At 36.7% G+C, this 283,604-nt stretch overlaps 33 protein-coding genes, 3 non-coding genes and 4 pseudogenes across 41 annotated transcripts in view; 17 read left to right on the forward strand and 23 right to left on the reverse strand.

The window, feature by feature from the left end:
* Window positions 1-5,703: 5,703 nt before the first annotated feature.
* Window positions 5,704-7,483, forward strand: LOC141841192 (premnaspirodiene oxygenase-like). Its single transcript, XM_074729324.1, has 2 exons — window positions 5,704-6,649; window positions 6,719-7,483. Exons 1-2 carry the CDS (start codon window positions 5,753-5,755, stop codon window positions 7,337-7,339), a joined length of 1,518 nt encoding a protein of 505 aa, XP_074585425.1. The 5' UTR covers window positions 5,704-5,752; the 3' UTR covers window positions 7,340-7,483.
* Window positions 7,484-16,594: 9,111 nt separating this feature from the next.
* Window positions 16,595-17,211, reverse strand: LOC141836913 (transcription factor HEC3-like). The gene is made up of 2 exons (XM_074724383.1): window positions 17,045-17,211; window positions 16,595-17,000 (listed from the first exon to the last, which is right to left on the reverse strand). The coding sequence occupies exons 1-2, from the start codon at window positions 17,209-17,211 to the stop codon at window positions 16,595-16,597; spliced, it is 573 nt and encodes a 190-aa protein (XP_074580484.1).
* Window positions 17,212-28,645: 11,434 nt separating this feature from the next.
* Window positions 28,646-35,156, forward strand: LOC141840557 (TOM1-like protein 5). The gene is made up of 10 exons (XM_074728586.1): window positions 28,646-28,821; window positions 29,251-29,358; window positions 29,604-29,682; window positions 29,842-29,940; window positions 30,046-30,159; window positions 30,703-30,860; window positions 31,426-31,501; window positions 31,800-31,885; window positions 33,973-34,134; window positions 34,497-35,156. Exons 1-10 carry the CDS (start codon window positions 28,805-28,807, stop codon window positions 34,870-34,872), a joined length of 1,275 nt encoding a protein of 424 aa, XP_074584687.1. The 5' UTR covers window positions 28,646-28,804; the 3' UTR covers window positions 34,873-35,156.
* Window positions 35,157-35,953: 797 nt separating this feature from the next.
* Window positions 35,954-36,035, reverse strand: TRNAS-AGA (transfer RNA serine (anticodon AGA)). The gene has a single exon. It is a non-coding gene; the product is annotated as a tRNA-Ser (tRNA).
* Window positions 36,036-36,819: 784 nt separating this feature from the next.
* Window positions 36,820-42,905, forward strand: LOC141839684 (uncharacterized). 2 transcript variants are annotated; one of them, XM_074727487.1, is made up of 7 exons: window positions 36,820-37,290; window positions 37,816-37,868; window positions 38,383-38,475; window positions 38,560-38,783; window positions 39,641-39,707; window positions 40,848-40,961; window positions 42,656-42,905. In XM_074727487.1, exons 1-7 carry the CDS (start codon window positions 36,882-36,884, stop codon window positions 42,677-42,679), a joined length of 984 nt encoding a protein of 327 aa, XP_074583588.1. In that variant the 5' UTR covers window positions 36,820-36,881; the 3' UTR covers window positions 42,680-42,905. The 2 variants fall into 2 exon arrangements, with proteins under 2 accessions (XP_074583588.1, XP_074583590.1); XM_074727489.1 differs by having other exon boundaries at window positions 40,851-40,961.
* Window positions 42,906-43,362: 457 nt separating this feature from the next.
* Window positions 43,363-50,819, reverse strand: LOC141840331 (uncharacterized). Of its 3 annotated transcripts, none has more exons than XM_074728283.1 (12): window positions 50,684-50,819; window positions 50,046-50,100; window positions 49,835-49,951; window positions 49,406-49,547; window positions 47,529-48,250; window positions 46,871-47,197; window positions 46,467-46,528; window positions 46,289-46,384; window positions 46,046-46,115; window positions 44,227-44,310; window positions 43,792-43,880; window positions 43,363-43,692 (listed from the first exon to the last, which is right to left on the reverse strand). In XM_074728283.1, the coding sequence occupies exons 5-12, from the start codon at window positions 48,240-48,242 to the stop codon at window positions 43,665-43,667; spliced, it is 1,470 nt and encodes a 489-aa protein (XP_074584384.1). In that variant the 5' UTR covers window positions 48,243-48,250; window positions 49,406-49,547; window positions 49,835-49,951; window positions 50,046-50,100; window positions 50,684-50,819; the 3' UTR covers window positions 43,363-43,664. The 3 variants fall into 3 exon arrangements, with proteins under 3 accessions (XP_074584384.1, XP_074584382.1, XP_074584383.1); XM_074728281.1 differs by having other exon boundaries at window positions 47,529-48,260; XM_074728282.1 differs by lacking the exons at window positions 49,835-49,951; window positions 50,046-50,100 and having other exon boundaries at window positions 47,529-48,260.
* Window positions 50,820-51,831: 1,012 nt separating this feature from the next.
* Window positions 51,832-55,936, reverse strand: LOC141837942 (ras-related protein RABA2a-like). The gene is made up of 2 exons (XM_074725309.1): window positions 55,703-55,936; window positions 51,832-52,489 (listed from the first exon to the last, which is right to left on the reverse strand). The coding sequence occupies exons 1-2, from the start codon at window positions 55,871-55,873 to the stop codon at window positions 51,989-51,991; spliced, it is 672 nt and encodes a 223-aa protein (XP_074581410.1). The 5' UTR covers window positions 55,874-55,936; the 3' UTR covers window positions 51,832-51,988.
* Window positions 55,937-58,248: 2,312 nt separating this feature from the next.
* On the forward strand, window positions 58,249-62,473 carry LOC141838524 (agamous-like MADS-box protein AGL11). Its single transcript, XM_074726031.1, has 7 exons — window positions 58,249-58,433; window positions 59,424-59,505; window positions 59,618-59,682; window positions 61,622-61,721; window positions 61,866-61,907; window positions 61,993-62,034; window positions 62,119-62,473. The coding sequence occupies exons 1-7, from the start codon at window positions 58,249-58,251 to the stop codon at window positions 62,320-62,322; spliced, it is 720 nt and encodes a 239-aa protein (XP_074582132.1). The 3' UTR covers window positions 62,323-62,473.
* A 578-nt stretch (window positions 62,474-63,051) lies between these two features.
* Window positions 63,052-65,088, reverse strand: LOC141837585 (uncharacterized). Its single transcript, XM_074724967.1, has 3 exons — window positions 64,409-65,088; window positions 63,435-63,653; window positions 63,052-63,096 (listed from the first exon to the last, which is right to left on the reverse strand). Exons 1-3 carry the CDS (start codon window positions 65,039-65,041, stop codon window positions 63,052-63,054), a joined length of 897 nt encoding a protein of 298 aa, XP_074581068.1. The 5' UTR covers window positions 65,042-65,088.
* Window positions 65,089-65,894: 806 nt separating this feature from the next.
* LOC141839134 (MA3 DOMAIN-CONTAINING TRANSLATION REGULATORY FACTOR 1-like) lies at window positions 65,895-74,254 on the reverse strand. Of its 2 annotated transcripts, none has more exons than XM_074726803.1 (4): window positions 74,151-74,254; window positions 73,806-74,060; window positions 68,045-68,139; window positions 65,895-67,894 (listed from the first exon to the last, which is right to left on the reverse strand). In XM_074726803.1, exons 2-4 carry the CDS (start codon window positions 74,032-74,034, stop codon window positions 66,119-66,121), a joined length of 2,100 nt encoding a protein of 699 aa, XP_074582904.1. In that variant the 5' UTR covers window positions 74,035-74,060; window positions 74,151-74,254; the 3' UTR covers window positions 65,895-66,118. The 2 variants fall into 2 exon arrangements, with proteins under 2 accessions (XP_074582904.1, XP_074582905.1); XM_074726804.1 differs by having other exon boundaries at window positions 74,128-74,224.
* A 5,901-nt stretch (window positions 74,255-80,155) lies between these two features.
* LOC141841958 (U-box domain-containing protein 45-like) lies at window positions 80,156-85,845 on the forward strand. The gene is made up of 6 exons (XM_074730162.1): window positions 80,156-80,390; window positions 80,714-80,789; window positions 81,254-81,439; window positions 82,062-82,169; window positions 83,518-84,713; window positions 84,963-85,845. Exons 2-6 carry the CDS (start codon window positions 80,739-80,741, stop codon window positions 85,762-85,764), a joined length of 2,343 nt encoding a protein of 780 aa, XP_074586263.1. The 5' UTR covers window positions 80,156-80,390; window positions 80,714-80,738; the 3' UTR covers window positions 85,765-85,845.
* A 5,326-nt stretch (window positions 85,846-91,171) lies between these two features.
* Window positions 91,172-95,212, forward strand: LOC141838101 (glyceraldehyde-3-phosphate dehydrogenase 3, cytosolic). The gene is made up of 12 exons (XM_074725503.1): window positions 91,172-91,272; window positions 91,374-91,400; window positions 91,519-91,619; window positions 92,305-92,420; window positions 92,507-92,606; window positions 93,405-93,551; window positions 93,634-93,694; window positions 93,785-93,882; window positions 94,209-94,351; window positions 94,547-94,630; window positions 94,735-94,824; window positions 94,931-95,212. Exons 1-12 carry the CDS (start codon window positions 91,269-91,271, stop codon window positions 94,974-94,976), a joined length of 1,017 nt encoding a protein of 338 aa, XP_074581604.1. The 5' UTR covers window positions 91,172-91,268; the 3' UTR covers window positions 94,977-95,212.
* A 2,436-nt stretch (window positions 95,213-97,648) lies between these two features.
* Window positions 97,649-100,268, reverse strand: LOC141837586 (regulatory protein viviparous-1-like). The gene is made up of 6 exons (XM_074724968.1): window positions 98,760-100,268; window positions 98,571-98,663; window positions 98,325-98,425; window positions 98,190-98,236; window positions 98,023-98,099; window positions 97,649-97,825 (listed from the first exon to the last, which is right to left on the reverse strand). Exons 1-6 carry the CDS (start codon window positions 100,266-100,268, stop codon window positions 97,649-97,651), a joined length of 2,004 nt encoding a protein of 667 aa, XP_074581069.1.
* Window positions 100,269-104,065: 3,797 nt separating this feature from the next.
* LOC141841446 (transcription factor IBH1-like) lies at window positions 104,066-104,850 on the forward strand. The gene has a single exon (XM_074729621.1). The coding sequence runs from the start codon at window positions 104,207-104,209 to the stop codon at window positions 104,678-104,680; it is 474 nt and encodes a 157-aa protein (XP_074585722.1). The 5' UTR covers window positions 104,066-104,206; the 3' UTR covers window positions 104,681-104,850.
* Window positions 104,851-107,341: 2,491 nt separating this feature from the next.
* Window positions 107,342-109,411, reverse strand: LOC141842076 (uncharacterized; annotated as a pseudogene).
* A 2,276-nt stretch (window positions 109,412-111,687) lies between these two features.
* On the reverse strand, window positions 111,688-116,231 carry LOC141840786 (peptidyl-prolyl cis-trans isomerase FKBP15-1-like). The gene is made up of 6 exons (XM_074728851.1): window positions 116,138-116,231; window positions 116,008-116,057; window positions 114,970-115,032; window positions 113,395-113,485; window positions 112,265-112,369; window positions 111,688-111,981 (listed from the first exon to the last, which is right to left on the reverse strand). The coding sequence occupies exons 1-6, from the start codon at window positions 116,187-116,189 to the stop codon at window positions 111,905-111,907; spliced, it is 438 nt and encodes a 145-aa protein (XP_074584952.1). The 5' UTR covers window positions 116,190-116,231; the 3' UTR covers window positions 111,688-111,904.
* Window positions 116,232-116,784: 553 nt separating this feature from the next.
* Window positions 116,785-121,772, reverse strand: LOC141837587 (uncharacterized). Its single transcript, XM_074724969.1, is given in 6 exon segments — window positions 116,785-117,520; window positions 118,147-118,288; window positions 118,290-120,577; window positions 121,199-121,324; window positions 121,399-121,617; window positions 121,736-121,772. Coding segments are annotated over 6 exon segments (3,429 nt in total). The 3' UTR covers window positions 116,785-116,903.
* A 1,156-nt stretch (window positions 121,773-122,928) lies between these two features.
* TRNAT-AGU (transfer RNA threonine (anticodon AGU)) lies at window positions 122,929-123,002 on the forward strand. Its single transcript has one exon. It is a non-coding gene; the product is annotated as a tRNA-Thr (tRNA).
* An 801-nt stretch (window positions 123,003-123,803) lies between these two features.
* Window positions 123,804-124,741, forward strand: LOC141841837 (CRIB domain-containing protein RIC4-like). Its single transcript, XM_074730031.1, has 2 exons — window positions 123,804-124,176; window positions 124,260-124,741. The coding sequence occupies exons 1-2, from the start codon at window positions 124,047-124,049 to the stop codon at window positions 124,622-124,624; spliced, it is 495 nt and encodes a 164-aa protein (XP_074586132.1). The 5' UTR covers window positions 123,804-124,046; the 3' UTR covers window positions 124,625-124,741.
* A 532-nt stretch (window positions 124,742-125,273) lies between these two features.
* On the reverse strand, window positions 125,274-128,896 carry LOC141841832 (uncharacterized). The gene is given in 7 exon segments (XM_074730028.1): window positions 125,274-125,541; window positions 125,896-125,961; window positions 127,059-127,155; window positions 127,312-127,502; window positions 127,504-127,562; window positions 128,076-128,159; window positions 128,713-128,896. Coding segments are annotated over 7 exon segments (876 nt in total). The 3' UTR covers window positions 125,274-125,346.
* A 1,144-nt stretch (window positions 128,897-130,040) lies between these two features.
* Window positions 130,041-133,588, reverse strand: LOC141839703 (stearoyl-[acyl-carrier-protein] 9-desaturase, chloroplastic-like; annotated as a pseudogene).
* Window positions 133,589-137,315: 3,727 nt separating this feature from the next.
* Window positions 137,316-141,998, reverse strand: LOC141838791 (MA3 DOMAIN-CONTAINING TRANSLATION REGULATORY FACTOR 4-like; annotated as a pseudogene).
* A 2,061-nt stretch (window positions 141,999-144,059) lies between these two features.
* LOC141841517 (putative adenylate kinase 7, mitochondrial) lies at window positions 144,060-148,394 on the reverse strand. The gene is made up of 4 exons (XM_074729690.1): window positions 147,986-148,394; window positions 147,362-147,502; window positions 146,790-147,041; window positions 144,060-144,458 (listed from the first exon to the last, which is right to left on the reverse strand). Exons 1-4 carry the CDS (start codon window positions 148,334-148,336, stop codon window positions 144,306-144,308), a joined length of 897 nt encoding a protein of 298 aa, XP_074585791.1. The 5' UTR covers window positions 148,337-148,394; the 3' UTR covers window positions 144,060-144,305.
* A 5,229-nt stretch (window positions 148,395-153,623) lies between these two features.
* Window positions 153,624-163,268, forward strand: LOC141841625 (uncharacterized protein At3g49140-like). Of its 2 annotated transcripts, XM_074729806.1 has the most exons (12): window positions 153,624-153,687; window positions 155,417-155,506; window positions 157,437-157,668; window positions 157,987-158,089; window positions 158,165-158,229; window positions 158,324-158,431; window positions 158,539-158,637; window positions 159,258-159,405; window positions 159,616-159,725; window positions 161,658-161,810; window positions 162,053-162,148; window positions 162,732-163,268. In XM_074729806.1, the coding sequence occupies exons 2-12, from the start codon at window positions 155,430-155,432 to the stop codon at window positions 162,834-162,836; spliced, it is 1,296 nt and encodes a 431-aa protein (XP_074585907.1). In that variant the 5' UTR covers window positions 153,624-153,687; window positions 155,417-155,429; the 3' UTR covers window positions 162,837-163,268. The 2 variants fall into 2 exon arrangements, with proteins under 2 accessions (XP_074585907.1, XP_074585908.1); XM_074729807.1 differs by lacking the exon at window positions 153,624-153,687 and having other exon boundaries at window positions 155,358-155,506.
* A 3,897-nt stretch (window positions 163,269-167,165) lies between these two features.
* LOC141841811 (putative metallophosphoesterase At3g03305) lies at window positions 167,166-172,638 on the forward strand. Its single transcript, XM_074730009.1, has 4 exons — window positions 167,166-167,467; window positions 169,596-169,837; window positions 170,224-171,801; window positions 172,003-172,638. The coding sequence occupies exons 1-4, from the start codon at window positions 167,197-167,199 to the stop codon at window positions 172,117-172,119; spliced, it is 2,208 nt and encodes a 735-aa protein (XP_074586110.1). The 5' UTR covers window positions 167,166-167,196; the 3' UTR covers window positions 172,120-172,638.
* LOC141841812 (putative pentatricopeptide repeat-containing protein At5g59200, chloroplastic) lies at window positions 172,608-174,464 on the reverse strand. The gene has a single exon (XM_074730010.1). It carries the CDS (start codon window positions 174,238-174,240, stop codon window positions 172,630-172,632), a length of 1,611 nt encoding a protein of 536 aa, XP_074586111.1. The 5' UTR covers window positions 174,241-174,464; the 3' UTR covers window positions 172,608-172,629.
* Window positions 174,465-184,849: 10,385 nt separating this feature from the next.
* LOC141838519 (formin-like protein 1) lies at window positions 184,850-189,522 on the forward strand. The gene is made up of 4 exons (XM_074726024.1): window positions 184,850-186,377; window positions 186,460-186,656; window positions 187,433-187,677; window positions 188,462-189,522. The coding sequence occupies exons 1-4, from the start codon at window positions 184,858-184,860 to the stop codon at window positions 189,275-189,277; spliced, it is 2,778 nt and encodes a 925-aa protein (XP_074582125.1). The 5' UTR covers window positions 184,850-184,857; the 3' UTR covers window positions 189,278-189,522.
* A 4,945-nt stretch (window positions 189,523-194,467) lies between these two features.
* On the reverse strand, window positions 194,468-195,174 carry LOC141838520 (protein ASYMMETRIC LEAVES 2-like). Its single transcript, XM_074726025.1, has 2 exons — window positions 194,681-195,174; window positions 194,468-194,516 (listed from the first exon to the last, which is right to left on the reverse strand). The coding sequence occupies exons 1-2, from the start codon at window positions 195,172-195,174 to the stop codon at window positions 194,468-194,470; spliced, it is 543 nt and encodes a 180-aa protein (XP_074582126.1).
* Window positions 195,175-198,022: 2,848 nt separating this feature from the next.
* Window positions 198,023-200,255, reverse strand: LOC141837588 (B3 domain-containing protein VP1-like; annotated as a pseudogene).
* Window positions 200,256-210,444: 10,189 nt separating this feature from the next.
* Window positions 210,445-211,310, forward strand: LOC141842366 (transcription factor IBH1-like). Its single transcript, XM_074730576.1, has one exon. It carries the CDS (start codon window positions 210,612-210,614, stop codon window positions 211,110-211,112), a length of 501 nt encoding a protein of 166 aa, XP_074586677.1. The 5' UTR covers window positions 210,445-210,611; the 3' UTR covers window positions 211,113-211,310.
* A 3,408-nt stretch (window positions 211,311-214,718) lies between these two features.
* LOC141841549 (transcription factor bHLH62-like) lies at window positions 214,719-217,529 on the reverse strand. Its single transcript, XM_074729716.1, has 7 exons — window positions 216,383-217,529; window positions 216,057-216,299; window positions 215,899-215,964; window positions 215,734-215,802; window positions 215,568-215,639; window positions 215,275-215,493; window positions 214,719-215,185 (listed from the first exon to the last, which is right to left on the reverse strand). The coding sequence occupies exons 1-7, from the start codon at window positions 216,989-216,991 to the stop codon at window positions 215,123-215,125; spliced, it is 1,341 nt and encodes a 446-aa protein (XP_074585817.1). The 5' UTR covers window positions 216,992-217,529; the 3' UTR covers window positions 214,719-215,122.
* A 3,689-nt stretch (window positions 217,530-221,218) lies between these two features.
* LOC141840867 (peptidyl-prolyl cis-trans isomerase FKBP15-1-like) lies at window positions 221,219-229,144 on the reverse strand. The gene is made up of 6 exons (XM_074728949.1): window positions 229,007-229,144; window positions 228,877-228,926; window positions 227,746-227,808; window positions 226,687-226,777; window positions 221,699-221,803; window positions 221,219-221,500 (listed from the first exon to the last, which is right to left on the reverse strand). The coding sequence occupies exons 1-6, from the start codon at window positions 229,056-229,058 to the stop codon at window positions 221,424-221,426; spliced, it is 438 nt and encodes a 145-aa protein (XP_074585050.1). The 5' UTR covers window positions 229,059-229,144; the 3' UTR covers window positions 221,219-221,423.
* A 3,140-nt stretch (window positions 229,145-232,284) lies between these two features.
* Window positions 232,285-232,358, forward strand: TRNAT-AGU (transfer RNA threonine (anticodon AGU)). The gene has a single exon. It is a non-coding gene; the product is annotated as a tRNA-Thr (tRNA).
* A 921-nt stretch (window positions 232,359-233,279) lies between these two features.
* LOC141841520 (CRIB domain-containing protein RIC4-like) lies at window positions 233,280-234,226 on the forward strand. Its single transcript, XM_074729693.1, has 2 exons — window positions 233,280-233,597; window positions 233,675-234,226. The coding sequence occupies exons 1-2, from the start codon at window positions 233,459-233,461 to the stop codon at window positions 234,055-234,057; spliced, it is 522 nt and encodes a 173-aa protein (XP_074585794.1). The 5' UTR covers window positions 233,280-233,458; the 3' UTR covers window positions 234,058-234,226.
* A 1,913-nt stretch (window positions 234,227-236,139) lies between these two features.
* Window positions 236,140-236,927, forward strand: LOC141837589 (uncharacterized). Its single transcript, XM_074724970.1, has one exon. The coding sequence runs from the start codon at window positions 236,140-236,142 to the stop codon at window positions 236,860-236,862; it is 723 nt and encodes a 240-aa protein (XP_074581071.1). The 3' UTR covers window positions 236,863-236,927.
* A 1,628-nt stretch (window positions 236,928-238,555) lies between these two features.
* LOC141840156 (stearoyl-[acyl-carrier-protein] 9-desaturase, chloroplastic-like) lies at window positions 238,556-243,788 on the reverse strand. The gene is made up of 3 exons (XM_074728062.1): window positions 243,605-243,788; window positions 239,664-240,162; window positions 238,556-239,233 (listed from the first exon to the last, which is right to left on the reverse strand). The coding sequence occupies exons 1-3, from the start codon at window positions 243,724-243,726 to the stop codon at window positions 238,673-238,675; spliced, it is 1,182 nt and encodes a 393-aa protein (XP_074584163.1). The 5' UTR covers window positions 243,727-243,788; the 3' UTR covers window positions 238,556-238,672.
* Window positions 243,789-249,657: 5,869 nt separating this feature from the next.
* LOC141837590 (uncharacterized) lies at window positions 249,658-250,203 on the forward strand. Its single transcript, XM_074724971.1, has one exon. The coding sequence runs from the start codon at window positions 249,658-249,660 to the stop codon at window positions 250,201-250,203; it is 546 nt and encodes a 181-aa protein (XP_074581072.1).
* A 2,104-nt stretch (window positions 250,204-252,307) lies between these two features.
* Window positions 252,308-258,529, reverse strand: LOC141838813 (stearoyl-[acyl-carrier-protein] 9-desaturase, chloroplastic-like). The gene is made up of 3 exons (XM_074726399.1): window positions 258,357-258,529; window positions 253,120-253,621; window positions 252,308-252,974 (listed from the first exon to the last, which is right to left on the reverse strand). The coding sequence occupies exons 1-3, from the start codon at window positions 258,485-258,487 to the stop codon at window positions 252,414-252,416; spliced, it is 1,194 nt and encodes a 397-aa protein (XP_074582500.1). The 5' UTR covers window positions 258,488-258,529; the 3' UTR covers window positions 252,308-252,413.
* A 2,905-nt stretch (window positions 258,530-261,434) lies between these two features.
* Window positions 261,435-282,320, reverse strand: LOC141839446 (dynamin-related protein 3A-like). Its single transcript, XM_074727191.1, has 20 exons — window positions 281,848-282,320; window positions 279,539-279,821; window positions 279,391-279,419; window positions 279,196-279,297; window positions 278,992-279,060; window positions 278,845-278,904; window positions 278,613-278,726; window positions 276,021-276,069; window positions 273,556-273,662; window positions 273,308-273,400; window positions 273,141-273,233; window positions 272,905-273,042; window positions 269,275-269,388; window positions 266,210-266,314; window positions 266,030-266,072; window positions 265,583-265,731; window positions 265,346-265,492; window positions 262,434-262,486; window positions 262,193-262,292; window positions 261,435-262,087 (listed from the first exon to the last, which is right to left on the reverse strand). Exons 1-20 carry the CDS (start codon window positions 282,226-282,228, stop codon window positions 261,923-261,925), a joined length of 2,394 nt encoding a protein of 797 aa, XP_074583292.1. The 5' UTR covers window positions 282,229-282,320; the 3' UTR covers window positions 261,435-261,922.
* A 1,026-nt stretch (window positions 282,321-283,346) lies between these two features.
* The window catches only part of LOC141841430 (palmitoyl-acyl carrier protein thioesterase, chloroplastic-like), a 1,954-nt gene continuing 1,696 nt past the window's right edge, over window positions 283,347-283,604 (reverse strand). Inside the window, exon 6 of the mRNA XM_074729604.1 lies at window positions 283,347-283,604. This exon is cut by the window's right edge and continues 172 nt beyond it. Within this exon, the coding sequence (XP_074585705.1) occupies window positions 283,543-283,604 (62 nt within the window). The 3' untranslated portion in view covers window positions 283,347-283,542.

The raw sequence follows: 283,604 nt of genomic DNA on the forward strand, positions 1-283,604 counted from the left end.
CTTACAATTCCTATTCGGACAATAAGCTAAAAATATGAAAAGAAAAATTATAAGACAAAATGTTAAATGTTGTTCAAGCAGGCATTTACTTGAGAATATCATGCATGTTGTATATAAGACGTGCCAACCTTTTATGATAGAATAAACCTATATTATATGTTCCTTTGCAATTTGTCAAATTTGAAACATGTCATTGAAGATTTACTTCTTCTTATTGTTATGTGAAAGAAAAGAAAACTATCAACTGGAGATCTATTATAATTTATCTGTTGTAAATTGATATTTGATATGTTATAAAATGATATTGTTCTTTTATTTGAAAAATATTTTATCTTAATCTATGTTGATATTGAATTCTTGTTTTAAATTAATATTTGAGAAATTATCAAAGTAAAATGATTTTGATTTTGACATATTAACAAACTCATTTGTGATGTTCATTAATAAGTATGATTGTTGTAGCATTTATAATGAGCTTTCAACATTATTTCTCATTCCCAAATCGAGTTGAAAAAATTAATGCTTTTAATATAGTGTATCACATTGATGTTTGAGAGTATATGGTTGAAAGTATGAGTCCATATGACTGAGATTTATCATTTTTTTTAGAGTATAGATATATTTAGGAGTATTAGATGAGTATATATGTTTTCGTTTGAAATAGTTCTCTAGGTTTATCAGTCACTTTTGGACGAAATCGATTGACGGGCATTCGCTATTCAAAAAAATAAAATATTTGATATATTTGAAAAGATAAAAGTTTATGGAGTTTATTGGTGGTATCGATCAGTGAGTATGATTGTTGTGACCCTTTTAATGAGTTTTTGATATCATTTCTCATATTTAAATCAAGTTGAAAAAATTACTACACTCAATATAGTGTATCATATTGATTTTTGAGAGCATAGATATATTCGGAAGCATTAGATGAGTATATACATCTTCATTTGAAGTCATTCCGAGTTCTATAGGTCCATTAGTTAACAAAACTGACTGATAAATCTTCACCATTCAAAAAATCAAAAATTTTATATTTTCAGAAAGATAAGAGTCTAAGGACTCCATTGTGGTGTTGGTAGTGAGTATGATCATTGTAGCATTTATAAAAAGTTTTTGACATTATTTCTCATGCTAAAATCAAAGTAAAAAAATTATTACTCTCAATATAGTACATCGCAATGATGTTTGAGGACACAGATATAATTATGAGAACTAGACGAGTACAAAGGACATGGTTGCATGTCATTCAGAGCTATGTAGATCTATCAATCAATTTTGAATGAAATCGACCGATGAACTTCCACCATTTTGATTCTACGAGCCGAGATCAATCAGAATCTCAAAGAAGCAGTGCAAGAGAACTAATAGGCAATAGAGACATCAAAATATAATAATACCTTGCAAGTTTTTTACTCATCCTTTCGCATGCTTGCTTACTTTCCTTCGCCTTGCTGATTGTGCTGACTGGCGCGTTGCCAAAGAGGGGGCACTAAGCAATTATTCATATGGCGCTATCAATCCATATCAAGCAAGTTGGACTTTAGAGCCCTATTTCAATCAACTTGAGCTTAAATTAGTTTCCATTCAACTTTCTGTTGTATTTATCTACATACGAGCAATATAATGAATCTGTAATTTATGCTAAAATGATGATTTCAGAGCAAAGTTTCAAACAATTTCTGGGTGATGAGAACAAAAAATATAAAATTCTTGTTTGCTTGTCATCAATTACGTAACTTAGAGGGCATCACATTAAACAACACTAATTAGCTTTCATGACTAGCAGGGTACTACTATATATTAGAAAAACAAACTCAACAAGGTGCCATTTGTGGACAAATTCTCCATTAGATTATTGTGCCATTTCTTTGACAATTTGCAAGGTTCCGCATTCAGAGCGTTTTTATGGATACAGATACTACTTTTATCTTCAGGAATTCAAGACTGAACTTTTGACATATGAAAGCCTGAGAAACTTTGGTCTGATAAAATCAAAGGAGGCCATGGTTGATATGGGAGAGGAGAATCCTGTTGTCTTTGTTTGCAGTATATTATATATTCTCTCCTTAAGTGTGGTGCTGATTTCCAATGCTAATATCACAGTAGTGTTGGTCTCTGAAAATCAATATTATAATGGTGTTGATTTTCGAAGATCAACATTACAATGTTGTATTCTTCTCGCAAAGGATGGTGTTGATTTTGAAAGGTCAGCATCATTCCTTGAAATACTTTGAAAAATTATTTGATGGCACATTTGAACTTCAGACACTTTAGAATCTATAGAAGTTGGAATGAGTTGAATCTGAGCTTGCTAAGTCTATCAATGAATTTTGACTAAAATACATTGATGGATTGGGATTTTTTGAATTTTTGAACAATTATCATAAGATGAAAGTGTTGAGTGTGTAAAAGATATATATGATGTGCAATCATAGTTCTGAGTCTCATATAAAAAATTATGAACTATGCTAGTTGGCACATACTCCGGTGCTAATTTTGAAAGACCAACAACAATGTGGTGCTAATTTTTAAAAATTAACACCATAGTGTTTTGGAAGTTTAAAATATTTTTGAGCATTGCTTGGAATGCTTTGAAAAATTATTTGAGAGTACATTTAGACTCCCGGGGACTTTTGAAACCTACAAGAGTTGGAATTAGTCCAATATGAGCTTGTAAGTCCATCAATGAGTTTTGATCAAAATTCATTGATCGACCTAGGATTTTAAATTTTTGAAAAATTATTATGAGATGAAAGAGTTATAGAAAGTTATGAGTCACCTATAAAAAGTTATGAGCTCTCACTATTTGACATATATTATGGTATTAATTGAGATCAGCACCACAGTATTGTGTTTTTCTCATAAAGGGTGGTATTGATTTTGGAAGATCAACACCACTACTTGGAAGCTCATTATAAATGATACGACGATGATACTCACCGATCGATACCACAATTGAGATCATTGGACTCACATCTTTTCAAATATATAAAATTTTAATTTTTGAATGACTATGGTCCATCAACCAATTTCATTCAAAAGTGATTGATGGACTTAGAGAACTTGGAATGACTTCAAATGAAGACTTACATACTCGTCTAATGTTCATGAATATAACCATGCTCTCAAGCATCAATGCAATATACTATATTAAGAGCAACAATTTTTTCAATTCGATTTGGATATGATTTTGAATCAATTGCTATAGTATAATAGTCAATTGGTGTTATTATTCATGTTCACAAAAGGTTTTTTAATTGATTGTTATAGCTTAGCAATTAATTGATATTACTATTTTCAAAAAGATAAGAGTCCAAGGAACACATTTGCTGTATCTGTCAGTAAATATCATTGTCGTGGAAATTATAACAAACTTTTGACATTATTTCTTATACTTAAATCTAGTTGAAAAAAATCACTATTCTCAATATGACTGATGGATCTTTGCTTTTCAAAAAATTGAAAATTTGATATCTTCAAAAAGGTGGGAGTGCAAGGAACACATTTGTAGTGTCAGTCAGTGAGTATCATTGTCGTGACAAATGACAATTATAATGAGTTTTCGATATCATTTCTCATGCTTGAATCAAGTTGAAAAAATCGTTATTCTCAATATGGTGTATCACATTAATGTTTGAGGGCATGAATATATTTAGGAGCACTAGAAAAACACATAAGACCTAGTTTCATATCTGAGCTTTTTAAGTATGTCAGTCACTTTTAAACGAAACCTACTGATCTACCTTCACCATACAAAAAATAAAAATATTGATATCTTCAGAAAGATGAGAGTTCAAGGAACGGATTTGTGATGTTGTTCAGTGAATATCATCGTCGTGGCAATTATAACCAACTTTTGACATCATTTCTTATGTCCAAATCGAGTTAAAAAAATTGTTACTCTCAATATGTATATCATATTGTTGTTTAAGAGCATAGATATATTTCGAAGCACTAGATGAGCACATATATCTTTATTTGAAGTCATTTCAAGCTCTCTAGATCCATTAACTAATTTTGAACGAAACTAGTTGATAAACCTTTGCCTTTCAAAATTGAAAATTTTATATCTTCAAAAAGGTTGGAGTGTAAGGAAGAGTATCATGGATGTGACAATTATAATTATAAAACTTAATTGCAACATTCATAATTAAAGAAACATCAAATCAAGCATATGAAAATGTAATCAACATAAGATTAAAGAGTTAATAGTCAATACATAGTTGTGTAACTCCACGCAATCAAATTAAAAGATAATATCTATAAAAATTCATAATAATAATAGCATGACAAAGAAAACAACACTAAACAAAAGGAAGATCTAATCCCCTCATGACGCTTCCCCGATGCGTTGGAGCCCAGCATACTAAGTCGTAGCTTGGTGTCCTTGACGTAGTTTGCCACGGCTTTTATGTCCCTCACTTTCTTATAAATCCATATAAAATACACCATTGATTCTCAGAGACTATCATGAATTAATCAAAAGCTCTAGCTTTGATCTCAAACTATTGCTGACTTATCGTATCTCTTTACATCATTAGGAGTTGGCGAAGTAGACAACAACAGATAGTCATCGCCGATGCTCCTCCAAAAGGACGACGATGAAGGAAATTCGTTGAGATAACGATGAAGGAGCAGAACTAAGAGATCAAGTATTTTTTATGAAAAAAAATAAAATGGTTCAGATTTTTTTTTTCTTTTGATTCGGATGAACATAAGCGAAGGAAGAGTGGTATTTCAAGAAAAGGTTACGTGATATAGGAATTTTGAAATCTCAGTTAAGTACTTGATTTAGGTATTTTGAAACTTTGATTACGTGATTCAGTAAATTTATATTTTTATAGCCAAATTTTGTACTAGACAGATCAACACGTAATTAATATATAAATTATTTGAGAACGGTGAAGACGTCAAGATCATTAAAAGATTTTAGAAATGCATCCATGGCACAGATAATTCATGTAAAGACGTTGCTGTTGATAAATCTTAATTAATTTCATGGACTCAATCTTTGAGGGTGGCCGGTTCGATTCCACGGAAATTTTCTATCGACCATCAGGATAAATTAGGAAGCGCATATGGCGGCCAATCCAGATGCCCAGCATCTTTTGATTAATTGTGTTCCCCATTTGAAAAACAATTCTTGTAAATATGTCATAACTGGGATCAAACCGCGGATATCTAGGTCACAATTCGAATGTCCTACTGTTGCACCATTATCCCGAGGACGACGTTTCTGTCACTAAGTTACTTTAAAAAAATGATAAATTCCAATCCCAGTCAATCTAATGGACTCAATCCCTGGGGGTGATCGGTCTGGTCCCACGGAAGTTTCCCACCGACCACCAGGATAAATCGGGAAGCACATACGGCGTCCAAACCAGATGTCCAGTATCCTTTGATTGCGTTCCTCATTTGGAAGAAAATTCTTGTAAATACATCATAGCTGGGGATCGAATCATGAATCTCTGAATCACAATTCGGATGTTCAACCGTTACAACATTGCCCCGGGGACCACTAATTTACTTAAGATTTGATTTGGATGGAGTAGAATGCCTCGATGATTGCCTCACCTGTAGGCGTTATTGCTGCCACTATTGCCAAGTCGACTCCCGATTCCCGAAGCTCTGACGATTTAACCTTTATCTACAAATTAAAAGATTTTAGAAAGGAATTGTTTATAAGAAACCCAACTCACGATTGTGAAATCCGCAAAAAAAGATATCAATCTCCGAAGACACTCTGTCGACCATGGAGATGGAGCTCCAAACTCTTCCCCAACTACTGTTAGTAGCCTTCCTGTTCCTCCTCGCACTCAAATTCCTGCTCAAGACTCGACGGTCCGACTCTAAACTCAGGCAAGTACTCTCCCCGGAGCCGCCTCTGCCTCCCGGCCCTTGGCGGTTGCCCCTCGTCGGCCACCTCCACCACCTGGTCGGCAAGCCCACCCACCGCTTGCTGCGCGACCTCGCTGCCGTCCACGGCCCCGTCATGCTCCTCAAGGTCGGCCAGGTCGACGTCGTCGTCGTCTCCTCCCGCGCCGCAGCAGAGGCCGTCATGAAAACCCACGACGTGAACTGCGCCAACCGCCCGGATGTCGCCATCGCCCGCGTCGTCGTCTACGACTGCACCGACATCGCTTTCTCCTCCTACGGCCCCTACTGGCGCCAGATGAAGAAGGCTTGCATCGTCGAGATGCTCAGCGCGCGCCGTGTCAAGTCCTTCGCCGCAGTAAGGGAGCGCAACATACTCGACTTGATGACGAACATGTCCACCGGATCTCCAGTCAACATCAGCGAAAAATTCTTGGCCTTGAGCAGCAACATCATCACCGAATCCTCCGTCGGCAAGAAATACGACGGCTTTCTCCCGGTGGTGAGGGAGGTGATGGAAACGTTCACCGGATTCAGCATCGTCGACTCCTTCCCGTCCTGGAAATTCCTAGGCGTCCTCACCGGAACAACCTCGCGGTTCTGGCAAATCCGACGACGGCTCGACAAAATCATGAATGAGATCATCAAGCTGCACCAGGCGGAGAAGAAGAGCAACCCAGCAGAGGAGGACCTGATGGATGTGCTTCTGAGGATTAAAGAGCAGGGGGACCTGGAAATCCCCATCACATTCGACAACATCAAAGCCTGTATAGTGGTCTGAATCAACAATCAAATCTCATCCCTGTGCTGAATCTGAACTGTATATTAATCATATACATTCCAGGATATGTTCGTGGGAGGCACGGATACCACAGCGACGACTCTGGAATGGGCGATGTCGGAGTTGATGAGGAATCCCGAGGTGATGAAGAAAGCACAGATCGAGGTGAGGGAGGTACTGAAGGGCAAGGCAAGAGTAGAAGACGGCGACGTGGAGAAGCTGAGCTACTTGAAGATGGTGATCAAGGAGACGCTGAGGCTGCACACACCGATCCCGCTGCTGCTGCCGAGGGTGGCAAAGCAGAGCTGCGAGGTGATGGGATTCAAGATTCCGGAAGGGAGCAGAGTTCTGGTCAACGCGTGGGCCATGGGGAGGGACCCGGAGTACTGGGAGGACGCGGAGAGCTTCTGGCCGGAGAGGTTCGCTGGGAGTGAGACGGACTACAAGGGGACGTACTTTGAGTACGTGCCGTTCGGCAGCGGGAGGAGGATATGTCCGGGGTACCAGTTCGCCATGGCCACCATGGAGCTGGCGCTGGCGCAGATGCTCCTTTGCTTCGACTGGGAGCTGCCTAGCGGGATGAGGCCGGAGGAGCTGAACATGGAGGAGAAGTTTGGGTCGACGGCGTCCAGAAAATTGGCCCTGTGGCTGATTGCTACCCCTCGATTTCCTCCGCCCGCATGAGAAAGTATCTATCTATCTTCTAAGCACGTTATTTTATACTCTCCTCTAATCTGTATTAGTATTGGTGTTCACTAAATCCCAACCGGTGGTTTAAGCTTAATGCATAATTACAGAATCTAAAAGCTGCAATGTATTAGAGACTCACTTCGAGTTGTTGTGTAACAATAATATCATACTACATTGGCACGCTTAGATGAAATCCAGAAAGGATTCTATATGATAATTCAAGTTTGTTCTATTCCTTTCCTTTTGCAGATATCTATATACTCACACACCTCAACCATGCCATTTCTTCAAAACGAATATTCCTTGAGATCGCCCTTTGAATCCCCCAGTTCCAAGTCTGCTAGACATTCTTCTGCAGTTAGGGGAGGAAGTTGCCTTGTCTTTCGCTTTAGGTTGTGCTTGTGCCAGTCAGATTTGAAGTGTTCTCTGTATTGCCTAGCATCTCCCAGTGCAGCATCACAGGTGTTGCATCTGTTGAAATGGTCTGTCAGGTTCATCTACCAATTCAGTTTTAAAGCATCAACACGTAGATATAAATAGATCTTACAAAAGTCTGATAGGCAACAATTTGATAGGATGAAATTCTTTTGCAAAGTAAATTATGTTTGTGCTGGCAGAAAAAAAAAGGATGCAGCAATAATACTAGATAAACATGAACTTTGACGTTTGAAGCTTTAAATAAACAAGCTACCTGCTTTTTTGAGTTTTGATTTGGATCCACTGCAAAATGAATCTCATGCATAAGTCGCTCGATCATGTTAATTGTATAGGGACGATGAGTTTCAGAGTTGATCGTTTTCTGCATCACAATAGTTGCAATATCCCGGAACTGACTAGATAACTCATGAGATTCTCTCTCCTTCCCAGTAACTTGAAGCTCTCCTTTCTCCAAGATCTATCAGTCAGATCTTCCAAATTTACAGAAACTCAAAACTTTGTTTCCTTTATTAAACATGAAGAACATATAAGGAACCAACATTTCAAAAATAAAAATTGCATCAATTGTTCAGAATAAGAGAATGTTAGTGATGTATTTATCATGTTAAATCAGAATGATAGATAATTCTTCCCAAATGACCAACATTAAGAAATAAACTTTACGGAAGTGATCAAACAATGGAGTGGAAAAATCATAGTATTATGATCTTAATCAGAAGATTCGGTAACGAGAGGAGACTAGGTCCCTTTTACAAGAACTAAGATTCAATCTTAAAATTAAACCTATCTTTACAAATTTATGTGTTAATTCTTAAAACAACTTAAACAAACCAATCCGTGTGCAGGTGTTGTTCAAAAGCTACAGACTGATCCACCAATCAACAAAAACACTCTATCCTCCCTACCACATCAACAAAAGACACTCTATCTTGCATGAGTTGTCCTAAAAGGGGTAAGAAGTACTTTCCATTTTGCGAACTCCATGATGGCTCAACTCAAAGAAGGAAGAACAATCAGATTTCAGGGTTTGTGGACCCCGATTTTCACTCACAGTGACCAACTATTTTGGCAAAAGCTTGTGATCTGGCAAAAGAATGCATAATTAAGCAGTGAAACCATAAAGGATATATATTGTAACCATTGATTGACCCTGTAGTCTGATAGAGTGATATGCTTGGGCTCACAGGTGCATGCAGTTTCAAACCATGAACTTCATATGCTGAGGATCCAATGTCTACCTTCTTCATCCCTGCACTCGAGCAGTTTGATTGAGTGGTGAGACGAATTGTCACTTGGATCTATTTTGTCTTCGTCCGAAGGAAGATGGATAATGATGCAATGACGAAGACGGTCGAGAGCTCCAATCCTGATGACTGACGGTGGACTGGCACCAACAAACGTGGATGCACATGTCTATGCAGTACATTTAACATGGATGACTGACAATTTTTTTAATAAATGGATAAATTCTGATGTGCGACAGTTCTAAGAGGAAAAGTTAGAGGAATAGAGCTTTGCTGATTGAGAACAAACTCATGTGCAATTTATTGCACATGATAATGATAAGTGGTTAGAGGTTTGGTTGTGCTAAAGCTGGGGAATTGAGTAAATTACCCTTTTAAGATTGAGTTGGAGGAAGGTAAGTGTCCTTATCATGATAATCGTTATATGATACAAACTTATAATTAATATAGAGTCTCATTCACCCATTGCATAGGTAGTTGCTAGTGTAACCTCGAGATATAAGAGTCAACTTGTGCGAATATGGATTTCTACTTTGAGATGGATTTTTCTTACTTGTTTCTCTATATTTACCTTGTGCATGATTTAGTTTATGAAAGTAGATATTATAGAAAATAGAAATAAATTCTAATCTTATTTCTATTCTTACTACTTGATTATTCTTTATCATATTGCTTGTTTATTCTTAGTTGATTCTTCTTTTATTTATTTCTTATTTGATCATCCATAACAAATTAAATGGTCAAATTAATTACGCTAACTAAGAAAATAGAAAATTAATTATATAAAAAAATTTAGATCCACACGCAAAAAGGAGTTACACTAGATATTAATTAATAAAATAATAAATACAATATTTATATTTAGTGACTTTGCGCTTTGCAAGGAGCGCGTTGTTATTAATATTAAATTGACGGAATAAGAAATATAACACTTATAGTTTAGAGCTTCAATTTTGCCTTTAAAAAAGTTATGCGACTATTTGTAGTTTAGAGTTTCGATTTCGCCATTTGAGAGTTGCGTGATTACTTATAGTCTAGAGCTTCGACTCTGTCCTGTAAGAGTATGTGTGATTACTTATAGTATAGAGCAGTTGACTTCATGCACAAAGAGGACTCTTGAGTCTTTTCATATATTCATAGGCTTCAACCAAATTGAGATGATTTTTGTAGCGGTTTGCGGGTTGATCATTATATTCTTATGTGAGGTACCTCATCAGGTGAATTGCGAGTCATTCACCATATTCTTATATAAAATGTATTCCGGATAGATTATGAGTCGTTCACCCTATTCTTATATAAGATGTATTCTGGATAGATTACGAGTTGTTCACCCTATATATGTATGTATATGTGCATACAAATGATATATTCCATATTAGATGGATTGTGGATCGTTCACTATATATATACGATATATCTTTTTTGAGCGGATTTTGGGGCGTTCACCCTTTGTATATACGATATATTTTTATCGAGTGAATTGCACGTCGTTCATCCTTTATATATTTATGATGTATCTTGTAATAAATGTATCACGGATCGTTCATCCTATTGCATTCATATATGATTAGGATGCACTTTATTTTGAATGGATCATAGGTCATCCATCTATATAGATATGATACATCCTTTATCAGGCAAATTACGGATCGTCCATCATATGTAGTATAAATTAATAGATCGATTGATAAATTAAATAAAGAAGACCTATAAGAGAATAAAAGAGAAAGTATGAGAAATATTGAAATCGTTTAAGATAAAATATTATGAGAAATTATATTAAGAGATTAATGGAATTAAATGCAGAAAATTATGAACTTTATTATTTGTTGTTCTGTGTACTCTTATGAGATGTATAATTTTATATCATGCACTTTTTTATACCCATTTGATATTTTATATTCACTTTTAGGGGGCGTTTAGTTGGGGGTATCGTTGATAACCTTAATTATCTGTCCAAAGTTATCAATGATAACCTTGTTTGATATAGGTTATGATCGATTCCTAAGTAATGCTAGTATCACTGCCACATCAACAAATGAGTTATAATCCTAAAATGTTATTACGTTAGCAATCTAAGGTTTTTTGTAATTTTAGAGGTTAACAAATTTTTTTCATAATTATCCTCCAATTTTAAGATTGATTTAATTGAAATGTACCGTAAAATCTAATTGAAATCGAGTTAATTAATTCAATAAATTTTAATTTAAATATTTATAAATTTAAAAGAGATAATTTATTTTAAATTTAAAAAATAAAATTAATAAATTTTATTTTATTAATTAATAAATTATTTTATTAAAATACTTAGTTTAATGAATTATTTTATTAATATATATATATATTTAGTTTAAATTTTAAAAAATAAAATTCATGAATTATATTTATTAATTTAATAAATTATTTTATTAAAATATCTGTTTCAATAAATTATTTTATTAAAATGAAATTAATGAATTATATTTATTAAATTAATGAATCATTTTATTAAAATAATTATTTTAACAAATTATTTTATTAATATATATATATATATATATATTTATTTTAAATTTTAAAAAATAAAATTAACAAATTATATTTATTAATTTAATAAATTATTTTATTAAAATAATTATTTTAATAAATTATTTTATTAAAATCATTATTTTAATGAATTACTTTATTAAAAATATTTAAATTTTAAAAAAATTAAATTAACGAATTATATTTATTAATTTAATGAATTATTTTATTAAAAATATATAAATTTATTTTAAATTTTTAAAAAATATAAATAAATTATATTTATTTTTATATATTATCAATATATTATCATCATTAATATTATTAATTTAATTTATTCTAAAAATAAATTCAATTAAATGTAATATAGTAAATATCAAATTGGTTATGTTTTATTCATTTCAAATAAATAAATTGAACCAAACAATATTAGATTATATTTTATACCCCATAACCTTAATTATGTAATTACCTAATAATCACATAATCAAGGTTATGTATGATAAAACGCACCGTTAGAATTTTTGATCTACATGTAAATTGTTAAGATATGTGCTTAACAATAGTTGAGTTATTTTACAGATATGTATGTAGCATGAATTGAATTATTTTTAATATCTAAAGTATAATACGTATAAGAGTTGATGCTAAAGAGAAATATGCTTAGTCTTCACGTAGAAGAAACACTATCACATAATTAAAACTATCGATCTTAGCTCTCCTTAATTGTGCTCTAGTCCTACTTCTTAAATGTTAGAATTATGCTGCTCAAATTACAGCCTATCTTATCGAACATTTACTCACCCAATTGCTTCAACAAAATTTATGTCTTGTGGAAAAATTCTAGCTAGAACCTATTTTTCAACTACGAGGTTTTAGATATATTTAGTTGTGGTTATTATCCTTGGCTACGATCATACTCCAAACATAAACTACATGTGTTATTTCTTATTTATGGTAATTTGAGTCAATGACTATCATTGTTTACATATATCAATCAAATTCCAACATGCATGTTATCTTTTATGAGCCTTTGTTCCTTTCATAGCAACTACTTTATCTGATCCCTTCTTCTTCAACAATAAGGTAGAATTTGCCACCCCAGCGGCCCTACACAGTCGATCCCACGATCATTTATGAAGAGGTAAATTGAGAAGCAGCAGTTGGCCATAACAGAGGAGGACATTGTCTCAGCTTCGCCGAGATACGACCCTTGTCCACTTCAGCAAGTTTATTCCGTCGTAACCAACTCAACTATGCCCCGAGGGCAACCTTATCTGATCCCTCTCTTTGGGAAACAATGATACCTAATTAACATCAAAATCTACATAAGTTGTTGCTCCGTCAAGACACATTTGTGATATGAGAGGTATGACATCCTAAGTTCTTCTCTATTCGGTCATCTCCGAAGCCTCACTTGCAGAAGACAATTCACTCTTTAGCCCCAGATCCTTAAATAATACAAACATGTCATCCTCATCACCATGACAACCTATTCTCTTGTCACAATCAATGAGTGATTAAGATGATGATGTTCCTCGTCATGTGCTTTCCCTAAGTGATATTTATGCACAGTGTCCATCAATGACCAGTCGATATTCTCTTCCACAAGTTTTTTTCAAAGTTGGTCGAATCAATTTGCTTTTCACATCTAGACTGCAAGAATTCAAAATGATGTGTTGTAATGACCATAGAATTTGATGCTCCTCTATGTAACCTAGTTCCCAATATTTCATGAATATTGTGGGCTCCAAATGAATCTTTCACCTCAAGTATTAAGCTAATGACTCTCTTGAACGTTGTAAACCTTGTTTTATGACAAAAGGATTCAATCGACAATCAAATTACAATGATACTTCTAATTTAATTATTAAAATTATATCTATCAAATTATTATTATCCATAACTATCAATTCCAATTTATTGATTATGCTTTCAATGCTTTTCTTTACTATTATCTTGGTGTGTGTGCAAGTTTTTTAACTCAAGAAATTCTGACAATATATGATCTTAAAATTCTGGTGCATCATTCATTGTTTGTCTAACAATTTACAAGTTCTGGATTCTTTTAACTAACTTTTTTCTATTCTATAAATATAATGATACATTTATGATATTCTGACAATGATCAGAAGGATATTATAACTCTACTTCGTCTTCTTAATAATAAATTTTTGTGGTACTGAAAGCTTCTTTCATATGCTAATATGGTTTTCTTCTTTCTCAAAGCAAATATATTACTAAACTTCTCCAAAAAGCTAAAATTGATAATGATGATGTCCTTTGCCGGTCCTTTAACAACAACAAGTTTTAGGAGGATCATATCTAGATGATGCACTCGCTAGCTAGGGATCCTTGAGGATTTAGATCTGTAGTCGACCAACTACCTACGACAACAAGAGCGAAGAGGAGAGGACTAGAAAGCACCAAATTAAGGTGGTGGAAGTGGCCAACTTTAGGATTAATTTAAGGGAAAGAATTTTGATGGATCAACACGAGAATCGATGTCTTCCTTTATTTATCCTGATGGAAGCACAAACAGAAGAAACATATAGGACAGTGGCATACAAAATCTTAATAATTACTCAACTTTAGGTAAGTAGAGATTGATGGCATTGGCACTTTGGCAGGCAGACTGCAAAACAAATCCCAAGCTGTGTGAGCTCAATTTTATGGCTTAAAATTAACAAATATATATCTTTAAAAAAACTCCATAATTCTATATTTTATAAACTTTTAATACCCTTTCATCTCTTCCTCCCCAAATTTGTCCGCTCATTATGGCTTTCTGTTGCCTGCTCAGTGGCTCGACAGACGCAAGTAAAGTTGGATCTGCAGAGCCTGCTGCTTCCAAGGCCAAAGCTAATGATAAGGAGTGAGCTCGCTGCTGTGATTGGCAGAAAGTGGTTGCAAACCTGACATTTCCTGTTCAACTGCATGTCTGCCAGTGCAGTGTCGAAGGCAGCCTTTAGGATGGGCGTTTACTTCGGTACTTGAAGCCACCCTGCTACCGTTCTCGATTGTAACCAAGGGTCTCTTTCCTGCAATCCCAAATGGTTGGAATGCATTTCCTTTTCTTTTACCTGCTAGAAAATTATCAGCTTCCATCTTTGTGCAACGCCCTCTCTATCATTTCCACTGTATCTACTGATCAGTTTAAATGTTCATTACAATTGAGCCGGAAATTGTTTATTGATCGTAGTCTTTATCATTTTCAGAGAAGATAAAGATATTTCAGAAACCATGCATGTATATATATAGCTCATATAAAAACTTCTGACAGTAATAAAATATTCCTGCATTACCTACATCTATAGAAGATTGAACTATTTTTTTTTCTTATTAGATAAACATTACTGTTTCTGATCAACTTGGTCAGAAATTTAACCTTCAGAATATTAAATTAAATAGATGTTTACCTGTGCTCACTCATGCTTGGATTCTCACCTACCCGTGCATGTTATTATAGCTTGATTACTGTTTCCTGCCTAACAGCTAGGACTCTCCATATTTACCATTGCTTTGTTTGACACTCATTAGATATTCTCTTGCATGTGGTGTCATAACACAAATATATAAAAAAAAATTCAGTATAAACATACGTCTATAGAGAGAATCCAAATATACCATACATTGGATGCACAGATAGATATTCAGGCCTCTCAAACTGAATGAAAAAAAAGGTAAAGAAATCTTCTTCTTCTTCTTCTTCTTCTTCTTCTCTCTCTCTCTCTCTCTCTCTCTCAAAAGAAAAAAAAACTCATTACTTCACATACTTCTTCTCTCACTGTCTCCAAATGCAATTTACACAGTCCCTTCGGCTTTGGATTGCTTATCAGTGATAAATCAGAATTCTTAATTGTCACCATGCAAAATAGCATTGCAATTTTAATTAAAAACTCTAGAAAATAAGAATTATTTAGTATTTGGATCTGTTGGGCTCAATATATAGTTTGCTGAATCCAATAAGCTGATCCTAAGCATCAGCTAATCTGGATCCTGATTGTGTTTTCTACAGCTCTGGCGAAACTGCTTTCTGAGGATGGCTCATCAGTGCTCTATTTCACTCTTTGCTAAACTCTTCGGTCTCCAAGATCCCCTTCTTGGGCAAGGCAGAGACGTGAACTTTCTCTACTTGTGTTCAAGCTTGATCGAAGCCTTTCAGGACGACTCAAAACTAGAACTTAACACTTTTCAAAGAGAGAGATCTGCCAGTAATTAATCGATTGATTTAACAGTTATTGTTCTGTAATAGATCTTGTGTAGTTCTTCAGATCTCTCCTTCAGGTTCTGAAAGTACAATTTAATCAACTTTTCAGCTGTGTGTGTGTATATATATATGCACGTAAACAGTAATTTTGAATTCACATACAAAAAATATACAAATCAAAGATGCTCAAGTTCAATGTATGCATCTGTTGCTAGATCCTTTCGTGTGCTAATTCAGTTTCTATACTTTCGATAATAATTAAAAGTGGCTCATGATCATTTAATTCATTATGTGTACAAATTAAACTCACGTCTTTGTTCGTTTCTTCTACTCGCCTTCCCAAAGAAGAACCTATCGCCAACAAACTTCAGACAAAGCAATCATAAGTTGTGACATTAAAAAAATGCATATATCATCAACCACATATAAATGAATAAATTATAAATATTAATTGCCATAGCATGCATCCTTACGTGAGCCAATTTCAATTTGCTAACTGTTATCATGATTCAAAGGCCATCCAAGTCAACCAGATTGTAATATATATATATATATATATATATATATATATATATATATATATTAAAAGACAGGAACTTCCATAAAATCAGTTTTTTATTTTCTAAAAAGATATGCAATAGAAGCTCTAATTCCTGAATCTTTTTATTAATGGAGATGGATTTCAAATTCAAGAGCCTTCCTGAGACCAGTTGCCACTTCTTCATCTTCTCTACAACGAACTAGTTGATTACCCAAATCCTTATTTCATGTGTTAATTCTTGTACATTAATTTATACTCGCATCTTTGTCACACAAATCGTAAAATTACCAGATATGATCTATATTGAGTCCTTAGTGCGTTGGATCATGGAAGCCAAAGCCTAACCCGGGAGGAGGAGGAGGCAGTGCTATGGAGGAGGAGGAGGAGGAGGAGGCGCCGCCTCCGACGAACGGAGGCCGGTTATTACGAGTGAAGGACTGCAGCTCGTGGACCTGTCTCTTGAGGAACTTGACGTAGCGGATGGCCTCGTCGAGCATGGAGGCGGTGTCCATCTTCGTGCCGCCGGGGACCAGGCGCTGCAGGATGCGGATCCGCTCGCTGATCCGCTCCCGTCTGAGTCGCGCCGCCACGCTCTGCGGGTCGTCGCTGATGCGCACGTTGCGGCGGCGAGGCTTCTTGATGCTGGCCGGGTCGATGTCCACCGGCTGCATCGCCGCGATCCGGTACATCATCTCCTTCACAGCACCCAAACTCTCTCCTCCTCCTCCTCCTCCTCCTCCTCCCCCTCGGCCCCTTCCTCATCCTCGTCGTCTTCCCGGCCGGACTCCATGGCGGCCCGTTGGTGCTCTGTCTCGAACGGGTGTGGATCGAGGGGCTGAAGGAATTCGGAGGCGGTGTCGAGAGGGAACTGATTCCCCATGCTCATCATTATCTCGAAATCCCATAAGCCGCTGCTGATGTTATCCATAAAGCAAAGGGAAAGGCGATGAGTATGGGCGAAGAGGAATTGGAAAGAGTGATGGGTAGCGAAGAGAGAGGAGAGAAATATATATATATCTATATATATATATACAGAAGACTGCACATATATTTATTGGCCCTTCTAAGTGAAGTCGAGCATTGGAGGTATACGGAGCAATCATCATTATTGTTTATTAAATATGAAATCAAACATCACTAATTTACCCAAAGTGTTACGTGTTTTTGTATAAATATCCATCAAAGTTTCATCTGTATGTTCATCACAACGTTAGCAGTAATCTCAGGAGTCTCCATTATGAAAACCCTAGCTAGCTCCACCTCAACGTCTGCCATCTCAACCTCGTCCGTGATAAGAGAAGGTTTATAGTAATTAACCTTCTTATAACGAAGTCTCATGCTCATCGAATTGAGTCTCAGGAAGCCATCGAATTAAGGCAAAAACAGCTGTGAATTCTTATTGTGAAAAGATTGCATGCTTTTGCATATCCCTAGAGACAGATCAACCTCTCTTTAGTTTATTTTGTCAATCAGTGTGACCTCATATTGAGGCATGCAAAGCATTCAAATTCAATTTATGTAGGTTTCCAGTTCCAGAAAAAGAAAAAGCAGACTTAGGTTTCTTTGAATCCAAAAGCCTAGTAGCGTGGAGAGGTGCTCCATTTGGCTAAAGATCATGTGATGCAAGTTGCAAAAGATAGATGTCTATATATAAATGTGAAATTCAACATGTTTTGGTTTAGATTTAGATTTCTCTGCAGATATCCAAGCCCACTGATGTACACACGCAAGAACATGCATGACAGTGTGAAAGTGAGTGTATTATTTCATCGGAGGTATGCCAATTATTTGATCACTGATGCATGTTTAACACTATTTTTAAGAGTTTAACCTTTAACTCCCTAATGAGCTGATTGGTGCAAGAAGGATGATGACACCTTCTAACGATGAAATTTAATCTGGTATTTCATGATCATGCATGCATTCATGTTAAGTATTCTTGTAGTTAATCCTTATTATATAGCTATTAATTGATTTTAAATGCGTTGTACATATTGATTGATCAGTATGCACAGGAGATTATTGAATATTATGATATTCAAATTCAATGGAAAAAGTCATACATCAAATGAATAGGCACAGACAAATTCACTTCGCATGCCATCAAAACTTCATTAAAAGCATCTTGGCAAATTGGTACGAGGATACAATTATAATCTTATAATTTACATTATCATTCTGCCAAATTAAATCTGATCGGCCCTGCAAAAATCATAATCTTTTTTTATGAGAAAAAGAAAAATGCATGCAACCTGTATATAAAACTCACTATTTTTTCATTGGGGGAAATATATTGTTGGGAAAAAATGAATGGAAAAAGGAGAGGTGGATGAAGGAGGAGATACCATTGTTAATGCTACTTTAGTCTCACATTGAAAATTTTAAGACAATATGATTGATTTATAATTTTCCGCAGAAGAAGCTCTCTCACATGCATGTAATCAATATTGGGGGATACAAATTTAGAGTCTGGATTGCATTGAACCTTGTTGATTAGGATGCGAGCACGATTTGTACATGTTGAATATCAGACCAATCAAGATAAAGTTTTCTCAAGTGAATCAATCAATGTTTTACCAATTGAATTTTCATTTTTACTATTTGTTCAAGAGTGTAACGGAAGATTAATAAGGTGATTAATTGTAAATCCGTAATTGCCTGGGTGAGAGAGAGGAGCGAAATCTATAGCAAAAGAAGAAGATAATCTACTTGTGTTCCCCCTCGCTCTCTTTGTTGTGCATCTTTTGCTCAATAGAATATGTAGTAACTCTTAATTCACCACAACCACTAGTGTTTGGTGTGAATTGCTATTTGTCATTTTATCTTGGGAAACATACAACCTGATCAGACAACTTCGAAGCATAGGCGGAGATGAAACGAATCTGTTTTAAGAAAACTGCGTTGAACGCACACCTTGGCTTCTTAGTTTCTAAATACACGGAAACTCACTCAGGAGTACTTTCTTGAGCACCTGAACTCCACGTCCGAGCACTTGGTACTTGGGCAATACTTCGACAGTCGAGCGATTTCTCTCCCGACTCAGCACTCGGGCAAAGCGATCATTTGACATCTCCTCCCGAGCACCTGGATTCTAGCTACAGCTTAGTGATCTTAGCTCTTAGTCGACTCAACACACAAAATACTCTGTTGACTCATCGTCCTTTGGCAGTCAAACAACTTGTCTCTCGACGTGGGAGAACTTGACTGACTTGGATGAGCTTAATACTCAACTACTCGGCATTCTGCTTCCCACTCGAACTCAAGAAGCACTTAGGAGCAACTCAACAATTACTATTTTGACTCGAGAAGCACTCAGAACAGTTCAGTCAAATCAACCCCGCTAGTAGCTTGAAATTATCTGCTTAGGCCTTCCTACAAATAAGTTGAAGTTGAATTTCAATTTCAATTCAGTATTTTCCCTTATAATCTCCAGTAACAAAATTGCCCAAACGTATACCAGATGAAATGATATCTCATTCGTTACACACACGGATAGTTATTCAATTCTACAGAAAGCGGGTAGATCGTCTGTTGATCAAGAGAAAGGCAGGTTCATGTACTGACTCAGTTAAAGAAAAAAAATCTTAAAGAGTTTTACAGTAATTAAAATAGGAGACCCCCCTCATCGATCAGAGTTCTTACTACGCATTGTTGGCGCAATCAACCTCAGGTCAATATTGACCAAGTTGACTAAGTTCTGTTTGACTCGAGTTAGATTTTGATGTTTGGTCAATATGTTGATAAGATGTCAAGTAAGTCTAGGTTGACTGAATACTTGATGGTGAGAAGTCCAAGTGGGTCATGGAGGATCAGACACTTGGCACGAGATGGTGTCCAAGTGGGTCATGGAGGACCAGACACTTGGCACGAGATGGAAAGTCCAATATGGAAGTTGGCAAGAGGAAAGTCCAAGTGGGTCAAGGTTGACCGGACACTTGGTGAGCGAAAGTCCTTAGTAAGACAAATGGAGGAAAGTCCTTGCGGGTGAGAAGATCAGACGTAAGGCAAAAGGGAAGTCCAAGAGGGTCGAGGAGCGAGCTCTTGGCATAGGAAAGTCCTTACAAGGGTAAGGCAAATGGAGGAAAGTCCTTGCGGGTGAGAAGACCGGACGTGAGGCAAAAGGGAAGTCCAAGAGGCGAGCTCTTGGCATGGAAAAGGCCTTACAAGGGTAAAACAAATGGAGGAAAGTCCTTGCGGGTGAGAAGACCGGACGTAAGGCAAAAGGGAAGTCCAAGAGGGTCGAGGAGCGAGCTCTTGGCATGGAAAAGTCCTTACAATGGTAAGGCAAATGGAGGAAAGTCCTTGCGGGTGAGAAGACCGGACGTGAGGCAAAAGGGAAGTCCAAGAGGTGAGCTCTTGACATGAGAAAGTCCTTACAGGGTAAGGCAAATGAAGATCAAGAAGATCGACGCGCGACCAAACTCTTGATCAAGCGAGGAAGTACAAGAGGCGAGCTCTTGGCATGAGAAAGTCCTTATAGGGTAAGGCAAATGAAGATCAAGAAGGTCGACGACCAAACACTTGATCAAGCGAGGAAAGAACTCGGTAAGATCTCATTTCAGCCACTATATTCTGAAGACAGTCGACTGATTTTGTAAGGTCAGTCGACTGGCACGCCTGGTACACTGTGTTAGCCGACTGAAACACACGACAGTCGAGTCGGATTCCTTGATCAGTCGACTAAGGTTGGAGATCAGTCGACTAAGGTTGTCTCAGAAGCAGGTAGAAGAGAATCGACTCGACTAGGATTTTACTTCAGTCGACTGTCGGCGAACAGAAGCTTAAACGCTTCGACTGATCATCCACATCAGTCGACTGAGATAAGATCAGTCGACTAATGGAAAAAGTTAGTCGACTGAAGTTTAAATTCCGACAAAAATCAGACGTGACTTCAGCAGTTCAGTAGCCGTTTTCTGAGTTTGACTAAATCAGTCAACTGGCATGGTAAAACCAGTCGACTGATGACATAAAAAATAAATCTGTTTAAATGGTGAAGAGCTACTCATGGAGGAAGAATTCAACATTGTTTATGCTCCAAGTGCTTGTGCTCTAGTGATCAACAAACCTGCTGGTAATCATCTACAAAGCTTGGAGCAACCTCTTGAAGAAGAAGCATTCTCATCATTTTTCTGTAACATCTTTACTCTTCTTCTTTCTTGCATTACTTGGTTGTTTGTATACAACTTGTAATCTGTTGTAAAAAGGTTTCTCCGCCTCCGGGGTTTGTCCGAGAAGGAGAAGAGATAGTGGAAGAGTGAGCTGAGTGAAGATCCTTGGATTAGTCGCCTCAAGGAGGCGGATACCAAGTAAATCCTCGCGTTAGCATTGTTGAGTTGAGAGGGTGTGTAGCGAGGATTTTTCATCGACGAAAGTTCAAGCTTGATCAAGTGAAGCTATTCAACTCCCCTTCTAGCTTACAAGGTTCTAACACGCATATGATTTTTTTTTCATAAAAGTTCCGGAGTGATAAAAAATTAATAAATTAGTCAAAATCAGGCAGGCATTATTCACTACCAAAATACAAATGATATATATATATATATATATATGTATATCTATATATATAGACATGGCTGCATGGTCCATAATCTAAGGGAGATGTGATCATGAACTTCTTTTCTCACGCTACTCCTTCTTGAGACTCTTTTACACGCTTAGTAATCCTCCATACAGATTGATATATTCTCTTCTTGAGTGGCTCGCTCCTCAAGAAATCTTAAAGTCAAAGTTTTTCGTCATGCACTTTGATCAATATAATATTCTTTCAATTGATAATCACATATTACTTAATTAAATATGAGATATTTATTTATCATTGCTGAGAGAGAAGTTTAAATATTATGAAAATTGAGAGGGTTTTTCGTATGTTGTGGTCATCAAATTTGTAGGTTTCTCTTGCTTTTTTTTTTATTTGGTGTGCGTGTGCTTGTTTTATTCTAGCTAGTGTTACGTTGAAGATGGAGATTCTAGCTAATTTGAATCATAGTGGGTGAACTATTCAACACAGGGACAAAATTATTTGAAGATGAAATGGACTTGAATAGTAAAGGCAAAAACAACCAATAACATTGGACTATACCTTATGAATTAATAATATATTGGAAAATTGGTCTTGAACCAATAGAATTCAGAAAATAATTTAAGTGGATTTGTAAATTTAAAAATTGGTAGACAAATTAAAATCCACATTTTCAGTAGATAAGTGAAAATTTTAAAATTAAAGTTATAAGACATAAATATTGTCCCATGCACGTCGAAAAGGAAAGGACATTAAACCTTCCTTATATTATATTTTGTGTTATTAAAATTTAATTGGTTCAACTCAAACTGTTCGTGGATCCTATGAAGGATCGAGCATCATACTCACATCGGACCATTTAGGGCACACTTTAAATTTCATATAAGGCTAGATTCAAATGGGCTTGGCGTAGATCGGAGAGAGATAAGTCTGATTGAGCCAAATGCCATTAACAATATCTATTTTAGGAGATGATTATATCCAAGCTACGCATTGGATGTTAGCATTTATTAATTATTTCATTTCTAATTATATAATCCTTTTCGTGGACAGTCTCCTAGTTGGTAGAGAAGCAAGATGATGATTTTAAGAAGGTGACAAATAAAGTTATTGTAACAATTGTTACAAGAAAGAAGAAAATTGTAAATTTTTAGTTAAGTGAGAATATACTATTTAAATAGAGCAAGGACAATAATTAAAGAACCTTATATCATAGAGCATAGGACAACCCTTAAAAAGATCCGTCCTTGACTACATCGAAATAAATTGATTAAAAAGAAGTTAGAGGCTTAGGAAAACATCTAAGATAGTTGAGACCGAGCGGGAGTCTTAGAGAAAAATATTGCGACTTTTTAGCTTAGTATTTGAATTCATCTTTAACTGGTGTTACCAAAATCATCAGGATAGGAGATGACTTAGAAGTGGTAGTGTTCTAATTAAAGTGTCGACCAAGGTTCAAAGTATTAAATAATGTCATCAACACAATCATATTCTTAATTTTTTTTCTTAGAGAAACAACAACGCAATTGGAGGGCAAGTTAATTTCCTCTTTCTAATCAAGGAAGAATTTGATTTCACAAGGCATACCGCTAAAATCTAACTCTTGGAGTTCTAAGAATGGATCATATGCTAGGTATACAATATATATCTATAGACACAAACTTGGCTTGGCTAAAGCAAATTCATGGACATGGCCGGCCGGATCTAGATGTCTTTAGCATATGCGATGGTGAAGGAATTGAAAGTAGGAGTTCTCTATAGGTCTACTATATTGGGATACAATCAAATAGGTCTACTATATTGGGATACAATCAAAGTCTTACATTGGAAATACATGAAAAATATCATGAGTTTATATGATGGAAGATATCTCTATTGATATGAGGCCTTTTGGATTGAGTCCAAAAATAAAACCATAAGGGCTTAGGTCCAAAGTGGATAATATTATACCATTGTGGAGATATTCTGATGCCATTAGTACTAACAATTGATATCAGAGCTAGGCTCTATGTAGAGCCATGTGGGGACCCTCAGGAAAAATAAAAGAGGTAGGGGAGGCTCGGACCCGGACCATGAGGATAATGGTAGGGGAGGTTCGGACCCGGACCATGAGGATAATGGTAGGGGGCTCCCAGTATATGATGGAAGATATCTCTGTTGATATGGAAAATACTAACATACTAATCTTATAACCCTAAACCCAATTAATCCTGAAAGTAAATATCTTTTGACAAGATCATGGACGTTGCTTAAGAAGTTAACTCAATGTTGATCCACGTTAGCCCAGCATGGAGTTAGTTGCCTTCATTGCATGGGTACCTATGCCATATTACCTTCTACTAAGTTGTTTACAAACCTTTATATATAATTAATTTTTTTTAAAAAAATATATTAATTCATTAATCACGTTTCATGCATGTATATGATTCTTCGTACCGTAACAATTCGGCGATTTACCAAAGGGTGCACGATAGATTTTGAAAATTTCTAAATCATGCATCATATTTTTAGAATGATCAAAGGGCGCACTTTATAGTGGACTTCCCGTTGTACTGCTTTTGCCTTTTCACACGCCGGTCACATTTGAAATGTTTAAATTTTAAAATAATTTTGGTTGTTCGAATGCATACAACCTCAACATTTCTCTCCGCGCACGCCAACCTAATATCTTTTCTATTAAGTCAGTGAAGGTAAAAATCCGACATTCTATTTTCAATCGGCGAGATCCTCCCACATCGAAAACGTTTGCAAGTGTTTTCTTGTGGTCTTCTCAAGCGCCGACAACTCACTTAGAATTTTTGAAGAAAGTCACGTACTGATCTGGTTTGACTCTCTGTATTCGAGTTTATGATTTTATTTGCCGTCTATACTCTTGTTTCAGAATAGTGCAAAATAGTGTAGTAAGTGTCGGGAGACCAGCACTACCACGACAAGGCCCTACGTGAGCCTTGCCTCCCTAAGACCAAGATCACATTCTAGCTGAAAGTTAATATAATAGTGGAGCACTTCCGGAAAGCTTGATATAGGCAATGGTGGACATTGTTAGATTCCTTGTAGGCTCAAAAACTCACAGGACATGAAATGGATGATGCCATCAGACTTGCATAGGTTGATCAGTAGGTTTTTACTAAAACCCACGGATGAACCTATGATATTTGGATTTCTGTAACCTTGGAACCATTAGGAAGGATTGAGCAAGAAGATGGTGTCAAACTTTGATTCTAAATAACTAACAACATGGACATGGTGTCGAAAAATCAGCACTACCACATACCACGTTGTTCATTATTCAAAAAGTTAATATAACCGTGGAGCATCTCCGGAGAATCTGAAATAAGGAATGGATGACACTATATTGCTGGTGTTGTTTGATAAGATCTTTCCCACACAGCGATGAACAATATAAACACCATTTGTGTATATTGTATTTTTACATATTACAAATCAATTTTACAAACGATAGCAAATACTATACATATATCACTAAATCTTTATATGTCTTCTATAATATTCAGTCTTGATTTAAATGTTTCCTTCAACGTTAATGTTCTTCAACGTCGTTGTCCTCCGACACCGTCTCTTCAACGCCTTACAACAATACTCCCACTTTTACTTATTCTTTTGCAATTTCATCGAACTTCACGTTTGTGATGACATTGCATTTATATTAGTAAGAAGAGATATGATAAGTATAAAGCTCAATGTCACACAGCCGAGAGAGAGAGAGAGAGAGAGAGTGAGACATGATCACGTTTAGGCCATTTGAATCATAAAATTTACTTTCAAATAAGATTGTGGCTTAGATGTATTAAAAATCTATATGTGAAAAGACAGGAGGAATAAAACAAAAAATTAATTCATCATAAAATCATTCTCACATTTTGACATATGATTTAAAAAATTTTGAAACCTAAGTACACCTTTTTTAATTAATTCTCATAATTTTTCTTCCGTAAAAGATGGAATCTATCATCCCAATAACTTCACACAATCAATCTCACGACCATTTATAAAAAAATAAATCAAAAAATTATAATTAATCATGATAAAAAAATATTATCTTAACTTTATTAAAATTTAAATTTTTATCCTCTTTTTATGAATACACTCCATAAATGCCCGTAATTTCTCAGTCTAGCAAATTGCATCGAGGAATAGAAAATGCTATTAACAAAAGAGATAATTAACGAAAAAGGCTGCCTCGCCTGGTCCACTTTTACCATCCTTGTCATGAATTCACCGTGCAGAATTGATGGCACAACAAGTTCCAAGGCGGACCGGACAGAAACCCACCGACCCCATTCACTTTAATGTTTCATCGCATGAACTGAAAAGGATGGACGCAGCACTGAAGTTCTGCTCGCCAAAAGTACAAAAACAAAAAAAAGTACGTAACAGGATGCCTGGTACTCTACTCCACTGTACAGTAGTGTCATGTACTGCAAACAATTCAGTAACGGACTCCAAAATATCTTTGAATCCTTTTGATTAATTTTTGTTCAAAATTATATGATCTTAAATGATATATATATGTTCTTGGATAAGAGAAGTTCCTGGTGGCGTGTGAAGGCAGGGCACGTAAATGGCCTCCCCGACGCGTGCACAGAACTGACGGTGGAAGGAAGGCAGACATTTCAGGAACCGGGGACGTAACTGTCTTCCAAGTGCAAAAGCCAAGCGGTGCCATGCCTTAAAAGATAAGGCACCCTTTGCCTTTGTAATGATGAGCAACAAGGAAATTCAGTCGAAACTTAGATTGATATTTTATTAATTTATTTTAAAATGGATTGACCTATCCGAGCCTGTGACTCGTGTACAGATTGGCCCACGGTGCGGTAAACTTGTATTGGTCCACGGGTTAAGAAGTTATTTTCTTCTAATATTTAAAATAAAAGTGAAAATTTTAATGGATTTGTGAGCTTTTAACCCACCTAGTCCGCAATCAAATTTAAAATTTTTAAAATTTTCTATATATAATTTTTATTTTTTAGTGGACTCATAGGCAACCAAATCCGCAACCCCAAATGTGGGTTGATCCGTCTAACCTGCAATCCATCTTAAGTTGGATTGGGTGTGAGATTTCCTAACTCACCAAAATGGTGGCCTAACCCATCTCCCTCTCCCTCATATGATGAATTTTTGATGGATTGGTTTACTTTGGCATGAATTGACATGTTTAACCGTACTAGGCCCAAACACACTTTCATGGGTCAAGTTTGATGGATTGACCATGGTTTGAGAAATTTTTCTTTCTAAAATTTAAAACAAAAGTAAAAATTTTAATTGATTGGTTTAACCCACCTAATCCGCAACTAAATTTAAAATTTTCAATATGTTATATATATATATATATATATATAATTTTTTGATGGACTTGTGGGCTTAATCCACTAAATTCAAAATCAAAACGTAAAAATTTTAACCATATATATATATATATATATATATAGAGAGACCTATGGATTGACCCATCTATGGATTTTTGATGAATTGATCCGTTGACATGATTGATCACACCAGGCCCAAACACACTCTCTCTCTAATTATAAAACAAATGCGTATTATTATAAATAAGAGCCCATCTTTCTAGGAAAAGCCCATTAAAGAGGGCCAATATTTTAAAAGCCCAAACCAATAGCAATGTGCCGCCCATCAGCAGGCTTGCACTCTCCTGCAGGCCCTCCCCTACGTAGCATCATCTTGGGTTATAAATCAGTCGAGCTGGGTATGATGTTCAAATTTATTCAATAAGATAACAATAAATTTGTTTGATGAATTTTTTTTAAAAATTATTTAATAATATAAATTTATTTATTTAGTATATGATAAAAATTTTATTTATAAATATTATTCATGAATATTTATAAATTGTATATACATATGTAATTTTATTTATTTAATAGATTTTATAAGTATTAAAGAAATATTAAAAAATGATTAAATAAATTTATTCATAAATATTTAATTTATTTACGATTCTAATTTCATGGTTGACTTGTTATTACCACCGTCAACTACTTACTTCAAACGGAGCGATCGAAAAGTCAAATCCGTACTTAATTTAAAGCTTGAACACTTTTTGCACAGTTATGGAGAATTATAAGGACCTTCAATAACGGACCAGTTATATTATTTCGAGACGCTACCTACGCTCTCATTTAATTCATAGAGAATCGTCAGCTGTCCATGTGCCTCGTCATTTAACAAAATGTACTTATCAGAAAGTGATTATTTGGTCCATTTTTTTATTATTTTTAAAAATTATCCAACAAACAGAAAACCATCAAAATAAAAAAAATAAAAATTAAATAATCAACCATACATTTATTTATGTGACGGAGAAGCTGCCACCTAAAAGGCTAAAACCCTCTATTTAAAAAAAATAAAAAATTAAAAATAAAAGAAAAAAACTGATAAATTGATTTTTGCTAATTTTAGAAGATTTGAAACATTTTCTAAAAGTAGGTAAACTTTTTGTGGCTGGAATGATCATAAAAGGCAGCCCGTCCTTCCCTTATCGGATTTTAATCAGCAGGCCACGACGCTTAAAGCTGTTACGGGGGCCCACAAGTCGGCGACAGCCAAGTGGGTCGGTCCGGGGCAGCCGCCGATCCCATGTGCGCTGTCCAGCACCACCGCCACGTGTCACCCGTCCACGGCTGGAGCACGATCCAGGGAATGCGCCCTCTCCTGTTCTCTGTATCTTGCCTTTTCCCACGTCGGCAGAAGGCTCATCGTCCCCGCTCCATCGAACGGTCGCGATCGATTCTTCTCGCGGCCAAGGGGGAGAATGAGAAGTGCTACTGTTGCGCCGGGCCCTCGGCCTCACCGGTGTCACCCCTGTCTCATAGCTGTCGTCGCCTTCTTCGCCCTCTTCTCTCTCCCTCCCTCCCTCCGTTGCTCAGTGCACTCTCTCCGGTTCTCTTCCGGTCTGTGATTCCCCCAGCCAGCGATCGGACACCAGAAAGGGGCGAGGATCGGATCGAGCAGCAATAGCGGCGAAATGCGGGGGTTATTGCGGTTTTATTTTCCGACCTTCACCCTAATTACTGCTTGAATTGGTTGTCGTTTGCGAGGGTTTTTTGGGTGTCTGAAATCTTCTTCCTGTACCTTGTTCTTGTTATGTTATACGGGAAAGGTCTCTTCTTTGGGGGTTGACGTTGTTTAACTGGCCTCTATATCCTGTTTTCCCGTTGTTTAGGTGTTTGGGGGAAAGAAGAAGATATCTTCTTATGACGGATCAAGTTGTGTTTGTTCCTTGTGATGCGCAATTTTCTTTAAACGGGACTGATAGATTTGTTATCATATTTTTAATCGTTGTATTTTAACTGACTTTTGGTGCTCGATTTCGCGTCTATCTTTTCCTAAACTTCAACTTATGCAGGAGTACATATCTTATTTTAGAAAAGATTTGGTATTTACTTCCACTTATCATTTGTTTGCTTGCAGGACATCAATGGCTGCCGATATGGTAAATTCGGCAACAAGTGAGAAATTAAAAGAGATGGATTGGGCCAAGAATATCGAGATTTGTGAACTTATTACACACGATCCAGAGTACCATATTTACTTATGTTGTTGTGCTTGTCATTTATAACTCTCCAATTGCCTTTGTAGAACTATCTATATTACGTGGTTGAAGTTAGTTTCTCACTGTGATAGCTATACTAATATGAAGTTGTAAAAGCTAAATTTCTCATGTAGTTTTTCCATTTTGTGGATATGTTTCCTCTGTCCATTACGCTTTCAATCTTAAAGCACCATTCTCTTGTAGTTATGACCACAATTGGTTGCTTTTACAGGCAATTGAAATATGCCATCAAGTCAATAAAAAAACGGTTAAAGACTAAAAATGTTAATTCACAATATTTCTCTGTTATGGTAAGTCCCCTTTTATATTCTTTTTTGAAATTTGATTTCCTTCAAATATTACTTCATAAAAATGGATTATATGCCCCCTTTATAAAAATCGACAATAGATTTGCTTTCTTCTCTTTAACAAGATGGATTATATGTCTATTTTACTTGATTGCTATGCAGTTGCTGGAAATGGTAATGAATAACTGCGGAGAGCAAGTTCATAAACAAGTGATTGATAATGAACTTCTGCCAATTCTAGTAAAGATTGTGAAGAAAAAGGTTATTTCTTAATATTTTGGCTTTGCATCTATCTTCTATCAAATGCTGATAAATTATTTTGTCATTTTTAAACAAACAAATAACTATTGGTTATTTTGGTTCCAGATGGACTTGCCTGTTCGAGAAAGAATATTTCTTCTTCTTGATGCCACTCAAACAGCCCTTGGCGGAGCCTCTGGAAAATACCCACAGTACTATGCTGCATACTATGATCTGGTGGTAAGTAATGAAAGCTCGAACCTTACCCATTTGCAAGTGATTCACGTCAAGAAATCCTAACTCTTTTACCTAGTGATTTTATTCAAAGATGCTAGTGTGATTTTGTACTTTTGTCCAAATCAGTCCTATATTATTTCATTCTGTGATTAGACATTCTTTCTCGGTGAGATGTCAAATTTGAATGAAGGTTAAAGGTTTAGTGGTCTGCTGCTAATTATACTTGGGAAGCAAAATAGTAAGAAAACCTGCACTTTTTTACATGATTTAACTTATATATGCACTAAAAACAAAATTTACTACAACTATTTATTTAATTACATTTTCCAACCTCACAATAGATGAAATAAGACAAAGTTCCAACAAAATGTGTTTTACAGGACAAGACAGCAGCACGGGCTATAATTGGATATATTTGTCCCTTTTATGTCTCATTACTTTTTTTTAATCTTGTGTGCCTACTTATTTTGATTAATCCAGCTATCTTGTTCAGAATGATTGTTTAGATGAAGCATTACTGAAATTTAGTTTTTCTTACTCAACAAGTCTTCTGGAGTACAATTTTCCCACCAGCCTCATGTTGCTATATCTCAAGAACCTTATCCAGAAAAGCAAACAAAAAATATTCATTCTCAAGAACCCCAGTTTCAGAAACACAGAAATATCGACAACCAGCTAGCCACTCAGTCCATACCTGACTCTAGGTACAGTGAGCTGGTAATTTTTCTTTGGTTAATTTAGCTTATTGTGTCATTATCAGATGGAGACAGAAACCATTTTTTTTTATGTGCATGGGTTAAAGTGAATGGCTGGAAATTTGTTTTAAGCTTTATTCCATCAAGTTTAGAAGTTTCCACATGATGCTACGTCAATGTTTATATAGAGCCACATCTATTTCTATTACACTGGCACCTTATGTGCTGTATCCAATGTATTGCTTGTGTGATATTCTTTAAAAGTAGAAAGCTGCAAATGATGAATGGAAATCTTAAGTTTGAGAACAAATAACTGTGATGTTCATGGTTGGGACTTGGGAAGCATGTAGTTTAAATATAATTTGAAGTGAGGATGCATCAACTTTTTCACAGCATGAAGCTTACACATTTATTTTGTCAAGCACTTCATACTATATTGGAGTTTGAAAATGTTCACCCTATATGAAGCACTGTTTTTCTTGGAATATCAGTCGCCATTATTCTTAATCTTCCAACAAAGGCTTATGATATTAAACTGATTCTTATTTCTTCTTTTGCTTGCTTGTTTTCTCAGCACAATACATAAAGCTTCTAGCGTCTTGGAAGTCTTACGTGATGTGTTGAATGCTCTAGATCCCAAGCTTCCGCAGGTATCATTTATATTAACTTGCTTTCCTTGTGCATCTCTTATATACTATTGCATGATTTTCTTAACTAAACATGTAAGTGATTTAAGTTGGCATATTACTTTGAAGTCACTGGTATTCGTCTCTCAAGAAGTTTGACATTTTCAATCATGACTTAACCACTAAATTAAGATTTAAGAAATTAGTAGTCTAGATTACAATGAGTCACATCATGATTATTGCTCCATAGGAAATGAAGGAAAATTTTGCATTCCCGAATTTAAACTGTATGTTCACATAAAAACTTATACTCTATGTGCAGGGTGTGTCCGATGAATTTGTATTGGATCTAGTGGAACAATGCTCATTTCAGAAACAGCGAATCATGCAGCTAGTGATGACCTCACTGTAAGATTCCCATCCTTTTTATCTATTTGGATTAATGTTTTCCTTCTTTTTTTTTTTCTTTGGGCAAGGCTATTCTGTTTTCTTTTTCTGCACAGCATGTGACAAATAGTTTTGAAACTTTTTTTATGAAATGCAAAACACAGTGAAACAATCTGATTCCCTCTTTTGATTACTTCTCTTATTCTAATTTGTTTAGATTTTTCATATTCCTTTGTAAACAATATTTCATGTTGGATAGCTAGTTTTAGAGATTTTACCATAGTGGGGAAGACAAAGGGTGTTTACTTTATTGCTAAAACTAGGGAAAGAATATAGTGAGAATGATAAAGCAATTAAAATAAGATTAAAATTTATTTTTAGAAGTGCTCTACCTATAATTTAGCTTTGGATGTTGAAAATTATGGTAAGTTTGGGAATCATAAATGTGTTTGTAATGCTAAATCAAGTAAAGAAGCTTTATGCTGTGATTCCTATGATGGAAGATTGGAGGGAGGAAATTGCTTGGAGAAAGGCTTCCCAGGCACTGTTGACTGCTGTTTCATTGGGGCAAAAACAACGTGCCAGGGAATTATTACCACAACACATGCATGCATTACTTCTGCTCACATTGTGGGGAAGCAATGTTGTGCATGATTTTATTTCCAGGCAAAATCTGCATGAAAGATCATTTTTTTAAAAAATCTAAAAATAAATCACTTTTATTATGTTTTTAAACAATTAATTTTGAAAATGTAAATTTTCCTCCCTCTTTGTTTCCTTTAAAGGAATCACAAATAGGGAACATCTTGTCTTATTCTTGACTGCCAACCTTTTTGCCTACTTGTTTTCATCCTGTCCTTATTTCCCTTCCCTATAGAAAATTGGCCCTTAAAGTAAATGAAAATAGGTAAAGGAAAATATAGGATCAATTTATAAGTTGTTTAAGCTGAGAATTGAGATGCCTAATGATTGGATGAAACTATTTTAATTTCTGCTTATAAGAATATAGGTGACCCACACCATTAATCCTGGAAGGATTACGTAGTTGAGTTGTCCTATAAAACTTTTACAAAATGTGATCAAGAGAAGAATAAGTGGTGAAACAAAAATTTATAAAATATAGGATCAATTTATAAGTTGTTTAAGCTGAGAATTGAGATGCCTAATGATTGGATGAAACTATTTTAATATCTGCTTATAAGAATATAGGTGACCTACACCATTAATGCTGGAAGGATTACTTAGTTGAGTTGTCCTATACAACTTTTACAAAATGTGATCAAGACTTTTACAAAATGTGATCAAGGGAAGATAAGTGGTGAAACAAAAATTTATAAAATCAATTAAGTTTTGTGTTTTGGATCTAAAATAGATCTTATTTAATAACACAACTAATGGAGCAAGATGGGTTAAAGAAGAAAGATATGTCTAAGATTTTTGCTAACTTAGGAGTAAAGACCATAAATGGTTACTGCAGTGGATTTTAGATAATAAAAGAATACGCACTAATTATATTGATACATAGAGAACATGTAAAATTATATAATCTAGTGCTAAGGCTACTAAGCTTCTTTCTTTTTACAGTAGTACTAGATGAACTCACTAGTTATATTCCATATAAATCTCATTAGCATAAGTTATTTGCAAATGAAAAGGAATAATTAACTTGGATGGATAGGAAATCCTTTGCACGTCTCTGATTTAGATAGCTTGAATTTATTGAACAATAAAAATGGTATGAGTGAAGATATATTAGTAGGAGGAAAACTGGGTGGAGATTTATGCAACGAGATTCAAGCTAGAGAAATAGTTGAATTTCTCAACCAAGTGGAGACTTATGTCTCTTGGACTATTGCCATCATCAATAATTTGTTCTCCAACATCAAAGATTTAACTTAATACATGGTTCATACAAAGGTTAAACCAACAGTCATCTTATCATCTGACATATATTTCCTTTTGTAATAATAAAATGAATGCTCTTTTTTACAATCCGATGAACCCAGGTAATAATTTATAGTGTTTGTCATAGAGCTCTAGAGTTTCCTTTGCAAAAGAAATTACATGTTGCTACCTCAAATATAAGCTGGTGTTTTTGATACCTTCAGGGATGAAAATTTGGTTACTCAAGCCATTGAGTTGAATGAGCAGTTACATCAGGTATTAAGTCACCATGATAGACTTCTCTCAGTTAATGCTACAGCTACTCCAACTTGGGATGTCAATGGGGAAGGGGAGGAGGAAGAGGATGCAGAAAGCCTGTGGCGAAGGTAATGTTAATTAGCTTAATATTTTCTTTGTTGCATATGCTGAAAAGATTCAGAAGACAGTGGGCCATTTGAGAAGTCTGTTGTTGAATTGTCTGTCCCCATTTGAGTTGGGCCATTTGAGAGGTCCGTCCCCAATTTCAATTCTTTGGTAATTCATCGAATTGCCTGGACAACAAATAACTCCGAGTTATTTTAGATGTTCTTCCAGTATGTTAGAGCTTAGTTGGTCAAATCATCCTAGTCAATATCAGTTAACACATACAGTTTATATATCGTCCTGACAATGTCGAACCAAGATAGTCTTCTTGTTTTCCTTGTGCTTCACATTTTTATTCTGTTATATTCTTTTCCTGAAACTACAGAATAAAGAAAGGAAAAGCTTGCGCCGAGGATAGTTCAGATGACTCAGTACATGTTTTCAGATCTATTCCTAAGGAAAAGATGAGCCGACCAATCATCAGACCACTATGCATTGAATCATCTGACCCTGATGTTAAACTGTCCCCACCAAGCAGCCATTCAATTGGTTTAGGAAGCAAACATCATTCCACTACCTATTTACCACCACCGCCATCTCAACACAAAGAGAGAGAGAGCTTCTTTAATGACAAAACCATGGACAGCTCAGGTCTGGCAACTCATGTCAGGGATCTATCATTGCACAACCATGACGGTAATAGTTCTGGAAGTTGCAGCACTGATTCTAGTGAAAGGGATGTATATGTTTTTCGTGACTGACAACAATTAGAAGACTAACTATAAGCGCCCCTGATTCAATTGCTTTCCCTCTCGTCCATGCTGACCATTACATTCATTGTAGTTTATCTTCTCTTGTTTGGGGAGGTGAGTGTTGTATATAACATGGCAGGAAGAACAATGGTTATTTTAGCAGGTTACCATGTAATGCTGTGCATTTTTAGAGGGTTTTCTCGGGCATTGTTATTGTGTGTTAACTTAACCCAGACCTTGATGTCCAAATAGAATGTTGTGAACATGTTTCTTTGTAAATGACTGATTTTTGAGGTGACAGTTGATGCCTATTTTTTAATTGGTTGTTGTTAATTTGTGATTTGGTGGGAGACTGAAACAAGTATAATACAGACATTCCAGGTGCGTACTGTTTAATAATGATTATATTCATTAAGCTAAAAGCCAAGATAATCTGCTGAGGCATCATTCATAGAACTGATTCAAGAATTTGATATTTGAACATAACTGTATCAGATAATAGCCATATTTTTCATTGTAGATCCTTCATTTGAGTTGTGAGTTATGTTAGTCTTTTAGATTATGATAGTTGTTAGAAGTTGAAATATGTTTTCATCTAACAATGCAAAGTGTCCTTTACTTGGGCATTGTTGGCTAATCAACTTAAGCAGCATACTGGAAACGAATTTCCCATAAGGTCTTCACTGAAGAAAAAGGAAACCTGCAACAGAAAATGCTTTAAGACATCAACAAATATAGAATGCTTCACAAGATTTGTTGATGCGAAGCTCAAAATAATACAAGAAATAGAAAAAGAAACTATTAAGAGAATATATTAAATTGATAAAAGAAAATTTTAAAATCTTGTCGAATGTTTCCCGTGGTTTCTCTGAAGGGAAATAGGTAAACGCAAATATCCAATTTTTTGTTTAAAAATTATGTAAACACCAACAACACATAGAATGCTTCATATGATTTGTTGAATGCAAAGCTCTACTTTTTAAAGAATATCGATAAAAAAAAGTTAAAATCGTGTCGAATGTTTCCTCTGGTTTTGAAGAGAAGCAGCAAAAATAATTTATTTTTTTCCTTAAAAATTATGTAAGAAAAACGTGGTCGGCAGGATTCGAACCTGCGCGGGCAGAGCCCACATGATTTCTAGTCATGCCCGATAACCACTCCGGCACGACCACTTATTGTTAAACTGCGTTTCTATATTTTTAGTATTTTCTAATTTCTTAGCTCATGATTAATAAACCTAGATTACATGGCCCACGTGATGGGACAATAATATATCAAATATTCACAATTTAAATCTCAATTACGATGTATTATAAATTATTTTGTCGAACATTACTTATACTTTTGAATTTATATGGTTGTGCATGACTGCCACAAACGTGACATAGACTCCTTCCTTCTAGTTTATTCTTTTCTTATTTAGATTATTTCTTTCAAAAATTTTAAAAGATGAAATTCGTCATCCTAACCCTAACGGTCTCACACGGTCAATCTTATGATCATTTATAAAGAAGTAAATCGAAAAGTTACAGTTAATCACGACGGAAAAGGATATTATTTCGATTTCGTCAAAATTCAATCTTTATCCACTTTAATAACTCTGCTTTATCGTAACAATTCAACTCAGGAGCATATATTCATCTTCCTAATTTTTAAGAGGAATATTATTTATGATCCACTTCTTCTTGATTCCCAGGGAGAATCCATCTAAATTCTAATTGTGGTTGAGAGAGTGATTTTCTTTTTTCTTTAATCATCAAAACTTATTTTCACCACAATAAGAAAATTATAGTTATTTTTTTTCTTCTTTCGCATGGAGGATTTGACACGTGGAGAAACCTCGTTCTCCAGTTCAAGGACCATCTCTTATCTTCTTAAAAATAAATAAATAATAAATAAATAAATAAAACGAAAAAAAGGAGAACAGAATAAAAATAAAAGAAGGTCTCAAAAATAATCAAAACCAGGCTCATCTACAGCTTCGTCTCCGCTACATGGCAGTCCTCAGCATCTAAACAATGCAATCGACGAGGACTCGCCTCTCCTCCCCCTCCTCCTCTCTCCTACTCGCAGCTCCCTTTCCTTCCTCCTCCTCCTCCTCCTCCTCCTGTTCCTTCTCCGCCGTCACTAGGCGGCGCATCACCATCTTGCGTCCCCTCTCCTCCCTCAGGGAGTCCAAGAAGGTCACTCTTCGTAAGGCCACCAACGTCCCCCGGAATCTAAGGTTCGAAGACCGAAAGGGTAGGGGCGATGGAAGTCGCAAGGAGGACGACGACGAGGGGGAGCTCGGCGGGGATTCCGCTCTGAAGGGGACGATCCTTGCGGGGCTTCTTTTGGTAGGGGTCGTCGGAGGGTTCGGGACTGTTGGGTACGTGTACAAGGAGCAGATTAATGCTTTTTTGACTCAGTTCTCCGGTTTCATCGACGGTGAGATCCTTTGCCCTTTGAAAAGATTGGATTTTGTTTGTTGGATTTGGGGGGATCGGTTGGTCCACGTGGTTCTGTGAAATTTGACTTTTTTTCTTTCTTGTTAATTTGTCTGTATCAATCGAATTCACCGGGCATTGAAAAGTTGAAATGTTAAATTTATTATGAAGGCCAACGATGCTATGTAAATTCTAGTTTGTTTGGTATAAAATCCTCCTCTTCCTCTCTCCAAAAGGAAATTCATTGTGCACAGCTGTCATGGAGTTTGCAATTCTTGTCTCTTTCAGTGTCAATAAATTTTTAGAGAATTATCCAACAAAACAACATTATCATTTTTAGGACCTTGTCGCGACTTATATAATCAGATATATGGTCATAACTACTAACTTGAGAATAAGAAAATGAATGCTAATTTTACATATATTTTTTTCTTTGATTTTTGTTGCATTATTTGTGACTTCTAGCGAACTAACTGTTCAAGATTGTTTTGTAGTGTTTGCTGCTAACTACTCTTTTATGCTTTAGGTTATGGGCCCGCTGGATACGCTTTATTTGTGCTTGTTTATTCTGGACTCGAGGTAAGAATAAATGCTGGTCAGTTCTTGCAAAACATTACTAGTAATGGACAATAGAAACCCCTATATTGGACTTGTATTGACAGTAACAATCTCATGGTGTCTATCATCATCATTGGAAGTGTTGGGCTGGTTTGAAAATTCTAAAAATAAAACTACCATTTATAAATGAAATTGTTGCTGCCTTTAATATAAGTTAAACTAATTAGACGCTTATTTGATTGTCTCCCAATTTCACCATTATGTCAATTTAGAACTGTTAAAAATTTTAGGAGCAGAGAGCAGAATTTGATCCTTTGCTATTTTCCTTTTTGAGCCCTTGATTTTTGTGAGGATGAGTCTTGATAAGCTAGTTAGGTTGTGATTATGCAACATAGGTGATTGTGGGACCAAATTATATGCAAGACTTTTCTTGTAGGTGTAAAGATGCATATGTTATGTGGCTAACACTTACCTGCATCAATCTCGCTTAAATTTTGACATCTTATGCTCTCAACTCTGGATGTTTTTATCTTAGATTTTGGCAATTCCAGCAATTCCCTTAACCATGTCAGCAGGACTTCTGTTTGGTAGTGTGACTGGAACCATCATTGTATCTATTAGTGGGACGGTAAGTTGTTTGTGTCAACCTTTTGGTTCAAGCTAACTTCTGACATTAGCTGCAAGTTCTTACTTGAATTGCTTGATTTTCTAGGTTGCTGCTTCTGTAGCTTTTCTTATTGCTAGGTATTTTGCAAGGGAACGGATCCTCAAATTGGTTGAAGGAAATAAGAAATTTTTGGCAATTGACAAGGCAATTGGAGAAAATGGTTTTAGAGTTGTTACACTCCTTCGATTGAGTCCTTTGCTCCCATTTTCTTTGGGAAACTATCTATACGGCTTGACATCAGTGAAGTTTGTGCCTTATGTTCTAGGAAGGTTAGTTGAGTTATTTTGTATCCTTTTGTAATGTACGCTTGCATTTTCTGCCTTTTGCTATGTTTTTCTTTATTCTGGATGCAGTTTCATGATAAGTGCTCTAGATGAGTGACAACTGATGGCACATTTAATATGGTGGAAAAGACCATCAAAAATGAATATGGAAAGCATTTGGAAAGAATGGTCCAATAATTGTTATTGCTTATTTTACTGGTGATTTTTCACTTGTTAGACAGTTGTTATCCGAGAGCCCACATGATATAGTTCAAAGTAGCAGATTAATGTGGCTGCTCGTGTTTGTCCTAGAGCTATGCCTTGGTCATTCTACTTGAGAGGCTGCTGTTGATTTCATAACTTGTTATTTTCTAATTCTTTACTGAATTATTGAATAGTTTGATGTCTAGCTGCTAGATGGAAACTCGATCTCTATTCACTTAGATGCTTCTTTGTATATTTGTTTATATTTTCTTTGTTAAATGGTATTTATCAGCAAGGGTACCTATTGAAGAATTAGTTAGATAACCTTGGTGGATATGGTGCACGTACAAGTTTAGATTTGCACCATGCATGACTACATTTATTATTAGTCCATTATGCAGAAACTGGCTAAGTAGGCAAAAAATTTCTCCATAATTAAGCTTGTCTATTGGGGTGAGTTTAAATAAACTTCAATGTTCTGAATGTTCCTCAATGTCAGTTAGAGGTTACCAGTTGTAGACTACTGCTTTTTTTTTAAAGGTATTTACATTGTCTTCTACTCTATTCTGGGAGACCGTATTCTGTGTCACCTTAGCAAATATGTGAACTCTCTGAAGCTTATGTCTATATCTTTTAATGATCAACTTTCTGGTTTGCAGCTGGTTGGGAATGCTTCCAGGGACATGGGCTTATGTTAGTGCAGGTGCATTTGGGCGAGCTGTAATTGTGAGTTTCTCTGAGTTATGAAGTTTTGCAGCTAGAACTTCTTCGATGTGTGCATGTTTCATATGATCATATACTTTTCAGGATTATAGCTGTTTGCATACTATGCTTTTCTTTGTTCATCATTTCCCCCCCTATTGTATGCTTGCTTCTCCAAGTTTTTTCCTTGGGTATCCTCTTCTAAGCAAATGCTGTAACCTCTAGCCATGACATGTTGAAAGTTGAGTTACTTTCATAAAGAAGTTTTTCTAGAAACACAATAGAGCATTGTGATCTTGGCGGGAATTTGATTGTAAGTCAAGATTACCACTTTAACATTACCTTTCTCTTATATTTCTTCTATTTATATCTTCTTCTCTATCTTCATTAAGCAGTAGACTAGAGTTATCAACAGGTTCTGGATGAATATAGTCACATGAGGTACTAAGGAATTAGAAGTCTCCACAACTCCAGGACTTGTCTGTTATCCTGACTTATCGATAAAGACACAAGCATCAACATCTGTCTAGCTTGGCTACTTCATAGCTATACTGATACCTTACCTGGAAAGCATGAATGGTTTGCATGTGGAACAGGAGGGTCTAGTTTTGCTGAGGAACTTGGAAGTACGCAAACCTTAAGACAACCTGTTTCATGGCTATATTCACTTCAATTAAAATAAAAATACTTGGTCAAGGACTCTTATTTATGTTGCAAATTAATGAGCTTCTTTCTACTATTCTACAGAAAGTTTCATAACACCAAATAACATTTAGGCATATCCGTCGTCACTGCCTTGAAATTTTACTTTCTTGGCATTGTTTACTTCAGGATAAATGCTGTTGATTTCTGCGTGAACTTTGTTGCCATTATAATACACTTTCAAATTAAGACAACCTGTTTCATGGCTATATTCACTTCAATTAAAATAAAAATACTTGGTCAAGGACTCTTATTTATGTTGCAAATTAATGAGCTTCTTTCTACTATTCTACAGAAAGTTTCATAACACCAAATAACATTTAGGCATATCCGTCGTCACTGCCTTGAAATTTTACTTTCTTGGCATTGTTTACTTCAGGATAAATGCTGTTGATTTCTGCGTGAACTTTGTTGCCATTATAATACACTTTCAAAGAACTTAGCTTAATTATTTCTTGTCAGCAGCAAGAGGAATCAGATGTGGGGCTACCAGGAGGGAATGGTCAGTTACTGACTCTTGGCTTAGGGCTGTTATTCACAGCCATTGCTGCAGCTTATGTTACTCGTCTTGCAAAGGTAACGACCGTCTACATTCTACTGTATACCTTACTAATAAATACCTAATCTTTTGATAACTTCAAGGAATCTTTTCCAAGTATGTGCATTACTAGTTCTATTCTTTGCTTCTAATTTTTGAAGATAGTAGGCTCTAAGTTTGAGTGGACATGCATTTATATTTGGAGTTACATTCCTCGTGCAAATATGCAAATTGATGGATTAGAAGAGAAACTAAAGTGAAATATGTAGCACTTCCACCCCCTTCAGGACTTGAAGTTATTTTTTGCATTGTTTTATCACACATATGAACCCATTTGAAAATTGCATTGAAATCATTTGTGTTTAAAAGTAGATACACTCCAATAGCAAGATTAACAGAAAAACACAGAATACAACAAAACCAAATCTTCTTAACAAAAGATCACTTCTTTTTTTTTGAAAATGATAAAAGGATTAACAGGTTCACCCAATTATATATCAAGAAGAATGGTAAATGGATAGTGATACTACAAAACAACTCAGTGAAAATCCAGCTCAACTCTAACGATAAAGAGGGAAGAATAATAATTGATAAAATCCAAACATTGACTGGCCTGTAGGAATCGTAGGAAGCAACCAAGAGCATAAAGCCTCATGGTGAAGACATTTTACTCAGCAACTCTTACTGAAAATTGTGGTTTCCAAAGTATAAGAATGCCAGCGTATCTGATCTGTTAGCCCCCAGATGTTCTTCCCTTTCTAGCTTTTCAAACTGTGAATACTTTATCCTGAGTAAAAATATTGGAAATTCATAAATGTTGAAAAAGAGAGCCCACCTGTTCCCACCTGGCATTAATTGAAAAGAGGTCCTCCAGCTCAAACAATGGCAGGAGAGCAATTCCACCCAATCGACATTGGCCAAGACATTGAAAGAACATGTGAGCTGCAGTCTCCTTATCATAGCTCTATTGCTTGTCAAGCCTATCTGAGAAATTCAACCAACATCTTCTACACAACTGGCTCCTAGTGTTAAGGTTGTTTTGGATCATCAACCAAGTGAAAATTTGGGCTGTATTTGGCACATAAGAAGACCAGATGATAGCATGGTTTGTCAGTACGTTTGATGAACGAAAGTATGAAGTTGAGTGAATAAAGAAGTGGCCATTTTGTGACCATTTGCAGAGTGATAGCTAACAGCTTCAACACACTGGAGAGATCCATAGGATAGCAATAAGAAAGTTCCAGCAAGATATCGGTGAAAGAGAGATCCTGAATATTGATGGCCCCAAGTTGCAATAGTGACAGAGATCGAGAAAGTGTCAATACAAAGGTGGGCTTGTTATGCCAGTGGCTATGCTAGAAGGAGACCATGTGGCTATGTCAGGAGACTGCTTCTTGGACATGGATTGCTGATTACTAAGAGCAAGAGCTTCTAGCCCAAACTTTCTATTCCTCTAGGGTTCAGTTTAATATTTTATATGCACTATTAACATTATTTATTTTTTTCCAACTAACAAATACTGCTAAAATTTTACCTTGAGATCAGTATCAACTCCTTGAAACTTACTAGTCACAAGGTGCCTGTGCTTCTTGATGCTGATACAATAAAAATACCCTGGATGAACTATGCCAACTATATTCGTTATTGAGACGTTTATTCTTTGTATCCTCTTTGTTCTTTGGATGATAGGAAATTGAATTTTCCATTTATTTTTTTCCATCGTTTGTTGCAGGATGCAGTAAAAGATATCGAATAGGATAGCTATTTGTGGGGCACAAATTTATAGCAAATGGTAGGCCCCGAGGCTGATTGCTTTGCATGTTTTAGCACTTGTATACACAGGCATCTCTCAGCTGCATGTTATACGATGTAATATATTGTTTTTTCAATGCGAAGAATCCAAATGTAAGATGATGGCTTTGCATGCATCCTCAATTGTAAGTACTCCATTCATGAAGGCCTTTGTTATGGTCTCTATCTTACGAACAGTAGCATCACATACAAGTCAATAGAAATACAAGGTGGAGGAGACTATTTGAAACCAAAACCTTAATATTTTACCAATTAATGTTACATTGTACCAAAGCATCAACAGAAATAATCTCTTGATGTGGAGCATTGTTAGAATTTGATAGCGACCTATCGAAGCACATGTTCTTAACGTTTGTGGTCTTCTGCTGCATATATTTTAGTCTTGTTGGTGAAAATAGGTTCTGTTAACATAAGCAATCTTGCTAGAAGGAGATTTGCTGGTACTTGCATAGAGCTGGATGCGAACAAGAGACTGCCAACAAGTTTTAGATTGGGTAAACATGGATTTAGGTTCGAATACAAGATTCTCTACAAGGTCTACTTCAAATGTGTAGTCTATGGCCATAACACAGTGATCAACATGCCAGGTTTACTTCGCCGGAGGAGCCAGAACCGCAACGGCTTTGCAGTCTTCATTTTACCGTAGAATTTGTAGTCACCATGTGAACGAATTCAACTTACATGACAAAGTATACAGTTCATTATTCATAAAGTTTAACTGTACGTAGCCTATAATAGTACATAACTACATTCTTAAACAAGGATAAACAAATCTAATTAATAAATATGTTACATATTTGAACACGGTTGCATGGACTATTATTCAGTCATGTAGCTAAGCTACTGCAAGGTTCCCCCTAAAACAGGAGGCGTGTTTACTTGAAATCAGCCTCTTGCATCTCAGTTCAAGTGGCTCTCAAACAGTCACGTTATCGCCATTTTGGTGTCTCTGATCTCCTGTTTGGAAGAAAGAAATGATGGCAGAGTCAAAAGCATGATCGAGAGAATTTATTTGTTCTGATGTAGGAATTTGAATTAGCACAAAAGAAGATGCACCTTGTCTTTCTCCCATCGACGGACAGATTATCAACCACCTTGGATTGCTTCCTTCCCTGAGACGAATGTGTCTGTGGAGTGATGAGTGGCTGCAAATTTACAAGAAAGGTTAGTGGTAGATCAACAGGCCAATAATGGAAATAAGGCATGATATAAAAGTGGCGGTAGATCTGGCAAAGGGCAGAGAGGAAAAGTTTAGCCGACGAATGTGTGGTTCGACTCCAACTGACGTGTGGATCCAAGAATCTCATTAAGAGCTAGGCACTTCAGAAGAAAAATCAGAGGAGCTAGAAATCACATGATCAAACGCATGAAAAGTGAATGAAATGCACGCACCTACTCACCTACATATTTTCTCCATGGAAGGTATGAAAATACTTTTACAAGGCACAACAAGCATAACATTAAAATTTTCTAAGCAATACAAGCCTTAACCTTCTTAGTTGCCGTCAGATTCCTAGATACCATAGGAGCTATCTTTGCATCGACTTGTTGAAATTGCCTGTCTTTGGCGTTTCCCTGATTGAAATTCAATGAGATTAATCAGAGAAAATGAATAAGTACAAGAAAGAGCAAACTTTCAGAGTGCTCATTTCCGAAAAGCTTATTTTGTTAAATTTTAATGAACATAAATAAGTTTATTGAGGAGAGATTGTTCAAAACATCCGCCAAAACCATGAATTGCTGAATAGGCAGAAAAAGGATCTCAACAATGAGTCTTTCTCCTGATGACATTTGTAGTCACAAAAATGTGCAAATAACAGAGAAACAACTGTTGAAACAGCTGTTTTCTCTGCTAGAGTATAAACTGTGTCTCCAATAGTAACGGGCATAGACACCACGCCAAAATTGTCAAGTGTTCTACTGGAAGAACAATTAAACAACCATTGAATTATACTTATTTATGTAGTATGCTGGATCCTCCCCTTCCATTCCTCTAAAGAATTAGCAGGAGCTGAAGTGGTAATTGGTTAGTTACAACCCAACAATCTAATAAATTCTATTGACATCCTAATAAGAGTTGCAAAACAGGTTGGTGCCAAGTTTTGTGTTAAATATCCATTCCTATAGTTTGAATTAGTGGATTCAATCGAGATACAAATCTTAATGGCACTGACTGCAGCGACTTTATAATATGAGCTAATGGGAAATTGCTATATGTAAATTATAAAGCCAAGAATTACATCCCTAAGGAATATATCATGAGAAAAAATTGTTTATTGTTCCATGTGCATGAAATAAGTACCTAAAAGATGTAGAAGTGGGAATGATAAAATTGTATTGCAATCTGATTCAAGAGATACATAACACATGTATATAGGACCCAATATGAAATCCTAACCTAAACAACTAATGTGGGACTAAATCCATTAGACTAATAATGCAACAGATCTAAGACTCTAAACACTCTCCTTCAAGATTGAGCATAAATACTATTTATGCCCAGCTTGTTTCATAAGATCAATTCTCACCAAATGAAACGATGAAAACATGAGCATGAGAAAGAAAAACATAATATTTGTATGCAAGTGAAACCAAATTTTGACTAGTACAAAAGTTTCAATTCCTTGTTTTTAAGCCAGACATCATATAAGCAGAGAGAGACTAAAGAGATAGAGATCTTAGGAATCACTCTTGGACTTTCCATGAGGTGACACTTGCAACAACATGAAACATATTGAAGAAAAAAAGGGAGAAGGAAATCACTCAACGAGGGTCTTATGGTCGATACATTGCACCAACAGCATGCAAAGATAGCATAGAAGAGGGAGGAAGAAGGCACAGGAAGAACCAAGAGGGGATAGGGAAAAGAAGAAGAGGGAGAAGAAAGAGATCTGCACTTCTAGATCTGGACATTAGAGAGAGGAAAAAGTAGATCAAGTTGTATCTGGACCTTCATTGGCTAGAAATGAATGGGTATCCAATAATTGGGTATCTATGATGAGTACCAGGCCTATTCAAGTCAGATATGATTAGCCTTGTTATCCTTAATAATCGAGTTTGGATCAGGTTTACAATTGCTTAAAATTAAAGGTACCAATCAGTTTGAGTACCCATTTATTGTTCAAAGTATTTAATTGGTTTCAAATAGTAGATAGCAATCAAGTTGGCATAAGAGATAGTTAATCAAGATCGGATTTGGATAACATCCAAAAATGTGGCTATTAAACCCATTGCTATGCCTGCTTATTCATTCCATTAACACATCATGGTGCAATTTGTGACAACATACCCAATTTACATAAAGTAATACCTCTTTTTGTTTAGCTCCTTTGGTAGTTTGAATTTGGGTCTCAACTCTGACACAAGTTGCAAGCTGGGTCCTAGAAGCAATCAGATTCTAAAAAATGTAATTAATTCATAAAAAAATAATAATGACAATTTAAGACAATATTAAACCTTGCTAACAGCACTAAAAGAACAATTATATATGTAAAAAAAATTAGACGGATATGAATTTATACAGAATAAAATCAGATTCCTAAACAAGCATCACCTTGACTTGGGTGGGGCAACAAGTGCCTGAGTTTGCTTCAAGCTATTAGACCGACTATCAACTGCCAAGGGAATACTTCTTACTTCTTTTATGTCCCTAAAGTTCATAGGGAAAGATTAAGAAACAATATTTGGAAGACGTCTGCTTACTGTAAAGATGTCAATAATATGGTTTTTACCTTTTAACTTCTGGTCTTCTCTTTGTCAATCCATTTGTTGTGACATTTTTGTTCATTGTAACCTGTAAAAAATGGAAGGAAGAGAACAGAAACATGAAGTATAGTATGCAAAAAATGTTACTTATGCAACTAAAATATCAAAAAAGAAGTTCTAGTCTAGAGAGAAATTAAACAAAAATATAAATCACTCACGTGTCAAAATATTACCATACGAGCAATGTATAAATGTTAGAAGTATTTTTTGATAAATTTTTATGCACCAAGACAAATGGTTCAGCATCATTTTTCTTGAGGAAATTATTAAAAATCATCAGGATTTCCAGGAAAGTTGCTAAGAGGAACTAGATGAGGCTATTTTAAATGAACATCATATTTAGTAGTACTTCAAAACCTATTAAATTCACCTGTGCACTTGAACTATCCTTAGGGTGACTTGGCTTAGATGCATGCATGTTTGAGCCCCCAGAGGTCAGCTTTTCTGTACTTCCTCTTTTGCTTGCTCTTCTTTCCATTACAAGAGTAAACAGACCTGGGGTAGTTAAAATAGTGTGTGTTTCTATAGGTGGTCCACTTGAAGCAGCCAAGAGAGGCCTGGTAGAGCTTTTGACTGTGCAAGTTGGTGCCCTGATCGGAGTTTGACTGGCCATCTTTGATGTTGTTCTTACTCCCTTTGATGACCGAACCATATTCATCCTAGGTTCTCCTCTAATGTTTCTACCTGAAGCAAGGTCCTGAACACACAAAAAATGAATGGTTGTCTTAGTTATGTAAGATAAAATAGAGGTTTTAATTTTTAGACATTAGTTTCTTTATTTTTTTATTTTTGATATTTGCATGTTAACTATTAAGAGTTGCATTTTGGTTCAATGATAACATGAGTATCAGAGGTGCGTAGCATTCAATAGCAATATATAACATGCAATATAATCAACAAGAGGACTTGAGATTAAGGATCAGTAGCAACCTTCTTAATTATTTTAGAGCCTCTTCAGCAACAATTCAATAAAAAATGTTTCTCTTTTGACGTGGGAAAAACATGGTCAAAGACAAGGGCTGCAGTACCTTAACATAGAAAATTGATTTATAATCCAGAGATTTGCCAATTGCTTGTGACTGATGAGAGTTTGATTTGCTTGTATCTAGTGTTGTCCCTTGTCGAACTCTCCTGGGCTTCAGGTCTAATACCTTGTCCTGTGGTTTCTGCATGACCTCTTTATGGTCAAGATCACTCCTAAAATGTGATTTCTCCTCTAAATCATCAGTATGAGGCAATGGTGATGGATTCTCTGATGGTTGCACCAGCAACATATCATCAGAGTTCTTAGTTTGCTTAGGGCTATCCAAAACTTCTATCCGCAAAGTATGATTAGGCAGTGTGGAATCTGGACATAAGCATCTTTCTTGAAGTGGTTCACTATGGCTGATTTCTTGTTCATGGGATGTTCCAGGTTTAGCTTCTTCTGTGGAAGAATGAACACTGTTCCCATCTCTAATGTTTTCATGTTGTATAGCTGCTGCATCTTCTTCTCCACTTTGACTAGAAATACTACAATCACCACTATAATCCAGTGTAAGCTCTGTTTGCTGATTCTGTTCAGCTTTCATTGCTCTAATCCTTCTATAACGTTCTTCAAAATAGGCTTTCTTTTTTGCAACTAGACCATTGAACTTCTCTAGTTCTTCCTGACATCTGTTGTGAGTAAAAACTGACCTCCTTTCCCATGACAATGTTTCAATTGGAAATCGTCCAAAGGAAATGGAGCCATGATCAAGCATTTGAGATGCTGGAATTTCCTGGAGGAACAAGTTTGTCATAATTACCTTTATAATTGTGTCCAATAGGTGAATGAAAGGGAATATTGTATAGTAGTGAAGAGTAACCATCATCTGCATGAGTATGATTTTTGACTTGCAACATTAGTTCTCAAAAACTAAGTGTCTAAGCAATGGCATCCTTTGTACATTATAGACCAGCATAGCAATTTGTGGACCATAAACTGATGAAAAACAATGTCACACAATTACTAAAAAACTAAAAAGGAAAATTACAGGGTGGCATAATAAATCTATGCTAATTCCGGAAAGGGAAAAATGTGATATAGAAAAGGCATGGATCTGCCATTACCTGGTACAGCATGTTCCAACTAATTCACACTCAGTTTATGCAAACTTTAACACATCCAAAAATGCTAGTTTTGCACCTATCCATAAAAATAACAAAATTGCACAAAAAGCTCCATCAAATGAGCAGAACTAAAGCAAGGTTTATCTTAAAATACCAAATGAAAGGAAAACATGTGTTGCAAAGATAGACTTATCAGTTACTAATTTTTTCTATAACAAAAGACGAGAATGATAAGTTTTGATCAATTTAAGTTCAAATGCTAGCCTAGTCCATGGCTTGATTGCTCCAGCATTATGATTTTTTTTTTTTTTTTGTTATGTTAAGGCTGGGTACCCTTTCCTTTTTTTTATGTTTATTTTCTGTATTAGTCTTTTTTTGAGATACTAAGGTATTTGTGCATTAAATGTTAAATTCCATTAAGTAGACTATCTACTTGGCCTTTGGCATTCCTTTCTCTCTCAAAAAAAGAATCATATTCTTTTTTTTAGTACGTTTAATGAATTTCGGAACATGAATCTTGCAGTTCATTTATGTTTTATGAATGTTTTTAACTCTTTTTTCCTTTTTTGTTTTTCATTACATGAACTAAGTTCATTTCCATAATTGCCTCTATTAGCAATTGGTAATCATCATGCGCTTCATTCTTCAAAATGTCTAATAACAAAACCCTGACTTATGATTCTATTATAAACAAATCAATAGCATTAGCACCTGAGTGGACAAATAAAAAAGGCTTGCGTAGTATGCAACTCAAGGGCGCAAGAACAGGAAATCAAAGAAATTATAGAACGTAGATAATGGAAAAAAATATTACATGCGACTCATATCCATCAGGGAGCTCCTGAGACCATCCTTGATAAGCTTCATCAACATCAATTGCCATTTGATTAGTTGTCAAGCAGGAAAAACAACAGAACTAACCATGGAGGGGATACTTCTGGTTTCTGAATGTCATTCTGCACCGCCAAAAAAATTTAACACCATCAGTCATTAAACATACAATTGAATAAGATTAGTAAGAAGGCAGCACATAGCAAACAAAGGAAAGCAATCAAACTTTTGATGACAAGTTGACAACAAGCCAAGAAATTAATTGACAGCAAACAAAGCAATTAATTGACAACAAACACAAATCAAACTTTATAGTGTGAAGTTTTCAAGGTGTTTAATTACTTGGACGTAGACATATAAATGATATCAAGTATCAGATTTTTTAGTTTCGATCTAACCAGATCCAAGTTACCTTTTTGTGACTTAGACTAGTGGAAGACTTTTGCCTAACAACCACTGGGCCCAAACTCATAAACATCTCACATAGGAGAAGGCTATCGCCTTATTTTGCATATCTTCCCTCTTTTTTCTGTTACAGAATCACATAGGGGCATGGTTAGAACTTAACATATCATTGCCCCATCATAAATGTACCTTGCTTAATTTGATAAAAAAGAATGTACCTTGCTTATGCAACTCCTTGGAAACTTTACATGCAGTGTCCCCTCTTCTCCAAGTCTTCAAGGACAATAGTTACACGTGAGAAATCAAAACTCAAACAAGCACGCTCCTTTTACTGTCTCCCATCAAGTTATGCGAGAAAAGGGAAAATCTAAATAAATTCGCGAAAGAAAGACGTATGGTCAAGTCTCCATCCCCAACCGATAAGGATGTACATTTGTTGTGATTTAGTTATCAAGCAATCAAGCAGTGCTCCATCAACCGTGGACTTTTATGGCACGACATAAATCTATGATGATTAAGATGATAACCCACCCCGACAATCGCTTCCCACGAACGGAGCGAATTTCCCTGGCGCTGAGGAATTCACAGACGTCCATATCCGAGCATCTGCTTACATTTCGAGAGCAACAGAGCCCGTTTTCGTTCTCTTTCGTTGAATACAACCTAAGATTTAGTCGCATTTCGCTCAAATTGTCTCAAAACTAGTCCAATTCCATCACCAGCTCACTCAGTGATTCAAGAAATTTTCTCAAAGAAAGAAGGAAAACAAAAACAAGGATTAAACGACAAGCCAGAAAAACGAAACCCAGACTCCATGAATCACAAAGATGAGAGAGACACACACAAGAAACCATACTTGCTGCAATTTGAGGAAAGTACACTCGGATCCAAGCCTAGGGATTCGAAATCTCTGCAGATTCCTTCATGAAAAAGGGCACAAAACCCCTCAAAGAAGAAGAACTGGAGCGCAGTGGAATGTGGGAAGAAGAGGCGACGACCATGTGAGCCTGCCGGTGGACTTTGGAAGCAAGCTATTAATAAGGGGGTCGGTGAAAGAGGCGGGAGCAAGAGAAGGGGGTAGCGATCTGACCGTCCATTCGGGTGATGCTACGCTCTAGTCCGTCAGATCACGAGTCACAGGACCACCTCTCCGTCTCCAGCCGACTTGCATGTGCCACTGTGGCTTATTCATTACGCCGTATTCTCCATTCTGCGACATCCCATTCATGTTTATTATTGATTAAAGATAATTATTAAACATAAAAATAAAATAAAATGCTGGAAAATAAAATTTTTCTTCAGGTGAAAAAAATATAAAGCACTGCTCCAGTATTTGATGCAGTTTCAACCTTTTCATTTAACTTTTTGAAGTCTCTCATCTTCATCAACGTCCCTGTCCAATTTTCTGAATGAGATAGATCCTTGCTTCAGATCTTAGTTGAGAATGAGAGCCACTCCTAAGAAATGCAGATGGATTACAAGCCACAGAAGGGGACTAAAATATTTCACATTGTTTCAGTTGAGATGTTACTGACAATGACAACAACAATAAGAAATACATACTGAAATAATTGAGATATCTACTACATAATTGGCGGATAGGGATAGTCTTAAGAGTCTTTACTTAACTAGAATCAGAATGAGACAAGATAACTTCTGGCACATTAGGGTTTATAAAACTTTTGTTCACATGCCTACAAGCCTTCAGACCCACACTAACTAGAAACCAGCTGACAGACAAAATTAAACAGTGTAGGATTAATTTCCTTGTATCTGAATCTTACTCATGAGTTGTTCCTGAAGATCTGGCACAAGTAGGCTCAGTTGCATGTTCTTGGACAGCATGTGGACGAGTGGTGCCAAGAAATGTCTTTATTTTAGTCTGTCGAGCATGTGAGAGGCTCAATTCATCAGATCTATATCTATTTATTATTTTATGAATAAAAACAAATTTATACAGAACTAATGATTGAGAATCTTAGGCAAAGGAGTGAACAAAAGGGCTGAACTGAACTTCACAACATTCAAATTAGATTTTGCTGAACTGCATGAGTTTGCTAGAGTCAACAGCTTGAGAGCTTGGGAAATGCTTTCCATTTGAGCACATAATTCCTATAAAGACTATACATCATGTGAAGGCAACATAGGATGGAGTATACTGCTATGTTGAACAGCATCTACTTTGTGTGTTGGTAGCTTTAGTCTCTGTCACCTCAATGGTGTTTCCTCCCTTTATGTTCTCAGAAGCTCCTGGCTTCAGCCTGGGTTCTGTAGAAGAGATCAGGGACTTCTTGCACATGATCCTATATATCTCAGAAAGAATGATCTGAAATGCCTCCTCCACATTTGTAGCCTCGAGGGCAGAGGTCTCCATGAAGAAAATGCCTTCCTTCTCAGCAAAGCTTTGAGCATCCTCTGCAGCGATGACACGGAGATGCTTTAGATCAGTTTTATTACCAATGAGCATGACTGTGATGTTTGAATCAGCATGATCACGGAGCTCCTTGAGCCAACGACTGGCATTCTCGAAGGACTTAGGTTTAGTTACATCATAAACAAGGAGTGCGCCAAGGGCACCACGGTAGTAGGCACTGGTGATTGCTCGGTATCGTTCTTGGCCTGCTGTGTCCCATACCTGTGCTTTTACTGTCTTGCCTTCAACCTGAGAAAGATGGGACAATGATGAGAAGCGATAAAAGTAGAGGTATGAACAAATAGAAAAGTGCATAAATACAAAAAGCTGCCTCAAAACATAAATAGTCAAACACACAAGCATACTTGATGGAAGATAAGAACCTTGTATATTCCACCTACCCAGAAAGCTGATGATGGACTATTAAAAAACATAAATAAAAAAGAGAGAGTTGAGTTCAGTATACGAGACTGCAACACAAACAAGACATCCTAGAGAACAGAAAGTATTCAAGATCAATCCAGTTTGTACCAACCAGAACAGCAATGCCAAGCAACTTCAGAAGTGCGTTAGGTTGCACTAAGAAAAGAACGTGTGCAGTGCTAATAGGTTAGCAAGGACTAAATGTGTAACAAGAAAGGAACCAGAACAGATTAGTTGGCAAAGAGGGCGCAGAAATGTAAATGGCAATCTATGAAATCTAGTAGACAAAATGATTCAAATTTATCATGTTATAGTTTTTCAGTTAAATGTCTACCCAAATAAAACTATAAAGGGCAGTCCAATGCACGAAGCTCCTATCAATACAGGATCCCGGAGAAGGATCAGACCACATTAGGTCTATTATACACAGTCTTAACTTGCGTTGCAAGAGGTTGTTTCCATGATTCAAACTCGTGACCACTAGTGCAGAGTTCATGTAGGAATTAGGACCACTGTCCTTCCCAAAAAACAAGATTTGGTTTCTCAAGAAATTTTTATGGTTCCTTTTTGTTGAACCTTCATCTCTTTTGAGTGGATTAAAGCTTAGGAAGAGGGGAGGACAAGAATTGGAGAGACCAGAGAAAGTATGGTCGAAACAAAAATCTCTTGACATGGATCCACTATGTACAAGAATTAGAAACATAGGACAAAGAGAGAAGACATAGGGAGATCGAATAGCATATAATGAGTTCTTGGCAAACAATCTCTAAATTATATGATTCTTTCTTCAAAAACTGAGATTAGGTTTCTTACATCCCAATAAGAATTGCTTTAATATGATAGAATAGTAACTGGAAGCTGGGAACAAATAGCACAAGTTCTTACCATGGGTTTTCCAACATAGACCTATAAAATACTCATCATTCATAAGAAATCCTTCTTTAACCCTTTATCAGTTGATCCAACTTCTTCAGAATCATTCTCCCTCTTGAATTTAGATGTTTGATCCCACCCATGATAATTTTGAAGGCTCAAAATTCCATCTGATTTTCTATGAAATTTAGCGAATCCGCAGTGAATGAAAACATTCGATTGGCTACATTTGTAGTTTCACCTTTTACCATACAATACATAACAGAAGTATCATCCACAATTACCTCTTAGTTGAACTAGTACTTCCAGCCAGCCTTATCAAGAAGAGTAAATTTTATGCAGATGTTAAGAATACTAAGAAGAGAATAAAGAAATAGTACACAATCAATAAAAGAGGAGAGATACACAGACTACTAACTGAAAACGATTACAGCTTTCACAATCAAATCAAGATTCAAGTATAATTCACTGGTTTACCCCCAAAATGAAACTTGGTTTACATGTGGAAAACCTTTTTTTAAAAAAACAACAGAAAATTTGAGGAACTTTAAACCTAATTACTTAACTTGCAAAATATACTGCAGAATAACACCTTTCAAATACAAGCAATCACTATGAACCTTAAACAAAACTTAAAAAAGAAAAACAAAAGAAAGAGACCAAATTTCACTAAAGAAGTATGAAAGAGACCTCCACCATGGGTGATATTAGGTCATACTTAAACTTGACTGTTCTATAATGCAACAAGCTGCTGTATCTATAGCCCAGAACAAATGTTTAGTTATGAACATTATCACCAAAAGATAGGGTTATTTTTTAGAACACACTCTTAGGGGATTTGGGCAAAGTCTACCTGGGCAGCCAAACCTCAAAAAGAAAAAGTGCAACTGTTGGCTTGGATCATTGAAAGAGGCAAACTCCATGAAAGACTACTAAAACAAATGGCATTATCCAGGACCCTGTCTATAATTTCCTCCAAAAATCAAACTGGTAATCACTTAATTTTTTTTCGTGCTATCTTATCGCTTTGGGTTGTTAATGAATAATCCCCTTTGTCATCAGAACCCTTCTTACATCTAGAACTTAATTTTCTTCTTCCGGTGAAGATGCAGGATGATTGTCTAAATATGAGAGGACTTCCTCTCAAGTGACCACGGGCTACTAGGTTCAAGAGAAGCTCATGGATCTTCAAATGAGGAATCAAACAACCGAACGAAGTACCCCAGTGGACTACAAAGATGGTAGCACTTTGGGCCGATAAACTTCTAGTTGGTCTTTACCTATAGTCACATATTTCTTTCACTTTCTTTCTTACACATATATAATTGTACATTCTACCTTCTAAATTACATTTAGGTAGGTTTTCCACCTTCCATTTCCTTCAGAAAAGGAAGATGCCAAGTGCAAGACAGTTTTCTAGTTCTTTCTGTCATATTCATACATTCAAGTTGAACTAATTACTGAAGATTGAAAAGGCAATTACGGTGCTACTTGGTTTTTGCAAACTATAGTCATACATTTTACAGTGTTGGTCTCTTCTTTCAAATGCTAAAAGTGAGGCTTAAAATTGAAATGCAATGGAACGGCAGAAATTTAATGAAGGCAGCCATTAAATTTTTCTAGCTGGAAATTCATCCAGAAGAAAAATCAAATTTAGCATATTCCTTAAGTTAAATCACTAGGAAGCGAGAAATTGACCCAAAAATTAAACCAATTTACTTCTCAAGTAGTCTTTTTGTCTTATAAAAATCTAATGAAACCTGGTAGAACAAAAGGAACTAGCTCGTGATTTACAGTTTTTCAAACTCATTCCATCATATAATTGTCATGAAAGAAAGATCGGGCATCTCATTTTCATCCCATAAGTATGACTAATCAATTTTAAAATCATAACCAAACTCGTATATTCGAACTCCAGCTGATAGCAAAGGAAATGAAAGCAACAACCAAACATTAGGCACCGATCTATATCAAGAAACTTGCTAAATCAAACAAAAGTGAAAATTTTCGATTAAGTAAAACCTAGAAAGATCCTAACGCGATTCATCAAAATTCGAACACCGAACCCGAAGCGACACTGTAGCTTGAGATCCCTTAAAGCCACTCGAAGACAAAAAGGCCAAATCTTTGAATATCTCGCATAGTAAATTGGATATGGAACAAGACCTGGAGGGTGCGGGTGGCGAATTCGACGCCGATGGTGGACTTGGAGTCGATGGAAAATTGGTTTCTGGTGAAGCGGGAGAGGAGGTTGGATTTGCCGACACCAGAGTCGCCGATCAAGACCATCTTGAACAGGTAATCGTACTCCTCCTGCAATCCCCCTCGCCTCGCCATCTCCTCGTAGTCGTCGCCGTCGGCGATATCGCAACGCGATTGGTTCGCGTGGGATTAAGCGACGGCCCGTGTCCTCCAAACCGATACGCGTCTATTTCTAATTAATATATCGCCGACATTCACGACAATAAATCACGTTACATGGTATAAAACGATCAAAACCAGCCACATCAGACCAAACGTCACCCGCTCTGTTGTTCCATGGAGCCCAGAAGAATTTATCCACGTGTCGATAAAAAACAAGTGGCTAAACAACGGGTAGGATAAACCAGGAACGATTATCCAGAGAATCTCCGCAAAACTCCACTTTTTTATCAGAAAGAAAAGGAAAAAAAATTCATTGCACAGCTGATTTGTCTCCATTTTCCAAATAATTAAAATTTTAAAAGCATCAAAACATGCCATTTTTCAAATTCAAATTATTTCTTTCTTTAATTATCAGCACTATTAATTTAGATGAAATTCTGAAATTCTTTTCTTTTTCTTTCTTTCTTTTATTTAGCGGAAAGAGTTCTTCAGCTGATACTCTTGCAGAAACAGAACATAAACTTAATGATGAAGTACAAGTAAATTCCTTTGACTTCATATCATCAAGGGAAAGAAGAAAAAAAAACATTTGTGAGAGAAGTACAGTGTAATGGAATAACACTGTTATAATTGTTTCTAAAAAAATTCAATCTCACATCAAATTGCTGTCAGCTTCATACACCTACTGGTGAAACCTCCACCATAATTCTTTTGGTCAGTGGTCCATTAGATTTTTCAGACTTGGTATCTCTTGCCAGTGGCCAGGGCTTGGTCCCCTCAAGCTTCTTCCATTAATGCACCACAAGAACTGCACTTGCTGTGGAATCTGAAATGCCATCTCCATTCCCAGATTGGAAGCTATTTATCATGACTGCCCTTCTAACCCATATCTAAATTATTTGAAGTCCTTTTCATTGTTTCCTTGCGTGGGTCGATTCGTTCTCTGTGGCCCTCTGTGTGATGTAGACTCTGCTTTGGTGGAACTGGCAACTTGAGCTTGACTTGGTAGAAGAGATTTTGCAGGTTTTACTGCGTGTAGTCTTTATGGAAGAATCATTCCGACTATGTATTATTATTGTATTGGCACCCTTTATTTCGTTCCCTTTTGTGGTTAATTCTGAAAGCAAAACGACATGTGTTTCAATGGCTGCAATGAGATGAAGTTGTGCTATGTTGGAGCTCTAAATGCTAATCCATTTGATTAGTTGGATAATTCAGGAAATTCTTCCCTTGTAAGTATGGAACAGTAAAGGCTCATTAAGAAACTAATATGAAGAACAAGTTTAGCATAATTGCAACAGTCAAAGTAGATTTTTTTTTTACTTTTTAAAAATTAAGTCACGCAAAATTAAGTATTACAAACGAATCTAATCACAAAATCTAATTAACACCTTTATTTAATTCTGCATTCGTATATATAGATTTTGCATGAATTTATTTAGATTATATATAAAAAGTTAGATTCGCTTCTACACGTTTGCAGAAGTAAAAATAAGCCGCAGGAACAAGCTAAGCAGAGAGAAAGCCTGGTTTCTTTAAGAGGAAAACCACAAGATCCAAAGCTATATCCATGCAGTGGCCATTTCCTTCTCTCCTTCCCTCCCTCCTTCCCTCCCCCCTTCCACCCACTGCTCTACATCTTCTCTGCTTCCGGTAATGCATGCTACATTTAATCCCTTTCAATTTTCTTCGCTACAAATTTCCTTTTCCCCTTGTAATTTGTTCAAAAAGCTGGCAATTATTCTTCTTGTAGTTTGAAGTAACAAGCTAGCTAGCTAGCTAGCTAGACTGCTCTATGGTGTAGCTAGAGTTGGTTTCTCTTTTCTTTTTTCTTGGATTTGGTTCTTGAAATCTGTTATTCTTCAGAAAAGTAGAGTAGCAAGTATACTGAATATCTTTCTTTTTGTTCATTTTCTGTTGGTCGTCTAAGGGAGGAAATTAAGGGAAAAAGGAGATCTCTCGTGGTTAATTTCTCATGAAGTTTTTTTGTATCTTTTTATTTGTTGTTCATGGTCGCTTAATATATATATTTGATCCTTTGTTAAACTATCGTGCTTTTCCTATTAATTAGATCTCGTCAAAATAGTTAATTCAGAAGTACTGGACTTCAGTGGAAGGAGTTTACTAGCTAGGGTTTCTGATGATCTCCCCCCATTTTCTCATTCTGATACTGTCGGATTGCTGCAACTTTGAGCGTATCATAAATTAGCTAATAACATGCATGTTGTATGAGAAACCCTAGCTAACTATACATGGTCGTGTCATATGAATTGGTTTAATTTGATATATATATATATACATATATCGTGATGATGGAGAAAAGTGATCGAAGTGATATATCGATTATCATGGGGAGAGGAAAGATTGAGATCAAGCGTATCGAGAACAACACGAGCCGTCAAGTTACCTTCTGCAAGAGGCGGAATGGGTTGCTCAAGAAAGCCTATGAATTGTCTGTGCTTTGCGACGCAGAGGTTGCGCTGATCGTCTTCTCCAGCCGCGGTCGCCTGTACGAGTATTCCAACAATAACAGGTGATCAATTCACTGTTAATTTGTTTTCCTTTTCTTCTAGCTAGAAGATGATCGATCAATTCAAGATTAAGATCAACTGTGGATTTGTGAGCTTTTGCCACTTTAAGTACCAAATATTGTTCTCTTTATGGATCAGTTCATAGATGCTAAAATGCGCGTATCATTTTCTGAATTTATCTATGGAGAGATTGCTGAGTAAATTAAAAATATATGCCATTAATTTGTAGATCTAATTTAGTGAAGCAAATTATTAGTACGTACTACAATCTCTTTGCATGGATGAATATTAATATCTATATACACACACACAAGTGCATGCAGCTTTGCTAAACTAAGTTTTCAAATATTTTTTGCTTAAATTTATCTTTTTCTGCTAAACTGGCTTCTTAATTAGATGCGATGCATTTATTACAAACTGAAAGTTTAGGGTTTCTTTTTGTTCTCGCCTTCCTCTTTGTCTTCACATGCATTTGTTTGAGTTAGTGAAGTACCCTAATTTTCTTTTCTATTGACTCAATTACATATATTTCAAAGCTAAGTGAGATATGATATATATATTAAGAAGATAGCAAAAGCTTTAATTAATTATCTTCCATTTATATTAATTCAACTTGGTCTTTAATTAATTAGATGGAAACAGCTGAGTCTTTTCCCTGCAGCCTGTTTTCCTTTCTGGTGCTAAATTAATATCCTCTACCACCTTGAAGCATTGATCATATATATTCTCGGTCAGTGTCAGTTTGCTTGAGAACCTGCAGCATGATGACTACATTTACCTCAAAATGCATGCTTTGTTTCATAATCTTGAAATATGTGCTCCATCTTCTCACCACCTCTCTATATGTTAATGGCATTTCAAATTTCTCCGAGGGATCTTTTGTCCATTAATTCATTCCCTGTACAGTTTACTCCAACTTCAAAGCTTCTCCCTTCAACTTCTGAAACTTCTTCATGGATTATAACTTTGTTCGACTTCTGAAACTTAATTAGCACCAAGACAACAATAGAGAGGTACAAGAAAGCATGCGCCAACACTTCAAATGCAAGCTGCACTATCGACACCAACTCACAGGCAAGTAATTGATATATTGTATTATATATAGACTTTTACTGATAAGATTAAATATGAAGGAAATAATTAATGAATGATTTATTCAGTTATTAATTGTCGATATATATTGCAGCAATACTTTCAGCAGGAATCAGCAAAGTTGCGCCACCAGATACAGATTCTACAAAATGCAAACAAGTGAGTTCTCTAACTCAAACTTTTGTCTTGTCTCTCCTAATCATTAGCTTAAGCACAAAGAAAGAGAGAGCTAGAAGCTAATTGTCTTCAAAATAAAAGTTAATATAAAGAATTAGAGATGCAATCATCAATTTAGATTTATTTTTAGAAACTATTTATGACTGCTTGACGACAAGTAATTTTCTTTCTTTTTCTTTTTAATAAAATATCAATGACAAATAATAAGTATTATTAAATCTATAAAATTTTAAGAATATATATATATAGTTTGTAAGTTTTCTCATTTTTATCCTAATTTTTTCTTTTAAAAATTATATTATAATTCTTTATTGTTTAAAATTTATAATTGTCGATCGATATTTGACATAAAAGTACATTTTAGTCCTATTATTTTCATAAATTTTACGTTCATTCCTAAAGTTTTAGATTATATACATATCTTTTAATATTATATTTAATTCCTTTATTTTAAATTTTGTCTCCAAATTTAACATATATATATGCCCCAACATTAATATAAAATTAGAATTTATTGTTTTAATGTTCTACATTTTTAATTGTATTTTAAAATTTTTATACTACCCACATGGTATATAATTTTTAATATTGCCTTAAGAATTGTTTCCAAAGACTTGGCTTAAGGATTTTACTTTGCCAAAACCAAAGAACATGTAGTTTTGTAACACCACGTGTGTATGATTATTGAGTTAAGTTTTATTAATATTAATGGTTAATATTTTATAATTTTATAATTTGCTATAGAAAATAAAATTTTATAATTTTATAAAAATATTTTCTTAATAAAAATTAGAGGGAGGCAACCTTGGTAGCTCTCTCATCCACTTCTACTTGCTACATCCCTAAGCTTGTGGACACCTCAAAACTCATTAGTCAAATGGCCATGGCCATAATTTGATAGCAAAACATGAAATCCAACATTACAATGCAATTTAAGTCATTTGACAGCTTTAAAAGGAATATCAAGTTAGATTAAAAAACAAGACCATAAGACACATCTTAATTAGAGCCATAGGTCTCCTTTAACTTCTAATCTTCTTGACTTTGCATTGCCTCCAAAATCATTATAGCATAAGTTCAACTTAGGATGTGACAATATCGAATTTGAGTTGAGAATTTAGAATGCACTATCCCAAAGTTGATAGATTGAGCCATTGGAGAAGTTATCGATATATCGAGCTTATCCTATAACTCTTTCAACTTAGTATAGTAATTTTACCATTATCATCCCCTTGAAGAAATTAAATGCTTCTATGGAATCTCTTCTTCACAAAGTTGAGCATCAGACCATCATGCAAGACACACACTGTGTAACCATATTCTCCTTCATCTTGTCTACCAACCACCAGGCAATATCAATTTGTTTTCTTACAGAGGGAAATCAGCATTTGGACCAAGTAGGGTAGTTCTCCTCGTTGAGGAAACCTGAAACTGAAATGACTCCAAAAGTTCTCTATTGGTTTTAGGAATGATATAGAAAAGGATCTAATTAAGGACTTCTTTTTGTTGGCCATGATAGATTATTTTCTGCTGTGAGACAGCTTAGAGCTCTAATGTCATATAAAAATTGATGGTTCAAGGGAGAAAGCAAAAAACACAAATTAGAAAAGCTTTTGAGTGATAGATGATAGAGAGAAGAATAACATATCAGTTTGAATGGTTGCCATAGCCTTTGAGGATTAACTCTTAAGGTAGCCCTATTTCCTTAGATATAACTTTTGTTATGCTGAATAAATGAGATGGAAATGGTGTTGCTGTAGGTTGCTAGATAGGGTGGCTTGCCTGATAAAGTTGAGTCGACCAATTTAAAGTGCAACTTCTAAAGCCAAAACTACAAATAGACTTGTAGTTTTGCAAAATGTAGCTGAAGGTCAGCCTGACTCTTATCACTATATTTAACTTACTACCACTTTGGCTTCAGGCACTTGATGAGTGAATCCTTGAGCTCACTTAGTGTAAAAGAGCTAAAGCAACTGGAAAACAGACTTGAAAGAGGCATCACAAGGATCAGATCAAAAAAGGTATTCCAGTCTACCCTTAGCAATTTTCTGTAATAATTATCATTTGGACTGTAAGAAATCATGTATGTAGAAGCATTACAGAAAATCTGTAACATTTATTGTATCTCAATGACTTGTTATAACAAGTACAAATTTTCTTGTCAGCACGAGCTGTTGTTTGCAGAGATAGAGTATATGCAGAAAAAGGTAAACTTTGTTAGTCTTTGTTAATCCAAAAGGTTTGATCTTTTCTTGCTCTATTTATTTTCCTTCTCTTTTCGAAATAATACAGGAAGTGGAGCTTCAGAATGATAATGTATACTTAAGAGCCAAGGTAACATCAAGCAAATGCTGTAACTGAAAAAAAAATGAGATGTTTCTTTCAATCTTATATCTTGATCTGCTAAGAAACTCTCAGGTAGCAGAGAGTGAGCGAGCACAGCAAGAAATTATTGCGTCGACCGGCACGGAATTTGATACTCTTCCGACTTATGATTCGAGGAACTATTACCATGTCAACATGATGGAGGGATCTTCTCACTACTCTCAGCATCAAGATCAGACTGCCCTCCATCTTGGTTACGAGATCAAAGATAGTTCTGCTGCAAAGAGCTTGATGTAAGCATCTCTGATTCAATCAAAACTGCTACTAGCTACTAGTATCTCAGCACTTGATGTTAAAACCACTGGTATTTGTATCTGATATGCACACTTATGTATTGGTATTTTGAAAATAAACTGCACATGTGGCTAAGCAAAATTATGAACCAGATGTTCCTAATCTTAATACCTCTTTTTAATTATTTTTTTTACTTTAATTAGCCTGGTTTAAGTTCACAGTGATGTCTAAGCACCTTGGTGACTACACTTCAGAACTGTGCATCTGAAATCTTAAACTACTTGAATAGAAGTTTCTGATAGGAAGAATATGAAAGAAAAAAAACAATATGAGAATTTGTTATGCATTCTCTGTTTTCATTTTTTTAATTAACCTAATCAAATTCGTCCTCCAATTTATTCATTAATATGATATTAACATGGTTAAACAAGACTTTCTGAAGAGCTAAAAAACTTAAGAATAGAGGGCTGAAAAATACCAAATCTTGCAAGGAGGCACTTTAGCTCTCTTCGACACTGTAATGCCAAGCTCAACAGTAGGTGGTTCCTTCAATGTTTAGTGTAGTCACAGAACACTTCAATGCACAACCTTGAGTCTTAGCTCGAAAGCATGCATTATTATGATCTTCTGATGTAGTTTACGCAACAGGAACATATCAAACACAGCTAATTCTTTACACATGGCAAGGCTGGTCCTAAAACTTGCAACTTCTTAATCTCCCACTCTCTTGAATCAAGAGTGGTCCTCATTGTCATCTTTCCTCTTTACAAATCGGCCCTGCAACAGTAGTGGAAATAAGAGTCAGTCTACTTGTTTAAGTGCATAAGAGAGCTCAATTCAATCCAATATGTCAAAGTAGTTTGCCATTTAAGCATATGAAAAATGAACTTCACTTAAAGAGAGTCTGGTTTCCCCACTCTGTCCTTGAAGTCTAGTTGTTGGGGAATGGGGTGATAATTCTCTCAGAGTGTTCAGAGCCATGTTCTCAGTTGAATTATGATTCTTCTTTACAGTATAGAACAAAGAAAACCATAGTTTATACCTCTCGCAACATCCAAATTTAAATGATTCAGATCAAATTATGAAGTAAGTTCACTCATTTCTTTTTATTATACCTTGATCCGCGGGCGCTTCTCTGCGTTCATCTTCCTGACCTCGTATCGGATCCTCTTGGCGAACAGCCGGTTGCCCCTTTTCTCCTTGTATCTGTTCACCCTCGCTTCCCTACTTATTACCTCCTTCTTCACCGGTTCTTCACAGCCATTCTCATCACGCTCCGCCTCCGGCACCTTCCATGGGCTCGCACCACCTCCTTGCGACACCTCGACCAGCACCTACAAGCTCAGTCCACGGTTCTTATGTTATATTCGTAAGTGTGCGCCAACTGTTTGCGGTTTTGTCTCTGAGGGATTTTCATGTAGGAAGAAAGGAGTATGATGTACTCACGGGTAGGGATGGCAACGGGTTCGGGGTGCGCGGGGAAGCCTTCTCCATCCCCGTCTCCGAAATCCAAACCCATATACCATCCCCGTCTCCATCCCGTCGGGTATCATAATTTAAATACCATCCCCATCCCCGTCGGATTTCGGGTATCCAACGGGTTTCGGAGATCCCCGCGGATTCAGGGGTTGGTTTTCCCCACGGATATTTTCATGGGTATCCCCATACCCATACCCATCCCCATCCCCGTCTTATTTTTTTAAATATTAATTTAAATATATATATAAAATCCTTACAAAATAACATTATAAAACCAAATATTAAACTCTAAAATAAAATATTATCTTTAAGACAACATCCAACAAATGCATAATAGATACAATAAATTTCTTCCATTCTTCAATTTTTCAAAATTTTGACACCACTTATCCTACAAAAGAAAAAAAATAAAAAGAGTTAACTATAAGATGGGTCGAGTTCGGGGATGGGGACGGGGAATATTTGGAATCCCCGACCCATCACTGTTTTCCGAGATTCGGGGATTCCCCATCCCCATCTCCGCTTTCTCGGATTCGGAGATTCCCCTGTCAAAATGGATTCGGGAAATCGATTTTCCATCGGGTCCGATCTAATTGCCATCCCTACTCACGGGGAAGACGGAGGAGCGAAAGGGTGTGCAAATCTGGTGATGGAGGTCTGGGACAACTTGGGACCCTTCGCCGTCGGTGTAGAGCGGGCCCCGGTCCGACCACGCCGCCAGGATCTCCTCGTAGTCGAGCTTGAGCGCCAGGAATCGTGGCGCCGTGGCGCCCTGCCACAGATCCACTCGGCCGGCGACGGCGCCGGTGCTCGCCACCTCCTCGTCCGACGAGGAGGCGCGCCAGTACGCCCACCGCTCCCGACCCCGGAGCGCTCGCCTCGCGAGCCCGTCCGCATCGCCGCCGCCATCAGCCTCCCAGTTCATCGACTGCGAATCGAGCGACGGCGACGAAGAAGATGCGCCACTGCTGCCGCCGCCGAGGATGGCAGCGAGGGTAGGATTCGTGCCCCCGCCGCGGTCGTCGAGGAGGCAGGCAACGGAGGTGTCGCGGTCGAAGTGATCCGGGTGAAGCGGGAAGAGGTCGAGCTGTTGTCCGCCACCTATCCCTTCACCTTCGGCCACCGAGGCGGAGGAGGACATGTCGGTGGGATCCGGCGGAGTAAGCGGCGGCGGAGGAGGAGCGAGGTGGCGGCGGAGACTGACGTACCTGGGTTTGCGCGCCTTGGATCGCAATCGCCGCATGCTGCTCAATTCGATTTCTCGCTTACTATTTTAATACCATAAACTGATTGAAGAAACAAACACTGTGTATTTTTTAACTTGATCGTGAATTTGAATAGCTCGAAGAATCTTAAATTAGTAGGGAGATTTGAATATGTTTATCGGACATTGGAGCTTGAAGTTTCAAAATTTGTTGGCAATATAGTCTTATATTGTTTTTTTTATTATTATGATCTATCTTTAACGAAAAAAGATTAGACCAAGGTAGATATAATTTATAGACCAAGCTAAGAGGATCATATCGCGAGTCAAATCTTATCCATTGGCAAACCGAGTCACAATCAAACACTAAATTGAATCGGATTGAAAGGGTTATACATTTTATCCATGAAGAAATCACTGGGATAGGAGCGCCGAAATCACACCATCCTGTTCAACACGAGAAAATAGAGCTTGATATTTACATTATGGTAATAGTCCACTTGATTAGCAAATATACAGTATGCAATTTCTTTATACCTGGCAATTCTTAAGTTTACATGAAGCATATGCAACTTCTGCTGCCTCTGTACATGAACTGAAGACCAGCATCTCATGTTTAAAGTTTGGACACAGTGCAGAATCTCTTTTATCTCAAGTTTAAAGTTTGGATTCCAAAGTCCTCTTTATGCCATATCATTTTGCCAACCAACTAAAACCACGACTCGACCACAAACACATTTCAGAATCTGAGTTTAATTCAAATGTATCAGTTGTGCAACAAAATCAAATTTCGAGGGGGCAAAATAACAATTTCAAAACTACAAGAAAACGAGGAAATTTCATTGGGCAAACTGAAATTTTCCCTATCATAAATCTATCAAAAATTAATGTATGCTAAAAAACCAAAGAGAAATTCTAACCCAAACAAAAGACGCAGAGGTCCCAACAAAGCCATTACAGGTACTCCCCTAGCAGGAAACAAATCGGATTCCAAACACAGCTACTACAACTTAAAGCAATAACACGAGCACATAACAGAAATCTGCATGAACAGGAATCCACAAGCTACCTCTTTTCCAACAAGTAGGCAGGTAAGTAACTAGTAGCTGCATTGTGTTAAAAAGTGGGGAGAAGCCAACCATGCTGTCTGGCGTGCTCCAGGTAGAATTGGAACTTTATCTGTGCGTTAGGAATATCAAGAGCTATATCGTCAAGCCCCTCCTTGACCCTTGAGAACCCTTTTGTCATTTGGTAGATGGTGATCAGCCCTTCACTGAAACATACCTGCAGTAAATCCAATAACCTGTCATTCTTCTTTTCCATGGCCATAACCAATGCTTTCTTTACAACTTCATGAATGAAGAAAGGCATTGCCAGATCACGGATACATTGACAGGCTTCTCCTATATCGCCTCCACTCTCATACTCTTCCAGAAGCTTTATTATCTTGTCCTTTGCATCCTCTACCGCCCAACCAGTGCCACCTCCCCAGCATCTCAGAAGTCTCTCACCAGCATGTCGAGCAGAAACAAGCGAGCGAGCCATCCAGACAGTTTCCCTCCCCCTGCAATTTTTTGGAAGCTTACTATTGATCTCCTCCAAGTTGAGTGGTGCTAAGACATCGTCAATCACAGCCCTGGCTAAGAATAGAGCTAGCTCATTTGAAGCGTCCAAAATGTCCAATGCCGTGTCCTCAGCTGATTTAAGCAGCATTATGAACCCATTTACAACGTCATCTCTTGAAATTATTTCCATGCTAAGTGCTGAGAGAAGAACAGATGCCATCTCCTTCTCCCTTTTCTTACGGTCCATAGCGAGAGTTATCAGTTTCTTGATAAAAATAGGATTGTATTCTGGAGCAGCTAAGTCTTCAAGACTTCTAATAAGCTCTGGTATGTCATCAGAGAGAAAATATTCACGGATTATATCGACAACAGCTTCTTTATACTTTCTTGACTTATCATAACCTTCATCCCTCTTCTCATCATCTGTGCCACTTGACTTGCAGAACGATGGGTCAAGCCATCTGTCAGAAATTGCTTTGTTTACTATATTTTCAAAGAACACTTTTGCAGCAGGAACATCTAGAGATAGATCATCGAGGCTCTCAGAGACCCGAGAGAACCCCTTGGCCATCTGACTAGGACTTATTAGGAATTCTTCTGATGCTTTTTTTAAAAGCTTTAGGATGAGAGGCTCTGCTGTCTGGATTTCCACAGCAAGGATTAGAGCACGTTTCACTACCTCATGATGGAAGAATGAGACGCCCAATTCTCTAATGCACCTGCAAGCCTCTGCTGTGTCTCCATTCTCTACATATTCCCTTAACAATACTGCAATCTTCTTTTTGACCTCTTCAACAGTAATATAGGTGGTGCCACCCCATTTTTGTTCAACAAACTCTGCATGGTGGGGAGCTGAGAGATAACTTTTTTCAGCAGTTTGAATAACACAAAGGCTTTTAGAAGATTCAGGAAGCATTTTCTTTGCTCTAGTGAGAAATGCAGGAGGTAGAATTTCATCAACAACGGCACGGGCTAGAAATAAAGCCAGCACATCAACCGCATCAAGTATGTCAAGTGTCAAATCATCAACAGACTCAAGTAGCATGAAAAAACCATGGCTGATTTGAGCTGAACTTATCACATTGGCATACAAAGCAGATAACAGAACAGACGCCATCTCTTTCTCTTTGTCATGCCTGTCCATTGCCATGGAAACGAGTTTCTTAACAAATAAGTGATGATGCTCATCAGAATCAAGGTCCCTAAGTTCTGTTGTAGCTAATTCTACATCACCAGTGCTGAAGTACTCTTCAATGATTGTTACTATAGATTTCTTATAGTCATGTACAGGGTTTAAAACAGTGGCACCCTGTAGCTGATATGGCTCCTGAAATTGTATCAAATAATTAACCACCAACGTAAGAAGTATAAATGAACATAAAAATCATACAATACAGTATAAACAAAAGCATTCCCTAAACGTCTTTACATCAGTATATATTGACATAAGTAGAGAATGAATAAAAAAAACCATTACCTCACCACTGTCATAATTAGGATCGTTCGGGTCAATGTATGAATCAGGCCCAGAATCCAAGAGCTGGCCCCAGGTCCCTTTGCCACCAGCACCATCTGAGGATAACCCACATACAAATGTTCCAATTTCTAAGAACAAATAATAGGAAGAATGACAAAATTCTGCTTGTCATAAATAAAACAGCAGAAAAATCAACAAACTGTAGGAATGATTCATATCAAAAAACATAATAGGGATATCACATCATTTTTGTAAACTAAAATTGCTATAAATTAGACATCTTCTAATAGATTAATAAAGTAATAACAGTAAACAATAGTAAGCATCTAACTTACTAGTCATATATATAATGCATATGAACCTACAGATAAATTTAAACGCCAAATTATCGTTTCTGTTCTTATGGATATGGAAGGCATTTACAAAACATATGAACAATCTTCAAAGGTAATTGGACATAAAACATGAGCAATCTTCGAAGGTAATTGGACATAAAACATGAGCAATCTTCAAAGGTAATTGGACATATATCTATGATGACAATTTTTCAGCGTGTAGACTCTAATTTGACTGGTGAATGATGAGCACTAACAAGGTAATTGGATGTTTGCTATGACAAGAACTTATCATATTGTAAAACTGCAATTTCAAGGGCCAAAAGGGGAATGCTAATGGCACATTCCTCAGGAGAAATTATAATAAAATATTGATTGCTCAAATAATATCTACTACCATAGTTAGATTTGATTTAGAGCCAATACAATATGTATATATGCACAGCGCACACACATGCACATATTGCTATCTTAGAGATCAAGTCCATTGACCAAAAGTAGTTCTGGACCTTCTAGCAACGATTATTAGGCACTTAAAATTTTTTAAAAAGCATGTGCAAACGGTGTGTTAGCAATCTAATTGGATTGTGCAAACATGGCATGTGGATGCTTATGCAACTCATTTTTAAAAACATAAAAGGGCAGCCTAGTGCACAAAGGTCCCGCCAATGCGGGATCTCCGAGAATAGTCTATTATAACTGTTTTCAAGACTCGAACTCGTGACTTCTAGGTAACACGACAGCAACTTTACTGTTGCACCAAGTCTTCCCTTCATTTTTAAAAACATTAAAAAAAAATATTCACGTTGATAAAAATACAATGTATAGCAAGCAATATTATCAAGCTGTCCGATCATAATTTCATATAGAAAACATGTTAACCATACAAAGTACAATACATAATATATAACAAGGTAACATTGATCAATATTGTAGAGCATACCATATGCATAAGTGCAAGATGCATGTAATTGAATAAATTGCAAAAAATGTAATTAAATTAGTGAATACAAGTTACATCACACACACACACACACACAAAAGAATCAACTTATAAAAATGTTCTACAATTACAAAAACTAATCCTCCATGGAGAAGAAAGTAAAATATCATGAAGGTCCTTATCATAGAGAAGGGACTATGGCAAGTAATAATTGAGAGTTTTATTTGATTTAGTTCAATCAAAAAAGATTTGAATACACAATTACGATGCTTTGGTTGTCTATGTCACAGTCTAAAATAATGTTCCATGCTAGTCGGCACAAATGAAGCATACTGTTCAGCTTATGTTCGATCAAAAAAGATTTGAATAAATCACAATTACGATGTTTTGGTTGCCTATATCACTCTAAAATAATGTTCCATGCTGGTCGGCACAAACAAAGCATGTTGTTCAGCTTGTGTTCAATCAAAAAAGATTTGAATAAATCACAATTACGATGTTTTGGTTGCCTATATCACAGTCTAAAATAATGTTTCATGTTGGTTGGCACAAACAAAGCATATTGTTCAGCTTGTGTTCAATCAAAAATGATTTGAATAAATCACAATTACGATGTTTTGGTTGCCTATATCACAGTCTAAAATAATGTTCCATGCTGGTCAGCGCAAACGAAGCATATTGTTCCTCAGCCAAGCTGATCAAGGTTATGACTGAGTTTTCCAACGAAATTGGCTAGTGTTTTCTGAGCTTTATAACTATGTTCAGTAACTAGAACAAAGAGTTGGAACTAAGGATTGAAATCTTGAGCCATTTCGCTCGATACCGGCAAAATTTTTCATTCTGTTAGCAGACCGACACCGGCCAGGATACTGTCCAGAGGCGTCGCCCAGTCCGGCAACTTCTCCGGAGGTGTCGCGCGGCCCCAAATCGCAGTCACGCGGAATCCAAAATTTTGTTTTAAAACTTAGATTTTAATAATAACGTAGATTAATAATTTAATTAACTCTTAGCTATAGTTGCGATAATTTAAATAGGCTTAATTAAAACTTCATAAAATTATCCTATTATTTTTTAAAAAATATTTTATTTTTTATTTTTAAATATTTAGATTAAATTTTTTAATTTTAGTTAATATATTTTACATTTAAAAAAACTGACACTATATCGGCACGGCACGGTACGGTACGGCACGATATGGTACGAAACTGTATCGTTCCGGTTCGAGACTGAAATCTCGACATGGCTCGATATTTTAAACCTTGGTTGGGACACAATTCTCAACCCAATGGAATATTTAACAAAGATTGGGAGATGAGCAGGGTTGTTTCTAACCTTGTTGTCAAGTAAAATGGACATGTCAGACTCAATTTTGATCTAGCTCGATTTGCAAAACTGTTATCTGCCTTTTTTCACATTGAAAAGTACATGATTGAAATGTGATCTAAAAGTTGTGTCTAATAAAATTAGTAATTGCTTTTGAGAACCAATACAAGCGGCATGAAACCATTTTTGGCCAAAACCTATAGAAGAACTAGCCAGCCTGGTGCTTTTAGATGGTTTGAGATGGGAAATTGGATCAATAATAATCTTAATCCATGTTGAAATGGATTTGATGATTTTCTTTATATTTTCTGAGTGAATCAGATGTTTTTCAGTTATATAACAGCTATCATCAAAAGTATAGCACTTGATCAACTGTAGAAGAAAACATAACGACATATTTTGCACTAAATATATGTAGAAATTAATATGTTCCTGAAATACAGTAGAACAACAAAAAATTCAGTTATTATAGATGAATACAAATATATTTTACATGGAAACGGCAATGTCAACAACTAACTTCTTAGACAAGTTTGATGATTAGCTCAAAATTATAAATAAGAAGCCTAGAAGTCATTTAGAAATTCTTTGGAGAAAAAACACAGCCTATAGACTTGTACTAAAAGATGTCCTACCAATTCATAAACATGCTTGAAAGGACACCCAAGTTTTGTAAGGGATATGATTGTCAAGTTCTAGTTCACTGTATGGAATGTTAAATTGAATTGACAAAATGATGAGTACAGAACGATGTAAATATGTGGAGTATACCAGAGCTGAAGAATTGAAGGATGGATGCTTAAAGATTTGAATAATGCCTACGCCATAAGATGAGAGTAAATTTTCTATTATGTTGACAGCAACTCAGTAAAACTTATAACTCATTCTTTAGGGGATATGACAAGTAGTCTTTTGTATGATTCCCAGCTGAACATTTTGAATTTGGGAGAATGTCTAAGCACCCTCTATAATATGGGATGGAGAATATAGATGTCAAACACAGACAATCAGACTACACCATTAATTTTGAGATAGCAAAAAAATAGAACAAGTTACTTGTATTATTAATGATGTAAACTTTCCAATGAATCAAGACAAAGTACATTAGACCTTAGAGGTACCTAATACTCAGACTCAAGTTAATAAGAATTTAATGGGGGATAAAATGTGTTTAAAATGATTGCCATTGATGCATGCCTACATGGTTGCAGGTTCTTTTTTATTCCTATCCTTGAAGGATAACGAAAATAGTCTTATGTTATAGCACTAAAGAACCAAAGGTAATAAAAGGGTAGTAGAATGAAGGAAATCATAACATAGCAAAGATAGGCATTGCAGCAATAGGACAGTGGATTTACAATTCATTTAGTTGATTTAACCAAGAGTCATATTTTCAATAACTTCTGAACGTTTATATATTGATTAGATTAAATTAATATTGACTTCAATATCTCACAGTCCTTCAAATGAAAACATAGAATATATGCCTGTTAATCAAATGTTATACATGGTTCTATATCACAAGCCTAAACCCTAAACCCAGATAACGCAACACCATGTATTCATCAACTCAGGGGTAGATTTGGTCAATATCCCATACTATCATCCTCACAATTTTGTTCGATGGTGAAATTTAACTTTTAAGGCAAGGAGCTTCCCAAAAGGAAAATTCCACAAAATCACCCATCCCAAATTGCTCCACATGGATTATGCTTAACTATGAAGTTTTTATAGAAAACTAATCGTACCAAAAGGCATCTCATTATTTAGAGCACATACTTAATCTATTTATAACCTAGTCAAATTTCTTCATTCAAAAGTTTGCCAAGAGCCACACCTTGTTTGGGCTTTATGCCCCAGCAATCACTCCCCTCCCTCTCATTAGACAGTTGCAACAGGCCCACCAGCTTCTGTTTGGTTCATCCTCAAACTACACACCTGTAGAGCGGTCCTGCTCAAGGTATTGTCTACTTTAGGTGATATCTCATACCATTAGCCTCGTAGTATTATCCCACAATGAAATTTTACTTCAAAATGAGAAGCTTCCCGTAAGTTACTAATCCTGAATTGCTCCACATGAAGCATGCTTAACTATGAAGTTGTTACCCAACCAATTCCGCCCGAAGGTGCCTCATTATTTAGAATATATACTTAATCTATTTAAACATTTTACACTTGTGGCTCAGTCATATTTTCCATCTTTGTTTTGTTCAATACGTCCCTATCCTCTACATCTTAGATGCCTACCAGGAGTTGCACCTTATCCAATCTCTTTGCTCCAGAGATCACTCTTCATCCTTATCAGACCATGTCACAAAATATGAGAATGTAACAATTATTCCTTAAGCATTTTATACTACTTTAAGGTGCCCTATAAGACTATGTTGTTGATAGGAAGTAGTCTACTGCTACAAAGAATTTATTACTTGACCATTAGATACTACTTTAATGTGCCCTGTACGACTAAGTTCCTGATAGGAAGTAGCCTACCGCTACAAAGATAGAATTGTACAATTGTTTGGATATGTGTCTTATAAATGTTGAAATCTTCATCGATCTAGTGTATACTGTCCTCGAGTGTTGAACTTATATTATGGATATCTTCTGGTAATTTTTAGATTGAAGGAGAGTTAATGCAACCCTTATAAGTTGAAAATGATGTGATTCTCAGCCTTCACTTGCTCGGTTCTCTCTTCTTTGAGTTGGTTGTTCCAAAGTTCAACTCTCGTGAGTTTTAGAACAACCATGTACCAGTGTCACCAAAAACTACCACCAAACATTTGCAATGGTCTTTGAATAACTGAGCTAATACTCGCATGAGGTCGCAGATATATAAATAATGCATGAAATATGATGTATTTTGTATTTTGCACCACCTATTTCTCAATTTATTGACCTACTTCACCACCAAAAATATTTCAAGTAAAGATCAGGCAATATAACCAGATTTCGCGCAAAAATATGAACAACACATGTCTTTCAGTGAATCAGAAATTAAACTATATACCTCAATCATCCGCCCAACCTCAGACATTAAGTGACAGCAATCGAAATTGTATTACTAGCAATTTCAAGTTTCAGATCTTGTCCATCTCCCTCGAGCCTAATCCAAAATTAACAGCCAACAAAGTGAGAGCAAAGACAGAATATCATCACTCACCCTTCTTCACTCGCACAAGCTTCCCCGAATGCGTCCGCCGCACAAGACGCGCGCCGGCGACCGGACTCCTGCCACCGCCTCCGCCCTTGCCCTTTGCGTGGAGCTCGTGGATCCCCGTCTGGCTGGTCGATCTGGGCGACGAGGAGAGCAACTCCGCGTTCTGCGCCGCTATCCTCAGCGTCTCCCTCTGCTCCTCCGTCAAGAACCCCTCATTCTTTGGCGACGCCATCTCCTCTCCCCGATGGTTCAGCCAACCTAGGCATCCAAAAAACAGACAATCCTCCTCCTCGAACCCAACAATAACCAGGGGAAGAAAACGAACCGAGAACGTGATCGAGAGGAGACCTCGATGGAGAGGGGAGAGGGGCCGAAGGGGATCGAAAGCCCTAACAACTCGTCAAACAATCCGCGAAGAGGAATCGGAAAAGGAAGAGGAGGAGGAGGAGGAGGAGGAGATCGGGAGCGAGGAGAGGAGGTATGTATAGGGGCGACGGTCTCGGTTTCCAGTACATGCCGAGAGACAGAAAGGGCGCATATCTCTATCCAGTTTACACGTAGCACATTCCGTTTCCCAGTAGCTTCTCCAGCCGTTAACGCCACACGCCGTAAGTTAACCCATGGTGTACCCACTATGTAGAATGATTTATACATTTATACATAGTGGGTCCACGATGACCCATCACGTACCCATTATCTATACATAGTGGCACTCGCCGTAAGTTAACCGATCGTTAACACATCGCCACGGCCTTGTAACACGTGTGCACCTGTAATCAAGATCATCCATTTATACACCTGTAATCAAATTATTATTTTAAAGTTCTTTTTGCTACTAAATATTATAATATTGATGAAAAAAATAATAAAACGCCTCTTTAATATTTTTTTTCAATATAAGACAATAATGAAAATGACAATTTACGCCTTGTAGATTCACAAAGTGGCCTAGTTATTTCCCTTTTTTCAAGGAGATTTGTGGTTTAAATTTGATTAAAAAAATTAATGTTATTTTTTATAAGCTTTGCTTCCTTGATGATGTTTCTATAGAAAAAAAAAATAAAGGAAAATATTTAAGGTTTTTTATTAGACAATTAAAAGTATAGAATTATTGGGAATAAAAGAAATTGAGAGACACCATTAAAATGTTTTTGTTTTGAGGGAACCAGTCCCCGAGGCAATGGTGCAATGGTAGGACATCCGGATTGTAACTCAGGGACCTACAGTTCGATCCCTAGCTACGACGTATTTGCAGAAATTTTCCTCCAAATGGAGAACGCAATCAAAGGATACTGGGCATCTAGATTGGCCGTCGTATGCGCTTCCCGATTTACTCTAGTGGTCGGTGGAAAACTTTCGTGGGAGACGATCACCCTAGAGATGTGGCTACTAGGATTATCATTTTTTTTGTTTTGAGGGAACCAAATGATTAGCTAGAAATTGATGATGCAATAAATGTGATATGATTATTTATCATATCTTATATGCTATTAAATGTGATAAGTTAATCATTAAATTAAATAGTTATATTTAAGTACAGCGCAACAAATATTATGAATAATATTTTTAAAAAAAATTATGAATCATATTTATTAATAAAACTTTGATTCAGCTTATAAATAAATAAATAAATTATCAAAATAAATAATTAAATTTATAAATATTAGACTCGCCGACCAATTAAATAAGTTTAAAAAAGTAAAAATTTGAATCAATTTAACAAGGTCGAATTTGGGCCATGTTTCCAGCCCAGTTAGGCCCAACACTAGTACACAGGGAGTTGGGAAAGGACATAAATGACAATTTACACTTTAGGTTTGAAATTCCTTTAGCAATTGACCAAAGCGCACTTAAAATTGTGATATTCTTGCACTTAATTTTTAGATTTCTCAAATTGCTTACTTATTTTCCATTTTACTCCTTCCATCAACTATTGATTTCAAAAAACAACCCCTTATATGGTATGATATTGATTTTCAAAAAATAATACTACAATGATATTGATTTTCAAAGAATAGTACTAATATGGTACTATTGATTTTCTTTGAATGCGGCACCATAATGATTGGCAGGAGTAAGGGTATCAATTCGGATGGGTCGAATGGATTTAGATTGAATTGAAACAAAAAATATTATTAAAAAATCTCAATTCGAATTCAAAATCAATCTGAAATTCTAAATCTTAACCTGAACCCATATAATCTGTCTAACCTGCCTAATTCGAAAGATTTTTTTTTGATATTTTCTCCAATAATTTTATATTTCTATTTCAATATTTTATCATTTTCATAAAATATTACATAAAATATCTTAATTTTTAAAATAAAATTTAATTTAACTTATAAAAAAAATCCCTAAATCCTAAATTCTAATCAATCCGGATCAACCCAAGCCAACCTGAATCTACCTGATTTTAAATCAATCCAAATTTCCAATCTGAATATGAACCTGAACCCAAAAAATCTCAATCCTAATCTGATTTTTTCTGATTAGGTCAGGTCGGATTGACGGATCGGATCAATTTTGACACCATTAGGGTAAAATGGAAAATAAATGTGTTCTTTGAAAATTCTAAAAGTTAGGTACATATAGTTTAGAGCTACCTTTAAATGCACCCTTTGATCAATTGCTAAAATTCCTTTAATTTATCTTGGTTCAAATTTGATTTGAAAAAAAAAAAAATAAAATTGATGGAAACATAGATAGGCATCTGTATAGAAAATGGGGGGATGGACATAGCTGAGTTGATTACGGAGGATTGATGAATTGCAAGGGGAACATGATCATATGGATCACATGGTGATGGAGCTCAAAGCCATTAATGAATACCTCAAACACTCCAATTAAAAGAACCGCAAATTGATTGGCCTCTCTCCCTCTCTCTCACACACACACACATACATTGCATGAATCTTTAATTACTTCTTGGTCTATATCTACTCACATGGAACATGAATAAGTTGGTGTGCTAGCTAGCTATACTATGATATCTAAGCACATATTTAATTTTCTGAAATCTCAAAGTGATTTTCATGCTTATTGCTAAGTTCTCCAACTTCGCGACTTCAACTACATTTGGTTCCAATGCTTAAAGGAATGCACACACAAGATCATGCCTCCTACTCCTTGTGTTTGCCCATATTCTTAGCTTCATCTAGCTAGTTTGGTATCTTTGTTCTTCTATCCCCATATGTTTTAGAGAAATCCTTTATTAAAAAATATTTTCTTATTCTAAAAAAAAACACCTACAAATGCTATTAAATGTTGAACCTATTGATTTCCTTCCATCTTGTCTAACATGTATCACCATTATGTATATTAAATCTATTGGGCACTCACATGAATCTCAATAATTAAAACAAATTATGTTTTTTTATATATCAACCATTAAAGCTGCAACTATGGTGGCACATTCAGTGCCATGCCTTGTTAGGAAGGATGACCCAATTTGGCACCAAATGTTGCCTAATCCATAATTCTTCCATGTGACACATCCAGTTAATTACAAGCTGCCCACCCCTTTTAATTAATCCATAAATTTAATTGCAAGAATCCCACACTTCATGTGATGGATTCTAAAAAGAAGGATGCCCAAACACTTGTGAAGGAAATGGGGATTAATGGGGCCACTAGTCACCGCTTCATTCCTCGTGTCGTTTGCTCTCAATTAGCTAATTAAAAAAAAAGTTCGGTGTATGAAATTTTCATCAATGCAAGATTTCATGAAAGGATTGAATCATATTGAATCTATTATATGCAATCTTATTTTTTTATTTTGTAATAAGCTATTTGTGTAACTCGAATTTGTGATCCTCACAGTCGTCACATGTAGGGATGATAATTTCTTCCGAACTCAATGGAAGATCTGATAGCTGACTTGAATGGAGGAGGGTATAGAGAGGTATTTTGGACCCGATTAAATAATCGAGTATGAGGACTTTCGGATTCGAATATGGAGATGGGTTTGGTAAAATCACTCACACACATATAGTCTTGATATGCTAGGTGCCTATATGTGTGCACAGCGTCCACGACAGATATTCCGGATGTTCGAAATAAGAACAATGTCATTTTATAATTTTTTTTTAAAATTATGGTTTGGTCATTTAGGATTTTGCTTTTAGAGTTTAAGAATTGAGTTATAGTATTAAGTATAAAAAAAATTAAAACAAAAAAATTTAGTTATTCACGAGTTGTGCGGGATAAGGAGTGTGGGATAACAACCCGATACACCTCGTGAACACTTATTTTTTTTATTTTAATTTTTTTGCTCACTATAGGTGTGCAATATATAAATCTTCAGAGCATAACATATAGTGAAATGTTATCATGTACACCCATTCGTGAGTAACTCGAGGTGAACACATAATGTACTTTTTTGTAATTTATTTTAATTTAATTTTAAAAAAAATTTTAGAGTTTAGTATTTAAATTAAAGATAAGTGAAAATTATCCTGTACACCCAAAAAACCAAGTGCTCATAATGTTAATTTTTTGAAAAAATTATTTATATATATATATTTCATGCTTAATTAAAATAAAAATAAATAAATCTAATCTTCTCCCTCTTATTCTCAATTTTTTATCTCATAGTAGTCTGTAGATGTTTATTCTATTTTTATTGAATTATATTTTTTAGATATGATATTAATTTTTGTTGAATGATAATAGTCAGATGAAATTGAGAAAATTATTAATATAAAGGATATCTGATCCTCAGATTTGTATAAAGATGAGAATGAATATCCAATCCCCTAATGAGTATGCGGGTGGAGATGAAAGTTGAATACCCGATATTTTAGATGAGGATGATTATAATAAACAAAAATGAGGATAGAGATCGAATATGAAATTAACTTAAATCTAATCTACTGTTAATTATTTATGTCATATGATAATAATTTTATTATTATGGCAAGACTCCCTTTCTCAATATCATCATATACATTTTCAAAAAAAATATGATTTTCTTATTTAAGAAACTCGTATATCAAATCTCAAATTCCAATTAATGTTAGAGGGATTTTGTGAATTTGAGAAGTACATTCTTAGTACATTTCAATGCTAATAGAAATCAAATAAAAATTGAATCAAGTGTAAACTAGGTTAGTTAGGATAGATAAGAGCTTACTAACCACAATTAATGAACTATGCTTTACTAAATTCTTTGCTGAAATCAACTAAAAAAGGAAAGGAAATCAAGCTAAGTTTTGAACTATCATATCAATATTATTATTTTTTTCAAATGCATAATGTTTCAAAATAATTTGTTGGCATCTTGCTTTCGAGAATTGACATAACATCTCCCCTAATATTGTTATTAAATCACCAAAGTATAAAAAACAATATTTATCTTAAAGGGTCAATTTAATTAATTATGTAATCTTGTTTAACCTAACTAATCTCCCACAGCCACAAACAAAGGGCGCCTTTATGGAGGACACATGTACTTGTTCGGATCACGGACCCCACCGCCACAATGAGCGGCCGAGATTCAGCGTCCATGTTTTCACGGCCAACAAAATCTGATCACACTCAGATACAAACCCGCCTCGCAATTGGTTCAGTTTCCCGGGCCGCCTTTGCTCTGGAATCACGATGCGGGTAATCTCGATGGTAGAGCGAAAATATGTAAGCACTGCGAGCCGTCGGATCGAACCCCGTAGTCGTCCGGCGAAATCCGCGCGTCGATGTCGACGAAAGAGAACGATCCCCGCCAAAACAGGCGACGAGGTGGAAGCCACGTGGCGGATAGAGCAATTTGAAGGAACTGATGGCAGCCGACAGCGTAATCTCCGGGTCTTCGTTCCCAGTTGAATAGAGGTGAATTTCCAATTTTACCCATGCTTTTCAGCTAAATATATGTAATACCATATTAAATCACTTGTTATTATAACAACCTCAAGTGGCATTTTCGTGCGGAGAAAACGACGAGTAGGTCGGCAAGTTCAGTAGTGGGAGACATATGGAGGTAATAAATGATGAAATCCAACCGACAATTGCAAATTGCGCTTTGAAATTGGCTCATCCATACGATCCTGACCGTTAGTTTCCCAGGTCCCCACATCAATCATTGATATACTGAGCAAGTCGACGGTCAGGATGAATCAAAATGAGACACGTCCTATTTCTACTCACCCACCACGTGGCGTGTATCGTGTAGACCGACGAGGCCCATCTTTTCACCTAATGGAAGCGCAGGTAAGAAACAGGTAGAACGTGTCGACGTCGACAAGAATTGTAGTGTTGTGGTGAAGAGATCTGATGGGGATTTAATTTAGTTAAGTGATTAGTAATTTTTTAATCCATAAATAGATTCTATTAGCACTGTTAATCAATGGCGATAAGTTTATCAACTATATATTAGAGAGAGAGAGGCGAAATGGGGAATGGTTGATGGAATCTCTCTCGCTTTGTGCTCACTCTTCTCTGAATCGCTCGCTTCTCCCTCCTCCTCGCGAAGAGCGCCTGCCCCTTCCCTAACGAGGGAGGTGGAGGAGATGAGATCCCGATCATGTCATTCAATGCGTGACATTCATCTGAATCGACTGTTTCGGCGCTGGTGATTGGGACATTCGGCTTTTGTTGGTAGGTCTTGGATTGACAAGCCGAAAATTTTTCTTTATGAGATTTCGAGTTTGGCGTTCTTTCTCTCGACGATTCCTCTGGTTCTGGAGGGTGGGAGGACCTGAGCCCTCCTGTCCGTGTTTCTCGTACTGAAAAAAATATATCTTTTTTTTTTTTTGGATCTGAGATGATGCCTTTTGTATTTGCAGTTATATGATATAAAAGGTGCTCTTTCTTAACCCAAAAAAATTGTGGAAGCTGGTTTTGACGGGATTAAAATTTTAGTTTGGGTGAGGGGTTTGATTTTGTTGTTCTTATTGTTGCTTTCGGTTTCCTCAACGCAGTTGATTCATCTCTTCGGTGAGAGTGATGGATGCGGCTGAGGTGGAAGGGCGTATATTCATTGCCGGTGATCCAAAGGTATTGCTGCTAATCCGTTCCAACAGAAATGAGATTCCAAAGAGCATGGGCTTAAAAAAAAGGAATAACATCGTGAATACTAGTCTCTCTTGACTGGTTTAGCTTTGAGGTTTCTTGAAAAAAAAATGGTTTTTCTCCATTGCAAGATCACCCCGAATAAAGGTTTTGAAAAGCCTGCCTTAACAATGCAGCCATTGCTATTTGTTGTGTCCATAGCTTCATTAAACTAAGTGTTGTGTTCTGGCAGGCTTCGGGTTCAAATTCCACATATGACATCTAGTTATGCAATGTTAATGTTTCGACCTAAAATAGTTAATAACTCTTGTAAAGAATACTGTGATGAAATCGAAAGAGAGCGCCACAAAGTGTTTAATATCTCAAAAAGAATGATCAACTTTGAGAAAATGTTTTGATGTATAGTACGATTGGAATATGAAACTAAATCTATTTATTTGTATGAACAGGTACATGGGGGAATGTTTAGGCTGCTTCATGCATTTGTTAGCAGGGTAATGGAGATCTTTCCATTTATAGAAGCTGCAAGACCCAGAAGTAAGTCTGGCATACAGGCACTGTGTTCGTTGCATATTGCTCTTGACAAAGCCAAAAGCCTTCTTCAGCATTGCTCAGACTGTAGTAAGCTTTACCTGGTAATTTTCTTTTCCACACTTGTTTCCCAAACAAATTGAATTCAAATCACACACAATGTTATGAACTTAAATTGTTTGTAAACTTCCTATTATAAGCAAAAAAAAAAAAAAGAAGAAAATGTTTAGTTTATCTTGGCTTGAATTGATCTGAATATGGTTGCTTAGATATGTACTCGAATCAACAGTCCTTGAAGAATTTTCGTTTTTTTTTGTAACAAGTGGGTATACATCTCTGATTCTCTTCATTTACTTATTAATTTAAGTAACAATAATTGGATCAATTGCGTACCGATTATAGGTTGCATATTTTGAGCTCTGATTCTTACACGCTGCTTATATGTTTTGTTCTAATCAATTACTTTGATCTGATAAAATGAATGTTCTTCTGCAATCCTTCTACCTTGTACATGCTCTGTTTAAGGTTGCTCAAAATGAGCTTTTTCTGCCTGTCACATAGCTACTTTCTATAAAATCAAAACAGAATTGCTATCATGGGCATCTCTCTGGATATGCATTATCTTCATGAAGTACTACATTGTGGATGTACATTATATCAGGTTAATAAGCTAGCTTTTGTTTGGTGATGTTGTTAATTGTTTTGACACATGTGTTGATTCCACAGGCAATTACTGGAGAATCAATTCTAGTAAAGTTTGAAAAGGCCAAATGTGCTCTTGGAGAAAGTCTTAGACGAGTTGAAGAAATTGTGCCAGAACCTATTAACTGTCAGGTATGCACCCACCATGTTTGCACACTTTATAAATTGTTTTTCTCATTGTCAAAATATCAACATCATTGAGCCAAACCATGTTAGCCCGAACTATTTCATTTGTTATCATTGTCAAAGTATTAATATATAGCTACATGCATAAGTTCTCTTTGGTCATGTTTCCTACGAGGGAAGCAAAGTATCATAGAGAAGTGAATGAGGGGAGAGAAATATAGAGGGAGAGAAGAAGGAAATCAATCCCTCATCTGTGCTTCCTGGAGGGATCTAAACTCATGGTTTTTTTGTTCATTTTGTTATCTTGGAGGGGAAAGAAGAAGGAATAATTTTGTGAAATTATTTTTTCTAAAAAATATTATCAGATAAACAAAAAATATTTTAATTTTGATTTTTTTCTGTATAAAATTAGCAACATTTTGCCCAGTTGGGGCTTTCAAAACTGGGAAAAATGTTTCCCTGCTTCTTTCCCTTGCTCCATTTTGTTTAGAAACAACAGAGGAAATTTTTGTCCCATCCTTATCTTTTGTACTCTCCATCTTTCCTTTCGTCATCTCTTTAATGCTTTGTAGCCATATGCTATAAGTGAAATGACTTTTTATGCTAGATCTGCCTTGCTTTCTATTGCAACAATAAAAAGGGATTTTAAGTTCAACTTGTAGAGAGTCACTTTGAAAACAATCCTGAACTTTAGATTTTTAAATAGAAGCCTCTGAAATTTGATGTCATCTATACAACTCTTTTCTGAAAAAAAAATCCTATACGGTTCAGTTTGAGCTGCAGATTCTGAAGAAATAATTCATACTACAATAGAGAATATTGTATACTTTAAAATAATTTCAGTTCAGATATTTTTATAATATTCTAAAATAGGTTGGAAAATAATTAGATCACTTCCATCATCTTCTGGATTTTAAGAATTAATGGTTGTTCTATTCTCTTGCCTTCATTCCCTCTATGCTTATGTGGTGTCATGTCCCTTTATCAATTGCTGGCATTTCTCTTTTCTGTTTTTTTTTGTTGTCCATTTTCGTTCTCAATGTAAGACATGTACAGTTCATTGAATATTAGAATTTGAAGTTCACTTGCTAACAAAAAGATTGCATGTCCATATCTACATGCACATAAAGAAATAGGCAATATTGTTCTACGTGCTGCATTTGATCTTTTTGACTATTATCATGTTTTTGATTAGTTACCTATCATAGGCCATGAATAATTCTCCTGAGCAGTGGAACATATCAATATCAGCCCAACACTTGCAAAATCAGAGAATTATTCAATTTAAGTATTTTGTTTGCCTATGGTAAATTTTTTGTCTAAAGGTTGTATTGTTTTCCCCTTTCCATGCCAGATCATGGAAATTGTTGGGGGGCTGGAGGAAACTGTGTTTGAGCTGGACCAGTCAGAGAAGCAGGCAGGTGATCAAGTCATATCATTGCTTCAGAAAGACAGTAAATTTAAGAGCAATTCAAGCGATAGTGAAGAGCTTGAAGTTTTCCACCAAGCTGCTTTAAGGCTAGGGATTACTTCTTCTCGAGCAGCATTGACCGAAAGGAGATCTCTAAAAAAACTTTTGGAAAGAGCTCGTGTTCAGGATGACAAACGGAAGGAATCTATTGTATCTTACTTATATCATCTCATGAGAAAGTATTCAAATATTTTCAGAAGTGAGTTTGCTGATGATACTGACTCTCAGGAATCAACTCCACACTCCCCTTCCATACTGGGATTTGAAGAGGTGTCTAGTCCACATCGGAACAGCTACACATTTGATAGGAGCAGTCAGACGTTTGATAGACAGCTATCTAAGTTACGTTCTTTCAATTTCAAACAAAATGGAAAGTCTGGAAATATGCCAATCCCTCCTGAAGAATTCATATGCCCCATTTCCTTGCAGCTCATGTTTGATCCTGTCATTATTTCATCTGGACAGACCTATGAGCGTATTTGCATTGAGAAATGGTTCAATGATGGTCACAGTACCTGTCCGAAAACGCAGCAGCAGCTATCTCATTTATGTTTAACGCCAAACTATTGTGTTAAAGGTTTGATTGCAAGTTGGTGTGAGCAGAATGGATTTCCCATTCCTAATGGTCCCCCTGAGTCCTTGGATTTGAACTATTGGAGGTTGTCTCTCTCTCAATGTGAAGCTATGGATTCAAGTTCCTTTGTTGGTTCAAATTCTTGTAAATCGAAAAGTGTTAGTGTTTCTGATTGTGATGGCAGTAGCATCCCAGAGGAGACCAAGGAGAATGATTCTGAAATTTTAAACAACTATTATCAGGACCATGGAGCAGATGAGTTTGACAAATACCGAAGGATACTAGCTGCACTTGGTGAGACTAAAAGTGCACAGAAGCAATTTAGAGTGGTGGAGCAGATAAGGTATTTGCTGAAGGAGGATGCAGAAGCTAGGATCTTCATGGGTGCTAATGGAGCTGTGGAGCCACTCATTCTGTTTCTGAGAACGTCCATATACAATGGTGATCAAAAGGCTCAAGAAGCTGGTGCCATGGCCCTTTTCAACCTCGCAGTCAACAGCAATAGGTACAAAAGTCTAATGCTTATTTGGTTGTTCCTTGATATAACTAGCATGTTATGATATGTTTTTTTCCTGCTATTCTAGTTATAGCTGCTTCCATATGACATTATCTACCAGTATTTTTCTGGATTTTAGTAGCATGTTCATTGCAACCTTAATTTGCACCTTGGGTGTTGCACATATGCTCCTCATTATTTGTGGTCGCCTATTTTGGTTATTGGTTTCAAGCACTTACATACCTCCTCTCATATTAGGAACAAGGAAATGCTCATAGCAGCTGGCTTGATACCATTGCTAGTGCAAATGATCTCAAATTCTGGAATGTGTGAATGTGTAGCGGCTCTCTACCTCAATCTTTCATGTCTCAGCGAGGCCAAGCCCCTCATTTGCTCAAGCAAAGCTGTTCCATTCCTCATTCAGCTTTTACAAGATGATGGAAACCATGGGAGCACCTGCAAGCATGATGCGCTGTACACACTATACAATCTTTCCACACATCCACCCAACATCACTATCCTCATATCGTCAGGCATCACCACCAGTCTTCAGCCGCTCCTCGGACTGTCTTCTGCATCTGAAGGCATAATGTGGGCCGAGAAGGCCCTGGCAGTGTTGATAAATTTAGCATCAAGCCAGGCAGGAAGAAGAGAGATTGTTTCTGATCCAGGTATATTTTCAGCTCTTGCTGGAGTCTTGGACTTCGGTGAGCCCGCAGAACAAGAGCAGGCCTTGTCTTGCCTGTTGATCCTGTGCAGCGACGATGAGAAATGCAGTCAAATGGTCTTGCAAGAAGGGGTGATACCATCCCTTGTTTCGATATCAGTGAATGGAACAGCAAAAGGCAGGGAGAAATCTGAGAAGTTATTGAAGCTCTTCAGAGACCAGCGGCAGCAAGAGCCACCGACCCTGAAGCAGCAACAGCAGCCGATCGACAGCAACGGTGGTCTTCAAGTGACTGTAGAAACCAAGAAGTTCTGTAAATCAAGATCAAAGAAGCTCGGAAGGACACTGAGTTCGATCTGGAAGAAGAAGAATTTCTCGATATATCAATGCTAGATCTTGGTCATCCTCAATCATGTAAATTTCTATCAGCATTCTCTTTTTTTTTCTTTTTCAATCAAGGGGAATTGGCATTTTCCCTTTCTGTTGGTTTAATTGCTGTAATTAAGGGATATTGTTTATCCTTTTGCAGGACCTTGATTGATTTGTGGTCCTGTATTTTTGGGGGTTCTAGTTGTTTACGATCATCTGATCAGGTGGGTACCCTGTACTTGGTCAATACAGACTTTATGTAGTGCATGATCTTTTGCTATTGATATCTGCCATGTTGATACTGTTACTTCTTATGCTATTTATCCTGTTGATACTGTTGATACTCGTTGCTTGATACTTTTCTGTTGACCTTTATGATGATTAGATATTATTCTATCTCTGTTCACATGTTGGATACATAGTTGTTATCTTATACCTTTGTTGATTGACACATGCTGAATTGACCTTAGATTGACCATGATCTATGATGACCTCAGTTGATTCCTGTTGTACATGCTGATTTATAGTAGTTATTACATGTTGGGATGATTATCATTACATCCATAATAGTTGTAGTTGTTGTTGTTGCTGGATCTTACCTGCACCGTGTTGTGGTGCCACATAGGTAAGAGGTTGCACTACAGTTGGGTGCGACCAGGACTGGCTACATGCCCTCCTGCCACACTGCCCCTCCCCACTTATCTATAGTGGTCAGTTGTTGGAGCTGGCAGTATGTCCTGTCTTGCCCCCAGTTCACTGAGCTCTGGGAGAGTGACTGGGACGACGAGTGCGGACAGTGACGGATATTTTGATTGTGTTGGTTGATGCATATTACATGCATTTGTTGGTAGGATTATTACCTAGCTTACTTTATCCATATGCTTGTGGATTGTTGCACTTGTTTGCTATGACTGTTGCACTTGTATGACATTACATACATGATACATGTAGATTTCTTTATTTGTTGCACAGTATGACCTATTCTTGATCACCATACTGATATACCATGATATACCCTGTTGTATAGTAGGATTTATTCCTATTCTGTTCTGTTGATATACCATGATTACTACCATGATTCATGTTATTTCCTGTTAGCTGTAGTTTATTTCCTACTCAGTCTATTCCTGCTCATTTCAGTTGATTCTTATATTATTCCTGCTGTTGTACCTTACATGCACTTCTTCCTGTACCCACTGAGCATCTAATGCTCACTACCCAGACCCTGGGGTTGTTATGTTTTCTCCCCAGGTAGCAGATAGGTACTTGGAGCTTGGAGTTTCAGCCGGCTGGTGCTATCTCATCTCACTTCAGAGGGTTATGTAGTGGTTGAGTATGGATTTTATATTTCATAGACATGGACTGTAGTTATGTGGATTTGTGTTTGTGGCATTCGTAGTTCGGATTTACGATGTTTGCTTTTCGTTTCGTCGATTTTGCAGGGAAGCGAGTGTGAGGAGATACAAGGAAAAGAGGGGCAACCGGCTGTTTGCCAAGAGGATCCGATACGAGGTCAGGAAGACGAACGCGGAGAAGCGCCCGCGGATCAAGGTAATATTTTATCACAAAGGATAACATCAATGATAAAAAAAGACTAAACTTCTTTTTTAGAAAATTTGATCAGTATCATTTAAATTTTCGATTTTTTGAGACTTAAACAATGGACTTCGTTGTCCTATAGCGTAAAGAGTCGTAATCCAAACTGAGCAAATGGAAATGAGATTTAGCTCAATACTCAGAGGATTGTTTTATATTCTATAGAAGTAGATAGAAGTTAAAAGACCCTCTGTTCTTTATGACACCATTCCCTATCAATGTTTCAGAATTTATAATGAAATAACATTCTTGTAGTCGAGGCCATAACATTTATGGACCAAAATTTATAAATTAAGACATCTTGTTTCAGAAATTCACTCCTATATTCTCTAGAGAACCTAATAAATGTTTCTGTAATAGAACTTATTTCTCTCTTGTTTTTTTTATGTAGGAGGAGAAGGGCCCTAGTTTATTTCCCACTTTCTATTTCATAATTAACTTTCATTGTATGGTATTCTTCCAAATGTTCTAGGATTTCTGTGCATGACTAAGTGGATCAACTATTCTTCCTCTTGCAATCTATTCTTCTAGTCTTGCATGGTATGCGTCTAAAGATCCTTATTTGAGTATGAATGTTCTGAATGAACACTAGTAACTCAAGAGTAGATTGAATCTTCTTGAAGATCCCAAGTTCTCTTGATTTATCCCTTGTGACGCTACACATAGGTTGGAATCAAGCTTGAACGCCGGCTACAACTTGTTATTTCTTGGTCAAAAGCTCTTTACAAGCGAACTAGATAGTCCATACGTAGTTTACTCACATCATCTCTCTGTGATGTTGCTCCAAAGCATAAGCATCAAATTACAATTCACATTCAATCTTTTATAGCTTTCACAACTTCCATGTCTTTGACTTCTATACCATCCTCAATGATGCCGCCTAATTACTCTTGCCTTGAAGTCTTCATATAGCTTGCCCAAAGACACTTGTGTCTAAGTCTTCAACCTCTCGACCAAAGATGTTTGTCTCAAAATTTTCAATAACTCTATGCTCCTTGTTCTAAAGTTCACTTTGCTTAGAATTTTCAATTTTTTTTGATGTCTTATACCATCTTTCACCAATCACCTTCGACTTCACCTCATTGTAGACCTTCGATTCATCGAACCACTTGACTACATCAAGTCAGTTATCAACTCAACTCAACCATGCTGACTCACGAGCTCTCTGAGCTCCATACACATACTTGATGCACATATTAGTACTATATACAAATCTAACTTAAATTCTTTGTCAATACAACAAAACAATCTAGTCACATGGAACCATTTGGGTGCATCATTGCACCAAAAATAACATCAGTATAGTTGTAGTGTTTTGAGCATCTGCCTTCTGCTTTTCTTATTGATTCCTTCTTTAGGAGTCTGCAGTTCCTATTGAAGTGTCCAAGTTCTTCACAGTGAAAGTACTTTTTTTTCTACTCTTTCATCTGCTGCCTGCCTGATCCTTACCCTTAGGTTCCTTGTCATTTTTCCTATCCCTCTCCTTTGTAACAAGTGTCTCATCTCTTGGACCTATAAGGAAACTGTTATGTTCCTTCCTTCTGGACTGGATTCTTCATTCAGAATGTTTTCTTTAACTATGGTACCGAGTTACTCAGAGTGATAACAAGCATCTTCACACTATCCAACAATGAGCTAAGCAATATTAGTGTCTTATCTCATTGTCTAGAACAGGCTTTGCTATAGAATACTCAGTGATAACATTCTCATATCTACTGTAGAATACTTATCTATTACTAAAGATATATTATCAGAACCTACTAAATAATTGGAATTCATGGTTTGTTTTTGTTGTTGTATATCTTTATGCCACATGTAGTTCATGAAAGTTGAAGCTTGAGAGTATCTTTATATGGATGACCGTGTTGATCCCTGTGCTCTCAAAATCCTTCCCAACACTTGTGTAGGTGTTTAGGTTCAGCCAGATATGTATTAATTACCAACAAAGAGAAAGACTTAGCTAATCAGTTCTCCAATGCCTAACAATAATTCTCCCAAATTAACTCAGCGTAGTGAGTTAGAGTGAAAAATAGATATGATAAACGGAGTAGCTAGTCAGAAAGAAAGTATGAAAGTCCACTCTTAACAAAGTGAGGCTTAACTATTATAATGCTCCCTCCTGGACCTTACCAAGTAGAATCTGACTCTTATTTCCACTGTTGCAGGGTCGGTTTGTAAAGAGAAAAGATGGCAATGTGGACCACTCTTGATTCAAAGGAAAGAAAGATAAACAAGTTGCAAGATTTAGGTTCAGCTTTGCTATGTGTAAAGAATTAGCTTTGTGCTGAAATGCTCCTGTTTCAGCAAACTAGATTAGAAAATCATAAACACTACATGCTTTCAGGTAAAGATTTCATCAAATTATTAAGAGACCAGCTCAAGATTGTGTATTAGACGGGTCTTGACGAATGACCCAACATCACAAGTGGTTCGAGTACCATGGACGGATGAAGTGCCCTGCGTGAGAATCAAATCCTTATTGTATGAGAGCATGTTTTACTTTTCACCATCGCACCAAGTCCCAAGAGACTAATGTATAGTATATTAGAAACTTGAATTTGGAGGTGGGTGACTATTTGATTGTTGAGGATGTAAGTGGACATGGAAAGATGCTTTGAATGATTAAAATACTATAATATACTTGAATATTTATTAAACTCAATTAAGAAATCGATTTTGAATTTCAATTCAATCCAACAATCATCTAGTAAACAAATTTGATTTGATTAAGCTTATTATAGAAATGATGGGGTGGTTGATTGAAACAAAAACTGTTGTTTAACCACGTAAACGTTAGATTAATGAATGAATAAGACAAGTTATTGGAGGACGAAACCTATTTGATTAGATTAACTATAAATAATGAGAACAGAAAAAGGGCATGGTTCAATTCATCTGATGTGATTAACGAAGAGAGTGCAAATATTACTAATTTAAAATTCCACTTCAAAATAAATAAATATTTTACTTTAGGTTTTATAAATGGATCGCCTGTGATGCATGACCGCAAACCTACTCACTCAAAAGTCAAGTCTATAAGAAATTATTATCTTTTGCCCCCACAAAGTTTCATTTATTATTTGTTTTGAACTTTTTTATTTATAATTTTATATCATATTAGGATTAGGTTGTATTCTTTACGTCACAATGGTTGCTTTTCTTAATTTTGATAAAAGTTAGGTTAAAAAAAGAAAAATCGTTAATAAAGAAGCCAAATGTAAGGCGAAGAACAAGAGATTCCAAGCTGCGTAAGAAAACAAGAATAAAGGAAGAGATAAAATAGTGATCTCGAAGATGTGCATGCTGCATTCATCATCAAGTAGGCAGCAGTGGGCCAGTGAAAGAGATTTAAATTAGCAGCCTTTTTTTTTTCTTCCATTCTTCAAAAAAAAAATTCTAGAATCCTTTTATTTTTATTTTTCCAAAATTTCAATATGGAAATTGGCATATGTATAAGATATGTGATGATTTGGAAAAGTAATATTCCATCGAATCTTCGTTTTGATGCTTCAATTCAAAGGTCGTGCATGACAACTGGAAAGGAAATTTGAAAAATAAAAATAAAAATCTGTACGACGAAAAACGTGGTGCGCCCGTTGCCGTTTTCGAAATCTGGGTCTGGAAAATGTCGCTCATCTCTGATTGGTTGCATGTACCGGACAGGTTTGCATAAAGTAATCCTCAGACACACCAGACCTGATCAAATCAACGATCGGCGGGGATTGCTAGGTGCGGCTGATCGATCAATGGGCGCACAAACAACGCAACGGACGCCCCTTGACGCCGTCTGACTTGTTGCGCAAGAAAAGGTAGCGCACTTGGTGACGCCGACCTCGTCGGGTATATAATAAGCGAGTCCCTTCATCCAAACCCGCCCACAACATTTCTTTCCTTTTGTCCTCTCTACGGTGTTCCTCTCCTCTGCGATCGCAATGGGTGTGTACTCGAACTAGTCTGAGGACTCTTTTATTTTGATCTTTACTCATGCGGATCTTGACTGTCTGTGTTTTCTTTTGTGATTTTGCTCTCCGATGCAGCTGCAAAGATTAAGATCGGGATCAACGGTCGGTTTGCTATCCTTGTTCGTTTGAATTTTTTTCATTTTCAATTTCTGGTTGAAGCGGGTAACCTTTGGAGAAGCTTTGCGAGTGATTTCTGATCAGATATTGTGATCCTGGATAGGGTTCGGAAGGATCGGGAGGCTAGTTGCTAGAGTCGCTCTCCAGAGTGATGATGTTGAGCTGGTGGCTGTCAATGACCCCTTCATCACCACCGATTATATGGTAACGTTTTTGTCATAGTATTTCATTTCTATGATTTGTCAGATCTAGTGATATTTCGTCATTTGTGATTGTTCTTGTTTATTCAATTGGCTGGATCAACTGCATGCCTCGATGTCTTTCTAGCGAGCTATGTGCGATTTGTCTAGGTGGATCCGATCCACCTTCTCGGTGCAAATTTGATGATGTGGTCCGGTATTCTTATTGGTTTAGAAATTCTTTTATTTGTCCTTTTTTTGTTAGGTTTGCACCTCTATCTACCATCCGTATTTCCTGTTTCCACAAATGTTAGCTTTTGCATATACTCGTCCTATGTGTAATAGTAAATTATGATTAGGCTTTGAATATTGATCTGGCGTTTAAACAATAGTTCTATTGCTTAATGTTGTCTTTTTCTCATCAGATTTAGAATGCTTTTCTTGTTTGCCTTCGACTAGCCTTCCATGCTCTGTGTCATCAATATTTCAAAATTTTAATTTATTTTAAGGGGCATATTTTTTGCTCGAGAAGTTTTCTTATCTTATTCTTGGCTTTGGAAGATTGTCCTTTCAAATGACTCTGATCTGGTTCCATTCTTTTTTTTTTTAGTTGCGGTGTTCAGTTGTTCTTCTGACGCCCAATATGCAGTCAATGTTCTATCTTTTTATTCATTTAAGTGTAGTATTTTAACTTTTTTGATGCATCACAGACGTACATGTTTAAATATGATACCGTTCATGGATCATGGAAGCATCACGAGATCAAGGTCAAGGACTCTAAGACTCTTCTCTTCGGAGAGAAAGAGGTTGCCATTTTTGGAATTAGGTAGTCCAATTTTTTAATCTCATCGTGGTATTCCCTGTCTTGCCTGAGATGTTTTTGGCCATATATTTAACTTGTTTTCATTTCAGAAACCCTGAAGAGATTCCGTGGGGTGAGACAGGTGCTGAGTATGTTGTTGAATCCACCGGTGTTTTCACGGACAAGGACAAGGCTGCTGCTCACCTTAAGGTAACAATGATTTTTTTTTCGTGTGGATTAACTCGTATGCTTGGTTGTTTCTACCTTGAAAATGCGTATAGTGGATTAATCTTATTGGTATGGATGATTGTCGGTATCTACTTGTGAATAGGAAGCTTCTCATGTTCATATAATTATTAAGTTGTTTGTCATTGTTAAGTTTGTGGTAGTTTAGCTTTTGCATATTTGTGATGCACTATTTGTGAAAATGCAGCAAACACAGCAATATAGTTAGATACTATGTTAGTGCAGCAAGGAAATATGATAACTATCATTGATTTTTTTGTTTGTATAATGATGATCATGTATGTAGTAGCTTTTTGCCCCCGAGGCATAGTTTAGTTGGTTACGATGGAACAGACTTGCTAAAGTGGGCAAAGGTCGAATCTCGACGAAGCTAAGGCAATGTTCCTCCGTCGTGACTAACTACAGCTTCCCGATTTATCTTTTCACATATGATCGTGGGGCTGACCGTGTGGAGGGTGGTGAATTCCATCTTTTGCTGAAATGTATGTAGTAGCTTTAAATTTCTACTTGTTATTTCTACATATAGTTTAATATTGAATTTTGCCTCATTTTTGATGCCAAATATGCAATTTCATTAATTTACAGTTTATATCTAAATTAGTTACAATCTATTCTTTCTATTTGTAATCATGTTTTCTATTTTTTAAAATTTATTGTAGTTGTAATTTTATTTTTTCATTACTGGATCTTTTGCATGAAACTGTCTTCATGCATTGTGACTGACGGGATTTTCCTGTTTTATGAATTTCGTTTCTTGTACAGGGTGGTGCTAAGAAGGTCATCATTTCTGCTCCCAGCAAGGATGCTCCTATGTTTGTTGTAGGCGTAAATGAAAAGGAGTACAAGCCTGATATTGATATTGTCTCCAATGCAAGCTGCACCACCAACTGTCTTGCTCCTTTGGCTAAGGTAACTCATCCTGTAAAATGGGTTGTCTCATCTTTTATCTTGTGTAATGTTAATTTATGGTCTTATTTTTCTAATGTCCTAGGTTATCCATGACAACTTTGGGATAGTAGAGGGTTTGATGACCACGGTTCATGCCATCACTGGTGATGCTTCTTGGTCCTGCTTAAATATGTGTTTACTGTTCAAATTAATAACATGAATTTGTAATGTGGGCTTTAATTTTTCTTTTTCAGCCACTCAAAAGACGGTTGATGGACCCTCTAGCAAGGATTGGAGAGGTGGACGTGCTGCCAGCTTCAACATCATTCCAAGCAGTACCGGTGCTGCCAAGGTATTCAGTTCATTTGGTTTATGAGCTTTTGTTTTTACATGCTAAACATATAGCCAACTAGTTCAACCTTGGTTGGAAGCATTAACCTGATATATGCATCAATAAATATGTTTTACACTTAATATGCAAATCTATGTACCATCCAATAGAGCTGCCCGTTTTGATCGAATTCTTTGATTCAATTTGGCAAACAATATTTAATGTAAAAGATGATCTATCTTTTTGAAATACTTCAATTTGTTTGCTTATACCTTGGCCTTGAATTCGGTTAATTCACTCTGACTGTTCTGGCGCTAGAAAAACTAAATCCATTTGGTAATATGCAGGCTGTCGGGAAAGTGCTTCCTGCTTTGAATGGAAAGTTAACTGGCATGTCATTCCGTGTTCCAACTGTTGACGTATCTGTTGTGGATCTCACTGTCCGGCTAGAGAAAACAGCAACCTATGATGAGATCAAAGCAACTATTAAGTAATCCAGACATTTCTTAGACGACTATAACTACATCTATTTTTTTGTCATTATTATTTGGAAGACGGAGAGAAGCCATTGAAAATTCATGTTCCATGCTATTTTAACCATTACTTAGTAAACGACTGCATCTTCTAATAGTCTAGGAATATGCTTTTGGTAATTAATTGTGAATTCTAATTTCTTGCATGACAGGAAGGAATCTGAAGGAAATCTAAAGGGCATCTTAGGGTATGTGGAGGAGGACTTGGTCTCCTCTGACTTTGTTGGTGACAGCAGGTATTTTCTTTGCTCAATCTTAGTTGATGCATCATTCACTGATATTTATGAATCTGATATTAGTTTTGTAAGCGTATAATTATTTGATTCCTAAACTGGTATAGGTCGAGCATATTTGATGCCAAGGCAGGAATTGCCCTGAATGGAAATTTTGTCAAGCTTGTGTCCTGGTACGACAATGAGTGGGGCTACAGGTAATTAATTGTCAAACTCTACGTTAATACAATATTCCTTAGATATTACGTGTAATATCCTGTTTAATTATGAGATCTTTAATTTGTAACTTGTTCTTATTTGCAGTTCACGGGTTGTCGATTTGATTCGCCACATGAACAAGTCCAAGTAAAATCCTTTGCGGTTCTGGTTGCCATTTCAAGTTCCCAAGTTTGTGTTGTTCAGAATAATAAATTTGGCAATGTTGTTTTTTGTTAATTATTTGGGTATAAGTTGGTCTAGGCGTTGCATGCCTTTTCTTAATCTCGAGTTGTTAATTACTCGGCTTGATACAATAAGCTGAAACTTTAGCCTGTTTTGAGACTCTTCTAACGCAGAATTTAATTTTTATGGCCTTTTCTTCCATAATGGTGTTGAGACAGTAGAGATTATGTTTCTTACATGTAAGAACACTTGCTTTGGAATTGTGACTTCTGTCTCTTTACATTTAGTTCTCATATCTTCATATATGTTTATTCAAAAACATTCTCTTCACCATGTTCTAGATTTCTCCACATTGTTTACCTTATTAGCAACAAAATTATGAAAAATTAATTTGACCTCACCGTACTTCCCAAGTGCTTGCTCGGGGGATCCTTGCCACTTTTGATTTACTAACCAAGTGTGGTTTCCTTTTATGAGTGTGTTCATGCCTGTGTAATTCTTGTCGTGGCGATCTCCAAAGAGCAGTGTTAGGCTGTGAAATTACAGTTCTTCCCGTGTGCTTCTTTTCCCCATCTAGTCCGCGGGGCTTCTTCCCCAAACTAGTCCGCGTGGCTCGGTTGGCTTCTGTTTGCTGATATGAAACACAACTATTCTCTCCACTGCCTTCTTGTCCATGCCGTCAACCGCCTTGCTGTCTCCATATTTGCAGATGGAATTTGCGCTTCGCCTAAGCTTATGAGAGCTGCTTCTTAATTTGTGGTAGCTTTCTACCTTGATGTGCCCATTTGCAAGCATCTTCCAATCCATACATCAATGTCCGTAGCTCTGCTTCGACATAAAGCCTCCGTTCCATTCCTCGACACTATCCCACAGATCCATCCTTGCTACACTTGAGAACGGTGCCAACGTTGTTCCGTCTTTGGTTTACATGTTTCACCTTTCGTGACCTTCATCCTTCAGTACCTAATCCGGTTTGCTGTGCTTCCAGTTGTTCTATATTCTTGTATCAGTCTTAGGATTATCATCTCTGGCCTGTCCGTCGGCCAGTGGAATTAGACAAATTGACTGTGCCACCCCCAAAGCAAAACAAGCAAGTAGCAGTAAATTTACGGCCAATCATTTTCTCCTTGGGTCAGTGTATGCCCAATCTAATCACTCAACTCGGTTTCCCCAAACAAAGACCGATTATCTACGTGAAGAACTCCTCGCCAGGTCTACCTTGTGTATGCACAACTCTTAAAACATGCATGCTTGTCTCTTCTAGGCTTCTACATGATTTGCAGTAACTTTCCCATGAGATGCTTAGCCTATGCCTTTCATAGGAAAACTCTTTGTTGTTGTGGATCAGGCAGGACACTTCCACACTGATGAAACAGAGAAGAATAGAAAAGAGAAGAAAGTGAAGAAAAATAATTGCTCGATTGACTATTAGGTATATTTATATAAATTGTCTAATTAATAGATAAAAAATATTATGATAAATATGATGATCGTGAATATGATCTAGAATATTAATATTAATAAGTTGCGATTGCAGTACCTAAATGTTTTATCATTTCCTTTTTATTTTTTTATTAATCCCTTTTTATTAGAATATCATCCCAAACAGGATCTTATCTCTTTTATTTATATTTTCTATAGAGAAGAAGACAACTGTAAGAGACGAAGAGTCTCCTCCATGAGACCTATTTAAAATAAGTAGAAGGTGAGAAGAAGAAACTTACAATAACAGACCGGTGAAGAAGCTGCAACCTTTCTATATATAACCATGGTATCATTATTATCTTACACATTTATCCATGAACACTCAGGTGATTTTTTTTTTTAATTTTCACTTCTTTTTAACTTAAATATTAAATCCCAAATTTTAAATCATAAAAAAAGTAACATTAAGTGTCAAGGTAACATTTCACTCTTTAAAGCCACTTTAGAATTAGTTTACAGCTAATACAAGAAAGTAGCAGCCCAATTTCACACTAAATTACTTAACATACTGCTAAAATAAAACGTCTGTTAGTTGCAAACTGACGATAATTACACTTCAACTAGCATGGTGAAGATTCATCTGCTAATTCTTCCTGGGCTATCGACAAAAATCCAACTGTGTAAGGATGAGCTTTCTCACCTTTGAAAATTATTTTGCTTCCCTATACTATACATTCCAAAACTCAAGCTTGGCAAATGAGGAGCATCATTGGTTTTAGATGCAAATCTTATATATCTGTGAACAAGAAATCAATTCAATCTTACTGCGCAGTTGCATTGAAATTGAACAAATGGCATGCTTCTGACACTTAAAATGTATTTTAGATCATCATCTGCTAATCACAATAATCATAGATATCAATAATTACCGAGTCATTTAAAACGTGAACTATTATTCATTTACGCTTAGGCATTAAGTTCATGTCTAAGAACCTAAGTAATGAGAAATAGACAGTATGATAGTCATATTAATACAAAAAGTACGTACTATTACATTAATTAGCCCTTCTCCAATATGATCCTCACAAAAGTAGCCATATGGATACCAAGTACAAGATTAGTTATAGACAAGGATCAAGAGGAGATAACAAAATATTATATATCTATATATATAGATAGATAGCTAATCGACTTTGATCATCGACAACTTATGCATCATGCATCTTCTTCATCATTCTCATCAGCCTCTACATCGATGCTACTGTTCCCTCTCATGCTACATGCTCCACTCATCTTCTCCAAGCCATTCCTTCTTTGTCGCAATTTCGCAGCGTTTCTACTGCTCAATGCTCGCGGCTCTGTTGGTTGTCGAACCTTTACTCCTCGAATCATCTACAAATTGTCAATAATGCACAACATTGTCCCTCAATATCGCAATAAGTTGCTTGAGATAGTTGGGTAATGCTTTGTATGAAGAAGCATGGAATGAATTTTTTCTGTTTGTGTGAATAGAAGTTGGACGAGAAACCATATTGCCAATGAAGTTCAAAGGTACGTACGAAGAGCATAATGAAGACAATGTGACTTACATATTTGCCGCACTTGACATCCGAGTAGATGACGATGAAGTCGCCTTCCTGCAAACCGTTCGACCTCACAAAATCTCCTGAATTCTCTTCACCATTAGCGTAAGATACTAAATTATCCCCTGGTGAACCAAAAACAGAAGAAAATGGCATGCACTTTAACTAATCACCTGTATTTTCCAAGAGATACATTCTGCTCTTGTTGTTTGGCCAGAATCTGCAGTTAACAAAGATAATTGTTCAAAGTGAAGCCCAGTTTTAACATCATTAGGCACGTAAATTAACTATCAATTATATGTACGTACCTATATCGCATGTTCCAGACCTTCGATGTGCCGATATCCTCCATTGGAATGGAGATTCCATCCCTTGCATCTAGCTCTGGCAAGTGAGTCTCTGCCTCCTTCTGTTCGACAACGTATATCAGATTCCAAAAGGGAACTCGGTGTTCATGAACAAAATTTATAATTTTTCTTTTTCTGATGAACATGAAAACAAAACTGATATGTAAAAGGATCATCAGCTATGTAGAAGTGATATAGTGAGCTCACTTTCGGCAATACGATGCGACCCAGACTACCCACATCGCTCTGCTTCAACACCTTCTGCAACAGAAATTTTAAGTTCTTCTCGCCCTTCCAACCCTGCGAAGTCCACCAAAATTTTGCTGGTTAAATTCCAAGTTTCTTTAGTTTAATTTCATAACAATTTATGATAAAATTACGGAAATATTAGTTAACCTGACGCTTCTGATAGCCGGGAGCATGCTGATCAGACGATTTCTGCTGTAGTTGAGCTGCCGGCGGCGGTTGCATGCTTGCGGAAATCGGCGTTTCGTGGGCCGCCGCCGCGGCAGCCGGCATGCTGTTCCAAAAGGTCCAGTTCCTTCCATTTATAGAATGAGTTGATCCGGTGTCTCCAACGTCTTGGTTTCCGCCACCGGCGAGCTGCGGTTGGTTATTATGATGGTTCCGGTGGGCGAAACGGCGCTGTCGCGCCATCCTTTTTTTCCTCGCTTCCTTGGTGGCTGAAGACGCAACACCGACGCCTCCGAGCCTTTGTCCCGTGCCCCGGTGGTACATCGCGTGGAAATGATTCACGAATCCACCGGAATACTGCGGAGGCACTACGGAAGGGAACGATGAAAACTGAGGCGGCAATGCTGGCCATGGCCCAGCGGCGGTGACGTCGAGGAAATCTATGGCTGGTGAAAACGGCTGGCTGTTCACCACTACGCTGCCGTTGGGAGCAGTGGAGCAATGGCGATATCCACAAGGACCGGCTACCAATGCACTAGGATACGACATCTCGTCGCCGTCACCAACGGCGGCGAGCAAGGTCTGCTGCGGATTCGCGGCTCCCGGAATCCATGACGCGCCGCCGCGGTCGATCTGGTTAGGGTTAGGGTTAGAAACGACGGGGCGCTTGCGTTGGAGGTGGTTGTTCTGCACCCATGTGAGTATGAGGCGGAGAAGCTGGGTGCGGCCCTGCTGAGTCCGGCCGAGCCGCCGGGCGGCGCACTCAATGGTGGAGCGCTTGAGCTTTATGCTGCGGAGGTCCTCCGGCGAGATGGCGTCCCTGTTGTTCTTCAACCAGTCCAAGAATATCCTCGCCGGCTCATGCTCTGAGTTATTATTACAGCTACCCTGCTCCTGCTGCTCCGGCATCAGTACTCCTACTTCATCTCGTCCATGCGTCGCCTCCGCCTCATCGGCTTGGAGAAGAGAGGAGGGATCCCACGAGGGGTCGTCCACGTCGATGGACAGGTCGAAGAGATCTATGTCCTCCTCGTCGAGGACGTCAACATCGAGCTGCTCGACATCGATGGGGAAATCGTCGCCTCCGCCCGATTGTTCGTGCTCGACCACCGAGGTTGACGTCGCTACGGCGGCATCCTCGGGCTGCGGATGGCCCACGTCGTCGAAGCCGACGCCAACTCCATCGGCGACCTGTAAGAAGGTCCAGGAGTCTACTGAGGAAGAGGAGGAGGAAGAGGAAGAGGCGGCAGCCGCATGCAGGGTGGTGGAACCGGCGCCGGAGGAAGGGGAGGGGGAGGAAATGCACGGGAAGTAGGGCATGGCAGAGAAGGCGTCCTCGGAGAAGATAAGATCGTCGCCGTAGACATCGAGCATGATCTCGTCGGGGTCTCGCAGTACGGCCTGATCCTGATCTGCTACATGATCATCCGCCATATTGCTTGCTACTTTTCCCTCTTCATGATCGCTATGCATGCAACTCTTGCACTCCATGTCCATGGCAGGATGAGGTCTGTCGATCTAGTCACACACGCACATTATATAAAGCAGTGATTAGGGAACAAGTCAAGAACAGAGATGAATTAACTGAGTGAAAGGATAGGATATGCAAGTACATCACAACAAAGGAAACCTGAGAAGGGAAGTACATCATGGACCCGGCATGGGTTTGGACAATATATAATTAATATATATATATATATATATATATATATGAATTAATGCTTGATTCTAGGAAGCAGATAAAGAGGATAGCGATACAAAGCATAGTGGAATTAGTTATCTATATAAGCAAAATGTTGTGTGTGGACTTGATGCTTGCCTATGGTATGTATACATTATCCATCCAACAACCTCTCTAATTAATTATTCTTTAACTATGTGAGAAAAACAGACAGTCTGTTTTAATCGATGAATTGCCAGAATTCGTGGATGCCTTATTAAATGTAAATGCAATATGCGACGCCCCAGGTCGATGCCCCGGACTGAGCGCCCGCGAGAGCCCAACGACAAACGTCGAAGCCTCATTGGCGGCCGCGGGCGGCGAGTCAGCGGACCCGCCCTGCCCGTACACCAGATCCCGTCGTCGCCCGAGGCGGAGCCACGACGTACGCGTGGCGGCCCACCGACGACTGCTTTACTGCCAGCGCTAGCTGGCCTGCGGACGAGTTGCCGGCCGCCATTGGACTTCAGGCTCGCGCGCGCGGCGGTGGAGGTGGAAGAGCGGGGTCACGTGGCGGGGACGTGTATGGGGTGTCGTGCGGCGTGTCGTCGGCTAATTAACTCACATCTAGCTGTCTAAATGTCTAGATGCCCCGCGAGGCCGCTCCGCAACAAGCTTCCTTCGTCATCCATCCTTGACAACCTAGCTAGCTCCGTCCCGGTGCATTCATGAATCATGGCAATTACTATATTATATCATCTTTTATTATCCGAATTAAAATTTCAAATTCGATAGCAAGGAATCGCATCGCATTTAATTGTTTATTAATGAACTCAAGACGATCGCAGCTTTAAGTTTATTAATTAATTTTTCAGCCACTTTTATCAACGGAGCAATCTTGTCACTGCGTCCGTGGAGCCAAAGCCAGCTGCCTCCCTGCCACAAGCTTTGCCGCCATTCGGAGGCTTAGACGGCGGGGTCGCCACGCGTCCAACGCTTTATGACGTCGGCAATCATTATATCTTCCTGAGTCGAGCCCTTCTTCCTCTCTTCTTATCCACGCCCTAGCTACTTCTTATTATATATGCACTCTCGCCTTTGGTGATCTTCGTACTTCCATGGAGAAAATAATTGATAATTAAAGAATGAATGTTTACTGATGAGCCAATCATGGATTTCCTCGAGATGGAGAGCATAATTGGTGAATCGAGGAATCTACTGCATGTCATAATGGAGAAGAGCCAGCCAGCCAAACAGCAGGTACTTACATATTTGATGGAGAAGACACAGAAATAACAGATCGATGTAGTATATATATCAAGAAACAAATTAACTTGGCTAGTTGGACGTACCTTAATCGATCTTAACAAATTAATTAACAAGATCATGCATGGATTTGGCTTCCACAGATCGAAGTAATGGGTTTTGTTCAGCCCAAATATTGCATGCTAGCCACTGCACAGGTCCAGAACAAAACCTATATCACACCTAATTAATATCGATCGACATATTAGAGCCATGATTTTACTATATGAATAATGAATTTATATAATTTCAACTTAATTACAACTTAATTTTCTTTAAAAACAAACTGCATGTTCTATGGACAATATTAATGCATGCATTATCAAGTTCGTGTTCACCCACGTGCGCTCATAAACATTCCTTCACAACAGCTCAGAGTAGGACGAACACTCCACTAATCCATCAAATTTAATTAATGATAATTAAGATGCATGGATAAACTCTAGTGAGATTAGTGGCCACAGTTTTTCATTTGTCATTTGTGTGGGGCCTCGACTTTGATATGCTAATTAATGCTCATGCTTCGCTTTGAGATCGCAAGGAAGTGCACGATGCATGGGTGTCCCAATCGGAATGGTTAAGCTATCAAGGTCTGATAGGAAACCCTAATTGGAAATGTTTGAAGCATGCCATTGAGTGTGGCAAGCTGATCCTTTAATTTCCACATCACTTCATGCATTCATCCTCATGCATCATGATTGACTGACTTTTGTACCAAGTCACAATTTATATATATATATATATATATATATAGATGATACTTCATTTAAGTATTTACTAGTTATTCTATTAATTATTTTCATCACTTCCATTGTTTTTTTTCAATTGAACAATTAATAGAATAAAGATATATCAATTTTTCTTTTTGCTTGAAAAACCTTTTTTTTTAAAAAAAAAAATCTTTGTGATGTATTTCTTTCAACATTAGCTTTACCTAAAGCTCTCAACATAAAAGGCAAGATATAGATGACTTAAAAGGTGTTTAGTTGGAGAGAAAGTTTAGGGAAAGAAAGAAAATATGGCCAACTTGTATTTCTCATTCATATAAGCTATTGTTAACAACATTAGCAAACATGAAGACTTTTTTTCTAGGAGTATGGTTCTTATGTTTACACACTTCAAAAATTTTATTGTTTACTATCTTTCTTTCTTTCTTAGCAAATATTAATTAGGAGAAAAACAAATTTTATCTCTCTCTCTCTATATATATATATATTTAATTTTTTGCAAACCCAAAATAAATGAAATAAAAGCTTTTTTATATATCCACACAAAGTTTCAAAACTGAGCCCATCATCAAGCACGTCCCAATCGATCATGAATTAACCATTTTCATCCATGGACACAACCGGAGCAATCTCCCATTAATTAGCCAAATTAAAGCGATCCCTTTCCTAATTTCCTTTCTTCGAATAAACCACTCATGACTCCCAAGGACTGAGAGAAGCCACAAAATGATCTGGTGACCCGGTTTAATCGGGCGTGACATGAACCGGCGAACCAACACAATTGGAGTAATAGTGGTTGGGGTTGAGGTCTCATGATCTTTAATTATGATACGTACGTGTGCCACCAATTGATTGAGGTTGGACGTGAGACCAACCTAGACAATTATTCAGCACTAGTAGCCGTATTCGACCGAATATTAATTAATTAGTGGCACAAGACGACATGGTTCCCATCAAATAAACCCGGTCGGTCCGCTTCGTGGGTCATCTGAACCATGTGCCACCATGTGGTGGTTCGCCCTACTCGGTCCCACCTCACCACTTTTGGTTCCCAATCTAACGAAGAAAGATCGGGACATGTCGGCGGCACACTGATTTTTAAATATTTATAGATTGCTGTCCTTGTCTTATATATATATATACACGAATTTAGGTTATATATAATTAAGGCTCATAAGATATTTGACAAATTAAATTAAGATTCGTGCCATTAGACGAATCTTTCATTACGATCGAATTCATCTCGAAATCTAGTGTATAATTCGGAAACCACTTAATTAACTTGATCTATATATATAATAAAAACGAAAAAAAATAATAATATATAAGAAAGGCTTAATACGGTTGGTAGTTGTCGATGATCAATCAGTAGATGCAAAACGGACGTCCATGCACGCTTAATCCATCCATCTTCTCCGATCCGAATCTAATCACATCAGATGATCGATCACGAGAGGATGGATGGAGCAATTCTCGCCATCACCACCATCCGTTCCGTTTGGTTCCGCGCCTATCACGACACGTCCCTTTCGATCTCTCCACTGCTTTTCTATTCTCTTCTCCTTCACACGCAACTTATAATAAACACAAACCCACCCACGCCGCATCCTCTCTTTTCTACCTTCTTCAATTCTCCCAATATCGTCTTCCCTAGCTCCTCTTCGTTGCAGACGAATCGATCGCTGCGAATTAATCACGCTACACAGCTCCCGTGTGTAGTAGTAGTAGCTAGATATATGTATAGAAGCTTCAAGGATACCAAGAGTTCCTTCGGGAACCCTAACCCTAATTCCAAGCGCATGGTGGCTTTGCGCTTCCTCCGCGCCCTCTCCCTCGTCCGCCGCACCGGCCCGGAGGTCTCGCCCTCCTCCCGAGCGCGCGGAATCCGACGCGCCGCCTACGTCTGCATGGCCTACTCCACCGGGCCCCGCCGGGCCTGGAGTCGCGCCTTGCTCCGTAAACTCCTCCGTCGCCGACGACGTCCCTGCCGAGGTCTTCGGAGGCCGATCGCTGTGAGTCGGAGGCGCAGGCCAGTCGGCGGTGGCGACCAATTGGAGGTCGCGCTCCGGCGGTTGGTGCCCGGCGGAGGCGGCATGGAGTACTGCAGGTTGCTCGAAGAGACTGCTGACTACGTGAAGTGCCTGGCCATGCAGGTAAGGCTCATGCAGAGCATTGTGGATTCTGCGTCTCATGTTAAGTCGATCAATTAGTCATCATGGATGTCAAGATTAGGGTTTAAAGCTTTTCAAAAATACATGGGTGCAGTTAGGGTTCCCAGCAGTGAATATTGAAAGAGGAAGAACAGGTTAACTTCCCTATGTAATTAATTAATTATATATCTCTGCATATAAGTCACTTAGTCGACACAAGGAGTTAATTATATATACGTGTCTTGTAAATTAATTTAATTAGTCATAAAGCTGTCAACAGAAAGCAAGAGAAAACATGAAGTATATATACTCCTGGTTTTGGTTCACAATTGTTCTTGAATGAAGGATTAAGTGCAAGAATTGATCGGACTTAGACTTGTTAATTGATTGATTTGTGAAGGTTTTGGCTGTTAATTAAGGATTAGTTGAGTGCATGTGCATGTGAGTTAGAGGTGGGCTGTCAATCCCTCTCCATACAATTAGGTTCGATTCTCTTGTTGCTGGATAATATCTTTCTTTCTTTCTTGCTTTATCTTTAAATAAAGTAATAACTACTTCTTTAAGCATATTAGTAATGATAAGGATATGTTCAAAATCTTCTTTTGGCCATCCTTTAGTTGAAAATTAAATTAAAAAGCACAATATTATATATGCCTTAGTGATTCTTTAGTTAATTGAAAATTAGATATGAAATAGAGATAATTCTCTGTCATTGTGGTTTATCTTAATTATATATCTCTTGTCCCACTCTCGATCTTCTCTCTTGTTGATATTTTTATGTAATTATAATATTGTTGATATTTTTATGGCTATACAAATATTGATAACATAATAATATTAATTTTACTGAATTACTTATTTTTATTGCACTCTTTTTTTCTGATCATAAATAATATATTATTTTGGACTTCAACTCCGAACTATACTAGCCACCATATATACATATGCTTATTTTTGAAACCTAGTGATTTTTTATATATAGATTAATTATTCTTGATTTTTCTTTCTTCTCTAACTCTATAAAGGTCTCATTGTAAATTAAATGCTTTTACTTTTATATTCTTGCTACACAAAGACTAAACCATGTATCATACTTGTTAACTATTTAATTAGTTTTATACAAAAATTAGATTAAAAAAAAACTTATTGCTAGTATAGGTGAGTTCATCCCACAGATTAGGTTGATCGACTTTGCGTTAGATAGTCACATGTGGCTAGAGTTAAGTGTAGATCGACAACTCATTTAGGGTCGAACCATGTCAAACATATAGGTTAACTAGTATAGCATCTTATATTATATCCTACTAGTGATCTTAGATAAATAGGCTAAAGGAGAGCACAATGTGTGAGCCCTAGTCAAACTAGTTCAAGGTAAATTAAAGTACAATGTAGCTAGTGAGGCATGATCAAGCTAGATCAAGGCAAATCACTTTTCTCTTGCCTTGAAGGTTCCTCGATTATAAAATCTATTAATTTTTTTATAAAAGATCCAGCTTGATCCAAGTGATGAAAATATGCTTGATACCTGAATCTAAACCTCAAAGTTTAGATTCTTTGAGAAATTCAAGCTACATTCATAAAATATTGCGCCCATGTATCATCCCAAAATTGGTATCGAATTGTCTAGCTCTTTGAGTGTGTAGTGGTAAAATACCCAGAGGATTAAATAAGAAAATTTGATTTGAATTTCAATGGGGACAAATATTTTGAAGATCAAAGAATCTCTGAATGTGCATAAATTGTACTCTGAATTGATAGCAGAGTCCCAAAACATAAAAGAGAAGAGAGACAAGTGTGTGTTCCATATCGCTTTCTGACGTAGAAATGATCCTGCAAAATGCTACAGCCCACCTCTAAAACTCACGTCTTTTCATAACCTGATGAACTGGGAGGATTCTTGAACTAGTTCTGGCAATTCGAATTACTCTGGAATCTTGAATTATATCCAGAAGAAAAACAAAAGGTGTGGTTCCCAACCCTGTCAAGTGTCTAACTTGGATTGTGGATGTTCTGATTGCTTAGGTCCAAATCAGGACATAATTTGAGCTTATCTTTTGTGGCTCAATGGGCCGCACTGTGCTGTCATATTTGTTGATGATGACCTGCAATTATAAAGAGGTAGGAAAGAAAGAAGAGAGTGAAGCACAATACACTTCCATGTCTTCATCCTGTTTCAGATACTGCAGACAATCAAAATAGAGTGACTACCCAAATGGAGCTCTCATATTAGGGAATGTCCAAAACAAAGCTTATGTTATATAAAACACTCAAGTCAAGCCTCTCACACCCATCTGAAATAGCTTGAAATTTTCCTCTCAGAAGTTAGTTTGAAATGTCACAGCAACTAGTTCTCAGAAACATGCTGTTACATGTCTTTCCTTTTCAGCAAAGCTTCATCTGTAAGGAAGAATTAGAAAGGAATAGATTCCAAAAGACAAGACAATTAGGCATCTAATATATGTCAGCCACTGGCAAAAGGATTGCATGGTTAGCTTGAAACTCAATGTAACTTCAAGTTACAATCTAGAAAAGAAATTTAAAGTAATCAAATAATAGTGGCACTCTATTTAGTACACCCTATCTAAGCATCAGAATACCTTTTGCTTTCCTGTTAAATAGATGAGAGTATTTTGAACAAGGAATAATACAATTGGCTACAAGTTAAATGAAATCACCTTTCTAATGACTGCAGAACTACATCTGATAACAAACCCCTCATCCTCATCATCTTACATCATGATAAAAATAGGGGAGTATTCTCCGACAAGAATAATGCCACGGTGCAAAGCTTCTTGCACTGGTTTTTTTCCTGTGTCCTATGTGCAAACATTGGGGCACCAAGATCAGATCTAAATGATTCATAGCTAAATTTTTGTGCAACCTGTTAGCCGACAGTCTGTAGCAAAGATTTCTAAGTCATTATTCTCCAATGTAAGAGGTTGATAATTAGCAGTAGCTACTTGCAAGTAGTTGATCACCAACTGAAGTTCAAGGTAAAATGAAATTCTTCTAGCTGTGCCCTATGTCCATACAAGTATCATTTTGTAGATCATTCTCCCAGAAAGTGCCTAGCTGAAACTTCAATAATCCTCTGATGTAGTATCAAATCCATAAACGAAAGGCTGAGGTGTGCTTCCAAAAAATTTTGGTTCCAGCATATTTAATGAGTTATGAATCTCCATGTCGTTAGGCAAGACACAATGGAGAGAAGTTCCTTGTCGAGGGTGGTTAAAATGTTGGGCTGTCACCTCTGAAGTCTACAATGAGTAAACTGAGTTCGGCATAGGTTCACAAGCTTGCTGCATCTGAACGTTAAGAAATTCTTCATCAAGCATTAACTAAAAGGTAGCATATGAACCAGTAAAAGTACAGGAAACTTACAACCTTGGGAAGGAGACTTTCCAAATTGAACTCTAATTGTGGATTTACAGTGGCAAGCTTCATAGATAGGAACTACAGGACATGTAAATAGCAGACTTTAGATGGTGGACATTTAAAAGGATTTGTCTATGAAGAATGCTCACTGTATATATCAAAACAATACCTCAACTTGGCACTGCAATGACTGAACATAGTTGATTATCTCATCAAGCATGATCGCCTTTCTGGTTACCTATAGAATGAGATCAAGTTCCTAAGAACCGAAAAGTTCTTAAAGTTTCAACATATATCACATCTAATTTCAAGCAAGTTATACCTTATTGCAGCCTGGAACCAGATCTTGCAGTAACTTCATCCTCTGGCTTATTTTCTCTCTTCTCACCTAAATGGAAACAAATACAACATCAATGAAGAAGAGCACAAAACCCAACAGTAATGGATGTTTTTAACCACATTAAAGACTAAAAATTTCATACTCTCTCAGCATGGGTATGGTTATCTGTTGCCTGGCCTTTTCTAGCCCTGACATGGATGTAGCCCTCGAGAAGCTCAGCAGACTTGGAAGAATTTTCCTTGCCTTGTTTCTGACCATCATATCCATTGCTGCTGCAACCACCGTTCTCCTCTTCCTTTGGTTTGACTGCATCAGTCTCAGTTCCTTTCTTCTCCATGAATCGGCATCTCTTTGCACTTGAATCTTCTTCCTTCATTGTCTGAAATTGTACAAAATTACATCCTTCTTTCCAGTTTATTCGCAATATACTGAACTGAAATCAATGAAAGAAGAGTCTTACATTGGAAGGATCTATGGAAGAACTGGCAATACCAGACCCCATTAGTTTGCCCTCTGGAGGTGCCTTTCGTTTCTTTGAAGGATCTGCTGAGCTTACTTCTCCACTTGCAGCTGGATCAGAAGCCGAAGATTCCTCTTTTCCACTCATCAATTCACCATTGTTTATGTCCAACCGCAATCTGCCCACCGCCGACGCGTCCTTTCTGCCCTCCGGCAGACCAATTTGGAGCACCGACACCCTTGACAGCTTTTGAGCGCCAAGAAGCCCAAGTTGAGCCGAATGGTGTCCATAACTCCGGCCGGAGAACTGATCTAGCTGTGATACCGGCGTCGGAATTCCAGACGATGGAAGGCCCTCGTTGGACTTCGGCATGGAGAGATCTAGTTTGTTTGGGGAATTGAATCGAACATCTATGAGGCGAGATTGCTGCGACGCTCCATCGTCGGCGCTCGTTAATCTTCCTCCCATGAGCTGGTGGAAGGCCATGCCGTCGGCAGCGGGCGTTGACCTCGACGGCACGATAGAGCTCATCGCGCGCCGACTCAAGATGACTGCCGGGGCCCTTCCCCTGGTTTCAGTTCAGGTCAAGCAGTTGATCCGGCTGCCCGCAATACATTTCCGGCGAGGTAAAGATCTCACCTTTCCTGCAGAAAATAGCTGAAAACAAGAAGAAACTCCGAATTCAGGAAATTCCACAGCTAAAGCGAGCAAAGACACTACAAAGTGGTGAAAAACCTCTGCTTTGGTAAAGCAGAGAGCTGACAAGGGACAAAGAAGTAGAACGCAGCAAAAGGAGGGAGCTTTATGGAGAAAATGTATAGGTAGTTGGTGTAAAAAGGAAGGGGAGAAAAGAAGGATTTCTGAATAGGTGAGGAAGCTGGAGGACAGAAGGAAAAAAAATGAAGCTGCTGGCTCTTTATGGTGGAAAGGTGGATGTCTCAAGATGCCGTTGCCATTGATAGAGGACAAGCTCGAGACAAAATGAAAACCTTTTTTTTTTTTTTTTGGCAAAATTTTAAAATTGAATTTGAATTTTTTTATTGATAAATTTAAATGCATTAAAGTAACATATCCCTTTATATACTTTAGTAAAAAGTGAAATCTGTCATTCTAACGACTTCATATAATCAATCTCACGATCATCTATGAAAAAATAAATTAAAAAATTATAATTAATCACGACAGATAAATTTTTCGTATACACAATAAAACTATATCAGTACTCCATCTCTCTCTAACCTCATCATATTACAAGTTGCTCATTAAATTTCATAAAAAATGTATATCTAATATTTAAAATAAAGAAAATAAGATATAATTTTATAAAATCTATTTTTTTTCTATAATATACAAAGGAACAACTTGTGATTTGTCATTCCAAATTGCCACACTACTTAAAAATGGGTTTCTATTTTTGGAGCTTGTCTTGTCCCCCTCATACATTTGTTTTCACTTAATTACCACTAAAAAAAGTTTTTATTTATGGTAACTTGTTTAAATGTCAACAAAGGAAAATGAAATATACTGCTTCAAGAATTATATAAATTTTATCTAAAAGAGTTAGAATATGGTTAATACATAGCCAAATTGACTAATGCTTTTTCTAAAACTAAAATGTCATTGTTGAGTTAAATATTAGATTTATAAATTATTTAAGTACTTAATATTAAATCTTAGTTAAAATTTCATTATGTGTTACTTTCATAATTGTAAAAGTATATCTAGTATATCTTTCATATTGTTATAATTATTTGTAGCCCCGGCCCATCTTAAACTTCTATTCTTATTTTGACATTCAATTATATTTTAATCAAAATTTAATAAAATGCCAAAATAAATTATACAATTATTGAAATTTTTAGAAAAAGGTGGTCATGTCTTAAAGGTGAGATTATTTCAAAGCAAATCATAAAAATAGAAATTTTTTAGGAATATTACCAAATGTGAAAAAAGACAATACTAAATTTGAACTCAAATCATCACAAATTAATCCAAAAAAATATTTATGCAATCACGCTTTTAATTCATGCAAAATTATCACTGATGTGACGATCAGTAACGTACCATACATATATTATTTTCTAATTTATATGTATTTTTTTAATCCAATCATCAGTTCTTACTATTCCTAAAAAATTTTATCCAAAAAAACAGTAACATAGTAAATTTGAACTCAAATCACATCACAAATCAATCCAAAAAAAATATTTATGCAGTACCCTTTTTAATTTATGCAAAATTTTCACTGATGTCACGATCAGTAACCTACTTTTTTTTTTCTAATTTGTATGTATTTTTTTTATAACTTAAATATTCAACTCAATTTTAAAAGTAGAATTAATTTTTAAAGTAAACGATTCAGTCCCAAACTATCTGCGTAAATTCGAAAAGTACAAACGTTATTTAAATTATCCATTTTGCTGTTTATCATCGCATTATGCTTGAGCATGCATTTGTTTTTTTATTTTTTTTAAATTTATATACATTACAATAAAAGATAAAATTTATCATCCTAACCTCTCTATGACCAATTCCACAACCATTTAAAAGAAGATAAATTAGTAAACTACAATTGACCACAACATAAGAGAATATTATCTAGACTTCATCAAAATTCAATCCTTATTCATTATAATAAATCTGTTCCATAATAATCAACAATCATGTTCAAAGACTTTTAATTTGTATGCATGGTAGTGTGGCAAATGAAGAGCTTACTAAATAATCAACTTTGATGAAGAAGCGAAGAAATCATGATTTATTAAGGGCAACATAGCCGTATCATTCTAAAACAATGCCCGAAAATATTGATAGCTATATATTGGGGGATTTTAAAAAACAAAATCGGGAAATAAACACAGGAAACTATGAACTATTTTCATAAAAAAAAGGTAGACAACGTGAAACCAATTGTGCATTTAATCTGTCACCAGCAAATAAAACATTGTCTGCAACACGTTGTCACATGGCATCATAGCATTAAAAAAGACTCGAAAAACAACAGCCGGCTACCTAGAACACAATTTTGAAGAGTTCATGGGAATCTTACGTTCCAGTTCACCAAAGTCTAAAAAATAAATATCAACTCATTTGAGGTTGAAAAAAATCCCTACAGCTCGCTCTCTGCATCAGTTGGTTTCCCGTTGACCGCGACTAGCTCAGTGTCAAAGACTAGAGTGGCTCCACCTGTAAGATTTCAGTATAAAGCATTGATCAAAACTGGGCAATCCTCTGAGTCATGTTTTTCTACCGAGTCAGTTAAAGTTTTGATTCGACCAAATGTCCTTTCCCGGTAACAGGATCAGATTAATAGTTGGTTCCTGGTTGACGTAGGTTAACCAGTTGAATCAATCAGTCCGGTGTGAAGAACACTGATGCTAAGAAAGGTTCTGCCCTTAGCAGTGTTAGCTGGGACTTTAAAAGGCAGACGTTAACCAAATCTAAAAAGACCCAACACAAATTAACTAACCTGGGATCTTTGGAGGTGATCCTTGGGCACCATAACCAAGTTTTGAGGGAATTTTCAATTTTCGCTTTTCGCCAACACACATGCCCAAGATCCCTTGATCCCATCCTGCACAAGGTCAGTAGCATCAGTTTTGAGATGGTTGATGATGCAACCAAACCAAAGTTCTCACAAATAAGAGAAACAAGACAATAACAAAGATCTAAACAAATGCAAAGACAAGAAATCCGCAGCAACATGTTTCAATTACAAAGATAACTAAAATGTGAGAATTGTGAAAAAAAGGGTCATATGAGATGCTTGTTGGAAATACATGGTAGGTTTTCCAAAGGTGGTGCACAAGACCACATTTGTGACAATGGAGGGTGGTCATGGTACCGAATAAGCTCACTACTCCAACACAATGATATTTCTTAGGAAGTTTCACCCATACCAGCAAAGAAGATGCAAGCTCTCAAGCAACTTATGGCACAAGTTATATTCATTCTCTACTGGAGCTCCATCATTTACCACTGGCAAAAAGTTGTATTCATTTTTTACTGGAACTCCACACAGAGTTTCATCCTTCCTCTTCAATGCATTACTCTCATTTTACTGTCATTTATCTCATGCAGTTTACTCCTTGCATCTAGAAACTCTTATGTCTTCCTGGATTATTGCATTCGGTGCATCTAATCACATGATTGGTCCATCAAACTTTTTTGTGTCATATATTCCATATCCAGTCAGTGATAGAAGTGCATATAGCTGATGTCTCTTTTTTCCACTGCATCTAAAGGTATCATAAATGTTACTTTCATATCGACAACTCTAACATGTTTTGCATGTTTCAAGTTTTCCAAACTCATCTTTTGACGTAAAAGTGCATGTTTCAAGTTTGTCCAAACTCATCTTTTCATATAGTTGCATGTTTCAACTCTAACATGTTACTTTCATATCTCATGTTTTGCATGTTTCAAGTTTTGCAAATTTTCACGATTCCCTTGATTGGGTGGAGAAAATGGGATCTCATGAAATCTAAGGCTATATGTCAATGTCATTACTCAGGCGAAACATGCTATTAAAAACACATTTTCAAATTTTCTTGATTGCCTCTTCCAAAAGGAGCGTATGATTGATACAAAGTGGCATACCCTTGATCACCTGACCACTGCCAAGTTCAAATTCAATCGGGTCTCCTCTTTCAAAACTGGAATCAAATACTTCACCGTTTGTAAGTGAACCCTGCAATATATATATCAAAAAAAGGCAGAAAAAATCTTAGCAAAGTTAAAACAAGTAAATACTTGCGATCTGAATCAACAACAGGGCAGCTCGATTTAGCAGTTAAGAACCACTTGGAGATTCAATCACCAAACATCCAAAAATCCTTGGTTATTTTTAAGAAAAATGAAATCTTACAATAAGCAAGTAAATGTTTAAACTATGCAAATGCAGAAATGAATCATCTAAGTCACTTAGCGGTTTTTAAAGTTAATTTCAACTATATTAGCAGATATGTTATAGATGGCATAAGTAGGAGAGTATCCCAAATATTATCTTCAAGATAAGATATCTTCCAGGGGTCAGAATTATTATGGTATTTAATAACATGTAAGATAAATAAAGAAATTAGATATATATTGGGAGAATATTTTTCACCATTGGACAAGCTTTTCTTTATCCGCCCAAATATCAAATGCACTTGCTAGATTGCGGAATCAGTCAATTAATTCAACTGTTATAAGTCAGTCGTGTCTTTTTGTTGATAAATAGAGGAATGACTCAATTGAGAAGGAGATCCAAACTCCTCTTGCACTAAGCTGTGGGTGTAAATTTATTTGTTTCTATTTTCTCCTTGCCATCATTTTTTTAGAAATATGAGGAAGTTTGTAGCAGAGTAATCCTAATCAGAAATTGGATTTGAATCAAAAAACTCGTTTCGGTGAAGACATGTATACATCTATATTACATGTTAAGAATTTCATGGTTTCAATGAACATCTTAGGGAAATCAACATAGCTTTTAATACCAGAATCAACTTCCAAATCCTGGTATAGAAGTTGAAGCTATTAAAAGAAAAGAAAACAATATGCAAAATGAGAGAAGAAAAGAAAACAATATGTAAATAACAGAAACTAGCAAATCATGTTCAATTCAGATGCAAATTGTAAAATGTAACTCCGATTTTAACCCAATACATTACAATGGCATCAAGGAAGAAATCTGTTATGGACCATGGGCAAGCCAATGCGGCAAAAGAGAATCTAGAGCCCATCAAATACAAGAGATACACTCATGGCAGATTTAGAAAAAAGGGTGCATATCAAGAGAATTGATTCAGCTATAGTAATTGATTTTTATTTAAGTCAAGTATCTTTTATTTTCAATAGAATTGAGTCTAGTATCTTTAATTTTTAATAAGAATCAACCTTTCTTATTCGGTGTTTGTTTTATTCCTTCGTCGGGAAGGAATGTCAATAGTTGTATTTAAATGGCTGGAATAATGCAATAAAGAGGAGGATCGAGTTTACAAAAAGAAATCAAATCCCCTAGATAGAGAGGTTCTCTAATCCCAACTAGCCTCAAATTCTCCCTACCACCATAAGCCGTCAAGGTCGTAAAACCAAGAAGACAAAGCTTGATTCTGCCGATCAGCCGGTAAACCATCCCATTACACGATCCATATCCAAGGGTCATAACAAAATCACAATGGTGTCACTACTTACTCGATAGTGAACTTTGATTCTGTCACCTTTGTGAGCTTGAATGGTGCAAGATTTTGGTTTGTACTGCAAAAGCAAGCAAATAAAAAAAAAAAAGTTAAACAAGGCAAATATATGCTACAAACCATTTATTTCAATGGAGCTATGCTGTATATGCAGTTTAGTATCTTAATGCATCTTATATGTTGCATTGAAAGAATTGAGACTATAAGCTTCAGAGTAAGAGCACAGAGAGCTAAACAATGTTACCAGTTAATAAAAATGGGAGGAAAGAGATACAGACACCCATTAGCATTGATTTAGTTCATAAATTTCAATTTGGCTACATAATGGCTTGAAGTAGAACTCAAGTTGGAGGAGCTTCAGACTACGAAAGCACTAAAAAAATTGTTTATTTTCTATAAGCACAATTCTATTGCTGGAAACTAATACCTTGAAAAAACTAAAAACAAGATTAGCACCATAGAAACTTACGAGGTTCAAGTCCTATATGGAGAGTCGAACAAACGCCAAAATATTTTTAAAACCCTTTCCAGTTCTGTATAAAGGCCAACCAACCTCAAATAGTGCGACCTACAGCTTGCTATCATAGTTGGAACAAGAGAAAAGAAAGCATTTTCTCATCAAATACAAACACTCGTTTTCAATCATTCAGCTTCTGTTGGGCTTCAAGGTTCTAAACTCTCCAAATCAATGCGTTTGAATTCCGGAAAAAGTAAAGGAAAAAATTAAGGCAATTTCTAAACCTAATACCCAGAAAAATATCATCTTGGCGGCATTCGCACAATCATTGCTAGGAGAAAACTCGTCCATCAAAAACTGATCTTTCTTCTAGCTCATCGTATCATGCGTTATCAGAAAAAAAAGCTGTACCATGATAATCACCATATATTAAGATCCAAACTTTTCCACCCCAATTTCAATCTATAAATAATAGCTATCCCTACTACCAAAAATTTTATTAAAAGAAACAGATAGCGAGAAAAGATTTTTCAAAAAAAAAACAGAAAGTAAATAAAGACTTCAAAAGCGAAAGAGTACCTTAACTCCGATCTGGAGTTCCGTCACATCGCCCGATTTCTTAGCAGAAGCTACGGCAGGAAAAAGAACTTGCGGCAATAAGCAAAAGATCACAAAGATGCCGGAAATCAATTGAGAGACAAATGATTACCAAGCACTAATGAAGCAACGGTTAACGCAACATAGAGGTGAAGCCTCGCCATTGCCGTCTCTCTGTCGTTCTTCGGATTTGCGGCGTTCGATCCTCCAAGATCCGGCTGTATATAGGGGGGTTCCTGATATCATGTATCGGCGGACCACGATAAGGCTTTCTTTATTGTATTTAAATTGTTTTACGTATTTAATTATTTATAACAAAAAAGGCAAAACATTTGAAATGATAGCAAATGCCTAAATCCAATATACAAAAGTTAGAAAATATAAGAAAAAAAGGTTTAAAAGGAAAAAAAAAGAGTTTATTCTTTAATTTCATCCTCACTATTTATTTGGATGAAACCAAATTAAGAAAGCAAATGATGCAAAATATTCTTTTGCTAACCAATTTTAACAATATATAATTAATACTTTATATATGTATATATATAATAGTTGACTTTTATTGTCTATAAGATTTTTCTCTCAACCAATTTCTAGATGTTTTTTCTTGAAAAATTCTAGAGAGACACCTACTAACGTTAATCCCAATCCCATAAAGTTAAAATCTAGTGCTAACAAACATCGTAAGGAAAATTTTACAAAGGAAAAAAAAATGAAAAACAAACTTACATTATCTAAATTTATAAAAAAAAAAAGCCTGACTTTGCGACATATTTTTGCATATTACATGGTTTATTGCTCTAGGAAGCAAAATGGAGAAACAAGAATTACATGACAGACCATGGCCCCAAACAAATGAGACCCTTTAATTTGAGACAACTTCAGTGGATGGATGCACAACAAATGAATGGTACCCAGGCTTGCCTCCGCTTTACTTTCTTCTTGTGGTGTTTGGTGACTGGTAATCTCGCAGGTGAGTTCCATTCCTTGTGATATGCTTGATTGCCCAAGAACTCATTCGATTTCTCAGAAACTGTTTTGAGTGTTGCAGGTTCAAGAGCATGCCCATCATGCTCGGTATCCCACCTTAATGTTTTGGAGCTCAAAACTGCAGTGTCGTCTTGACCGCTGGCAAATTTCTGTTTGCTTTCGACGTGTGCTTCAGCTAGGAGATTCTTCAACATAGCTTGTGGTTGCCCAAAGTTCAGGTCTAGCAAATTGGCAGTGTTTTCGTCGATACTGTTGCTTTTCCCAAATTCTTGTTTGGGGATTTCAGCTGTTGCATTCTCGATAGTAACTGATCGTCGGCCAGATTCAACTAGTGTAGTCAAAGATATCTCCAGCATGTCAAAGATATCAACATTGCCTTGAAAAGCATCAGCTGCTGCTAAATCAGATAGTAGCTCCTTCGCTGTCAGGGAATTGGTAAGTGGTGAAGCTGCCACATCTTGATTGGATTCTGTCTCAATTACACACCCCATGGATGGAATTGCTCCCTCTGCAAATGAAACAAGGAAAAGTGGCCCATTGATTATAACCCATTAGATACATTAGGTATCAGATTCAGTCATAGCTTAGTCCATTAAGTAGTAGATACATTGATTGGATCAGCCGATATTCAAGAGGTTGTACACAATATTTTCTAACCGTAACGTTGATGAGCCATGCGGCACTGGTAGCATGAACAACTAATTTGAAAGCAAGTTGACAGTGGGCTAGATTTGTTATTAATAAATTAGATAACAGTTTGTTTTAAATAAATTCTCAAAAGGAGAACTTCTGATTTGAACAAATTTTCTTTCTGATGAAAAAAAAACTAAAATTTTGTGTTTCGAGGCATAAAATTTTTCATAGGGGGTCTTGCTAAATTACACATATTTCTTGTCATGAGTTAGGTTGTTGGTAAATAACTAATCCAGCAAGGAAATGAGATTTCAGGAATCCTTTAAACCCTTCAACATACATGCTTAATTCAGAGAAAAAACATAATAATTGGTAATCGAATATATAGATAGCACATCTAATTTCAGTGGAAATTAATACCACAAGTGGGCAGATTGTAGGCTCAATCCTGAACTGAACTGAAATTATTGTGATGCAGCATATGCGATTTAAAAATCTAACCTGGCATCAAGTTCCTTAGTGCACGAATGCTGCATGTTTCAATATTCTCCTTGACCGAATCAAGTGTTTTCTTGATAGATGAGTCAGCCTGTTCCATAGGTTCCACCGTGTCCATACATTCAATATGGACATTTTCCTCCTTTCGAAGGCTGATAGAAGTTGTCGGAAGTAACTTCAATATGATGATTAATTTTTGGGTGGGGATCCAAGGAAGGCTTCCCAGCCAAAGAATGCACAATAGTAGACCTTTTCTCAGGCTCAGTTGTAATGCTTTCTCCACCGTCAGGGAACAAACAGACTTCCCTGCACTGTCTGGCTTTTGATTCTTCCTTATACATACTGCAGCAACTATTTTCTTTTCCATCAGCAGCAATATGAACATCTGTATCTGCAACAAATAGACTATCCGGATCGTTTGTGTCACTGTTCAAAAGGTCAATTCTTGCAATCTCGTGAACATCCTGCTTCAGCTGAGATAAAAGGATGGTCTCGACATTGTTTGTCCCACCTGTATGGGCATCCAATCCATAAGAATGTTGACCATGAATAGCACTCTCTGATGTAGCTACAAAGACAGTAATTAATGCCTTTCCATCAGGATGATCAATGGTTTCGTCACAAGTAGCGGGTTCTTTGAATCTTTCCTCAAGAATTTCTTGTGTATGTGGTTGATCTGAGTAGCAATCAGAAACACTGTGTGAGTAACTGGAACTGATATCATCACCAGCAACACCACTTTCTGCAATAGCTTGAAGGACAAAAGTTTCTGCCTTTCTATCAGAATGATCAATGGTTTGATTGCCTGCCACAGATTGTTTGAATACTTCACTGGAACTGATAGAATGTTGTTTTAAACTTATGGCATCATTTCTGTTTAGCAGATCTGTCTTCTCAGATTCATCTCCGTGTGGAGGCATCAGTATGAAGGGATAAGAAATAGACAGAGAACAAGATTTTGGGTCCATAGAATAACTTTCTTCTTGCCCCATTTCATGTATCTTCTCCTTGCTCATAACATTGTCGTCGATTGGTGTTTTGGCTTGTCTATCAATTTGACTTTCAATATTTATTACAGAACTCACATTAAATCGACACATGCCTGAATCTGCATTTGTTAAATTAGCTCCACAATATTCATAAGCATCCAGGCCTTTGGAAAGTGATTCTAGTTTATTTGCTTCTGTCTCAATTGCTGAGTAATCAGTTTCACATGAATAGGAAATTAGATTATCTATATCCCTTGCTTGATCTGCTGATAGCTCTACACTTGTGAGTCCGTTATCTCTCTGAAGCTGATCCATTTCTTCTTTTGGGCCTTGAAAATTTACTATTGGCACAGCCACCTCATGCTCAAGTTCATTGGTCAACTGGATTGCACTGTTCACATTCTTATAGTTATGATCGTTATTTAACTCATCGGTTTTATTTCCATCAAATGTTTCTCTGTAAAAGGAAAAATCTTCATCTGCTAAAATTATTGATGGAATGTCATTCACATTTTTATCAATGTTTTTCTCTACTTCAGCATTGTCACAAGGTTTAGTAAGATCAGGTTCTTCTGCAAAGGCTTCAAGATACCCAGGCTCCAATACCACCAAAAGTGCCTTTGACACCACTGCTGAAGAATGACAATCTTCAGGCTCACTTCCATCTACTGAAGCATTGCTGTTTTGGTTGTCACAACCAGAGAAATGAGTCGAAATATTAAAAGATTCACCAGCATTATTTTCCAACAAGCACAATCCATCACTGCAAGAAGACCCATGGTCTTCAAGAGAATCAGGATTAACAGCAGACGCTTCCACCAAACATGAGGTTGATGCCCATGGTAAAGTATGTGAGTCCTCAAGCTTATCTATAATCAGTGGAGAATTAACAGGCTTCTCAGCTTGATGAATATCTCCAGAGGAATGAGCAGAAACATCAAAAAGCCCATTGGTATTAGTTTCTGAAGTGAATGCTCCATCCTTGCGTGATGGTCCATCCTTGCGTGATGATGGTTGATCCTTGCGTGATGGTTCAGACACTTCTTTAGCAACATCACTTTTCATATCTTGAGAATTGTGTATGGCTAACCTAGATTCTACTGCATTTGCAGGCACTTCATGAACCAAATTGGCTACCTGCACATTCACTGAACTAGCACGATCTACAGTCAAACTGAAATCATAAGGTGCAAAAGTAATAGGAGTATCCAGTATGCTTTGAACTGTAGCACAATCCATTTCCTCTGGAGATGCCAGTAAAGATCCATCAGTTGAAGTGGAACAAAACACAAAGTTTGAGTCTTCAGAAGCATAAACCACATGAGCCCCACATGACACTGAATGACTTTGTAAGCATATTGAACTCTCAGCTTGAGTTTCAATTGGTTCCTCATTGGGACTCTGGACCATATTGCCATGATCTAGAGCATACTCATGAGAATTTTCTGCAAATAGAAAGAAAGATTTACCCATTTTTCAGAAGAAAAAAAAACAAAAGAAATACCCTTAGAGGTGAAAATTAACAATGAGAGTGTTTTCCTGGTGTGATAAGCTTTACAATAGCAGTAATGCACCTATAAGGCAGAAGCTAAACTCCTAAGAATCTTCACACCTGAAGGAAATGACCAAAAGGAGAACTAATTTTGTTGGGAAAAAAATACAGCCCAACTAGGAATGACATTCCAGAATATCTAGTATGCCTTACAAAACTTATTTCGTAAAAATGTAAGTTATTCTCTTAAAAAGGAAAATAGATCAAACCAACAAAGGAAATCCACTAATCAATGGTATATTAAGCTATATGTTATAACCAAGGGACCTCATAATTGATCTAGTTGTGCATAAATAGCTTAGAGTTAGGCAATAAAATGTATTGTTTGAAGAAAATGACATTAACAGCATTTTTGCATACTGAATACGAAACATAGAAGATCTCCAAGTGCGATACAGAATTTTAAAATGTTTACAACAAGTAGCTGGTGCGAATGAATGGCTCAGCAATCTCATGAATCAATAAAATGAATTAAAATGGTAAAGTGGAGATCATCAAAACCTAGTACACATACCCACAAATGCAGTCTCCAAAATCGTATTTTTGACCATTTCTTCACCGTCTCCACCGGATGGACTCATGTCTCTCACATCTTCTCCTTCTTCCCCCTCAGGCCCTGACACACCCGTCACCTCCTCTCCTACAAAACTCCATGCCAATAAGCACGCGGAAAAAGGCAAAAAGGATCCAAAAAGATAAAAGCCATGAACTTGCCGCATTTAACCCCATGATTCTCCTCGGCGAACAACTCACAAGGCCCCACGCTCACATCGACCACTCCAGCAGCGACATTGCCAGCGCCATCCGCCGGCATGGAAGCTGTGGCGCGGCATCGCTTCTGGTGAGCCTGCCGGTGCTTCTTGCCAGGGTGCGCGTTCGGGTACACCCACCCGCAACTGCGACAAACCTTGCCGCCTCCACGGTTCGCACTCCCTTCAAGAAGGAAAAAAAGGGAGGGAAACCCAAGTAATTGAAGCCCCAAACCGCACAAGAAACACATCTAGAAAAGCACAAAACATCAAGAACACTAAGAAATTAGCAACAACTTCACCTGGAGACTGCCCCTTCCGCCACTGCGTGCTCTCCATCACCAAGTTCTCCTCCGCAATGTCGTCTCACTCTCTCTCTCTCTCTCTCTCTCACAGAAGAAATGAGAACCATCAATTAACATTCGTCGACAAAGTCGAGAGCACCAGAGGAAGCGGAGTGACGCCTGCTATATGGGAGCATAGAACAAGAAACATTAGTAACCGTTGGAACAAACCTAATTTAGATAGATGATTCTAATCGGACGGTCTAAAACAAACAACAGTCAAGGATTCAGCGTGCAAAGCTGTTCCCTGTCTGGATCACGGCCACGGCATCGCGGCGGTCGCATCACATGCATGCGGGGGATGGTTGTGCGGGTAATCCCTACGTGCGTCCGCATAGACTCCAAAATGATCACATCGCCGGTAATTTAAGATTAGTCCGTGAAGTTGTCGCTATTATCACTTTAGCCCCTATCCAGCTGGTTTCCGAGTTGTAATTACGTTAGTCAAAGGCAATTCAAAGCTACAATAATAAATTGAATTTTTAAATTGGTTATTTTGATTAAACTCACAGTTTGTTTGTATATATTATCAATGACGTCAAGCATACATCATGATGACGTGGATAACCCGTGAGTAATTCAGGAGTTTTGTGAATCCATTCAGTAAACAGGCAAAACTTCTGCCATTATTGAATTGAAGCGTTGCAGATGAGACGTACAGTTACAGTACAGTGTCCCCCAATCATGCATCAGGATGAATCGTCGGTTCATGCACTTGAAAATTTAAAAATCACTTCAACAGAAATAAATGAATAGAGAATGCATTTTAAAAATTGGAAATTTAGATGAAATTGAGGAATTGCAATTTAATCTATCAATCAAAATGGAATCTCTTCTACAAAAGTGGAATCTGTCGCTTCAATGGTTCTACATGAATGTAAAGAATAATCAAAATAGAATATCAATATTATTTTGATGATTTTTGACAGCAATGAATTGTTGATTAGTGAAGTATATGAGATAAAATGAGTGATGAAATTGTTATCATTTTCAAGCTCAAATAAATAAAAAATATAATTAATCAACTTTCACAAAACAATAAATATTGTCCGTAACATGCATTAAGATTGAACTATACTTTAAGTAATGCACTCCAAATGATTCGAAATTACATATTAAAAATAAGTTTAGTATTGTTAACCAAATAAACAGCTTTCATAGCTCAGTTGGTTAGAGCACCCGTTTAGTAAGCGGGAGGTCTTGAGTTCAAATCTCAATGAAAGCAATGTTTTTTTTTTAATTTTAAAAATATATTATCATTTCAATAATTATATCTATATTTTAAAGCTGGTTGTCTGGGGCATACCACATGGCACGCTGCCTGTTCTGTTTGCTAAAAGAAAATAATAAAATTATTTTAAATATAGAAATCTAACAACTTTAAATATAAAATTATTTTGTATGTATAGAATGCGGAATCATTTCAATCAAAGGCCACATCACATGGACGAGTATTATCCTTTATAACGCAATACCACAAACAAACAAAGACCCAACAGTTTGAAAATTTTAAATCCATAAAAATTAAAGCAAAAATCCTCTGTATTTGAGATTCCAAAATGCTCCCCGAGCGAGAAGATATTCGGAATCTAGTTAAAATCCAATCTTCATTAATTTTATTGGTTATATTTCTCTCAAGGAATATTATGCATCAATGTCATGAAGGCCAAAAGTATATTAATTTGCTTTCCCTGAAAGCAATCAACCATCTGGGAAGGGAACCTCCTCTGGTCTACTTCAAAAGGGTGCCAATTCTCCCAATATATGAATGAAAGTGAACAAAACAAAAACAACTGACAATTACAATAAACAGTAGCTCTATTGTATACGTGCCAACAAGCTAGCCGTGTGGTTTTCACTACTCTTGTGATTTGGGATGGTTGTGAAGAGAAGGGATATATAAAAAATTGCAACAGCTCACATGGACAGGAAGAAGAAGGTTTCCTCCAACACACAAATTAAAAGCCAGCCAGATGGTGGGCCGCAGTTTTGCTCTGAATATTGGAACTCTCTGCCAGTAGGTAGTGAACCAACCAACTCAACTCAACTCAACTCAACTCACTAGTTCCTCACTCTCTCTCACACACCAAACTTGGGTAGCTCTTGTACATCTAAAATCATTCATTCTTGCTGACAAAGCTAGCTAGCCGACGCCACCTCTAGCTCCAATATAACAAATCCTCTTCTTTGCCTCCCCCTCTCTCTACCCACTTCACACTAGCTAGCTACATTATACATCTACCATTTCTTGCTATCTATTCATGGTGCAATGAGAGACCGGAGAATGGATCGGTTCGTCATCCTGCCCTTCTCTGTTGGCTGCGTCTCTCAATCCAGTGTCGCAGTCTGTGAAAACCAACCAAAGAGAGCGCAGGCTGGGACAGCTTCACCAATATCGAGTAGTTAATGTTGCGTTCTAGTTATCTTACTTGTTGTTCATGAGGTCTAATTGCTTATTATAATTAACTGTGGTTCTCTGAAGGTGGGAGGCCAAAGAACTCCTTCAGCATCCTTCCGTTTCCGCGGCCGAACGTCGCTGCGGGGTTCCAGAAGCTAGCCAAGAGCTTCAGGAGCTTATCCCACTACTTTGTGTTCGAGGAGGACGAAGACGAGGCGGAGGTGGAGATGGAGATCGGGTTCCCGACCGACGTGCAGCACGTCGCTCACATAGGCCTGGACGGGAAGAGCAGCTGGGACGACATGGCGCCGCCCTCGGAGTTCCTTCCTCTTCCTTCCTTTTCGATGAAGCAGTTCGAGCTGACCATGGCGGCGCAGGCTGGTAGTGCTGCTGCTCCACCGCCGCCCCACGGTCCCCGTGGCTCTTGGCTCCACACTGAGACGGCTTAATTGCTTCTTCTTTTCGTCGGGGCAATTTCTGTTTCTTTCAAACTGTTGTTTATGGTGATGTTGCTTATAGATTTCTTTCTGCCTATAACATTTTTGGAGTTTCTTCTCCGTAATTTTCACTGTGAGTTTGGTGAAGATGAATTAGGCCACCTGAATGGTAGGTGGTAGCGTGCCAGTAGCAAACACTTTTGGGGTTCACATGATTTTGGCTGCCCACCAAATAGCCAGATTTTTGGATTCGGTCAAAGTTTCACACGAGCATTTATATAATGCTTAAATTTTAGTTTAAGCAAAGTGGGAGGCTGTTGTTGTTTGGATGTGGAACACAGCCACACAGGTCTCTGTCTTTTCTCTATTGTGGTGAATCAAAATTGAGAAACGGCACTAGATCACAAGTTGTCTTTGTCTTTTTCTTTTTTTGTTTATTTTTTATTACAAATTATCTGACAAATTATTAACGCTCGTGATGCAAAGCGACAGCCGTCGTTCATAAAACTTGGACTGGCCCATGCCTGACAAGATTCGTCTCTTGAGAATTGAATGATTCACGCTCCGCCGGCACGTACGGAGATGAAGCCGCACAGCTCATATTAGCTGAAGAAATTAATCGAGAGGAGAACATGGAGCACAAGTACGTGCAAGTACAAGATAGGCAATAATGCAAAAGATCAACAACAACAACAACAACAAGAACAACAATCCTTTGTCCTGAAACACATTTTTCACTCGGAAAACTTACATATGCTATATGTCCTTTTACCTACTTTACATTCAATGGCATTGATCTTGCAAGTAAAGATAGGCCCACAGGACAGGCTTGAATTCTTGGAGGATCTTTCAAGTTTTTCAACCGCTTGGTTTAACATGCCGCTTGTTTCTCCTAAACCCCATAGCAAGGATATGTGTGGCCGTGGGTTCTGCATCGGGAAACAAGTGAATAACTTTTTAAAACAGTTTTATGAGATACAATTATAAACTGAATGGTTGTTTAGATGCATGATGCATGACGTTCCGAGGGGAAAACATCATCTAATTTTCTGAGGCATGCTTATTAGGATAAAACTCGAGGAGCTTGTGAAAGAGTAACAAAGAAAAGCATGATATTTTGTAGACGAGTGATTATCTTGTACCAATTTGCCCAATAAGCTATGCAGCAGCATTCATGAATCTTACCATTCAGAACTGACAAAACTAAAATCAATTTAACAAATACACTATCCACAATAGATGCCACTAGTGGTAAATCACTAGTGGCGATTAACATTACATACCTTATAAAACTCAGGGAGACCATGTAATCTATATATCACATCTACAAGTCGAATCTGCTTGGATATCTAAGGAAAAGAAAATTCAACATTAGCATAAAAAGTTGCAAGAGCCTCCTATGGATAAACAAGAATAAAAATAAAATAAAATAAGATCTTTTAAAAAGTACAGTGAGCATCAAACCACAAAAAATTGAAAACAGCAACTATTTATCCAAACGTTGGTATCCTAAATTTTGTCCACTTGAAAACAAATATTCAAGTGGTACTCATGGTCATCAAGCTGTGTAGCTTACAACTATTTGAAGTCATACGTGACATTAACAGTTATATACACAGTTTCCCACAATGAGAGCGTGACAACATAGAAATGAAAACACATGCTATGCAAACACACAATGAGGTGTTGTCTCTCTATAGAGCTTATTTTTTATGTTGCTTTCATGTCTTATCTTAGCCTATCTGCCACTACATTCTAAGATAACACAACCATTGCTGGCGCATCCTGTAACTTATACATGAACATGGAATTGGAAAAGGCTAACCAAATATATGTTGGCTACCATATGTGCATGACTTGAATAGGATCCACAATTAAGCTAGCCCACAACTTGAAAATTTATTGACCTTTAATGCAGATGTGTCTGGGACCTTATGTTGTTCTGATGCATTGATGAACATCAACAGTTCTATGGACCTGACATGACCTGACCTGGTCTATCAAACCCATAGATTGACAACTTGGCATAATTGCCTTGATATTCCAACTAATCTTAGTAGTATGCACTTTGGTTATACAATAGCTTGGCATGCATTTTAGCTCATCATGTAGGTAGCTCTGTAGTTTCAAGCTTCAGCATTCAATAACTTGAACACATTTGAGTCACAATTAACAAGGCAATTTGACTTTTGTAAATATTTTTTGTCCCACCATTGATACTACTATCTGTTCATCTTGGTTGTGGGAACCAAATGAGGATAATGGGAGTAGATATTTAGTGCCAATTTCAAAGAGAAACTGAAGATTACTTGATGAAAGTGAAAATTTATAATTGGAAGTTCGCTGAACTTTTTCAATCAATAATGAGGAATCAATTAGATAAAAAAAGAGGATTGAGGCTCTATTTTAATGTCATTTTCTGTCCCTGATGTAACATCTTATATACCTCTGAAAGACCAGCACCCATAACTTCAAGCGCAAGGAAAGAGCGTGTTTGCTCATCATTGACAAAGACATCCCACTTATTGAAATCCATAAAGTACCTGTCACTCATAGGAAGATGAATTTATTACTAAAGGAAAAGAGAAAATAAAGGAAGCACTAAATTAAGTTTAGATCGTCCAGGAGGGCAAAGAAATTGTAGATTTAGCAATTTGCATGGTATCTAAATCCCTGTAGAGTGTAGGATATTCACTGACCTTCTCTGTGATTGGAACCTTTGACGAAGCATAGCCACAATAGAATCAATTTGATGCGCTTGAATAGGAACTGTTCTTCCCAAACTAATATGGAATTCTCTTCCTAAGAGAAATTGCTCTAGTTTTGCATTGTCTTTGCATAACTCGGCAACAGGGAAGTCACAATCAACAGCACAAAGTCCAGGAACTAATAGATGCAATTTGTTTTATAAAAATGGCTAGCTGCATCCTAATTGGTGTTGGTATGAGAACTGCAAAACAAAATGCTCGTAACTAAAATAACCAAAAGTGTGAAGATTTCAAGAAAAATAAGTAATCATTAAAAATATTCAAGTTAAAGAAGCTTATCATATTATCCTCATCATTTCATATGCAGGCAGTTTCTAGATCATCTGACTAGCGAAGTGCCTATCTTATATTAGGCTATTTGAAACTCCATTGTAGAAGGCTTATCACACATTGACAATATATCATCAATATATAGATGGTATTGGTGCAATCACTTGCACAATCCCTTTTCCTCTTTTTATTTTTTATCAACCATCTGCAATTATTTATTTTAACTAATCTTATCCTTGAATGTAGATACAAAATATATTTCCTTATCCTTTCAGCTCAAATATTAGATAGCATATGGCAGTATAGACCAAAGCTTAACTTGCAAATACAAGGCTTAACAGGGTAGCAGAGAAACAGACAACTTTGAACACTTCTCTAAATTGAAAAATAATTAAGCAGACAAAAGGTGGTTGATGCTACAAAACCTGGGATGTAAACATGAAGAGCATAATTTCCTTCAACATGAGGGAAGCTTCTGATGCGGATTCCTCGAGTAGTTGATGAAAAATCTGAAAAAAGTGGTTTGCATCAGCAATAGCACAAAATCAATGAAAAGGCTATCCTAAAACCTGCTAGCACATAAAAAAGGAAAAACTTGGCAATGATTTGTGACATTAGGAGGTGATTAGGATAGTTAATCTTGTTATCAAATAGGAAAAGGTGAAAAAAAATTATAGTTTAACAGTGAGATGCATTGTATTAACACGATTGAAATACCTAGTCTTTATGCATTCTCTTATTCAAAATAAATAAAGGAAGGAAACAAATTTGTAGAAGGAATAAACCCTAAGGGAAGAGGCAGTTGGATTCAGTTCATACTTGAAACATGCGAGTCAGCATCAAAATACCAGAGGCAAACTTCATGCAAAGGGCACAAAATTAAGGCTTCTTTTTAGCAGAGAACATCAAATTAACAACATCGAAAAGCAAACCAGAGCCACCCTTCCCGTAGCCCAATAAAGTCGAATCCCTTAATCCCGTCTATTTCTGAATAAGAGCCTTACTTCCAGCATCGAAATCAAAATTGAAGCAAACATAAACTGAAGAAAATAAATTTAATACCAGGAACATCGGGTGTTTGAAAGAGGTCGAGTGGCGGCGGCGGCAAGGACACCGGCAGAGGATGCAGTTGTTGGCATGAGTTGATTGTAGCGCCATTTCTGCTGCTTATCGATTCGGCAGCAGGTGAATCATCTGTGTCCGACCCTTCGGAGTCGGCGCCGTAGGTTTCCCTCAGCGCTTCCATAAGTCTCATATGTCAAACTAGCAATAAACCACTTTTAAGTCTTCTAATATCATATTCCCCAATAACATATTAAAATAAGATTTCAAATTTTAATATTTTTATTATACCTATTCTTATTGTATTTTGATAATTATATTATAATTGGCTCTGGTAATTCGCATTTTTAAATAACAAATATAATTAAAAATTTTACAATAAAAAATATTAAAATAATTAATTTAAATTTAAAGTTTTCTCCATCGAATAAAAAAATTATTTTCACTCAGGTCATATTCTCTTACTCTCTCCCGTAACAACAACAGCAGATAACAAAAATTCAATTAAACTGAATAAATCGATCGAATTTAAAATTTTAATTTAATTATTTTATAAATTTAATTTTTTTAAAAAATAATTAATTCAATTTGATTTCGATTTTAAAATTTCTTATTCACTTAAATTAAATAAATTAAATTAATTAAAATAAATAATAATTTTTAAATTTTTAAATAAGTGAATTAATAAATTTTTAATTAATTGATAAATCTTCTATAATATTTAAAAATTTTAATTATTTCGATTAATAAGATTAAAAGTCAAATTAATTAATATTTTATCGATTCAATTTATTTGATTTTTATTTAAAAATTCAATCGGTTCATAATTCGATTCGATTTAATTTTGATTAATTCAATTCGATTTGATTTTTATCGAATACTCATTCTTACCAACGGAAGAATGATAGAAATTAAATTTTTTTTTTGACAAATCAGTTTATTTATGAAAACAAGATAATCCAAACAATAGTCTTCCTGGGGAACTCGCAGTTTTGATTGTGATATAGTTTGTAGAACATCGAATCTTCCTTTCGACAATAATATTTTTATTAAGGGAATGGATACCATGGAGATCAACAATGCTTATAAATAATACTAAATGAGACTATGATATATCAGAATATCTAAAATAGATCAAATTTAGTGGAGTAGTAGATGGTGTCTCACGCATATACATTTTTTATAATATTAAAAATTAAACAAAATAAACAAAAAATGAAAGAAAATAAAACAAACAAAAAAAGAACATGTTAATTATATCAAAATTAGAAGGCACCAATAATGCTTCCATGCAAGAACAATATTAGGCCAAAAATAATGAATGCCACCTAGAGTTGCACCTTCCTGTCAAAGATCCAACTGAAGGGCATGGTAGGAGCTTGTTTGGCCTTAGCTTGTGCTCTTTCTTCGAGTCTTCTTATTCTGGAAGCCAAAGTACAGATAAAATCCTGGGCCTTATTCCCTTCACTAGAAAGACCAGTTAGATCAGCTATCTTCCACCTGTTAACAAGGAACTCGAGTATATCAACATAGTCCTTGGCAGTGTATACACCCAACCGTTGAGCAACTGCTGAAAAGTGCTCAAAGAGGTTTTCATCTCGTCCGTCATACATTAAATGGGCAGGCATTGAGATCTTCTTCCTCATCATGTCTGCAAATCCAAGCACAGTGTCTTCAGGATCTATCTCAAACAGTTTGTCCACTATTTTAGTATATGCAATCTCATGGCGCTTTTCGTCAGATGCAATTATTCCACATATTTGAGCCAATTTGAGATCCCCATATTGCTTGGCAAGACTAGCAGTGTTTCCATGGGAAATGAAAGTAGCTCTCTCTTGAAATGAAGTGTATATAAAGCCAAGGTATGGATTATTCTCAGTACCTGAATCCTGAAATCAAGTGAATGGAAAATTGATAATTAAAAGGAGTAAGTATCACAAGTAGAAATTACCATTCAATGTTTCCTGTGCGTGCTAGCTAATTTCCAACGTATAAAAAAAATTCAATATTAACCTCTAAAACTAATTTCTGTTGATCTAAAATGAGTAAGCATCACAAGACTATTAAATAATGTTAGGAATACTCTAATCTATAATACTAGTTAAGCAGGTAGTCAACTCAAACAGAGAAGATGAAACTCGGATAAAATTTCAAAGAAAAAGCTCCCAAATGAAAGGATTAGTTTGCAAGAATCAAGGAGATCTAGCAGAACTAAACACATGGTAGCATTCCTATGCAACCTCAAATGTTGCAGCAAAACAACTTCCAATACTATGTAAAAGGAGGTTAAACTTGAACCTAACCATAAACTATAATCAAGTAGCTAGATATTACCATTCCTGAGCCAATCAAATACTGAATTGTCTTCTCAATTTGCTTCATGTCCACTCTTCCAGAAAGATATAGGTACTTGTTCAGAAGGTCACCATGTCTATTTTCTTCAGCAGTCCAAGCCCTTGTCCAACTAGCCCAAGAAGTAGTGCTTGCACCTGTCTCATCTCGAACACCATCAAGGGTGTTCAACATTGTTTGATATGTAGGAAGGGCTTCCTCAGTGATCATGTCTCCAACCAAGCAAACCAGATAATCATCAGGAATCTCCTTTGAGCGTTCTCTTAGTTCCCTGACTTCATTATAAAATCCCTCAGAAGAAGGATCAGGCAGAAAATCTTGTGGCTGCTAACATTTTTCAACAGGTTTCAGATGCACCAAAATATTACTTTCTGCCCAACCCTCCAACGACTTAAAAATCTCAATCTTCTTGGGTGGCAATGAATGAGCAACTTGAACATGCAAATCACGAGGTGCTAAGGGTTTGTTTTGAGTCCCAACTCTGAAACCATATAGCAAGAGCAATAAGGAAAAAAAACTATAAAACATGTGAAGTTAGTACATCAACATTCATAACATACTTAGATGAGGCATATCAAATAGTTTATTTCGGTAACCATCGGTGTGCGTTAAGCAACATGTTAACCACAAGAATAAAATAGATTAAATCTATCATTGCACCAAAAGTTCATATATTTCAATACCAACTTCACTAGGTGACAATAGCATTACTTGAAAGATTACCATGAGAAAGTAGAATGGATGAGGATGCATAATGACTGTACAAAAGGACTTTTTTTTTTCTGAAGCAGCCAGAAAAAAAAAAGACTATTTAAGTCGCAATTCCAATATAAGGAGGTTGCATAACAGTTGATACAAGAAAGATTTGATGTTTCTAGGAGTGCAGGAACAAGAACCAGTGCATGAATAACTGGTCCAGTAATGCATTTTATGCAGCAAGAAATATACTATTCACATACTGATGGAAGTATGCAGATATTATGCAAACAATAAACCAACATCAAACTGCTATTCTCAACATATATAGACATCTGTGCAGCATTTCCATCATATATACATGGAACTTTTCAAGAATCTACCAATTTCAGATTACGCGATAACTTAATGATGAAATTTTAAGCATCTCAGTTAAATGAACAAAGAAACCCGTACATGAGGCAAGAAATTAAAGGCCAAAACATTTTTTTTCACAAAAAAAAAGGGTCAAATCATGGGCATCCTAATCTAATAGTTACTAAGTCTAATACAAAGCTACTTTGCATCTTTAATTGCAGCAACAAATACAAAAGTTCATTTACTGATGGAAACCATGTTATAAAACACGCTGACAATAAAACATCAAATTGCTAGGCTCAACACCATAGTCATTTGCTCAGTATCTCTATCATATATCTGTGTAGGAGATCATGGATGATGATTCCCATGTCACGTGGGAACTTCAAATACTAGATGGAAGTTTTTAAGAATCTACCAGTTTCAGATTACAAGATCAACTAAACGCAAAGTTCTGAGCAACTCTGTTAGATGCACAAAGAAACAAGTGCATGAAGCAAGAAGAAAATAAAATTCAAAATACGGAGTTCAAAATCTAATTGTGCAAAACACAGTTTATACATCCTAGTGGGTGAATATAGAAGATAATTCTTTCATTAAGCTTAATTGTCAGACCAGCCATGGACTTTAAATAAGTTACTAGCAGCAATAACTGCATCCATGCCCAATCTTAAAAATTCTTCGATCCATGGGTATTAGACGTGACAATTAAAAATTCTAAACAACTCTAAAGTTTGCAAGCTTAGTTTGAAAATTTACATAATTGCAAGCCCATAAAAACAGGGAAATGGAAATTTAATATGCTCGTAGCAGTCTTGAGCAATCAACAAGAAACTGCAAGTCTCGTAAGCATTCTCTAAACTGTAATTATATTCCAGTACACATGGTCAAACGTGGTCAAAACGCCAATGAAGGGGCACAAGGGAAGACAAAGAAACTCTACAGTTCTGAGCAATCAATAAGGAAAAAGATAGTCGAGGGATGATTTGGCATACAAGAACGAAAACTTTGGTATAAATATCAAAGATAGTCGATTTTCGAGAGAAAAAAAAAAGGCAAAGAGATATTCAATCTCAAATCAAACAGAACCCAAAAAGATATATTATCACCCAATACAAATCAAACAGATTAAGAAAACCGAGTGCATGATCGCAATCCACAATGAATTCCTCAGGAAAGAAAAAGGGGAACAACGAGTGAGAACTCGGAAAGGAAAACTAGCAAATAATAAAATAAATAAATTCTCAGCCACTTGTATCTATCCATAACAATTCATCAGAACCCAAGAAAAAATTCGAAAAGAAAGATCGAGAATCTGGAATTCTGTAAGACGGAAGCGAGCTCACTTGGTGGCGACGGAGGATCCGTGTGCGGTGGCCATACCCATATAGACTCCGCGAGATCTGGAATTCCACCTGCCGTCACGGCGAGAGCAGAAGAGCAATTGGGTATGAAATGCCACAGAAGCCATTGAAGACATTCTTTCTTCTCCGCTTTCTTTCTCAACTTCCCCTATCGTTCGCTCCTCCTCCACGAGGCGGTATCATAATATAATATAGAATCTTGGAGGAGACTTATTCAAATATTTTTTTTAAATATTATATATTAGAATATATTATTAAAATTATTATTAATTTAGATAAAAACATTAGATTTATTGATAATTATCTTTTAATTTATTATTATATTTATTATATTGACTTGGTTATATATTTAGAATTATTTTAGTATTATTTGACTTGGTAATAACCTTGATTTAAATAAATTAAATTAAATTAATAATATTAATAATGATAATATATCAAAAAATAAATATAATTTTTTTATAATTTTTCAAAATTTAAAATAAATTTATATATTTTTAATAAAATAATTTATTTAAATAATTATTTTAATAAAATAACTCATTAAATTGATAAATTAATTTTATTTTTTAAAATATAAAATAAATTTATATATATTTAAAAAATAATTCATTAAAATAATTATATTAATAAAATTTAAATTAATAAATATAATTTATTAATTTTATTTCAATAAAATAATTATTTTAATAAAATAATTTATTAAATTAATAAACATCATTTATTAATTTTATTTTTTAAAATTTAACATAAATTTATATATTTCTTAATAAAATAATTATTTCAATAAATTAATTCAGTAAATTAATAAATATAATTCATTAATTTTATTTTTTAAAATTTAAAATAAATTTATATATATTTAAAAAATTAATTGATTAAAAAATATTTTAATACAATAATTTATAAAATTTTATTTTATTTTAATAAAATAATTTATTAAAATAATTATTTTAAAAAACGTCATTTATTAATTTTTTTTTAAAATTTAACATAAATTTATATATTTTTTAATAAAATAATTCATTAAAATAATTATTTTAATAAAAAAATTTATTAAATTATTAAATATAATTCATGTTTTATTTTTTAAAATTTAAAATAAATTTTATATATATTTAAATATAATTTATTAAATTAATAAATATAATTTATTAATTTTATTTTAATAAAATTAAACATTTAAATAATTATTTTAATAAAATAATTTATTAAATTAGTAAACAGCCTTTATTAATTTTATTTTTTAAAATTTAACATAAATTTATATATAATTTAATAAAATAATTTATTAAATTAATAAATATAATTTATTAATTTATTTTTTTAATTTTAAAATAAATTATCACTTTTAAATTTATAAAATTTTAAATTAAATTTTATTAAATTAATTAATTTGATTTTAATTAGATTTCAATACACTTCAATTAACTAAGTTTTAAGATCGAAGAGTTATCATGAAAAAAAATTTCGTTAACCACCAAAATTGTAGAAAACCTTAGACTATCAAAATAATCACATTTTTAAATTATAACTCATTTACTGATATGACGATGATATTATATTTCTTACGAATCGATCATAACCTGAATCAAACAAGATTATGGTTGATAACTTTGAACAGATAACCAAAGTTATCAATGATAACCCCCAATCAAACGCTCATTTGGTAATTACATTATAAGTGTCTCGTGTGATTTGTATTTTAAAAAATAAACATAATTAAAAGTTATACAATAAAAAATATTAAAATAATTAATTTATATTCAAAGTTTTCTCAATCCTTAATTGAATAAAAAAATTCTTTTCACTAGGTGGAGTAAAAATTCAATTAAATTGAATAAATCGATCCGATCAAATTTAAAAATTTGATTCGGTTATTTTAAAATTTTGATTATTTTTAAAAAAAAATCGATTAATTCGGTTCAATTTCAGTTTTAAAATTTTTTATTCGATTAAATCGAATAAACTGAATTAATCAAAATAAAAAAATAATTTATAAATTCATAAATAAATAAACTGGGATAAAATTTCAAAAAAAAAAAAGCTCCCAAAATGGAAGGATCAGTTTATAAGAATCAAGGAGACCTAGCAAAACTAAACACATGGTAGCATTCCTATGCCGCCTCAAATGTTGGAGCAAATAACTTCCAATACTATGTAAAAAGAGGTTAAACTTAGAACCTAACCATAAACTATAATCAAGTAGATATTACCATTCATGAGCCAATCAAATAATGAATCGTCTTCTCAATTTGCTTCATGTCCCCTCTTCCAGCAAGCCAATCAAATACTGAATCATCTTCTCAATTTGCTTCATGTCCACTCTTCCATTACTTATTCAGAAGGTCACCATGTCTATTTTCTTCAGCAGTTCAAGTCCTTATCCAACTAGCCCAAGAAGTAGTGTTTGCACCTGTCTCATCTCGAACACCATCAAAATGTTCCTGTGGATGCCCTTAGTGGCTCATGTGATTCATATTTAAAAAAATAAATATAATTAAAAGTTATACAATAAAAAATATTAAAATTATTAATTTAAATTCAAAGTTTTCTCAATCCTTAATTGAATAAAAAAAACTCTTTTCACTACGTGGAGTAAAAATTCAATTAAATTGAATAAATCGATCGAACCGATCGAATTTAAAAATTCGATTCGGTTATTTTAAAATTTTGATTATTTTTAAAAAAAATTGATTAATTCGGTTCAATTTCAGTTTTAAAATTTTTTATTCGGTTAAATCGAATAAACTGAATTAATCGAAATAAAAAAAATAATTTATAAATCCATAAATAAGTAAACTGGGATAAAATTTGAAAAAAAAAAACTCCCAAATGGAAGGATCAGTTTATAAGAATCAAGGAGACCTAGCAGAACTAAACACATGGTAGCATTCCTATGCAGCCTCAAATGTTGCAGCTAAAACAATTTCCAATACTATGTAAAAGGAGGTTAAACTTGAACCTAACCATAAACTATAATCAAGTAGATATTACCATTCCTGAGTCAATCAAATACTGAATCGTCTTCTCAATTTGCTTCATGTCCACTCTTCCAGCAAGCCAATCAAATACTGAATCGTCTTCTCAATTTGCTTCATGTCCACTTTTCCAGAAAGATATAGGTACTTGTTCAGAAGGTTACCATGTCTATTTTCTTCAACAATCCAAGCCCTTGTGCAACTAGCCCAAGAAGTAGTGCTTGCACCTGTCTCATCTCAAACACCATCACAATATTTTCTGTGGATGCCCTTAGTGGCTCATGTGATTCATATTTTAAAAAATAAATATAATTAAAAGTTATACAATAAAAAATATTAAAATAATTAATTTAAATTCAAAGCTTTCTCAATCCTTAATTGAATAAAAAAACTCTTTTCACTATATAGAGTAAAAATTTAATTAAATTGAATAAATCGATCGAACCGATCGAATTTAAAAATTCAATTCGGTGATTTTAAAATTTTGATTATTTTTTTAAAAAAATCGATTAATTCGGTTCAATTTCAATTTAAAATTTTTTTAATTAATTTAAATTCAAGACTTTCTCAATCCTTAATTGAATAAAAAAAACTCTTTTCACTATATAGGTAAAATTTTAATTCAATTGAATAAATTGATCAAACTGATCGAATTTAAAAATTCGATTCGGTGATTTTAAAATTTTGATTATTTTTAAAAAAAATCGATTAATTTGGTTCAATTTCAGTTTAAAATTTTTTATTTGATTAAGTCGAATAAACTGAATTAATTAAAATAAAAAAAATAATTTATAAATCTATAAATAAGTCCTCACATTAGACGACCAACCATTTTTTCCCACCTCCTTGATTACTATTAACAGAAAGAGGAAGATTGTTAAGATTCCAAACCCAGCTACTGCACGAACCAGAATCCATAAGCTACTTCTCTTCCAACATGTAGGTCAGTAACTAGTAGCTGCATGTGCTAAAATAAGACGGCAGAAGCCAACCATGCCCTCTTGCGTGCTCCAAGTATTGTTGGAACTTTCCCTGTGCATTAGGAATATCAAGAGCTATATCGTCAAGCCCACTGACCCTTGAAAACCCTTTTGTCATTTGGTAGATGGTGATCAACCCTTCGCCGAAACACTCCTGAAGCAAATCCAATAACCTATCATTCTTCTTTTATTTTCTTTACAACTTCATGAATGAAGAAAGGCATTGCCAGATCATAGATACATTGGCGGGCTTCTCCTATATCGCCTCTACTATCATACTCTTACAGAAGCTTCATCATCTTGTCCTTTGCATCCTCCACTTCCCAACCAATGCCACCACCCCAACATCTCATAAGTCTCTCGCCAGCATGTCGAGTGGAAATAAGCAAGTGGGCCATCTGGACTATTTCCGTCCCCCTGCAATTTTTTGGAAGCTTGCCATCGATCTCATCCAATTTGAGTGGAGATAAGACATCATCAATCACAGCCCTGGCTAAGAATAGAGCTAGCTCATTTGAGGCATCCAAAATGTCTAATGCTGTGTCCTCAGCCGATTCAAGAAGCATTATGAATCCATCAACAATGTCATCCCTTGAAATTATTTCCATGCTAAGTGCAGAAAGAAGAACAGATGCCATCTCCTTCTCCCTTTTATTAACCGTCCATCACAAGCATTATCAGTTTATTGATAAAAATAGGATTGTACTCAGGAGCAGCTAAATCTTCAAGACTTCTAATAAGTTCTGGTATGTCATCAGAGAGAAAATATTCACGGATTATATCGGCAGCTGCTTGTTTGTATTTTCTAGACTTATCAAAGCCTTCATCTCTCTCTTCATTATCTGACTTCAGGAAAGATGGGTCTAACCATCTGTCAGAAATTGCCTTGCTTTCTATATTGTCAGACAAAGCTTTTGCAGCAGGAACATCTAGAGAAAGATCATCAAGACTCTCAGCCACTCAAGAGAAACCCTTGGCCATCTGACTAGGACTAATTAGAAATTCTTCTGATGCCTTTTTTTTAAGAGCTTTAGTATTAAGAGGCTCTGCTGTCTGGATTTCCACAGCAAGGATCAGAGCACGTTTCACCACCTCATGATGGAAGAATGAGATGCCCAACTCTCTAATGCACCTGCAGGCCTCTGCTGTGTCTCCATTCTCTACATATTCCCTTAACAATACTGTAATCTTCAGTTTGACCTCTTGACAGTAATATGAGTGGTGCCACCCCATTTACGTTCAACTAACTCTGCATGGTGTGGAGCAAAAAGGTAACTTTTTCCAGCAGTTTGAATAACGCCAAAGCTTTTAGAAGATTCAGGAAGTGTTTTATATGCTTTAGTGAGAAACACAGGAGGTAGGATTTCATCAACAACAGCATGGGCTAGAAATATAGCCAGCACATCAACTGCATCAACTATGTCAAGTGCCAAATCATCAACAGACTCAAGTAGCATAAAAAAAACCTCAGCTGATTTGAGCTGAACTTATCACATTGGCATACAAAGCGGATAACAGAACAGATGCCATCTATTTCTCTTTGTCATGCCGGTCCATTGCCATAGAAACAAGTTTCTTAACAAACAAATGATGGTACTCATCAGAATCAAGGTCCCTAAGTTCTGTAATAGCTAATTCTATATCACAAACGCTGAAGTACTCTTCAATGATTATTGCTATAGATTTCTTATAGTCATGTACACGATTAAAAACAGTGGCACCTTCTAGCTGATATGGCTCCTGAAATTGTATCGAATAATTATCCACATGTTAGAAGCATAAATAAACATAAAAATAATACAATGTATTATAAGGTGATACCTAAATGTCTTTACAAAAGTGTATATGTTGACAAAAGTAGAGATTGAATAAGAAAAGTCATTACTTCACCACTGTCATAATTAGGACCATGCGAGTCAATGCGTGAATCAGGCCCAGAATCCAAGAGCTTGCCCCAAGTTCCTTTCCCACCAGCTCCATCTGAAGATGACCCACAGACAAATGTTCCAAATGTAAGAACAAAAATAATAGGAACAATGGAAACAGCAGAACAATCAAGAAACTTTATGAATGATTTATATCAAAATACATGATATGGATAATATCCTTAATCACATCATTTCTCTAAACTAAAATTGCTACTAAGAGTTCATTCACCCACACAGAGGGAAAGAGGAAGGAAAAGAATCTACAAGAGAAGCCCATGTCCATTGAGAAAGGAGGAGGAGGAGATCGAGGGGGAGGACGAGAGCCGGTACGTATAGAAGACGACGATCTCAGTTTCCAGCTCCATGTCCATTTAGAGAAAGGCCTAGACGGTGTCTGGATTGACAAGGATCATCTCTCATTTTACAACTATCACAAGGCAGGTAAATTTTCGGTAGAAACAAAGTGACATAAACAAAACGACGCTGAAATGATGACACGTGGTCTCTCATCTATCGCTCAATTAATCTAACAAGCGTCTAAATAGATTTCTATAATAATTTTAATTAAAACTACAACATAGATTATAGATTATAAAATTATATATATATATATATATATATACAAATTTTAAATAATAAAAAACAAAGGAATATAAATTCTAATTAAAAAACAAACTGCTACATCAATTATAATTTTAATAAAAAACATTACATTATTTTTAATCAAAATTATTATATAATTATTTTCTTTCTAAATTTAAATGGATTTCTTTTAAATTATTAAGTTGCAATTTTGATATATAGTAATTTTCTAATCAAAATATAGCTAAAAATTAAAAAAAAAAATTGTAACAATTTTAACAAATCTACTACCTTATTTGGCAGTTTTATTATATGATCATTTATTTTTAATCATTTGATCACTTTAAATGAACATACGTGGCACCCATTCTATCCAAAAAAATTGAGTAAAAAACAACTATCTAATAATTTTAACAAACAATTTTAATTAAAATTACTAGATTTTTTTTAAAAAATTGTCAGGTCACTATAATCTATATTTAAGAAGAAAAAACACTGATGGTAGTTCTTCCTTGTGTCTCTCAACCTACTGACATGTTAAGAAGCCTTTCAGTTTCAGACCCTGATATACATATCACCTTCCACAGTATGATTATACATGCAATCATTTTGCCAATAATGCATGACAATGATTCTACAGAGCAATTGGAATGAGTGAATCATGATATTGGAAGAACTCTGTGTGACCAGACTCAGTCCACGAGGTAGAAATTTGTACACAATTCAACCATATACAACATAAGCATAGTCCAATAAAAGATTGTCAGGAATGATCAAAGGCAAACTATCGATATATCGGTAGAATCGCCTCACATTGTCCTTTTCCAAAGTCACAGTGTCTAGCACATCGCTCTTGTTCGTGAGCACCCATAAGTCAGTCGAGCGCACTCGTTTAAGGCTTCCCCTACAAAACGGACAAGATTGAGATCTCACATTCCTGCAAGGCAAAATCATGCACCATTAGCATTAGCATCAGCATTAGCAACAACAACAAAACCAAGGAATTGTTGCAAGGTAGTAGAATTCACCAGTCACGGTAGCACTTTATGCACATAGCATGGTTGCAGTTTGGCAGAACCATTTTGGAGCAAACTTCCAGGCAGATCCCGCACTCGTCCTCCCTCTCTAAATTCTTATCCGAGAGCTTCCTCCCAACTGCGTCTTTAGCTCGGCCTTTCCCCTTAGGCTGCTTTCTTTCCATCAAATTGCTCTCGAGTTGTTGCAGAGAAGGATATATAATTGCTGCAATTTTGTTGAAGAACTAAATTGAATGAGGATCGAATGCAGGCAATACTACAAAGAACACGCAGAAATGTGTATTTGTGTTCAGAATATGCACCGTAGAACTCTCCGATGCTGGCTCTCCTTTCGATAGTAGAGACTGTGGTCATATCATCGACATAAACCTGCAAAATACATCTTTTATCATCCAATAACAAACAAAGTGTTGAGGAATTTTAGAATAGTAAGTACCTTGTAGACGAGAACTTGGAAAAGCCCTAAATAACTGAGGAGACCGAAAGAACAAGTGCAGTCCAACCATTCCGACAGGAAGAGGAAACATGGAGCCAGAGGGCTGCAAGACAGCCTCATCTGAATACAAGCACCGCCATAAGCTCTTTGAATAGCATCTGTCCTGCGAGCGATCCCAACAGCCCGATCATGTTCGACCAAAAACAAAAACTCAATTTTGCTCAAAGGAATCAAAAAACCCACAGCAGAAACACAATAAAAGGACAGTCTTTACGATTACAAAATCGATTTAGGGCAACCAAAAAAAACAAAAACAAAAAGAGATGAGATTGGGAGTAGAGATTACAAGGTATTGGCATGATCGATGTCTGCTTCGAGGGCTTTGAGGGAGCCTCTCAAGGAGGGCGACCTCGCGAGCTGGCTCTGGAACATGGCTTCCGCCCCCTTCTTCGAGCTTCCAGGGATGAGGAGAAGAAGATAGGACCGGAACTTGGATTGGAAACGACAAGAAGAAGATTATCATCCGCTGCTTGATTAAATAGCAAGTTTTTTCAAGTTGCCATAAAGCAGAGGTGGAATCACAAGGAAGGGGGAAAAAAAAGGGACTCTCTAGAAAACCACTTTTTATTTCAAAAAGATTTTTTTTTCTAAGTAAATATTTAAAAATTATTTTGGATAATTTTAAATTAGTATAATAATACGATATTTATAAATTGGAATTGAGAATTTATAAAATATTTGTTCTCATCCAATGATTAGCTGGAAACACGCTAATGAGCTGCAATGATACATACTGTTGTATTTGGATTATCATATCTTATTCGCCATAAATGTGATGAATTAAATTATCATGCATCAATAAATATCCTTTTCCATCCCTCTGACTCACAACTCACGAAGCAAAGAAATAGATAAAATAAAATAAGATAAATATGCAATAAATAAGATTAACTACGATCTAAACTTGTTGATAATGTTCTAAAAAGTAGATTAGTTCACCATTAAACTGTTCTAAGAAGATTTCCTTTTTATTTGAAGAGATACCACCAAGTGGTTGCTAACTGCAGACAATGAAAGGTATATTGATTGATTGATAATGAAATCATTCATCTTTGGAAAATCTTAAGAATCTTCAAAAGGTTTTTATTTATTTTTTTAAAGCAAAGGCTGCAAAAATTGACTGTACCACTCGAATTTGAATTTCTCTAGTTAGGTTGGGGTAGGTGTTGCAGGAAATATTTTTTTAAAATAAAATAAAATATTTTTCTTATTTAAGTGTTTGAGGTACTCTATCATTGATTAAAATTGAAGTACTCGAGTTTTTTTTAACAAAAATCAGAAAGGCAATTATCCTCTTCTGTGATGCTCTAATTTTTAAAAATATTAAAACAATGTTTTATATTATTTTTCATCTTGAAATTAGTTTTTAGTATTGTTATCGGATTTACCCAAAACTACTAATTATTAGTACTTTAAATTGTTTTGTTTTAATTTTGATTAATGATAACGCTGTCAAAGTATATTAATGTGAGAGTGTTTTTTAGTCTTGAGATTAAAACAAACTGTTCTAAAATTTATTATTATTATTATTATTATTATTATTATTATTATTGATAAAATGAGAAGAACGCCCTTCTTTTTTTAATCATAAAGGAAGATGATATTTTAAATTTTTATTAAAAGGAAATAGTACAAATTCTTCAATATTATTTTTATGATTATCTCGTTTATATCTTTCTCATAAATCCTAAATTGATCAGACGTATTGTAACAGTTATAAGCTGTAACTTATGTAACATGAATGATTGTATTCGTATTGTAGCAATTAAGACTTCATAGCTACTACAATATAAATACAAGTAATCATTTATGTTATAACAGTTACGAAACCATAAATGCTATAATTGTTGTAGCAGTTATGAATTCGTAAATGCTACAATGCTACCTTGGTTCAGAATTTAAATGGGAAAACATAAAAGAGAGATGAATTTAAGTCGGAGCTACAATGCTCCCTCGGTTGGGAGCTTCCGAATTTTTATCATATCAACTGTATCTCGACTATATATATAAAGAAAATATAAATGCTATTTTCAAAAAACAAAGAAAAGTGGATCCATAATTACATTTGTCGGTGTAATCGTTTTCTCCGCGGCTTGTTGACTTTGAAGTGCTTGTTATAAAACGAGGAGCCGTGCAGATTTGTTGTCAAACTAATCAATCCATGTAATTAAAAGATGTGATGTTTGTTAGCTGCCAAGAAAAATGCTTGTATTTGGTCGACTAATTAAACTTGTTGCTTTTTTCACAAGAAAAAAAAAACAGGTGAAGAAATTTATTGCTTTGAACTCTTCGGGTTCGCTAAAAAACGTAAAAAGAGGTTTGGCAGTCAACTTCTTTTATAGTCAGCGGTCAGCCATTCCATTCATCAAACATTGATATTTTATGGCAGTAGTTTGGAATTGTGTTCCACAGCTTCAAAGATAAGCGCCATTGTGTTCCATTGGAGGTCAAACTCCAGCGCCAACCGCTAGCTGCACGCTTCAAAGTTCAAGCGTCTTTGTCATACATTAACCTGAAATTGTTGTCAATCAAATGAGCTCCAAACAGCAGTTGTTTATCAGAAAGAAAGAAAGAAGAAGAAAAAACACTTCTCGATATCATTCGGTCTCAGTCGCATTAATCTTATTACAAAATAGAAAAAAAAAAGGAATGATTGTGCATGGAAGGACTAAAACCCCCGTTAGAGGTCGATCGCATTAGAAACACACATCTAGAAAACTTCTTACGCGCCAAAAACAACTCAAAATTTTGCTGATAATAGGACGTTGTTGGGGAGAAAAATAAAAATAAAAATAAAATGAGATCTTGTGGTGGCTGGCATCAATTGATTCTGGGAAGGCTGGAACTGGCAGTATCCATATGTTGCAGATGCAATGCTGCTAAAAGGCCTTGCCAGGTTTCTCGTGGTCCCCCAGTCACTTGAACTTCCAAAAGCTTCTTTTGCTTCTTGTAGTATTCTTCTAATAGCTTGAACTGTAAGATGATAAATAAATATCAAGGTCCTTCTGTATGTAGCAACTTGCATATGATAATGATACCCATATGTTTTTGGAACAAGATAGAATAGCAATACTGTTTCGTTATTAAGTATTTGTTACAGTTAATAATGGAACGATAGCAACAAGTATAACATTTCTTTTTGTTCTGGCGGATGAAATTTTTTGGAACCGCTCATTAGAAGGCGAGCAAAATAGTGAGATCAACTTGGACTTTCATAGCAAACAAATAACAATGACCATAACATTACCAGTTGTTGAATCCAAAACCTATTTGAAAGTTAATTCATAGGGGGAAAAAAAGACCAAGAATGACTAATGTATACTTCTCAAAAGAGGATTTGGATGCAATCAAGGTTGACTTAGAGCAATAACTTACTGAACACAGGAATCCTACAATTTGATAGCGGAACTTCTGAGCTAAAGAAGCGTTCCTTGTAGAAATTAGAAGATTAACGCCCAAAAGGACATTTCGGGTTTGGACAGTTTTGTCAAAAAAAAGACAACCTTGATAGAAGAAAAAAGCAGGAGAAAAGAAAGGCAAAAGATTTGACTGATGAAAACCAGTAAATGGGCGGCCCACAAATGAGGATGGGCTCTCATACTCTTGACTTCTATCTGGACAGTTAAGCATCTAACTCAAGATTATCAGGATTTATCATGCAAAGTTTAGAAACTATAATAGTATTGAAATTGAACAATATAGGCGGCTGGGAGCATATCCAGCCAAACATACCAGATGGTCAAGTATTAATCATCTTATACTTGCAAGTTATAGCATAAAAGACAGTATGACCAGAAGTATGCTTTTATCTACAGCAAATAAAGAGAAGCATAATAATTTGGTAAAGCAAGCAAATCTAAATGAAAGGTAATGTATAAAATCAGATGAGCATAAAATGTGGACAATGTCCATAGCAAGTAATTAACTAACCATTTTACCTAGAATCCAACCCATGATTGGCTCATTCACTAATACTATGCAAATACTGGCGTATTAGAATAATTAAAATTTCTCCATTTATAATATGTATTGCAAACACATCTACCTATGCAAGATGCACCAGAAGCAAAATTAAGGAAAGCAAGATACACTGCTTCAGTCCTGTTTTGAAGTGAGAAGCCAATCAAATGAACACAAAGGCTTAAACGAGTATAAAACTAGTAAATTGTAGTCATTTTGGCTTATGCCTATTTGGTTAATGGGTTAGCTCAGTGTCAAGTGAAGTCATGACTATCCATATCATAGTGGCGCTAATCCTAGGCATGACAATAGGAACTCAAGCAAGAAGAGCTATCAATGAATAGAAATAAGGTCCTGTTTACTAGGGAAGATAGAAAGTGGGTAAGATATATATTGGGAGAAGATAGAAAATAGGGAGGGAACAAAAAGTTGGAAAAACAAAAAAAATTTACTTGGAGACTCAAAATTGTGTGTGGGTGTGCAGCATTGCTTTGACAGCGCTCAAGCAGCATACTGTGAATGATTGCAAACATTGTTGTATCAAAAGCTACTTGCAAGTATTGATGAAGAGGGTAAGATGAGCTTGATGAAGAGGGATCGAGGAGGAAGCAAGAGTTGAAGAGTAGAAGGTAGGTAGGAAAATTTTGAGGAGGAACAGAAAAAGGTAAATTGCTTTCTGGTTAGGGTTGGTATTTTTACCTTCCAAATTTCTGTAGGTCTACACTTTTTAAGTAAACATCTTATAAATGTGTTTTTCCTTCAAACTTCCTAGTTTTTCTACTTCCTCTCCAAGTAGACAAGGGGTGAAAGTGTGTCACAGGTTGGATCATAGGATTCCAACTCATGTTTTGTTATAACTAAAGAATAGAGCAGATCATTGGTAATATGTACGACTGACATTTTGGTAAGAAAATCAGGAGTTAAATAAGGCAGAATGAACCACCAGAATTTATTTTTCTCTGAGAGTGAAAGCAAATTTTGTGAATTAATGAAGCTAAATGGTTTTAATGCCATGAATGATGGCTTACACAAGTTGAGCCATCTTGTTCAAGCTTACCAGATGAAATTTATACATTGGTGGTGACTAGCATAGACTCCTGAATAAATAACACCTTTTTTTGGAAAATTGCAGGTTTAGATATATGATTTAAGATGATCCATGATACAGAAAGTGGCTGGTACTTGTGGTTTCCTTAATTCAAAATGGTGGAAAACTAGGATGAGAAGTAGATAACACAGTTTGGTTCAGAAAAAAATAATGTTCAAGAAGTTCCTAGTGATCATAAAATATGATGGAAAATAAATGGATTTTGCCTTCACTTTAAAATCATACTGTGGAAGTACCTGCTCAGAATATACATGGAGTTTTTCCATGCGTTGATCCTTCATATCTACCCCAAGAGAGGGTTTTAGCAGAGCATGACGTGTGCATGTGGCCAAGCAAGAATTAGAGCATGTTGATTCTGAGTTGCTTGCATCAAAGACCTTCCCACAATGTGGACAAATATGATAATCAAAATGTTTCTTCACTAGACAGTTCTCCACACATTTCAAGTTCACTACCAAATCAATGTCTGCTAATTGATCAAGGATTTCCTGAACAGAAAGACAAATAAGATAATTTAGCATTTGCCAAAAAAAAAAAAAAAAAAAAAGAACAAACACATACATTGACATAGTTCATGAAATCTGTACAAAATCCATCAGATGACAGATAGAATAGTTACACTTAGCAATCTCTCTTGAAAATACTCAAACAAGTGAAGATGATTAAACAAGAAAATAATGCACTTAGAAGAAGGAAAATTTTGAGATAAACAACCATAGTCAATCAATTGTGAGTATGATTTAACAGAACAAAAAATACAGTACAAGGTAAAGCGGGCATATTAACAATATAGGCGCTAAAAACTCACGGCTTGGATTGTTGTTCGTGGAATGCCACCAAGAATAAATCCCGATTCACCTCTCTGGTATCGTTCCTCCAGCCTTTTGGACAACAAGCCAAATATTATTTCCTCAGGCACCAATCTCCCATTGCTCACATCATTCGAAATCTGCAGCAACACCAAAAAAACAATTTGCATATGCTACTGTAGACAAGCAACCAACTAAAATTCAGCGACGGTTTTGACACAAACTAACAATTTACTGCTTTAAATATACTATTGTTAGTCTCACCGATAGAGGGCGAGAAATTGAAAACTAAGTTACAAATTGGGTGTAGAGTGCAAGCGACCGTAAAATCCAAAACCCCTAAACAGAAGTGCAGGAGTAACAGCAATTAGCAAATGACTATAGTACCCTTAAGGCGCAAGAAAGGGAATGAACTAAATCGTGGCCGCCACTTCGCAGGTAGCTCTAGACCATGATTCCCACACCGGAGGAAAAAACCATGAATTCGGGGGAAAAACAAGAAATAATTTGAGATCGGAACCAAACGACAACCTTTTTCCATTCCAAGGAAGGGGGGAAATCATTAAAATTTCAAGATTCGAAATCCGATAAGTTTAGAGGTGAAATCAAGAAAAAGCAGAGACCTTCTTGTAGAGGGAGGAATTGGGATTGAGCTCCTTGCGTACGAGAGATCCCATGGAGATGTAGGGGACGTCGAGGAGCTCCGCCACACGCATGGAAAGCACATGCCTCTGCGCCACGTCGGGGCTGCCCATGAACACCCACTGCACACTTCTCGCCTTCCTCTCCCCCCATGCTTCCTCCACCGCCGAGGCGCGCTGGCTATAAACGTGCTTCTCCTCCACCTCCTCCCACTCCGTCCAGTAGTCTACCTCGGCCAGCGCGGCGGAGGCGAAGGAACGGCGGGACGTAGCCATCCGCCGGGAGAAGGATCGGCAGGAAATGGAGGCCAAGAGGTTGTGGATGACAGCCATGGCCGCGACGGCGAGGATTCGTTCTCTTCGAGGAGTTGGTCAAGCTCCTGGAGGCGAAAATGAACTCCGAAATGAGGAGCCGGCTAAGGGTTTAGAAGATCTTATATATAGTGCATCAATATTTTACCAAAAAAACACCTACTTTTATATTTATTTATTTTTTAAAAAAATAAGAAAAAGAAAATTCTTCTTTTACACGAGAGGGTTTAATGAAGTTTCAAAATGCTCATAGGTTTTGCTACTTTTTAAAACGGTCCCAAACTTTGCTACTTTTTCAGCATACTCCCTGAGTAAGTTTTACTTTTTTTGAAAATACACTCAAGTTTTGCTATTTTTAAAATGCCCCCAAATTTGCTACTTCTTCAAAATGCCCTCCAACTTTCAATACTTTCAAAATACCCGTAGATTTTGACTATTTTTCAAACTGCCCGTGTTATTCTCTCCTTTCGTCAACAGTTGTCCTCTCTCTTTTTTTCCTAATGAAATCGTCATCTTTTTTTAATTATGAAGAGTTTATATGATTAAAAAAATCATAATAGACAAAATATATTATGTAAATTAAGATGTTTAATATAATGATATTTATGAATTTAATTGTAAAAGTGCAACTTTTTTAAGTAGTAAGTATAAAATCTAGATCACGCAATTTAGACTTTGTGAACAAAACATTAAAAGACATTTATGTAATCGACCTCATATTTCTTATACAAATTATCATAAAATTAAAATATAATTTCTTGGCCAATTTTATAAATAGTCAGACAAAAATATTTTAAAATTTGTAAATGAAATACTTATTTAAAAATACTTTTAAAATTTTATAAATTAAATTTTTTTTCAAATATTTAGTTGTTTTTAAAAATACTATAAATGGAAAATTATATTAAAATACATTTAAATCTTACTTTTCTTAATTAATATTCTTCACAAATATTTGTTATCACTGTTTTAATTTGCTAGAGCAATAACTAATAATAAGGCCGGTTTTGGCTAACAAAAGCAAGGCCGCAATTGGTTGATCACCTAAGGTTCCATTGTTCTTATTAATAGCAAACCATCAATAACATTAACTTTAGAAATAAAGATACTCATTAATTAATAATTTAATTAATACATTCAAATTCAATAATAAATCACTAATCAACAACATTTATTTTTAATCGAGAAACACACAAATAAATATTTTCAAATGTTCCAACTATTGGTTTGCTTCCATCTTGCCTAGCAAGTACCAACACTAAATCTATAGATTTAATAATTTTTAATTCATAGTTCATAAAAAAATTTTGGATGGCACATTAGATGCCATGCTTTCTTAGCGACAATTCCCTACTTTGGCATCAAATGTTGCCTAACCTCTATGTCTTCCATGTGGCACATCCAATTATTTACAAATCTTTTTCTTTAAATCATAAATTTAATTGCAACTTTTATTATTATTATTATTATTATCTCTAAAAGCAAAATGTGCTTTACTTAATTATTTGGTAAGTTAACTAAAATAGAAAAGAAATCAACATATCAATTTCTAAAACTTCATTTTTTATCTGTCAAAAAGGATTAGTTGATATCATGCTTTCGAAAGTAACATAACATCTTTCCTAATCTTGTTATTAAATTACAGAAGCATAAAAACAAAAACTAATTAGAATCACGTAATGATACTTAAGCTACTAATCTCCCGCATAAAAACAAAGAGCACCTTTACCGTACGGAGGACACATATCCGGATCACGGACCCCACCTCCGAAGTGGACGGTCAAGATTGAGCGTCCATGTAATTCTCTATCTTACGACGCTTAAACCCGCGTTGCAATTGGTCGATTTCAACTGGGCCCCTCTTGATTGCAATAGCGAGGCGGGTATTAGATTGGCAGAATGGATTCGTGTTTTTTGCATCTTTCATAGATCACGCGATCGAGAGCCGTCCGATATAAGCCAGCATAACGTTAGGCGAAATCCCCGCCAAAACGGGCGACGAGGCGGAAGCCACGTGTCGGACCTGAAGGAACCGATCGCAGCCGACAGCGTAGTCTACGGGTCTCCGTACCCAGTGATTGGAGATACAATCGAAATTCCAATAATACCCCTACATTTCATCAAAATATATGTAATACCAAATTAATCACCTCGTATTATAGTGATGGTTAGGGGTACTTCCGTGCCTAGAAAACGACGAGTAGGTCGGCAAGTTTAGTACTGGGAGACATGGAATTAATTAAATCCAACCGACAATTGTAAATTATGTTTTGAAATTGGTCGATCCATGCGATCCTGGCCGTCCGTTTTCTTGGTCCCCACCTCTATGATTAATAAACGGAACAGTCGACGGTCTGGATGAGTCAAAATAAAAAGACCTACTTCTACGCACCAACCACGTGGCCTGCCATGTAGGGCAAGTAGGCCCGTTCGTTCACCTAATGGAAGTGCAGGTAAGACGAAGGTACATAGTGTTGGCGTCAGTGGGAATTATGGTATTTAGTGAAGAGACATGATGCGAATTTAATTTTGTTAGATAATGTTTAATGTACAAATTTATTCTATTAGCACTGTTAATCACTGCCGATTAGTTGAATAATTATATATTAGAGAGACAGAGAGGGGACATGGGGAATGGTTGATGGAATCTCTCTCGCTTTGTGTTACTCATCTCTCGATCGCTCGATTCTCGCTTCCCTCTCGCAATGAGCGCCTTTTGTTTTTTTTTAACTAGCTCGTTCCTCGAAACCCTTGTCCTATCGAGGGAGGTGGAGGAGATGGGATCTCGATCTTGTCATGCAATGCGTGACTTCATCTGAATCGACTGCTCCGGCGCTGGTGATTGAGACATTTTGTTTTTTTTGGTGGGTTTCTGATTGACAAGCCGGAAAATTTTCTGTATACTTGGGGGATTTCGAGCTTGGCGTTCTTTCCGTTGATTATTCATTTGGTTCCGGAGGATGGGAGGACCCGAGCTCCTGCTCTCCGGGGTTCTCATACTGAAAAAATGTCCTTTTGATTTTGGATCTGAAATTGTTTTTTTTTCCGGAAAAAAAGGGAAAATTGGTGGGAGTTAGTTTTCGAGGGGTTGGGATTTTAGTGTGCGACGAGGGTTTTGATTTTGTTGTTCTTATTGTTACTTTCTATTTCCTGGATACAGTTGATTCACCTTTTCGGTGAGAGTGATGGACGCGGCTGAATTCGAAGGGCGTTTATTCATAGCTGGTGACCCAAAGGTATTGTTGTCAATCTGTTCTAACGGAAATAAGACTCCAAAGAGCAAAGACTCAAAAGAAAAAAAAAAAAAGAACGATATCGCGAATGAATCTCGCTTGACTGTTCTAGATCAGCTTTCCCGAACAAACGTTTTGGAAAAGCTTGCCTTAACAATGCTGCCGTTGCTATTTGTTGTTTCCATGAGCATTAAGTCTGCTGTGTCGTATTCTAATAGGTCTAATACCATCTATGGCTTCTATGCCTGCAATGGTACTATTTCATCCTAAGATATTGAATACCTTTTTTAAAAGAATACTCTAATGAAATTGATAGGGAGCGTCTCAAAGTGTCAAAGTTATTTCTGCGGTTGGAATTTTATATCTCAAGAAGAAAGATTTTCTTGAGAAGACATTTGTTTAGAATGATTGGAATATGAAACTAAGTCGTCTTTTTGTTTGTGCAGGTACATGGGGAAATGTTTAGAGTGCTTCATGCAATTATTAGTAAGGTAATGGAGATCTTTCCCTTCGTAGAAGCTGCAAGACCCAGAAGTAAGTCTGGCATAGAGGCACTATGCTCTTTGCATGTGGCTCTTGACAAAGCCAAAAGTCTTCTTCAGCATTGCTTAGAGTGTAGTAAACTTTACTTGGTAATTTTCTTTTCCACATTTTTTCCCTGAACCATATTGATTTCAATCTCACTGAATGTTGTCAACATAAATTGTTTGTAAACTCCTAATTACTAGCAAAAAAAAAAAAAAGCTTAGTTTGTCTCAGCATTAATTGAACAAATAGAAAAGATGTACAGGCCTTATGTTAGTGTGTATCAGTTTTCTCAGATATCTTCTGCTGATAGTTCAAAAAAGCTGTAATTTCTACCAGGTGAGAAAATTGATGCTTTTGTTAGGTCCCTTCTCAAGAAACCATATTTCAAATCACAACCATTTGATGAATACTAATGATTTATGGGTTCACTTTTTTAATCAAGTAAATGTTCTCAGGATCCTCAACTCAGATACAATGGCAGACAAGGCAACATGGCTATGTCAATTCATGGTATCTTCAGGTAATCCAGATCTTGTTCATTGTATCTAGATTGCTCAAATTGGGTTCCAAGAACTTGGAACCTCATCCAACGAAGTATGAAGGACATGATGCCCTACAGCATTTCATATCACTGGTACAAGATGCATTATTATTAAAAATATTATTTGTCAGAGTAGCAAGCAGATAAATCAAGAAGATGTTTAAGAACAACATGCCAGGTCACACAGTGCAATCGGTTCACGATTATCTATGAGAAGGTAAATCGAAAAATTACAATTGACTATTATAGATGAAAGCATTGTTTCGGCTTCGTCGAATCAGATGACATACAATGTTTCTCAAGGTGAGCTTCGTGCAGATTTAATGGCTCTCATTTGCTGCATTAAATTTCCCCTATCCAATCGCGAATTGTTCATATCCAAAGAGCCAACTTTTCCTTGTCTTTTTTGGTTTATGTTTTTTGAGAACCTCTATGTTCTAAGAAACAAATAACAAACGAAGAAACGCCTATAGTTTTTAAAACCACTAAAATCATGGACTTGAATTCTTTTTTTGGTAAGCGGAATTATAAAATTATATTTAATAAATTTAAACTTAAATTTATTGTTTTTTATGAGCATTCTTGTTTTTATTTTATAAATTTAAAATTTTATTCTAATTGGATTAATTGGAGATAAAATTATAATTTATGTTAAGAATTTTTTTTACGAGTGGGACTAGTAAAAGAATTTATTTATCTATATTTTATAAGGGTAATCTAAAAAAATTATAATTAAAACAAAAAACCCAATCTTGAAAACTGAAGATTGTGAAGAAAATTCGGTATTTTAATAGTACATCTGTGAAAATATATTATTATTAATTGGGAATATGAATATTAATAAAAAAATGCAATACGTTTATTAAAACTATGAATTCTTTTGATATAAATTATAGCATCGCCTATTTTACAGATAACAAAACTTAGGGGGATGTATATGTAAAAAAAACCCAAATGCTCGATAACGGCGGCAGCCCTGCACTGCAGCAGCGGGCGAATTCCTCTGGCGGCTGAGGCGGAGGTGGAGGCGGAGGCGGAGGCGGAAGCGGACGCGGACTCGGACGCCCTTGGTATCTCTTCCTTCCTTTGCTTCTTTCCGGATCCGTTTACCTCGGTAATGGATCCTTTCTATCTTTCTTTCTAGGGCCAACTCGAGCCATCGTTAATGACTCCCGAAACGAAGGGCTGAAGTCAGATCCTTTACTTTCCTGAGTCTTGCTGGAATGTAAAAAGATTCGACTTTGTGTCCTTCTTTGGGATTTTTCCGTGGCCGATCCATTTGCAGTTGATTAAAACATTTTTTCCCCTTTGGCCTACTCTGTTTTTCTATCGATTAGATGTAATTTCTTCTGCGGTAATTTCTATTTTTTTATGAGCCAACGAAAATAAAAAGAAAGTAATGAACTTTTGTAATTCATTGATACTGGATATTATCAGGCTGGAGCTGTCTGATCCATTTGTAGTTGATTAAAAATGGATTAGAAAAAATAATCCATTTCTTCTGAGCCGACATTTTTTATAATTCATTGACATTTGATATGATTAGATTATAGCAGAATGGGTTAACCATCGAGAAGAGGATAGTGCACAAAGATAATTAGAATAAGGTATCTTTAGGACACAATGCTTTACTCGACATAATATGGAGAAGTCAGCCCATTTTTGTACTTAGGAGTACTTGGAGACAATTGGAGGAGGTAACGTTTATGAGTTGTCTGGCACCTCCTGTTATATGTCAAGACTTGCTGTCTCAATGGATGAACCTTGCACTTCTTAATGATGACGCCTGAGTAAGTCACCTGAAGGGAATGATGGGTTGGCGGCCCGAGTTGGTGAATTTGAGTTGGAGCTGCTAAGCAGCCATGCTAGGTGGGTGGTGAGCCATCATGGGGGAATAAGTTGATCTTGTGATAATTGGCAGTGCTCTTCTTAGTTGGGCTTGAAGCTTGAAGCGACATTTATCCACTTATCAGCCAACAATAGGTGGGTTTTCTCCTAGGGGTACCTTTTGGAGGATGCACACAATCTAGCCAAATTAACATTCTTATTAGGTACCATGAGACCTAGAGGTCACGGGTTCAAATCCTGGAAACAGCCTCTTGCCAAAGGCAAGGTAAGGCTGCGTACAATGGATCCTTTCCCCGGACCCCACATGGCGGGAGCTTCATGCACCGGGCTGCCCTTTTTTATTAGGTACCATGAGAAAGTGGCAGCCAGTTTTGTAACTGATTCTCATGTAAGTATGTCTGACAATAGTTGCAACCAATAATAAGACCCTACTTAAATATATTTTACAAAGAGATAACCCAGAAAAGACATGGCACAAACTGATTATAGTAAACAGGTGACTCAACTCATTTAAAATTAATAATTTTAAAATTGTAGTAATCTTTTATGTTATAGAAAACATTTTTTAAGAAAGATTAATTAATTGTTTATAATGTAAAATTATTTCTTTAAAAGCATAATTAGTTTTTATATTATTGTACGTGATTTTATATTGAGATGAATGACATATCTATGACACAATTCATAGAAGACAACACAATTTGAGAAATTGCACTGAGGTAATGGAGCTACTTTTACTTTCTTCATAGGTACATTTTCTGTCTATGGATGATTGATATGATGGAGCTTTACTTCTTAACTTATTGATTTGGTTTTTTTACTTCAAGCTCCAGTCATTTTGTTGTTTGTATTGAAATTTTTCTGCCCATAATGTAATTTATTTTCCATCTTGTTTTTCTGCATAAGTCATAACTCATGTTTATCCTGTATCTCTCCACTGTGGGTTGGAAGGCATTCATGCTCAATGTCAGCTGGGATTTCTGCTAGCTGGATCAACACTACTTTTGATGGTCGAATAAGACCTGATTATTCGCTTTTCAGGTGTGCTATTTTCTTTTAAAGAAATTACTATATTAAATGGTACAATACTTAAGATTAATGCAGGATTGAACCCTTGATCTCTGTCATAGACATCTGGGTGTTGTACCACCAGAGTTAGCAAGCTATAACTTCTATTGTTGTCTACCACTATCTCGTAATAGATTTATTGTATACAAAAATCTAATAGTAAAAGAAACAACATGGCTGTTAAGATTTATTGTTGCAATGCAGTCACAATAGAAAATAAATGCATCTTACTGTTGAGGTTTCCTTTGCCTAGTTGAGGCTTCTTCCTTCCTCTAAATTGAATTGGCATGAACTGTCTTTTATGTTGAGAATTATTGTGCTCTCTTACTGTTGCTGGGGCATCTTACCTTAATGAGACTGTCCCTTTTAAATTTTCTTTAGAAATGTGCTTGTCTTTCTCTTTGATCAAACGTCCAAACCATGTTAAGAATTTTGAATCAAGGGATAGTTTACATGGTCACTAAGTAATAGCATATTTTTATATTGCAGAATTTTCAAAATGTCTTGCAGGTCCGACATAGTGCCTTTTAGTTAAAATGTTGTCAATTGCACTGCAGGATTGAAATAAAATAACAAAGTATGAAGAAAAAAAATAAAAGAAGTATAATTGAACCCATTATTTGTACAAATCTGATGTCAGTAATAGGTTCAAACATTTGACAATCTAATAAATATTTAACGATTTCAAACAATGGAATCATTTTTCTTCCATGACATGCGAGCACTTTGGAAACATTTTTTTTTGTGAGCGATAGGACATGGAACATCTTTTCCTCTATTATGACTTAGAATAACCCCGCATAACTCGTGAATATCTTGTATGAGCAAAGGGGGCTTCATCAAGCTTTGCTACTACTTGCTACAACTCTGTGAGCATCATGTTGAGTTACTATACAGACCAGCTCTGCTACTACTCAGTACGACTCTACTATACAGGCTGGTTCTGCTACTACTCAGTACAACTTTGTGCACATCATGTCAACTCACTATATAGACCGGACAACTTGCAATGTAGCTCTATGAGCGTATTCTTTAGCCCGCAAATAGCTTCGGGAGGACTGCATGAGCATGGGAGTTCGCTTTTTTTTTCTTCTTCATCTTCTTCTTCCTTCCATCTCCAATTTGCCACCGGTATTGTGTGTCGGTAATCCAATATGGTATCTAAATCATTTGACTCCGACTGATCACCTAAACTCAAGTTTGGAAAGAGATTTTAAAACCTAGAATTACAATGAACTCTTGTTGTAAATATTATGCATTTTTTCATGATAATCCAGTTTACTTTGTTCTATCTTATATGTATTTTTAGTTTTGAACTCGATAGTTTCTTCTTTCTATTACTTGGAAGTTATAACATGTCACAACACCCAAAGTTTTGAACTTAGATTGGTAGTTCAATTAGTGTGGGTTCATTGATCCAACTGATTCAATCAGATCAAATTAGAAATTTAAAAAATAAAAGTTTAGCAAGTTTGCTCAACTAATCTGGCTTGAGTTCAAAGATTTTCTTTAGGTTCTCTGGATTTGCCTATTCTTAACTTATGCTGCGGCTTAATTTAGGGTATCAGTTCCTGGTCTAACCAGATAGTATATTTGTAGCAATTGTTATGCCCCCTTCTGGCCCTTCAACTAGTCTCTTCTGTTTACTTAGATTGAATTTTGAGACTCTTTCTAAGTAATCATTTTCATGGTTGGGTAATTTAGATGTCTATAAGCATTGATAAACTATTCTACAAGATATTCTCGAGCTACAACTTCCTTTTGATTGAAGACTTAGGTTCATTCATATTTGCCTGTGATTTTGTTCAAAAAGGTTTGTGTCATGCAGGCATGGAGTTCTTCCACATATTCATGTTAATTCACCAAAAAAATATTAAATTATTTATTATTTTTTTAATCTCAGATGCAGGAGGACCTACTTCACATCCAAACAATCTTATTGGCTGCACATGACAAATGAATTATGTGTTTCAAGAGTCCAGGTTGCTGCAGATTACTCAGACTCAGTACCTGATTCATCTAATCATAACAGAAATTATGGTTACCACCCACTTGAAGAATTGAAAGAACGTAAGAAGAACAAAAACAAGAACGTGAAGCTTGTAGATGCTGAAATAGCTAGGACGGTAGTTGAGGTACTCTTTGTAGTTTTTTGGATGTGGAAATTTCCACATTGTGGATGTGCTAGGTTTAGCTCTTTAAACCTAAACATGTGCATTTCTTATGGTGAATATGTGTGCATGGTAGGCAGAATGTTCTCCATTACCATAGTATCATATTGTTTGTACTGAGTCTTCTTTTTTTGGCACATTAGCACTTTTAAAAAAATGTTTAATACCGAAAAGTGCAATTGTAAAGCTTATTTTTGTGTGAATGCTTTAGATGTGCTGATCTGACTACTCAATTGCAGAAAGTTCATGATTTCCAAGGTCTAAGGATTTCTGTTTTTTTAGGCTAATAACAAGGCTTTGCTAATATTTCCTGGAGGGGTACATAATGAACCACATCGCCATGTTGCATGGGCAGAATTTCATTATGTCATTGATGACTATGGAGGTCGGATTCTTGATTAACATCTTTCCTATCTGGCACTCAATTTTTTCATTAACATCTTTCTTCTATTTGTTCCAGATATATTTTTTGAGTTATTTGATGATGAAAATATTTTGCAAGATCGCAGTGCCAGCAGCCCTGTGGTAGGCAATTTCTCTGGCACGAATAGATCACTGTTTCATAATTTGTATTTGGAAAGGAAATGCTACAATTTACCCACTTGAATTATGTTTGCAGATAGTTCTGATAGGTTATGATTCCCTTATATATGGAGCAAACAATGCAGTTTTTGACACCTTTGAAATGGATGAAGAAGATGGTATTGAGTTGCCTGAGTTCAAGGAGGTTTATGCACTCAAAATAAGCAGCCTGCAATCTCACTGACTAATATTTTGTTACCAACTCTGAAGAATTAAAACTATTGCAGTCTCATTTCTTTGCATCTATTACAGATTGACGATACAGAAGTAACTGATACTCTTATAAGTTGGGGCATGCCAGATACTTTGCGTTACACTCATCCTCTATTTTTTGCGAAATGTCTAACCAAGGTAAAAAATGGATGTCTAATTCATAAATGGAATTTATTTTTCCAACCTTGCAGATCTGATTCTTGACCATTTACTCATTCGGACATGCCTTTTCATGTCGTTTTGTCTACTTATTTATGGATCATTGGAGATGCATTGTTAACAGATCTCTGACAGAAGTACTCAATAAACAAATTACATGGTAACATTGTGCCATATGTCACTTTTTCTCCCCTCCATTTTGTAATAGAGCAATTCATTTTGTCATAGATTTGCTGAAAATGTTTAATCTGTAGAAACTCGAAATGAAGTGACCTTCCAATGGGTTCACCAATAGGTTCATAAGTTCATTCAAGAAGTTCCTTGAGTCAAAGTATTCGTAGTTATCAAGTTTATTGAATTATGCGCTGATATGCTCTGTGAGCATATTATAATACTATGATTGCATGTGTTCCAATGGTTTCCGTGGCAAGATGAAGTACATTAGTTGATGCGATCAAATTCTTAGAATAATCTTAGAAAACCTTAGTAAACTTGATTCTTTCGAGGAGTAGATTTATCACATTGCTTTCGTTGAGAATTTTGTTCATGAATGTCATCAAGGGTAACCTCAATAAAAATTTTTATATGGCTATCTACAGGTTGTCCATACAAAATTTGAGAAGGTGGACTTTCCATCAAATGGGCTTCAAATTGTTGGTTGTCTAAGACCTGCTTTTATAGATGAAGAATCTTATCTGAGGAAGTTGTTTTACCACGATGAGGACAACTATATTTCTGATTGGAGAGGTAATTCATTCAAAATTTTGGTTGGTGGTGAATTCAATATTCCAATAAAAAATATGGTTGTTATTTTCTTGTATTATTCCTAATATAGTGTAATTTTGACATCATGGTAAAAAATGTAATGACCACAACATCAATGTAAGATTCCAAAAAGCCTTTCTTTCAACTACCTACTAGCTGTATGAACTGATCAGTTATACATATTTTGTGTAGATGTGGGTTTGCTGAATTTTAACTCGAAACAAGTCGGCAGAACAATAAGCTCAACATTTTACAAGCTGGAGATCATGACAATGGATTTAAGTTCTGTATATGGTGATCAGGCAAGTTCTCCTTTCTGTGTCAAGTGGGATGAAAAAATAATGATATTGGAGTTATTGTTAAGAGACACCTATTGCGTAGTATATATAGGACTAAAATGACTCAAACTAAAACATTCAATGGGAGAGTAAACCTACTACATAACTCTACAGCCCCTTAAACTGGAGGATAGAAACTACTTGTGTCCGACTTGTTACATAAACTAGAATTACAAGAACATAAACTGACTAAGAAATGATATAAAAAATAAAACAATGTAGTTCAGATCAATGTGTTGATTGATCCACACATTGATAGAGAGAGGATGAGGTGAGGTCTGAATGATGCCAACAGCAAACAAGAGGGGCTCGACAACTTCTTGATAATTGGCACAGTGGAAGTTGTTCAGCTGAAAATGCAAGCAGGAAACTCCTCAGTGGAAGATGTAAGTAGGAAAGAAAACTGCAAGGAGGTTGTTTGCTAAGCAGTAAGCAGCTGAAATGCATAGAGAAGAAAGATGAGGAGGTTTCAGAAAGATTCGCAAGAGTTAAAAGACTAAAGAAGCTTCACAATGCCTGGAAAGTTGTGAACTCTGGATGAATAAATGGAGGATTGGATTTAGATCAAATGGAGAAGCTGACAGTGGGAAGCTAGGATGTCTTTTTGCCCATCAAGGAGAATGGGCTCGAAAGGCTTAAGGCGAGATAGGATGGGAGGACCAGAAACTGTCAGTTCAAAGGATGGAGGATGATAGGATCCTGTTAAAGCAGCAACAGAAGACAACAATGAGGAAGATGAGCCTAAGGAAGGCATCCACGGTGTTGTGCTGTAGTGGGTGATTGCTTGAAATCTTACCGGAGATAACCACACGGCTGAAGGAATGCAAGATAGGAAATCCAACCTTATCTCCTTTCCAGAAAGGGTTGGGGAATGTAAGATATTACAAATTCCACCCCTTCGTATGGAGCTTTACTTGATGTTGATCCTGGGTCTTTCAACGGGTAGAAATCTCATCTTTAATTACCTTCAAACGATTAGAGGACATGGTAAAATTCAACCCTCCACTTTTGAAGTGAATAATTTAAGATTGACAAATTAATTGTGGTGACCTTTGTCAAATTCACCCCTTGAAATCAGGTTTTATTATATATGTGGGAACTAGAATTTTGGCAGGTGCAACTTTTATCATTAATTACATTTGAGTACTATAAAATCTTTGATAATGGCAAAAAATAGTGCCAAACATGTCGAATATTTATAATGGGAAAATTTTATTTATGATTTCCATTAAATGAGAAAACAATAAAAAAGGTCACATTTTTTTTGGATAAGGTATAAAAAAGGTCACATTGAATATATGAAAAGTGATCTCTACATATTCTAAAAAAATAAAAATGAAATATCTTCAGTCAGTTGGATTTTACTGTTGGAGGATTTACAAATAAGAGGTAGCAATAATTATCAAATTTTAAGTTAGATGCATGAACTACAACTATTACATAGTATATATAGGACTATATATATCCTAGAAACATTCGTTGTGGGCTAAACCCACTCTACATAATTCCTAATATCTCTAATAATTCTAACACTGATTTAATAGCTATGTTCACTCATAAATTTGGTAAATGAGCTATTTTTTCTTGGATTTGTTAAAACCTATCTTCACAAAAATGGTCTTCCTTTCATCTTTTTCTCTCCATTATCTTCGCAAGTCAATAATGGATGCCTTGGCGCAATGGTAAGGTTGCTGCCATGTGACCTAAAGGTCACGGGTTCAAATCCTGGAAACAGCCTCTTGCCAAAGGCAAGGTAAGGCTGCGTACAATGGATCCTTCCCCCGGATCCCGCATGGCGGGAGCTTCGTGCACTGGGGCTGCCCTTTTTTTTTTTTTTTTATCTTCGCAAGTCCATGGTCCATATTCTTAAACAACACTGCTGTTCCATCCATGCAGTCAACAATTAATCTGCTAGATTTTCAAGATGCAGAACCTGATCTGCTTGCAAATTCTGCATCAGCAATTATGGAGCGCATTAGCAAATATGGAGCACAGAGCAGTGTTGCTCTGAAAGCTCTCTGTCGCAGGAGGAAAGGGCTTAATGTTGAGGTGACTCCTTTTTGGAATGAAAGATATATCCTTTGACTTTGGCAGATTGAATTTGTAGCTGTTGGCTACTTATTTTTTACATTGTTATTTTTGGGGGCGATATAAGTATGCTAGATTGCTGTCCTGACACATTATAACGGTGGAGTTTGAATCTTTTTTATGTTAAAGTTTGTTCACTGTTTTGAGTGTCATGTTCTGGATGAACCTGAATCTCTCTTGACTAGCCTTTTGTTAATTTCCAGGTAGCAAATCTCATCGGTGTAGATAGTCTTGGCATAGATGTAAGAGTATACTGTGGGATGGAAGCTCACACTCTTCGTTTTCCATTTAGTGCTAGAGTAAGTATTTTCATAGTGGGAACCTATTTATTTGTCTTAACATTGTTTTTCCATGTATGCTTCTTCAAGTTGAGTTAATATTTACTAATTGCATTAGCCATATGATCTCTTCATTCTTTACTACTTTATATTATATCCTGAATGGCCTTCCTTTGTGCTTCTGTTATTGAATTTGTGTAAATTTCAATCAATGTTAAGGTGTTTTCACTGAGAGTTATTTCATGTCAAAGATAGTCTGCATAGATTTATACAATTATGCATAGTTTTATTGCATTCTTTAGTGATGCGACTCAAGCATCTAAATGGATACGGATAGTGATTCTTTTGATCCAATATTGGTAAAACGCAAGAGGATCCATGTTAGTGGGCAACTACAATCTCCTCTAATGTTGGTTTGCTTTGAGTTGGGAAAATGCCAAACTAATTTATGTACGAAGAGTCTCCACTCATAGACTTTTAGAATCCTTACTCTATCCCAATTTTACTCAACATGTTCTGTTAGTTAGTTTTACATATTCTGCTTAACTACTTTATATTTTTAATTGTCTGTATCAATCTATAATCGATCCATTTATCAACACAGGTTATTTCTGAAAGTGCAGCTGAAAAGAAGATCAAAAAAATGCTTTTCCCACAGTATCACAGGAAAAACCTAAGAACTGCAACAGATGAGTTCGCAGACTTGTAAAGTTGCCTTCTCTTTTCATGATCAGTGATTTCATCTTGAACAAATTCAATCTTTTTTTTTATGAGAAATAACTTCAGAAATATTTAGTTCTGTTTGCATCCAAGAGCAGCCATCGCTTGGCTATCCTATGCAATAAGGAGTAGTGTTTCTTGTGTTGGTTTGAAGCTGAAATTTGAAATGAAAGCATATGAAGAGAATTGATGAGTGTAGAACAAGAATGCGGCTGCTAAAATGGTCAATCAGTTACCAATTTAGCATTTGCAGGAGTTTGTAATAGATATGGTGGCACACATGCCAGTAAACCTAACTAGTTAGCACTCCCAGCTTGTTCTTATATATGGAACAGATGCCCTGTTTGTGGGCTTGTACTCTGAGTGAGGTAGCAACTTTCATCACATACCATTTTATTTTTATTTATTTTTTCCCCAATAATTTGACGAGCTCAAAGAGTTCACATGGAAATTAACTGCAGTTCATTGAGAAGATTGAGAACCAGCTTAAACTCTTTTGGTTGATAATGCTGTAATGGAATGGATTGTGTCATTCTTGTCTGAGGCCTAATATTTTACTTTTACTCAGACATTAATGTATCTGGTCTAATTTAAAGTTCAAATGAGCAAACAAAAATAAACTAGTATATCTGTGAGTAAAAATAAAATGTGCATTTCGATCCAGAGTTGTATGTTTAATTTTATATCAAAAAATTTAAATCAAAATTCTCATAAGAAAAAATTGTTTTACCCTATAAAATGTACATTGTTAAGTTGCAAAATAGCTGACCCATAGTTCCATATGACTGATTTGGTTGCTCAAGCACCAATCTTACAGGATCATCTCATCAGCTGAGATGGACAGTTATGTAAAATCCAATTATATTGTTGCATGACCTACACAAAGCAAAGATATTGATCTTGAGTAAACAAACATTGAAAAGTTGGCAGATCATAACATGGAAAACTTGGTAAATAACATATTGCATTAAGCATCTGATGTATTGATGTTAATTGGCAGGCAGATCTTTAACTTGCTTTCCTGAAACAAAAGTGACTATAAAAGAGAACAAAAGAAATATTTGGCAATGGAAGATTATGAATATTAAAGGGTACTTCTGGATGTGTTTACTCTGTGTTGGCTCTATATACTTCCTACCATTAGACAATGATATATCTTAAACCAGGTAACAACAAGCTTGTTGAACCAGTCTTGCCCCTCTTTAGATCTCACTTATTCTTGTTTTGTTCCTTTCTCTTTTTAATGTTCTTTGTGTTTTCTTGTGTCTTCAATGTGTGGGTGATTGTTGCGTAGAGAAGGATAACATCATGTCATGACTACAAATCTTCGAGAATAGTTAATGATCATCCTTAGGTTAAACTGTAATAAGACACTGGTAACTATGGCTTAACTAAGCTTTACATTTTTCCTAGTTAAGAGCAATAGTAGGGGATAGACTTGTCAAATCTAAAAGCCTTCATTTGCAATCATATGCTCAGGATGGTGCATGAATGCATCTACTTTTGACAACATGCAAAACATAGAATACCAGCACTCGGTGTGAAAAATTAGAACATAGAACTTTCATAAAATTACAAATGGTATCCAAAAATAAGCAAAAGTCTATTTGAAGAACAAGAACATCATGTCATACCTTACACAATGAGCCTTCTCATTTCAGGAGGTCATCTCCATCTATAGAATTAGATAAGCTTCTGTACAGAAAAATCAGACACTTCATTCTTTAAACTGACAAACACAACAGTCTTCAACCTGCATTCTCGAGCTTAACTATATTATTCGTACTAGAAGCATTCAGTGCTCGTCTTCTCTTGATCTGGATCTGGTGGATATATTCAGTAACTATAACCTGAAAATTGGGAGCACAATTGACAGAAGAACGGAACCTGAGAGCTGCCTTACTGACAGCTTCTGAGACATCCTTCTGAGGCGCAATACATTCACATCAATCTCGCTATGCTGAAGGAGAATACTGAATTTTGACTACGAGTCAATATACTGTATACATTACAAAATAGATGATCCATCACCCAAAAGCTTATACAAAACAAAAACAACTTTAAGAACAAGACCAAACCTGCAGGTAGCAAACGTGCAAGGCTCGTAAAGTGTCTGCTTGCTGTCGCAGAGTATGTGAATATAGCACACGGAGGGTGGTAGGGGGAGCTGCGTTGGTTACAATGGAACAGACTTGCAGAAGAGGACAATAGTTCAAATATTGACAAAGTTAGCAATATCTTATTCTGTCGTGATCAATTACAGTTTCTCAATTTACCTCATCACAGATGGTCGTAGGACCGATCATGTGGGACTGCTGGAGTGACGGATTTTGTAGGACTACTGGAGTGGCGGATTTTATTTTATTTTTGTAGAAGACGAAGGGTGGTAGGAGGTTAAATCAAGTACTACATAGACTTCTATGTGGAAGGGAGGTACCGATCAAGTACTAGGTGGGAGGATATTTCACGACTGTCAATCCCGCGATTCAATCTATGCCCAATTCTACAAATCTATCACATGTACTATAGTAAGATACAGATAAATTAGATACTGAGTAAGCTCCTATGTAGGGGAGGGAGGTACCGAGGAGACCCTCAAGTGGGAGGACATTGTCAATCCCATGATTCGATCCATATTCAATTTTGTAAATCTACCACATGTACCACAGTAAAGATACACATAAATCAGATATTGAGTAGGTTTTCATGTGGGGGAGAGAGGTACACTTGGGATACATCGATATATATATGTTTTCATGCTTACCACTTGGGATACATCGATATATATATATATATATATATATATATATATATATATATATATATATATATATATATATATATATATATATATATATATATATATATATATATATATGTAAATTAAATAGTCCTGAGTGGGAACTTAGTAAAGAGTAGTACCTTATTTGTTGGGGTTTTCAAATAAATTATAAAATAAGAAATAATTCTCTTTTTTGAGGTTGTTGGATGACAAAATCCTTTTTAGGTCTCCTGTCTCAGTTGGCAAGTCGACCGTCTCTGTTCCTTGCATTGCAGACTAACTTTTACAATAAAGAACGGGAAATGATGGGACGTGTTATTCTCTTGCGACCTGCCCTACTTACATTAACCTAGATGGTCGAGATAGCCTCTCATTCATATATATATATATATAAATTATCCTTATTATTATGAAACTTCTAACGTGGGATTAATCTTCCATTTGGAGCCAATTTCATCCATCATCTTCGATCAATGTCGGATTAATCAATTTTAATTAATTTTTCATTCATTTTTTAAACATTAACAACATACAAAATAGGACAAACATTTGCATAAGGATTCCAGATCAGACACCAGTTCGATTTATTTCCAAAACAACATATGTATGTTTTTTCTGTTGGTTTCTTTATAAAGATCAAATAGAGAGAAAATAAAAAAAAAATGGAGATCACCACCAATCCAGTTCATGGTTGCCTCAGATACAGAACTGTCCCTGGTCCGATATCATCTGAGTCATTGATCTGCGGATTGTCTTCCAAGATGAAGATGTTATCGCACATAATGCTGATGGTTTGCAGTGTGTCACCTTCCTCTGCCACATAGTACTCGTCGCAAGGCTGCCGCCGCCGCTCGCTCAGCCGCCGTCCCTCGCCGGAGGCGAAGAAGATGACTTGCAGGATGAGAAGAAGAGAGATCAATCTTACTGCTGCAGTCTTCATTTGCCTTGAAAGGTTGATGCCTCTCACCAAGGTACTTTATGTATTTGATATATATCTTGAAAGGTGGTGGGGCAGGTGAGGAGGAGTTGATGGCTCGTTCCAATGTCGAAGTCAAAGGCGTTGACATTGTCGCTTACGATCGATGTCTACCAATATTGTCCTCGGGATATAACTAAGTTGGTTACAACGGAATAGACTTATAGAAGATGACAAAAATTCGAATCTCGACAAAGTCGAACAATATCTTTTTCTATCGTGATCAATTATAATTTTTCAATTTATCTCTTTACAAATGATCATGAAGTCGAACGTGTAGAGTCACTGTGATGACAAATTCCACCCTTTTTACCAGAGATGTCTACCAACATTTCTTTTTATCAGATTAATGAGAAAGCTAAATTTAATTCATTCAAAAATTTTAATTCAAATTTTAGTCTTCTTAATTTAAATTTTTTAATTAAAAAAAATCTTTTTAACGATAATATAAATAAAGGAATAAGTCTCGTCAAGATATTTGATTTTACTGGATTGCCCTCGAAACGAGCACGAATTTCCCGTCTTCTGTGATCTTCTTCTCCACTTCCTCTCCGATTCCTCCCTCTACCTGAGCTCCTCCTTCCCGCCTCCATGGCTGCGCTAGAGTGGGCGCTGCTCCTCCTGCTCGTAGCAGCGCTGGCGCAGACGCTTCCGACGGCTACCGGAGAAGACTCGACGAGGCCGAGGGGGCGGGTGATTGAGGTGGAAGGGGGGCCCGAGTCGGTGGTGTGGGTGGTGCAGCTCTCTGACCTCCACATCAGCGTGCACCACCCGGAAAGGGCCTATGACCTACAGCGCTACGTCGGCCCCGCCCTCGCCATGATTAACCCCTCCCTCGTCCTCATCACTGGAGATCTCACCGGTATTTTTTTCCCGGATTTTTTTTTTCTTCTCCAAATGGTAGGATTTTGATGGTGGCATGGTGCATCATGCGGTATTGCTTCTAGAACAGTGTTGCGTGGCGGGTTTTGATTAGGTTTTTCTAATGCACTGTGATTTTGAAGGAACAATATACGATCACAATGTGTGCTAATTGTCAAAGTGGTGCCCTAGATTAGCAGATTTATTGCAGCAATGCCCATTTGGACCTGGAATTACACTGAATATATTTTGATCAGTGTCCACAACTACTTGCTTCAACTAAGTCATTGGCATTAAGATATTTATTGTTTTCGCATTTTTTATATATTTGGTACGCCAATGCAACCTGCGCTCCGAGTCTAGCAGAGGGCACAAGAACCTTTGTTTCCATTACGACTCTAAATAGCTTAACCTTAAATGCTTTACATATATAAAAATTAAAGTTGATTGCTACTCTCTGCAATGAAATGCGTGTAATGCAAATTGATTGCTAGTGTTTCTCAGCAATGAAAATGTAAGTATGTATGTGTGAAAAATTGGCTTCTCTGGTGTTTTTTTGGGCTACAAATTCCATTGTAACGTTATTTGCCATTTTCTATTTATGAAAGCTTTTCCTTCATCCCTTTGAATCTCTCCTCATTGGTTTTACGTTTCCGTAGTGATCATCTGCCTCAAAAGTGAATCTGGAGGGAGGGTGATAACTCCTGCATATGTGGGCACATTTCTATTGCGTTTTTTTTTCCCCAGGGGCGCTTTAATGTATAACTTATCACAATGACTGTATCCGTAACCAACCTGGGCTCTGTTTGGATAGGAAAGAGTGGGTGAAAGGGAGTGCTTTCCTTTTTTTGGTTAGAACTAAGAGAGAAAGGAAGTCAAAGATCATTGCTTGAGTAACAAATATCAAGAAAAAGGATAGAAGAGAGTTCATGTCACTCAAAACTCACAAACACTTTTCTCCAAATTTTGGTACGAAGTATGAGAGAAAGGAGAGATGAAAAGTGGCCAAAAAAATCAGTCCAATATCTCCCACTTTTAACTTAAGACTTTGTTTTCATAAAATAATGTGATTCAACTTCACTTATTTCCTATGGTGTTCACAAGTTGGATTGGATTTGGCTGGTTTTAGCTTGACCTGGGGCTTTTTAGGTTGAAAATTTTCAACCAAATGTAAAAATGTAAGACTCAACCGGCTTGGTAATGATATTCATCATAACTCAAATTGAGTCAACTATCAAATTTATGTATCAAAGAAGCCTTTTAGCTTCTGTTAAGTAACCCACTTCTTAAAATTTTAGATTATTGTTAGCAAGAAGATCAATATAACCCTGATAAATGACGACTGATAAATCAATTGAGTTAAAGGTATGAGGGTAAAAGGAGACTATGGAGGCTCACTTCAATATAATTAAAAAAGATCGGAACTATTTGACTACTACTAACACTCTAACAATATGTGGCTTTTCGTAGAGCCCAACAATGGTATATATATCATATAACTAAGACATGTATTTTTTTGGCAATTGTATCGATTCAAACTTTTGTTTTCATAAAATACAATTGGTAGCCTTAGCTTTCAAACAATGGGCAACTGGATAAAGAAAGTTGAGAACAGTCAACTAGGCTAACCTGTTTTAATGGTTTATGTAACACCCAATTTTCTGGTTGAATCGGTCAGTCTGTTCCAGGTTTAAAAATGCTGATTCAAAGTGGTGGGGAAGAGATTTAACCTCACTGTCTAAATATTGATCCTAGTTAGGGGCTTGGGTGGGACTAGAAGTATGGTGTTTAGGGATGGGAATGATTTGCAGATACCTAACCCATTTAAGTTTGGTTTGAGGTGGGTTCGGATTTGCTTAAGTTTGTGGGTACCTGTGATAGGCCCTTCATATGTTACCCATTTCAGTTGGGTATTTGCTTGTTTCTCAGTGTCCACTATTATCCCAATGGTTATTTAAATGGTTTAAGTAATGAATATGTAAATGCGAATGGTTCAGATAGTACTAAAAAATGTAGGGTACCTAACTTGTTTCCATCCCTAGTGGTGGTTTTAGGTAAATTAGTGATTTAACATCGAAACATGGCCTTTCCAACTAACTAGGTGTTATCTGTCTCTCTTTATCTGTCAGAGGGGAAGAGCAAAGATCTCTTGACCATGAAGCTTGATGAGGTGGAGTGGAAAGAGTATCAGAATGTTGTTGATAATATTGTTCAAAGAAGTGGGCTTAACAAGGACATCTTCTATGACCTTAGAGGGAACCATGATTGTTTTGGTGTTCCCAAGGCTGGTGGTGCTTATGACTACTATCACAAGTACAGTATAAATGCAAGAACAGGGCGAAAAGGAAATGTCCAGAGCATTACATTACAGGTTAGATCACCAGCATTGACTTTCACCTTTTAAAAAATTTCTGTTTCTATTTACTTTCATGAAGGGCATATGTTAACCAATATTGTCATTGGTCATTTGAGATTCTCCGTTTTCCCTTTTTGTTGTTAGCAAAATTTTGAACACTTCTGTTGTTCTTTCTATACAGTAGACATTTTTATAGAAATCGTTAATGAAAACACTAAAATCATGAAACTATGACTAATCTATCAGAAAATTTCTTCAATGTATGGTAATTTTTTTAACTTTATATATTCATGCAAATTCAGATAGTGTCAAAGTCAATAAGGGCTTTCCTGTCAAATAGTTGTAATATCGCATATTCCCTTGATAGATTTTAATATGAACTGGTTCGAATTCAAATGTAGAATGGAAGATGGAGGCATCTTTTTGTGGGATTTGATAGCACGATGGAAACTAGTCTTCGTGGGCCAACAAATGTGTTTGGGCATCCAACCGACAAATTACTTGAAGATATAGATTTCGAACTTTCACAGTGGGATGCTGAATCTTTAGTAACAAAAGTTTCCTTTGGGCACTTCCCTTTATCTTTCTCAACATTAACAGATGCAGGTAAAAGCTTAAGAGATGTATTCCTTAAGCACTCTTTGTCAGCTTATCTCTGCGGGCATCTTCATACAAAGTTTGGCAAGAACTTGAAGCGCCATCATCAATTAGACCATCCAGTAAATTATTTTCAATTAAACATTCATCAAGAAGGATTTCTCAGTAACAATGATAATCATAATTGCTCAATCAAAAGTGTTCCCCTCAATGAATTTTGGGAATGGGAGATGGGCGACTGGAGAAGGAGTAGAACTATGAGAGTACTGGCTATTGATTCTGGTCATGTTTCATATGTTGATATAGATTTCAGATTGGGATCTAAGGATACCATTATATTGCCTACTTTTCCTTTGGACTCAAGGTTCATGCAAAGAATTTCATCAGTCCATGATTTCAAATGTCAACCTGGGAGAGGCTCATCTTATGAGTTGGTGAGAACACTAGTGTTTTCAAGGCAGAATATTGTGTTGGTATCCGTGAAGATATATGACACTCAGTATGGAACTCCTAATATCGTGCTAGATTCCAACATGGAAAAGGTTGAAGGCAATAGATCTAGAGGAGATCTCTATGTGGCTCCATGGAACTGGAGAGCGTTTGCAGACCCATCTCCTAACCGCTATTGGCTGCAAATAACAGCTTTAGACAATTTTGGTAAAACCAGTTTCAGTGAATTAAGACCATTCTCTATCAATGGTCTTGCTGCACAAGTTAATTGGAGCTGGAAAGAGTTCCGCGTAATGGGCTTACATTGGCCATCGATTTACCATCCTGCTTTTTGGTCTGTCCTCTCATTTATGTTCTTGTTACTCGTTATTCCACAAGTGTTATTTCTATTCTGGAATAAACATCTCACTTATGAGTATGTTAGACCTACAAATGCAAGGAGTAATATGGAACATTTAGTTGATGCTGCATTCTTAGCGTTGATGGAATTCCCCAGGATGACCATAGTATGGTTGGGGTTCCTGTTATATTTGCTCTACTTATCGTATTTCCCTTGGTTCTTTGGACATGTTTTTGGTGAACTTGACACTAAAGCTTCTATGAGTTATCAAGGTTGGTTTATTCCAAAATCTGACAAAAATCCCGATCTCCGCTATGTTGGGGTACCTGATATCATGGTGGTTGTACTACCTCATCTTTGCTTTGTTGTTCTACCAACTATTTTAGTTGTTGGAGCAATGGTTGCAGAAAGAACAACATATCGAAGGTATTTCCTATTACTATCTGGGAAGAAGGATGATGGTTTTTCTAGAGACAAAAATGGGCAGCCTAAGAATGCGACTTCTTGCTATTCACATCGAATATGGCATGGAAGGTGGATTAGAAAGTTACTTTTTCTGGTCATTGCTTTAATCTTGTGGAAGCACTTTGAGGTAAAGTTTTCTCATTCTTTGGAGTTATCAGTAAACTGAAACATGAAAACCATATCATTCTGTAGATGTAAGTAGGTCCTAGCCTGTCACTGCAGCTAGTTAAGCCAGAACTTTGCACAGACAACAAGTGTGCCTATTGCAATCCAATTAGTAATTTTGCTAAATAATTTTCACTCATTGTTCCTCTTAATTCCATTGCAGAATTGCAGAGCTTTGGTGAGGGCTTATGATATGAATCCTTTTATCGATTCCCCTGTCTATTGCTTCGTGACTCCAGCACTGCTAATATATGCTGCATACAAGACTTCAGCAGTTTAGATGAATAATCCATATCTAGGTGGAGAAGGTGATGGATTATCCCAAATTTCTTCACATGGTTGTTGCACCAACCACAACATTCTAATTCAAGTTCAAATATACAAGGACGGCGCGACTTCAAAATGAGGGCACAGGAGGTGGCCTGTATATTGTTCCTTCAGTGTTCTTCATGACAATTCTTAGTTTGTTTTGCTAGTTCAACAATTAGATCCATGCCAAATCCTCATAACTCTCTTTTGTCATACAGAAAACAACATGCTTTTCTCATCAACATCCTGTGAGTTTATAGATTTGAAGTGTTGAAAGGATGCTACTGCGGACCATACATTTGTTTGTTACCTGACAGGTATAACAATTTTGTTTCTTGTAGATCCAAGTGCTGAAAGGATGCAACTGCGGACCATACATTTGTTTGTTACCTGACAGGTATAACAATTTTGTTTCTTGTAGATCCAAGTGCAACATGATGAAATTTGTAGAAGATAAAATATTAGCAATCTGACTTTGCTATTATCTTGTTTGTCGAACCACATCTTTGTCTGGGACATATCCTTCACCTTTCAGAACATCATTCAACTCTTCTAGTTTCTTGTAGATCTCTTCCCGCCGAGGATGCCGAATGTCTCCCAGTAGGAACTCATGAATTTTATCATCTACCTCAATAGAGCTGCACCCTGGTTCTTTTTGAATCCCTTTCCCTTTCATCTTCATTCTAATCATCGCCGCCTCTTCCCATTCCCCGAACGACGAGTAGACATTGGAGAGGAGAACGAAGGTTCCTGAGTCAGCAGCCTCTTTGTTGATCAAAATCTTAGCTACCTTTTCACCGAGCTTGAGGTTACCATGGATCTTACAAGCACTGAGCAAAGCACCCCAAATGATATGATCCGATTCGATGCTCATCTCTTTGGCGAACTCATACGCCTCCTCTAGATGTCCGGCGCGGGCAAGAAGGTCCACCATGCAACCATAATGCTCGATCCGCGGTTCTAAACCGTAGTCTTTGGTCATGGATTCAAAGATCTCGAACCCAATGTCGACAATCCCACTGTGGCTACAAGCATTCAAGACGCCTACAAATGTTCTTTCTGTTGGTTGTATACCACATGCAATCATCTGCTGATACAATTCTACAGAGTCATTGCACTTTCCATGCATTGCGAGGCCAGCGATCATTGAATTGTAAGACACTACATCCTTTTCAGCCATTTCATCGAACACTTGGATTGCTTCTTCCAGGCTGCCAGAATTTGCATACATCTCTATGAGAGCATTGCCCGTGAAAGCATTCAAGTCCATGTCGTGCTTGCCCACGTACGAATGAACCCATCTCCCGAGCTGCAAAGCTCCCAATTGAGAACAAGCTGAGAGAACGCAGACAAGAGTGAGTTCGTTTGGCTCGACGCGTGCTCTCTGCATGTCTCTGAACAATTCCAGAGCGACATTGGCCCGCCCATTCCGAGCACATCCGTCGATCATAGCAGTCCAGCAGACGGTGTCCTTGTCCCGCACGCCCTCGAAAACCACTCGCGCCTCTCCCACCAAACCGTGATCGCAGAGAGTCGAGATGAGAATTGTCGAGGCGACGGCATCTCTCTCAGGCATTTCACCGAAAACCTGCTTCGCATCTTCGAATTGTACGCACCGGCCATAAAGCTCCATCAATTTCATCCGCACTGGGCGTTCACGGGCGAGGCCCAGCTTGAGCGCTTGGCAGTGAAGCTGTCTGCCCTCCGGAAGAGACGAGGACGAAGCGCAGGCTTTGAGAACGTAGGAGATCGCGACGGTGTCGGGGCGGACGCGTGCACTTCCCATTTGGGAGTAGAGACGAAGGGCGTCGCGGTGGGAAGTGAGCGAGATGTGGGCGGCGATGAGGGCGGTGTAGTGGTAGACGTCCGGGCAACGGATGGCGTCGAAGATTTGGGTGGCGTACTCGATGGAGCAGAGGGAGGAGGAGAGGCGAAGCAGCTTGAAGAGGACGCGGGCGTGGCGGTCCTGGACGGTCTTGACGGCGCGGGCATGGATTTGGAGGAATTGGTCCATGGTTTTGCATCTCTGCAAGAGGGGGATCACAGGGTAGGTTGAGGTACATGGAGGGAAGGAGATGACCGAGGGGAGCATGGAGTGACCTGAGACGGAGGAACGGAAAATCTATGGACGAAAAGTACAGGATGACCATTTGGTCCCTATAAGGAGATGATATTAACATTATAACACCGTTACAATTGCCAAGCACATGAGGACGATGATTCGATCCTCCGCCGCTCTCCGGCGCCGGTATCGGCGCCAAGGAATGCGAGGCTTAGGGTTTACTGGCCTTGCCCTTTGCTCCGATTGCAACACCCTTGCTGCGTCCGCTTATCTCTATAATGCCACTCATTGTCATATTCGGTACAATTTTGTCTGTGCCCTGCCATATATCAGCGGGGATGTAACTCATCGTCCATGACTCAGACATGCCACTTGTTCTTTTTTCTTGCTTTCATGGTGCTCTATGTTCAATATTCAGTTCTTCACACTCAAGCAATTATTATGCATTCGCTTATAAGAATGTATCTGTAACTGACCTATCAACATCTCCAATTATGAAAGTTTTTTGGGCCAAGCTAAGGTCATTAAATCACACCGACCATTTGTATTCATGTAAAGTGATCATCTCAAAGATGGTAAAGTCAGCCAGTTCATATGACCTTTTGATGTTTACTGTTAAGAGTTCTGAAGAGGCTGATTTTGCCTTCACTCTCCATAATTGTGTTTTATTTTCAGGAGATGATGATAGGCATGCATAACTGTCTCTTATCTTATCCTGCCATCGTTTATGTGAAGCCAAACCAATCAGCCAATAGGGGTCCTATTTCTGCTTGACCTTGGAGAAAATGCCAAAAAAAAATTCTAAACTGAATATAAAGGTTTTTATTGCTTTCATAGTATCAGCAGAAACTCCAATACTTGATTTTTTTTTGTTAGATTCCTCTGAAGCTCTGATAGTTTCCTCTCAAGCCAACTTTGGTAGATACTGAAGTTTAAAACTATATAACATCATAAGCCTGCGTAACTTGGCGAATCGTCACTTGTTATCTGTGCCAACAAGTTGCCTATTTTCACCATGCAAGCGTAGAAATTCAATATAAGATTTTTCTTTAGTAAAACATTAATCTGTTTGGTTTAGTAATTGTTTTTTGTGCACCAATTTTTTCCTGTGGAGATCTATGACACATTTGCTTATTTCTCCCATCAATAAACAGAATTCGACAATTGTAAGGGTGAACACATTAAACATTTCTTGAGGGAAAAGGTGAAGTCTGGTGGTGTATCTGCAATTTGAAAGCTACATGTTAACTAATCTTTGTCGCTTTAATGTCGTAGCGGACAGAAAATTGTATTTTTCTTTTGTAGAACGATAACGACGTGAAATTTCAATTGTTCATATTGCATGAACTAGGTGTGTTTCAAGGATTTTTGTTTTAAACATCTTGTTTATTCCCACGATAATGTTCCAAATAAATTTAATTTACAATAGATAGATACCTTTTCAAGTCTCGAAGAATTATCTCATTTTGATTAATAATTACAATAACATTATAAGTTCAGTAAAATGTCTTATTGTTGTAGAATAAAATAATAAAAATATTAAACAATGACATTTTACCCAAGGTAGTGACAAAATACAAAGTAATGAAATATTACCAATAGTAGTATTTAGTTTTATATTAGCAACGTAATACTATTTATAATTTCTCAAAATCAGAATAAAAAATTGAAAAAAGGACAATTTAAGTTAATTTTACACCTTAAAATTATAAGTTGAGAAAAAAAAATCATATAACCTTAATTATAATGGATTAGCAGCCCTTTGAATTACATAGATTGGATGGATAACCACCACGTAAAAGAAGAATAAAGAAAAATGGAGTCCTTTACATTTCCTGTTTATCTTTCGTTTATAATTTTATTCTCATTTTACAGAACTTTCGTGTCTCCAATGCCCATGGCCGGAAGCCTTAGTGTCCAGGGCCTTTGGGGCTCGGCCCCGACGGCAACCTCGCTATCCACGTCTCCATCGTCGCCTTCGCCTTCTCATACACGCTCGGGTACGCCGCCAGCAGGCCCTCCTTGTCGAACTCGGAACACTCGGGCACCGGCCTCGCCGCACACCAACTACTCGACGAAATGGCGATGAGAAAAAACACCACGAGAAACAGCATCACCGGAGTCCTTCCAACCGCCATCCTGCGAGATTACTCTTGAAGAAGAAGAAGAAAGAGGATTACAATCCTGGAGTTGGAAAAGAATTGGATTGCGTGAGAAGTATATAATGCGAGTGCAGGAGCGGTTGGTGAATTGTGAAGGCAAAAGTCTTCGATCAAACAATTCAACGATTTGAAAAATGGCTGGATTTTTGACCGAATGGGAGCTTGAAATGGTTAGGGATGAGGGAACGGATGGCATTTCGTCGAACACATTGGACGCAGCGCAGCTGCAAATTCGCATGTCTTGACTACGAGCTGTGGAAGTTGGAAGCAGTCGGCAGCGGCCACCGTTTCAGAGTACTTTCCACAACCTTTCCAAAAATTTACTTCTTTTCTAAATTACTCTTCTCCTAAAAAATAAAAGAAAATAATAATAATAATAATGGGATTATTATAATTTATATAAAGCTTGAATTGAATATATTAAAATAATAATAATAATAATATATTTAGTTGAGTGTCAAACAGAGTTAACACATAGGTAAATGTTAGATAGATTGGTCATTGGTGTGCTTTGGAATTGGTTGTAAGTGTCCAAATATGTTTTGACACTAAATATTAGTTCTATATTTTTAATTATGTGTAAAACTACAATTGCATTTAGTATTCTATTACTTATTTTTCTTCTTAACATTAGTCTACGAGAAAGAAAGCATGCAATTTTCAAACTATTTTTTTTCTTCCTTTTTTCGAAGTCAAATATAAACACGCATTTTAATATCATTTTCGCAGATTAAGTTTAGTCAACGGCTGAACAAGAGTGTCAAATTTAAAAAATGCATTTTTAATATCGTTTTCCGACATCCAATTTAGTCAACGGCCGAACAGGACTTTACGATGTCTGTTCGAGGACATTTGGATTTCACGTTGACCGAACTAGGAACTTGAGTTCCCACTTTCAGGGAGTTTATACATAAAGTCGGTTTATTTAATAATTAAATTAAGATCGAGGGATTATAGACATAAACGTATTTATAAATATCTATAAATTAGCGCCTTTTTAACGTCTTAAGTTTTATATCTCATCTTTGTTTAAAGGACAATTTCGTGCATGAAATTTTTAAGAAAAAATGGAATTATATTGGATTTATTATACATAATTTTATTGTACGTTATAAAAAATTAACTCAAATTTCTCTTCAAAGATCTCATTTTTATTTAGAAAATATATAAGAAACTAAGGCTCCACACTTATTGAAAAGTGCAATGTGTCAATAAAATGAAACTAAGCGGGAAAAAGAAAAGTTAGAAACTAGAGGAGGGAGGCCGGTCTATTATCATTGTTCGTATTGTTGAAAAAATTATTTTCCTAACTGCATGAATTCTAAAATAATATAAACTCAAATATAGGATAATAAAATAATAAGAGATCTAATTTCATCGATATTTATAGCAGAAAATAATACATAACTAAAATAGTCGATGAACTTGATTACAACAGAAAAGTCATCATCTCTATGTCTCGTCCACGAATCCGAAATCCTGCGAAAGAAGAAAGAGAGCAAGAGGGTTGATCTTCCGAAGGAGTTAGGTTAACGACGTTGTATTCTTTCTACTGATGGAGAGTAAAGAGATCTGTCAACCAAGTGATACTTATGTGAGTAGTAGCACTGGTATCTATTTACCGAGTATCATTAGACAAAATCGTTAAGTTGATTTCTAAACTGATAAAGTTAAGAATTTTATCTTTCTTGGTACATCAATTGATGTATTTAGAGCAATCATTCTTCATATGAACTTTCTTTTTATAGAAGAAATTAATAAGGAGAATCCTTATCTTACTTTTTTTTGCTTTTTATGTCCATGAGCCCAAAATTTTACAGTTTGTTTATCTTTATTTTTGTTATTAGCCATCTTTCTTTTGTTGCTCGAACCTTGAGTAGATGTAAAATAAACACTTTCAAATGTATCTCATCTCAGTTTTTCTCCTCTTACACACATTGAACAATGAGCTCATTCAATGTCCATTGCTCCTTTTGAGTATTATAAGATATCTTAAAATGAGTGAACTGTGCAAGCAGAGACATCAAGATAAAATACACTAATATATTCTCTTTCATTTCAAGCTGTAGTGTCTTTAATCTTATGTCAAGATTAGATATCTCCATAATGTATTCACGTATATTACCTTTTTCATTATACTACATGGATACCAACTTTGATAGAAGTAGGTTGTCTCGACCTTTTTATTTGGCACGAATTGATCTACTAATTGTTTTAGAAAAAAATGTGCATCCTATTCTTTAGTTATTGAGCCCTTTAATGGGTTCGGAGTTGAGAGTTTCATGATGCTCAGACTCATGCGATCCGATAGCTCCCACTTATCAAAGTCAGTTCTCTGCTTTATAGTGCTAGTACTGGTAAGGGATGCGGGGCAATCGTGTCTCAATGTATAATCTAAGTATATGCAGTCCAAAAATACAGTAACATATTATTCTTTCCAATGAACAAAGTTTAATCTAGCAAATGTGAGAATATTACTTATGTAGCACTTATAGATTGCACTGGAAATAAAAAAGATAAATTTATCATAAATCCACAATTAAAGTCGAGAACATTTAGAGATATAAGTAAGAAGTTATGCAACAAAATATTGTGCATATAGATGAGTTCTTGATAAGATACTAAATACAATATTATATTTTAATCTTTAGATTAAAATATAATTTATTAGCGGTACTCCCTATTATAACTCAAACCTTAGTTGATCACGTAATGTGTTTTCCTTCGGCTTAACACATTATGTATAATTTACACTTTATATAAGTTGTTTATAAGTTCATAGCTCACAACAACCTCAATTAGCCACATAACATGTCTTCCTTTTAGCCGACATTTTAAGCGCATGATCCGAACAAATAAAAAATTTGTTTCTTAGTAGTAAGCTACCCTTAAACATATATCTGACATAAAAGTAACATTTATTTGGGTCAATTACTTTTAACATAGATATAAATTTATCGATATAAATACATTAAACCTACCTAAGGTGTCTTCTTTTGGGTTGACATAATAATTTAATTTAGTAGCACGTATATAAATAGATTCAAGCAACCCTAGGAGACCTAAAAATTAGGTTTCCAGGACATAACACGGCTTGGTTGTGTCATGTGACAAAATCATGGACAACACTCAAGGTGGACGACCCCACATGACCTGGCCATGCTTTAAAGCACGACCCTGTCACACACGAACATGCAACATGACCCGTGTCGTACGACATAGCTCATGTCATCCAGAATGCAACAAAGCCCTAGCATGGCCCATGTCAGCCTGATTCGAGTGCAACACGACCCTGGCATGACCCGTGCGGGCTGTGATTTTGCCCCCAACGCACCACATGGTCGTGGCATGTCATAACCCTAACCCTAATGTAGGTCTAATCGATCAATGTTCTTCAAAAAAATGACGACAGTTGTTGCCGTTCTTCGCAATCTTTGTGAAAATCGCAAAAAAGCTTGAAAACATCACCACTCTAGGGTTTTCTTATCAAGATTTTCAACGAACAAAAGTTGTTTTATGTTAGGAAAACCAAATATGGTGTAGAATAATAAAATCGATGAAAATCCCAACTTTATCACTATAGAAACTGACGAAACACTCATGACTTTGATATCACTTGTTGGGGAAATTATTTTCCTAATCGCATGAATTCTAAAATAATACGAACTCGAATATACAAAAATATAATAACAAGAGATCTAGTTCCATTGATATCTATAGCAGAAAATAATACATAATTGAAATAGACAATGAACCTGATTGCAGCGGAAAAACCATCTTCTCTATGTGCCATCCACGAATCCTGTGGAAGAAGAAAGAGAGCAAAGGAGTTGATCTTTCAAAGGAGTTAGGTTGACGTCGCTGAATTCTCTCCGCCAATAGAGAGCAAAGGATACCTAAGCCAACGAATACCATACTTTATATGTATGACCTAAATTGTTATCAGTCTATTAATGATAACGGTTTGAGTTAGCAAATTCTACACATGTAAATCTTCCACATCCAAAACTCAAACTCTCCTTATCTGTTAGATCATTTAACAAGTTTGATTTTTTTTAATGGTATATATCCACATGTCATAAATAACATGTAAGCTCATCAAATGAGATAAAAATATCTATAACAATCAAATATTAATAAAAATATTTTATATTTATAAAAATATTGAAATCGTATCGACACGATATGATATAATATCAAAATCATATCATTAAATTAAAACTCTAACGCAATTTAAAATTTTAAACTTAAAACGGATACATTCTTCAAGCCATTGTATGTTATTGTTTACTTTAGGCTTAAACCCTCATATTTTATAATAGTACGATATTGTTCACTTTGGCCCCAAACCTTATGATTTTATTTTTGGATTCAACCCAAAAAGTGATATGGAGATATCTTCCATCTTATAAACCAATAATCTTTTATATGTATTTTTAATATGAGATTTTTTATTGTATATCAACAATTTACCCCTCAAACAAAGGACCACGGGAGGCCCTAACGGTCCCAACGAGTCCCTTGTTGGGAGCTCCCTGCTATTATCTTCATGATCTGAGTCCCAATGGATCCCTTGCTGGGAGCTCCCTATAATTATCCTTATGGTCCGAGTGCTAACAGACCCATCGGACCCTTACTGAAAGCCCTCTACCATTATCTTTTATTTTTTATCCTAAGAGTCGCCATGTGGCTCCACATAGACCATGCTCTGATAGTCCTCACATGGCTCTACGTAGACCATACTCTGATACTACTGTTAAAACATATATAATTCACGTATATCTCTCTAATGGTATGATATTGTCTACTTTAGATCACTCTTATGATTTTATTTTTGGACTCAATTCAAAAGATTTCATACCAATAATCTTTTCTATATACTTTTAATATAAAATTTTAATTGTATCCCAACACAATGGACGATATTGAGCAATTTTGTTCGTCTATATATATATATATATATATGATCGAGCTTCGTCTAACATGATTGACATTCCAAAATATGGCACTAAGATTTACTGTTCGACCCATCCTTTAATTAATTTAATTTGTAGATTAAATGGCTAAGCTCTGTTCCTTTTCATAAAGGAATGGCCATCACTTAGAGTATAGAACCATCATCCCATAGACAGAAATTAAGAACAAGAGGAGTTAGTGGAGGATCTTCCTATGGACCCTTAAAGATTGGGGCATAAAGAAATGACAACCTATGAAATGCTCAAACCATTAGAAAGACACTTGCCTCCATTAGCGTAGCAATTTTTTTTTTTTTGAAAAGGCAAATTAAAAGGGCGTTCTACTTTATTAGGAACATGAAAACAATATCTATATTTTTTATTATACAAAAGTCTAAAGAGTTTTTTTTATTATTAAAATAGTATAATATCTCATCTCCTTATCTATTTTTATTTTTAAAATATTTTTATTTTTGTTAATATTATAATAATTATGAAATCATATTTGCTATTTAGTTATAATAATTAAGATTTCGTAATTGTTACACAGTTATAATCTATAGCTATTGTGTAGTAGTTGTTATAAATTTATTATTTGTTCTCATTCAGGAAAAAAAATATAAAGAGAGGATTCAACACTAAACTAATCTCATAAAACTATGTCAATTGTTGTTGCCCTTGCTACTTCAGCTCTTAAGTATGAGTTTGAGTAGTTATGATCCCGCAATTACTATATAATTGTAGCAACTATAATTTCATAATTACTATAATATAATATTGATCATTAGAAATTATTTGTTTACGTTATAGCTACCAATACAATATAATATTAATCAATTTGATCAGAAATAAATATCCATATTATAATAATTATAACTGTAACGGTTGTAATATAATGTTGAGACTGTTCATTAATGATTATAGTATTGATTAGTGTTTATCATAGTTAAAGTATCTATATTATAGTAGCTACAAGATCATAATAACTACAATAGTATAAAAAAATAAAAATGCATTGGATGGAGTTTTGTTTTGATAATAAATAAAAATATATATTCTTTTGATGATTCTAATAAAAAAATGGTGGTTCTGGTAGCTGCCGGAGAGGATGCAAATTGTCGAGGCTAATGTTCAACACTATCTCCGTAAACGATATTGTTCAGAATGCACAAGATGATCGAGATGAGTGCTCAAAGGATGAGTAGAAATCGATGATTTTTTCAGCATCTAGAGGGATTTTTTATTTATAGATGATTTTTTCAGCATCTGGAGGGATTTATTTATAGAAAGGGAAGAGGTAGAATTTTTTCAGCATCTGGAGGGATTTATTTATAGAAAGGGAAGAGGTAGAATACCCTTTGGTGAGTAGCTGTGACCTTTGGGCAAGATCGATCTAAGTCATTCGATCTAGAGGGTTGTAACCTTTCACATAACCCTCTTAATCTTATTCATCAGATTTGGAGGGGTGTAAAGTGCGTAAACAAAACACCTATTGCGCGCGTACGCGCGTGGTGGGCTTACAGATGAGCGTACTTGCTTGCCCGTGAGAAGAGAGCACATGGGCTTTTGTGTTAATTCCATTAACACAACAACATTAATAAGGAAGAGAAGTCTATCGAATTTTTTCGATGTGGGACTATTCCCCATGCATTTCCTTATATAATATTAATTAACAATTAATATTTTGGACTAACTTTGAACAATTAATTTCTCATTCACCCTTAATCTGTTTTGATCAAATTAATAGTCTATATCTATCTACGTAAAATGTAGATTTTGATTTTGAAGTTAATTTTGACTTTCATCGATTGATAGTACCACAATTTTTCCACAAAACTATATTAAACCGTTAAAGCCCTAATATCTAACAAAAAATACTCTTTTAATTTTTATACTTTTTATTTATTATAAAAATAGTATTATATTCCGTCTTATCTCATTTTTATTTTCAATGTTATTATAGGAACTATAAATCATAACTACTCCCATATAAAAAAATTAAATATAATTAACAGCTCTTTAATTTTTACCCAATAATTCTTTTCATCATTTATTTGTTAAAAGCATCAATGCTATATCGTGAAGCTTTTTATCTGCTCTTCTTGTCAGGTGCTTTTTTTTATCTTCTCTACTTTCTAAACTCATCACGTTGAGCGGCCTACGAATCCTGCTCTTCCTTTCTGGTGAAGAAATCAAAAAAGGTAGTAAGAAAATAAAGTTAGATCTACTTTAGCGATACATGCTACATTTTCAAACAATTTATTTTTTTTTAGAAAAAAGCATTTTAAAGTAAAACGTGGATTATTTTTATTTTTATTTTTCAAATTTCTGACAACAGCTGTACTTCACGTAGAGACAAACTTAATACACCTAACATGTAGCATTATATTATGTTCTCTACTGAAATAATGCAGTGAAAATGAGTAGTTATTGACAGCAGCAGCAGCAGCAGAAAGAATCGACATTATAAGCTAGCTGAATGTAATCATTGCTGGAGCTCGATGGGGACTACAAGTTCTTCATTTTATGAAAGAAAGAAAGATCATAAATATCGACATGAATTATCAATTCTAAATTACTTCGAAAGATGTAAATGTCCTTAAAAGCTTCCATGATTGTACCTTTATGGCTCCTGAAAGCCATTCCTCACCGACCAAAACACTCAAAAATACAAACCACTACATCTGATGCTTTCAACCTTATAGAGACCGTCGGTGATGACGACGTACGGTTGGGTTTAAGTAACCAACCTACCTATTTGACCTCTTTGATTAGTTGTTTCTTTTCTTCTATAAAAGGTGGAATTCGTCACCCCCAGCTCCACATGCTCCACATGATCGATCTACGACCATATGTGAGAAAATAAATTAAGAAACTGTAATTGATCACAACGCAGGAGAATATTACCTGACTTCACCAAGATTCAAATCCTTATCCTTTTCTGCAACTCTGCTGGAGGCCGGAGGTTAATTAATTGTTTCTTTTTATTATACTAAGTAGTTGTGATTATATTATCAACTAAAATGACCTTTTTTTTCATCATTTGTTTCCAGATATAATTCATATGGTGGTTAATACGTGAGCTTCAAATGATTTGGCATGTAGCAAGTAGTACTGTAAGGCCAACAAACAATGCGCGTGCTCATCGCGTTTATTTAGAAGTTTCCTTTGTGTTTTCTTTTGGCTTACCTGCAACAATGACGTGGCAGCAGTATATTACTTATTTAATTTCTGATTAATTAAAGATTAAGTTGCAAATGTTCTCATTTAATTTAATTTAATTTAAACAGTCTTAGTTTAGAGGGAGGTAGTAGAAGACTCGCTGCACGTGCTTCGGTGATTCTCTGCTATTATTATTATATTATTAGGGAATTTTAGTTTTTGCCCCCTTGAGTTTGTCGATTTGCTATTTAAGTCTCAAAGTATGAATGGATATTTTTGTAACTTTTCGTACTCAGCGATGAACTAAGTTCTCTCCTTTCTTCTTCCTCTCTTTTCCTCGCCGTGCCGTCACAGCCATCGTCGGGGCGATGGCGGCGATGTCGACTACAGTGGCCTCCCGCACCCGGAGGGCACTCCACGTCCCTTTCTTTCCACTCTCTCCGGCCGGCTCGCCGAGCGATCCAATTTCCAGCACCCCTTTCTTCCCCTCCTACTCCTCTCCGCCGCCGCCGCCGCCGCCACCGGAGGGAGCGGACGGGTCGTCGCAGCCAACATTCCCCGCCAACCCCGCCAACCCCGCCAATATTTCGTCCCTCACCTTCCCTGGCTCACGCTCTGCTCCTCGCTCTCGGCATAGCTCCGGCGCTGTTGCGGCCGCCGTCGTTCTCCCGCTCCTCGCCCTCGGTATCCTCGCCGCTGTTTCCGCCGCGTTCTTCTTGCGCCGCCGCAGGCGTCGATTCCCTGGCAGCCGGTACTCGAATAAGCATGAGACTCGCTCCGTTTCGGACCGGCTGTTCCCAGAGGACTCCGCCGCTTCCGACGGCGGTGCTCCCAATCTATCTCCGTCCGCAGCGGCGTCCTACGATTTTATGTACCTTGGTACATTTGCTGACGGCGTTCGTGGCGGTTCGGTCCTTGATGGGGACCGCTCGATCGCAGATCCGGTGGGCGGATCGCCGATCGGGAATCTAGCGTCGCCGGAGCTTCGGCCACTCCCGCCTCTGCAGCGCCAGTTTCGCCATATTTATGAGAATGGGACCGTGGGGAGCTCGGAGGAGGAGGAGTTCTATTCACCGAGGTTGTCATCGACAGGGAAGGGGAGCTCCGAGAGGGTGGTAGGTGGGCCGATGTCGGGTTCCCGGCGGACGTTTCCATCGACCGTAGAGAAATGCGAATCCCAGGGATTGACGATGAGCACTCCATCATATCCATCGTCGAACGTGGCCTCGTCTCCTCAGTCGTCACCTGCAGCTTCGGCGGCGCGCGTCGGATCAAGTCGTGGTCATCAAAATGGCGGATCCTTGAAGTCCAGATCTGAATGGAGTGTAGACGAAAGCACCGAATTTGAAGCCCTGCCGCCGCCTCCCCCACCACCTCTCCTACGACCTCTAACACCGTCTCCTCCAAAACGGAAACCGCCTTCGCCTTCACCGCCTTCTTCCCCAGTGGAGAAACAATCCGAAGCAAAGGTGGAAATTCGTGATCTGACAACACCAAATTTGATGTCTCCGACGAGAAATCGTGGTTTCTCTCATAATCCATCTATTGTGATTACTCCGCCTGGACCGAGACAGACACAAGCGCCACCGCCGCCACCACCACCGCCACCTCCGCCGCCTCCGCCGCCGCCGCCGCCAGTTGGGTACTGGGAGAGTCAGGTTCGGAAGCCGAAGGCTACACATCCGCCGTTCCTTGCGAAGTCGAAGCCAGCTGAGGTAACGATCTCCTCAACGATGGTTTACCCTACAGATCCAAGGGGCGAGTCCGAGGCCATGGAGAAGAACCAGGACATCCCTCGCCCAAAGCTGAAACCTTTGCACTGGGATAAAGTCCAGGCGAGCTCGAATCGAGCAATGGTGTGGGATCAGTTGAAATCCAGCTCCTTCCAGTGAGACTCGTTGACACCTATGATTGGATTTCCCTCCATTTCCTGAAGAGTAAAATTGTTCTTTTTCTTGACGAATTGACAGGGTAAATGAAGAAATGATAGAGACTTTGTTTGTTTCTAAAGCAATCAATCCTGCACCAAGAGAGACCAAGTGGCGGCAGGTTCTTCCTCCAATTCAAGACAACAAGGTGCTCGATCCAAAGAAATCCCAAAACATTGCAATTTTACTGAGGGCATTGAATGTGACGAAGGAGGAAGTTTGCGATGCCCTTCTCGAAGGTGAGATTTTAACACTCAAATTCAACTTCTTGTTTTGTTTTTTATTTTCTGGAGTGGAACACTAGAATTAAGTATATGGTGTCTGATTCATCTCCCATCATTATTTGCACGTCATAGTGGAATTCCTCACAATTATTTCCCTTGAGTGTTGGTATTATATAGAGTAAACATCACTTGTTCATCTCACTACATCCAATTCAAGGACAAGGGTAAAACCAGTTTTTCTTCAGAGCAGTACTTGTTCATTTGACACTCTGCCTTGTTTAAAATTATAAATAAATATCCATCCATCATAGATGGAATAAGTTAAGGTGTTTAAGAGGACACAAATTAGAATTATAAGCTGCCAAATATTGCTCAGTGTTTCCTCATGGTTTGTGATCATTAGCTCGTACTAATCTATGACCATGTTTTTCAAGTTGGCATACTTTCATGCCAAATAGGAGGCCCAAAAGTAATCTTAGAAATGCGTTTTTAATGATGAGCTGCATCTGATATAGATATCATCTCTCAGGCCTTAATACAGTCCTCTTCCCATTAATTAGCCATTGCCCAACCAACTTTGCAGAAATTTCTAGGTTGGTGAATTGGAAGATACATTTACAAACACTACCCAATTTGACATATGGGACGGAAGACACTAAAATAGGCTATTTTTTCTAAGTGACTAGTTTAGAAGCTAACTATCATTTCAATAGAAAAAGGCTTGAATAAATTTCATATGCAGCAGTCTGTTATCTTCGCCGGTAGTTTCTAATCATTATTGCTGCAAGCAGGTAATGCTGACAGCTTAGGAACTGAACTGCTGGAGACCTTGCTAAAGATGGCTCCTAGCAACGAGGAAGAACATAAATTGAAAGAACACAAAGATGATGCCCCAATCAAGCTTGGTCTGCCAGAGAAGTTTCTTAAAGCTGTGCTTGATGTGCCATTTGCATTTAAAAGAGTTGATGCCATGCTTTACATAACTAATTTTGATTCAGAGGTCAATTTTCTAAAGAAGTCCTTTGAGACTCTCGAGGTAAATTACTATATATCTTAGTCATTTCCTTATTGTCGTATTTTTTTCTTCAAGGTTTTTAGTAATTTAATTTGATGATCTTTTTGTTTTTTATCAAGTAGGCTGTTGATCATCATGTAGAAACAGCTACAACTAGTAAGGAACTAGTTCCTGTTACCTTGTCTCATAACTACCTGAATGCAGGATTCGATAAGAAGAGTAGCAAATATTGTTTATATCAAAGTGGAGCATGTAGATTGTTGGAAAATCTTAATGAGTACTGTAGTTGACCAATTTGTGTATATTTGTATATGCTTTTTTATTCTCGAATAATTTGCAACCTGAATTGATAATGTCCCAATTTAGTATTATGTGGTGATAATTATATACTAATAAAGGAACTTTATATGCTTAGATAATCGAGCTACTATTAATTTGAATTCAAACATTTTGGGTCAAGTCTCAAAAGTTAAATCTAAGTGGGATTGTGACAGCTCTTTAAAGGACTGATAATTCACAATTTGTTCATGTGCTTCTAAATTTTAGTTGGCAGTTAGTTTCTTAAGTTCTTATTGCAGAACACTATTTTTATTTACTCACACATGTTCATTTCCTCTATTTCCTTGTCCCTCATGCAATATCCTTGAGGGAACGTCAATATTTCAATTGCAGATGTTCAATTTAGTTATTTTAATTGCTATATCATTATGATACAAAACAACTGAACTTACTTTGATCAAGGAGTATTCAAATTCAGCCAATACGAGCCATTCTTAGCCTTTTCTACTTGGTTCTCAATTAACAGGCTGCCTGTGATGAACTGAGGAACAGCAGATTGTTTATGAAGCTCCTAGAGGCTGTTTTAAAGACCGGGAACCGCATGAATGTTGGTACAAATCGGGGTGATGCACATGCCTTCAAGCTTGACACATTGCTCAAGCTAGTTGATGTCAAAGGCACAGATGGCAAGACCACACTTCTACACTTTGTTGTCCAAGAGATCATCAGATCAGAAGGATCCCGGCTTTCTACCACCAGCAATGGAGCTGTCAAAACACAATCCAACACTCTGCGAGATGATTTAGAGTGCAGGAAGGTTGGCCTCAAGGCTGTTTCTGCTTTAGGGGGTGAGCTCAGCAATGTAAAGAAGGCAGCTGCCATGGACTCAGATATACTCAGCTGCTACGTATCAAAACTAGCCGGAGGAATTGCGAAGATCAACGAGGTGTTGAAATTGAACGAAGGACTTGGTTCCAAGGGCAATAGCCAGAGATTTCAAGAGGCAATGGTTCAGTTCCTGAAAAGAGCAGAGGATAACATCATAAGAGTGCAAGCTCAGGAGAGTGTGGCATTATCTCTAGTGAAGGAGATAACAGAGTATTTCCATGGAAACTCAACCCGAGAAGAGGCTCATCCTTTTAGGATCTTCATGGTGGTCCGAGATTTTCTAGCCATCCTTGAAAGAGTATGTAAGGATGTTGGAATGACCAATGAACGCACAATTGTCAGCTCAGCACGGCAATTTCCGGTGCCGGTGAACCCAACTCTTCCACCTTTATTCCCCCGGTTTCATGCATTGAGACCTGAAGGCTCAGACGATGAGAGTTCATTGTCACCGTAATGAAGCACGTTCAGATGGAGCTCTTTTGCCAGTTTTACCGGCAGGAGATCTGCAAGAACACAGATACCACATTGGTGGGAGCCTCATGCGCCTGTAGCATGAGAACTAGTCTCACTTTAACAGCTCCAAAGCACAGTAGGGATGGAATTGATCCTGGTTTATGTATATTTATTTGTATTAGTAGAATATCAATGCAATATGCATTCTTTTCAATATCATTTTGCTCATGTAATAAAGACATGAGGGCAGAGGGAAAATAAATGATTTTTTCTTGGTTTACATCTGAAAGTTACAATCATTCTTGTTTGAGATTCAAACTGAAATTTGAATTAAGTCAACTCAATAAGGAAGCATTGACTTGAGACGACCTGATCTTGGACTGATCTATTTGTGATGACATGTCTAGATCTCTCAAGAAGTTGGCTTAACTCCTTATCTCAACTGGATCATCACTTAATTTTAATTGACAAAGTGCTGGATAGACGACATATCAATAGTTAAATGGTAATAGAACAGAAACTTAATAGAGTCCATATTTTAAGTATGAAGGATAAACACTGTTATATTGTGAAAATGAAAAATTATTCTACATTTGATAAAAATATTAAAGGTTGTGCAGTCAATAGAATGTTCTGTTACAGGAATGAAATTAAACTAAGAAATCCTTGTCCTTTCTCGATTTCCCATCTATTATATTCTTCATGCATAATTATTTTATTAATTATCTATTTTATTTTGTGAATCAATGATATTAATTGTGTTTGTTTTTTTAGCCAACGGAAAAGAAAGAAAAATGATTGTGTCCTTCCTTTCCGAACACCTTTTGAATCTAGACTACAATGGTCTCTTAGCGGATCAAGATTGGATATTCTACAAAACAAAGTGCATCAAGATTGCTAAGTCAGTGTTGGGTTGAAAGATGAAGTTCGCATAAATGCAAGAAAAATCGTTTAGTGGAGAAGAGTTGCCTCCGTGTATGAGAAAAAAATCATCCTCCCTATCACTAACTTCTATCAATTTTCATATAGTTGATGGAAGAGAATCTCCATATAGAAAATCATCCTCCCTTTTACTTACCTCTATCTCTTTGGTATTCTTACTATTATCTTTGAATCAGTTAAACTTCTGATCATTCATGTATTCATATGTCTCTGTAATTGAGAGATTGAATCTCTTTTCGGTCAGGGTTGATTGGTTTTTTGGTCTTTTTGGTGTGATTAGTCTTATTCTCTTTTTGGTATTATCATTATTCTCAATCGTAACATTATTGGACTTCTGGTATTGGACCAAGGGATCGAGCTCTTTTTCCTAATCGAAACAGTATTGAACATTTGGTATTCTCATAATTATTATCTTGGGTGGAATTAGTCTTCTAGAATTCTAGTATTCTTGGGCTTTTGATTATTATCCTCATGACCAATGGATCAAGTTCCTCTCTCGGTTAAGATAGGATTGGTGTCCTGTACACTCTCACCAGCCCTCTAGGGTGCCTACTTATTCAATTACATCTCCGATTCAAGAAGTTTCTCGATCCCTGCTCTCTTAACGGCTTCTCAATTCTATCAGATTTCATTTGACTTTGCTCCTTAGTCTGACTTGAAAGAAGGATATGTGATGCAGCACAGATCAACCCGTTCAGGGTTGTATTCTCTTTACACGGGCCAATGCCTTCTTAGGGCTCTCCTTAGTCGAACCTTCTCCGACCACGACCTCCAACGACACTTGAGAGTGGTAGTTGTCCCATATTTAATCAAACTTCATTCAACTTTACTACTCAGTCCGATGGAATCCATATATATTTCCACAACGGTATGATATTATCCACTTTAGGCCTAAGCCTTGATGATTTTATTTTTGAACTATATTCAAAAGGCCTTGTACCAATAGAAATATCTTCCATCTTATAACCCAGGATCTTTTTCCATGTATTTCAATGTGGATAACTTTGATTGTATTCCAACAATCTACCCCTCAAACAAAGGGCGTCGACCACTAGGGACCCTCCCTAACAATCCCAATGGACCCCTTACTGGTCCGGGTCCCAACGAATCCGCCCCCTTGACGGTCACAACAGACTCCTTACTAGTCTAGGTCCCAACGGACCCCTTACTAGGAGCCCCCTAATCATTCTTTTATTTTTCCTGAGGGTCTACATGCATATGGCTCCATATAGACCATGCTATGATACCACTGTTAGTACTAATGAAATCTATATATATCTCCACAATGGTATAATATTATCCACTTTAGACCTAAACCTTTATGGTTTTATTTTTGGAATATACCCAAAAGGTCTCATACCAATAGAGATATCTTCCATCTTATAATCCCAGGATCTTTTTTCATGTATTTTCAATGTGAAACTTTGATTGTATCCCAACAGTTCCCACTTGGACTCGGTAGCTATAGTTTTAAGGATGCTATAGTATTGACGAAGCTATAGTACTTGGGATGCTACAGTACTCGAGAAGCTACAACATTCTAGATGCTACAGTATGCTCGTAAAGTTACAATTCCACAAGAGTTATAGTGCCATGAGATGTTACAATTCTCGAGATGCTATAGTACCACGAAACTACAGTGTCACAAGATGCTATAGTCTTCTTGAAGCTATAGGTACTCAGGATGCTATAATATACCTACAAAGCTATAGTATTCAGGATGTTATAGTACCCTCGTAAAAGTTGCATTAATTAGAATACTATAATATTACAGGATGCTATAGTATCCGCAGATCGAGTTATAGTACTCGGGAAAGTCATTCGAAGTTTATTTTTCTGTAGCACTTAGCAATCATCAAGCGATTTCCCATTCAGATTCAGAAAACTCAAAAATTCGATCTCAACTTCTGGCAACTCCTAACAACTCGACAACCTCCAACAATTTGCCTGTCAGTGGTTCAACAATGTTAATATACGGTCTAACGGTTGTCGCTCTTGGCCTCCCAAAGGCCTAACAATGTCAAGTACTGTATACGTGGAGATAACCTTCTATCGGCTATATAATGATCGATAGAAGTAAGTGAAAAGGAGGATAATTTTCTTTTCCCACACAGAAATAACTTTTCTCTACCAAATAATCTCTCTATTTTCTTTCTTTCTCTTCCATTTCTGTGATTTTCATGTTTTAATTTAGCGCTCACTTACGCGTTGGAGTGGCCATGTCGACAACGGCAATAAATTTTGATGTATTTTAAATTGCTTCGCAAGTCATCATATCTTGATCAACTAGGAGACCATCATAGCTTCGACTCAAAAGTCAAAAGGTATTTAGGAGAAGACGAGCCCAGCAAACACCTTTTTAAAAAAAAAGAAAATTTATTTTTTAAAATTTTGTGCATCTTCCGGTGTACCTTTGTTTTTTTTGCAAAGGTTGACCTTCTTTAACGTAGTCCACTCACTCAATACGGTCAAAATATTTTTCATATAGTTTATTATTTCTCTTTTTAAAATTAAGTTTTATGTGCTTTGTTATTCATTTTTTATAACTCTTAACTTTCATTTTTAAGATATATATAAAATAAATAGAATATATTTTTTCTGAATCCGACGACGATTGTCGCCGGAGCCGATCCTTTTGGCACTTGGACGCGCATTTACAGCATCGTCACAAAATCCAAAAAAAAATAGAATATATTTAATTTCGAAGTTGACGACGCAGGCCGCGTGCGTCGATGTGATTGGACAAGCTGCAGGGAGAATGACGGGACGCAAGAGGCGACGTGAGAGCACAACTGCCGGCCGGCCGGCCATTGCATGCATTTAAGGCGGGAGCCAGCCAGCCATCATTGCACTCGTTCAGGCAACGCCATCATTGCCCTCGCCATGCAACCTTTCCTGTCCCTGCTTTGACTACGTCCCCCAGTATCATTTGACATGCAGCAATCAATTCATATTCTACAATTAATAAATATCCCGGCCCTGCACAGCAGTAGCAGTGTTTCACAAACCTAGCGAGATCACGAGAAGGAACTCATAATTTAATGTTCATGGATGCAGGGAGGGAACGGAGGGAATGGATGGTGAAATGAATCGATGGATCGAGGCCTTTCCTTACGTGGGGCACAGTACTAACATCCAATTCACTCTGGCGTAGGTTTAATGCCCCCTTTCAGTGAAATATGAGAGCAGGCAGTACTCAGTAGCTAGCTAGGAATATAATGCATGCAAATTCTAATCTCTCTGCTATATGAATTGTCCTCTGCAACAAGCCTTTTTGCCTCCACGTTCCTCTGTCCACAACTAATCCAAATTCCAGGGGCAGATATCAATGAATTCACAGCTACAGTTGTCTGAATATATCGATCAGTAAATATCAACAAAAGATTAATTAATATAGATAGGAAAATGAAGGCCAGCAGCTGGCTGTTCAAAAGGTCTAATAATTAATGAGCATATTGCTCGAGATTATTGGCTCGATCTACTTTTTAAATTCTCATTATATACATAATATCATTTATTAATAATATCTCTGAATATTAAATTATTGCATATATATATATATCACAGAACGGTGATGAGAAACGACGGCATCATCTTTTCTTTTGTTTATTCACTAGCTCACCAGTAAAGTATATATGATACTAGATGATATACAAGGCTACAGTGTATGATGAAATCACTGTAGTGTAATAAATAAACATCCTCTTTAAAGATCTTACAAAAGGGATCTCCATGGGATTTGCAATATCACTGCCAAAATTAAGAAATAAATTGAACATTACTTTTTTTTATATATAGCTATATATAATTCTATCGCAAGTTATTTTGTTGTAATTGGAGCTCTCTTAGATCATAAGTTTAGACTTTAAAGTTAATAAGAAAGACAAAAAAAAGATATGATGAGCTGAAAAGAAATGTACTTTAATTTTCAGTACTGTATCAATTCACTGGAATCACAAAAACTGCTGCGATATATATATATATATATATTATATATATATATATATATATATATATATATATATATATATATATATATATATATATTGCAAGCACAATGAATAATTAAAGTTAGTTGCACAAGGACAGATCGACCGAATTTGAATTAAAACCCTAGAACCATACAGAGCATTATCAATAAAAGCTATAATTCATCTCAGTTCTCTAAGTTGACTAGTTGAACGTACCTTACAAATCTCCTTTAATAATTGGTAATTAAACCCTACATCTACTTTTTAAATAATTCATCTTATATTCCATTATTTTCTTCTGCAATCAGCCACTCTCCAAACTTCAACCTGCAAATCACCATGTTTTTCAGCAAATAAATTAAGATCAGAATCATATCTGAATTTATAATGATGATCCGGACATGAAGTTAAGTTCACTATTCCCCTCGTTTTCACTTCATACGTTTAGATTTACTGATTTGTGTATATTAAATAAAATCTTAATTACGTACAGTGGAGCTATGGCTGGTCGGTGATCCCCGCCGGCGACGGTGGCCGCCTTGGCTGGCGGCGGTAGGAGTTGGTCGACGCAAGGGAGGTTGACGTCGATGAAGGCGCATGATCCGTTGTCGTTGTTATTAATGGTCTGCTTTTGGCACATGGCGAGTTCGGCTCGCACGAGGGCGAGCTCGAGGCGCAGCTGGCGGAGCTGGCGGTGGAGCAGCGCGACGAGGCCCGCGCAGCCGTAGACGGGGTCGCGGAGGCGCATGTCGGCCTCGTAGGCGAGGGAGTTTACGGCGTCCTCCCGCTGCCCCGGCGGCACCTCCTGCAGCAGCTTGGTGACGTTGCTGGCGCCGAACACGCGATGCACCTGCGCGAACTTCTGCGGCTGGTCCGGGGGGAAGTACGGTGCGAACGCGCACTCCGGAAGGCACTTTCGTCGCAGCAACTTGCACGCGGCGCATGGCGAGCTCAGCGCCGGAGTCGCCGCCGTCGCTGATACCATTTTGGAGGCTGACGGCGAATTAGTTAAAGTTGGTTTAGGCAAGTGGAAGAATGAAGGAGAAAGTGGTGGAAAGCTATAAGAAGGGGAGGAAGAGGAAGAGGAAGAGGAAGAGGAAGGATTTGGTGAGGTGCAATTAATATGGAGGGAGGAGGAGGTTGGTGTAGGTGCGAGCAGGGAGAATGGTATAACTAAGGAAGGGGTATGGGCACTTTAAAATTTTCATTGATTGCATTTTCAACATCAGTAGAAATGAAATAGAAATTCAATTCCAATTCCAATTCCAATTTCATCATATTCTTACAATTATTATCATCTGACCTCTTTCTTCTCCCTTACAAAGATCAGACAGACACATTTAAGAGCAGAATACGTAGCTGCGGCAAGCAAACAAACAAACACCTGATCTACACTTCATGAGTCCGTGGAGAAAGGCACGCAAAGAGCCCGGGACTGCTGCCAGACCGTGCACCACCATCCTTTGCGCGCGGCGAGAAGTAGACGGACTCCGAGGAAGCTTGATCGTTGTCGCTGGCCCCGGTGCTAGAGTTTCCAAGCCTAATTGGCGGTGGGCGGGCGAGCTTGAAGTCGGAGGTTGACCTTCCGAACCACTGGGAGGCGCCGGCGGAGGGGCCGGCGGCCTCGAAGTACCGGCTGCTCCTCGATCTCCTCAGAGCCCCGTAGACGTATGGGATTAGACCTTCCATGTTTTGGTTATCCTCTCTCCGCGTATGTTTGCATATACATAGAGAAGATGACGAAGAGGGTAGAAAATATGACTTTATCAAGGATCATCTGTATAGAAAATATGCTGTATTGTCATTGCGTGACTCCATTAACCTACATAATTTATATTGAATGGTTCAAGTGTTTGAATTTTTGTTAAACAGATAATTCAGTATTTGCATGTCATCGTCTAGACTTGTTCAATTCTGCAAGTTGATAAAAGACAACAGGATAGAAGACTTGAAAAACGAGACCTTTTATATATTTTTCGAAATATACGGCAACACATGGATCTCTCTCAGTAAGAGAAGCATTCTCATTTCCTTAATGCTGAAGTTTCAACTTGGAATATTGGCGGAGGAGGTTCCAATGCATATCTGTTAGAATTTTCTCAGTGATTTGTTTATGTAAAGAATGACTTGGTAGAAAACTCTAGACGTGCTGAAAAATATTATTCTATTTGTTGATGTCGATATGCTGTCCTAGCCAGTTGACATTATGGCTTTGTGTGAAGGCTGAGAAAACAAAGAGAGGAAACGAAAATTGAAGCTGAACTTGAGATCTCTGTTTCAGAAGCAGAAGCAGAAGCAGAGTAGATACACTTTGGCCACTGGTTTTGCAGATTCACTTCGTAATGTGCATGCTGATTGTTTAATGAGGAGGGCAGATTTCCAGTGAGAGCGAAGCCATCGCAATTCTGCCTTACTGATGACAAGTGGTATGCGGTCAATATCTTTCCACTTGAGTTAACGCTTCTGCCGTTTTGACCAAAGGTATTGAGAAATAATTATAAGCAGTAAGCAGTAGTGTGATAAGGTAATACAAAAGTAATATTCTGGTTAAATACCGCGGATAGTTAAATCATCAGTCAACAAACAGTCTAATGTAGGCGACCTTCGAATTGAGCAAGGGGGGTGGGAGCTGATCCGATCCTGAAACACATTTCAAAAAGGAGGTTAGACTGTACCGAGGAGTCCCGATAAACCACTGTCGACAACTAGGATTTTGGAATAGATGATGAGAAGAAAACAAAACTAGTATAGTTTTCCCAAGCGAACTTCGAATATAGTGATGGGCTAGTCCTTTTATAACCTATTCCGGGTCTCCTCGCACAGGGTAGGGTGACGTCCCTATAGCCGCCTACAAAAGCGGAGATCCTCTCCAACAATCGTTCCCTTCTAGCCTTATGCGCAGGAAAAAAGGATATCGGAGGAGATCAAGTCTGACAACCATATACTCCTTTTGGTCTTATGCACAGAGGTATCGGAGGGGACCAAGTCTGACGCCCTTGTATTCCTTTTGACCTTATACGCAAAGAAGAGAGGTATCAGGGGGGGGGGGGGGGGGTAAATTTGTAACCGCAACTGATACATTCTCAGGCAGCTGCCTACCTATAAGAATATTTGTTTTCTCTTCTAGCGGACCACATATTCTCTTTTGACTGACTACGTAATATGTTAGTACATAGAAGGCATGAGAAGGGAATCCTGGATAAGGCGGAGTGAGGTGGGGTGATCGAGATAAGACAATTGAATTGGTTGAGACGAGTCAACTGTATTAGCCGAAATAAGGTTTGCCGAGATGAGACATCTGAGATGGCCGAGATGAGACATCTGAGGTGGTTGAGATGAGATTGGCCGATACGAGATATCTGAAGTGGGTGAGACGAGACAACTGTATTGGCCAAGATAAGATGTCTGAGGTGACTAAGACAAGGTTGGTTGAGACGAGATGTTTAAGGTAGCCGAGACGATCACAATTGTATTGATCGAGACGAGACGTCTGGAGTGGCCGGGACAAAGTCGATTGAGACCAGACTGGCGTGGTCTTATGGGCCCAATTAGGTGGGCCAAGACTGAGCCCATGCAGAACTCTCGGTACGATATGAATTTGAGGTGCTGGTTATCCCAATCTAGTGGAATTGGATTCGTGTTGACTTGCCTTGACATCCGGTCCTTGACCATTATTTAACTCTTGACTTAATTTCCTTCCTACAAAACCACGTCATCTACACCACCTACGCCAAGTACTATTACATTAATTGCCCCATTTCTACAATATGATCCACACACTAATCAATTTTACAAGAAGCCACATGCATGAATGCATAGCTAATTGACTCTGCTCATGCATGGAAAGATCGACAACTTGAGCACCATGCATCTTCTTCCTCGTTCTCATCATCTTCTTCATGGATGCTACTGCTTCCTCCCTTGCTGCCTGCCCCTCTCATCTTCTTCTCCGAGCCATTCCTTCTCTGTCGTCGCAACTTGGCACAGTGCCGCCGATTGCTCAATGCTCGTGGTGGCTCTGCTGCTTGTCGAACCTTCACTCCTCGAATCATCTGTAAATGCATAAGATCGTTGGTAATGGTTTGTATGACGATGCTTCTAATTCTTATTATTAATAAATATAGAGCGTTAACCGAGGGGATGTCGCCGGCTTACATATTTGCCGCACTTGACATCGGAGTAGATCACGATGAAGTCGCCTTCTCGCAAACCGTTCGACCTCACAAAATCTCCTGAACTTTCTTCATTGTTAGTGTATAAAAATTACTGCACGATTAATTGCAGTCATGAACGTAACCAAAGAAAGAGTGAGACTTTAGCTGATCTTCACCTGTGTTTTCCAACAGATACATTCTGCTCTTGTTGTTCGGCCAGAATCTGTGGATTGAAGATCACAAACAGTTAACTAAGAACCAACTTTAACATCGTTAGGAACAAATCAACCAAAGTTACGATGCGTCCCAGACTGCCCACGTCGCTCTTCTTCAACACCTTCTGCAACAGAAACTTTAAGTTCTTAATTCCACCAAAATCTAATTAATTTCGATGGATTACTAGTTCTTAGTTTAATTTCAAAACAATCTTAATCAGAGTATGGATAAATTAGATAACCTGACTCTTAGGATCACCAGGAGCATACTGATCGGACGATCTCTGCTGCACTAGAGCTGCCGGCGGCGGTTGCATGCCTGAAGAAACTGGCGTTTCATGGTCGCTTACTCGGCGCGCTGCTGCGGCAGCTGGCATGCTGTTCCGAAAGGTTAAATTCCTTACACTACCAGAGTGAGTTGATCTACTATCTCCAACAACTTGGTTTCCGCCACTGCCGACCAGCTGCATCTGGTTGTTATGGTGATTCCGGTGGGCGAAGCGACGCTGCCGGGCCATCCTCTTCTTCCTTGCTTCCTTAGTGGCCGACACCTCACCGGCGCCGCCGAGCCTCTGGCCGGTGCCAGGGTGGTACATCGGATGGAAATTGTTCATAAATCCGCCAGAATACTGTGGAGGTACCATGGAAGGGAACGACGCAAACTGAGGCGGCAGTGCCGGCCATGGACCAGCGACTGCGACGTCGACGAATTCTGTGGCCGGCGAAAACAGCTGGCTATTCACCATCACGCTGCTGGTGGGAGCTGTGGAGCAATGGCGACATCCGTAAGGACCAGCTACCAATGTACTTGGACACATCATCTCAACGCCGCCGTCGCCGACGGCGGCGAGCAAGGCCTGCGGCGGACTCGCGGCTCCCGGAATCCATGAGGCGACGCCATAAGTGTCAGCATATTCGAGGTAGTTAGGGTTAGGGTTAGGAAGAACGGGGCGCTTGCGATGAAGGTGGTGGTTCTGCACCCAGGTCAGTATGAGGCGGAGCAGCTTGGTGCGGCCGAGCCACCGGGCTGCGCACTCAATGGTGGCGCGTTTGAGCTTGATGCTGCGGAGGTCTTCCGGTGAGATGGCATCCCGGTTGTTCTTCAACCAGTCCAAGAATATCCTCGCCGGCTCCTGCTCCGAGATATTACTACAACTCCCCTGCTCTTGCTGCTCCGGTAGCACTCCTACTTCATGCATCGGCTCTGTCTCGCCGGTTAGGAGAAGAGAGGAGGGGTCCCACGAGGTATCGTCCATGTCGATGGAGAGGTCGATGTCATCCTCGTCGAGGATGGGGAAGTCATCTCCTCCGGTGGTGGATTTCTCGTGTTCTACCACCGGGGAAGACGTCCCTGCGGCGGTTCCGTCCGGCTGTGAGCCGCCGCCGACTCCATCGGCGAACTGCAAGAAGGTCCAGGAGGAAGCGGAGGAAGAGGAGGAGGAGGAGGCGGGCGGCGCATGCAGGGCAGTACTGGAACCGGCGGCGGAGGAAAGCGAAGGGGAGGAGATGCAGGAGAAGTAGTCAGGCAAGTCGGGGAAGGCGTCCTCGGAGAAGATGAGATCATCGCCGTCGATGTCGAATAAAACCTCGTCGGGATTGTTCAGTATGGCTTGATCCTGATCTGCTGCATGAACCGGCGCCATGGGCGGTACATTTCCCTCCTCATGATCACTCTCCTTGTGACCCTTGCACTCCATGATAGTTGATGTAAATGCTTGATTCTAGGAAGCAGAAAAGGAAAGCGTTCCTCTTCTTCTCCGAGCTAGCAAAATTTTTAATGAGAGGCTGTGTGACCATAGCAAGATCTAGATCCAGGAGAGACAGGAAGAAGGAGAGAACTAGTGATCTTTTCCTTCAATAAAATATGTGCAAAATATTCGACAATAGGATAAATTGCTAGAACTCATGGATGGCCGCCAGGTCTGAAGGCAGAGCTCCGGAATGTGCGCCCTGCGAGGGCCACCGACAAACGTCGAGGCGTCAATGGCAGCCCCGCGCGGCGGGTCTGCGGCCCGGCCCTCCCGCATCCGCTGCCCCGTCCGGACACCAGACGCCGTCATCGGCCGCGTCGAGAAAGCCGACGCGTGGCGAAATCACCTACGACTGCGTTACTGCTGGCGCTGGCAGGCGCGCGACGCGTAGGCCGCCGTCATTGGGTGGCCGCTCAGGCTCAGTCCTCGCGGCGGACACGTGGCTCTGGTCTGTTTGCGCGCACGCTCCGTCGACGACCGTCGGCTCCCTACGTAACTACTTGAGCCTCTGCTAACGCACAGCTGCGTAAATGCCGGATTCCACTCCACAACAAGCTCCTTTTGTCAGCTTGACAGTCTCCGTTCCAGTGCATGCAAGGCGATCATCATTCCGCTGAAAATGGGCGAGTAAATGTAATCACATTTATTTCGCATGCATTGAAGACAATTGCAGCTTTAATTCTCCTGCCCCGCCGGTTTCGGTTCTTCGAACGGCGAACGCTCTCCCTTCGCAGGCTTAAATGTCGAGGGTTCGCGACGGCAGCAGCGATCGTAAAACCCTAAATTCTAAACCAAAAAAGTTGGGCTTGTTTAGCCCAAATGCACCATGCAGAGGTCCAAAACAAATCCAGCAAGCATATACAAGCTTTGACTTACTTAATCAGGAACTTCAAACTCTACCATATCTAATTAACACCACAAAATAAAAGAAAATCTAGATAGTTGAGTGGTGTTCCGGTTGAGCAGTGCGTCGAGACACGTCACCAGACCTAGCTCGCCGTGAGGTGGAACCGATGGGGAAGAAGAGCAGGAGAAGAAGAAGCTCGATGGCCACAGGACCTGCAGGCACAGCAAACGTCAGTAGGACGGCCGGAGGTGGCTCCGGCGCGACCACTCCGACGCTCAAGTCAGGGACGGTGGTGAAAGAGGGAGAAGAAGATGAACAGTGGAACTTGATCGTGTAAAGAGAGTAAGAGAGTTCGGAGAGAGATACCTGTCCGACGGAGTGGTCTTTTAAAGGAAGAGATGAGCGTGCGCACGTGTCACGTCATCATTAAGGAATGTCTTATCATGATTAATGAGATATCAGGAACAATTGAGTTCTCTGTCCCATCGCCGTAAAAGTATCACCTTGTCGATATTTATACACAGGCAGCATTAATTGGATGGGGCGTGGGCTTGTCAAAAGTCATGATGAGGTGGGTCCGGGTGTCGCCGGGCGATTCGGCGATGGGTGTGGCCGAGTGGGGATTCGGCTAACGCTACGGCCGAATGGGGATTCGGCGATGGGTTTGGCCGAGTGGGGATTCGACTAAGACTACGGCTGAATGGGGATTCGACGATGGGTGTGGCCGAGTGGGGATTCGGCTAAGGCTACAGCAAAATGGGGATTCGGCGATGGGTGTGGCCGAGTGGGGATTCGGCTAAGGCTACGGCCGAATGGGGATTCAGCGATGGGTTCGGCCGAATGGGGATTTGGCCAAGGCTTATCAGACCAAGGGAGATTTGTACAGGGTTTATCAGGTCTCTGGGCGAGATTCAAGTCAGACCCGGATCAGACTCGAGCTCATGCTGACGTCATCGTGGATATCTGCCGTAACAAGTGGTCATGTCGATGCGATGCGACTGAATTTCACATGCATGGAATCACTAATAAGCAACAATCTACAATCTGTAGCCACTACGTTGACCAATCCTTCATATATAACAGCTCGACTAAACAATCGAACTTAATGAACAGCAAGATGGACCGATGTATATGCGTGGCTATAGTTAGCAACCCTTTATTCTGGGCACAAAGAGTTTGATCGATATTTATTAGTGCTGAAATCTTTAATTTCTCATGCATGCATTTGTAGTAGCTAGGGCCACAACTTTGAGAGGGTAATCAATGTTACTGCTTCACTTTGAGATTGCAAGGAAGGTGCATGGTGCATGGGTGTCCCAGTCAGAATGGTTAAGCTATCAAGATCTGACAGGAGAGGTAGCCTAATTATATTGGAAATATTGCTGAAGCATGCATGACATTATCAACTCACGGATTCATAGACTTTTGCACTACCTGCCAACTTATGACCCTGTGTTGTTGTGCAGTGGCTTACAAAGGTTCTCGCAAGGACTCTTGTTAATTAGCTAGTTGATGAGATTTCATGAGTAGATTTATATGAAACGCATGCATGCAGACCTTTTGTTTTGGGATTTATATGATAGATCGATAAATTTGCCTTGTGACTTTATTTTTCTCCATCATCCGTACATATCCCCGCGGCTGGTTACGACGGAGTAATTAGGTTGCTGAAGTGAGCAATGGTCAAATCTCGATAAATTAAAGCCGAGACAATGCCCTACTTCGTCGTGGTGAATTATAATTTTTCGATTTATTTTCTCATAGATAATCGTGGCACTGACCATATAAAATTGTTGGGCGACAGATTCCACTTTTATGCTGAAGAAGTGAAACCTATATTTGTGAGCTACTGTAACTTGTCAAATCTCATCTCTCATCTCAAATCATACGATGGACACGATACCAACTTATTGATTGGCGTTATATTATTACAAGAATAATTAATAAGTTAATAAATCTGCAAGACAAAATAAAACAATTGTATAGTTGATATATCTAAACAAATTCATTATGGTGCTTTGTGTAGGGAAATGATGCAAAGTGTGATTATCTATCTCAAAGCCTTGCTAAATATTGTCAAATAAATTCGTTGGTATCTCTATGAATATGTTGAATATTGTGATAAAAATGTTGAATAACGACTTAATTAGGTGGTGGTGTGCTTGTGAAACTTTAAGGAAGGTGGGCTTACTTTCCAATATAGTTGGAGTACTTCATGGCTCTTTATTATAGGAGAAAAGTGTCTCTAAAAATTAATCATGAGATATCATATTTTAATAAAAGTAATATTTTATATTTATTATATTACTTTAAAATTTTATATAAATTTGAATAAATATAATAATATCGTAGAATAGTAGGTTCAATTCTATAACATATCAATTATTTGAATTGATTATGAGAGATTATAAAAAATATTACTCTTAATTATCCTTACTCAAGTATTAATAGACAAGAACAATATTAATATATTGAGACTAGTATGTAGGTTAATTGATAATCTAATCTTACAAGTCTTGGATATGAGATATCAAGTTAACACATGAGTATATATTAGAGAATATGTACTGAATTTACCCACCATGAGAATGTTTCATGGATTGTTATATGAGCGTCATAAACATTCTTATAGTGACTATTAGTATAAACAATCCTTTGATCTAAAGTCACTATGGTTCCTTACAAAATGAGTTATATACTTTAGTATCGACAAATGTCATATGTAATAAGGTCGATTACAAAGTCATTCATTGGATATGCAATAAGTTATGTGGAGGGATGTGAATGATGTAGATAAAATTTATCTCTTCCATATAACGAAAGTGATATCTGTGGACCCCTTGATTAAGTAGGACTACTAAAACGTATAATCAGTTAATATGATATATTGAACTTATTTGGTTAAGTAAGTCTACTTAGAAATCAAGAAACACATAAATTGATGAGAGGATAATACTATCTATGTCTCATAAGTCAATCTAGATATTATGGGCAAAAGGTCTAAGTTATACGATAAAATAGTTCCAAATAGGTTATGTCGCGCGAATCTATGATTTTCTCGTCACTCGAGTAGCTATGATGTATTACTAGATATCACTCATTGCTTGTGTCTTTAAAATGAGATGTTAGAGTCACTGTCAATGTTACGAGAATCTATTGGGTCACACACAAAGAGTACATTAATTTTGGAGTTTGATGGTTCTTTATTTAAGAGGAGGATTGTTAGGATTACAATCGAAGTCCAACATTGAAAATTTGAAGTTTAGTTTCATTTTAGTATGACTAAAATAAGTTTGGCCTAAATATAAGTCTCAAATTGGATTAATAGGTTAATCTAATTGAATCTTAAACATATTGGATTCATGAATTAATCTAATATAAGTTAAGTTTTTCAAATAAGCCCAAATCAAATATGGATTGCAGTTTTATATCTGCGTTCATATTTTTGTTTGTATATTGGATATGCATAGAAATAAAATAAAAGAAAAATATCTTATTAGATAAGACAGTAGTTTTTTGAAATGATTTTATCTGATAAGATCATGTCAACCTTAAAAGTTAGGATTTAGTTTCCTCTTTATATAGTAGCTACTATTACAACGTGGGTTACAGAAAATTTCAATTGTGCTCGTGAGACGGGTGACAGTTGTACTCATGTGGATACCTTAGAGGCGTAACATATATATGTTGGGTTGCAAGGGTGCAAACATAGTCCCACATCTAAAGTACATAGAAAAGATCATGGGGTTAAAAGGATGGAAAGTATCTCCATTGGTATAAGACCTTTTGGGAAGAGCCCAAGAACAAAGCCATGAGAGTTTAGGCTCAAAGTGGACAATATCATACTATTGTGGAGATATTTTGATTTCATCGGTACTAACAAGTGGTATCAGAGCGAGACCGCTCTTCACCGGACTAACCGCCGGATGAGTCATGATACAGATCTAACCATGTGGTTTGAACCTTAAACAAAGGAAATGGGTGCTCCCGTGTCTGAATCAAGAGGACCAGACACCAGGTGAGAAGTCCTAGCAGGTCGGGTGGACCGAGGGGCAAAAAGTACTAGTTGCGACTAGGTGGGAAGTCCTAATAGGTCGGGTGGACCGAGGGGCAAAAAGTCCTATAGTTGCGACTAGGTGGGAAGTCCTAATAGGTCGGGTGGACCGAGGGGCAAAAAGTCCTAGCTGCGGCTAGGTGGGAAGTCCTAGTAGGTCGGGTGGACCAAGGGGCAAAAAGTCCTCGTGGATCGAGGATTCAGACATTAAAACGACGTTGGAGGGGCCTGTAGTCCTTTGTTTGAGGGGGAGATTGTTGGGTTGCAAGGGTGCAAACATAGTCCCACATCTAAAGTACATGGAAAAGATCATGAGGTTAAAAGGATGGAAAGTATCTCCATTTGTATGAGGCCTTTTGGGGAGAGCCCAAGAACAAAGACATGAGGGTTTAGGCCCAAAGTGGACAATATCATACCATTATGGAGATATTTTGATTCCATCGGTACTAACAAGTGATATCAGAGCGAGACCGCTCTTCACCGGACTAACCGCCGAATGAGCCATGATCTAGATCTAACTATGTTGTTTGAACCTTAAACAAAGGAAGTGGGTGCTCCCGTGTCTGAATCAAGAGGACCAGACACCAGGTGAGAAGTCCTAGTAGGTCGGGTGGACCGAGGGGCAACAAGTCCTAGTTGCGACTAGGTGGGAAATCCTAGTAGGTCGAGTGGACCGAGGGGCAAAAAGTCCTAGCTGCGGCTAGGTGGGAAGTCCTAGTAGGTCGGGTGGACCGAGGGGCAGGAAGTCCTAGTTGCGGCTAGGCAGAAGTCGGGCTGGAGTCCTAGTAGGTCGGATGGACCGAGGGGCAGAAAGTCCTGATGGGTCAAGGATTCAGACATCAAAAACGACGTTTGAGGGGGGCATGTGCTCTTTTGTTTGAGAGGGGGATTGTTGGGTTGCAAGAGTGCAAACATAGTTCCACATCTAAAACACATGGAAAAAATCATGAATTTAAAGGATGAAAAATATCTCCATTGGCATGAGGCCTTTTGGGGAGAGCCCAAAAATAAAGCCACGAGAGCTTAGGCCTAAAGTGGACAATATCATATCATTGTGGAGATCTTTTGATTCCATCAGTACTAACAACTTGGATTAGTCGTCTCAAGGATGTGAATACCAAGTAAAACTAATGTGTTGTGCATGTGGCGTCACCCCCCCCCCCCCCCCCCCCCCCCCCCCCCCCCCACGAGTCCTAACAAGTTTAAGTATATGTAACGATTTTATCAAAAGCTTCTTCAAAGATAATATCCAAAGCTAAAAAAGAAATGCATAAGACTATTTTGTAAGGTCCAACAACTGTATAAAGATGTTTGTTTGTGAATTTAGATCAATGTAAGTATTGGTGCAATCAACCTCTAGTCAAAGGTTGATCAAGCTCAGTGTAATTCAAGTTTGAATTTCGATATTTGATCAATATGGTAGGTGATTGAATAAGATATTAAATAAGTCAATGTTGACTAGATACTTAACAGTAGAAAGTCCAAGTGGATTATAATTGACTGGACACTTGACGATTGAAAATTCAATAGGGAGTTGGCATGAGACGTGAAATCCTGATAGATTAAGGTTGATTGGATGTTATGCAATAAAGAAGTCTTAGTAGGTTAAGGTTGACTGGATGCTATGCAAGTAAGGAAGCCCCGATTGATTAAGATTGACTAGATACTAGGCAACGAGGAAGTCTCAATAGGTCAAAGTTGACTAATAGACGCTAAACTTCAAAAATAGAGTTTGCTACAATAATCTACTACAATACTTATGGATAGTAATCTGCTATGGTACCCTATGGACAATAATTGCTACAATAACAATCAACTGTTGATATAATAAATAGAGAGTTGAAAAATTGATTGTTCAACTCAATTGATTGTAATTAGTCAATTGATGGAGTGTATTAATCGAATGATGTCACTGTTCAAATGAATCTAAAGTTCAGAACTTGATTACAGGATTCAATTTATTAGGCAACAATCGACTGATGATAATTAACAGTCGACTGATGTAATTGTTTAAGCGAATAGAATATTTAGAACTCGATTGTAGAATTCAACTGATTAGACAATAGTTAACTGATAAAAAATGGATAGTTGATTGATGCTAAGGTAGATGGAGTCGTTGAACTGATGAGTAAGAATAACATTGAATTTATAGTTGATCAATCAACTGTTAGACAGAAATTAGTCCAAATAACAACTCTATAAAAAAAAAAGTTTTGAGATATTTTGATCAAGTTGATTCTTAAGGGGTTGGAGACGAAGTACTGTTGCATTTTCCACCATCAAGAGACAATCCAAAGTAATGAGCAAATATCAAAAGTAAAGTTTCTCAATTGTAAAGTATTTTTCTTTTTATTTCTATTTGTATCTTGTATTCTTGTTGTATTGCTTTGTAACTATAGATTTATAAGAGACTGCTCTGCCTCCGGAAGATATCCAAGAAGAAGAAGGATTAATGATAGTATATTAAGACTAAGTTTTAGATGTAGTCGCGTTGGAAGGTGATGAACCATGTAAATCGCTTCATGTATTTTATTTTCGATGCAAATTAACCTTTTGTAGATAAGTATGAAATCAAGATAAAGCGATCAAAGAAACTATTCACTCTCCTCTCTTCTACTTGTATGAGCCCAAACAGTTATAGCAAAAGGTAGAATCTATCACCCTGACTGTCCCACACAGTCAGCCTTACGATCATCTATATATGAGGAGGTAAATTGAAAAGTTGTAATTGGCTACTGTGAAGGAGGGCATTTTTTTCGACTTCGTCAAAATTTAATTATTTTTATCTATTATAATAATATCTATTCCGTAGTAGTAATTAACTCAATCTTACTCGATATCATATGGGCCGTAACAGTTAGTTCATGTAAGTTTGCTTAGGCACGTGCATTAGATTGATTAGACGATCAATTTAATTTTTTAACAAAGCCGGTAAAGATAAATGGATTTTAAAAAGGTAATATTTACAGAAAAAAATATTGGATGAGGTGGAAAGCCCTTCCCAATTAAAAAATAAAAAAAACATTTTTATGATATTTACAAATTAAGCCAATCACACAAACTTCCAAAACTCAACCCATCCACGTAATCGATCATGAAATAACCAATCTCCCTCATGTGGACTTATTATATACCTATTGTACTATCTCTTTACAGATGATTGTGTTATTCAAGGTCAACATATGATCTTTTGCAACATATGCAATAATCAATTTCCTTAGCAAAATGATCCCAAAAATAATAACAATTGTTCCGGCTAAATATTGTGGGCGGTCAAACTATCAGTCAAGAATATGTCACTTCAACCGTTGTTGATCCCGCCGATGAAGGAACCTGAAAAAAAAAACTGAGCGAAGAGGTCAGCGAGGTGCTGGGGATTTTCGACAAGCCACTCCGACGCTTAAATCAAAAGAGAGCAGGAAAGAAGTAGAATAAAGAAGTATGTGTGTGTAGAGAATTTCAGAGAGTCTTTCCTTCATATCTGTGGGGGTTTATATAGCAGCCGGGGGAGTACGATTTTCAGAGAGCAACATGTGTGATTAGCTGTCAATGTGCCATTAAAGGCACTAACTCTAACGGTTTCCAATTATCCAACGGCTTAGTAGAGCTGACTATCTTCATCAGACGGTGGTAAGTACAAGTACGTGAGAATTTAGGGGATCAGGTTTGGAAACCCAGTAATCGTCCTTATCCTTTGGGCGACATTCTCACGCTTGGATGTTTTCTAGTACCAAGGGCGGTCGGAAGAGAATTTGAGTGGCCAAGTCGTTGGTATTAATTACTGGCCGAGTTGAACTGAGCGTGTGGGCAAGCTGACCTATATGGATGACCGAGCTAACCTGAATGTCTGGCCGAGTTGACCTGAATGTCCAGCCGTGCTAACCTGAATGTCTGATCGAGCTGACCTGTATGTCTAGCCGAGCTGACCTGTATATGTGGCCGAGCTGACAAAGTGACCGAGCTGTGCCGAGGTTTGCACATATAGGTCTTCGGATAAGTCTTATTTTCTCTTGACTTTTGACTCAACAGATCAGCTTGATTTTTGACTATATGTGTCACGCAGGAGCAATAGAATTCCGCCGCATCAACAATAAATAATTAAACCAACAATTAGACATTAATTATATATTTAGCCAACTAGATCCCTCTTCTTTCCTTGAATCACTCCAATGGAGAGAAGCCACAAATTGTTGGTGACCCGATTTAATCGGCCTGACATGAACCGGTGAACCAACCCAACAATTGGAGGAGTTACGATTGGGGTTGAGGCCTCATATTTAAATACGATATATACGCGTATCGCGTGCCACCAATTGATTGAAGTTGGACGTGAGACCAACCTAGCTATAGGTAGATAATCTTCAAGCAAGCATTAATTATCATCCAACAGGTTGTTAATTAATTAGTGGCACAAGAAGACATTGTTCCCATCAAAATAAATCCGGTCGGCCCACCTCATGGGTCATGCGAACCATGTGCCACCATGTGGTGGTTCGCCCTTCTCGGTCCCACTTCATCAACTTTTGCCCCCGATCTACAGAGGGACGAGAGGCACGATTGCGATGTGCAAACGACTTCCGCATTCTTAAATATTACAATCCTATTTATCGATATTAATTAGTCCTTGTCTTAACTATTAATTTAGGTTACTAGTCTCAAATGGATAATGACACTTGGGAAATCTTCGTGTCACTAGGCTATTAGTTGAATTCGTGACACCAACATATTTTGATTTAATTTTTATTATTGTTTTTAAATAAAATGCTACTAGAAACATGAACACTAGCTAGGTTAGTTAATTTAATTTGGTCAAGAAGCTAGCTAGCTAGCCTAAGGATTAATAATTATTTCAAGTGATATTTATCAAGAAACTATTATTCACACTAAGCCCATGATTTAATTACTTATAAATTAAATATATATATATCATCCGCTTCACTTCTCCCATAGTAGTCGAACACCATCAAAAGCCAATTAAAGTACTCGATAATTAGAACTAAAAAACAAAAAATATATTAAATTAATACACAATTTAAAATAGATGGTTGGTGGTTCTCGATCGATTAGTACGTATATATGCTAACCGACGTCACTCTGATCAATCGAATCGAATCAAAATTCTCATTTAGTTCCGCGCCTATCACGCTATGTCCTTTTCCACTTTTCCTATATATATATGTATCCTTCACACTCGACTTATAATAAACACAAACAAACCCCACCACCTAATCCTCTCTCTTCCTTCTCATAATTCACTATTTAACCTAATTCGCTCTCCTTAATTTCCATCTTCCTAATCTCCATCCTTGATCGATATTGAACTAATTCATCATAAAAGATTTCAATTGCCTTGTTCCTCTATCTCTTTTTGTACACTAGATTAGATGTTGTTCATATACATATGTGTGTGATAGATTTCATGGATTCCAAGAGTAGTAGTTCATTAGGGAACCCTAACCCTAACCCTAATATTCCCACTCCACGTCCTTCCAAGTCCTCGGTGGCCATCCGCTTCCTCCGCGCTCTCTCCCTCGCCCGCCACGCGGCCTCTTCGTCGCCCTCCTCCCGAGCCCGCAGGATCCGACGCGCCGCCTGCGCCTGCATGGCGTACTCCGCCGGCCCCCGCCGGGCGTGGAGTCGCGCCTTGCTTCGCAAACTCGTCCGCCTTCGCCGGCATCCCCGTCGTGACCTCCGGAGGCCAGCGGCGATGAGTGGCAGGCGCAGACCTGTCGGCGGCGATCGGTTGGAAATCGCGCTCCGGCGAGTGGTGCCGGGGGGAGGCGGCATGGAGTACTGCAGGCTGCTTGAGGAGGCGGCTGACTACGTGAAGTGCCTGGTCACGCAGGTAAGGCTCATGCAGAGCATTGTGGATTCTGAGTCTCATGTTCATTCGATCGATTAGTGATTAGCTAGCGATTTCAAGCTTTGCTAGAAACACGCAAGCAGTTAGGGTTCCATGCAGTGACTATGAAAGGGGAAGATGATCAGGTTAACTTCCCTGTGCAATTATATATATACGTGTATGAATGTTTCACATAGTTGACATGAGGAGTTAGTTATACATGTAATGTTAACTTAAATATTATGTAAATTAATTTATTAATTAGTCATCATGAGTATATGTTCTTGAATGATATATCTAACAGGGAATTTTTTGGGATAATTAAGTAGAAGAATGAATTGGACCTAGACTTATTAATTAAGGATTAGGTGGGCTCGTGTGCATGTGAATTAACAGTGGGTTACGTTATCAATCCCTCTCTACAGTTAGGTTCAGTTCTGTATATGTTATCTTTAAATAAGTTATAATTAACATCGATCTTTGAGCATATTTAGTGACTAATTGAACTGGAATTCCAATTAATTTGGTTGATAAAGTAGACAACAAACACACAAAACCCTTCCTATAATTAGTCATTGCTAGCATAAAGTTTATTTAATTTTTCTATCACTTTTGCCTTTTTGTTGTCCCTCTATCATTCGTCTAATCCAAATAAGCATCAAATAGGTTAATGAAACTATTGTAATTGATAATTGATGCCTTCACAAATTAATATTGATAAGATAGTAATTAAATCGAATTAATTTATTGAATATACTCCTTTTTTTTCTCTGAATAGCATGAATTTATACTGATTTATGATAGTTTAAATGAATGAATTAGTGTTATGGATTATTTGTGAATTTCTTTTTATCTCTCGATTAATATGATCCCTTAGTAGTTTACTCACTAGATTCCTTGTAATTAAAATAAAGATAGGTGCATGGTTATGTTATGTTTGAGCTATCTAGTGTCGCATTACCTACTTCATTGTTGACTTATTTTTCCTCCTCCATCATCTTCTTTCTCAACTTATCCACGGTGACATGAGTAGCCGACCATACTTTGGCCCGCTGTCGGGCGATGGCGGTATATATGATTCTCCGACAATGCTGACCTATCATTGGTGGCGAGAAGGAAGATTTTCTCACAAATATTTAAGGGTATTATAAAAGAGGAATCATGTTTGGAACTTCTTGTACTTGACAGGGTTTTAATGGGGTATTTTGAGAAAAATTGGCATTTAAGAGATATATTTTTCAGACACAAAAAGACAATTAGAAATACAAGGACAAGGATCTGGTATTAGATTATAGGGATTTTAACCTAACTCTAGAGTTATTCCATTTAGAATCTCATGATGATCCTTCTTCTTACTTGGTGATCATGTTTTGCTCCTATTACATATATCCAGAACAAATTCTGACCTATTCAAGCAGTTTTTTGCAGGTCTTCTTGGCCCATCATGCTTTGGAAGCTTATCCAAACTCTGAACTTGTTTGTAGCATCCAGCCATATTGCCATGGTGAATAATATCGTGCCTTTTGTTTTCCATTGATCTTCCAATCAAACTCCAACGCAAATGGGCACCCATGCATTTGCATGGCCCCGGCCTGCACAGCTCTAGGTGGGGGCATGCAATTCCCATGCCTAGGCCCATTTTGAACTGTACATTGGGCCCAATTTGGGACCGGGCCAACCCGAACCCGAGAATACCCAAAGGGACCATTTACACTAGGGATGATAATAGATCAAATTTGGGTTGAATTTCAGATCCCATCCTCATTATATTCATCTTCATCTTTGTCCTTATATCCGTCAGAATATCCTCTATACTAATAATTTTCTTCATTCCATCCTATTACTAACTTATTTCTCATTTGATAATCAACTTTGAGTGTCAACCAACACCACTGTGATACTATTCTTTGAAATCCAATATCACTATAGTGTTGATATTTGAAAATCAATACCAAAGAATATCCTCTATACTAATAATTTTCTTCATTGCATCTTATTACTAATTTATTTCTCATTCGATAATCAACTTTGAGTGTCAACTAATACCACTGTAATACTATTCTTTGAAATCCAATATCATTGTAGTGTTGATATTTGAAAATCAATACCAATGTGACATTGAATTTCAAAAATCAACACCATAGTAATGCGGAATTTCAAAGAACAACACCACTTTAGTATATATATATATATATATATATATATATATATATATATATATATATATATATATATATATATATTATTTAATTAGATATTGGGATCCGATATGGATAGGATTTTACATGACCTACATCCATGCCCAAAAGTTAATTCCCTTATTATTTAATCGGGTCAAAAAAATTCCTCCATATTCTCTTCCATTCGGGTCGAATATCGGATTTAGAGAAAATTATATTTTCCTTAATTTTCACCTCTTCTCTTTTTCCTCCGATAATAGATGATTCTTGTATCAAATAAATTTAAAGTACCACTTATGCACGTACAGAATAATATTATCCTATTTAAAATTTAAATTCTAATCCTTCTTTTATTATTGGGTATTTACACCTCTCCTCTTAGTACAACGACTTGCTAGAGCATCTTTATCTCTTCTCATGCTCTTAGTGACTTAATTGCTTGCTTAACTAACTTTGTCTACTTCTGCGTTCTTTTACCTGAACTGCTCGATTGTTTGACAAACAGGTCCTCTGTAGTATTATTTGTTAAAATCGATGGAATCAAAATATCTCCACAATGGCATGATATTGTCCACTTTTGGCCTAAACCCTCATGACTTTGTTCTTAGACTCTCTCCCCAAAAGACCTCATACCAATGGAGATATTTTTCATCCTTTTAACTCCATGATCTTTTCCATGTACTTTAGATGTGAGATTATGTTTGCACCCTTGCAATCCAACATTATTATCCAATGTTGAATAACAGTGGCCTAAACATCAATGATTGGGACAGTCCTGTGCCCCATATCATCCTCTCCGATAGAAATAGCACCCTTGTGTTACTTTGCTCAATCAAATAGGGGAGAAAAAAACTCATAATTCTGAATATACAATGAAACCTTTAAGTATATTCAGAAGAATAAAAAACAAAAAAAAATGTGGTTCCAACCTTGCCACAGTATGTGACATGGATTGTGGCTGTCGATGTTTCTGATTGCTTGGGTCCATATCAGGGCATCAGTTTGCTTTTATGGCATGATTTGAGCTTATCTTCTATGGCTCAATGGACCTCACTGTGCTGTCATATTTGCTGATGATGAACTTGCATTTATAAAATGAATTAACTTTATTTTTAAAACAAAACATATTCCTTTTTTATTTTTAATTTCTTCCAAAACAACTCAAGTTATGTCCTGATCAGATCAACTTGATTCAAAGAATCAAGATGTTTGAAGAAAAAATGGAAGGTGGCTAACTTGAGCATTTTCTGTACCCAAACTTGAAGATTCCTCTCAGAATTTAGTTTGAAATGTCACAGCAGCTTGTTTTCAGGAAGATGCTGTTACATCTCTTACCTTCTTGGGTAAAGCTTCATCTGTAAGATAGCAAGGAATGAACTCCAAGAGAAAGGATTATAAGGCACCTTCTATATGTCAGACACTGATAAAATGAATGCAGATGAAAGTTTGCAATTTAGAGAATGTTAAACGTAATCAAATAGCTATATATCTTCAACTTGAAAATATGGATAAACTTTGCTTTGCCACTGATACATAAGAGAATATTTTGAACAAGGAATACTACAATTTGGTTACAAGCAGAATGAATCATCAATAACCTTTCTAATGATTGCAGAATTACATCAGATGATAATCAAGATATGGCAGTATTTGCAGGAAAGAATAATGTCGCGGTGTGAAGCTTCTTGCACTAGTTTATCCTTAAGTGTCCCTATGTGCAAGAGCATTTTGGCTCAATGATCAGATCTGAGTGATTCATGTGAGCTTGTTAGCCGGCAGTGTGTAGTAAAGATTTCTAAACCATTATTCTCCGATGCAAGAGGTCGACAATCAACAATAGCTCCTTGCAAATACCTCACAAACTGAAGCTCAATGGAAAATGGAATTCTTCTAATTGTGCTCTATGTCCAAATGAGTGGCATTTTGTAGATCACCCTCCCAAAAGGCGCCTAGCTGAAATCTCAATAATCCTTTCATGTCAGAAGAGCTAATGAAGTTTGCAATATAAGATATCGTGTGACAAGCGGTGCATTTATGTTTACCTGAGAAGATGTAGTATCAAATCCAGAAATGAAAGGCTGACGTGCGCTTCGATGAAATGTTGGTTCGAGCATGTTTAACGAGTTCTGGATCTCTATGTCATTAGGCAAGACACAGTGGAGGGAAGTTCCTTGTTGAGGCTGGTGAATATATTGTGCTGTTACCTCTGAAGTCTCTAATGAATAAACCGAGTTTGGCACAGGTCCACAAGTCTGATTCATCTGAATTTTAAGAATTTTCTGTTGAGCATTAACTCAAGGTAGCATATGAAGTAGAGAAAATATTTGCAACTTACATCCTTGGGAATGAGAGTTTCGAAATTGAAATCTGATTGTGGATTTACAGTGGCTAGCTTCATAGATAAGAACTACAGAACATGTAAATAGCAGAGACGTTAGGTGGTGGACATTTTTAAAGGATTCTTCCATCAGACCTGCTAACTTTCTATATGAAAGCAGTACCTCAACTTGGTGCTGCAACGACTGAACATAGTTTATGATCTCATCAAGCATGACTGCCTTTCCAGTTACCTACACGAATAAGACCGAGTCCCTAAGAACTGAAAAGTTCTTCAAGATTTCAACTTTTATGGCGTGAAAGCAGCTGAAATGATCATTATTTGATACCTTATTGCAGCCTGGAACCAGATCTTGCAGTAACTTCATCCTCTGGCTTATTTTTTCTCTCCTCACCTAATGAAAACATATACAACATCAATGAAGAAGTGCACAAAGACAACAATAATCGATGTCTTTATCAACTTTAAAGACTGAGAGATTCGTACCCTCTCAGCGAGGCTATGACTGTCTGTCGCTTGGCCTCTTCTTGCCCTGACATGGATGTAGTCCTTGGGGGGCTCCCCAGACTTGGAAGAATTATCGTTGCCTTGTTTCTTCTGACCATTATTTTTGTTGCTGCTGCAACCATCGTTCTGCTCTTCCTTTGGCTTAACTGCATCAGTCTCAGTTCCATTCTTCTCTGTGGATCGACATCTCTTCGCACTGGGATGATCTTCTTCCACAGTCGCCTGGAATTATACAAAATCGCATCTTTTTTTCTGGTTTATCCCGCAACTTACTGAACTAAAATCAATAAAAGAAAGAGTCTTACAGTGGGAGGATCTATAGCAGAATCGGCAATACCAGTCGCCTTCACCTTGTCCCTCGGAGGTGCCTTCCGTTTCTTTGAAGGGCCTCCTAAGCTTAGTTCTCCACTCGCAGCTGGATTAGACGCAGAATATTCCTCTCTTCCACTCATCAGTTCGGCGTTGTTTATGTCCATCCGCAATCCGCCCACCGCGGACGCCTCCTTTCTGCCCTCCGGCAGCCCAATTTGGAGTGTTGACACCCTCGACAGCCTTTCAGCATCGAGAATCCCAAGTTGAGCCGCAAGGTGACCATAAGTCCGGCTAGAGAACTGCTCCAAATGCGAGGCCGGCATCATCGGAATTCCCGACAATGGAAGGCCACCGCTGGCCTTCGGCATGTACGGATTGAGTTTGTTTGGGGAATTAAGTCGAACACCTATCGGGCGAGATTCACCAGAGTTGCCGACGCTGGGTAATAATCCTCCCATGAGCTTGTGGAAGGCCATGCCATCGGCGGCCGGCGGGAAGCTCGACGGCGCAATGGAGCTCAGCGACGACTCAAGATGACCGCTCGGACCCATCCCCTGGTTCCAGTTCAAATCGAGCAGTTGATCCGGCTGGCCGCAATACATCTCCGGCGAGGTAAAGATCCCTCCTTTCCCGCAGAAAATCGCCAAAAACAAGAAGACCTTCCCAATTCAGCGGAAAATCCGCAGCTAAAGCGAGCCAAGGCACTACAGAGTAGCGAAAAACCTCTGCTTTGGTAAAGCAAAGGGATCCAAAGCGACTAGGAAGATGAAGCGCAGCAAAAGGAGGCAGCTTTGGGAGAGCAGCGAGAAGAAAATGGAAGGTAGGTGGTGTAAAAGGGAAGGGCAGAGTGAATGGAAAGGAAAGGGGAGAAAAGAAGGATTTCTGAATGGGAGAGGTGAGGGAAGGTGGAGGACAGAAGGGAAAGGAAAAAAATTTTAAAAAAAAAAAGAGAGAGAAAAAGAAGCAACTGTTGATGACCCTTACTTTATGGTGCCATTATTTGGAGCTGAAACAAGGGGAGGGGGGATGCTCTCAAAGATGCCAATCCCCAGCCCATCAGCCATGGATGGATGTCAAGCTCATGATCAAGATCTTGCGCCCCTAAAGACGAAGAGGATAAGAATGAAAGAAAAGAAAAGAAAAGAAAATCCAGTTTCGGGAGGAGAAACCCCCGAAAAAGGACGCCAGGGAAGGATTCGAAGAAGGAAAGTCTGTTTGGTTCAGACCTTTTTTTTCTTTTTTTTTTTACAATTTTTATGGCTTTGACAAAATCTAAAAACAGTGAAAATGTTCTCTGTTATATAATAAAAATTAAATTTATATGCAATGTTAATTTTAAATATATATATATATATATTATATTTTAAGTGGTTATTAACGGTCAAATAGATCAATTCATAATTGAATGAGTTAATCCATGAAAAACTCATCATATAATAAGTAGAATGGATTAATCCACCATCTTAACCGGTTAAAAAATCTCTAACTCAATCTAACTCAAAACGAATTACAAGTTAGATGAACCAATCGATGGACTTATCAAAAAACTATATATATATATATATATATATATATATATATATATATCATATTTAAAATTTTCTATTTGAATTACGAATTTAATGGGTTAAATCACGAGTCCACTAAAAATAAAATAAATATATATAATTTTAAAAATTGTAAATTTAATTTTGGATTAAGCAAGTTAAGCTCACAAATTCATTAAAATGTTTACTTTTATTTTAAATTTTAAAAGAAATTTTTTTTCAACTAAGCCCACTACGAACCAACCCACACAAGTCACGTGTTTAGACAGGTTAATCCACTTAATTTCATCTTAAAATGAATTGATAAAATATCAACTCAATCCATTTAAATTATTTAACAGAAAAGACTAATCCAACGGACTTAACCTAAATTGCCTATCAAGGGTTATGCATTGGAAGAAGAAAAAAGTTGTCTCCTTGATTTTTATTTTTACTTGATTATTTAATTACGTAGGATAATTTATTTATTTGCTTGTTTGTTCGGTTGAGGTAAAGCATCTTCGAATTTATTTATTTACTTGTTTTTCTTGTTCTTTACTGATCCCCACAATTTCTCCTCATCTAGTTAATTTTTAAATGAATTTAATACTATAAATTTTGTTGAATTAATTATCTCCATAATTCACGTCGGACCTAGAACAAACACCAACTCCATCATCAATCACAGCTATTAACTACTCCTAACACTTATAATTTATCTATCTAATTATTTCAGATCAAGGCCATTTTTAATTTTATTTTTTATGGCGATGACAACTTTTAGTTGCGAACTCAACGAATTGAAAAAGGATTAAAATGATTAACCACAATGATTAAGGCTTTTATGTCAGTATATTATAATAATTTTGAGGGGGTTTAAAGCTAAAAGGAAGCAATTAGGTCAATCATTGCTTTGCTCCGTCAATTAAATTAAATTAAATTTTGGTGGTCATCGATTACAGTGAACCGGACCGGGTTCTTGTCGGGTTGCAGCAGCAATTAGTGCCATGAATCCTCGCATTATTCCCCGGCCCGTTGATTTCGGTGCCGTCGCTCTCGACCAAATATTTTTCTTTCTTTAACTTTGTCCCCACGCCGTCTTATTTTATATTATTATTAAAATACTTTTGCATAAATCATATATTTATATGATTAATTCTAGAATTATTAGTATTTTTTATTTATGAAAAGTAGGGTTATTAATTATAACATTTTAAAAAGCTTTAAAGATGTTTAAACTCTTTTAACTTTCGGTACGCTCGTTGATTACTACCGAACTTTAAATGCATCATCAAAGGTCCCTAAGATCTTCATAATATCGAATGAGCCCTTAAGGATGTCATAATATCGAAGATCGCCTAGTCGAAGCCTTCCGATATTAGCCGATAGATCGGTGGCAAGCTTCGTCTTGAAAGATTGAAGGAGATTGATCGTTCAAAATGCTCATCGAGAAGATATTAAGTAGATAATTTACTGAAGGAAGATGCCAAATTAAGTTAAATTAAATTTAAAAACTATGAATTAATTAATTAAAGCTGCGTATAAGTCAAGATCTAACAGCGCCATGCAGATATTAATTAAGGTGGTGCAGGAGGATGGAGTGCTAGGCCACTCCACCTCGACTTCTTAATTCTGCTAATTAATTCTGTCATAAATCAAACTCGAATGCTATTTTGTTTTTGATTTGAAGTCAACAACAAGCCAATCTCGATCGAATTGGGTGCGGTGGAAATTGATGAAACAGATTTTATTTTATTTTTTTGGACCATTCTAAACTAAAATTATAGTACTCAAAATTATAGCTCTAATTATGAGATTGACAACTCTGAAATACCCTCTCAATTTAAGAATCCGTTAGATATTTGATTTATTTATCTATATCTCATTGCGAGATAGACGCCACTTGAATGAGCGAAATCATCTTTTATCGCATTTAAATAATTTTTTTTATAATCTCTAATATGTCACTTTAATATCATATCAAAAATATCAAAATCTATTACTCTCTATTATCAAAAAAAAATAAAAATAAAACCTCTCAATAATTTTATTTAACATTCTCAATTTTAAGAGAAAAATATCATTTTAAAATTTTACTATCACTCTTAAAATAAAAATCTCAAATTATTTTTTAATTTAACGAACCTCTTCAAAAAAAAAAAAAAAATCTTGCATTTGACAAATCTTTTAAACATCCTAACTTGCCAACCACCATCTTGCATTATCCGTTTTAACTAATACACATTTATTACTGATGTGACGAGCATTAACTAACACGAAAATGCATCTTTGTTGATCAGAGATTGTATTTAATGGCTTTTAGAGAGAGTTTTTCACAATTAGATTTTCAAAATCGAAAACAAGACTATTCTTTTTTTTTTAAAAAAATATATATATATATATATATATTAAATCTTATTTTTCGTACTATCAGAATAATTTTTTGAGGTTCCCGACTCAACTATTTAAAAATTATTATTATTATTTAACTTTGGTCGTTACAGGGGAATATTCTAGAACTCCTCGACCAACGGATAGGTCTCGCAGCACCACGTGGCAACAAGAAACCACAAAACAACCGTCCGAGTTCCGTCCCACTTTGAACCGAACCATCAAGCGACTCGGGTTTATCCCACTCGGGAATAGACCCATCTCTATTTTGGGCCGAACTACTCTAGTCCAAACCGAGCCTAATTGACCTCCCGAATTTATCAAGTAAATAAATAGAAGATCGTCTACTTTCAAAATTAATCAAACACTAATTGAACTATTAAATATATTTATTAAATTAAATTTAGTGTATACCACATGTCACATACTCGTTAAATTAACACTGTAATATCTTTATCTATCGTAATCAATTGTAACTTCTCAATTTACCTCCTCATATACGATTGTGAAATCGACCGTGTAAAACTACTAGAATAATAATTTCTACTTTTTTTGCTGAAATTAAATTAACACCTCCTGTATTAATTATTGATTTGAACGTTAACACATTTATTTTAACATCATCATTTATTATGGATAAGACCAAGCTCATTTATATTTATTCTTATTTTATATTAAATAAATAAATATATTTTAAATTTATATTTATTATTTAAAATCTGCTGATTAACCGCGTTCAGAAATATTATAATCAATTGGATATTATAACACCTACATACCCACCATTCTAAAACAAAGCCTGAAAATGCTACATATCCGAAAATAAACACGGGAAAGAACGAACTGTTTCTATAAACTTAATTTAGTTGCTGTAAAGAAATTAGTTATTTGAAGAATTGAAGGTAGACTACATGAAACCGAATTTAATCTGTTATTGATTAACAATATCGTCTGCAAACAGTTATTACATAATAACAGTAATGGCATTGTAAAAAGAAAGATTCAAGGAACCACAGCCGACTGACTAGCTAGATGTCATTTTAAAGAGTTTGCGAAAATCTTACTTCCGAGTTCACCAAATCGAAATGCCTAACTCATTTGCTGTCGAAAAATTCGCCTACAACTCACTCTCAGCATCAGATGGTTTCCCATTGACCGCGACTAGCTCGGTATCAAAGATAAGGGTGGCTCCACCTGTAAGATTTCAGTACAAAGCAGTGACTATTTTTTCTACTCAAATCATTTAAAATGTTGATTCAACCACAAATGTTCTTTGGTTCGAGGGGATCAGATTAATGTTGGTTCCTAGTTAACCCAGGTTAAACGCCAAGGGGACTATGTTCTTAAAAATTTTTTAAAAAAATTGGGATAAAATCTGACAGTTAAACCAACCTGGGATCTTTGGAGGTGATCCTTGGGCATCATAACCAAGTTTTGAGGGAATTTTTAGTTTTCTCTTTTCACCAACACACATGCCCAAAAGCCCTTGATCCCATCCTGAACAAGGCCAGTAGCATTAGTTTTGAGATGGTTGATGTGGATAGCCACATCCAGTAATAACTGTTTACGCAGAAGTCAGAAACAAGATGACCAGATCAAGCAATCAAAATAATGAGGATATAACCAAATTTCTTATAGATAAGAGAAGCAAGATAATTTCAGAGATGACTAAAAAGAATGCGAAGGTAAAAATAATCCACAGGACCTTGTTTTTCATGTTTCAGTACGTTTTCCCACATTTAAATCTCAATATTATGAAAGCGAATTCATATCATTACTTATGAAATATTATGCTTATAGGAGAGCAAATATTCAGAAATAGCCTGAGAATAATGCTGTCACGAAATAATCAACTGACTCAACAAAAACAAAAACTAACCAAAGTATAAGCATAAGAAATGTAGGCTTCAGCTAACCTACTCTTTTTTTCTAGAAGGTTTATTGAGTATAATTAGTTTATACCAGTGTGCTTGTCTCTCTATGATTGGCACAGGTGCATCTAGTAATGTTTCTCCGGCGGTAGAAACAAGAAAAGGTTCCAAGTAACAAACTTTGATTTCCCACCCACCCACCCCCCTCTTGACACCCTTAATCAACTGCTCATAATCTCACTTTCAGCCAATTTTGCTTGCTTCTAAATTAGATCGACCAAATAGGCATTTTCTTGGTACATTTAATTCAATCAGTTAAATGCCTGATGGAATCCTGTCCTTGAGATTTTGAATCTCACTCAAACAAGATAAGAGTATACCAATTTTTACCCCTGTCAATGCCCAGTTTTTTCTTCGTTTTCATTATTTGATGTTGGATTTGATGATCGTGATGAATCCCAAATGTGATAAAAAATGAAGAAAACATCCTATGGCTTTAAAAGGAGAATTGGAGGCACAAGCTAAGAATAACAAGATAAACAAAGATCATTGAAGTGACAAAAAGAAAAAAGAGAACTTATTACACTAAAGTCTGAAACATTGGAATGAAAAAGGAGCTTGTAAGAAATATGTAGCTATGAAGCGACATAAGCACTGATAGATGAGCATAGATAAGAGATATTTCAGTAGATTATGGACATTAATCTGACAAAAATTCCTGAGTTAGAATGGACCAATAAATGTGGGTGAAGAACATTCCACCCAAAATGACTAATCATTCGCAAAGGAGCCAACCATCTAAAATATAGATATAATGGATCACCGTACTTGTTTATGTGGACTAATAGACGAAAAGTAACCTAACTTCACCCCAACTCAACATGTTACATGGTATCAAAGCAATTCTTTCCACTGCTCGACGATAATCAACTCCAATGTCTCATCAACATGGGCTTTGTCTCTGGGCATACCAACTGGCCTCACCAGCTCCTTCAACTGAAATGGCAAGTGGTGCCCACGTCTTCGACTCGCTGCCCTCCCATCTAGTGCCATCAGAAAGTACACCTCTCCCTAGTCTCTTGTGACAATAAGTAGATAGACACATGAGGTGACTCCTGTCTGCACCTTCACAATCCGGCTGACTTTGTGAAAACGGATCACAGATAACCTTGATGTCAGCCCAAATTTGTTGCTGATAGTATTTGCTATAGAGAATGTTGAAAGGCCTTGACACGCTGAAAAAGTATCCTCATTTCCCATTAAACTGTTCTTGATGCACTGAACAAGTATTCTCTTTTCCCAATAAGCTGTTATGTTGCTGCTAGTGTTTGCTTTTGAAAAGATCAGGACAAACAACCTTCGTAATAATCCAGGAACACCAGATTTTCTACTTCAGAAGAGACATATGATACCATGCTCACTGAGAATTAACAGAAATAATCATTCTTTCATCTAGTAAAGTGTTTGGGGGTACTGTCATTTTGCAGGATTTATATATTTTTTTTTCTTATTTTGATTGTATCTGATTTCTATGGAAAACCTATCTAGCTAATTAAGAAGGGAGAGGAAATGGCTGGTAATACAAATATGAATTGGGAGTAAGGATCGAATCAGATGATTTGTGTCCCAACAAGTGATGCTGGAACAAGCACAACCTACTGAATCCTATTTTTCAAGCTATATTGGATAGATCTTCTAACTATTTAATATAATGTCATAACATGTGGCTTTTTGCTAAGGTTCACAATTTAATTGGATCTTCCCCAAGATAAGAAAAAGGCAAAAGATGGAGGGACAGTGCACAAATTCAGTGGGAGGCAAAGAATTCACTTGTTATGACTTGATTCTTAAACAGACCTTAGGATTCACTTTTCTTGATAGAGCCAAAGAAATAGGAAAAGCAGTGATTCAAACATATTCCCAGCAGGGTAATTCAACACAAGCCTATGAGATAAGTAGATTTTTATTGCTCATTGAAGACTATACATGCAAAAATGTTATAGTATCTTTGATGGCCTTTTAAAAAATAACACATCTGTGAACTTTTTTTAGCAGTCTTATTTCAGAATTTGATCCTACCAGAGTTCACATTCTTGGCAAAGGTGATGCATCATTTCACTTCAATAATTATGCTTTATTGTTCAAAGTGAAGAGACACGTCAAACAGTTATGATTGATTCAGAAGATACTCCATGTTCTGCATTGTTGTGTAGCCTCATGGTAAAAAGAGAAACAGAAATGTGATTATTGTAAAAATAATGGTCATGCACAAGACCCTTGTTGAAAATTACATTGTCGGTGCACAAGATCACAAGAGTCACTGTAGGTGCAATGCTGACCATGTGTGAGGACAAAGTGGCAGTCATGGTTCTGAATAAACTCACAAATCCAAACATAATAATAGTTCACAAGAGATTACTCCAATGTCAGCATAGGAGGTGCAAACTCTCGTGAAGTTACGCAAAAGTTAAATCCAATCTCTATTGCACCTTCATCAATTACCACAGGCTGAGTCTCATGATTCCTCTTCACTACATTTTCGTTTGACTCCATTAATTATCTCATGTTTGTTCACTCCTTGGATATAGAAACCCTTCTATGTCTGCTTATATTATTGACTCTAGTGCGTCTAATCATATAATTGACTCATCAAATATTTTTGCCATATATTATATGCTCAGGTGAAGACTTTAGGCGAATTAACTGAAGCATTTCCAATAAAGATAGGGTTACATCAAGGGTCAGCTCTAAGTCCTTATCTTTTTACACTAATCATGGATGAACTTACTGGACACATTCAAGATACCGTACCATGGTGCATGTTGTTTGCAGATGATATTGTATTGGTAGATGAGACACGTGAGGGAGTAGATGCTAAATTAGAATCTTGGCGAGAAACACTAGAAGAGAAATGTTTTAGGCTTAGTAGAGTAAAGACAGAATATATGGAATTTAAGTTTAGCAATATTGAACGTAATGAGACAAGTATTAAAATAGGAGATGATGAGTTGTCTGGAACTGAGAGTTTTAAATATTTAGGATCATTTTTGCAAGCCGATAGAGGGATTGAGAGAGATATCTTACATAGAATACAAACAGGATGGTTGAAGTGGAGGAGAGCATCAGGTGTTTTATGTGATCGTAAAGTGCCTCTAAAACTTAAAGGAAAGTTCTATAAAACGGCAGTTAGACCTGCCATGTTATATGGCGCTGAATGTTGGGCTATGACTCGAGCACATGAGCAAAAGATGAGAATTGCGGAGATGAGGATGTTAAGATGGATGTGTGGACATACGAAGATGGACAGAATAAGAAATGAGAGCATTAGAGAGAAAGTTGGAGTTGCATCTATTGAGGAAAAACTCCGTGAGACACGTTTAAGGTGGTACGGACATGTACTTAGACGACCGATAAATGCTCCAGTTAGGCAGTGTGAAACTATGACAAATACGCACATCAAACGAGGGCGAGGTAGACCAAAAAAGACTTGGTTAGCAACAATAAAACAAGATAAAATTTATTTAAATATAAATGATGATATAATAGGAGATAGAGCTCAATGGCGTAAAAGGATCCATATAGCCGACCCCACTTAGTGGGATAAGGCTTGGTTGTTGTTGTTGTTGTTGTTGTTGTATATTATATGCTCAGGTAGAGATCAAGTGAACATAGCTGAAGGCACGTTTTTCATTAATCTAATAAAGGTATCATAAATGTTAGTTTAATGCAACTCTCACATGTTTTGCATGTTCTTTTTTTTCCCAACTAATCTTTTGTTTATTAGCTCTCATACCAAGTAGGAAATAGGATTTTTTGGGATCATTTCTCAATCAATCCCTTTGCCCTAAACTTGTAATTAGATAATAAGATATGTTTATCACATTGCAAATAAGTCCCTAAACTTCTCAATATACAAGCTAAGCACTTAACATTTACAACAAAATACACACCATATATTGGAATTTAAATAGAAGAGATCCATGTTTGCTGCCTAAATGCTAAAGAAACAAAAACGCACAGCAAATCACATTTTTAAATCTGAGATAAACTGGCAGAAAAATAAACAATGGGTATCAAGTCCAATAACTTAATTTGATAGTAAGATATTAATTTTGCTGGTCAAAGGTATAAACAAAGAGAAGCTAATTATATCTTACATCTATTCCAGCAAAACCAAGTACCTATAAAGGTTGTTTATCATATAATTTAGTGTTTGAGACAAAGATAGCTTTAGATATTTCATAGCATGTTTGCATAACTTAGACTTGCAATTGGATGAGTTCAAAGAATTCAGTAGTACAAGTTGCAAACACAAAAGAGGGTTGCATAGCCTTGATCCAATCACAATTTTTCATGGCTCCCTTGATTGGGTGGAGAAAATGGTATCTCATGAAATCTAAGGATAGATGTCATTGTCATTACTCATGAGAATCATGCATTAAAAACATTTTCAAAATTTTCTTGATTGCCTCTTTGAAAGGAGGGTATGGTTAATATAAAGTGGCATACCCTTGATCACCTGACCGCTGCCAAGTTCAAATTCAATTGGGTCTCCTCTTTCAAAACTGGAGTCAAATACTTCTCCATTTGTAAGTGAACCCTGCAACATATACCAAAGAAAAAGGAAAATTTTTCTTAGCAAAGTTAAAAGAAGTAAATAAACATAAATCGAAAATAGAAAAAGGGCAGCTTAATTTAGCAGTTAGAAATCACTTGCAGATTCAATCACCAAACCAAGAACTCTGTTTATTTTTCAGAAAATCCTATGCTTACCCAGTAAATGTTTAAATTATACAAATTCAGACAAAGCAAAATTTAATCTGGAAATGAATCATTCAAGCCATCTGGCAGTTTTTAAAGATAGTTTCAAGTTTCAACAATATTAACAGATACAAGAGATGGCATGATTAGTAATGTATCTTCAAGGTATGATGGTCATTGTGGTAACTATTGACATGTAAAATGCATATTTGATTACATATATGTTGGGAGAGTATTTTTTACCATTAGAAAAATTGTTCTTATTCATTCAAATATCACATGCAGTTGCTAGATTGTAGGATAGGTCAACTAACTCTACTGTTATGAGTCAGTGATGTCTTTTTGTTGATGAATAGGGAAGGAATGACCAACGGAGAAGGAGATTCAAACTCCTCTTATGCTAATTTATTTGCTTCTATTTTCTCTTTGCCGTCATTTTTTTAGAAACATGAGGCGGCTTGTATTAGAGGGTTAATTTTCACCAGCCTTTGGATTAAAATAAATTTTGTTTATGTGAAATCATGTGACATCTATCTTGCATGTAAAAAATTTAATCATTTCAATAAACTGCTTAGGGAAATCAACATAGCTTTTAATACCAGCTTTTAATACCAGAAACAACTTCCAAATCCTGGTATAGAAGTTGGAGATACTAAAAGAAAGGAAAAAAATATGCAAAATGAGAGAAGAAGAGAAACTAGCAAATCATGTTCATTTCAGCTGCACATTGGAAATAGTCAACTCGAAATTTAACCCAATTCATTACAGTGGTATCATGGAATAAGTCGCAATGGTGTCACATCTTACTCGATAGTGAACTTTAATTTTGTCTCCTTTGTGAGCTTGAATGCTGCAAGACTTTGGTTTGTACTGCAAACACAAGAAGATAAAAGTAAAGTCAAGCAAGTTAAATATAGGCTACAAAAAAAATTATTTCAATGAAGCTATGATGTCTAAGCAGTTTAGCATCTTCATGCCATCCTATATGCTGCATTGAATAAAAGAAATGAGACAACAAGCTCTCTCATAGGAAGGACATGGAGAACTGAGCAATGCTGCTAGTTACCAGCAACAGGAGGAAAGAGATTCAGACACCCAATATCATTGATTTATTTCATCTTCAAATTTCAGTTTGGCTACATAAAGGCTTGAAAAAGGAAACTCTAGCTTGTGGAGAATAAGAAAGCACTAACAAAATCTGGTTATTTACGTAGCAATTATATTGCCGATGACCAATAACCATGAGTCAACCAAATTAGATTTAGCTCCTTTGGAGCTTCCAAGTCTATATGGAGCGTTAACACACTCCAAAATATTTACAAGATCTTATCCAGTTCTGTATGAAATTGCTGATGGACAAATACGAAAAGGTCAAGCAAACTAATTGTGTGACCTACAGCAAATCCACTAGTTGGAACAAGAGGGAAAAAGATCAAGTCTCTATTCAACCAAACAAATCATCCATTTTGACCTACAGCAGGTCTATAGTTGGAACAAGAGGGAAAAAGAATAAGTATCTATTCAACCAAACAAATCATCCATTTCGCTCGTTGAGTTTCTATTGGGCTTCAAGATGCTTATTCTGAAATCATTTTGTATATGTTCCACGAAAAAGTAAAGGATAAGACCTAGGCAACTTCTAAAATCTAATGCTCAGCAACTCATCATCTTGCCGGACTTCGTTTAATTCAATGCCAGGAGAAAACTCGTCCATCAAAAAATGATCTTTCTCTAACTCATCCTATCATGTGTTATCAGGAAAAAAAATCGCGCAATGTTAGTCACCATCTATAAAGATTCAAACTTTTCCGCCCAATATTTAATCTCAAAAAAGATCCCAAGTCCCAACTACAAAGATTTTTATTAAAAAAAAAAGATGAATAGCGAAACTTTTTTCTACATACAAAGTAGATGAAGAAATCAAAAGGAAAAGAGCACCTTGACCCCGATCTGGAGTTCCGTCACGTCGCCCGTCTTCGTAGCAGAAGCTACGAAAGAAAAAGAATGAGGCAATAACCTAAAGATCACACAAAGACGGAGGAATATCAAATAAGAGACATATGATTACCAAGTACTATCAAAGCAACGGATAACACAAAATAGAGGTGAAGCTTCGCCATCGCCGTCCCTCTGTCGCTCGTTGAATTTGCGTCTTGCGTCGCGTTGTCTTCCCAGATCTGGAATTATACAAGGGATCCTGATACGATGTTTCAGCTGGCCACGACAAGGGTTTCTTTGTTGTATTTAAATAGTTTATTTTATTTATTTATTTATTGTAAAAAAAAGCCTTTAAAATTAGAGCTAAATCAAACATTTTCAGAATTTTGTGCCCCAACCGCACAACGGCATCAATCGCTCGTCTTATTGTATTTTTTTTAATTTTTTCCTATAAAAGTTAAATATATATCAATCAAAATATATAAATTATACACGTGTCCCAAAGGTTTGATGAAGTATTAGATATGAATCTCTCATGAATACCACGTATTCTCACAAATATCATCCTCATAACTAATGGATCACTATTAACCGATCAATTAACCAAATTGAGTAGAAACTAACCAACCATATGTCGATCCCATGGAACCATTAACCCTCACAAGCTAGCTAATACACCCTCACATCGTAACCTATTGGAGCTATATAAGTGACTCCATCCCCCTCAAGCAACTCATGAAATCTCCTCCTATAATGTGTGTTGCAAGCCCATATTTGAATTGTAATCCCCTCCTATGACAAATGCATCCTCCTCCCATGTAGCATACAACATACACCTAATCTCCGGTCAGCGTTAATCCATCAGTCATGTGACTAACCCTCTAGAGAGAAAGTGTTCCTGTCTCTTGTGACTCCCATGTATCCTCCCCCTATGTATCTTGCCTCCTCCTAATCTAGCAATGCCCCAACCCCCTCCCCAGCCATGAACCAAGAGTGTCATAGCAGTTGTCTAGTCCGTTGTGCTCTGCTAGCACCATGAATGTGTCCCCCAGCTCTTCAATCTACAGTCTCTTCATGCGGTTGATGTAGTCTCCTCTGTCCACCTAGAGCAAATGAGCTCCAGCCTCCTATGTCTCCTTCTCAATGTGTCCGCTAACACCCAAATCCCTCCAAATTGCTCTCCCCTCCAATCCTCCGCTAGTAATGTTTGATCAGCTCGTATCCTCATAAGGCAAAATAACATGGATATATGTATGTCATATACTATGCCGTGTCTTTGTATCACAGTGTCAAAAGGCTCTCAAGTTTATCTTTTGATATCAACTCAAGTCTGATGAAGACCCAGATCTGAGTAAATATTTAAGGTCCTATATACATGAATTTGAATTTTTTGAAATACAAGCTCTACATCAAGTCTCTCCTCCTCAAACCTTCCATTATTCTTAACCTGCCAAATGTGATAGATCATAGCAGACATGGCTAGATGTTGTGTCTGCATCAACCTGCTAGTGCCTCGATAGTGGCACATGAAGACCAACAACATCCTCTTGTAGGTAGGCATCTCATGAGTCATTTGCAACCAATTATCTGACTCAATCCCAGAGCTGGTTCATCTGCTCACATTTGAAAAGAATATACTCTTGTGTCTATTCCTCTACCCCATAGAATGTGCAAGCCCTATCAGTATCCTCCATATACTCTAATCTATCAATGGTAGATAACCTACTATGGGCTAGTAACCATAGTATGAAGCTGTGATTGGGCTATAAATATTTCTTTCATGGTTTGTAGGCTCTAATATCTCGAAAAAATTCATAGGCCTTACTGTTCCTTTGTGGTGGTGCCTATGTTGACTGAACCAATCTGCTAATTGTTGATCTTCCATCTGTCCCCATTGATGATACTATTTGGTCTCGTATCTGGATTAGTTTTTTGATGAGTGGAGAGTCTATATGCATGCTTTGCTTGTCAATCTCATATGTAAGTATCTCTAAGGTATGCATGATATACCCAGTGCATCCTGTTTGTCTTGGATGCGCTATAACACTTTTGCTAACAATGTAGTTTTCCACGATTTTAGGTCATGAAGTCCCAATCCTCCTTCTTCTTTGGGCTTGCATATTTCATACCATGGAATTGGGGGATGCTTAGTTGTCCACATGAAATTGCAACAGGGGCTACAGATATGCTCAATGACTCTATTAGGCAGTGATAAGATGGACATCCAGTAGCATTCAACTCCTTGGAGTACTGACTAAATTAGTTGTGTTTTATCGACATATAACAATGTCTTTTTGGGTCAAGGATTGATTTTCCGAGCCAGGGCATCCATCAGTGGACTGTAATCAACAATCTTAAGTTCCTTAGAACTTAATGGGATCCCCAAGTATCGAAATGACATTGTTCCCTCCTGAAACCTTGTGATGCTACTGAGCTTATGCCATGTGGGCACATTAATGTCATATAAATATTGAACTTGTTGAGGCTCGCCCTTAGCTTAGCCATTTGTTTGAATTGGTCTAAGCAATTTGTGAGTACTGACAGAGGCAATATCCCCTCTAGAGAATTGTAATAAGTCATCGGCATAAGTAAGGTGAGCAATCCTCAAATCTTTACATTTAAGATGGAATTGAAACTCAACTCTTCTGGTATGTTGATTCGGTAATTGTGTCAAATACTTCATACATATGCTAAAGATAGAAAGAGAGTGGGGCACCCTACTTGAGGCCTCTAGCTCCTCAAAATAACCATACATTCCACCATTAATGCTTAAGGAATATGATGTGGTAATGATGCACTCACGTATCCATGTAATGAATAAGGGGATTGAAGCTCCACAAGCACATCCAATAAGAAATTTCAATACACTATGTTAAAAACTTTTTGAAGGTTGACTTTAAGTGTACACTCTCTTTTTTATATAATTTCTCATTAACTCTTGAGTGAGGTGTATATTATCTATGATAGTTTGACTTTCTAATGAACACAATCTGGGTAGGGTGGAAAATGTGTTCTGCTATGTTAACTAATTTTATTATCAATAATTTTGAAATGATCTTATAGAATACTGAGCAACATGAGATAGATCTGTAATCTATTGCATTGGTTGATTTCGATACTAAGACAATGAGACAATGATTTCATTGCTTGAGTAATTTCAATTCCGTTGCTTAAAAACGCCCATCTTATTTGTATTCACACGAAAACTATAAAATAAAAGAGAAAAATAGTTTAAGAGGAGAAATATATCCAAAATTCATAAGCACGATTGTGTTGTTTTATCCATCTCCCAATTTATTGTATTTTGCTTCATCTTGACGTAATAACCTGTAATTAATCGAGCACTTTTGCAAATTAATTATACAAAAAATATAAACAATTATTTTAAAATACAAAATTTAGACAACAGCTTTCATAGCTCAGTTGGTTAGAGCACCCGTTTAGTAAGCGGGAGGTCTTGAGTTCAAATCTCAATGAAAGCATTTTTTTTTATCCCCTCCCTCACTTCAAATCTCAATGAAAGCAAACTTGCATTAAGTACCATGTCCATGCAGTAAACTTGCCCCACTCCATTTTTCCTTATCAAATTCCTGATGACTTGACTCTGTTGTTCTGATCGATATGGAGGGTGAGTTTCCACCAAAAGGTTAAGATCAACTAAAGCAGATTCTTCCCATGCTCCATTAATTATGTTTATATTTCTCTTAAGGCATGCATCAATATCATAAAGGCCAAAGGTACTTAAATTGCTTTCCCTGAAAGAAAGAAAGAAAGCAATCAATCAAGCAAATCTAAGATATGGAAAACCTCCAGTCTACTTCAGAAGGGTCCAAAAGTAGCACACCCCAAGTCAGTCCCCTTAATTTCTCAGAGGTTAAATCCAACAACTTGTGTGCATGAGTTTTCATTCAGTTTCATACAAGGAAAGCAAAGCAAACAGTAAACCTCTTGGTCCAGAAGGGATGAAAAGTAGTTGCAATTGGTCACATGTACAGCAAGGAGTTCCCCAACCCGGCCTCAAAAGAAGATGGTGGGCACGGATTTGCTCTAAATTCCAGAACTCTCTCTCTCTCTCTCTCTCTCTCTCTGTGCGTGTTATATTGGACCTCTCTCTCTCACTCTCTCTCTCTGACTATGGCGTATTTGTAAGAACTTTTCTTCAAATGAGAAGTGCAATCAAAGGATATTGGATGTCTGGACTGGCTGTTGGGAAGTAGCTGTGTATACTTTCCGATTTATGACCGATAAAAAATTTTCATGGGACCGGATCGATTACGAGGGATAGTCAATGAGACTAAGATTTATTATTATTATTTTTTTATTGGACCAACCAACTCAACCCACTCCATAATAATACCCTTTGTCTCTCTCACTCCTCACGCACCAAACTTGGGTAACTCTCACATCTGAAATCATTCATTCTTGCTGACAAAGCTAGCCAACACCACCTCTAGCTAGCTCCAATATAACAAATCCACTAGGGACTCATCTTCTTCATGCCATAACCACCAAACCTCTTCTTCCTCTCTCTCTCACACTATATTTGCGGATCTGTTACTTGTCACATGCAATTCATGGTGCAATGAGAGAAAGGCGAATGGATCGGTTCGTCATCCTTCCCTTCTCTGTCGGCTGCGTCTCTCAATCCAGCGTCGCGGTCTGTGAGAACCAGCCGAAGAGAGCGCGAGCTGAGGCAGCCGCAGCTCCGCCGCCGACACCGAGTAGTAGTCGTAGCGATTCTTGTTGTCTTTGTTATTTGTTCGTGAGATAGATCTAATCGTTCGCTGTGGTTCTGAAGGTGGGAAGCCGAGGAACTCCTTCAGCGTCGTCCTTCCGTTTCCGCGGCCGCCGAGCATCGCCGCGGGGTTCCAGAAGCTGGCCAGGAGCATCAAGAGCTTATCCCACTACTTCGCGTTCGAGGAGGAGGAGGAAGAGGAGGAGGCGGAGATGGAGATTGGGTTCCCGACTGATGTGCAGCACGTCGCTCACATAGGCCTGGATGGGCTCAGCCACACCATGGGCAGCAAGAAGAGTAGCTGGGACATGGCGCCCCCGGAGTTCCTTCCTCTTCCTTCCTTCTCGATGAAGCAGCTTGAGTTGGCCATGGCGGCGCAGGCAGGTGCTCCTCCTCCACCACCACCACCACCACCACACGGTCCCCATGGCTCATGGCTTCACTGAGGCGCAATTAGCTTTAATTGTTTGTCGCCTTGTTCTTTTGCTTTGGGGCTTTAATTGTGTTTCTTCCAACGCGCTAGCTGCTTGTGGTGATTGAGACTGGAGAGGGGGCAGCTCAACCTGTATAGCTTGCTGTATCAGTATGAGAAACCGATAACAATTTTCTAGTTAATTTCTTCTCTGTCTTTTGTGGTGAATCAAATTGACAACAGATCAAGAACGTAACTGGATCGCACAAGATATGATCTTTCTTCCCTCTGTTGCTATTTTTATCTCCAGTTATCTGACAAATTAAGGACTGATGGAATTTAACGCCGTGCCATCGCTATCTCTGCTCGTGATGCAAAGCGACAATGTCGTCTACAAAACCTGAACTGGCCCATGCCTGACGAGATTCGTCTTCTCGAGGACTAAATGATTTGTGCTTCCACCGCACGCACTGAAATAAACAACAGTACTCTACTGCTATCGTATTATTAACTGAAGAGCAGTAACATGCAAGTACGAAATAGATATATAGGGAAGAAAGTGAAGATCGAAGAAGGAGCATGCAGGAATTGTGTGGAAATATAAATATATATCATTGTGGCTGATAATTGTTGGGTCGGTGGCTGGTCGGGGAGGATGTAAATGATAATAGTAATTCGTTTTTGGATGTCACATAAACACTGTCACGTTACATGTGAGCTTAACACGTCACCTGAGTGCTACGTAGGCACTGCCACATATCCTCTAGAGTATAAATTTAAGTTTTTCAATGCTCTTCGCGACGACACGTACACACGAAGTGCGCCAACAAATAGCCCATTGCGCGTGTGATGGACTTGCAGGCTCACAGGTACAAGCACTTGCTCGCCCATGAGAAGAAAACACATGTGTTTTTGTGTTAACTCCATTAACATAACAACATTAATAAGGAATGGAAGCCCATCGAATTTTTCTGACGTGAAACTATTCCCCATGCACTTCCTTATATAACATTAATTAACAATTAATATTATTTAGGCTGATTTTGAATAATTAATTTCTCATTCACTCTTAATCGATTTTGAACAAATTAATAGTGTAGATCTATCTACATGAAACGTATATTTTGATTTTGAAGTCAATTTTGACTTTCATCAATTGATGGCATCACAAATTTTTTATAAAATAATAATTTGACAATGTCAATGTCATTGACATTATGTCAAGGTGACAGACAGCTCGGACCACAAATGAGTTCTTAGATGAATCTCTTCATGCTTATTCACTTTACCTAGAAGGTAAAATATAAGCAAAGATCCCAAGAAAAGGGAAAGTCAAATTAAACCTTCTTTGTCTTGCATTAGAACTAGTGGAGAAGTACGCATAAATTTTGAGGGTCTCCACCAAATGGAAAGGCATCACCCGTGAACTTGATAGCGATATATGCATGCGTACCCCTTTGTTGGAGTCCTCATTCATCGACCCTTTTGCATAGTCGGCCTTGTGATTAATTTCTTACTCAAATCGTTATATCTTCTCTTCTTCATTTTTTTTTCTTTTTTGTATTAATTGAAAAAAAGGACCACTAATTAGTGCCATTATGCTGGATCCAATTCCAATAAAAGTTCTAATCCCTTAATTTCCGCTTTTTTATTAGACCGGGCCCGATAACCCGATTTCGTGGGTGATCGAACCGATTGAAAATTTCGGGCACAATATTATCGGGTCGGACTTTACCTGCTAGCGGATTCGTGAAGGCGCGCGTTTGTTCGGGCTAAAGGCGGGTTTCGTCGGCGACCCGTTAAACCGTGGAGTACGTGACGTGCTCCCTCTTGAAATAAGAGGAAAACGGTGGCGTTCATTTGAGGGGAAAGGTGACGAGGTCTCATCTTCCTCGTGAGCATCTCAGAGTGTCGAGCTTGCTTCTCATCTCCCTCTAGGCCTCGTTCTATGATAGAGAGCGAAAGATTGGGGGGATTGAAGAAGAACTGTGTCCCATGATTGGTCAATTGCGGTTTGAGAAGGAGGTGGAATGTGGATGGCGGTTCTTGCTTTCGAAATGATTGGGGATTCGAGGTGAAGATTGAGTTTTTATAGCAAAGATCGCGTCGCGGAATCATGGAAAGGGTTGCGGAGTTCCGGGGTAGCGTTACGCTCTCGGGAGCCTTCAGCGTTGGGGACCTCCTCAAGGTCGGAGATGAGGACGAGACATCCCGCTCCTCCGTCGTCGTCGGAGGCTCTGCTACCGGAAGAACGTTGCTCGATGTCATCCGGGACGAGGAGGCCGAAAATGGAGCGGCTTTGGAGGCCCATTCCGGCAATGGCATCCATTGGAAAACGTTCAAGGACCTCCTCCGCCGCGCCGGCTCATCCTGGGCGGCGGGCGCATGTTCTTCATCTGCCGAAGCCGCGCCACCGTCGACATCTCTGCAGGGGGGACATCAGTCGCATAATGGCGAAAGATCCAGTCGTGGCGGCGCCACTGAGCCTCCAGCGCCGGGAACCGCAGCAGTGGATGAGAGGGTCTCTTTGATGGCGCTACTGGAGGAAACTGAGGTGCATTGGAGCAGGGGCGAGCGAACACTGCCGCCGGCGACGCTGGCGGAGGCGCTGGCAGTGGCAGAGGAGGAGAAAGAGGAGGAGGAGGAGGAGGAGGAGGCAAGGGGCCACGGTACCACACTGTGTATGTGCTGTAGTGTGTGCATGGTGCGGCGCAGGGGCGCGGCGTTCATCCCCTGCGGCCACACCTTCTGCCGGCTGTGCTCGAGGAAGCTCTGGGCGAGCCGCAGCAACTGCCCGCTCTGCAACGGCTTCATCCTCGAGATCCTCAACATCTTCTAAGTGTTCCCCGTCATCTCCGGCCATCACCGTCGTCGGGCTACTCGGTAATCATCTTCCAATTCCATGCCAACTGCAATAATTTGAACAAATCAGTTGCCACAACGATCTGATGATGATGATGATGATGCTCAGTAGCTTAATCTTTTAATTCATCAATGATTGGAGTGGTCAATCGCGATACAATATGAAATGTCTTAGATTGTCTCGCTTGGTTTTGAGTGAAATAAACAATCAGAAACAAAAACAGCAAAACCTGTCGTCTTCTTGTTCTCCAACAGTAGCACATTTCTTGACTGTTCTAATGGTTGAAAAAGCTTCGACTTCAGAGTAAAATTTTTTCTTCTTCTCACTTTTGATAGTCTCAGAGTCCCTGCCACGGGGACCATGGACCAGAGATGCACACCTTTCAGCTACTGATGAAGAGAGCCCCAAAACCTTTTATGGTTGCATGCCTAGGACCAGCAGTTAGTTGTGCTAGAATATTTGACATGGTCCTGAAGATTTTGTAAAGTATAACACTTATCATGGCTTTAAGATGGTAGCAATAGTCATAGATAATCTCTCTGTTTTACTAATTACAAAGTCTTGACGCAACTATAAAGGTGTTGCAACTCATATGACTTTGATACTAGGATTAACAAATTTGATATTTGATTTGATAAAAATTTATTTATATTCGTTAAATACACACAAGATCAATTAAATGAACAAATTGAATGACTCATTAAACTAAATAAATAAAATTAAATATATATGTATTTAGTTCATTAATATTCATAAACAAAGATCATAAATTGTCCATAAATAAAATTTATGAATTATGTTCATCAATAAAATTTTTATCGTGTTAAATAAATAAATAAATTTTTAAAATAAATAAATAAATTTATATTATTAAATTTAATAATTAATCAAATAAATTTAAAATGTAAAAATTTTAAAACAATTAAATATGTTTGACTCGAAAGATTGATAACATCTAAATGAATCAAGCTCAAGTTCAAAAAAAAAAATCAAGTTTGAATAATCATTTTAATAGTTTAATTCATTTTAGATTCGATTTTTCTCAATTATCTTAAAAATAAAATATAATTTTGGTAGTAATTTAGAAAAATAAAAATTTAAATAGACGATTGGAAATAAGACAAGGAAAAGAATTTTAACTCTTTTTTACTTTTACAATCTCAAATTTGGTGAACAAGAAAAGACATGGATGAAAAAAAATAATCAGTAATAAAAAATATAAATTTGGAAGGTATTGGAGGTCTCAGAATTAAATTTATATAACGATATTATTAAAATTATTACGCTAATATTCTTTATAAATATATTGACCATATTCATTGTGTGTCTCTTTAGCATCACTGCATTGAACAGTTTGCTTCACTGTCCTATTATCAGGCCTTAATTGTTATAAATTTGTTAAGAAGTACAAATTTAGTAAACAAAATTAAAAAATAACTTAAGTGAATGTCCACTGTCCAGAATCGCAGAGCAAGTTGAAGAGATTGACAGTATGATAGATGCTATATCGGAGCTTAATTGTTAAATTTTTATTGCTAGCAGAGAATACAAAAGATTTTCTTTAAAAAAAGGAAAATCTATTCACCTAAATATTTTAATTTCAATGGAAACTCAGTTTTGTACTTGATCCAAATTCAAACTTTATTGCATGAAATAACGAGAAGAAAAGTAAGAGAAAATATATGTTGGCAACGAAACTTCTTATAAAGTGAAACAGGTCCGCGGACCAATATATGCTTTGCTTCCATGACAAGAACGACATTAAGCCAAAAACACTCGATGCCAGTTAGAGTTGCACCTTCCTGTCGTAAATCCAACTGAAGGGAATGGTAGAAGCTTGTTTAGCCTTCGCTTGTGCTCTTTCTTCAAGTCTTCTTATTCTGGAAGCCAAAGTACAAACAAAATCCTGGGCTTTGTTCCCTTCACCAGAAAGACCAGTTAGATCGCCTATCTTCCACCTGTTAACGAGGAATTCGAGTATATCTGCATAGTCCTTTGCGGTGTACACACCCAACCGCTGAGCAACTGCTGAAAAGTGTTCAAAGAGGTTACTGTCTCGACCATCATACATTAGATGGGCAGGCATTGCAATCTTCTTCTTCATCATGTCTGCAAATCCCAGTACAGTGTCTTCGGGATCTATCTCAAATAGTTTCTCGACTATTTTAGTGTATGCAGTCTCGTGGCGCTTTTCGTCAGATGCAATTATTCCACATATCTGAGCCAATTTGAGATCCCCATGTTCCTTGGCATGCCTTGCAGTGTTTCCATGGGATATGAAGGTGGCTCTCTCTTGAAATGAAGTGTATATGAAGCCCAGGTACGGATTATTCTCAGTACCAGGATCCTGAAAATCAAGTAAATGGAAAAGCATGACAATTAAGAGGAGCAGTTCCATGAAATGCTACTGCGTATGCTAATTCTAACAATGTCAATATTAAGATCTAAAATTAATTTCTATTAGGAAAAATGATTAAGCATCGTGATCTCTACTAGCAGTGAAGCAGGCAGTCAAGCCAAACAGAGCAGATGAACTGGGAAAAAACTTCAAAGAAAATCCCGATAATGAATGAATCAGTTTGTAAGAATCAAGTAGACCAAAAGAACTAAACACACGGTAGCATTCCTATGCGCTGTCAAATATTTCAAGATTGACAGAGCAAGTAGATATTACCATTCCAGGCAACACGACTTCTGAACTATATATGTCAAAGGAAGTTAAACTAGAACCAAAATTAATATATGAAGTATTAACATCAGTAAGTAGATCATATTACCATCCCTGAGCCAATCAGATACTGAATTGTCTTCTCAATCTGCTTCATGTCCACTCTTCCAGATAGATATAGGTACTTGTTGAGAAGGTCACCATGTCTATTTTCTTCAGCGGTCCAAGCCCTTGTCCAAATTGCCCAAGAAGTTGGGCTTGCACCTGTCTCATCTCGAACACCATCAAGAGTGTTCAGCATTGTTTGATATGTAGGAAGTGCTTCCTCAGTGATCATGTCTCCAACCAAGCAAACAAGATAATCATCAGGAATCTCCTTGCAGCGTTCTCTCAGTTCACTGACTTCTTCATAAAATCCCTCAGAAGAAGGATCCGGCAGAAAATCTTGTGGCTGCCAACACTTTTCAACAGGCTTCAAATGCACCAAAATATTACTTTCCGCCCAATCCTCTAATGACTTAAAAATCTCAATCTTCTGGGGCGGCAGTGAGTGAGTGACTTGAATATGCAAATCACGCGGTGCAAAGGGTTTGTTTCGAGTCTCAACTCTGAAACACACGGAACAATAAAAAACATAAATAAAAGACACAAAAAAAACATGTGAAGTTATACATATGAAGAGCAGTCTAAATTGCTAAATCAATGTGACATATAAAATAGTTTATTTTGCCTATAATTGGTCTGAATGCAGCAACATGTTAGCCACGAAAATAAAATGGGTAGCTAATCCATCCTTAGACCAAAAGTTGATACAAAAACAATTAATACTTCAGCTGGTAAAAATATAGTATTTCTTGAAAGATTGCCATGACATGAGAACAAAAAATGCATGAGGATGGCTAACTATCATACAAGTAGAAGAGTTTTTCTTTTCTTTTCTGAAGCACCAACATGATCCACAGTATTATATGAGTTAATAAAATATTCTGAACAATTCTGAAAGTTTGTGAACTTATACAATCGGCACCAATATAGAAAGGAATCTAGCTAGAACCCTGGCACTAATATAGAAAGGAGTCTAGCTAGAACCCCAGCACCAGCTAGAACCAAACTATTTTGATGTGTTGGGCAAAGTGTTTACGTTTGGTTTTGTGTGTTACTAATGTGTGTTAAGTTGTGCATTGACTAAAGCCTGCGAAGCTTGTGGCCAACGAGGTTGAGTCGTGGTTGATGACTTAATGTGGCCAAGTTGGTGTTGCTCGATGGCTCAAGATCTGTTGGATATCTAGAAAGAATGGTATGACACACCTGAGGGACCACAAGAGAGGAGCACTAAGGTGGCAACTTTGACAAGAGTCACGAGAGGTAGACTATGTAGGAGAACAAGTAAAGGATGACATGTGGTTCGAGCTAAGAGGTTGGTGCATTCAAAGGACCGAAGACCTAATGGAAGATAACCACTTGGGCAAAGTGAAGCTACGATAATTTTGGCAATAGCCAAAAACGAGGTAAAGGAATGAAGGCTAACACGTGGAACAAGCGTGGAGGCATTGAGCGGTTGTCCCTCATCTACTGCCTGCTAGAAGGCAGCGACGTTATCTAAAGTAGCAAGTTCTTGAATTAGTGCAACATCCTCCTCTAGTTCTAGTTCATCAATTCTTTCTTCCTCAGATTTTACCACTATGTTTGCAGAATTTGTAAGCTTGTTATCCGTCTGCAATATGTCAGAAGCTAACACACAATCAATTGTCTTTTCTTCCTTCTCAGAGATAGCATTAGCAGATTCATCATGTGGAGTATTCATCTCAGTCATATCATCATCTTCAATTGTTTTGCTTTTTCCTCAATTTGAAGATCCAACCAACTTCAGACAATTTCATCCACTACATTATCATCATAAACTGAATCATCAAATATTTCAATCTCGTCGTCGTCTCTGCCGCCTCCTATGTTCGGACGATCGGGAAAGTAGGACTTGTCGTACTCGATGTTATCGAGGTCCGCATGTTCATGGTTGTCTTCACCGCCGTAAGAGGAAGGAGGGGTGTAGAGGCGCTGCGGAGCCGACGTTCTCTCGAAGTTGTAGATGGCGGGGCGGTTGATCCCAAATCCCTCAAAACCAAACTTGCACTTCGACATCTCTCCTCGATTGGAAATTAAGAATATTTCAAAAGGGGAATAAAGGAACTTATGACCTTTACGATCTTGCGCCGCTAAACGTTGGGATAAATTTGTGACTTGTCTTTGTAGATATTAGAGCTTTAATACCAATTGACGTCGGACGGGATAACGATTATCTTGTAGGTTGTATTAATTTCGTTAATCAATTGCGAACACCGAAAATTAATCGTCAAAAACCTATTGATTCGAAAGTATACCAGGAGATAGAAAAATAAACGGCACTGCCGAAAATATTATTAAACCAAAATTTCTTTTTAAACATCAACTAACAAGATGTTTATATAGGCCTAAAACCCTAACTTGTAAAGAAAGGAAAGAAATTCTAACAGAAGGAAAAATTCTTAACAAACTCGAAATTCTAAAAATCCTAAACGGACTTAAAATTCTCAAATATAAAAAAAATCCAAAACTACTCTAAATACCAAAAATCTTAAAAATTATTAAAAATAAAAATTATCAAAAATAATAATAAAATCTTCGGATCCTCCTGCATCATGACTCGAAAAAATCAATAGTTTAGTTGTAGTCGATATTCTGGTTGACTAGAGAACGATCCTAGTTGTTTGGTATGGTGAGTCAACTCAGGATGGTCTACTCACGAACTAAATATTTTTGTTTGGAATGAAGTCGACTAGGCAATCGACTAAATCTTTGACAAAATTAAAAATAATACCGTTGATCGGGCAAAGAAAAGTTGCAACCATAGATTGCTTACCCAATAAAGTGGTTCAGTTGACTAGATTAGAGTGAGTTATTAGCAAGCAATTGAAGCCAAAGTAAATTGACTGAGGGATCTGTTGCTAAGTAGAAAGCTGTATTGATCGCGAAAACAATCAACCAGAAATGGTTGAATCAAATGGCATGCTACAGACTGCAAAGCAAAAAAGTGAAGCTTGTTTGAAGACAACTTGGAGGCTATAAATAGAGAACCAAGGGGAGCTTGTAAAGATTGATAAAACTAAGCACTCTAACATTCTTATGCTTTATTATTTAATTTCATAGTCTATCATTGTAGTTGTCTTGCTTTACTTGTATTTTTCATTCCTATAAAACTCTTGTAAGAGTTTCTATACCTCTAATAAGGAGAAAGTTAATGAGAATCATGGAGTAGGAACCAGGAATTCCAAACCACATAAATCCCAGGAGTTAGCGTTTGGCTTTTATATTTTATATTTTCGTTGCTAAAAATCTTGTTTAATTGACCTCGCTAAGCATTAGCAAGAGTAAGTCTAGTGGAGATGCTCAAACATTATGAACTATGCAAGTAGAGTAAACATATTCATAAAAGGAGCTTAGTGCAACAAGATTTTTACAATTCTCAGCAATCAAGAATGCAAGCATGCAACATAGAGTCCAGAAAAGAACCGAAATTCTATTTTTCATTTTTACTCTAAGAAAAGGGCTAATTTGATATCTCTCGTCAATATCATACCAAAAGAACAAAAGGTCGAGTTTGGAGAGAGAAAATGGTAAAAAAGAGATGCTCAATCTTAGACTAAACAGAAACCATCACCGAATCCAGATCAAGCAGATCATCACCCAATCAAGATCCAGCAGATCTTCACCGAATCTTAATCAAGCATATTAGGTCATCACCTAAAAATGCAATAATCGCGCTCTATAATAAAATTCTCTACAAAAAAAAAAAACCCCCAAAAATGTGAGAACTTGAGCAAGAAAACTGGAGGGAAAAAACTCGACTCAAAGAGAAATATGGACCCTCAATAAGCATAGACGCATCAATTCCAACAAAAGAAGAAACTACAGATGTAGCATCAGAACCCGAGAAGTAATCAGAAAATAAAGATCGAGACCCCCACGACCACCATTCAAATTCAGAGACAAATCCTAAGGAGGAAGCGAGCTCACTTGGTGACGGCGGAGGATCCGATGGTGGAGGCCATGAAGACTCTGCAAGATCTAGCATTCCGACAGCCTTCCCGGCGAGAGAAGAAGAGCGTTTGGGGATGAAACGCCACACCAGAAGCCATTGCAGACCTTCCTTCCTTCCTTCCCCGCTTCCTCTCTCTACTCCCACTCTAACTCGCTCTTCTTCTTCTTCAGTAGCAGAGAAAGGGCAGCATTGAGGCGGTAATAAGAAAGAACCACGCGAGGGGCTAAATTACCGCTCTACCCTTTGACGAGTTTCACGGGGACGGAAATTTAATTAGCTGTCGTTAATTGATAAATTTTATTCCATCCTTAAATGACGAATTAAATTAATTATTATTTATAAATAATGAAATATTTCATTATTAAAATAATTTTTTCTTATGATGATATTTCATAGGGACATATTTGCACCTAATATTTTCATTCATCAAGTAAAGGAATGCCCACCTACAAAGTTTATTCATCACCATACATTTTCCAAGTTTTTATTTCATAAGTTTAGTAAATACTTTGGTGCGACTTAGAACAAACGATATATTGTTTTTTAGTTTTGAAGTTATAAACCTTAATTTTCTTGTTTAAGAAAATTTATGAATAATCATTTTAAATGGAAGTAAGTTTTGAGTGGTTAAGCAATAATACACCTTATAATTTATTTTAATATTTAATTATATAGTTAAATTTTAATTAAGTGATAAAATAAATTTGTAGTGAATGATTACTAAACAAAAAATAAGGATCCTAGATGCTCGTAAGGTTTAACTCTTCATCAAAATTTAATTTTGCATAAAGAATTGAGAATTAAGAGGTATTTTAGAAGAGCACTGCTTTTCCCACCCCCAACAGCGCACGCCCCCCCTCCCACTTCCTCTCTCTCATCTTCTAATGACAGTTTTATCCTTTTCTTTGTATTTATTTATTTATTTTTTTAAAATTTTTATTTAGTTTTATTTTTTAATTAATTTTATTTAAAAATAACTCTCATATATTTTTATTTTTATTTAGTTTTATTTTTTAATTAATTTAATTTATTATTATTTTCATCAATATGATATTTTTTTAATTTTATTTAATTTTTATTTAGTTTTATTTTTAATCAATTTTGTTTATTATTTTTTATCAATACTTTATTTTTAGAATTTTATATAAATTTTATTTAGTTTTATTTTTAATCAATTTTGTTTATTATATTTTTTTGATTTTATATAAATTTTATTTTTTAATTAATTTTATTTATTATTTTTTTCATAATACTTGTATTTTTTTCAATGTATTATTTTTTAAATTTTGTTTTTTTATTGATATTATTTTTTTGTTAATCAGTTTTTTTTCAATTTTTTTTATCAGTTTTATTTTTTTGAATAAATTTTTTATATGTTTATAATTTTTTATTTATTTTTAGTTATAAAGTTTAGGAGTTATTATTTATAAAATTATATAATGTTAAAAATTATATAAAATAAAAAATAAAAAAATTTGATAAAAAAATAATAAACAAAATTGATTAAAGAAATAAAATAAATAAAATTTAAAAAATAATAAACAAAATTAATTTAAAAATAAAACTAAATAAAAATTAAATAAAATTAAATATATATATATATAAGTATTAATGAAAAAATAATAATCAGTTTTAATTTAAAAAATAAAACTAAATAAAAATTAATTAAAATTAAATAAAAAAAAAATATATATATATAAGTAAAATAAAATAAAAAATAAAGAAAAAATGGTATAAAAGTCATTTGAATAGGAGAGAGAGATATAAATAAAATAAAATAAAAAACAAAGAAAAAAGGGTATAAAAGTCATTTGAATAGGAGAGAGAGAGGAGGGGAGGGGGGGTGCAGTATCAAGGGGGTGGGAAAAGCAATTTGCATTTTAGAAACAAAGAGCCTGATAATTATAAAAAATATTTTCAAAATAAAAAAATTGAAAGATGGATGCTCTATTCCATGAAAATCGAAAGCATCGGTAAACTCGACTTTCACGTGGCTCACGTGTACAAGAAGTCGACGTTAGAGAAATATATGAAATAATCTCACCTAACAGTTAAAATTAATTAATCGTAATCTTTTCTTTTGGCATTACAATTAATTGGGCCATGTTACTCTCTTAACTTCCAATGAATAAGTATTGCCAAAATCTATATGGTCGATAACTTCCAAGTTTCCAGAGCAATTAATTTTGAAAGTGAAACTTTTTTCCAAGTTGAGTCAGAAGGACAAGTTTAGGTAAGCAAGAAAGCAAGAGAAACAAGAGAATGATTTCACTTCATTTTTCTTCTAGGCAGCTTATCAAAACAATAGCATAAAATCAATGAAAGCATTGTATTAGCGCGATTGAATGCATAGTATGATCATAGCTGCTATACAATTACAATAACAATGATTTTGTATTTCCTGAATAAATTACCTGAGTTACCTCTTGTACGTCATACTTTGCTATTAAATTACAGCACCATATCGGATGACATCAAAGGAGTTTGAAGAGCTAAAAGTTCAATTGCAAGAGTTACATGATAAGAGGTTTCATTCGACCATGTATCCTCTTAGAGTGCTCCAATTCTTTTTGTTAAAAAGAAGGATGATACAATAGATTCTGTATCGATTATAGATAACCAAATGCGGTAACTATAAAAAATAAATATCTTATTCCACGTATCAATGATCTCTTTTATCAATTGAAGGGTGCTTGCATCTATTCCAAGATTAATTTGAGATCAAGATACTACCAACTCAAAGTTAAGCAATCAAACATTCAAAAGATAGTTTTCAAAACATGTTATGGCCATTATGAGTTTCGAGTGATACTTTTTGGATTCACCAACGCGTCGGCAGCTTTCATGGACTTAATGAACAGAATATTTATCGATTACTTAGATCGGTTCGTGATTATTTTCATTGATGACATTCTAGTTTATTCAAGATTCAAAGATGAACATGAAGAACATTTAAGTATAGTGTTGGAGATTTTGTGTAAAGAACGCCTCTATGTAAAATTCAATAAGTGTGCATTTTTGTTACCTTCCCTTGGTTTTCTCAGACAATATTCTCTAGAGAAGGCATATCAGTGGATCCACAGAAAGTTGATGCAATAACCAAGTGGACAAGGAAAATATTATAGTGGATGCATTGTGTAACGCCCCCCCTCTTTCTTATACTAATAGGGAGACGTTACGTACTTAAACTTTCCTTAACTTTTACTCATTAAATAAAATAACTCAAATAAACTTTTCTTTTTCTGTTTAGCATGCGGAAGCAAAAGAAATAAATATAAATTCTTGGACATAAAATAAACATTTATATAATTCTTGATCTTATTCCGCGGTTCCGCCGACACCACACATCAAACACTTCTCCAGCTGCCTCCTCTTTCCTATAACTTTTCCTTTCATTTATCTGCAATATGAGGAATGCAAACTATAAGCAACGCTTAGTAAGTACATCATCTAACTCACAAAACCATAGAAAACTTCGTAATAATGATTTATGCAACATGAATGTTCATATCTAAACATGTGAGGGGATTTTCAAAACATACTATTTCATAATAATTAAACATACTAAACATCCATCCTTTGGGCCCTGACAAAGTACCAATGCGCGCATCCCTAACCGGTCCGGGGTAGCTAGCCACCGAAGCCGATTAGAGCGTACTAGGCACCTCGCGGCCTAGGGGCAACTTATGGAGCCCATCCCTTGGACACCTCACGGTCCGGTACTTGTCAACATCAAAGTAAAATACTTTTCTTATACTTCGTATATCATGCAATTTTGAAAGAAACAATTTACACATGCTTTAACTTAAAATGATGTCATGGCAAGAATACTGTATGCATGCTCTATCAAATCACATCATGGAAACAATAACGAAAGTAACGGAACAACTCATACTGCAGGTGAGAGATGTACTTACACTCTGTACTCAACAGGTTTTTAACGTAAAGATGGTGAAACCGAAGATATTCTCCGAAGTGCTCTTAGTACTTTCTCTGCGCGACCTAGTAGAAATCACAATTATGACTTAATTAATCAACTACTAATCAATTAATTATTAATCCATGATCTAACCCATCCCTTAAATATATACTAATTAATCACTAACTAATCATTAATGATTAATTAACCAATTATAATATTTCATTAATTAAATTAATCAACCTAACCTTAATTACTAATTACTTATTAATCCGATTAATAATTCCATTAACCAGATTAATTATCCGATTAATCAACCTAACCTTAATTATTAATTAACCAGATTGATTAAATAAATTACTGCTTAATATCTAATTAAACTAGATTAATTAATTAAACAATCCCTTAATTAATTAAACTAATCCTTAAATAATAAATCTAATTAAACTAACCTTAAGTTACTGCTCTCGTCTTCTCCGGGAGAAAAAGGGCAGTCGTGAGGTCGGCGGCAGCGTCGACTGTCTGGCGTCGACTGGACGAGGACGAAGGCGGCGCGAGCAGGGGATGACGGCAGCGCGTCCTCAGGCGAAGGAGGTGCGGCGGTGCTGTGCAACGAAGATGGCGTCGGGTAGAGGCGGCTAGTCTTCACACGGCGGCAGCGAAACAGAGGAGGCGGCGCGTCGGCGTCTTCACGGTGGCCACAGCAAGCGGCGGCTGGCGTGGCAGAAGGCGGCGTTGGTCGGTGGTGCTTCTCCGGCGAACAGCGCAAGGGAGCAAGGGAGGCGGGAGCTTCTCTGCTTCGTCTTCTCCACGCGACGGGCGGCAGTTGCGTCGGGCGGTGAGCGCCAGGCGGCGGAGAGGAGAGGAGAGAAGATTGGTGGCTGGGTTTCGGCTGCAGCCCCCCTTCTTATAGCCTTCATCCTTGTTTCGTTCCGTGTTTTCCGCCGGCGAAATCGGGCGGCGGGCGGACGCAGTCCGCGCGGGTTGCGCGAGACGCGGTCGCGGTGAACAGGGTCGCGCGTAGTTTTAATAGGGAATGCACAGTAACCCGATTAAAACAATTAAAACCCAAATAAAACCTAATCTAAACCACCGATTAAACCCAATTAAACAATTGAACCGAACCGGGTTCAATTTTGGTTCGCGTGGTTCACTAACCAAACGACTTCCAATTTGATCCAAACCAATTTTGTTGGATTCGTCCTCGCGAGACGAACCTTTTTATCTATTTTATTTTATCAAAAGCTTAACCTAACTCTAGTTCCTACTCATTAATCTAAACGAACTCAACCTAGTTATATATCTACTTAGCCTTAAATGCTTAATTATTAAATTTAATAATTAATCCCTCCTTAGTCCTTACGAATTCATTAGGGTTATTCATAATTAAATTTTATCTCATATATATGAAATATTCTAAATCTAACCAAAAATCTTAAGTGGGGAAAATACGGGTGTTACAGGAAAAACTTTTACATGAAGCTCATAGTTCTCAATTTGCAGTGCACCTGGTACAACTAAAATATATAGAGACCTTAAGAAAATTATTAGTGGCGAAATATGAAATGATATATAGCTGAGTTCGTGGCACATTGTTTAGTCTATCAACAAATTAAAACATAACATCAGAAGCCTACAGAACTTCTACAAAAGATTCATATTCCCGAACGGAAAATGGGAATATATCACCATGGATTTTGTTGTTGGACTACCGAGATCCAAGAAGGGTAATGATGCAATTTGGTTAGTGGTGGACCGATTGATTAAATAAACACACTTTTTACCCATTCATCATACTAATGCATTGAGTCGCTTAGCTGAGCTTTATTGCCGAGAGATTGCGAGATTACACGAAATTTCTTTGAGCATCATATCCGATAGAGATACTCACTTCCTGTCTAAATTTTGGCAAAGCTTATAGAAGGCTTTGGGTACTGAGTTACATTTTAGTTATGCTTTCCACCCCTAGACGGATGGTTAATCAGAGTGTACAATTCAGACCCTAGAGGATCTTTTGGGAGCTTGCATACTTGATTTGGAGGTAGTTGGGAGGACCACTTGCATTTGATAGAATTCGTCTACAATAATAGTTTTCAGTTAGTTATCCAGATGACTCCTTTTGAAGCACTATACGATCAAGCATGTAGATCACTTGTGTTGTGGGATGAAGTAGACAAACATCAATTACTTGGTCCAAAGTGCATTCAAAAGGATGTAGAGATGGTGAATATAATTAGACAAAGATTATTGACAGCTCAGAGTCGTCAAAAAAGTTATGTAGATAAGAGAAGTAGAGAGCTAGAGTTCTCAGAGGGGGATCTTGTATTCCTTCATATATCTCCTATTAAAGGCGTAAATAGATTTGGTGTTAAGGGCAAATTAGCACCAAGATTTATTAAGTCCTTTCAGATTCTTAAACGAGTGAGCCCAGTGGCTTATAAGCTTGCTCTACCACCTTCACTAGCAGGAGTTCATAATGTGTTCCATGTTTCAATGTTGCAGAAATATGTTTCCAATCCATCTCATGTGCTAGAAAGTTTGATAGCACCTCTTTATCCAGATGCTACTTATGAGAATCATCCAGTACGTATCTTGGAGCACAAAGAGCACCAACTTCAAAAGAAAAAGGTGCGTCTAGTGAAAGTGGCATGGTAACATCACTCAGATCAAGAGGCTATTTAGGAGCATGAGGAAGACATGTGAGAGCGATTTCCTCGCCTTTTTCTTTCAGGTAAACTACTAAATTAATGTACAAAATTTGGAGGACCAAATTTATTTTAAGAGGGTAGGATGTTATATCTTGAAATAATATTAAAAAGGGATTAGTTATAAAATTTAAAATTTATTGGACCTTTATGCAAAAGTGCAAATAAAAGGCTAAACTTTTCTTTCCTCATGACCTTTTCTTCCGCTTTTCCTTTAAAACCTCTCTAATCCTAATCTCCCCAAGACGATTTCTTTTCTCACTCTCAAACTCCTCACGTCACTGCTGTCCTTGCTTCTTGCTATCGTCGTCATCATTGTCGCACGCTATCATAGTTACCGCACGTTGTCGCAACACTGCTAACGTTTTATAGCAGCAAACGCAAGTGGATATTTAATTGAGATAGAGTTTTCTTACTTGTCTCCCTAAAATTATCTTGTGCATGATTAAACTTATAATCACAGCCAAGAAGAATAAATAATATATGCTTGTTTAGGGAAACAGAACGAGAATAATATACATGTGTGTTTATTTCTTTAAGTCAAGGCAATGCATGATCAAATAATAGTTTCCTAAGAATCTAAGTAGATGAAATTTAGAACAAATTCTTTAATACTCAATTACATCTTGGATTTGAAGAAATTTATTAGTTATTTTTTATTACTGGATGGCCCCTTTTATTTGTTGTTCTTCTTTATGCTCTAATTGTGATTTTCTCATTGCTACTCTATTAGAAAGTAGTATTGAGCAACTTAAAATTTTAAAAGAACATGGGAACCTAAGGGACTCCCTATGTTGAAATTTAAAATATCATGAAAATACATGGATGACCAATCAATATACCTATTCGTGATAAAGCAACCACAAATAAATAAGGGATACGAGAGAACTTTGGTTAGATACCCGTAGGAGGGTAATAGAGTATTATCTCTTAATCGAGTTAACAAGGAAAGGACTATACCCTTGTATCATGAAATTTGGTTATAAGATTAATGAAAAGTTATGAGATTATTTATGTTGAATTTAAAATATAATAAATAAAAATTAATTAATTACAGTTGGCTCTACGCATAAAAAGGACTTTTGAAATCTTTCGTGCGTCCATGGGCTTTGGTTGAAATTTTGATGATTTTTTCTCAGGGTGGATTGCAGGTCATTCACCATATTCTTATGTGAAGCAACTCACAGAATGGATTACAAGTCATTCATTCTTTTTTTATGTGAGGTACTTTTTAGTGGAGTGCAGGTTGTTCATCATATATATGTGTTTGTATATATGCATATGTCGTATTGGGTGGATTCAGATCGTTCACTCCTTGTATATATGATACATCTCTTTTGGGTGGATTGTGAATCGTTCACCCGATCTATGTATGTATAGTTGCATACTTATGATGCAATTTCATTACGAGTGAATTGCAAATATTCACTCTATATACAATGTATCTTTTTCAAGTGGATTATAGGTTGCTCACTTCGATATTTTTCATTTATACATGATATATTGGTATTAGGTGGAATATAGATCGTATATATTTATTTAAACATCATATTATGGATGAATACATTGTATGTCTTTCACTTACTCAATAAATCATATTGAGTTGTCGAAAAAAATAAGACAATAGTAGGTGAAATGTTAGAAAATGAGAAAATAAAAAAATTGATGATATTAATTAAGAAAAGAATAAAAGACGAATGATACAAAAAAGATAAATGATAAATGATGTTATTGCTCTCTTTAATAATATTTTTCATACGCGTCTTTCATATCTTCACTTTACACTTTGTGCTCACTGTCCTTTTTTTCTTTAACTTTTAAATTTGTATACTTGAGGCGATTTTTGAGATTTGATCAATAAAGTTAGACGGTTATTTAGAGATACTCAGTGATAGTTATGGATATAATTTCTATGGAGTCCATTCAATTTATTTTTTATTTACATAGTTGGCTATTTATACATTTTGTTATTTCGGTATTTTTCATTTCATTATCTACACGATGTCAATTGCTAATCATGTCATGATATGGTAGAGTCAAATTTTGAGGTCGAACATTGTCTATATTATTGAATATAGTATTACATACTTATGTTCGTATAATGCATATTTATGTTCGTACAACTTTCATATAAGGATAGAAATCTCAGGACCATGATAGCTAGAGTCGCACCTTCCTATCATAAATCCAACTGAAGGGAATGGTAGGAGCTTGTTTAGCCTTCGCTCGTGCTCTTTCTTCGAGTCTTCTTACTCTGGAAGCCAAAGTACACACAAAATCCTGGGCCTTGTTCCCTTCACCCGAAAGACCAGTTAGATCCTGTATCTTCCACCTGTCAATGAGGAACTCGAGTATATCTGCATAGTCCTTTGCGGTGTACACACCCAACCGCTGAGCAACTGCTGAAAAGTGCTCAAAGAGGTTACTGTCTCGACCATCGTACATTAGATGGGCAGGCATTAGGATCTTCTTCTTCATCATGTCTGCAAATCCCAGCATAGTTCCTTGGGGATCTATCTTAAACAGTTTCTCGACTATTTTAACGTATGCAGTCTCGTGGCGCTTTTCATCAGATGCAATTATTCCACATATCTGAGCCAATTTGAGATCCCCATGTTCCTTGGCATGCCTTGCAGTGTTTCCATGGGAGATGAAGGTGGCTCTCTCTTGAAATGAAGTGTATATGAAGCCCAGGTAGGGATTATTCTCAGTACCAGGATTCTGAAAATCAAATAAATAGATCAAGTAGATATTACCATTCTTCCATTCAACGCAACTTTTGAACTATATGTCAAAGGAAGTTAAACTTGAACCAAAATTAATATATATATATGAAGTATTAACATTAGTGAGTAGATCATATTACCATCCCTGAGCCAATCAGATACTGAATTGTCTTCTCAATTTGCTTCATGTCCACTCTTCCAGATAGATATAGGTACTTGTTGAGAAGGTCACCATGTCTATTTTCTTCAGCAGTCCAAGCCCTTGTCCAAATAGCCCAAGAAGTAGGGCTTGCACCTGTCTCATCTCGAATGCCATCATAAGTGTTCAGCATTGTTTGATATGTAGGAAGGGCTTCCTCAGTGATCATGTCTCCGATCAAGCAAACAAGATAATCATCAGGAATCTCCTTGCAGCGTTCTCTCAGTTCACTGACTTGTTCATAAAATCCCTCAGAAGAAGGATCTGGTAGAAAATCTTGTGGCTGCCAACACTTTTCGACAGGCTTCAAATGCACCAAAATATTACTTTTCGCCCAATCCTCTAATGACTTAAAAATCTCAATCTTCTGGGGCGGCAGTGAGTGAGTGACTTGAATATGCAAACAACGAGGTGCAAAGGCTGGTTTGTTTTGAGTCTCAATTCTGAAACACACGGAGCAATAATTAAGAAACATAAATAAATTAGATACACAAACAAAAAACATGCATGCGAATTGAAGTTATACATTAACATAATATACTTGAAGAGCAGTCTAAATTGTTAAATCAATGTGACATATAATTAAAATAGTTTATTTTGGCTATAATTGGTCTGAGTGCAGCAACATGAATGTTAGCCATGAAAATAGAATGGGTAGCTAAATCCATCCTTGACCAAAAGTTGATACAAAAACAATTAATACTTCAGCTGGTAGAAATATAGTATTAATTTCTTGAAAGATTGCCATGATATAGTAGAAGAATTTTTCTTTTCTTTTCTGAAGCACCAACATGATGTTGAACGACAATAAACCACAATTTAAGCCGCAAGTCGATTGCTACAATGAACAATTAACAATTGCTACAAGAAAGAGTTAATGTTTTTAAAAGTAGAATTAGGAACAAGAACCAGTTCATGAATAATTGATCCAGCATTACTTTGCATCTTCAGTTGCAGCAAAATAAATACACATCCACAAACTGATGGAAGTATGTGAATAAGCATGGTAACAATAAAACAACTGTTCCTGCTTGGAATCGCTTCTGGACGAATCATCAGACACCTCGCTTCTACGTTGACGGGTCGCACGGAGTCCACGAGCAGCTGTAACAAGATGGTGTTCCTGCAAGGCTTCAAAAGAGGAGGCAAAGGGTTAACCTTCATAAGGAAGACTCATCAGTCGACCTTCATGGAAAGACTGATGAGTCGACTTCCATGGAGAAGACTGGTCAGTCGACCTTCATGGGGAAGACTGATCAGTCGATCCTTCAAGAAAGATTGGTTATGAGTTGGGCTTCATGAGGAGACCTATAAGTCGGCTTTCATGGAAAAGACTGGTGAGTTGGGCTTCATGAGGAAGACTGGTGAGTCGGCCTTGATAGGAAGACTTATGAGTCGACCTTCATGGAAAGACTGGTCAGTCGCCTTTCTGAGAAAGATTGGTTAGCCGACCTTCATGGGGAGGGCTAGTAAGTCAGTCTTCAAGTCTTCATGAGGAAGACTGGTGAGTTAGGCTTCATCTAAAAGACTGGTCAGTCGGCTTTCTTGAGGAAGACTGATGAGTCGGTCTTCATGAGGAAGACTGGTGAGTGGGTCTTCATTTGGAAAATTGATCAGTCGGTCTTCATGAGGAAGACTGGTGAGTGGGTCTTCATTTGGAAAATTGATCAGTCAGCCTTCCTGAGGAAGACTGGTGAGTCGGCCTTCATGGGGAAGACTGGTAAGTCGGTCTTCATGAGGAAGACTGGTGAGTCGATTTTCATAAGGAAAATTGATGAGCCAGCCTTCATCGAGAAGATTGATCAGTTAGCCTTCTTGAGGAAGACTGTGACTCGGCCTTCATGAGGAAGACGGATGTTGGCCTTCATGAGGAAGAGTCAGTCGGCCTTCATGAGGAAGACTGGTGAATCAGCCTTCATTGGAAAGACAGGTCAGTGGCCTTCCTGAGGAAGACTGGTCAGTCCGTCTTGCCGAGGAAGACGGTCGACCTTCATGGGAAACATTGATGAGTCGGCCTTCATGAGAAAGAAGTCTGAGGCCTTCATGAAGAAGAATAGTCAGTCGGCCTTCTGAAGAATATTGGGAATCGATCTTCATGGGGAAGAATGGTGAGTCGGCATTTATGAACAAGATTGTTGACCTTTGGGAAGACAAACCTTTCATGGGAAGACTGGTTAGTCAGCCTTCCTGAAGAAGATTGATGAGTCAACCTTCATGCAGAGGAGGTTGACAATTCGGCTAGTCGAGTCAGCTCGGCAATTGACACACCCTATGGAGTCTACATTAACTAAGTTAAGGACTCGTCATGTGTACCCTTATTTACCTCCACATTAACAACATCAAACGGTTGAGCCCAAACTCCATAGTCATTTAGTGTGTGTGTGTGTAGAGAGAGAGAGAGAGGAGATCACAGATGATTCCCATGTTTGGGAATCCATGTTAGATGAATGCACATGAAGCAAAAAGAAAATTGCTCCTGCTTGAGATCGCCTATGAATGAATCATTGGTATTCTCGGCTCTAATGTTGGTGAAGTCGTGCAGGACCCGCGAGTGGGGAAGAGATGGTGGTGCTCCTGTCAGGCTACAAAGAGAAGGAGGGTAAGAACGGAGGCCAAGGGGTGCCCTGGTTCAGTTGCTTTGATGCTCAAGTCAGTCCGTCGATCAGAGATGGAGAACAAAGCTCAGAAATGTAAGGAACTAATAATGTTTATTGTGTGTGTGTTTGCGTGTGTGCATGTACTTGTGTCCACTGTAAGCGGGATCATTATATATAAAGCGAGAGGAGATGTCACATCAAGAGGATACGTCACATCGTTCAATACTTTACTGTCCCACGTGTTAGTCGAGTGGCGGTTCGACAAGCTAAGTGAGAGAGGTAGTGATGACGAAGCGAGGCTACATGGGCGAGAGCATCGATTCGGCAAGACTGAGCTGACTAAGGAATAGACCTATATCTGGGAGATCATGGATTCATTCGGGGGTGGAGCCAGTTGAGCACTGAGTAGGGCACCAAATGGGGCACTTAGTGGGTCACGGAGTCGGTTAAATAGGGGGTCGAGTCGAAGCTCGACCACAAAGCTAGAGTGAAGAGCTCAATCGCGGAGTTCAGAGACGGAGCTAGGATAAAGAGCTCAGGTAGTCGCCCAACCGAGTGGATTGCCAGGTCAGTTGGTCTTAGAGTCGGGTGTTGAACTAGAGTCGAGCACTACTTGTGGGGTCGGAGTCGAGCAAGAGGTTGGACACCGAGCTAGGACGGAGAGCACGAACACAGAGCTCGATAGTGTGGCTTTGACTAAAGCTCGGGTGTGGAACCAAGTTGGGCGCTGAGCCAAGTCAACTGGGGGTACCAGGCAACTAGTTAAACTAGTCGGCTATGGGATCGGGCCTTTTAACCGACGTGTCGCCGCCAACCGAATCGGATCTTGACTTTTTTAACTGAGGCATACTATCCCATAAAAAATAAAGGTTAAATAATGGACATCCTAATCTAAGGGGGTGTTTGGTTAGGGGTTATCATTAATAACCTTAGTTATTTGTTTAAAGTTATCAATCATAACCTTGTTTGGTTCAGGTTATGGATTCCCAAGTAATACAATATCACCACCACATCAGTAAATGGATTATAACCTGAGAATGTGATTACCTTGATAGCCTAAGGATTTTTACAATTTCGAAGGTTAACGAAAATTTTTTCCATGATTCCCTTCGATTTTAAAACTCAATTAATTGAAATGTATTATAAAATCTAATTCAAACAGAATTAATTAATTTAATAAATTTTAATTTAAAATTTTATAAATTTAAAAGAGATAATTTATTAAAAAATTTAAAAAAAATTAATGAATTATATTTATTAATTTAATAAATTTTTATTTTTATTAAAAAATATATAAATATATGTTAAATTTTAAAAAATAAAATTAATAAATGATGCTTATTAATTTAAAAACTATTTTATTAAAATAATTATTTTAATGAATTATTTTATTAAAATAAAATTAATGAATTATATTTATTAATTTAACAAATTATTTTATTAAAATAATTATTTTAATAAAATAATTATTTTAATAATTATTTTTAAATGTATATAATTTTTTTAAATTTTAAAAATAATAATTAATGAATTACATTTATTAATTTAACAAATTATTTTATTAAAATAATTATTTTAATAAATTATTTTATTAAAATATATAAATTTATTTTAAATTTTAAAAAATTATAAATAAATTACATTTATTTTTTAATATATTATCAATTTATTATCATTAATAATATTAATATTATTAATTTAATTTAATTTATTTGAATTAAGAGTAATATAGTAAATATTAAATTGATTATATTTTATTCTCTTCAAATAAATAAGTTGAACTAAATAATATTAAATTATATTTTATACCCCATAATAAGTTATTATGTTAAACAAAAAGCTATTTTTGCACCTTCAATTTTAGCAAAAAATATAAAAGTTCAAGGAATGGTGGAAGTATGAAACTAGGGATGTTGACAAAAAACAAAATCAAGCTTGGGTCAGAGTCAAGCAAGAGGTCGAACACCGAACTAGGTTGGAGAGCTCGGACACAAAGCTCGATAGTGCGACTTGGACTAGGAGCTCAAGCGTGGAACCAAGCTGGGCACTGAGCTAAGTCAATTGGGGGATCAGACAACGAGTTGAACTAGTCAGCTATGGGATCGGACCTTTAATCCGATGTGTCACTGCTAATCGAATCGGATCTTGACTTTCTTAACTCAGACATACTATCCCATAAAAAAATAAAGGTTAAATAATGGACATCCTAATCTAATAGTTATTAAGTTAAACAAAAAGCCATTTTGCACCTTCAATTTTAGCAAGAAATATAGAAGTTCAAGGACTGGCGAAAGTATGAAACTAGGGATGATGACAAAAAACAAGATCAAGCTTGGGACCAACATCATAGTCATTGGCAAGGTATCTCTGTCGTACAAATGCAGGAGATCATGCATGGATGATTCCGATGTCATGTGGGAACTTGAATCTAACAGTAACATATATATTACAAGATCAACTAAAGAAGAAGCTAAAGATGTAGCATCAGAATCCGAGAAGTAATCAGAAAATAACGATCGAGGCCCCCACGAGCGCCATTCAAATTCAGAGATAAAATCTTAAGGAGGAAGCGGGAGCTCACTCGGTGACGGCGGAGGATCGGATGGTACTGGAGGCCATGAAGACTCTGCAACTGCAAGATCTAGCATTCCGACAACCTTCCCCGCCAGAGAAGAAGAGCGTTCTCGGATAAAACGCCACACGAGAAGCCATAGCAGACCTTGTTCCTTCCCCGCTTCCTCTCTCTACTGCCACTCTGACTCGCCTGGCCTGCTTCCTCAGTGGGAGAGAATGGGCGGCATTAAGGCGGCACTAAGAAAGAACCACGCGACGGGCTAAATTACCGCCCTATCCTTTGACTATGATTTCAAATTTCAACTTCGGGCCGATTGAAATAAAAACATCAATTTACACAACCACCTTAAAACTTGTACTCAACTGTCATTTATGAGCATTTATGAGTCCGTAGACGAATAATGTAGAGGGAGTAAATAGCGGCCCGTAAAATAAAATGATCTTTATTAGCTTAGTAGATGGCACGTTGGCAAAATAAATAATGCATAAAAGAAAGAGGTTCGATATTTGATTTACAATTCATGAGTTGTCAGTCCAAGAATTATGAACGCCCATTAGATTCTCCTCTTTGAAAATAAGTTGAAAATGGGGAAGCCTCTTACAAGAACAAGAAATTAAGCTTTTAGGAATAGAATGAGTTTTGTTGCTTTATGTTGTTTTCTTCAATTGAGCTCTTCGTCTCTTTTTATAGCTACTACTCAAGCTGCTGAGTGGTATGTTCAGTCAACTGATCGATCAAAAATCTGACGTGGTTGTTTCTTGCCATGGCAAGCTAATGTGGTAGATAGGATTCATCCACTCAACAGTCATTTGCTGATGTGGCAGATAGAGCTCATCCACTTAACGATCATCTGTTAACCCTTTGCTTTTGGTCGATCAAACTATTGCTTCGATCGATCAGATATTTTGGTCAAGCTCAAAAACACATGCTTCCTCCTAGCTTCGCCTGCCTTGAATGCCAGAGTTCTCTGCTATAGCTCCTTGTCCCTCGGATGCACTAAGCTCATCGGCTCCTTTTCCGTGTCATCCTTCTTGTTCGTTGCATTTTCTATCAAGATTTGTGGTCTCCGATGCTCCTTGTCCTTTCCGATCCCTTATCGTACTCTATCGGATCTTAAATTATCGGATACGTATATATCTTCTTAAGTTCCTGCACACTTTTCTGTAAAAAGGTGAATCCGCCACCTTAGCGGCCCCACACGGTCGGCCCCACGACCATCTGTGAGGAGGTAAATCGAGAAACTGCAGTTGGTCACGACGCATGAGGGTATTGCCTGGCTTCGCCAGAATTCAAACTCTTGCCCTTGCAAGTCTGCACACTTGCACACTTAAACACACAAGTTAGTGACACAATCAAATTTAACTTAGACTAATTTGGCAGCACATCAAAAAGTCAAGGTTCAAATTAACGTGGGGTTCTAGCATGCATTTAGTTGCACCAAAAATTTCATTCATCAAGAAAACAAATGCTCATCGATCAAGTTTATTCATCAACATACAATTTCAAGTTTTCTTTTTAATACTTTCAGCTAATTCTTTGGTGAACATAGAACAAATGATATATTGTTTTTTGGTTTTGAAGTAATAAACCTTATTTTCTCGTTTAAGAAAAACTTACGAATAATCCGATTAAATAGAAGTAAATCTTGAGTGCTTAAACAATAATACACCTCATGATTATTTAAATAATATTTTAAAAATTATATAATGTATTTTAATATTTAATTATATAGTTAAATTTTAATTAAGTGATAAAATAAATTTATAGTGAATGATTACTTTAAAAAATAAGGATTCTAAATACTCGTAAGGTTTAAGTTTTCATCAAAAATATTTTGCATAAAGAATTGAGAATTAAGAGGTATTTTAGAAATCAAGAGCCTAATAGTTATAAAAAGTATTTTCAAGATTAAAAAAAATCAAAGATGGATTTTTTTTCCTTCTTGGACAAACTCTATTGCGTACAAAAACTAAAACATTTGTCTAGAAAAAAAAATTATTATTCACGTGAGCCACGTGAAAGTCAAATTTGCTTTCATCTGTCAAGCAACTTGGCTTTCACGTGCCTCGCGTGTAAAATTACGTTAGAGAAATAATCTCACCTAACCTATGAAAGAGAAACAAGAGAATGATTTCATTTTTCTTCTAGACAACCTATCAAAACAATGGGCTCACTGATTTAAATACCAAGTATCAAAAAAGTTGTTGCATAAAATAATAGGATTGATATTTTAAATCATAAATATAATAATATTCCACTCAGGATATCTAAATGTTTATAAATGATTCAAAATTTTATGGTTAAATTTATAAATTAGTTTTAAGGCTAAATTTCGTATCAAAATAAACAATTTTGTAAAAAAAAAATACAAATGGTTTAGTTAGGCGCAAAATGATCAACTTGCGCATAAAAAATCAACATAAATAAATATGAATTGTTTTACAAATAAATGTTATACGTACAAGGAAGGAAGTCTAATAAATTATACATAGAATATTTTAGAAGTTAATAATAGTCAAAAATCCAAAGTAGAACTATGAATTTTTTTATATTTAAAAATTCTTTTGAATTGTCTATGTTTCAAGTGCAAGTGCACCTTCATGTTCAATATATTAAACATTGTAAAATTATAAATATCCAAACAGCATATTAACATTTTTTTATGTACAAAAGAATTTATTTTAATAAAAAATAGATTACAGACAGAATCATAATTTAACTTATAATTTAAAATTCATGTTTTGACTGTTATAATTTTCTAGACAAATGTATTTATTTTTTCTCTTTCAAAAAAATTTACTGTTAAAAATTTTAATTACAAACTAATTTATAAATCAGATGTCAATTCTCATCTTCTAAATTTATCAGTGCATTAATATTATCAACCACACAAATTAAGCATAAGCAAAATATCTTATGTATAAAAATCATCATATGCATAAGAACGTTGTAATAATAAAGCATATAGCATATATATGTTCATTCGGGTAATTATTTAACTCGTAGAAGATTAATGACTCTTCAACGCATTAGAAGAATCAATATAATTGTAGGTACAAGTTAAGGCCCAAAATATCCAAATAGTTAATACAAGCAATTTTTATAAAAAAAACATATCTTGAGGCTGAGGTCTAATGAAAAACAGTAAGGGCTTTACATAAAAGAGATAGTTAACCAACAACCATGGAGAGCACAGAAAACCTGCAAAACTTGGACTTCTCCCTATATAATTACAACTGAAATCAAACAAAATGTTAGCAGATAAGACTATTTGTCACTAGTTACGACCAATATTATTCATTTGTGATATTTTTTTTACAATTTTTATTTTTGAAAAAGAATCACTATACAGGAAGCAAAACAAGGAACTAGTGCCAACTCAATGATATTGAGCTCAGTAAAGAATTGAATTGTCTGGTCGAAGCAAGCCACTGTAGGATACTTTAATCTGTCGACAGAATCGAAGTAATTGGTATTTGCCAGCTTCGTGCGTCAACTCATCGTATGAACCAACACGTTAAACGTTCATAGGCCAATGTGCTGGTGATATTTACACCGGAGACGCTGATTTTTCAAAATCTTGGATTTTGGGGAGTAGCTGTATGCAATGAACCTAGATAGTTGTTAGTAGCATAGAAAGATGAAGGAATTACACGAGTCTTGGGCAGTTCGGTTGGATCGTGATCAGCAGTATAGCCCTTGGCAGTTTCAGCTTCTAATGGAAGCTCTTCCAATGTCTGGTCATTAAAAAAATATACAAACCGATCAAAATAGAGCATGGTCAAAATTATGTGGGAGGTCAATAAAAATATGGATATTAAAAACTTCAGCGAAGGACTGACCTTGCGCGCCTGTTGCAAGGCCTTCAGTTTTTCACGAAGACGTTTTCTTTCAGCAGCAACACCATCAGGTTCCTTCAGCATCTCATCGAACATATTTTCCCTAATTAACGAGTTATCATGTCAGGCTTGATTCTTAGCAAGCTAAGCAAGAAAAAAAACGAAAAGAGGAGCATATACATCTCGTAACGATAGAATCTGTAAACAGGATTGACTGATTAAAAGAGAATGATAAATCTGATACCTGTAAAGTTTTCTGATTAAAACATTATGCAGTTCCCGTTTAGTATGATTAACCTACGAAAATCATAAGATACAGATATTGAATTGTCCAAATAAAATATCAACAAAGATAATAATCTCACAAAATTTTGGTTTCTGCTTCCAAACTGAATTCTAGGACTACTAATTAATTAAAAGTTGCAGTGTTTAATCCTCATTAAATTAATATTCTAGGACTACTAATTAATATTCTATGTAAATCTCTACGTAGATTAAATAACTTCAAATTCAACGCTACCCACAACCAGAAAAAGTAAGACAATTATTAGCCATAATAATAATCAAAATTGTACACAATATTTCTTATGAAGTTACAGTTTGTCATATGTTATTATTACAACTATGGAAGGGTAGATATGGGAAGAAAACAATATGCAATAATGCTTAAGTATAGACTGTTACTCAGACTAGGGAAACAGGATTTGACATGGGTATGGGTCCAAATGAAAGACACATGATATGAAAAGTCATTATATAAGGATCCAAATTTAAGACAAATGGATACTGGAATACAACTAATCTTAATAATTTAATATTAGTATTGATCTAATATAAGCTAAACCTAATTTTTATATATGCACATATATAGATGGGGTTTAATTGAAAATTCATTTGTTAAACTGGTTCACTTTAATAATTAAAAAATAGAGGGTGATGATGAAGAATTTTCATCATCACTCTCCTTACTTTCCATCAAACATGTCTATTATGGCAAAAAATAGGTTCTGGTTTTATCCTTCACTGAGGTTATATCATATTGTCAATGTTTTTATAGTATCACTAAATGATTCCAGATGCTCAATAAAATAATTATGTTAGGAACACCAATGTACAAAATCATTTGTGGTTATAAATCATGTAGAATCAAATCTTGATTGTCCAACAATAACATAAAATACTGAAACTCTATATAAAAAATACCAGCATTGTATATAACAGAAACGGGATGAGTACAATGGCATTATACAAAACTACAAAAGAAGAATGCATCAAGAATACATGATGCATAAGTATAAATCAAAATGAAAACGATTTCTAGTGCTATTCTTACACAATTTGGAATATCTTTATGGCTAGAAAGAAGAAATTGAGTGGCTGGTATAATATTAACTTCAATGTATCGTCTAGAGGAGTCTCTAGAGGCGACAAATTGGTTTAACTCTTGAAAAACAGTTAGAAGGAAGTACTTTATTTTTTTCACGCTAATACTAATACTATACAAACTTACTAATCCATAAATCTCCATGGTATATACTATGGCATTTGATAATGTGCTAATTTATGAGATTTTAGAGTAAATTTCTAAAACATGAATTGCAGAGATGATCATTGCCATATCCAAGTTTTAAGCCAAATGAAACTAAGATTGAATCTATAAAATGTAAAATTAAAATTATATAAAAAGGATAACAGAAAAAAAAATGCATGGATGGGTAAATATCTTGCAATATTTCCTAGTTATCTTAAATTTATAGATCAATAAGAAAAAGGTATTCATCACAGACAAGGTAATGGTTAAAATGAAGAGCCTGAGTGCTACTGCTCTCTAGGCTAATTACAAAATATTTATGAGTGGCATGATCAGCATCACAATACTGGTCAGTGTCAGCAAGTCAAAGAACATAAATGTTGATGTAACAGAAAGTTGAGATGGGCACGATAGCTAAAATATAAGAAATTTCATTATTCAAGAGCATTCAATAAAAAAAAGAAACTAAATTATGATGGTATGGACATAACTTTAAAAAATTATAAAGACGATAGGACAGACTAAATGCTAACTGATAAAGTCCAGAGTAAAACAATTTAGATTAATTATAGATGAATTTGTCCAAAGGGAGACCAAGAGAAACACTTGTCAACATAACTAAAGGAAATTTACATGATCTAAGTGCTGCTAATGATATTGACTACATAAAGATTAATAGCATGATCAGATGTTTTAACCATACAAAGTGTTTGATGGGTAAGATCTATAAAATTGATCCTCGTATTTACAAACATGATGATTTCTTATAATCATGGTGTATATATCAAAGATTGAAATCTCGAGCCGTTTCGCTCGATACCGGTGAAAATTTTCATCCTACCAACATCAACACCAGCGTCCCGACCAAGATACTATCCGAAGGTGTCGCCCAAGTCTGGCGATGCCTTTGGAAGCATCGCCTGGGTCCGACGATGCCACCGGAAGCATTGCCTGGGTTCGGCGACGCCTCTGATGGCGTCACCCAAGCAATCAGTATTTTTTTTTAACTTAGGTTTTAATAATAACGTTGATTAATAATTTAAATCAACTGCAAGCTATAGTTATGATAATTTAAATAGGCTTAATTAAAACCTCATAAAATTATCCTATTATATTTTTTAAAATATTTTATTTTTATTTTAAATATTTAAATTAATTTTTTTATTATTAATTAATATATTTTTATATTTTAAAAATATTGAAACTATATCAACACGGCACGATATAGTACCAAAACTGTATCGTTCCAATCAGGGACCGAAACCTTAGCATAGCTCAATATTTTAAACCTTGATATATATGGCCATGCAAAACCATGGTTCCTCGTAGTTTATGAACATGTTAACTTCTTATATTCATGGTGTATATATGGCCATGCAAAACCATTGTGCCAAGCACTTATTATAAGCACAAAGTACTCACAGTCAGCTAAATTTCCTAAGTAGTTGCTGAAATGCACTACTAGCAAACTACAACTAAATATCATGCTAAGATAATCTTATTCAAATCAGATTATATAGATCCTTATATTAATAATTTTGAAATAAAGAAGACTGTCTGATAGAATTTAATCTTCTAAGACAAATGAAAATAAAGTTCTGACTATCAGAAGATGACATCTTTACCAAGAAGTGCATAATGGCCTTGGGCACTGAATCCTCAACATTTTTCCGAACAATGTCAAAGTATGACTTCAGGAGCAACTTTGTAATAGCTATCTCCAAAGCCTCCTGTTCAGTTGGACTTTCTGAAGGTTTCAAGGTTAATGGTGGCTGTAAAAGGAGAAACATTGAATTTAACCACTGCATATAACCAACGTTGTATGTGAAGCATCAACCGTGCATTATTAATGTAGATGGTACCTCTCTCAGTTGGATCATAGAAAATGAATGCTCCCATGTTTGTAAGGGTGCATCATATGACTTATTGATCGTACTTCCTTTTGCAGGTGCACGGTCCTCACTGGCACCAAAAATGGATGAAATGGCCCAGATTGATCCACTTGTATTTCCTGATCATCAAAAAATTTAAAGCAGCAGATTTATAGCATTTCTCACATTTATCCACCAAACAAAAACAGTCAAAGTGGAAGCACTACTGCAGCAACAGGATAGCTCATCATCATCTTAAAACTGTGTTACAACGAAGTATTTGGGACAGATAGCATTGAATCTTATCAGGAATAATATCAACTTTTTCTTTCAGGAATATATAACTGTTTCCTTAAGAAATTATTTTTTGTGTAAAAATAACACAATATCAATACTTGGTGTAATCATATTTGAGTTATGAATGGAAAATATCCTCACCAGAAGAACCTGTTCGGTCTGAGTCTGCAACAGGTCGAACACCCTAATAAAACAGAAAATAAGAGAGGGCAAAAGAATTATATCAAATTGCACAGATCAGATCACTTATTTGCATAAACTGCTGAAGACATTCACATCAATAACAACAAAAAGAAAAGATTAAAAAAAATGGTAAATTACCTGCAGGTGATCAGGAACAGCTCCATTTGCAACAGATCTTGCAAAGATACCTCGCGATTTTGTAACTTTTTCGGCTGCTTGAAATTTATCTGAATCAGCGGTATCCTAATACAGGATAGGCACTTGGTTCAAAATTAAATAGCAAAAAATAAAAGTTCAGACTAAAACATAATTTGACAAAAAGGTAGCTAAAGTGAACAATCAGAACCAAGCCAGGAAGTCAATATTAATGCTCCAACTTGAAGTGTTAAAGCTATTGGAGTTAATAATTTAGTTACACATGGGATATTTCATTATTAAGTGTTATAACAATCATATATGTACGGCGTAGTTATTCCATTAATCCATTCAGCAAAATATCATCCCTCATTTGTTGTCTTACTAAATGAACAAAATATTTAATTAATTTCTAATATGAAAATAAAACAATTTAAATAAAAAGTTTCATCTCCTATTCTTCTCACAAAAACTATCAAGAAACAATTCTTCAACTTAATGTCATAAGTAGAACAACAATGTATGTAATCTTTATTCATATAAATTGTTACTGACTATATATGGACCTACACTTCCACCTATTTCTATAAAACTTTAATTTGATTCGATCCAATATTGTGAACTTATGTTTACTAAATTTTACCATGATTTTCAACATCTAAAACTAGATTTCCTGTATAAATAATATATAAAAGAAGTCTTTCCACCATTTTGTTATCATCAATATATTTTTATTTTAATCTTTTATGCATCTAATATTACCAAAATCTCTTATCATATATAACAATTAGATATCCTATACATATCCTTCTTTGCATTATTAGTTCGAAAAATATTATAGAACTTATCGCATGTCTAAAGATATTCCAAAACTTGGTAATATTTATTTCCAAAAATGAACTGAAACAAGTACATTGGAAATTTGTATAAACCAGCTCAAAAATCAGAAAATGAACCAGTATAGGCATATAACAGATGAAATCTTTACTCTTTTTAGCCTCCTTGCAGAGAACATAAGGATGTAGCAAAACAAATTAAATGATGGGTCACAGTAATATGTATGAATACAATATTTTGCAAGTTTAAATATGCTGTATACTGGTATATCAACTTTGTCAACCTTCTCATTTGCTTAGACTATATTTAAAATGCATGATCTGTTAAGTCTATCAAAACAGGATACACTAGCTATCAGCATTAGTGACACGTGGCCAAGAAATCACACAGCAACAAATTTATGGACATGCGTCAAAGAAAACTGAAAATTTGTTGCAACAAAGTCTTGAAATTATGTTTTTGGAAGACAAAAAAAAAACATAATGCTGTGCGTATCAGCAAATCACAATACAAAGGCAGTGCAGAAAGTCAAAGGTAGAGCCTAAGCAAGCATACATATGCAATATTATCTCTAGAAACCCAATTTGAAGCATCATCATTCCAATTATAGCAAGATAACAATATAAATCCAATACTTTGTTACAACGATTGCATTGTGGAGTCGTGTCAGCCTGCATGGGTGGAATTTACCATTTCGCTTGCAAACCGACACCAAAATTCTTCGACACCCACACTTGGCCACGGGCTCTCCGCAAGGCGGCAGCAGCCTTGTGGAGACCTTGCCGCCAAGCAAGGCATCTCGCCACGAGGCATTCGTGAGGTTGTGACTGCCTTACCTGCTATAAGGCCTCTGTGAGGGTGCAACAACCTCGCCTAGCGGTGGGTTGTCCCCCATGTGATAGCAACCTCATGGAGAGCATGTAGCCAGACTTAGCTGCGACCTCATGGTAGTTATGCCACGACCTCAGACCGGTGCTAGAAGCAGTGCCTCGCAACTCTCCTATTTTTCCCCCTTTACTCTTTTTTTATCCCTTGTTTCCATCACTAAGAATTTTTTTTCATTCCTTTCCCTTCTTTGTGTTACTTTGTAAGCAAAATATAACAATATAGGACCAAAATTGAAAAGAAAATTAAATATAATATTATTTCTAACCTTATAGATTATACTACTACGATTGAACCAAATTATTCTATATGTAAACTTGATTCAATTTTAAACTAACCACATAAATTTAAATTCAATTCAATTCAAACCTACTTGGTCATCATCGCCATGTCTACTACTTGGTGGACTCTACCTATTGGTAAATCAACTTTTATTCCATCCTAAATTTCAAGATATTAATTTAATTTAACTTAGTTAATTATTTAATTTTTAAAATAACTTTAAATTTTAAATAAGATAAAATTTGATATCTACAAAAAAATTTGTGTTTTAACTTTTATGATATCAATAGAAATTGAGAGAATAGAATTAGCATGCGAAACAAAAACTAAAGTTCGACAAGATCGTATCAAGCTTCTCCTCCTTTGTGTGTTCCTCAGCTTCTATTCGAATGCCAATAAACTAGGGTTTGACAAAGCAATTTATTTAAATAAAAAATTTCAGTTGTTAAAAATAATAATAAACATCTATACTAATCGATCGTATCGAGCTTCTCCTCCTCCTTTGTGTGTTCCTCAGCTTCTATTCAAATGCCAATAAACTAGGGTTCGACAAAGCAATTTATTTAAATAAAAAAATCAGTTAAGTTAAAAATAATAATAAACATCTATACTAATCAAATATCCATAAAAATATTTTTAATTAATATATTTTATATTTAAAAATATTAAAATCATATAGGCATGACACGATACAATACCAAAATTGTATCATTCTGATTATACACCCAAACTCTGACAACTCGAAATTTTAAATCTTTGTTATCAACAGAGATATTAGAAAAACACAACTTTTCCCCCCAATTATTTGATAATTAAAAATTGGCAATTCAAGAGCAAGATACAGGAAGACAATAATAACTTTTGTTCAAAAACCCTGGACTACTGAGGGAACACAACTTTTTCCATAGTTCAACATCCTTGGAATAGGCACTAATTGCACATAGTGCAACTAAATTAGAAATAAACAACTTAAAAAACAAAAAAATAATAACCACTAAAGTTCTGTCTATTTTTAATTTAAAATATGCTGAATACCTTATTTTATTTTATGGAAGAAAATGCACCTTGGATTTGGGCAATGATGGAACCAGCCTGGATGATTTGATTTGCTGTTGAGCAGATTCCACTGCTTTGCTTCCACCAATAAAATTTGGATGCGAAGTATTTATATAATCCATCTACAAAACATTGTGTAAACCAATGCATCAAATAAATTTTTTACTTGGTAAAATATTGCCAAAGGAAATACTAGGAAAGCAATAAAATACAAAATATAAAAGCATTACGATCAAACCACACACTAAAATAATAGAAGTCCTAAGCATTGCTAGCTGTAGACCTATGCGTTGCATAATGACTTAAAAATTTAATATAAGTCAATAATTTAAAAATTAAATTCTCATGAATATTTATTTAAACTTTGATTATGAGCTAAAGAAAACAATCACTATAATAATAAAGTACACAAAAACAAATTAATTGATAAAATAATTTGAATTAATATTGAAAAGATTATACAAGATCTAACAATTAAATTATAAAGCCAAAAATTATCTACACTTTCTCAAATTAATAAATTATAAAGCTCAAAATTTGAATAATCAAATAATCATAAATCCACACACGCATTGTAAAAGTTTTATAATTAAAATTTTATTAAATTTAAAAATCAATATGAAATAACTAATTAACTATGCAATGTATCCATATATAATATATAAACTAATAGCTAAATTAACTGACAATATATGAGATTATTTATCATACATAAAAATAATAAGAATGTCAATGATATATCTTAATTAAATTAGTTTGGCAGGATTTATTTAGGTGGCAACATATGATCAAAGGAGGTGGCAAAAGAAATAACACTTCGATTTCAATTTAGTTGGCAACAAAATGGAATGCTAATGTGTTGCACATTTCATTTATCTTACACACACACACACACACACACATAGAGAGAGAGAGAGAGAGAGAGAGAGAGAGAGAGAGAGATGTTTTATGAAGCTTCTGTCAGAGATGTCCAATACATCTTTCATTGTAAAAAAACAAATGTTACAGAAAGAGCAAATAAAATTTCCAAAACTGAAAGCATTTAGTTTCTGGATTTTTGCAATTAAATAAAGACCTTGAAAACCACCACAGCATGACTTCTAATGTACTTTTCCAAAGAAAAAGCAAGTTTTAAAAAGAAAATAAAACAAAAAACAAGAGAAAAATATTTGTCGAATTGCTAATCTAACAAAGAAAAAAAAAAAGAGATTTGGGTAATGCTAGTTGTGCCTATTCCTTGTTTGCTAAAGAAAGGAAATATAGAAAATCACAAACCATCCAACTGTCTGTGTCCCAATTATTTCAAGTATATATAGATCTTATCCATAAGTGAAATTCAAATTCTCAGTAAGCAATGGAACTTACATGCCAAGCTGTTGAAATAGTAGGCATTAAGATAAGTATATGAGCAATATTATCAAGGAGCCCTACATTAGCAACTGTAGCATTCAGTCAATAAACAGGATTTAGTAAGCACCATTACAGTCAATACCTACTCAATGCCAAAGAAAAAATTAGACTTCAAGGGCAGCATTCATGCCAGAGAGGTCCTTTCAAACTTTCATTCAGTCACAAGTAGCTACCTTTTTCCCTGCATTTTTAATTTAATTTTCCTAACCAAACAATTATTATCAATTCCTTTGCTCTATTTGAGCATGATTTTGTTGGGTGCAATCATTCCCTGAGTTGGAACCGATCTTGAGTTTTAATGTTTAGGGAAAAGGATTAAATTAGGCATTGCATATATGTAAGGGTGTCAATTCGGGTGGGTCGGGTTGAAGCAAGGGTATTACAAAAAAATTCCAACCCAAATTTGACCTGAACCCGACCCGAAAACTAAAAACCTGAACCCAGATAACCCAACCAACCCGATTAAAAAAGGATTTTTTGCTATTTTCTCGAATAATTCTTCATTTTTATCTCAATGTTTCATCATTGTCAAACTAATCTTCTACCATTGATGGACATAAAGCATCTCAATTTTCAAAATAGAATTTGATTTAACCCTAAAATAACTTCTCCATCCTAAATTCGAGTCAACCCGGGTTAACCCAAACCTCGACCTAACCCAAAAAAAATTCAGATCAGATTTCGAGGTCAACCCAATTGACCCGAACCCTAAAACCCCCAACTCTAACTCGATATTTTTCAAGTCGACTCGGGTTAGTTTGGTAGATCAAGTTCACTTTTGACACCCCTACATATATGTTTGATAATGGTATTAAGTTGTGGAGGAACTTGCAAGACACATATGGATCTCATAGAGCTCGTGATATGACAAAGTAGTGTGGATGATAACTTGGCGGGGTTAAGATAACATGTTCAGTCACATGGAAATCCGATGGAGTTTGGAGAAAAATGCATGAGATATCAAAAAGATCATAGGAAGAGAAACATTAAGGTGGTATTGGATTAACTCTTGGAGCTTGACTTGACATGACCAAGTTGTTTGATCCGGTGGCTCATGGTCCACTGGAGATTAGAGGATGGAATGACACATCAACGGGACCACAGGACGAGGAGCATCAAGGCGTTAAGCCGAAAGAAAGCAAAGTGCATAGGTGAAGCATAAAAGATGACATGTGGAGCGAGCTATGGGCTCGGTGTATCTAAGGGACAAGCAACCTAGCAAGAGATGACCTTTGTAGGGAAGCCAAGCTGAGAAAATAAACTCTTCCGTGAGCTCTAAGAGTTGAAATACTTGTATATTGGGACAAGGTTGATCTCAACTTAGATGAAGATTCGATCATTAGGATGATTGTAGTTGTCACTCCAATCAACTAAAAGATGTTCTCAATTGACTAGTGAGTTAAGTCGAGTAAATACTCATTGTAAGCTTGGCAACTCATGAATGAAATGTTTCTATTTGGAGCCAAGTCAATAAGGCATTCGATTGATTGAGTTTAATCAACTAATAGTGGATTCTAGTCAATTGATGTCTCAACAAGAACACCAAAATGAGTCATTGATCTAACACGTTGGAGCAGCAATAGCCGGATAACCTAGGGTCTACAAGAGATGAGTTGATTCAAAAGTAATTAGATGTTGCCATGATAATTAGATAAAATAAGAAGAAAAAAACAATTAAGATGACATGAACATGTTGAAAAATGATTGAAACGTTACAAAGTTAACAAGTTGAATAGATTAAAGTAAGGTGAAAGAGAAGAGGGAGATGATGATGGCTTTATTTAACATGTGAAAATATAGTATTGCATATAGATATATCCATGTAACTGATCCTAGATAGTTGGAATTAATGAATGGTTTATTGTTGTTATCCTGAAGATTTTCACATAGAAGGATAATGAAAAACCCTTCCCATCGTGTTCCAGAATAATGGGTGGAATTTTGTTTTTGATGAGCCATGGCAGATTGGAGTTTACTTTTGACTTCTTCGTTTCACTATTAGAACAATATGCATTTTCATGTTAGTGTTTTCCAGCAGCAAGGATGAATATTTTGGTACAATGTTTCAAAGAACTTTGATTCTCCTACACAGGTCACACCAATAATACAGAAGCAGAATCAATGCAGTAGATGTACCTACTAAGTGGTACAATCATTCATCTAAAGCAAATAGCAATAAGTATTCCTTGGCTTGCACAAAGAAAGAAGAAAAGAAAATAAAGATCTACCTCCATTCCAATGATGTGAGATATCATTATTTCTGCAGGTTGAAGGCCTTCTCGTAAGAAGTTAGTGATCTCCTCATCCATGCGCTTTCGGAGGGCAGGATAACGGTGTAGCTCACTAGTTAAGCAACGGTAACTAATCTACAAAGGAAAAATAATCGAAGTGACAAGGCTGCTAAGAACACATAAGAGAATACACACACATATAAGATACTGATTCAGGATTAATGAGTGTATGCCTTTATTAGTTCGTCGTAAACGAACTTTGCACATTGAAGGCCAGGATCTAACAGTCGGCTTATCTGCTTTCGCACTAGAACTTCAAAAGGTGCCTGAGATTAAAAAAGTAAAGGTCCATAAGTCAAACTCAAAGATTAGGAAGTCTAAAATGTCTAACAATTGGTACCTCTGGAACAAACAAAGCAGTTCTTGGACCACTTGCATTTTGAATAGCCAAGCGAATATCTTCATCAGTGATGTCCTCACAAGGATCAACCTCCTACCCATGTGCAGATTACATGGAGTTAGAAAAATCATACAAAAATATATATATATATATATAACAGTGACAAAAATTCCACCCAAGCCCACCAAATTCTTACATGACAGTAATGTAAAAAAAGAACCAGATTAGTTTACAAGGAGGAAAAGAACCTCGAGGCACTTCACAAAGATTGACTGCAGAATGTAATGAATTCGTGCTCCACCAGAAAGTTCATCTGTTGACAGTTCATTTTTTCCATCCACCATTGAAGAAAAAACTGCAGTACCAGGGAATGACAATAGTTTAGAGAATTTAATCTTACAAGCAAAAGTGATGATCATGACACAGTAGAGTATCAAAGAGACATCAATACAAAGAAACACACACACACACAAGGTGACAATCAGTATGGAAAAATACTGCAAGATTGCAACAAGGTAGACTGACAAGGCCTAGTATACACAGAAGATATACATGATCACAAAAATCACTTGAGAATGTAGAGCTCAATTACTTCTGCTTGCCAATACTAAAACAAGCAAGTTCAATGTGATTACAGCCAATGTTTCAGTTTTAGTACCAGAAATCAACAATTTTAAGAGTGCATGCACGTGATATTCAATCTAAGTCCCCCCATTAATGAACTTGCAGTAGGGCACATATAGAATCCATAAATGTATATATTACCTTATTGAATTAAAAAAAAAAAACATTTTTATAACAAAACTTATATGTTTACATCATGAACCAAAACAATCCACATAGCATAAGACACACATTGTAATGCATGTTAATTAACCTAAGCAAGTCAAACAAGATGGCTTTTGCTTGTTAATTGTTAAAACTAGTTTTATCAAATCAGAAATAACTAGAGAATTAACAGGCCAGGAAGTTTGATCTACTAGGTTTGAAATGAGCTTTGTAATCCAGGACAGTTTGCCAGATCTGTTCTATTCTGTTGTTTGTTTTCTGCAAATCTGAGACTGCATCAGATTTCTTCTTCAACCTATCATTTCCACAGATCTTTTTCCAGATTGCTTTCTTCCCAGATTCCAGGTTTCCAGATTACCCACATTTTTTTCCAGCAAATTTCTTGTTGCTTGCATTTTTTTCTATCCACAAATTCTATGATCTTCAACAGATTTCTCTCATATACTTCTTAGTTTCAGCAACTTAACTGAATGACAAGGAAAGAATCGATCTAACAAAATTCTCAAGGATGTTGTTTTTGGCAACTGGCCACCTACAAATGATATATCAATTTATCTACAATTCCTTAAGAGGTATATCTCTAAGGGTACATTATGTCAATCTGTGTCACCACTGGTGTGAGAAGATAATTCTATTGGCACGACGCAGAGTACTGGATGAAACTCTTGGGTTCTAGATTTAAAAGTCCCTGAGCATATATCTGCTTATATTTTCTCTTCTCTAGTCTTTCACCAACATCTTCATCCTATTCATGCCACTAGCAAAATGTGTCACTTTCATCTGTTAAGTGTGTATATCAAGTCACTCCTATTTGACCTTTACCACTTTCTTTTGTCTACTAAAAGCCAATATTTTCTTTCAATTTACTATTTGTAAGCAAACTCACCAAATAACTATAGTTCTCAGTATTTTTTCCTGGTAATTCTGGTTCTATTCAAGATTCACAAGCTGGAAAGGTATGATCGGTGTAATGCAGGATTCTCAAAGATTAACCAGTTGAACAATATTGAATACTAGTTGTCAATATAGTTCCATGGGTGTAAATGTAATATCACAATAAAACTAATAGATATTTGCAAGGTTTTGAAATTGATCTATATTGGTCTGCCTGGGTAAATCTTATCATTCCATCCACTGACTGTCAACAATACAAATTCAATGCCGTTGATATGAAGAGAAGACAAGGCCTCTGCAACAGAGCTTACACAAGCAATCGAAACAAAGCTTTCATGAGCGACCTCAAGGGCCAAGCTTCTACAAACATGAAGGACAATTCTATTATTTTGTGATGAGCCTTCCATTAGGGTTGTTTCACGACAAAGCTTCAGTAATGAGACTCTACAACAGGTAAGTCGAGACAAGGGATCTACTTCTACAAAAGGGATTCCTTTCTTTTGATCCTCCTCTCCCTTGACACCCCCCAAAATTCGTTCCTCCTTAGTGTCTTTGGCACCATGTGTCAACCCATCTGGCATGATACCAGCACCATACATTCCATCAAGGAACAAATCCTAGCTCGAAATGATATTTCAAACTTTGCATAAATGAGAGAAGGGACTGCCTATGTTTTTCCATGTAAAATATCAATTGAACCAATCAAAATAAATTGAGTGGCCTCCACCTGGCAGTTCTATAATCCTTCACTATGTCATACAAATCATTACAAAACTGAATTCCCATTCTTAATATCATGTGGCTTATCAGCAGCTTGGACTATAATGATGTCACAAATGATTGATGAAGAAAAGTTGTGACAATTTATTCGGCTCAACAAGTATACCTCAATGATAGAGGAATCAATAAGTGGCACGTATTTTATGTATTTTGTTCAAAATATAGAGCACCAAAAACAATTAATAAGGGCAGGATAGCTTGAAGATATGAACGTTATAATAATCAAAATGCAAATTGAATCCATGCTTACCCTCACAAAATTTGGCAAGAATGTTAAGTATTTTAACTCCCTTTCCAGCCTGATGCATAAGAAAAATAGGTAAGCAATACAAAATTACAAACACAGATGTGAAAAGTGATTACAAGCTTAACTTATACTTATGTATAAGCTTTAAATATTGTGAGACATGAAGTTTGAGTAAAATTACAATAAGTTCCACAAAGAGAATCATGTAGAATCTAATAAGTAATTGGATCTTATTCAATCAACAAGTATGAATACACAACCTTCAAAATCAGAAACAGAACAAGAAAGCAAATAAACTTGAATGAAAAAAAGATTAGTGCAAACAGTCAAAATTGATACACTGCCTTCAGCCATATCAATTAAACATAACATGTTTGGCTTATGAAGAGTTCCACATCTGTATAAGTTTTCATCAATGGTAGGCATAATAATTAAATACACAGCATAATGATAATGACATTAGTTGCATAGAGATTTGCTTTTACACCATATCTTGTGTGAAATTAATAAACATAGCCAGATGGCTTCCCAGTGTGTGAATGAAGATAAAAACTATTAGCAAATCAACAAAATCTGAAGGTTGATTGAATATGGAAGTATAATATTCAAGACCTATGTTGCGACAGGTTACACAATCTTTTGTTGTAATCGCATACATGAATTTACACAAGTGCTACAATTGGTCATCAAATTGATTTGATGGCTTCTGATGGTATGTTGATTAGAACAAGCTCTCACAGAGTCCATTGGTAACAGAGTTGCACTTTGACAATCAAGATGTATTGCATATAGCCTCTAGAATTCAAACAAGCTTAACAGAAGTGTTAAATTAGCCAAGGCATGCACTTCAAGTAACAACGACAAAACCCATGTATAAAGAATTCAATATTACCACAGTAATCTCTAAATATCTTGGTCAGTGAAGGAAAATTGGAAGTATAAAAATAACCCTGCCAAATTATAAGTGATATAACCCTACATACAATCAACAACCAACCACCAATCATAGAAGAAAAGATAGGGGTAGCAACGAGTAAGCCAGCATGAATTTGTATTACCACATTCATACCCACTTGGCCACTTGATACATCCAAAAACACCCCCGGCTCATACCAAGTATGGATACTTACTGATCTCCCATAACCCATCCTATCACTACCCATAGGCGCAAAACCAAATCCAAACCTAACCCAAATAAACATATCTAGATAACGAAAATATTAAAAATAATAACAAATTGAACTCTAAAACATAACTAATTCAATCTTTCATAATTAAAATGTCTAATTTATTTAAGTCAATCTCTCATATTGGCATGCCCAAGCAAATCATATTATCAATCAAATTTAAATTAAACAAGGTAAATCTTGCAAATATACAAATAAATGTATCTCTATAGAAGAACCCATAACCAATTATGCAATTCAAATACCAATAAATGTATCCTTCTGCAATCTTCATTTGGACCAAAGGGGTTGTAGAGCTCACCACCTAAGCCAGATCCATGACCCACCTTTCTGAGCTCATGCTTCTGGATACCAAATCATTGTGATTCCTTCTCTATTGCCTTAGACCTTCTGGATATCAAATCATTGTGATTCCTTCTCCAGATTTTCATGAACTATATATAAAACTACATCTTTCTTGCTATTGTTTATGACTACAATTTTCACAATACACCTTATCTTTTTGTGGTTGATTCTCTCTTCTATACTTTGTGCCCTTGTCTTCAACTTATTTGCTTCAAAACTTCATTGTTTCTCAATACTCCTTCCACTGTAATGCATGTTTCTTCTGTCTCTTCTCCTTCTTCATGCTTTTCTTCAACAATTTTGGAATATCAGTTCCAACAACCTTGCTGATGACTGCATACAGTAAGGGGATTTTTTTGGGAAAATATCTACCCCTTTCTGGATCTTGTTTCTCTCTTCTAACCTCCCCACTTTTTTCCAATTTCTGCTTCTTAGAAAGCTATCTCTATATCATTCTATTGTCATTCACTTCAGTTTATCCTCTGTCAAATCAGAGCAGCACTAGTTTCTTCCAATGTTCAACATAAATGTCTCCTCCGTACTTTTGAGCTTCTTTTAGATGTGTTACTCACCCTCTTAGTAGGCATTTAGGGTCCTCACTGTTTCTCTTTCCTCTTTCATCATTCTACCATGCATTGTCAACATTATCGCATGAAGAAACACACTCAAATGACTTGCATCTCCATCTCACCTTACCCTCAATCACACAAGTATTGTGTTTTCAATTTCATTATGTTAATGCCTTAATTTGTGTTTTTCTTGTGAGGATTATTTTAGTTTATGTAACAAGTTGACTACAGATACATCTACGTTTCAGCTTGAGGAGTGAGTTATTAATAGTTATTGGTATTAGGGTTTAGTCCCCAGACCTATATTTGCACACCATGTAATAGTTTTCTAATGACAACATCAATACAATTGGTTTTTCTCCCAATTAACAATCTATAAGCTTCCATATCAATATTAGATGGTGCCATATTTCAATGTCAGAGAATAGCAAATACTTTATTGTTTCTAACACTGAGATCAGTTGAACAAGGACCACAAAACAGGCAATGCACACCTTTGATTCCTCAAATTCACCATATGTGGCATGCTCCTTGGCAACTGCTACCAACTGAGTATTTATATGAGACTTCAATGTTGGAAGGACAACCATGATATGTTGTTCTAAAATCTGTAGCATAATTAGATTCACAGACAGCCATAAGCTTAACAGTAAGTATAGTAAAACCAATTTGTTTATCTTTTGCCATCACATGGAGCCTCATAACATTAAAATTCAGAGCAGTTACCCAATTCAATTTCTTAGCCAGCTGAGTAACTCCACAACAATGAGAAAGGCCATGATATGCCTACAGCAGAAAATTGAAGCAGTTACTATAGTTTTGGCGGGGGGAAGAATGAAGAAGAGATCATCTGAGTTTTGCAAGAAAGTGTACTGGATGGTTGCGGAAGAAAGCTTCTTCAGAAGCCAATGCATCCCTAATGCTACGGTTGACATTGATGTCCTGCATTACAAGAGCGAAGTATTTAGATTGTGTACTGCACTTATGAACCCAGAGGTAAGCTTGCTTCTTTGATATGCAAAATTAGCCTCTCTGCTTCTATTTGTAAGTCAACACCATAAGACAACATAAATGTACCTCTTGACTACGATTGACAACCCCAACATAACCAAGTCGCAGAGGAATCACATTGCCAAGTAAGAAATTGCGTGCATCAGTACCTCTATCCATTATATCCAGCTGTAACCACAAGAACAAACTAGTGATATTAGACCAGTGCAAGTGGGCCACCATAGCCACAAACTAAAATTTATCAGAAACCACAAACAAGACCTTTGTGATGACTCCAATTGTGCGAGAACCTGCCGGAAATTAATGATTTGCATATCAGTCAATCCAATTTAAGATAAAATATAAATTGCTACTCAATCACAAACAGGACGGAATAAAAAATATAAAATGACATATTTGACAATCATACCATCTGGATCAGCATTTCTTGCAATTTGAAGTGCATCAGAATTTGCCAAATCTGCATTTGCTGGTGATACAGCTAGTATAATACAAGTCTCATATTTGATATATGACATTATCATTGTTCTAATTCTAGCTTCAATGTCACTTGGTTGATCACCTACTGGCACTTTAGTAATTCCAGGCAAATCAACAAGAGCAATATTCAAAACATTGGGAGAGAAAATCTTCAAACGAATCTGTTTATCAGAAATAGCCTTTCTCATTCCGGCTTCTCTATCAGTTTCTGCCTACAGGAAAGAAAAAGTAGAACGATAGTAAGAACTCTGGAAGAGACCAAAATAGCTTATACATAAATCTTAATCATTCAAGCTTGTAATTTACCTGTCATCAGAACTCAGCAGCCACAAATCACAGAATAGATCATTGTATTCTGAATGATACAGAGTTTACACTATTTCTTTTTAGCTCTTGAAAAATTTTATATTACAAAATTTTCACATCTCAGGATGCCTAAAGAAGTAAAATACTCAAAATCTCAGGTAGGATCATTTTGTTCATCCCTTGCTTCTTATTAAATCAGGTTCTTTTTATTCACCTCAATTAAATGCCTAAGGTATGGGAATGTGCATACTTGCAGTTTCAGTCAGAGAACTAATGGAGAACAAGGCCCACAGTACTAGAAAATGATTTATGCACATAGCACTACAATGCAATGTAGGTGCAATGCCTATGTTTCAACAAGTTGCTCATCAATACAAAAGTGTGATAAAATATCATTCCCTTCAAAAAGAGAGAGAAAAAGAATTAATGCTTAGGTAAAAGTAATATTAAATGATCATCATACACGAAACCTGCACATGGAATTGATTGAAAGTTTGGTAATACATGTTCTTGGCTCCAACACTTGAAATTTTGAGTTGGTTGAGGAGTCTCATTCAAAAGAAAGATATAGAGAAGAAAGTGGTGATCATCTTCATTCGCTAAGAAAAGCCCTATGTCTAGGTGAAGCCTTGAGTTTGCAACTGGTTATATGAGTTGAAATTGTTTAGAAACTAGTCAGGACTCAGAACCCAACCAATTGGTTTTTGATTTTGCAGTGTTCAAAGCAATGGTGGTTCCATATTAGATAGACATTGTATAGAAAAAAATATGGACAAGATATGGAACTAACTTCTCTTTGGCAAGGGGAAATAAGAAAGGAAATCGAAGGAGACTTTGGGAGGAAGTCATTCCCCCACTCCTTAGGACCATTACCACCTGAAGAAGCAATGGTCCCTTTGGGAAACTTATTCGACTGAAGCCCCAAAGGGATGCCTCTAGGCAGAGAATTAGGAATCATCCCCCTTGAGGAAGCCCCACCCATCCTGGCCTAATATTAAGTTGACTAGGTTTGGTTCAATAGGTAGACAAGTAGGAACAGTATAGCTTTTCCGATTAACAGTACCCATCAAACTATTGTTTTTTAATTAATAATATTTGTATCATGTAAAATGCACTTTTTTTATGTCAGAACCTATTGAGTCACTTGAATATGAGATTTCAGTCAACTACTCAAGACCAATATCAAAATGTGCTCAACAACTATGCCATTCTATACATGTACAAAAAATCAACAAATATGCAATTCTAATATATGTCTAAAACACCTTCTTGAAAACAATGGGAAGGGACAAATTGAAAATTTGGAATTTTGGCCAAGGTTTAGTATGTGCATTATTCCCCATTCAAAGCCTTATGTTCGATGAAGCATCTATCATTGTTTTAAAAAGCATCCTAGATGACCACCAAGGCAGTTTCTGACTAGGGGCCGCTTCGCCTAGATGGTAGGCACCCCTAATAAGGGAGCCTGAGGTGGGTTTAGGGTAGAATTAAAAAAAGAGAAAAAAACTGATGGGTTATTGGGTATTAGCAAATAACCCTAACTATCATAATCTTCCGCCTAACATCTTTTCTACAGATGCCATCTATAGAATGGTCAAGAAAGGCATTAGGGTCGAGTTCCAAAAGACATGCTTTAGACAGCACCTAATCTTCTTGTTCTCTTCCTTTTTTTCTAAAATCCCCTACTCATGATAACAACGTCCATAATAGTAGTGTCCCATGTAACAAACTAACAATTAACTAACATGTAAAAATGCATAACGTCGGAGTTGTCATGCCAAAAGGCAGCAGTTAACTAGAGACGCACAATTTTGAAATTCCTGAGGATCTTTTAAACGATCAGAAGGAGAACCCAATCTCACTGGTACAGATAATAAGAACGAAACATCCAAAAAAAAATTAACACTAAACAACATCAAAAGCCATAATCACCTGGATTTCACGACGGATCTCCGAGAAATCATAGAACTTCTTTCCTGGCAAGTGGAGAAACTCCCCCCACTCCTCCCTTCCCTCGACCGCAGAGGCCGAGGATGACTCCAGGCGCACCAACTGCAGGACCAGAGGCCGCCGGGTGCAGATGTCGGTGCCCCGCGGTAGGAAGTCCCGGCCGACGAGGGACTCGAGCACGCTGGACTTCCCACTGCTCTGGCTTCCGACGACCGCCACCTGTGGGAGATTTATGCTGAAGGAGCTCCCAAGATGAGCGAAAATGTCCTGGAGCCTATTCATAATCGGGATCAGCCCGTGCCCTACCGGCGCGACTTCTGCGGCCTTCGGTGCATCCCTGTCCAGGAGGCCATCCTCCGCCATCGAATTGGCTCTCGTTGCCGGTACGAAATCTCTCAGGCGGAAAGAAGAGGCGCCCCGGAAACCCTAATTGGTTTGCGCGAGGCGGAGCAGAGTTCCCAGAGAAAGCGCAGTGACGAGACGCCGACGGATCAATCCCCCAAATCCCAGTATATTTATAACAGATGGGGAAAGGCTGTACTGGACTTTTCTATCCAGCTTTTCCCCCGACAAAGTATTGCTTTTTGGAACGATATCAGGGGTACTTTCGGTATTACATGTTTCTTGGAGAAGGGTCAAATGCCGGATGAACCGCGTATTCGGAACCCGATTCGTTTTAAATAACTACGATGTAAAAACAAAAATAGCCGTGCGATGCTAAGGAATCTTATTTCATCTGGACGGTGGATTTTGTAACCTCAGAAATAAGAAATATGCGGACCCAGGCAGTGGCGTGACGGCGTTCTCCGCATGATTCGGGCGGCGGGGAACACCCACATGCCATCGTTATAGGGTTAAGTAGGTTAGATCTGTCAGATTAATCTGTCTCATCAAATAATTTAGACGGATTAGATTAAAATTTTATCAATCCATTTTAAGATGAATTCAAATGGATTAATCCGCTTAGGTCCGCGATCCGCATGGGTTAATCACGACGGACTTAGATTGGCTCGTGAATTGAAAAAGTTTATTTATTTATTTTAAATTTTAAAATTAAAATAAAAAACTCAATGAATTAATAAGTTTGATTCATTTAAATTACAATTCAAATTTAAAAATTATAATTCAAATTTAAAATTTTCAACTTAATTAATTTAAATTATAATTCAAATTTAAAATTTTTAATATTTTTAATATTTTTAATATTATTTTATTTTTTTAATAGGTCCATGAATTGACCCGCCTCATCCACGATCTGTCTTAAATTGGATTGAAAATTTTTCAACCCGCTAAATTAGTAAGTTGACCCACCCCGCCTCGCCATATGATGAGTCCGATATAGATTAATCCGCCCTGTTATGAATTGATCCGTTTAACAGCTCTAGCCACCGCCAGCAACCCAAGCGGAGGAAAGACTGGGGCCCGCAGGTTTTACTATAGTTTATCATCTTATTAAGCTGAATGTGATTGTATTATCATAATAGAATATGTTTGCCATCTTATTGCCTTCGGTATATTACTCTACTATGAGCGTTCACTTTTCTGCTGTACATCTCAAAGAATAGGAGTTCAGCAAGAAGGGAAAAAAAGGGCCAAAAAAACCAAAAGAAGAAAAAGAATTAACACAGTTCTTCCAATCTAGACATTAAATTTCTTGATGATGGTTGGTTATATGCGCTACTTGCGCTTCCATTCTGCTCTGCCACGCACTATCTCTGATTTATCCTCTTGCAGGCGAA

The sequence above is a fragment of the Curcuma longa genome, chromosome 11 (assembly GCF_044706935.1).
Source record: "Curcuma longa cultivar G26 ecotype Majalengka, Jawa Barat chromosome 11, ITB_CL_G26_1.1, whole genome shotgun sequence".
Lineage (NCBI taxonomy): Eukaryota > Viridiplantae > Streptophyta > Magnoliopsida > Zingiberales > Zingiberaceae > Curcuma > Curcuma longa.

Bases quoted from the DNA above. Each gene is read 5' to 3' on its own strand.
- LOC141841192 (XM_074729324.1), top strand. From the start codon at position 5,753: ATGGAGATGGAGCTCCAAACTCTTCCCCAACTACTGTTAGTAGCCTTC. The intron at 6,650-6,718 runs GTCTGAATCAAC...TATACATTCCAG, and splicing joins ACATCAAAGCCTGTATAGTG to GATATGTTCGTGGGAGGCAC.
- LOC141836913 (XM_074724383.1), bottom strand. From the start codon at position 17,211: ATGGATAACATCAGCAGCGGCTTATGGGATTTCGAGATAATGATGAGC. The intron at 17,001-17,044 runs TGAGGAAGGGGC...AGGAGGAGGAGG, and splicing joins GGCCGGGAAGACGACGAGGA to AGAGAGTTTGGGTGCTGTGA.
- LOC141840557 (XM_074728586.1), top strand. The intron at 30,861-31,425 runs GTACAGTGAGCT...TTGTTTTCTCAG, and splicing joins CAGTCCATACCTGACTCTAG to CACAATACATAAAGCTTCTA. The intron at 31,886-33,972 runs GTAAGATTCCCA...TGATACCTTCAG, and splicing joins CAGCTAGTGATGACCTCACT to GGATGAAAATTTGGTTACTC.
- LOC141839684 (XM_074727487.1), top strand. From the start codon at position 36,882: ATGCAATCGACGAGGACTCGCCTCTCCTCCCCCTCCTCCTCTCTCCTA. The intron at 38,476-38,559 runs GTAAGTTGTTTG...TTGATTTTCTAG, and splicing joins TTGTATCTATTAGTGGGACG to GTTGCTGCTTCTGTAGCTTT. The intron at 40,962-42,655 runs GTAACGACCGTC...CGTTTGTTGCAG, and splicing joins ATGTTACTCGTCTTGCAAAG to GATGCAGTAAAAGATATCGA.
- LOC141840331 (XM_074728282.1), bottom strand. From the start codon at position 49,474: ATGGCAATTGATGTTGATGAAGCTTATCAAGGATGGTCTCAGGAGCTC. The intron at 46,385-46,466 runs GTAAAAACCATA...TATGAACTTTAG, and splicing joins AGAAGACCAGAAGTTAAAAG to GGACATAAAAGAAGTAAGAA. The intron at 43,693-43,791 runs GTGCATCTTCTT...TCTTCCAAACAG, and splicing joins GTCGATGGGAGAAAGACAAG to GAGATCAGAGACACCAAAAT.
- LOC141837942 (XM_074725309.1), bottom strand. From the start codon at position 55,873: ATGGCGAGGCGAGGGGGATTGCAGGAGGAGTACGATTACCTGTTCAAG. The intron at 52,490-55,702 runs GTCTTGTTCCAT...CATCTTTCTCAG, and splicing joins TCGCCACCCGCACCCTCCAG to GTTGAAGGCAAGACAGTAAA.
- LOC141838524 (XM_074726031.1), top strand. From the start codon at position 58,249: ATGGGGAGAGGAAAGATTGAGATCAAGCGTATCGAGAACAACACGAGC. The intron at 58,434-59,423 runs GTGATCAATTCA...AAACTTAATTAG, and splicing joins GAGTATTCCAACAATAACAG to CACCAAGACAACAATAGAGA. The intron at 61,908-61,992 runs GTAAACTTTGTT...GAAATAATACAG, and splicing joins TAGAGTATATGCAGAAAAAG to GAAGTGGAGCTTCAGAATGA.
- LOC141837585 (XM_074724967.1), bottom strand. From the start codon at position 65,041: ATGCGGCGATTGCGATCCAAGGCGCGCAAACCCAGGTACGTCAGTCTC. The intron at 63,654-64,408 runs GTGAGTAGGGAT...CTGAGCTTGTAG, and splicing joins TTCGCTCCTCCGTCTTCCCC to GTGCTGGTCGAGGTGTCGCA. The intron at 63,097-63,434 runs GTATAATAAAAA...CTACTGTTGCAG, and splicing joins AGAAGCGCCCGCGGATCAAG to GGCCGATTTGTAAAGAGGAA.
- LOC141839134 (XM_074726803.1), bottom strand. From the start codon at position 74,034: ATGGCGTCGCCAAAGAATGAGGGGTTCTTGACGGAGGAGCAGAGGGAG. The intron at 68,140-73,805 runs GTGAGTGATGAT...GGTTATCCTCAG, and splicing joins GCTTGTGCGAGTGAAGAAGG to ATGGTGCTGGTGGCAAAGGG. The intron at 67,895-68,044 runs GTAATGGTTTTT...ATACAATTTCAG, and splicing joins CTAATTATGACAGTGGTGAG to GAGCCATATCAGCTACAGGG.
- LOC141841958 (XM_074730162.1), top strand. From the start codon at position 80,739: ATGGATGCGGCTGAGGTGGAAGGGCGTATATTCATTGCCGGTGATCCA. The intron at 80,790-81,253 runs GTATTGCTGCTA...TTGTATGAACAG, and splicing joins TCATTGCCGGTGATCCAAAG to GTACATGGGGGAATGTTTAG. The intron at 82,170-83,517 runs GTATGCACCCAC...TTTCCATGCCAG, and splicing joins CAGAACCTATTAACTGTCAG to ATCATGGAAATTGTTGGGGG.
- LOC141838101 (XM_074725503.1), top strand. The intron at 92,421-92,506 runs GTAGTCCAATTT...TTTTCATTTCAG, and splicing joins GTTGCCATTTTTGGAATTAG to AAACCCTGAAGAGATTCCGT. The intron at 94,352-94,546 runs GTAATCCAGACA...CTTGCATGACAG, and splicing joins GAGATCAAAGCAACTATTAA to GAAGGAATCTGAAGGAAATC.
- LOC141837586 (XM_074724968.1), bottom strand. From the start codon at position 100,268: ATGGAGTGCAAGAGTTGCATGCATAGCGATCATGAAGAGGGAAAAGTA. The intron at 98,664-98,759 runs GTTAACTAATAT...TGGACTTCGCAG, and splicing joins CCGGCTATCAGAAGCGTCAG to GGTTGGAAGGGCGAGAAGAA. The intron at 98,100-98,189 runs GTGATTAGTTAA...AAGAGAATTCAG, and splicing joins GTATCTCTTGGAAAATACAG to GAGATTTTGTGAGGTCGAAC.
- LOC141841446 (XM_074729621.1), top strand. From the start codon at position 104,207: ATGTATAGAAGCTTCAAGGATACCAAGAGTTCCTTCGGGAACCCTAAC.
- LOC141840786 (XM_074728851.1), bottom strand. From the start codon at position 116,189: ATGGCGAGGCTTCACCTCTATGTTGCGTTAACCGTTGCTTCATTAGTG. The intron at 116,058-116,137 runs GTAATCATTTGT...TTCCTGCCGTAG, and splicing joins CGTTGCTTCATTAGTGCTTG to CTTCTGCTAAGAAATCGGGC. The intron at 112,370-113,394 runs GTATGCCACTTT...GACCTTGTGCAG, and splicing joins CAGTGGTCAGGTGATCAAGG to GATGGGATCAAGGGATCTTG.
- LOC141841837 (XM_074730031.1), top strand. From the start codon at position 124,047: ATGAGAGACCGGAGAATGGATCGGTTCGTCATCCTGCCCTTCTCTGTT. The intron at 124,177-124,259 runs GTAGTTAATGTT...GGTTCTCTGAAG, and splicing joins GACAGCTTCACCAATATCGA to GTGGGAGGCCAAAGAACTCC.
- LOC141841517 (XM_074729690.1), bottom strand. From the start codon at position 148,336: ATGGCTGTCATCCACAACCTCTTGGCCTCCATTTCCTGCCGATCCTTC. The intron at 147,503-147,985 runs GTCTCTGCTTTT...GTGTTGCTGCAG, and splicing joins ATTCCTCCCTCTACAAGAAG to ATTTCGAATGATGTGAGCAA. The intron at 144,459-146,789 runs GTACTTCCACAG...ATCATCTTACAG, and splicing joins TCCATGTATATTCTGAGCAG to TTCAAGCTATTAGAAGAATA.
- LOC141841625 (XM_074729806.1), top strand. From the start codon at position 155,430: ATGTCAGCTGGGATTTCTGCTAGCTGGATCAACACTACTTTTGATGGT. The intron at 157,669-157,986 runs GTACTCTTTGTA...CTGTTTTTTTAG, and splicing joins TAGCTAGGACGGTAGTTGAG to GCTAATAACAAGGCTTTGCT. The intron at 159,406-159,615 runs GTAATTCATTCA...TATTTTGTGTAG, and splicing joins CTATATTTCTGATTGGAGAG to ATGTGGGTTTGCTGAATTTT.
- LOC141841811 (XM_074730009.1), top strand. From the start codon at position 167,197: ATGGCTGCGCTAGAGTGGGCGCTGCTCCTCCTGCTCGTAGCAGCGCTG. The intron at 167,468-169,595 runs GTATTTTTTTCC...TTTATCTGTCAG, and splicing joins CATCACTGGAGATCTCACCG to AGGGGAAGAGCAAAGATCTC. The intron at 171,802-172,002 runs GTAAAGTTTTCT...ATTCCATTGCAG, and splicing joins TCTTGTGGAAGCACTTTGAG to AATTGCAGAGCTTTGGTGAG.
- LOC141841812 (XM_074730010.1), bottom strand. From the start codon at position 174,240: ATGCTCCCCTCGGTCATCTCCTTCCCTCCATGTACCTCAACCTACCCT.
- LOC141838519 (XM_074726024.1), top strand. From the start codon at position 184,858: ATGGCGGCGATGTCGACTACAGTGGCCTCCCGCACCCGGAGGGCACTC. The intron at 186,657-187,432 runs GTGAGATTTTAA...TGCTGCAAGCAG, and splicing joins TTGCGATGCCCTTCTCGAAG to GTAATGCTGACAGCTTAGGA. The intron at 187,678-188,461 runs GTAAATTACTAT...CTCAATTAACAG, and splicing joins AGTCCTTTGAGACTCTCGAG to GCTGCCTGTGATGAACTGAG.
- LOC141838520 (XM_074726025.1), bottom strand. From the start codon at position 195,174: ATGGTATCAGCGACGGCGGCGACTCCGGCGCTGAGCTCGCCATGCGCC. The intron at 194,517-194,680 runs GTACGTAATTAA...GGTGATTTGCAG, and splicing joins CGACCAGCCATAGCTCCACT to GTTGAAGTTTGGAGAGTGGC.
- LOC141842366 (XM_074730576.1), top strand. From the start codon at position 210,612: ATGTGTGTGATAGATTTCATGGATTCCAAGAGTAGTAGTTCATTAGGG.
- LOC141841549 (XM_074729716.1), bottom strand. From the start codon at position 216,991: ATGTATTGCGGCCAGCCGGATCAACTGCTCGATTTGAACTGGAACCAG. The intron at 216,300-216,382 runs GTAAGACTCTTT...GTATAATTCCAG, and splicing joins CTGCTATAGATCCTCCCACT to GCGACTGTGGAAGAAGATCA. The intron at 215,965-216,056 runs GTACGAATCTCT...TGTTTTCATTAG, and splicing joins GTCATAGCCTCGCTGAGAGG to GTGAGGAGAGAAAAAATAAG.
- LOC141840867 (XM_074728949.1), bottom strand. From the start codon at position 229,058: ATGGCGAAGCTTCACCTCTATTTTGTGTTATCCGTTGCTTTGATAGTA. The intron at 228,927-229,006 runs GTAATCATATGT...TTTCTTTCGTAG, and splicing joins CGTTGCTTTGATAGTACTTG to CTTCTGCTACGAAGACGGGC. The intron at 221,501-221,698 runs GTTGGTTTAACT...GAAATCTTACAG, and splicing joins ATCACCTCCAAAGATCCCAG to GTGGAGCCACCCTTATCTTT.
- LOC141841520 (XM_074729693.1), top strand. From the start codon at position 233,459: ATGAGAGAAAGGCGAATGGATCGGTTCGTCATCCTTCCCTTCTCTGTC. The intron at 233,598-233,674 runs GTAGTAGTCGTA...GTGGTTCTGAAG, and splicing joins AGCTCCGCCGCCGACACCGA to GTGGGAAGCCGAGGAACTCC.
- LOC141837589 (XM_074724970.1), top strand. From the start codon at position 236,140: ATGGAAAGGGTTGCGGAGTTCCGGGGTAGCGTTACGCTCTCGGGAGCC.
- LOC141840156 (XM_074728062.1), bottom strand. From the start codon at position 243,726: ATGGCTTCTGGTGTGGCGTTTCATCCCCAAACGCTCTTCTTCTCTCGC. The intron at 240,163-243,604 runs GTGAGCTCGCTT...CGTGTGTTTCAG, and splicing joins GGATCCTCCGCCGTCACCAA to AGTTGAGACTCGAAACAAAC. The intron at 239,234-239,663 runs GTAATATGATCT...CTTGATTTTCAG, and splicing joins ATCTGATTGGCTCAGGGATG to GATCCTGGTACTGAGAATAA.
- LOC141837590 (XM_074724971.1), top strand. From the start codon at position 249,658: ATGACTCCTTTTGAAGCACTATACGATCAAGCATGTAGATCACTTGTG.
- LOC141838813 (XM_074726399.1), bottom strand. From the start codon at position 258,487: ATGGCTTCTCGTGTGGCGTTTTATCCGAGAACGCTCTTCTTCTCTGGC. The intron at 253,622-258,356 runs GTGAGCTCCCGC...CGTGTGTTTCAG, and splicing joins CGATCCTCCGCCGTCACCGA to AATTGAGACTCAAAACAAAC. The intron at 252,975-253,119 runs GTAATATGATCT...TTTGATTTTCAG, and splicing joins ATCTGATTGGCTCAGGGATG to AATCCTGGTACTGAGAATAA.
- LOC141839446 (XM_074727191.1), bottom strand. From the start codon at position 282,228: ATGGCGGAGGATGGCCTCCTGGACAGGGATGCACCGAAGGCCGCAGAA. The intron at 273,663-276,020 runs GTAAGCATGGAT...CTGGTACTGCAG, and splicing joins TCTTGCCAAATTTTGTGAGG to TTTTTTCTTCAATGGTGGAT. The intron at 262,088-262,192 runs GTCAGTCCTTCG...TTTAATGACCAG, and splicing joins CCTTGCAACAGGCGCGCAAG to ACATTGGAAGAGCTTCCATT.